This window comes from Oenanthe melanoleuca, chromosome Z (genome assembly GCF_029582105.1).
Source record: "Oenanthe melanoleuca isolate GR-GAL-2019-014 chromosome Z, OMel1.0, whole genome shotgun sequence".
NCBI lineage: Eukaryota > Metazoa > Chordata > Aves > Passeriformes > Muscicapidae > Oenanthe > Oenanthe melanoleuca.
In genome coordinates, this window is record NC_079362.1 from 26550381 (window position 1) to 26838738 (window position 288358).

At 39.7% G+C, this 288358-nt stretch overlaps 8 protein-coding genes across 12 annotated transcripts in view; 5 read left to right on the plus strand and 3 right to left on the minus strand.

Moving 5' to 3' along the window:
* LOC130264863 (thioredoxin) overlaps positions 1-3059 on the plus strand; it is a 9315-nt gene extending 6256 nt beyond the window's left edge. The window contains exons 3-5 of the mRNA XM_056513461.1: positions 521-580; positions 1381-1446; positions 2841-3059. Of these exons, the coding sequence (XP_056369436.1) occupies positions 521-580; positions 1381-1446; positions 2841-2903 (189 nt within the window). The 3' untranslated portion in view covers positions 2904-3059. The remainder of the gene's footprint in view (positions 1-520; positions 581-1380; positions 1447-2840) is intronic.
* Positions 3060-10034: 6975 nt separating this feature from the next.
* Positions 10035-28829, minus strand: PTGR1 (prostaglandin reductase 1). Of its 2 annotated transcripts, none has more exons than XM_056514828.1 (10): positions 28686-28829; positions 20486-20592; positions 18647-18692; positions 17890-17949; positions 16531-16698; positions 14668-14785; positions 14229-14384; positions 12679-12784; positions 11555-11673; positions 10035-10691 (listed from the first exon to the last, which is right to left on the minus strand). In XM_056514828.1, the coding sequence occupies exons 2-10, from the start codon at positions 20589-20591 to the stop codon at positions 10581-10583; spliced, it is 990 nt and encodes a 329-aa protein (XP_056370803.1). In that variant the 5' UTR covers position 20592; positions 28686-28829; the 3' UTR covers positions 10035-10580. The 2 variants fall into 2 exon arrangements, with proteins under 2 accessions (XP_056370803.1, XP_056370801.1); XM_056514826.1 differs by lacking the exon at positions 28686-28829 and adding an exon at positions 21240-21402.
* On the plus strand, positions 28780-49814 carry SMC2 (structural maintenance of chromosomes 2). 2 transcript variants are annotated; one of them, XM_056514824.1, is made up of 25 exons: positions 28780-28888; positions 29804-30016; positions 30897-31046; positions 31601-31723; positions 32654-32692; positions 32873-32983; positions 33176-33220; positions 33685-33918; positions 34570-34719; positions 35384-35617; positions 36448-36607; positions 38505-38622; positions 39274-39412; positions 39634-39753; positions 40052-40256; positions 40812-40947; positions 41930-42054; positions 42849-43042; positions 43358-43501; positions 43748-43942; positions 44505-44705; positions 45510-45626; positions 46877-47037; positions 48235-48382; positions 49103-49814. In XM_056514824.1, exons 2-25 carry the CDS (start codon positions 29849-29851, stop codon positions 49280-49282), a joined length of 3597 nt encoding a protein of 1198 aa, XP_056370799.1. In that variant the 5' UTR covers positions 28780-28888; positions 29804-29848; the 3' UTR covers positions 49283-49814. The 2 variants fall into 2 exon arrangements, with proteins under 2 accessions (XP_056370799.1, XP_056370800.1); XM_056514825.1 differs by lacking the exon at positions 28780-28888 and adding an exon at positions 28932-29150.
* A 757-nt stretch (positions 49815-50571) lies between these two features.
* On the minus strand, positions 50572-113323 carry ECPAS (Ecm29 proteasome adaptor and scaffold). Of its 3 annotated transcripts, none has more exons than XM_056514822.1 (49): positions 113242-113323; positions 105773-105903; positions 98645-98761; positions 96961-97079; positions 95706-95858; positions 93386-93554; positions 92776-92915; positions 91483-91564; positions 91120-91239; positions 90862-90947; positions 90507-90585; positions 89392-89441; positions 88772-88838; positions 88542-88664; positions 87327-87430; positions 86119-86242; positions 83810-83890; positions 82853-83087; positions 82221-82312; positions 80368-80502; positions 78232-78397; positions 77636-77808; positions 77062-77163; positions 75213-75336; positions 74134-74279; positions 73019-73073; positions 72160-72274; positions 71179-71244; positions 70817-70934; positions 68930-69097; positions 67993-68072; positions 67138-67243; positions 66472-66519; positions 65385-65506; positions 64197-64347; positions 63350-63415; positions 61468-61557; positions 60897-60963; positions 60173-60264; positions 60021-60087; positions 59595-59786; positions 58347-58555; positions 57815-57858; positions 57122-57314; positions 56415-56559; positions 55701-55806; positions 55467-55555; positions 54212-54283; positions 50572-53418 (listed from the first exon to the last, which is right to left on the minus strand). In XM_056514822.1, the coding sequence occupies exons 1-49, from the start codon at positions 113261-113263 to the stop codon at positions 53279-53281; spliced, it is 5541 nt and encodes a 1846-aa protein (XP_056370797.1). In that variant the 5' UTR covers positions 113264-113323; the 3' UTR covers positions 50572-53278. The 3 variants fall into 3 exon arrangements, with proteins under 3 accessions (XP_056370797.1, XP_056370796.1, XP_056370798.1); XM_056514821.1 differs by lacking the exon at positions 113242-113323 and adding an exon at positions 112896-113086; XM_056514823.1 differs by lacking the exons at positions 98645-98761; positions 105773-105903; positions 113242-113323 and having other exon boundaries at positions 95706-95793; positions 96961-97041.
* Positions 113324-115898: 2575 nt separating this feature from the next.
* Positions 115899-123306, plus strand: DNAJC25 (DnaJ heat shock protein family (Hsp40) member C25). Its single transcript, XM_056514021.1, has 4 exons — positions 115899-116254; positions 117205-117357; positions 119253-119723; positions 122613-123306. Exons 1-4 carry the CDS (start codon positions 115946-115948, stop codon positions 122733-122735), a joined length of 1056 nt encoding a protein of 351 aa, XP_056369996.1. The 5' UTR covers positions 115899-115945; the 3' UTR covers positions 122736-123306.
* A 10563-nt stretch (positions 123307-133869) lies between these two features.
* GNG10 (G protein subunit gamma 10) lies at positions 133870-140020 on the plus strand. Its single transcript, XM_056514022.1, has 3 exons — positions 133870-134051; positions 137261-137392; positions 139142-140020. Exons 1-2 carry the CDS (start codon positions 133971-133973, stop codon positions 137384-137386), a joined length of 207 nt encoding a protein of 68 aa, XP_056369997.1. The 5' UTR covers positions 133870-133970; the 3' UTR covers positions 137387-137392; positions 139142-140020.
* Positions 140021-143655: 3635 nt separating this feature from the next.
* Positions 143656-190122, minus strand: SHOC1 (shortage in chiasmata 1). Its single transcript, XM_056514024.1, has 25 exons — positions 190054-190122; positions 186141-186270; positions 185450-185531; positions 183680-183870; positions 181871-182033; positions 179962-180064; positions 179116-179272; positions 174245-174374; positions 173346-173440; positions 172117-172359; positions 170572-171015; positions 168088-168213; positions 166543-166719; positions 163777-163884; positions 161993-162180; positions 157445-157517; positions 155953-156022; positions 155207-155391; positions 154622-154727; positions 150764-150857; positions 149579-149710; positions 148143-148292; positions 146908-147079; positions 146129-146686; positions 143656-143750 (listed from the first exon to the last, which is right to left on the minus strand). The coding sequence occupies exons 1-25, from the start codon at positions 190120-190122 to the stop codon at positions 143656-143658; spliced, it is 4041 nt and encodes a 1346-aa protein (XP_056369999.1).
* A 50726-nt stretch (positions 190123-240848) lies between these two features.
* UGCG (UDP-glucose ceramide glucosyltransferase) lies at positions 240849-276331 on the plus strand. The gene is made up of 9 exons (XM_056514097.1): positions 240849-241115; positions 264758-264899; positions 268296-268398; positions 269324-269425; positions 269812-269924; positions 271838-272016; positions 272449-272535; positions 272963-273152; positions 273901-276331. Exons 1-9 carry the CDS (start codon positions 241018-241020, stop codon positions 274069-274071), a joined length of 1185 nt encoding a protein of 394 aa, XP_056370072.1. The 5' UTR covers positions 240849-241017; the 3' UTR covers positions 274072-276331.
* Positions 276332-288358: the final 12027 nt, after the last annotated feature.

A 288358-nucleotide genomic window follows, 5' to 3' on the forward strand; every position in this document is an offset into this window, starting at 1 on the left:
TCTGGAAGAGTGAGAAGTTGCGGAAGTATCTATTTTTGAGACTACCAAGTGAAATAGACTGACCATTGATATAGCTGGGAACTAATATGAAGTTTAGCTTTTGCCCTGTATGTGACCTGTTACATGAATTTCAGTTTCATTCTGTCAAGTGGAGGGACACAGAGAGGAAACAATGCTTATCCTTCTGTACATGGTTAGTGTAACTCCTCCAGCTATGTTTAGACAGCTGTGTTATCTCCTGATAAGCTATGAGAAGCTGTAGCTGCAAGAGGCGGCCTTCTATCTATGTCTGGGGATGTCTGAGTCTTTCTGGAGGGAATGTTTCCACAGACACCTCCAGAAACAGCTGGCAGCAGAACACAATATTTTTGCTTTGGTAGTAAAATAGCTGCTTCAAGATAACAAAGCATGTTTCTGTAGCAATTTAAGCAGCACCAGCCTTTCAATTTATAGGAATGCATCTTTTCAGGAAGTTTTCCTGGAACACTGTAATTGCATAGTTCCTTTTGCTTCTTTCTAGAGTTTGTGTGAGAAGTATGGCGATGTGGTGTTCATAGAAATCGATGTGGATGATGCCCAGGTAAGGTTTGGGGTGGTGCTGAGGGAGGACAGCTAAGACTTCCACATAAGTGATAGACAAAATGTCTTCACATATATTGAAACAAAACAAGAGTTTACTTCAACTTAAAATTGAAACAAAGATTTAGCTGGAAAGAACGATTTTTTTTTTTCAGGGAGCACCTGAACAGAACAAACTGCCTTGGTTTGCACACTTGAAGTCCTATGGCATGATATAGTCAGATCACTTGGAAGCACTGACCCTTTACTTTGGGAGGGAGCATTAGTCTAACGTCTTAAGCTGCTTTGATGCAGTCTTCCTTAAACCTAATGGTTCAAAACCTACTGATCTGTCTGGTCCCTCCACTGCTCTTGACACTGTTTCCTCTTTCATTAAAAATGAAATTAGGTCTTGAATTAAGTGCAATAAAATGTCTGCTGTATTGCAGTTTCAGTGTCATCAAATTGGTGCTTGAAAAATATACCATGGAAGGCCAAGAGTTGCCATAGGGCTCTTGACTCTTACAAGAGACATCTGTTTTGATGCAGAGGTCTGTTTTTTTTTTTTCCAGACACAGAGTATAGGTTAAGGCTTTTGCTATTGCATTAATTAAATGCTGAATAAGGGGTCTTTAAGGCTTACTTCAGGGAAATGTTAACACTGCACTAGTTTTGCTATAGATGGACTAGCAGAAGTGCTTTTGTTTTATCTTAAGCAGTAATGGCTTTATCTTGTCACCTAAACAGAAGTTAGCTAGATTGGTTCTAATTTAACATCCTTAAAAATATGCCAAATTGAAGATGGTTTTTTGTCTCTTCCAGGATGTTGCTTCACACTGTGATGTGAAGTGCATGCCAACGTTCCAGTTCTACAAGAATGGAAAGAAGGTAGGCTCTGATTTTTTGGAACTGGAGCAGGCAAGCTAAACACTTGAAAGAAGATTGGGAGTGTTGGACTACTTAGTCTGCTTTCTCTTATGTCTCTATGGTACCATTAGCATTAAGACACTCCTGAGAGCAAGCAAATTCATCTTAGTACTGCAGCAAATGTAACCAGCAGTTAACTGGTGATGCAAACTGTGTTGTTCACAGGAAGTGAACTGAGTTACAGGTCAGTCTTACAGATGGTTTCATGAGAGATAGTGGGATGAGATGTCTGTGTTAAGACTGCTGGTCTATCTTGCTGGCACCCTGCTTTTTACTTGGACACTGTTTGTTATCTGGATGCAGCTTGTGTTCAAGTTCAAGTCATACATGACTATGGGTGGGATTCCATAGGCCTCTAACTTGGTTGAGGTTGTATACACAAACAGCTATTTAGTTTATTTCACAGAGAGGCAGTATAACCTTTGAAGTGATGGTCCTGCCCCTGTTAGAGGACTGAACGAACCTCTTGTGTCTGCTCTGCCAAGAGATGGCTGAGATGGCATGCAGATTGTGCTCTGACAGCACAGTGGGCTACCTGTGCAGCTCTCTGCCTGAACTTGCTGAGCTGAATGTGTTGTCTTAGGCTTTTAGTTTGCTAAGCAAGCTGAAGGTAGGCCTTTCTAAAGGAAAACAATGCTTGGGTGTAAGCTTCATGGCTGAAGGGGATGGAATTGCACCTTGGTTAGTAGAGTGTCACATGTAGGGTGACTTTCAGTTCATTATGGGGTCAGTATGAACCTTTGACAGTTCTGTCAGGGTGAACTTCTGCAACTTCATGGTGTTATTGGAAGAATTGTGATTTCAGTGTGTGGCTTTTTGTATCAAGCAACCAGTTTCATGGTCTGTAGTGTATTTTGCTCTGTACCTTGTACCCCTGTAGATATAGGAGGGCAGAGCTGCCGTTCTTGAGACAGCAGATGAGTGCTGCCTCTATCTTTCTGCCCTGTAAGTTACAAGTACAGTTCTCACAGGAGAAGCCAGGCACAGGGGTAGGTCATTTGAACAGTCCTTCCAGAATTTGATTGGTAGGGTCCTGACCAATTCAAGATGACTTTGAGCTGTCTGTGATATGTGGGGACCTTCAGAGTGTCTTCAAGCTTCTTTTTGAGTCTTACACAATACTGATTCAGGATCAGTGGTAGTCTGGAAATGAATTTTGATAATCTTTCTTCTCAACTTTTGCATGAATTGAATTTAGTGGGAAATAAATACATGAACAAGTGCAAAATACTCCATTTTGAGGGTGGGAAAAGTTTTTAGCAGAGTTGAATAGGTGTGTATGTGACTGGATGCTATGCAACTAATGTTAAGAAGCACTGAATGCAAGAGTTCTAAAAACCAGTCTCTCTTTACAGGTGCAGGAGTTCTCTGGGGCCAATAAAGAGAAGCTGGAAGAGACCATTAAAAGTCTAGTCTAATCTGCAGCCATGAAGACATTGAAGCATGAGTGCTTTGGCTAAATTACCGTCTGAAACTTTTCTACTTAAAAAAACCTAAACAAGCTAGCTAGATTAAATGGTGCAAACTATCTTCTTGGTCCATGTATATGAGTACAATAAAGTATAAACTCTTCACTTTTGCATATTGCTGTGTGTTTAACAAAAATATTAAGAACTTGATAATGTCAGGTGTGTCACGTTTTGCTGTGTTAAAGGAGTGCTGACTATATACAAAGACTTAACAAAGGCAACCTCATCTACTATTGGCTTGGGATCCATGGCAATTGCTTTAGGAGGAGTCTGCTGCCACCCTACTCAGATGGTAGTCACCAGGCTATAATCTGATTTACAAATACAGAAAGAAGAGTTGGAGGAAACAGATTAGTCATGGATGGGATAGTTCTTTTTTTTTTTTTTTTTTGTTACATCTGTGTAGTTAAAAGACTCTTAAAATGTTTCAACCTGAACTTTGGACTTCAAAACTAAGACTTGTCCTTCCAGAACATGGTATTAATGCTACCATAGAAGTGCAAGGTAGGACTTGTACTTGCTGTCTTTTTGCCTTTTCAATTTGCTTTGCCATTAGTATGTGTACCTTCTGGTTCTATTAGTAAAAAATTGTGTTTAGTCTGAGTTGGGCTGCTTTGTTCCTAGGCAATAATCTGGAACAAATGACTGAAGAAGTAAAATATGTGATTTCTTAAGGTTAAGAGAATTTTAGATTTATATGCTCTTCTAATTTTCATTTGATTGGACTGTTGTGCTCTTAGAATGCATTTGACACTGGGTTGGACAGTAAACTAGACTCTGGTCCTCCAATCCTGAATCAGGCTGTCTAGATGAATGCTGCTGACCTGCCAGCCTTTTTTTACCTGCCATTCACCTACTCTTGACCCTGTAACCAAGGGGAACAGTGATTTTTATTTATTTTTTTTCCCACTGTATCAAAATGGCTTCCCTGCTGGCTTGGATGTAGTCCTGTATAAGAACTCAGTAAAGAAGGGAGCAGGGCTGTAACTAGCAGTGGGTACAGCTTAGTGAGCTGTGCTGCTGGACTTCCTGTTGCATATGCAGACTGTGGAATGAGTGAGCCTCTTGTCTTTGTGGCAGGGAACTCACCCATGACTCAGCCTTACACTCATTCTGCAAGCATGTGTTAATTTCTTGATGGCTTTGGCGACTGGGGGCCTTGAACAGCTTAATGTATGTTCCCAATTTGAAACAAGATTTTTCTACTCCAAGAAGTGGCCACACCCTTTACTTTAGGATGAGCCATCAAGGCTTTCCTTGGATAGAAGTTCTAAGTTGTGATTATACAATTAGAAGAACATGGGAAATATTTTCCATGTGGCTCTGGCTATTTGACTAAGAAGTGCAGCTGCGTGTTTGAACTCTTCAAAGGTAAATGGGAAACCACTACCCCAAGTGGTGCACCATGGACAGACTCATGAGGAGGGAATAAAATGAAGCTGCGCTATGAACACCACACTATCTGCAAACAAGCATTCCTGAAAGCAGTTTCTGCATGGCCTATCTATTACCTTTGGGCAGGAACTATGAGCAAGAAAGGTTTAAAAATTCCTGCTGAAAGTGCCAGATGAAGTAAAAGGCCCCAGCATCCCACTTCATCCTTAAGAAATAATACTGGAGTGTGCTGCAACATACAGTATTTCTGCTGAGGCAAGACTAGACCAGGTTGTTGCAGGGGAAAGGTGCAGTCAGTGGTGCTGTGCTGAGTTTAACACTTCATTTGCTTTTTTTTTATTAAGATGCTATTCTGTAGTAGCCTTGGACAATCCAGGTGACAGTGACTGGAAATTCAAGTCATGATTGGGAAGACCAGAATAGCTGGAATACCTCTTGTGCTGAAGCAAGGGGTGCAAAGCAGTTCTTAAAAGGGCAGCAAGTTCAGCTTCCTGTGCTGCAACATCTTCCCCTCCTAAGAACTGGTATGTAGGCATACTGTGATGAAAATAAATTGCATAGCCTAATTTGAAAGATGTTCTTTAAGGCTTGGCTCTTTGAGGAATGAGGATCTCCACATTAGGTAAATTTTCCCTTTAAAGGCAACAACACACAGTCCTCAAATGTAGAGTTATACCAGAATTTGACTGTAGTTGGTCCTTGTCATTACAGGTGATGGAAAGCAAAGCCTACACTTTGTTCTGGTTATATGTAAAGAGCCTCAGTTCCTAGAGCAAAAGTGCCCCTACTGGGAGGAGCGTACCCTAGTTCTGGATGGGAACTGGCTTGAATCTTTCAACAGGCAAGGACAGGATCTTTCAGTCTTTAGCAAGCCTAGGTATAGCAAATAAACATTTTGTTCTAAATGGGTATGAGTATCCTTGTTAAAGCCTAGTGCCATATGCCCTCCCATATGAGTATTAAGTAATGATACTTCATAGAGAGCTCAGTGGGTGCATTTTTTTGCTTGGTTTTTGTGTAAAGGTATGAGGCCAGTATTGCTATGTGCCAGGCAGTAGCACAGCATTCACTCTTCCATTAAACTCTGTGGTCCTGCTGCTGGCATGAACAGAATTGGCTGCTTTGATCCAATGCTCTGCAAAGATGCCTGTAAGAGGGAAGTGGGTAGATGGCCAGCTGACTTGAATGTTTGGTAGACTTGATGTACATTGCAGAGAAAAAACAACATAGAAGTTTCTTCTGGGGATATGGGTTTCAGGAAGTTCTCCCCTCAGGCAACGACTGTAGTCTGTGTCATTTGGCTATGAAATAGCTGGGATCTCTGCCTTGCTGTCAAACCAGAAAAACAAGATGTTTTTGTCTGCAGGCCTGTTACATAGCTTGCTTATAATGGGCTGGCCAACAGGAAGAGAAGTACTTCCTTGAGTACAGCAATTAAAACACATAGCTGGAATAATTAGGCCTAATGAGAGAGGACTAACTAACATGAAAGGAATGGCCAAGAGGTCACAGTGAGTGGACAAGTGAACTGTGCAGTGATAAAATTCAATGGAATAGTGACACTCCTTACCTCCATCCAGGGGTTCTGAAAGGGCTGTTGTACACTTGGGGAAGCGTATGTCGTGCATGAGGTGCTTAATTACCCACATGTCTCTTTCATCTCTTGCAGCATCAACTTCAACTTCAGCTAGCCATCTGCTTTCCATTCTTTCCTTGACCTGAATGAAGTTAGACTTTGATTCCCCTCTGGAATGATTCCAGTAGGAGTATTGGTAATATTTTTAATGTTTAATTTCTTAACTGTTCATACATCAAAACCAGCTGGATCTACCAAGCTAAAAAATTACTTCTATTTCCTCACCAATGCCAACAAACTGGCATAGCAGTTTTGTGTTGTGCTCTGTTGACATTCAGTTTTCAGCCACCAAAAGAATTGGCTTGAGGAGCATACTGTTGAAATACTTGCTGGATTAACTCTGTTGTGCTTATCCCTGGCCCTTGGTGAAGGGGTGGGACAGTCTGACCTGGTAAATGTGTCTTACAATATGCTTTTTCTCATGTGCTCTTATTCCTTTCTCCCTGCCTTTATAGTTTGGAGCTTTCATTTAAAAACAGGTATCACAGAGGGCCTTGGCTTTGGCCATTGGTTAAGTCCCTTTTGGAGCTGGCTCTCAGTGGTTCTCTCTGATGTGGTGGCAGCAGCCCTGCAGCCTCTCCAGTAACAAAACCTTGATAAGTTTGAGAAATTTGAAAAAAACCTGAGGAGGTGGTGGAGAAGGACATCCACCTGAAATGCAGTTTTTCCTCCTATGGTCCAGGTCAGTAGACAGACAATGTGAGGGAGGCATGGGAGCTGCATGAAGTTCCATTGCTACCTGCAGCTGACAAATGCAAGCTTGTGACATGCAGATGGCCACAAGGTGACCACGGCTGTGTGTTTTATACACGTGTGTATACACAGGCAGGCTCTGGGAATGCCTTGTGTTTGTACCTTTCTGTGCTGGGATGATGGCTGTACCTTCAGGTACAACCTCAGGGGCTAGAGGGGAATGTATGGGGGAGGGTGGGCTTCTACTACCCTGGTGGCACCACCTGCCCGGCTTACAGGAAGTCGAGCGTTTGTAATGCATGTGACAGATGTATCAACAGATTCCAGGGGGTGATGAAGTCCAAAAGCATAGAAGGAGGAAGAGCTTTAGACCAGGCTTGGGTCATCTCCCCTCTGCTTGAGTAAGTCCACCACATTTGCTCAAGGAGACAATGAACTCTAGTATTTTAACTTTCTTTGTTTCTAATTCCTCTGAGAGGGGAACTTGGAACATGCCAGGAACAGTACTCACTCTGTGAAGCCTTCTGATTAGGGCAACACAAAGGGCAGTTTTAGCACCACTTAGCAGGACTGCTCCAAAGTCTTTCATCTTCCTCGATGCTGAGCCCACGCTGAGCTAGTGATGATGGGCTGAGGATAGGGACAGGAGGCATCTCCCTACACTGTAGGTAAGGGCCAGCAGCAAGCTAACCTGTCTGGAGCCCATGGCATGATATGAACAAATAAAGTAAGGGGTCATGGGAGCAAGATAAAAGCAAAGGATTCGAGGTACGGCTTGCTTGCTTTCCACTTCCACAGGCAGAGGTGGTGGGTTAAGGTTGGATTTGATCCAGCTGGGGAATAGATCTCATCCCACATAGGGAATGGATGCTGTGGCTGGGCCAGGTGCCTCATGACCCCTCCCCTGTGGGCACTGATGCTGGGGAGACCATGAGAGAAGCTCATCAGGCAGCAATGCATTCCAGGGATAGCTCCCTGATTTCAACAACCCTTTGGAACAATTTCCAATGCTTCCTGAGGCCACATTTGGTGTGGCAGGTCTAGGAGGGCACCCACTATACCCTGAACTCAGACAAGTTATTGCTACCAGCCCCATCTTGACGTTGCTTAGGAACAAGACACAAAAGTCAGACATTTATTAGCCTGGAACAATTCTAGAGACTGCTTCATTTTGCACAGGCAAGCATAAGGTGCTAAGCAGTTAAACCACTACTCTAGAAATAGTGATATGTATAAATGAAGAGCTATTTAGCCAACAAATTATGAAGCCTGCAGCTGTTTACATTAAATAAACTCTCCCTCTTGCTCTCATATATTACATCCTCAATTAACTGGGATAATAAAGTCCCAAGAATCCCACTGCCACTTTACTTGTTAAGTGCAACCTATGCAGTGGCCATGTGGACTGGAGAAAAGCAGCAGAAAAAGACCAGAGATGGCATCAGATAGCCACAGCTGCAAGGTGATTGAAGAATGTCCGCTGCACCCTGGGCAGAGCTGGCACCCTTTCCAGCTTTGCAAACACATGCAAAGCAGACCTGCTGAACTGACCTAGCCCGAGGCAAGCCCTTGCAACACCTTCTGACAGCCTGTGGGACCACCGGAGCTCACCCCTTTCCCAGTAAGCCTTTAAGCTCAGCTGCAGAATGACAGTGTTAGAGTAGGGATGCCTGGCAGTGTTTGCTGCTCACAGGCCCTGTGCAACTGTCAGAGGACAGGCTGGACTGCCTGCATGGTACCACCCATGCTCTGCCCCTAAAAACACACAGAGCCATGTACTGGCAGAAAAGCCAATCCCAGCAACACATGGCTGCGGCTTTGTTCTAGGCTGGGTGTTGGCACCTTGTTATCTTTCATTACCCTGGCTGTACTCATAGGATTAGCTTGTTCCACTAGCAGGGGGAAACAGAGAGACCTTCATTCTGCCTTGTTACATTGCCACAAGGAAAAAAGCCCTAAATTTTTAATATTTCCTTTTTATTTTCAGTATGTGGAAAAAATCTAGTTATTGTTCCACAAACTTAGAACTTTGAGGACAACAAAGGTCACAGTAAGAAACTACTGCAAGACTTCCAGCCAGTGCCAGACAATGAGGGATATAATTGTCATTATTCACGTGGCAGAAGTGTTCCTGACGTGTAACAGAAAACTTGAATTTTCAGGAGGATATAGTTGTATTCCCCAGAGAAGTTCAGAGGTGTGTGGTGTTTGTTTTATACAGAAAAATTGTATTTTTGTGGTTAAACAGCCTTGCAAAAATCAACTGCTATTTATGAAACATAAAATCTACACACAGCAAGGGGAATGTACATATAAGTATTTTAGGAGGAGACAGCTGAGCCAGGATTATTCTAACTGATAAATATTTCTGCAGTTCTGACCAAGAGAAAGGAACTCCATGTAGCTATTCTTAATTCATTTCCCAGTCATCACTCTAGTTGAAACTAGAGATCATTAACTCACTGGACTTAAAATAGTTCAGTATTTTAGGACTTGCAAGCCCTCTGAAAATTCCTCAATAAAAAGCCACCACACAAAAGCACACCTCTACTCAGTGCATCTGAAGCCTACTGGCAACACTTTCCTTTTTTGCTTTACTACTTTATATGATAAGCAGTGGTATTAGTCCACAGATCTTTCTCAGTAGCCAATGTAAAACCACAGCTCAGGAGCTAACTCAAATTGTCAATTAGTCCTCCTCAGAAATCGCAATAAGGTTACCAGAACCTCTTGCCTACTTGTGCCAAGATTCATTATTTTCCCAGTGGCCAGTTGACCTCCATTTCAGGGTGTGTTTTGTTAAGTCCACTCAGCAAGTATTGTCAATCTACATCTTAAATAAGTGATCACTTTTTGTTGACATAGAGAGCATCTAATCCTGGCACTGCAAAGATATTAAGGCTGCTTGGGATCTCTCTTCAAGGATCAGTAATGAAACCTTAAAACTAACCACGAAGTCCTCCACAGTGACTGAAAATGTATTACCATCACCTTCAATGCCTCTCTGTATCCCAGAGGTCCTTGTTCTTTTTCAGAACTTCTAAGATATTTAGTGTTGCTAACCTGCGTGTCTCCTTTGCTTGGCGCACTGTGTGTGCTGAACACCAATTTAACACAGTGGGGCCATCACATGCATCTCACCTTCCAGGAGAGCTAGGGTGAACACTATGGCAAGGCCAGCTCCACGCTTGGACACCAATGACAAGTTTCTCAAGGAAATTAGTAATCTATCCATATCACCTATACTGAGATCTGCTGGGATAAATAAGCCCTTGTAATATTTTAGCTCCTCTGTGTTAATCACAAGGAAGTGAAAGAGAGAGTGTTTCACAAATGGAATTATAACACAAGCAAAGTATACATTAAGAGATTTATTTTCCCTTTCTATATTCTCAGAATAACTGAGATAGCTATACTGTTTCATAGAAGAAAAATAAAAAGCCAGCTAGAGAGGAAGCTAGAATCCCCAAGTGTTGTTATCTTAGCTTGTTCTCTGCTCCTTGATATGAGTTTAAAAAAATCCCCCTTGTAAAGTTCTGGGCCAAATCAATGGGTAAAAATTAAATGTGCCATCAGTTAGCAAAGCTTTTCTAATTGATTTTCCTTTCTACAAGCCTGCTCATAGAAAGGTTCAAGCTATTATTAGATCAGTTACAGTTCTGATTTTCACCAATTTTAAGGCACTTTGTTTACTGTAGCTCTGGGAAGCAATTCTCAATTTCTTCAAGAGCAAAGCAATTGGAATATGCTGAGACTTATTAGCCAAATTATTAACAGAAGTTATGATCACCAAACATCCAGCAAAATGTTGAAACATACTGGTCATATGATTTGATGAGTGAATTAAAACCATTTAACAGATTCACATTCCCCTGCACCAGTTTCCCAGGAAAAGCTGATCTTCACACTTTTACAACAGCTTTTCCAAGATTTTCTCCCTTTAACATTCCTATAAAAGCCATTGGCATGTTCTCAAATCCTTCAGTGACTTGTTCATGGTACTTCACCTTTCCCTGTCAAAAGAAAGAAAGAAAATTGCTGAATTTTCATCCACCAAAACTGAATAAATTGCAGTAAAATTTTCTCCAGCATACATATTCCATTTGAAACATGCAAGCTGGCATGCACCAGGACAACTGCAAAACCAGGTGGGCTCTTACGAGTATGCCTTTGTTGTAAAACCTTCTACTTGGAGTCATAACAGGAAGCAAAAATCCCTGCTGTAAAAACATATCAGGATAGATTTATTGCTACTTGATCCCCAAACAATTGACAGGTAGGGGGTCATTTACTCAAAGTCAGGCTTGTCTCTACTCATATAGAAGCATGGAACTGCAAACTGAATGACCAAAACCTGACCCATCCCAAATTCTCATGTTTGTAGAGCATCTTAGCCTTTAGTGTTCACACTCACAAAATTCTCACAACTCAGTCATCACCTAGAAAAATGAAATATAAGAAATCCCCTAGTAAGTCCCTTTACTATAAAAACATTCATTCTTTCCAGTAATTTCAGCACAATACTGCAATGGAAATCCTGGCCCATACTGAGAAATATGGGAATTACTCTATATATGAAAATCTTCATTACCAGATAAGTGTTTTGAATGAATCTGGAAGCATGCTTCTTCAAAGCCTACATGTATTCTGGATTATATTGCAGTCCACAAACTGACACCAGAGGTCTCAAGAAAACAGAAGGGATCAGGTATATTTACTATGGTCTAAGTGCCCCAAAGAGTCTCAAGGATCAAGTCAGGGAGAAGGGAAGTGTCATGCTGGGGTCTCACCTAAACAGCTATGAAAGAGAGCTCTTGCAAAGATGGACTCTGCAGTGTGAGTACACTTTAGAAACAACTGCTCCTTCCTTCCTTACCTCCACGACCCACTTCAAGAGGGCCTGCAGCCCTTCGTTCCGCCGGTCGCTCCACCGGCTCACAATAAACCCTTCCATCCGAAGCTCCTTGAAAATCATGGGAATCTGCACATAAGGCCCTGCAAGAGAAAAGAACCAACAAGCCACCTGCAACATCAGTTTCATTCAGAATAAGACCCAATTAACACAGTGAGCTTTTAGCCAGTAAAGACCACTGAATCACTTTGTTTCAGCCAGAAGCAACAGGTATTTCTTCCAAAAAGAACTTCCAGCACAAAAGACTGAAGATTCATGGACAAAGAGTCACCTAGGAAGACAAAGGCCTGATCCATAAAGCAATGGAGCTAAACTATTCTGAAAGCAGTTTCATTCAAAAATAAAGTGTTCTCAGCTTCACCTGAGGGACTGAATCTCAAAAAAACTGTTTTATGACCTTGTTTGATAGCCTGACAGGCTCTCATGTTCTTTCTAACCCTCAAAATGTAAGTTTAAACTCTGGAAAAACAGTTTCCTCAATCATAAAAATGTGTGATAGTTTCCTCATCACCAAAAACCTGGTACATTTTTTTAAAGTGATCTGAGAGCCCAAAGCTGGTCAGCTACCCAAGGGAATATAGTCCTCCTGTTTCTTTCAGAAGGCAAATCTAGAAAATTTAATGATATTAAAAATGAATATTCATTCACCCATATTTCTCAGCAGTTTTATTAGTAGCTAAAATCTTCTGGGGAAAAAAAACCCAAAACCTTAAGCTGCATCATCTAAAATCCTGATGGAAAACCGTTATCTCATCTTAAAGTGTGTACTACTGTATAAATGGCACCATGATACCACACCAGCCTTCTGCTGATCCATACCTGCACAGGGCCATGTGGAGTCCTTAGAATATGTTTTACATATTCTAGCCAGCTAAGCAGCTGCTGTTCACCAGACAGTGTGCACAAAGGAGGATGAGTGCATGTACAACAAGGAGCATGGTCCCACTGTCCCACAGCAGCAGTTAGTTACCCAAATGTATACACATACATACACTTAAATGGCACAGGGAAGTAAACAGTAAACTTTCATTATGTCTTTTTGCCATCAACAAAGAGAAAACCAATTTAGATACAATAAAGGTTCTCACCTTTCTGAGGTACAGAGTCATTGTACTGAGAGATGGCACCACAGACTGCAATCCTTCCATATTTCTTCATCTGGTTGATAGCAATACTGGAAAATTCTCCACCCACCTGCAAGAATCAGAGCATGTGCAGCATTAGAGACAATTCAGTGCTTAGCAATGACTGCCAAAATCTGCCAACACTGGATTGTTGCACCAAAAGGTTGTCAGGGGAAGCAACATCTAATACCCCAAAGACTTGGTGGCTGTAAGTGCAAACACTTGCATTTATACAGTGCTATGAAAACTCAATCTCATTCTTCTAAAAATTAGTTATGAATGTAGGGAATCAGTTTTAATTCCAAATCTGCTTAGTGAAGCTTGGTTTGGAAGCATCAGACAGGACTAGCATGTAGATCCCTCTTCCTAAGGGTGCTAAGAAGCACCAGCTCTGCTTTTCTCACATGCCAGTCTGCAACTTTGCATCTTTACGTCATGGTGATGCAAACTTTTTACTTTATGGTTCTCATCTCCAAAATAGGGATGTGCTCTGAAAAGATGCTTTTAATAGTGAAAAGCTGTGAGAAAATAAACTGCTGTGGGGAGCTCTGCACAAAAGTTGGTAGTGAGAATGAAGAGAATGGACATGACCGTAAAACCTATTTAACACTTTATCAGCATGAGACATGAAATTTGGAAGGCTAACACAAAGTGGCAGGAGCTACTGCCACAGAGACAAGCACTTTGCCCTGACACCAAGTATTCCTTTCAACTTCCAGAGAAAGGCAAAATACCACAGCCTTCATCCCTGGATCAGCAGAAGCACTGCTGAAGGAAAGACATGCTAAAGAGATGATGATGGCTTCTTTTAAACCGGGTACCTAGCCAGGGAGCTTAAGGCTGGTATATCAGCTAATACCCCTGTGGACAGGTACTGTATTATATTATCAGGTATAATGCATATGTTAGCTGTAGTAGGAAATCAAAAGAGACAGGGCTAGCGCTTTATCTTGAAAGTGAACTGACATCCAGTAATTTCAGCTGTATTTGGGGGACATCAGAAACATTCTGAGGGCTGCTCCAGTAGTTTTGCAAGTGGGCCTTGCTATTGTTTTGTTTACAGGTATCAATGCAGCCTCCACGACCTCATGACTTGGAGCCATCCACACTCACTCCCTTCTCAGCAATAGCAGAGAGCTGCCTGTGGTTGAAGGTGGGGCCAGGAATGGACTGGATCAGTATCATGTTACTGTGACTGTCACCTCCCCAAAATGTGCCATGCTTTTCAGAGAGTGAAGCAAAACTTCTCTCTCTCCATTCACAAATACTGCCAATAATCCAGCTTTGCCTTTTCGGTTTTGCTCTTTCTGTTACTGCTGAAGTCAGCTGCAGAAATATGTGTGGGAAGGGAACAGAAAAACAGTAAGCTCCTACAGAGACCACTGCTTGATTAAATGGATCTCCATATTGAAATCTTGGTGTAGACTTTAATTAGATGATTACAATATTGAGTTCCTGCTACAGTTTATAGAAAACGACAGCTGCTCAAGGCAAGGCCTTCTCTCTGAACTTACATTGTCAAAGAAACAGTCGTAGCCATCAGGAGAAGCTTTACGCAGTGCTTCATCCAGAGATTTAACAGTCTTGTAATTAAAGGCTTCATCAAAGCCTATTTTTTTCAGATAGGCAACCTTGTCATCTGAGCCAGCACAGCCAACCACTTTGCAACCCTGCAAGGAAAGGAGAAACACATTTATAGACATTCCCTGATAGCACAGGCTGACACTCAGAGTTGCTGGGTGAAAGGCTAACCCTTAAAGCAAGGTTGTGGTCAGCATATGAGCTCCTAAAACATCCAACTACATTTGCTATGTCTTCAGGAGCTTTCCTATCTCATGACCCTAGTGTAGGCATGCCTTCAGGGATGCTTGTCCTACTGATCATTCATGGCCCTGTTGCCCTGTTTTATTGTTGTCTTCCCAGCAACAAGTATGAGCAGTTCAAGCCACTCACCCCAATTTTCGCAATCTGCCCCACCACAGAGCCCACAGCACCAGCTGCAGCATTAACCAGCACCGTCTCTCCTGGCTTCATCTTGCAGACCTCCAGCAGACCAAAATATGCAGTGAGACTGCAGAGAAAAGGAAAGAATGTTCAGTGAGGAGTAAAAGATGACAGACACAGAGACTACACTGAACCAAAATATCGTCACTACCAAAACAAGATTAAGTTTTCCTATATTGTGAAATACAAAACTTCATCCAACCTTCTTAATTTGGCTCTTTCACAACCATCCCTGGAAAAAAAACACTGCTGGGAAAGAGAATGTTGAGCCAGAAATCTCCCTAAGGTAAAAACAGCTTTCATTGTGCTCATTAGTCTAAAGGAGAAACACAGATAACTTTGTGACAACTTATTTACATACTGGAAGAGATAGTAAATCCAAGCTAGATAGAGGGCAGTTGCCAGTTGGTATCTACTAGATTAAATTTGTTATCACAAATCAAAGCAGGCAGAAAAAGATAAAAAAGGTGAGAAAAACTTGCTGAACTGATGGGCTCCCTGCTAACTCATATGACTACTGGGTGAAACACAGAATTGTTAAGGCTAGAAAAGATCTCCAAGATCACGGAGTACAACCTTTGACCAATTACCGCCTTGTCAACTAAACCTTAGTGCTAAGTGCCTCATCCAGTGGTTTCTTGAGCACTTTCAGGGATAGTGAATCCACCACTTCCCTGGACAAGCCTGTTCCAATGCTTGACAACCTCCTTCTGTGAAGAAATTCTTTCTGATGTCCAACCTGAACATCCCCTAATGCAGCTTGAGGTAATTTTCTGTTGTCCTGTCACTTGTTACATGACCTCCATTTGGCTACAACCTCCTTCAGGCAGCTGTAGAGAAGAATAAGATCTCCTTGAACCTTTTATCCCTGCTAAACCAGTCCAGCTCCTTCTGCTACTTCTTATCAGACTTGTACTCCAGGTCCTTCATCAGCCCTGCTGCCCTTCTCTGGATATGCCCCAGCACCTCAAAGTCTTTCTTTTAGTGAGGGGCTCAAAGCTGGAAACTGTATTTTGGTCTCACCAGTGCACTAGTAATCTGTAGGAACCTCTAAAGTAGCTCATTGACTGGCCAAGAATCCAACAAAACTTTTCTTCTAATTTCTAAATTCAAGCTTAGAGCTTCCCACGTGTTCTCAACTGAAAGAGCTAACTGAATCCCTCTATAAGACACCCAGAAAAAACATGCATGTTGACTGATGTTAAAATGAAATCTGCGAAGTTCACCACCACACACAATTTTACAATCATTTTGAAAGCCTTCCGGATCATTAGGACTAAATCCTGGTTTCCCATATAAACTACAGAGAATGAGGTAAGAAATGCAAGAAATGACTGAAAGATCACAACAGTAAATATGGGTTCCAAAGCACAGCAGCTCTGTCTGCTGCAGTGCAATTTAAAGGACATCAATATTGCTGCATAATAAAGCATCTGTCTTTTGGGGGTTGATTCTGGAAATACAGGGATGGCAACAGAGCCCTATCAGCAAAAGCAGACTAGTCCAGGCGCCAGTTAAGTTTGAGACTTTCCACTGAAGTTAACACAGACTGAACTAGATTCTTTTCATCTCTTCCTGCATCCTCTTTCTGACTTATTACAGCTCCTCTAGGAGAGGCACAATAATCTCCAAGGCAAATCTCCTCTGATGTAGAGGATGGGCCAAACTTCATGCCCTATGCAGGGCAAGGGCATCCAGATGCACACCTTTTTTGCCAGTGTGAAGAAACAAGACAAAGGTCAAAACAGCCAGTCAGAAACCTCCTACACACCAAAATCCACGAAACAGTTGCCTTTTTATGTCAAAACTTACCCTGGCATGCCAACTGTTCCAAGAGCTAGAGATTTGGGGAGTGATTCCGGCCAATTGGAAGGAAGGAGTTGTACATCTTTCCCATCAGAGATAAAATGAGTTCTCCAGCCCTTGTTACCCACGACAAAGGCCCCCACTGAGAAAGCAGGATTTTTGCTTTCTACAATCCTGTTTAAAAAGTAAAAAAGACCAAAACCAAACAAACGCAGTAATAACAACAAAACCAAAACCACATCCTGTTAGAAGCAAATCAATACTGGCTCTTCCATTCTTTGTGTGATTCATAAAAGAAATATTTCATGTCATGATTTTTATCCCATACCTGCTGTAGGTGTCAAGTGTCTTTCCTGAAATGTTCACAACCTCTTATCATGAGGGAGATAGTGGCAAGATGATTTTAGATTCAGCCCAGCCCACAACAAACCAAATTTTCCCACACAAGTGCCAACTGTTTCTTTGACTAGCACCAGTTTGATTTGAGACCAGACCAGGCTTCTGTGAGTTAGAACGCAGGAAAGAGGATGCTGGGATTAAAGCATGGAACAGCAAGGAGTTGCTGAAAGGCTGTCTGCTCTCAGACAACCTGCACCTCATTTAAAAGTTGAAGATCCTGAAGATGGATTCTCTTCGGATAATGAAACTAGATAAAAATCAATATCTAAAATTAGGGAGATATCCATATCAGCAGTCTCTATGCCAAATGAAAATTCCACTTTCTTAGCTCAACAAGAAAACTGTGCTGGAAAGGAGTAGATAAGCAGCTTAGAATTATTAGAAACAGTTGACCTTCTGTTCATCAGTGTTACTTTATCCCAATTTTTCTGCAGAGAAACCCAGAAGTCAAAGGTCACAGATGTTCCTAGGCAGCAATTTACAGGCAGCACAGCAGGAACAAGCCAACAAAGGGAAACATCTGTGTAGCTACATTACCACAATGGGAAAAGGATGGATTTAAGGTTATATAACCCTGTGGCTAGAGCTGTATCCTTGGTGATGTGGAAGTATTTTCAGTTGGAGTAGATAGCATGCATAGTTGCAGACATGCAGCTACTAGCACATCAGGTTTTAAAATCTGAAGTACAAAATTTGTTGCAAGTAGAATTGTTTGTCCTTTATACTAGTAAAAACTGCCTTTGAAGACATTATTACCAGAAACAAAAAACAGATCTATGTCTAAGTGCTCTCCAGAAAAGCAAAAGAGGTTCTTAGAGGAAAAAAACATTCCAACCAGTTAAGAATGTCAGTAGCAGAAGTACGTAGACACAAGTCAAGCATGGGTAACATAGGCTGGAGATGTCTTGAGTGTCAGCACATTCCTGTTGAGACCTGCACCCTGATACCAGGAGCTGAAGGTCTTACCTGGCAACCTGTGTGCCTATCATTATGTCACCTTCCTTCATGTCCCGTCGACTGTAAGGTCTGCAACACAGGCAAACACAGCTTACTGTATGCAACTTTAATAATGTTCCAGACACACTACATAGTAGTAGCAACTGTTTGACCCAGGAATAGAATGTCAGCAGCGTTGTTGAACAGATCACAAATAGCTTGTCATTGTAACAGCATAATGGGATGTTTTCCAGTGCCAGCTACTTGGGCATCCTGGGCAGGAGTGTTGGAGGGATGATAGCATTAATCTTCCCAGCATGGTCCACCACTACAAGAAGCCTAAGACTTAGAGAACTGTCTCTGAATTTAGTGTCCACAATGCCTCTTCAAACTACCAGTCTCCCTGTGCTTCAACTACTGCCTACTGGGTGTATCAGCAATGCCCAACTTAGAATATGTGTCCTTAAGCACAAGTTTGCTAAGTTAAATTAAGCAGGAACTGCTACAAGGCTTCAGTCTCATCTGAGTACATTGCATTCCAGTTGAATACATGACAAGGAATAACAGCTGATTCCAAGAAAAGCCTACAGCAGAAGAAATGTTACCCCAATGTCTAGCTCCATATTTTGAGTCTTGTAATTAACATACATTTTTTAAAAAGCAGACAAAGGCATTGGGACTCTGGCAACACTGTGTGCTGCCCACTGCTGTTTTGAGTTTTAAGTGGCAAATCAAATTAGAAATTAGATGCTTTAGCCAGAAATTCAGAAAGGACAAAAAGGTATACCTCATGTAAGGATCAACACTGAGAAACACTGATTCAAGCAGCAACTCTGCAATGAAAGACAAAGCAAATTCCTGGATATTAACAGCACAGTAGAGCATAGTTTTCACAAGTCAGTGTTTCAGCTAAATTGATATGAACTCCTGACAGCTCGAAACTCCCATATCCCATCTTTGTTTAGGGAAAACCTGCCAGAAACAACTACTACATTCATTAGTTTTGGGGCATTGGCATGCTGTTGAAAAAGAAACTTTTCCCAGTGTAGCTTAAGGAAACTATCTTATTTTCAATCCTGCAATTTTGCATGTGTCTGCTTTCTCTACAGAGGGGTCAAGCAGCCAGAATTTTTAAAAACTCTCATTTAATTTTGATGTATATAAAATGTCATCCCATAATTCAGCCAGAAGAGGGTGGCACAGGTCAAATCCAAACTACTTGGCTGCCTTAAACAGAAGGCATTAGTCGATCTTTTCTACAGTCTCTATTAACACCAGTTCTTGGGAAAGACATTGTTAAACATGTTTTAAACTTCCCATTTACACAGAACTTTTAGCAGTTCATCTCCACCTACTAATATTTATCATTGCCTGCACTGCAGTTGAGAGTGAGCAAGAAAGCCACGTTACATAACAAGGAAGGCCATTGCCTTTAAAAGTGTCATTGTAGTGTGAACTTATGCCTCTTTTTGCTTTAAAGATTAAAACTGGAAGTAGAAAAATACTCGATGTTCTTACATACCCACAGGTATGAAATTTTTAAGTGCATTCATATATGTAAGAAGAAATGAGTTTTCAAATATTTAAGTTGCAAAAATAATTGCTACTTTAATATCCTCCTGAACACCTTTTAAAGTGTGGCAAATTTTGTAAATGGCAAGTGGTGGGATGAGGCTCCAGAAAATATGGTGCAAATTTCCATGTGAAACCAAAAATCAAAGTTCATTCTTTTATCAACAACTCTTGATTAATAAGTTACATATTCCTACTTTTCTCAAATCAGAGAAACTCAGGAATAAAAAGTGTCCTGTTTTTTTTCTATTTATATTCAATCTCTCTTCTTGTTACAACAGATCAAATAAGATAAGGTCTGGCGAAAAAAAAAAAAAAAGTAGATTTTGAATGTGGGCAGAAATCTTGCCATCTTACTTTTTGAAATATAAGACCAAACCTCACTGACTCCAGCCCCGAGGTCTTTCAACTGCAAATTCATTCCCAAAGCAGTCACTCTGCTCTCCCCCACTACTGTCCTCAATATTTTCCCTGTCCTCATGAAAAACTCCTCGGAAAGCCTACTCCTATAGTGTATCATATTCTCCACCTTTTTCCAAAGCAATTTGCAAATGAAAGTAGATAAAACATTTTACTAAAAAAAACGTGTTAGGGTCTTAATACAGTTACTTCATGGGTTCTGTGTTCACAGTCTACTTCTCTCTTTCTGCATTAAACAAATTCTGTTTTCCTTGTGGTTGTCAGTTTTGAGGCCATATCACTTCGGTAATTTTCTCCATTTGCAAACACATTCGAATGCCTTTGTCATCAGGCAACAAGTGTGATTAGGCAGCATGAAACTCTGAAAGGTATGTGTAAATGCTGTGTAATGGACTTAGAATTCAATCATTGTTTCTAAGGGCATTATAAGAAGGCAAGGTCTCTTTGAAACCACCAACCCCATCAGTAAGTATACTTCTTCAGCTATTGTCCTTCTCCCTCAAAGTGCTCGGCTTGTGACACGCCAGCAATTTTTGAAATTCCAAAGAGAAACACGCAGTTTTATAGATCCACAGCCACCAGAAGTCATATAACCTCAAGAAAAATTAGTAGTAATAGGCTGTACTTTGCTCACCTCCATCCTTTAGATTTGGTAGCTCTATTGTCTTCAGGTCAAAGTCACTGGTTTTGGGAAGACCATCAAAATGCTTCTTTAGAACCCATGCCTTGGCAATCACCATCCTGTGCAACAAACACAAAGAACACCTGTCAAAGTGATGCCCAGCAGTGCTGGGCTACTCACCAGGCTGGTTTAGATTTCATCAGGCAAAACACCTAACTCGATAATGTGCCATCACTCTGCTTGCTTCTGTGGTAACATCCCCAGGTTAACAAAATGTCAGAAAAGTCCTGTCATTGCTTTAGCAACCCAGATCTTCCTGTGACCTGTCAGACCTCCCTGCCTGCTGACAGCAAGTCCTCATGTAGGAAGTCATCCCAGCAAAATGTTCAACTCTAAAGATACTAAAGAAGGAAAATCTGCTATTTTAGGAGGAAAAAAAAATTCTGTAGAAAAAAAAAAATTAAAACTTAAGTCTATTGTCCCCATTACTGAGGTATCTACTGAATCTAAACTTTTACAAGCTTGAACCAAAGTGCAAGTGAGAAAAATAAAGGTAAGCAAGACCCCTTTCTGTGGCACTCCTATTGAAAGAAAACGCTTCTTCAGTTGTGGAGCTCGGAGCCTGGAATTGGGAGCACATTGCTGCCGATGAGTTCCATACAAGACAGAAACAAACAAATCACCTGCTTTAATTCTATCCTCACAGGTCCTCTTCCCTTCTACCACCCAAGTGCATCAATAAGAACAAAGAAAAAGAAGCTTATACTTTGACCAGGTAGGTGAAAACTTCTGCTGACAAGGTGAACAATCTTCCGTGTCTGCTTAGCCGGTGGCTGGGCTCCTTCGATCACACTCATTTAAAAAGGGTGAAAACATCTGCTGCCAGCAAGTACCGCCCTCAGTAGATTTCCCTAGGAGTAAACCTTCAGTAAACACCGCATAAGGCACACCCATTGTGATTCAGCTTCTTCCCAGCAGGAGTTTTGTTCAACCCTTCAAGCCCCCTGTTCCGCGCCCAGCCAGTTGCACAGTCACGGCTGCCAAGCACGCAATGCTAAACGCACAGGATATGCAGTCGGGAGACCAACACTATCCACCACAATACTAGTTTCTTCAAATTACATTTTACCCATCCAGCCCTGAAACTCTTAAGAGTTCTACCTCTGTGCAAAAATATCTAATTAAAAATTAATGCCCGTTTCATTGCCCAGTTCATGTTTTAATACAGGAAATTCGTTCGCCACCCATAGTGTGTGCCCTGACATGCTCGCTGATCCTAGCACAAGGAGAGCTTGCGTGGCTTAGCCTGTATCTACGAGCCACCTTAAGAAACAATTGCAAACTCTGGCATTTTGCCCCAACTATGTTGAAATGAGGCACTTTGCAAGGGAGAAAACTGTCTTCAGCTTTCGTTCTTTTTGTGAAGACGCACAAGTACAACATGAAGGGTGAAACGTGTAAAGAAACCAATATATAGCGACGGGTTCAACTACAAAACCCATTAAGACAGAAGTGCTAATTAGTAACAAGGACCTGAGGAAAAAAAAAAGCAAAATGTGTTTAAAGATGCACGTGTAAGGATCAGAGAGAACAGGGCAAGCTCTCCACTATTTCAGATAAAAGAGTAAGTCACCAATTCCAGAAACGAATCAGCACTCAACAACTTTCTGTGATGAAACAGAGATATTCTGTGTTCCTCAACGACTAAGGAACACAACACCAGTCAAGGTTTCCTGCACCCGAAGTGTGTGCTGGGGAAATCACCTTTCACAAAATGAAGAAAGTATCATCAAAATCAATCTCAAAGCATCTCACAGCAGGTAACCAGGCAGCCAAAGCCAGCATTTGTGTCTGCCCTTTATGCATTTGTTTTGTTATCAACAGTGTTAGGCTGTAACAAAAGACACCATGACACTGCAGCAACAAAACAAAGCCAGAAAACATGTTTACAGGAGCAAAACTGATGCTCCTCACTATCTTACGCTCACAGGCATTGTGAGGGATTTATCCCACCTGTGTGACCTACGTTCAGATAGGTACCCAAGTGCTACAACCAAGAATGACCGAGGACAAAGGGACGCTGGCCACGCTGGCAGCAGTTCACTGATGTGCCATTTGTACCCCCGGGGAGCCAACAGTGATTGAGAAATGCTTTGTCTTCCATCCTGTCACACGTTAGTGAATCATTCCTGCCTTACTGTCTCTTTTGTCTGCCTCCGAGGCACCAGCCCTGTTCTTTACTTTCCCACTATCCCATCTTAATAGCCTGCGTCTTCACAGCTGAGTACAGGAACTTGTTACTTGCTTCAGAATGTCCTTTGTTTTCCCTACCAGGCCCTTCCAAACGTGCTGTAATCATGACGATCTGCAAATCTGCATGCCATCAGTACTGGCCATTTCTGTCTCCCTCTGTTGCTTCTTTGGGTGCTTCCACTCTCAGATCTCCCATTCACAGGAATCCTCACCTCCCTATCAAAGATCTCTACGCTTTGGAATACACAGGTTTTTGCAGCAGAGCAATGATTTTGCCTAGGAACAATATTGAAAAACTAATTTCACTGAACCCTTTTTATTATATTTAGGTCTGATTTTGCAAACAGGACAAATTTTCTGATTGCTATTTCTCTTTTTCCACTGAAATTGCATCATTATAGCCACTTCAAGGCTGGTGACTTTCCTGTAGGTCATAAAACAAAAAGCCCCAGAGACAGAAAACAACACAGACACATTGATTAATGGATCCACAAACTAATTTCCAGGTTAACAAACCAAGATTATTTTGTATGTTTAGGAAGTGGTAAGGACTATATTGCTAAAGCATATTAAATAACTCCAAAGGATAAAGAGCAGTGATACAACATCTGTGGGCTCAAGTTAAATCTTACTGGACTAAGTGTGTTATAGCCACAGTCTCAGTTCCAAGAGCAGTAACCCGCTCTTGTAAACTGTAATATTACTTTGTTTTCAATGTCAGTAGGTTTGAATAATATAGTTCTTTTGACAGTGAGTTCATCCTTGATTTTATTACAAAAGAGCCATCAAAGCCTTTGCTGAAATTGAATTTCAAGACAGTATTTATTTTGATGACCTTCAAACCCTCCTTGCCCCGTGGTCTAGCCCATCAAGTTATCAAATAATAAAGAATACTTATTATTTGGAAAGAAGTAATGAATTGGGAAGTCTTGGCTTATTTGCACTAATAATATATGTAACAAAGCAAAGATCCCATCTGTGTTCAGACACTGTAGCTGCTGTATACTGTAGCAGAGCTGAAAGCAAAGCACCTTCACACAGGTAATTATAGCTCAGCCCCCAAAATCAGCATGGATAAGGAGGTTCACAATTCAGGGGAAAATGGAAGAGAAGAAGGAAGAGGTGAAAACTGGAATACCATAAAATATAACAGCGACTAGAAAAGAAGGTCAGGAATAAAAGGGACAGACAAGTCTGAGAAAATTGAAATAGTTTGGCTGAAGGCTGAAGAGCAAGTGGTGATTGATACCTGAAATCTAGAAATTGTCATATTAAAGTAGAAAAGTAGTAAAGCTTTCAAAAGAGCACGAGTCAAATCAGAAAAGTTTATCTTTCTTAAGTAGCCTCAGCTGTTATTCCTGACTGGTGTGGTATGGTTTCCTGGCCTGGACTTGGCCAAATCTAACCTTGAGGACAAAATCCTCTTAGAAACCTGTCAGTTACATGAGTTAAATTCAAATTCTGGGTTAGTTTAACAGTTAATTGTCCTAACAGTCACAATTTGCAGATAGGATTGTGGTACTTTTCCTTTTATCTCCACTCTGAAGCAGTTACACCTATGCTCACATCCACACTGGAAGAAAAGGGTATGATTAAAGGCTGAGTAAAGGAGAAAGTCACCATAGCAGCAAAGTTTTTCTGGTAATTGTCATCATAGCTACTTTTTTCCCCTAGAGCTAATTTTTAGCATTTTGCAGGATTTCAAAGCAACAGCAACGTTCCATGAGCCAGCGTAAGGTACAAATACCTTAAAAAAAGAAAAAAAAAAAACCAACAACATAAAAAGACTTCTTGGCAGTAGATACTGCCACGGAGTAATAATCCAGAGGCTACCTCAGAACTTCCCATACACATACAAAGATTATCAATTACCTCGAGTGAGTGTGGCCTCAAATCCTATGTCCCTACAAGTTTTAGCAAGAATTACCTGTTTGTCCCCCCTGACTTAGTTCTTACAATGCTTTTTCAAATCTTTCTTTTTTCCTGTGGTAAAAACAAAGTAAAGGCAAACCACTCCCACGCAAATTTTGGCAGAGACCATACTGCAAATATCCACGCAAGCATGACACTGCATTATGAAACAATAAAGCTGTAACTACACTTACTTTTGTAATACTTTCAAATCTTGGAAGAAGGTCAAAGATTGGAGGTGACTAGTTATCACTCTGCTAAATGACTGTGTGACCCTGCACTTAAACGGTTGAAATTCCAATAGAAGGTCAAAGGAGCAAGCTCACAGGGGGAAGTGAAAAGGGAAGTCAACAGATTTTTCATCACAGAAATAGGTCAGCTGCATTCAGCTCTCAGAAACTGCACATAAAGACCACATAAAGACCTTATCACTCTCTACAGCTATCTGAAAGGAGGCTGTACCCAGGTGGGGGCAAGTCTCCAAGTAACAGGGTGAGAGGAAATGAGCTTAAGGAAGGTTTAATGCAGGTGCTATGAAAATATTCTCCACAGAAAGGGCTGTAAAGCATTGAACCAGAATGTCCATGAAACTGATGGAATCACCATACCTGGAAGTGCTCAAAAAACATATGGGTATTGCACCGAGGACACATCTACTACATGGACAAACTACACTCATTTACTGGTGAGCATGGTGGTGCTAGGTTGAACTTGCTGATTTTAAAGATCTTTTTCCACTTTCTGCTGTTCTATGTGGCATAGTTCATGTCAGCTGACAAAAAAAAGCTGAAGCTTCTTAAAGGGCCAGCTGGGCTTTCCCACTCACAGCACAGCACAGCACAGCACAGCACAGCACAGCACAGCACAGCACAGCACAGCACCCTAAACTTCTTTCAGGCACTTTTTTTACTTCTGCCTTATTTAAATGTTGATACAGGCAGGACAAACACATGTTTTAACATCAGTAAACGCAAAATTTCACCAAAGCTGTAAAGATATCCTATATCCCAGTTTCACTTCTTAGATTTGCAGTGACAGGCCTGTTACTGCCCCACAAAGAGAAATATTTCATCTTCGTGATTTTACAGCTGCCAAATAAAACTTCAAGTTTTTAAAGGCACAGATTTTCACAAAGGTTAAACATCCCCTTACAGTGTGCACATCTCGTAAGGCAAGCGACAAACTTCGAGCTGGTGTTTTCAAGCACTAGCAAACTCTCTGAGGTCACTTCCTGGATTTCTGTAGTATAACAAGGGTAGTTTAATCATTGAACAATTTCCTGCTTGTAACGTGCACAAACAACTTCTCCCTCAAGATGGAAACTGCTGCTCCAGCTCACTTGGCATATACACACTCTGATCTGTTACCTGTTATCTTGTAAGATTAAGGAGATGGATAAATGAGAAATTAAAGGGACATGAGGAAAAAAAAGAAGAGGGATGTCAAAAAAAGTCCAAGGAAACAAACGTTAAGAGTGGAAGCATAGATCAGATTGCACACAGACATGTGAAGTTGTATTACTTTTTTAAAAGTAAAGATTTCACAACCTCTTCAGGCAACCTGTTCTAGTATCTAACCTTGACATGGTTTGGCAGAAGAAAATCTCAGGACTCTCCACATGCTATTGGAAAACACTGTTTAGCAAACCACATTTGTCATCTCTTATTGTGCATTCCCCTCAGATGAGCTGGGTTCCATTCTCTTAATACTGTCTTGCTAAGCAGCTAAAGAAAGCAGCAGAAACAGTAACTTTTGTTTCTGGATACTGAACAAAGCCATTTCTCTCTTGGTTTTCCTTCATCATCTTGGTGGCCCTATACTGAATTTGCTCTTGTGTATTAGTGACTTTCTTCTACTAGGGAACTGAGAACTCTGGATGCAGCTGGATCCAAGTTCAGGGTAGTGGGGGAAGATTCTGCCCTTCCAGGTCATGACTGTCTAGGTCCCTCATAAGGATATAAAAATTATGGCTAGTAATGGGCTGCCACCTGGACTTTGTCCTGTGGTGGACAATCCTCTAATTTAGGGACAATTCTAACTCACCAATTTGTCTCTGAGCTAGGGCTAGATGAATGCTCACATTTACAGACCATAAGAAATACCTCAGTCAGAGCTCACACCCATGACCAGCGTTGATCAGTGGCAAGAAGCAAATCTGTCAGGTGCTATATGTCACTGCAGGACGGCTTATTTAACCCTGAGACCCCTAGGATGGCATTTTTCACTGGTGCAGCCCTGCCACTAGACCTTCACTTACAGTGGGAAACACTTTGCTACTCCAGTCCCCACCCTGCTGTCCACCTAATTGAAGGATGTGGAAAGAGAAGTGTTTTGCCACTGAAGACTGAGGCAAAAAAGTTGTTCAGTACCTCAGCCTTCTGGTACATTGCTACCTGTTTGCCATGCTTGCATTTCCCACAGTGGTATGTGTGTGTACACTTTCCTTGACCTCTTCTGTCTGAGCAACATACCTGTAGAAACCCTTCTTGTTATTCTTTGTACTCTTCATCAGGTTCAGCTCCAGATGCCCCCTGGTCTTCCTCAGCCCATCCCTACACACTCAGATTCCCTATACTCATCCCAGATACCTGTCCCTGCTTCCACTGCCTCTGCATTTCCTTCTTGCCACTCCTAGATAGCAAGCTGCTAAAAATGTATTTTCCTTCCTCAAGCCATGTGTTATATTTGCTCCAACTGTGCTGTGTGTTAAGTAGCTACAATTGGATTTTTTATTTCTTAAAATGAAGCACTCAGATTTAAGGTTTATGATGTCAAAGCTATTACAGATCTACTTAAGAACTTATTTATTAATATTATAATTATTTTTCTTTCCCATGTTATACGTAAATAGGGAACAAACCGGGCTATCTTTACAGGACAAAGCCTCTCATCAGGATTGGTTCTGCTTTATTTCCATTTCCTTATTTCAGGCTGTAGTTAGTCTGGATAGAAAAACAACAGCTGGAGCAGGTACTGCACTAGCTCCTCAGCCACCAGCTCCACCAACCACACAGTGAGAATTACTTTGGCCATTTGAAGAACAACCAGGTATCACCTTCAATGAAGTTCAAACAGCCACCTCTAACAGGAACAAACCAGGAACCCTGCAGGAAAGAGACACTCTAGTATGTTTGCCACAGAAGGCAGATTCAAAAATAATTTGAGAACATTTTCGGTTTGCCACAGAGAGCAGGCTTTTAGAGTTATACAGTATCAATCCGATTCTTGTCCATACTGCAAAATAGTTTTTCCCAGTTTAATTTCCAGACGTAAGCAAATAAACAGCAGATAAGGACCATCAAATGCTTTTAGTTGCAGTACTTCCAGCAAAAGTGCTGTCACATTAACGGCTTAAACGGCTGTATCCAATTTAATTCCTGAAGCAAGCAAATACACTGTGCTTTCCTAACGTAATGTAGACCTGCAGTCTAGATTTCAAATTACTGAAATTACATCAAACGCAGTAGTCCAGGACACCAAGTTCTACAGCAGATCTCAGCAGTAACACTGTCTAGCAAGACTGGAACCTGCCTGCAAACTCCTGGTCTATTTACACAGCACAAAAAAACAAAGGCAGGCTCAGTAAATGCATCCAGCCAACTTCGCTTTCCTGCTTTGACCAGTGCAGTGCAGCAAAAAAATACACAGCTACTGCTCTTCCAGTAACACGCACTCACGCATTTTGAGCAAGTTCTCCTAATTCTGTTTGAATGGAAGAATGTCTATGTAAATTACAGCAACAGATTTGAACAGGGATAGATGGCGCTTGTTTGTTTTTTTTTCTTTGAAGGGAGTGGGGGTGGCATAGCAGGAATGCTTGTAGAAAGTATAGAACAGCATTTCTTTCATTTTAACATAATTCCAGGGACAAGTACAAGGACAATTCCCTCGCAGCCTGGCATTAACGCCCATGGCCCTCAGCCCCGCTGCACGAACGCCTTCCCGCAGCCCACCCCCATCTTCCTCACGGGGCCGGCACCCGCCATTTCCTGCCCACTCCCGCCTCCGTCAGAGCAGAAGCAGCCCTTTCCCCCCATCCCCGCCGTGCCTGCCTGCGGTGGGCTGCGTGCCGCCCCTTCCAACCGCGATCCCCTCCGGGAGGAGCCAGGCACGGTCCTGGCCGCCCCCCGCCCGAAAGGGAGGGCGGGCCGGGTTACTGACGAGGAGGCCGCCATCAGGCACCACCCCTAACGGCTGCGACGCTCGGCGCCAAAATTTGATCGTGGCAGGGATCAGCAGCTCCCAACAGGGGTGAGCGAGCGGAGCAGCGTGGCCGGGGAGTGGCTCTGGACAGGGGTGAGCGGGTGGGGCAGTGGGACCGGAGCGTCTCTGGACAAGGGTGAGCGTGTGTGGCAGTGGGACCGGAGCGGCTCTGGACAGACGTGAGCGAGGGGGACAGTGGGACCGGGAAGTGGCTCTGGACAGCGGTGAGCGAGTGAGGCAGCGGGACCAGAGCGGCTCTGGCCAGACGTGAGCGAGGAGGGCAGTGGAGCCGGAGCAGCTCTGGACAGCGGTGAGCGAGTGAGGCAGCGGGACCGGAGAGCAGCTCTAGACAGCGGTGAGGGAGTGAGGCAGCGGGACCGCGGAGGCAAGCGGGACTGCCAGCAGCCGAGTTGGTGTCAGAACCGGCAGGGAGGGCTCGCTGGAGCAGAGTCACTGGCGGGGCCGGGAGGGCAGCGCCATGAAGGCGGCCGGGGCGCTGATGGGGCTCTGATGGCTCCTTGTTCGCGGTGCCTCAGAGCCGAGGCTGCCGCTTCTCTGGGATTTTCCCCTCGCGGGCGGTGTGGCTGAGCAGATACAGCAATTCTGCAAGCAGGAAAGGGATGTTCTGCCGTGTTCTGAAATGCCCGGGCTTTTCGTTCCCCTTCGCTGGCGGGCCAGCTTTGCGGCAAAACCTAGTTTTGCGGCGAGTGTCGCGATAAACTTTGCGTTTCTAAGCAAGTCGCTTAGAAATGCTGAAACACCGGTTATTGTTGGGATACTGCCTGGATCTGTGGTCAGCTTGGCTTTTTTCGTTTATAAGCACATGACATTTTTGCTGTAAAAGGCATGCGTTCGTTCCATTTTCTCGCAGGTCTAGTTGTTTGGCGGTATGATTCATTTGGTTGTTCTTTTTTTCTGTATTCTGAAATGTATAGGATTATGATCCAGATACCTTTCTTACAGCTTCTCAGAGGAATACATTAACTGATCCTTAGGAATATTGAGAAGATGTACATTAAGTCAATTGTTCTTGATGGCTTTAAATCCTATGCTCAGAGGACGGAAATTCATGACTTTGACCCATTATTCAATGCCATTACTGGCCTGAATGGTAGCGGCAAATCGAATGTCTTGGACTCAATCTGTTTCGTGCTGGGAATCAACAATCTCTCACAGGTAAAGAGACGAGACGTTGAAGAAAGGTCTTTCTTCTGTCAGCAATTTTTTCGTGTTACTCCAGTGAGTAACCGCTGAGTGGCGCTTCTTTGAAAGAAATAGTTTCATTATTTGGCATTTTCATTCTGGGTCTCTGTCGTTGCTCAGTTTTACATTAAGGTTGAGTTACAACTTCATCCACATATAACACTTACACAAAGTATGTGGCTTAAGACCGTAGATTAAAAATAACCACTTAAAAGCTAACAACTTAAAGCCAAAGGTATTTTGCATCTGAGGTACTAATTTACTCACTTGTAAGAACTGTTTTCGGTTCTGGATTGGGTCTTAAAATCTGGCTACCTGGTTCATAAGAAAAAAATTTGTAAGTGGTTTTCATGCAATGCCTGCTGTTTAAGAGATTATATCTGCTTTATTATCTTAAAAAACTGTGTGCTCTGACATAGATTTTAATCTCTGTCTGAAGGTGATTTTTAAATTTCCATTCTTTCACATCCCTACCTTCCTCCAGCTGTAGACAAAGCCTGCAGACCTCCAAGCAACACCGTCTGAATCATTTCCCTGTGAACTGCATTGTGAAAAATAAGTGCTTGTTAAATAAATTTACTGTCAGCTGGCTTTTTTAAAGATGTATTCAGTGTTTGTCAGGGGCCTCATGCAGAAATTTAGCTGGATAAATAAAACTAGACTGGCACACACTGGTTGTGGTTTTATGATGGCAACACCTTACAGCTCCCATGTGTCAGTTCACACGAACTCATAAATATGCAGCTAGATCTTAATTTTCTTTTTCATTAATTTCTCCAAAACCTACAGTAGTACAGTGAAAATGTGAAGTTAATTACTTAAAAAAAGGTATTTGTCTGTTTCCTGGACTTAGGTTCGAGCTTCCAACATGCAAGATCTAGTTTATAAGGGTGGGCAAGCTGGAATTACAAAGGCAACTGTGTCTATTATCTTTGATAATTCAGACAAGAGTCGAAGTCCACTGGGTTTTGACACTAATGATGAGATTACTGTGACTAGGCAGGTGAGTCTTTAATAACTATAATTTTTCATAACCTATATATATATATATATATATTTTTACCATGTTTCTGCAGCAGAGGCAAGGCTTCTACGTTGCCTCTCCAGTGTAGTTAGTTATGCAAACTGCAGGAGCAGATCCAGTGTACTGGCTAGAAATGTTCATAAAGCAAATTAAAATGTTTGATATTGCAGCTTTTTTGTTTTCATATCTTTCCTCTTAATATTTGAACTGTGTGTTAAATTTGGTCTCCAAGAACAAAGGAACCTTTCTTTTTCTGATGAAGATGTTGGGGTTTTGGTTTTTGATTATTTTTTGATTGTTTGGGTTTTTAAAGTAGAGGTTTTGGAAAGTTTTTTGACAGTATTGTCCTCAGTAACTTATCTTTCTTAAATTAGTTAAATATTTTAAATGTCAAGTTCTGGTTTGATGTTCTGTACAGTATGCACATACTTGTGTACCCAAAGATATAACGTGTGATGCACTCAGATTTTTTATTCTTTATTACAGTTTATATTCTCACAACACCAAGCAGTTTTTTTGTCTTTGCTCTCCAGGTTGTTGTTGGAGGTAGGAGTAAGTATCTCATCAATGGTGTGAATGCTGCCAACAGCCGTGTGCAGGATCTCTTCTGTTCCGTTGGACTCAATGTCAATAACCCTCACTTCCTCATTATGCAGGTATTGTGTGCATCTTTATAAAATCCAGAAAGAGTAGGACTTTCACTAAATTTAAGGGCAGAGAGTGGGAAAACACTAAATTTCCTAATTAGAATAACATCTTATAAGGTAAAAATGAAGTCTGTTAAGTAGTTAAGATGTCCGCTACAGCATGGTTTGACCCTAAAACGCATCTTCTAGCACAAGACCTCACATGTGTCCCTCATGTTAGCAAACTTCTGATGTTCCCATTTTATTTTCTATTTTTTTCTCTTTAACATATAGATATTGCTTTTATAAATATTATAATGTGGCAGATTTTATTTTCTATTATTTGTGCTCTGTGTTAGACAGTGGTCTTGAATGAAATTTAGATATATACCTTCTTAAGTCTCAATTATCCAAAGAAAGCTGAGAAATTGATAAGTCTGTAAGGGACTAGGCAAATTCCTGAAATATTTGCAAGGAATAATAAAACTGAGCAGGATTTATTGTTTCAAATGTAATTTCCCAAGTGGATGGCAAAGATGGGGACAGTTTTCTACATACTTTCTTTCTCTCTGTTATATATGAGCTGTGTCACCAAAAAAGCTGATTTATGATTAGGAGATTATTCAACATTAGCAACAGTAAGACTCTAGGAAAAATACTTGCATTAGTCCTTTAAGATGTAATCAGGACTGTGGAGGATGAGCCTGAGATGTGGTGTAAGAGTTATTTCAAGTATATTACCTGAAAGAATGACTTATTTGAACTTTGAAGAGCAAAACAATTGAGTAAACTAGATTATTGTTGTAGCAAAAAATTTTTTGAAAGTGCTTGAACTTATAATGTATAAAAGTGAGCGGGGGTTTGGGGCTTTGGCTTTTGTTTTTCTTTTTGCTACTGCGTGGTCCACAACCACTGTTCTTATTTTATCTTTCTGTTCTTATTTTATCTTTCTGTCACCAGGGACAAATTACCAAAGTTCTAAATATGAAGCCACCAGAGGTAGGAAAATTGAAAGAGTTTTTTTTGTCTGAAGTGTTACTGAACTGATTTGAATGATAAGAATCTGTATGTTGGGAGGGGGGGTGACAAAAAGGCTGGAGGGAGGTGAGGTGTTCAGCTTAATTGAACCAATCTGACGTAAGAAGAAACATGAAAGTTTTTTGCATTGTTTTATTTTAGATTTTAGCCATGATTGAAGAAGCAGCTGGTACTAGGATGTACGAGTGCAAGAAAATAGCTGTCCAGAAAACCATAGAAAAGAAGGAATCCAAACTGAAAAGCATTCAAACGGTACTACGTGTTGTAAAGTATACTTTCATTCATGTTTGTTAAAGATAACTGAATAACCAGTTTAATGTTGACTTTGACTTGTAGAATAGTTAATTTCTGCACCTGGAACTAGATATCCATGCTTAAAGTTCACATGTTTAAAGTTCAGTGTTCAGTAAAATCAGAATATAAATCTTCTGTTATATGTTTCAGGTCTTAAATGAGGAGATCAGTCCAACTTTACAGAAACTGAAAGAGGTATGGAAAAATCAGAAAGGTGGTAAGGCAGGTCCTTCAAGTACTGAAAAAATGCTTTGAACTACCCTGAACCAGTATGTTTTGGCTAAAACAATAGCATTTCAAGCTCAGTGGAGTCTTGTAAGAGAGAGAATTTTGTCATATTCCCAAATACAGAAAATATGACATTTTGGACAGAAAATCCTAGAGAGAGATGTAAGGAGAAGGAAGAAAACAAGAGAGCTAGAAAAAAATAGATTTAAAGTGCCTTAGTTCTTGAAAAACTAAGTCAAGCAATATTTCTGGTGTGCAATCAATGATATAAATACTGTTTTAGCTGAGAATGACATGAAGAATCCTTCCTCTTACTTAAAAATACTAATGTTTAGAGTGCTTCAAAGATTTCTATAATAGTCTTATGTAACATTGTTTTCCATCAAATTTTAGAGTTTTTTTGGGTTTGTTTTTTTTTTTTGTCCATTTAGGAACGAGCATCCTATCTAGAATACCAAAAAATAGTGCGAGAGATAGAACATTTAAGCCGCTTTTGTATAGCTTATCAGTTTTTTCTGGCTGAAGAAACAAAGGTATCCTCCACTGCTATGTTAAAGGAAATGCAGTCTAATGTAGAGAAGTTTCAGGAATCAAGGGCTGAAATTCAACAGAAGGTCAAACAACTTAATGAAGACATTGCGGAGATGGAAAAGGAAAAGGATAAGGTAAATGAAATTAGAGTTGTGCTCATCTGAATACCTGAATACAAAGAATTTTAAGACACTGGAACTATTTTTATAAATAATATACCCTTGAATTTTTATCTTCCGGTGTGTTGTTTGGATTATGCATTGCTCATTGTCAGTTCATTGTTGGTTTTGTCCTGAAGACATTCATTTAAAGAGAGTTTTTTTTTGTCTGAAATGCAAATGAAAAAAAAACTGAAGCATAAAAGCTGTTTGTCCTCTTGTTTCCACTCTGTGATAACGTGAGTTTCACTAGGGACTTTTTTCTCTGTTTTTGTTGATGTCTCAAAAAAAAAGTAAGCAAGGTTTTGTTTGACAGTAACAAGTATTGACTTCAGTTTTGGGGCCAGTAAATTTGATGATATAAAGGATGGCCCATTTTATGTCTAAATCCACCTTCTGTACAGGGACAGCGTCCCTCCCATCTTATGGAGTGATGTGGTTCTTCAATAGTACCTTCAAGTTAGGTTGGGTTTCAGAGGTAAGAGATGGTCTGACCTGTTAGTATTGGAGACTACTCCCTGCATGGTCAGATTTGCTTCTGCATAAAGCTCTGAACAGGGACAAAATATTACAAATACTGCATTGGTTTCAGAGGCTAAATTAAATTTCCTTTATTACTGATTGTAGGAAGTTGGTGGTACACTCCGTGCACTGGAAGATGCTCTTTCAGAAAATCAAAGAGTTAATACAAAAGCAAGAAGTGCTCTTGATCTCAAGAAGCAAAACTTAAAATCTGAAGAGGTTAAGTACAATGAACTGGTAAAACGTATGCAAAAGGTAAGATATTTGTATATAATTTTCTTTATATAATAAATTAATTCAGTTTCTGAGAACAGCTGGTTTTCTTTCATTTTATGGTATGAAGCATCCTGTGATTGGCAAGAATTACATCAAGAAAGCAGAGACAAATGTTAAGGGTATTCTTAATTTGTACAGCATAGGTAGTAGGTTCCTGTTAGAAAAAGACATCATGCAAATACACATAAAGTGCAACTCCTTATGGTTTCAAATTTTCTCTTAAGCTCAGCAAAGGTCCCTGTAGCTTCAAACAATTATGCTCTCTGGACATATGTTGCTCTTAAAATTAAATGAGAAATCTCTGCCTTGCATATTTTTGACCATCAGTGGTTTTTATGCAGGAGGATCATTTTTTAGATATTGATAAGAGTGAGATAATTCTCCTAGCTCTTGGGCAGTTGTTACCACTTCCTGTATTTCATCTCTCTGTAGATATTCAGTACACTCATGGGGCAAGTAACATATTTGAAAATATGCAAAGACATATTGCAAGATCACAAAATCTGACAAAGGGTCATAGAAATGACCCTTTGTAATTGATGAAACTACTTGTTGTTCCTCACCTAAACAACATGAATTTCAAGGTAATAGACTAAGGTTCTCTCTTAGTTTTTTTAAAATTTTGTTCTTTGTTTTGCTGAAGGATTCGAAAGCATTAGTGTCAAAGGAGAAAGAAGTGAAGAATCTAGAGAAGGAACTAAACGTTTTACTGGAAGAAAGTGAAAAAGATGCACATGCTTTAGCTGTAGCACAACAGCATTTTAATGCTGTGTCTGCTGGCCTGTCCAGCAGTAAGGATGGTGAAGAAGCTACTCTTTCAGGACAGATGATGATCTGCAAAAATGAAATTAGCAAAGCAGAAACAGAGGCTAAACAGGTAAAAAAACCCTCTACCTGTCTCAGATCTTCCTTCATGCTTTTGAAAATTGTCTGTAAAACAATTGACGTATTCTTGAAAGATCAATGAAAGGAGATTCAGAATATCTATGCAAGTTATTTTACATTTTGCCATATGCATTAAACTAACTTTGATAAAATATAAACAAAATATTCTTGCACAGGAAAATGCTGTAGCATTGGTGCGAGGAATTATTAGAAACTGACATTTGAGATATAAAGCAAGATTCACTGTACTCAAGTGATGGATGGTATTGTATAGGAAAAAATTAGGACTGTTGACCATGATATACAATCAAAGAGATTGCTACAATTTTTAATGGAATCAAATTCAGTGATTGTGAAATCAGAAGAAACTATTTTCTCCTTAGTTAAACTGTATGCTCATCGCACCACTGAAAAAGACAATGCTTGTTTTGTCTTAAGATGGAAAACCTCTGCTGGGTTAATGATGATAGTGGAATTTAAATTTCCAAAGTTCTCTTCCCTTGTCTCACTTAAGGAGAAGTTCTTCCCGGTAGAGTAATAAGGACAGCTGCATCCCGCCTTACCTTACTTTGTTTCTTCTCTGACTCTGTCCACGTTCGAATATATTACCATAGTTAAATACAAGATCTATGTTATTGTTTCCAAATAACCTATGCCATTATTTTCAAAAGCTAAGGCTACTTTTTGTCATACATGCAACCAGTGGAAAATTTTATAAAGTACATGGACAGCTTGAATAGTGCTAAGTGGTGAAGTGTTCCAAATTTGCACTTGCAAGATTGTCTTTGAAGATCCGTTTCAATATTTGCTTACTCCTTATAGGCTAAAATGAAATTGATTTATGCACAAAAGGAATTAAAGGCAAAAGAAGCTGAAGTTAAAAAAATGGATGAAGGCTACAAGAAAGACCGAAAAGCATTTGAAGCTATTGAACAAATGAAAACAACCCTAGAGAAACAAATAAAGGAGCTGAACTGTTCAGGTCTGTACAGACTTCTGATGCATAATTTTGGGGCAATCTGCAAAGGAGTATAGAAGTGTCGTGAGTTGATCCTCACTCGATGCCAGGTGTTCACCAAAGCTGTTCTATCACACTCCTTTTCAACTAGGCAGAGGAGAGATACACCACAAAAGTTCATGGGTTGAGATAAAGACAGGGAGAGATCACTTGGCAATTGCTGTCATGGCCAAGATAGACTTGACTTGGGAAAATCAATTTAGTTTAATTTCCCAGGCTTGCTTTAGTTTCTGATTTTCTGTAACTCCTCTGTGAGTGGTGCAGGGGGTTAGGGAATGGGGGCTGCAGTCAGTTCCTCACACTTTGTCTCTGCCACTCCTTCCTCAGGGGCAGTGCTCACACTGTTCCTCTGCTCCACCATGTAGTTCTTTCCAAGGGCGGCAGTCCTCCCTGAACTTCACCAGTGTGAATCCTTCTTATGGTCTGCAGTTCTTCACAAACTGCTCCAGCATGGGACCCTCTCAATGGGGTGCAGTCCCTCAGGAACAGGCTAATCCAGTGTCGGTCCTGGGGGTCACACATCCTGCCAGTAAACCTGCTCCAGTATGGGCTCATCTGTCCACGGGTCTGCAAGTTCTGACAGGACCCTGCTCCAGTGCTGGTTTCCACAGGCTGTAGGTAGATGTCTGCTACACTGGGGACCTCCATGTTCCATGATGCAGAACACAGCTATGTCAGCATGGTTTGTACCACAGGCTGCAGGTACCACAGGCTGCAGGAGAATCTCAATTCCAGTGCTTGGAGCACCTCCTCCCTGTCCTTCACTGGCCTCAGTGTCAACAGGGCTGTTCCTCTCACATAATTGTCGCTCCTCTTTCCAGCCACTGCAGATAGGTTTGGCCTTTTTTCCCCCTTCTATGATGTGTTATCCCAGAGGCTTCACCACCATCAGTGATGGCCTTGGGCAGTGGTGGCTCTGTCTTGGAGCCGCTGGAGGATGCAGAAACAATAGAACACAAAAGAATTTACGCTCTGCTTCCCATCAAGAATTAGAAGGCAATGTTCAGCCACTTCCTGTGAAGTAGGACCTCAATATACTCTTTTGGTAGGCTGTTTTGGAAGACAAAGGGCTTAATGTATGCTCCCTTCCTTTGTCCTTTCTTCTTAGCTTTTACTGATAAGCACTACTTCATAATAGTATGGAACATCCCTTGGACCCCATATCTACTCATATCCCCTGTCTATTTCCCTTCCCAACCTGTTGCCCACCCACAGCCTAATTTTGGAAGAGGGACTGCTGGGAGAGCCGTGGTGCTCTGCTGGCATGCTTAGCAGTAGCCAAAACTGTGTTATCTATGCCTTTTTAGTAGAAACACAAAGAGCAGCACTAAGAGGGCCGCTGTGGGGAATGTTACTCCCCAGCCCCAATGCAGGAGGGAAATGAAAAATCAAGTGCACTGCTTTCATGTGTAAAGAAATTTCTCTGATCTAAGCTCTGCAAACTCTTAAATTTCTGCAGAAAGCAGTTTAAAATAAATTGATTTTATCAACTTTAACCCAAACATTTTGAAGTTTGATGGCACGATTAAATTCCAGCTAAAATTTAGATGGAAAAAGGGATGAAAACCACTATTGTTTTCTGGTTTTCTGTACCTAAAATACTTGTAAGGTAAATTTGTTTCAGACACTACTCAAAACTGTTAGTTGATATTCCAGATTAACCTTTAGAGAAGAACGTTACACTTTTTCTTTGCATGTTTGGTGTCATGATGGTATTAAGTTTTTTAGTCTGAAAATTTACAAAGAATTTTAGAAAGTCTTGTCTACGTATATGTAGAAAAACAGTGTAGGATACCAATTTTGAAGCTAATAGATTTCTCTGCTCTGGATATATGTCTACTGCTTGTGTTCAACTCTGAAGAAGAGAAAGGAGTAGCCCTCCTAGCAAAAAAGAAGGCATTGGTTTCTGATATCAGCCAGCTCAGAGAACTGAGCGAAAATTTAATGTCAAGATTTCCTCATCTACGGTTTACATACAGGTAAGATCTCAGTGTGATCCTGAAAGACGCTTGAAAGGGCTTTTGGACACCTTTTACCAGATAATTTTACCAGTGTCTTAGCTCTTGGTTTCCTCTCAGTGCCAGTGAATGATGACTGTTTTGCCCGTGCTGCAAAGTGAAGAGGAAGGTGAGAAGGAAAGTCAGGAAATGTTATAATCTTATCCAAGTCACTAGAATGTAAAAGTTTGGTCTGATGGCATTTTCAAGTCCTAGCTTCTGTAGCTAAAACCATAGATTCTAGAAGTTTAAACTGGGAAAATGTAATCATTGTTTCCTGCCTATAGACACAAGTAGACTTGCTCTTTGGAGATCAACTGCAGTCCCAGGTTTAATTTTTTGTGTAATAGGCTGAACATACTCCTATAGCTGTGGTAATAACAGAACCCATTGGAAAAATCAAAATAAATCAGGAATTACATTCTTTTAATGATTGTGTAACTGTATCTTTATTGTCAAATCTCTTCCTTTGAAGTATTTATTTAACCATTTTTTTTGGTGTGGGGTTCTTTTTCTGATAGAATTTAAGAAACAGAGAACAATAAGCATCATGGGTTTTAAATATAAATTTTTAAAAGATGTGTGAGAGAAAAACAAACATGATTCATACTCCTAATTTATATTTATTTTAAGACATCCAGAAAAAAATTGGAATATAAGCCATGTGAAAGGCCCTGTTGTGTCTCTTTTCGCTGTGAAAGATCTATCCAACGCCAAAGCGCTGGAAGCGGTAGCTGGAGGGAAACTCTATAACATTATTGTGGACACAGAAGTAAGTTTATTAGTTTAGAACTCTGAATTTTGAGATGTGGTTGTATGATTCAGGATTGGCAAGCACGTGCCTCCTTACTGAATGCTTGAGAGGGTTTTGAACCCAAGGACCTTTTTTAATTGGGTCAAGAAAGTCTACAGAGTTGGTGGCAACAATGTGTTCTTCAATGCCCTATTGTCTCACTTTAAAAAATCTCTTATGTATTCTGTTTTTCATTTGAGATTACTGGCCAAAAGCTCTTAGAAAATGGTGAACTAAGGCATCGGTACACCATCATTCCATTAAACAAAATTTCAGCCAGGTGTATTCAGGAAGAAACAATCAAGTTGGCCCAAAGATTGGTATGTAAATAAATACAATCTTTACACTATATTGCTTCCCATTTTCATTTTATTTCTGTACTAAAAACTTGGGATTCTTGATGGTTATTGTAACACAAATTTCTGCAGGGTTTGAGGATATATTGATTTTGTTTTCCTTTCTAATATTTCAATTTTGTGAGGTTTAAATGGATGTTAATTATTCCACTTGTAACTGAAATAGTTTTAAAATGGAGGAATCATTATCAACAAAAGACAAATCAAATTTGAAACTTTTTATAACTTAATGCATACTAATTGTGTTTCATTTGATTTCTAGGCTGGGAATGGTAGCACACATTTAGCCATTGTTCTAATTATATACGAACCTGAACTGCAGAAAGCGATGGAATATGTCTTTGGAGCAACATTGGTCTGTAATAACATGGATAGTGCTAAGAAAGTGACTTTCGACAGAAGGATATTGTCAAAAAGCGTTACTCTTGATGGAGATATATTTGATCCCCAAGGAACTCTGCATGGAGGCAATTGCTGATTCTATTTATATAATATGAATAATATTGTGTGTCTGTTGATATGTTTACAGCTCTTGCATATTAACAGTAACCTTTTTATTTAGACACATTCACACTGGGAATGATCTGTTTGAGCTAAAGTTGTCTTGAGCTGAAATAATGTTAGTAAGTTTAAGAAAATAATAATGGCAAACTTCACATAAAGTAATTTAGATTTAAATACTTAAATCTTATTAGACTGGAAGCAAAAGTACGTGGAGCAGTTTTTGAAGTAATTAATCATTGGTTTGAGATAATTTCATAAATTATGGAAAGTTAACTGTTTGCATAAGACATGCATGTGTAGTATTCAACAAATAGCCTGAAAAACTATGTCCTGTAACAGAGGAGGTAGTCTTTCTCTTCTGAGAACTCTAACTTTAGCCTAGCTGCCTTATCCTTTTCTCAACTAAATTAAACCATCAACCTGCCTCATTATTAATGTTTAGAATTTTCAGTTACCACTAGTGAATCCACTGGTCTAATTCCAATCAGCCTATTTTTTATATTTTTTCATTGAAACAGGTGCATCCACAAAGGCTATACCAATATTGTCTAAGCTTCACGAAGTGAAAGTTGTTGAAATAGAACTCAAGAAAAAGGAATTTGAACTTGAAGCTGTAGAGGATGAGTTGGGAAGCTTAAAGACAGCTGTTGGAAAGTAAGGTTTGCACTATACAATGTGTATAATTTCTCTTAATGTGACTGAGTAAATTTAATATAAGGAGTTGTTTTTGGAGGCCATGGGCCTTTTGAGAATGTGGTATGCAAAAAAATATTTCCCTTCCTCCCTCTCCTTCCAATATAATTAGTAACTTCAGCAGTCAAAAAGCAAATTCAGTTTTTAAATAATGTATGCAAAAAGCCCTTTTTTTTTGAAAATACAGGAGAAAAAACAGTACATGTTGATGTCTAATTGAAATTGGTTGAATTTTCAGGAAGTCCACTGAAGAATGGATCTGGTACAGACATATTTTTAGTACCTGTACAGAATTCCAATTTGTGATCAGTCTTATTTTTCTTGCAAGAAAATAACAAGACGTTAAAAAGGACTCTCTGAGTGATACTGCTGTAAGCATTTAAATTAAATAATTTTAAGTATATTTGATTTTCACCTACTCAGTTACTGAATACCGCATTAAAAGATGGAATAGAAAAATATATTTAGTCAGTTCTGTAAAACTGCCGTAAGGAGGTGGTGTTGCATAACATACTATCTACCAGCTGGATTTATTTTTTCAAATTGTTTTCAGCTGCAGTAGACTTCCAGAAATGTAGCTAAGAGGAGGAAAGAACCTTTGCCTTTAGATACCTTTTCTTTAATTCTTCAGTCTAACATCTGTAATGCTGCCAGTTGGGAAAAAAGTTGTCTCTGAATTGTTGCCAGATTCCATGAGTTGCTTTTCTTTTAGTATGTCAGATCAAGGCTAAATAGCAGGAGCTATATTTACAAAACATACCTCACAATTATTATTAAAGCAATTACATCATATTTTCATTAATTTAAGCTTATTTGCCCTACTGTCATCACTGTATCTCACACGAGAAATGGAATATAGATATTCATCTACTTACTTCAGCTTTGAAAGTGAGATGCTGGGTACCCTTCCATATAGCAGTGTGTGTCACTATTGTCTCCAAAGGTACCAGCAACTGAAGCAGCAGTTGGATATGAAGTCTGAGGAAGCAGAGCTGTTGCAAAAGAAGCTTCAGCAAAGCGCTTACCAAAAACAAGAGGAAGAGCTGCTTGCCCTGAGGAAAACCATTGGTGACAAATGTGTTCTTACTCTTTTTACTGAAAACTAATTACTGAGAATGAGATGGATATCAGGCTGTTTTAGTAACAGAATTTTTATTTAAGAAAGAAGTACTTTTCACTTTAAAAATACTAGCTTTATATTTTGGAACATGTAGCAAACACAGAGTCACAATGTGCTTGCATAGAGGTGATTCACTTAAAGATGGTCATTCTCTTACATTAAAGGTTATACTCCTATTGAATGTTTTTAATATATGTTGTAAAAAAGGAAAATACTTCTTTGCAGGGAAGTTTAAAAATTTAATCCCATATTTGAGTAATCTTTGCTTTTTTCAAGCCATCTGTTTCTGTAGATACTTACGGTTAGTAATATAGTTTGCTTAACAAGAAAGCATTGGAAAGAAATAGTGTTTCATACAGCTAAGAAAAGATAAAAATGCACAAAATGCAGCAACAAGTAAAATGTCTAGAAATTGGACAGAAGTGATACATATCTAGACATAGTATTCTAAGAATGAAGTGGAATCTTGCTAGGTAGCCATCTGATTGATTAATTATGGATTCTGATACTTGACATACTCATCCCTCTGTAAAAAAAAGGTAATTTTTTCATAATGTCTGTTTGGTCCCCAATAACTGGTAGCAACAGCACATGTCTTAGAGTAATCATTGACTTCAGCAACTAGCGAGTGTTCAACCACTTTTTTTCTGTCGGAGGCAAAGATTTTTTTCAGTTGGTGTTTAGGATGTAAATTTAATGATGAGAACAGTGCTCAATCTCAGTTCTCTACTTCTTGATTCAGCGGATTGTGAAGAGACATTAAGCAATACTGAAGAGAGTAAAAAGAAAGCAGAAAAAAATTACAAGGAATTGGAGAATAAAATTAAAAATGCAGAAGCAGAGTCTCTAAAAGAACGAAAAAATGCAGAGCAGAAACTAGACAATGCCAAGAAAAAGGCAGACTCTTCAAGCAAAAAAATAAAAGACATGCAGCAGGTAAAACTTCACTTCTGTTGGTAGTTCCCTCAATGTTAAAAGTGGGTGCAGAATCAGGAAAAAACCTCTCCTGAGGTTTTAGTACTGTCAGTTTTGAGACTTAATATATTACTGTGTAGTCACTTACATAGTCACAGACTGATGGTTTTTGTCTTTTTCTTTGCTTTTGTGAGATTGCACCCCTGCTCAAGAACGGGTGCTGTTAATATTCTGCAGCATTTCCTACATCAAACTGAACCCTAATTCCTTCCATCAAACTGAGCCTTAGTTCTTTCCATTTAAGTATAACTAATAAATTGGAAAACATCTCTCTAGGAAGTCAAAGCTTTAGTTCTGGAAATTGAAGAGCTGAAACAAGAGCAGGCCTCCTATAAGCAACAGATAACAGCTGCAGAGGAAGCAATCAAATCCTACCAGGATCAAATTGATGCTATGGCGGCTGAAGTGGCTAAGACACAGGTACAAGTGAATAAATACTGTGTTTTGTTGTCCATTTTGATGTTACTCTGTGTGATCCTCAGAACCTCACGTTATAATGTGTATTTATTTCTGCAGATGTTTTTACCACGCTCAATCAGCCTAGGTAGTTATTTTTCTACTTCACTTTCATATATGAATTTTTTCTCCTTGCTGTTTAAGTTCTGATAAGGGTTTAATGTCACCTTTTAGAGAGGCCAATAAATGTCTGCTGATTTGGTTTTTCAGGAATCTGTAGAGAGAGCACAGAAGGAGCTTGCCAAGCAAAAGGAAGTAATCGCCTTACATAATAATGCAATTAAAGAAAAATCTGCAGAGATGGTAAAATACAGAGAACAAAATAATGAATTACAGCTTAAGGTTAAAGAATTAGAACACAGCATCACCAAATGTCAACAAGATGCTGCTGATGCTGCTGCCAAGGTATTTAAAAATAGTGCTTTTCTTCAGATCTTGTGACCAAGAATGGTTATTTCCTTTGCCCTATGCAAAGGAAACGATCTTTTTTCTTTAAGTACTGTCATATTTGCAGCTCTCAATGTGAAAAGTTTTATCTGAGGAGGAGGGAGTAGAAATTGTACATGATAAAAGACATTATCTGTACAGAGTAACAGAGGATAGATCACAGTGAGAAAGTGATCAGTAAGAACATTTTGAATGTGTGGAAAATTAGATTACTAATTAAAGAAGGTAATTCCATGGGGTAGTGACATTGGTATAGTTCAGACATAGAAAAAAAGTGCTTCAAGTAAGTAAGATATTACGTAAAAGCTACGTTAAATTCTTGGTTTGTCCACAATGAAGGAAATCACACAAAGCATTGTAAGATATGTACCTGTGCTGCATTTGGGTAGAAGAACTAATGTGGTAGAGTAATTTCAGAATTTAGATGGGTTTTTTAATGTTTTTTGTTTGCTTGTTTTAATTTTTAGTTCGCATTTGAGAAGGGTGAGAAAGAAGCCTCATCAAATCTTTTTGGTTACAGGTGGCCAAAATGCTGAAAGAATACAAGTGGATAGCTTCAGACAAGCCACTCTTTGGCCAGCCAAACTCAGTCTATGATTTCAGAAACAGCAACCCTAAAGAAGCAACACAGAAGCTACAGAAATTGCAGGAGCATGAAGAGAAGTTGGGAAGGAATGTGAACACAAGAGCTATGAACATGCTCTCTGAAGCAGAGGAAAGGGTAAACATTCTGTGCTTTAATCTATAAAGACTGGGCAGGCTGGTCATATGGCATATATACAATATATATAGATATATAAAATGTAGCTTTATGTTTTCATGTGCTCTATTCATCAATAAACCAAAAAATAAAACTCAGCTTTCAGGAGATAGCAGGTAACCTTTTGCTGGTTCTTTCATACTAATTTACATCTTTGAACTGTTGGCACACCAGGTTTTTAGGTTACTCATTGACTTTGGATGGTAAAAAAATACTATTTTATTCCTTCCTACCCCTGTTCATCCTAAGTTGAAGCATTAGCAAGCTTTGTGGCATCCGTTAGAGTATCTGAGAACTATATACTGCGTTAAAAGTTGCAGACCAAAACAATACTCAACTTCAAGCATGATAAGCTTGATCATGTAGCAAGGTTGTCTTGAATTAATCTGTATCTTCAGGCTATTCCAGGTTCGTCTGAAAACTGTCCACTGATTTTATCCTTCAACTTTTCTAGTACTCTTTCCTCCTATCAGCCTCCAGAAACATCCTTTCTTCTATGGAAAAGCATGATTAACTCAGAAGTGTAACTTTTGGAGCAGTCTTGTCTTTCCCCTTTGCTGATTGTTGAAAATTCCGATGCTTTAATTTGCAAATAATCTCAAAACTTACACCCCACATGCAGCTAAATGAATGCACTGGATTTTAATTTTGTGGTTAATGACTGTTTCATAGCTACACAATGATATAGTGAAGCTGTAAGATTAGCACAAAATGCATTTGAGCACAAAGTTCATTGAAATCAATCTTTTCTTCTCGTTGCACCAGTACAATGACTTAATAAAGAAAAGAAGAATTGTAGAGAATGACAAGATGAAAATTCTTGCAGTTATTGAAGAGCTTGACCAGAAGAAAAAACAAGCTCTAGAAATTGCTTGGAAAAAGGTATGACACTTGAAATTTATATTCATGGCTTAGTAGAGGATCAGATTAATCTTAGATTACATATTTCCTTGGGAAAAGAAGTCTGGTTTTAGAACTAATATCCCTATACCTATATTTAGAAACAACCACTTTATTTTTTTCCTGTTTATTCCTAGTTTTGAGAATAAGACATGAATTCTCTGAGAATTGTAAAGGTCCAGTTAAACCTGCAAAACTATCTTCTCATTCCCTTCTAGAGCCCACAGAAATTTCACTAAGGTTAAGGTGTAATTGTAATACAATTGGGTTTTATTTTTGGTTTTGTTTTTTTTTTTTTAATTTTCTTAAATCAGTATTTTACCAGAGTTAAAGTTTTCTGGTTTATGTTGTGCTCTACAATGCAGGCTGTGGACCTGGGGTTCTGCTCCTTCAGCTGTCAGGATAAATAATATGGGGGTAGAGCAATGTCTGATTTATGTTTTGGTTACTTAGGAATGCTACCATTTTACCAGGTCTCTCATATAAAAGTATAAAATTATCCCTTTTGACACTGTCTTTTGACACTTTCTTTTCTGCTATACCAGCAAAACTTGTGCTTTTTGATCTTTGAGAAAATTGATTTTAACCAAGATTAAATTGCATATAGATGAAGTATCTGTTATCCTGCCTGTACTTGGGATATCACTGACAAAATGGTACCTTCTCATTGTAAAAACCGTGTTTGGCAGAAATTAGTGAACTGTAATGCAAAAGTATCACATGGTGGAATAAGTGTGTTTTCAGATAAATTCCTAAACCTAGGATGTTTTAATATGCATTTACAAAGTTGAACCCCATCCCATACCTGGACACTGCTTAAGTAAACCTGGGAAGAAAAATAGTGGGGAAGATGCGCCAGCATGTATCTCTTACATGATGCTTGTACTTTTAATAGTCCATTAATTGGAAGAAATTGCAATTTGCCAGTTAAATCTGAGTTAGGGCATAACTCTTTCCCTAGCTGATAGCATGAAGAAGCCTTCCCATACATCTTTCACTGGATCCTTCTAAAATGCTTAGTATGAAGTTTTGTATATCCTTTGGTGTTGCTTCTCCAGTACAGAAAAAATAAAAGCTAGTGTTTTCTCACTGTTGTGTATGTGACACAGGAAGTCACTATGATGAACTGGGAAAGATGTCTTGAGTGTTGTGGTGCTTACAAGTAAGTTTGTCACTCTTATGTGCTCTTGGTCAAAAGCACATTCATACATCTTTTGTGGTCTGACTTCTAGGTGAATGAAGACTTTGGTTCCATTTTCTCAACACTCCTACCTGGAGCCAGGGCTATGCTAGCAGCCACTAAAGCTCACAATGTCTTTGTTGGTATGGAGTTCAAAGTTGCCTTAGGAAAAACCTGGAAGGAAAACTTAACAGAACTTAGTGGAGGACAAAGGTTGGTGAATTCATTTGTTTTCCATTGTCATTGTGTATGTAATTGATATGTCCAACTAATTAAAGTTCTGAGAAGCAAAAAAAATTCATCCTTTCATTGTCAAGTCAGGGACTCTGCCTCCTTCCAAATGGATTCAATATTGGAAGCCCTATGAATACACTCTGACTTAGTATAAGGTAACAAACAAGATTTTACTCCTGCCACATGAGAGTGGTAAAAAAACCTCCCACACTTAACTCTAGGTAGTACTGACTTAACGCTGAATTAAATGCTCCTCTCCTTGAATTGTAACCACAAAAATCTATATAGGCACATATTCCCCTGGTGTAAGAGTAGTGTCATGGCAGCAGTTTTATTCTCTGGGGTCTACGGCTGCTGTGTAGGGTATGTGCTTCTTTGCAATTTCTCAGGAAAAAATATCTTAACACATTTAAAAGCAGAAACAGAATTTGGGAAGAGGTGAGACAGAGATACAGAACATTCTAAGGACAGAATACTTGAAGAACCAGACATGGAAAAACATAATTGCAAAACTCAGAATTGGAAATAGTTAAAATTCTGCTGTTTTATGTTCTATCATCACCCAACTAACGTGATCTTTCAGTAAGAAGACTATTTGCTGTTTCTGACAGAAACTGTCATTCCATCTCTTCAGAATCATAGCAGTAATATGCTTTTGAGAGAGCGTTTTAGAATCATAGAATCATTTAGGCTGGAAGAACTCCCTTAAGAACATAAAGTCCAACCATTAGCTTAACTGCCGGCTCCACCGTTAAACCATGTCGCTAAGCCCCACATCTACACGCCTTCTAAATTTCTCCATGAGTGCTGGCTCAACCACTTCTGTGGGCAACGCATTCCAATGCTTGATAACCACTTCAGTGAAGAAGTTTTTCCTAATATCCAATCTAAACCTACCGTTGTGTAACTTGAGACTATTTCCTCTTGCCCTGTCTCTTGTTACCTGAGAGAAGAGGACAACCCCCCACCTGGCTACATTCTCCTTTCTGGCAGCTGCAGAGAGCAAATAAGGTCACTCCTGTGCCCCTTTCTCCCCAGGCTAAACAATGCCAGTACCTGCTCCTCATCAGACTTGCAATCCAGACCCTTTACCACCTTCATTGCCTTTTGATTGTTTTAAAAAGCCAAAAGTCTTTCAGATGAGAGTAAAACATAATTTTCTTGTCTCCATGCTAGATCATTGGTGGCCTTATCCTTGATATTAGCCATGCTCCTCTTCCGGCCTGCCCCAGTTTACATCTTGGATGAAGTGGATGCAGCCCTTGATCTGTCTCATACCCAGAATATTGGGCAGATGCTTCAAACTCATTTCAGACACTCCCAGGTATGATCTTGAAATTTTTGTGGTAATAGAATAGTTTGGGTTGGAAGGGGCTTTAAAGATCATCTAGGTCAATCCCCTGCCACAGGCAAGGACACCTTCCACCAGGCCAGATTGCTCAGAGTTCCATCCATTATTTCCAAAGGCAGTCTGGCACTGAGGACTCTGAGCTGTTTATTCTAGGGAGGTTCTAGACTGACTAGCTAGACTGACATGGCAATGGTGAAACCTGAATGTTGTTGCTGCAGTGGTTAAAAAAAATGGAGCAGTAGGGAGGAGCGAGCATCTGTGATATGCTCAATTTCAGGCATGACAACATCCTGAATTCTTTTTTCCTAGTGATCTTTAACTTGAGGTTTAAGATAATTCATGTTGACCCTATTGAAACTTTTGACTAGGTAAGATCCTACATTCTTTCATGACTAGTGGCACAGTTTTTTCTTTGTTTTCTTCCACCATAAACAGGCATCCTGTATTGTGGAGTGTATCACAGGCCAGGTGCTGTGGGATATGGAGAGAAAGTGGCATTAGCTGCAGAAAAAGTGGGTGTACGTTGACATGTATAGCACATTCTGTTGGGGCTTGGTTAGTTTCTAGAATAGTTTCCTAAGATGGTTACTGAGGTATTAGCCAAATGAAGGAAAAGGAGGTCTCTCTTTGGAAGCCTTTTCTAGTGTTGTTTGGATAGCAACATTTATTTTAAGTGTTTCTGGTTTGTTTTAGTTTATTGTGGTGTCCTTGAAGGATGGAATGTTCAACAATGCAAATGTCCTCTACAAGACCAGGTTTGTGGATGGTGTATCCACTATTGCAAGATACAATCAAAATCCAAGCAGAAAAAGAAAGTCTGCTTTCAGGAAATCTGAGAAAAAACGTAAAATACTGAAGTGTCAGGACCTGTAGAGCTGGAATGCAGTCCTGCACGTCAAGTGTTCCATGTTTTAAAAATTCTTTTTAATGCATTTTAAATTCTTTTTAATGTTTTAAAAATGCTTTTGTTTTTAAAATGTTTTTATTTTTTAAATGTTTTTATTTTTAAAATGTTAGTTTTTATCTGCATTTTATTAGGAACTGAAATTCATAGTCTGAAATTGTCTATTAAATACGCCAGACAATTTTAATTCTTAGGATGTGCAGCAATTCCTGTTGTTCCTCGGTAATGTTTACACATATACAAAAGCAGCAGCTTTGTAAATTTAAAGCCTGTAGATGAGGAAAAGCTGATTCAATTATCAGTGTTCTACAGTCTTCAGAAGACCTGTTGCAAAGTGTAGTAACAGTCTTCCATGCTTATTGTCAAATTCAAAAGAAAAGTGTCGTACCAATTTTTGTTGGTATGTAATTGCTTATTAAGGAGTAAAGCAATCATAAACAACTAACTCTCAAGCTATTTTTACAATTTTTAACATTTTTAATAAATGTAACCGTACAACCTGGTTGTGTGTGTGCCTTCCTTCCTCAAAGTTTTTTCACCGAACAGTGCCTTCTCAGAACTGAACACTTCCTCAATTTTAAACTTAGCTGAGTGTATCCTGCTGCTTTCAATGACATGTCTGTGGGGCTGAAACCAAACCAGCTTTATCACAGCACTGCAGACCACTTCTCTGCTCACCACAGCACAGGACCCATGTGTGATCTGTGTATGGTGGGTGTATGGTCTGACAGCAATTCCCTTGCCAGATGATGCTTCAGCCACTTAGCACCAGCATCAATGAGGTTTGCTCTGCTTCCCTCATTTGTGTCCCTTCCACCTTTTCCTTCCTGTCTGAATACTGTTTAGAAAAGTACATATAATTGAGGTTGCACGGGGGGGAAATGTGTGCATGTCTGGATTAATTTGGAAATACTGAGGTTCTTGAATATTATTTTAGTAAGTTTTCCATCTATGGCCTCATCTACCATGTTGAATATCTAATATATACAAGACTGTATATCTCATAAATGTCTAATAAATGCAAATGATGTGTCTGTAATACAGACACGTCCTAACCCCCTGCCTGGTTGCAGGAGACCAAGCTGTGGGTTCAAAAACACACAGCTCCTTCCAGGGCTGCAGAACCACCATGTGTCACCATGAGGCGAGGCCAGCAGGCCAGCACAGAGCACAACAGCCGCACACCCTGAATCTGGAGCACAGGAACACTAAAAAATACCCAACACAGAAGAAAAAAACACTACCAATTACTCTGAGGAACAGGTCATGCAGCTTTTATTTATTTTTTACCTTTTTGGTAAGCAGGAGGATGTTCTTTCAGTCAGACCATTCACATATTTGGACAGTACAGATTGCAGTAAATTTGATGGAGATCTTGCAACATTAGAAAACTTCTCAATATACATCCATTTAAGCAACAGCTTGTAAGTCAGAGCGAGAGTGCTAGAGTCGAGTCTGCGCACTGCACTCCAGGTATACAAAGCATTGCAGCAGCACAAGAAATGCCCATGCTGGGCAAAGTACAGTGTGTTTTACATAGTGCAATCACTTTTAGAGGAGAAACTCTAGGAAGGCCACATCTATTTTTTTTTTTAATCCTATCAAGTTTACAAATGCGAGGGGGATAGAAATCAAACCTCTGACTTAACTTTTGTACAGGTAGGTTTTGTGTATAGGCACATGCTTTAGAGAGGAGCTCTGAATCTGCTCTGTAATCACGAGAAAGACATATTGCTTTGTGATTCAGAAAGTGTCATACCATCTCTAACCTTCCTAACACTCTTGGCCAGAGTTGTTAATCCAGCTGTTTTATAGAGTTCCTAGAATACGCTCTTCCCTCTAGTGTAAATCCCCAATAGAGAAATTCAGGTTGCTATTGACAATGATTACAGTGATTCTACGTACAGTCATTTGACCATGCTAGGCATTGCCTCTGAATACTCCAGTCCACAGTGAAAGCTCAAATTACCAGAGACATGGAGGCTCTTGCTTTTCTGTTACTGTCACTCACCAATATGAAAAAACCCAAGTCAGACAATGAACTGCTACAGCAAAGCATCACCGGTAATATTCACCTAATACAAACAACAACAACAAAAAAAAAAAAAAAAAGGGGGGAAAAAAAAAAATAAAGAGCACTCATGACACTACATGTCAAGGTAAGCAAGTTTTTCAAGATACTGCAAAATGATTTGCCCAGTAAAATTTTAAAATGTACACTGTGCTCAATAGTTCAAACTACATGTAAACAAAGAGCAGCTCCCTGCAACATGGTGTAAATCAAAACAGTAGCACCAGCTCCCAGCACCAAGGAGTTGCCCACTGACCAGTTCTAATGTACAATGCAATAGTGCTCGCTGAGGTTTCTGCTACACAAGAGCCACAGTGGGACAGCTCTGCCCATTTCTTCCTGACATTCTCTTACCAGGTGTGCACAAATGACATTCTTCCCTATGGAGAGCAAGTCAGACAACAAGATTGTTACAGTACCAGGAAACACTGACTGGGGAATGGCACCTGAGGGGAAAGTAGGTACTGCATACCTGAATCTGAATAAATGGGCATGGAGGGAACCTGATGTCATCTGAGCAATCCCGCCCTTAACAGAGCAGATCTGAAAGGAGCTGCAGACTGCAAGAAAAGAAACAAGCCTTCTGGTGCTGAAAGCCATGAACATGATATTGCCCACACTAATGATTTTATTTCACCGTCAGCAAAGCATTTATCCCCAAAAAGTTGTACACACACTGGTCAGATTATGGAGCAGCGCTTGGAGCAGCGCTCTCTTCACACTATTAAAGTTTGCTGCTATAGTGGTCAGATTTGTCTTTTGTCAGAGGAGGGGGAAAAAAAGGAGACAGGCAGCAGGGCCACATCACCATATAGCAATTTTACTCCCATGTTAATGCAGATGTAATCTTTTTAAGTGCTAATTGCTAGAAATGACTTGGGCTCTGATAAATGACAGATTCAGTTACTTACAAATATTGACAAGTCTAAACTGTTACAGGTTTCCAAAGCAAGAATAGGTTTACGAACAGGAAGGGAATAAAACATTACCACTATTAAAAAAATGTGTCATTTCAAACTTCAAACGCTCTTCAAAAACGTATCTAAAAAAGATTGTTTTCCTTTTTTTTTTTTTAAATTTCCTGGAGCTAAGGAGTGTCCATGCAAAACAATTTCGAGAAGAGCAGTGTTCCACCTGGGTACCAACTAGGGTCAACTTTGTCCCACACAGCTCAGTAAAGTGCTCTCTTGTGCATCTTTTGGGGAAAAAAGTTCTCATTTAAAGTTTGGGAGGCCGAGGTTGCCTGGAAGCTGGGGAAGGCATAGTCTCAGTCAATCCATGCTGAGGTCAAAGAAGGAGGAAGGAACAAAGTTAACAGTACTCTGCCTTTCATAATGCACAGAAAACACGCTGCAAGGGAGGAGCAAGCAGAAGCAGAGGTGAATGTCAGATGAAAACCTGCCCCTGGGAAGCCACAGGGGTTGAACACAGGGCTCATCAAGGGAAGCATTTTGTTCTCTACAGGTAACAAGCACCAGCACTACTGGAAAAGACACCAGTTAACAGATCTCTACATACAAAAAAAGTAAGAAAACTTAACCATGCTTTTACTTCCTGTGCTGGTGGATTTTTAACAGTTTTTTTGAAGGACATGGGGATCTGAGCAACATTCTTCTGCCGATTAAAGAAAAAAAAGAAAAGCATCTTGCCCTTGCATTTTTTATGTTGCACACTTACAAACATTCTAGGGCAGATAGAGGTATTTGCTAATAAAACTAACAATCACCTTAAGAGTAAAAATAATACTAATGGGGAAAAGAATTTAAGGCATTTTATATTTTGGCCAGGAATGATGCATCCTACAGAGTAATCTTCCTTTCCCCACTTGTTTTTCAGACCACTGCACTTTTTTGTTTTTGTTTTACATGGCACTTTGAAGTTTATGTTTTACAACTTAGTCAAGATTTTCAAGTGTTTTCTTCAACACCAATGCCCTCTCTTGTAGCTCAGGTCTGCTATCTGATGCCATCGTAGACAATGAACGAATGAGGAGCTCTCTGTTTTCTCGTGTCAGGCTCTCCCACTGTTGAGCTTCTGTGTGGATAAAGACAGACATTGGACATGAACACCAGGAAATAAAAGAATTCCAAGGACAAAGATTCCAAAAGGACATTGTTTTCCCCAGACAGGCTAAAAGAGTGACTGCTTCAACCTTTCACTCACAGTCCATACTGTGCTTCCAGGAGAACTCAGACTCACTCAGCAGGTGCATGTGCTGCCTCCTGCCAGGGAGTTGCACTTCTCTAGACCAGGTGCCTTTGTCTAAGCCCACAACATGTCAACACAAGGGCATGAAGAACCACGTTTCCCATGCTGTAACTGGCTCATGAAAGAGGCATGTAAGATTTTTGCCAGAATAAAGGAAACATGAAATGCATACCAGAAACCCAAAGGAAAAATTTGCTACATAACAACTGCAGACACATATGAACTTGAGCCCTAAGAGGACCTATGAAGTCAATTCTGCAAGGCTTGAATATTAAATAATAATGAGAAACCAAACTTGACACTGAAAAGCTAAAATCACTCTTCTGTACTAAGAGGAGCTCCCTCCTCTATGAAGCTTGAAGGTAACACAGACAGATCTGACAAGACAGTTCTGTGAGCTCCATGTGGGACCCTCCTTGCTGAACGTTTTCCTCACCAAAAGAATATCCAATGGTACGGTTACTTCCAGGTCTCTCCTACTTCCAAGTCCCAGCTTCCCCAGAATTGCCCAGTGCTGCAAGCTGAAGGTAAGACCATCTCTCCAGAGTCCAGGCTACACAGCCAGGTGCCATCTTCACAGAGCAGTGGCTCTTCCAGATGGCAAGTAAAAAGTTCTTACCTTGTAGTTTGGTGAGCAGCAGTTGTATCACAGACAAAGCTTCTGTTCGTATGGATGTGTAGCTTTTGTTTTCTAAGGGATTTAAAGAAAACAGACAAGAAAACTCAGAACTACATTGAGAACCAAATGCACTAACCTTACAATAAGCAGTCAGCTCTGTGACCTCCAGACCACTTTTGCTAACACAGTTCACTGAGCTCTTTTTTGTGCTGTCAGACTGCAGTGCACTTGAACACTAGGCACATTTGAATGGCAGAAAGTCAACAACTGCAGGTTGATAAGTCAACTAAACCTTGTGCATTGCCTCTGCCACTATCACAGCACTACTATTCCTTACATATTCCAACAGGGAACAAAATGCTGCCATAGCTGCAAGGTGATGGCAGACAACTTCTGTGCATAACAATGTTCTAGTGATTTGTACAGGCTGGAGGCCATATAAATGTTAACAAGTAACATTAAGTGAGGGTACATAAACCTCATGCCAGCCATTAACATAACCTTGTCACAAAGTTACTTGGTCTCTGAGGTAAGATCTTACTAAGGTGAGGACCCTAGTCCTCATTCCATGAGGACTGATACCTAAAAGAAACTTTCTTCCAAAGGGGTCTCTGAAATGGTAGCTAGCAGTAAAGTAGGTGCTGTCTTTAAGCACATCCATCAGAAAGAAGACCACATGCAGGTATGAGATATGGGGCACTGTTACAGTCACAGGACAAGTGGGAACACCACCAAAGTAATGAAGAGGCCCATGGCTTTCAACATGACACAGCACTTTCAACAGCACTTATATATGGGTGCCCTGCTCCAGTAGAGCACAAACTGCCTCTATAAGCCTTGGAGCCTCACGTACTGGCTATCTCAGAAAATTTGAGTTATCTTTTGGATACTATAATCTTGGATACATAATGCATATGTACCTAAGAAATTTGAATGGTGGAGGAGAAAAGCTTGTGTTCCATTAAATCAGGAATAGTGTGTGTTCTGAGAGGTTGCATGGTCTGCTGTCTGCCTCTCCCTCTCCTTGCAGAGCTCTCTTGCACAAGAGGAATGCACTTCTCTGTGAACTGCACCCTGCACAGTACTGTCTTGAGCATTGCAACTTCACAATAATCACACTGCAGTGCAAGGAACAGCTAAATGTTACCTCTGACAACTGCTTATCCTGCATCTCCTCTACCTTACAAACCCCCAGAGGACAATGGCATTAACAAGCAACTCCTCATCCATCACAAACCAGGAGAAGCCCATTTACCTAAAGAATGGGTCATAGAGGAACAGGTTTCCAACAGTATTTCTGTCAAAGCCACAGGGTCGGAGTGCTCTTCATCAAACAGCATTAGCCTGTCAAATGCAAAAACAGTCAGGCACTATGCATCACTGGGACAGAAGCCTGCTCAACTTCTCCAAGTTTCTCATCAGGTTCATTAAACAGTTTCAAGCAAGAAAGAGAAGACAAATCACTGAAGTGGACTGCAGAAAGAATTACCCTTGAAAGTAGGCATTCATGGCTTGTAGCACTCCAAGCTGCACTTTCCATGTGCTGAGTTTCAGGCGATCACACATTAACTTGCAAAACTCTTGACGATAGCAACCTACAAGCAAAAAAAGGACATCACCATATTACCACAGGGAAAGGCAGAAGGAAACACTTACTGGTCCAAAGCACTCCTCAGCAAGTGGCATCGAGCCAGTCACTCAATATGACTAAGTCAACATCCTGTAATGAGTGACCCTGAAAATCTTCACCACATCAACTCACTCGTTACAAATGCTGGCAGATGAAACGGCTGCATTACACACTCTAACATGCTAATAAAAGCAGCCTTTTCCAGTCCTTCTCCAGGTATTCCCAGTTCTTCCACCTTGTACCAGCTTTGATGCAAACATAAACATGAGCAGCACAGTTAGGCATCTTTTCATTAGGCAAGCGATCTTACTTATCCCGCATATCTATAAACTCAGAACATTTTTGTGAAGTGAATTTAAAACAATAGTAAAGATTTTTCCCAAGGATGAGTTATTTTGCAGGAAAGCTGTTGGGGCAGCTTTCTCACTGAAGACCCTTACAAGCTGTCTGCAATGAGATCCTGCATCTTCTCCTGCACTCTCCTCACTGTGCATGTGATCTCCACATCTTTCCCTTCTTCCACTTTTCATTTTAAGAGAAAATAGTTTGCTCGCGTTTCATCAGCTGACTTACGCTGCGTCTCCGGGCTCCTCGGCCAGGCTTTGCCCAGGGTCTCGAAGGCACAGATCAGGGACTCCATCTGAACCTCTTTCTCCCTCATGTCCTCATCCTCTTCATCGAGCTTTGGAAAAGCCGCTCCCATGCTCTCCAGAGAGTTCTGCAGAGGCCACGGGGAAGGTGTGACTGACAGAAGGACGAGGGCAGGCTAGGCACACACTGCAGTGCAGCTCAGTCTTCCCCTGCAGTCTGCACACACCAGCCCTCGTGCCCAACTCTGGTGCTGCCAGCAGCCTGCAAAGGGCACAGCAGGCTCTGTGGCCTGGACCCAAACACATGCCTGTGCTACTCCTAGAGCTGCAAGATTCTGCTGACACTAAACACAAGCAGTCTTATACAGCTTCCCAAGAGTCTTTCGCTGCCTGTAGAGCAGCCAAGAATTAACTTTTCAGGAGGTAATGGCAGTGGTATACATCACATACAGGACTCTGTCTAGAGAACAGTTGACCTAATTCAGAATTTGGGCAGCATGTGTAGAACCATTGTAGGGCTCACCAAGTGTCTGGTATTTAGCCCCACCAAAGATGTGTCTGAGTGTGGGGAGTCCTTCATATCACCAGCCCTCTGGGCAGAAGCCTGCCATGCAACCAACATCACTGGGACTGTCACCGCTTGGGTGTTCTGCTTTGAAAGAGGGAAAACTCGAGAAGTTGAACTATCACCTTCTTTATCATGGGAAAGATGATATCAGCAAGTTCCTGGAACCGGTCTTCCTTTGTTACCTGCAGCACCTCGGCTGCACAGCGCAGTGCCACCATCTTATACTTGAGGTTTTCTTTACGACATTCTTTCAGGAGAGCCTGGACAACATCTGTGATGGTGGGCTGATCAGGCACTGACTTCTGCAGCTCTGCACTGAAATGAAAGGCACACAGACACTATCATGTTAATCTCTTCCCAAAATCCACTGTTCCCAGAGAGGAACTAACTCCTGTGTCCAGGCACCCAGTTACCTACCAGTAATTGTAACAGAAATTACACTGGGGTGCTCTTTCTCTTTGTCCTATTTTCTGTTTTATTTTCTTTTTTCTCATATGCTTCTAAGGCACTTGTTCCCTCTACTACTCTTTTGCCTCTTCTTCCTTTTCCCATTTAAGGTCTCGATCTTCCCCCTTAGTCTCTGCTTTCCTCTTAGCAATTGTGGCCTCACAACATCCTCCTCTTCCTCTTGAAATCAACCATTTACTTCTACAGGTCTCTCTGAAGCATCACGTGCTCCTCACATGCTGATAGATCAGGACAGTGTGACATACTTTCTAGAATCTCCTTAGTACCCTATATGCAATAACACTGTATAGCAGCCTCCCTTTTGAGATCCCAGATCCCCAGGGTACCTCCTCATTCAAGCCACTTACCTGCATGCAGAAACAACACTGGCAACAGCCTTTAACAGCTCCTCCTGCAATGATAAAAAAGGCACCAGTGAGAAGTGCCACACACCCAAAACATACAGTCCTGCTGCACAGGGATCTTTGTTTTCTTCTGAAAGGGGCAGTGGGGAAATAAGCCTGTGACACAAGCTTGAAGAAGCAATGTCTGTCTATCCCCTGCCACTCCTCCTGCAGAGGACCTAGCTTTCAATCTGCATGGAACAGGAAGTAGAAAGGGGCCTTGCAGCACCTCTGAGCACATGCTAGTATCCCTCCAGGCTAGAAATGGTGCAGTGGAATTAGTCTAAATGGGAGCCCAACTCCTAAAGCAGTCTGAATTTCACCTGCCTATCTTCCCAGTCATATCTGTATCTGCTAAATGCAGGACAAAAGGCAGACTCATTGCATCAGCAATCTTATTGTACTGCTCTGCAGCACAGAACACAGCATTTCCTGGCTCAAGGGCTGCACACTACTGGGCTCACAGCAAACCATGAGGTGATAATTCCCACTTTACCTTCCCAGTCCAGGTTCTCCCTGGCAGGCCTTGCAGCAGTGCAGAGAGCACCATTCCCAGGTGTGGTGGCACAAGGGAGCCTGTCTGTTTGGCAATTGATGCCATGGCAGCTGCTCCCTGAGCTTTCATCTTCCAGGACTGGGATTGCAGAGCCTTCTGGGTGATGAATATCAACTCCTGCAAATACAGTCTGATCCCACCCTGAGTACCTGCATGTCAAATGGAAGAAAACTAATTTTGCTACAAAATGAACAAGTCTTTGATCTTACTAAAAAAACCCCATAACAACACAACAATAAACACCACAAGAAAACAAGCCCAGCCCTTCATTGAAAAAAAAAAACAACCAAACCAAACCAAACAAAACAAAAGGAAAAAAAACAAAAACAAAAACAAAAACAAAACAAAACAACCAGTTACAGATCTCTTGGGGATTTTGGCTAAGAGACACATCAGAAAGGTCTTCTTCAGACAAAAACATGAAGAATTCTTCCCAGACTGACTGAAGGTGGGTTCTTTTCTAGGGGTTTCACATTAAGCCTTTGTTGTGTATTTAGACACAGAGCTCATTTCAGTCCATCCATATAGCAGACACCAGACCTTGTGTTAGCCTGTTCCTAAGGAATATAATGTCTTTATTTTTTTTTCTTTCAAGAACAGATCACTAGAAAACCTTTTTCAGTTCCTTTCTCAGACTCCAGAAAAATCATCTCGTGACTGAGGAACCAGATCTGAAATCTAAAAGTGTCAGCAAAACAATACTATAATGCATACAGATCTTCCTCTACAGAAAGAGCTGCACTTTTATAGCATAGATTCGTTCATTGAAGCTAAAACCACAAGTATTACCACAGAGCTCTCCAACAAGAGAGAAAGGCCAAAGCCCCTTAACTCTGAAATGTGCAGCAGCCCCTAGAGGCTGGCATGAACATTTCCAAAGATGTCTATTTATCCGTACCATCAGGGCCATATTACAGTGGCATTCGGTGCATCACAATTTTAAAATACTTTTACTGTGTCAGTCCATCCTTGTGATCAATGCCCCTGTAATTATTTTAAATAGCCAGAGAAGGTAACTGTATGAAGGTTACAAGATTACAAGAAATCTAGAGCAAGGAAGAAAATGGGAACAAGCTTCCCAAATCTCTGACCATGAGAAAGCTGTATTTTCTTAATGGAATTCCATAAAGCATGCTATTTCTTGTCCCATGCTTCCCAGAAAGCTTTATTATTCTTAACACAACATACCAGGTACATTTTCCTGCCAAACTTCAGTCCACAGAGTAGAATTTTCTTTCTCTCCTTTCTCTTCTTCGGAAACTTCATGCATTCCAAGAAAAGCCAATGGCAGCACCTGCTTGGCGTGGTTCTTCAGTACATCTGGGCTGTAGCGTCCCATAGCATGCACAGTTAAAGCACAGCCTACTCTGTAAACTGGCTCTGAAAGAGCAAAACAAGCACATTATGACTGGGAAGCAGGATTGTCCTTTTAACTGCTTGGTTTGCCTCTTGGAAAGCAGAGTAATGCACAGTATTGTGTGACACTGTATAGGAATTATTCAGCCAGTGAAACCAAGCATCACAATACAGAAATGTTTCTTTACTAGCTTTTGCTATCACCAGAAACTTTTTCTGCACTGTATTCTGTAAATGAATACCCCAAAAGCAACACACCTTCCTTCTCCATGTACCAGCTGCTGAGTTTGTGCAGCAGCTTCTCAGTGCTACTGTCCCGGGAAGTCTGTAACAAGGAAAGACTCAAATTATTCAAACACTTCCAAGAAGACCACCAATAAAGATGCAAAATAAAACAAAGTACAACTCACCCTGACTAGATGACCCATAGCAAAGGCAAAAGATTTCTGTACCACACTGTTGCGATCAGTCAGGCCACTAAGTAAAGCGCTCATAAGTTTGCCTGTCAGAAGAGATTTTACTTTATCCAAAACATCATGTTTTATTGCTATGGCGAGAATTACAATAGCCTGCATTTCATTTAGACTGCCTGAATTTATGCACTTTTCCTCACTGCATGATTATAAGCCTGTAAGTCCTTACGTTTAAACTAGTGATAGTGTTTTGCACACCTTGACTGATAACGTTCCTATATGCAAGCACTCCAGTTTATCATGCTTTCATTTCTATTTTGCAACAGAAAGGTGATGTTCTTTCTACTATCAGAAGACATCCAATGAAGCAAAGTTGCTGTTCGTGGTCCACCTATAGCTCAAGTTGAAAGAAAAAGTGCACATTGACAATGCTGCACTAACAGGCTTTGTTACACTGCTCCAAGCAAGAGAACAAATATTTTTCCTATTCCTGCTTAGTGCTAGTGAATTCCCTCAACTCCTTCCCTTATCTCTTCCAACTTGGTGAGAGTACTGAACCTACTCCAAGCATGCCAATCTCCAACAAAAAAGGTGACTTCAAACAGCTGATAAAAATACACATGTAAATGTGTAAAGATCATTTTTGTGCTAAATTCAAGGGAAGAAACATCACAGCAACCAAAAGTATCTTTAAAACCTGACACTAAGAGACAAATCTTACCTGAATAAGGTGTTAAGTCTTGAGGGCACTGTGTGGTTAATGACACAATTACACTGGCACAGCCCCCCTGGAAGATTGCAGTGGATAAAGATAAGATAAAACAATAAGATAAAACAATATTTGCCACCGGTTATTACTGCTAATACTTGATCGGGTGCTGCCTGCAGTTGTAAGACATGATCTACACCTACTCACTTCTATTCCCATAGTCCAAGAGCAGTAAAAGTAGAAGCAGTAAAATCTGCAAAACATGACTGACAAGAATAGGAATAGGAAGTAAAAGAGGACCCACACTCAGGACAGATGATCCTAGAAGATTTGCAGCAATCAAGGACAACCCTCTGCACTCATGTCACAGAGCACAGCAGCCATGTAGCCTAGAGGAGGCTAGGGCAGCATGCATTCAGAAGAGTGATGCAGTAGTTTGGGACACGGATGGCAAATTACTTCAGTATGTGTGAACCCAAGTTGTTGCTTTAAAAGACATAGTTCAGTGGAACCACATTTACATTGACACTGCTCTATATTCACTTCTTCATTTCCAAAAGAGCTATTAAAAACACATACGTACCTTTGTGCCAAGGCCAACTCCACTTTTGATCAGTTCACACAGCCGAGGGACTAACTCACCGAGGACAGACACATCCAAATACTGCAAGCTCTAGAGAAAGGCAAGAGACAGGGAGAGAGAGAGAAAAGGAATAAAAAAAGAGAAAGGTAATGGCAAACTTAGGTGGGTGTATTTCTAGTGGAGAGTGCCTCAGCTCTGTTGGCTGGTCCTCAGCTGAATCACAAGAGTTTGCTGTATGATGAGAAAAAGCTAACATGAAGTGGATTCCACCACATACAGATTCTCCTGTCCTACTTCTCTGCTGAGCTGATTTTGCTAAAACTATCGCTTGCTGGAACTGATGTGTTCCAACTCTTCAGGAACCTGGAACTAACGCACTAGCAAGAATGAGATGCAAAGGCGTCTGTATCTTAACAAAACCCAACAGCTCCCCAACTCTCTCAGGAAGCAATAACATATCCAAAGCAGTCAATGACATGAAACCAGTCAAGACAGTTTTTAAACAGGTCAAGACAAAAGAGTCACATAAATGACACAAAGGTACAAAAGGGATGTGATTAGTATAATTTTTATTCTGTTATGCCTAGAATAACACATGGCAAAACAGAAAGCCTCATGTTACCAGCATTCTGTGTAATACACTGTCTGCAGAGGGGACATCCATTCTCTATCAAATTCAAGGATCACATAGTAAATGAAGGTAATGGAGCTTTCGAAGTCAAATCAAGTATTACTTCCCCCTCCATCACTGCTTTAGTGAAGGAAATTATCCATATAATCTCACAGTCAGACCCAGAATATAGAGGAGGTTGCTCGTATGCCAGGACCTTCACAAAACTCCAGGGAAGCCATTACTATCTCTCCCCCACCCTACAAAATCCCAATCAATGACCAGGGCACCACAGTTGTTCCCTCAGGGCTGGCAAGGTAGGGCATGGCCTAGAGGAGGGACAGCAGCAGCTGCTGCAGCCTGCAGAGCTCCAGCAAGTGCACTTTTACATGAAGCCTTTAATTCCAAACTGCTTTTTACTCTATTTATAGGGACCACTTCACCTGACACAAAAACTCAACTGCACATGCTGTCACGCACAGAAAGGCTGCTGGTGCTGTTTCTCCATAAGTTGAGAAAACAAATTACTCTGGTGGCTACAACCCCCTAAGACTTGCTCAACCCTCACATTCTCTGCCTGTCCACATGCCCCTGGCTGTGTGCAATGCCTGAGCAGAAAAGAGAGGCCTTCTTCTGGGAAGGGACAGGCTCCTACAGAGGACAGGGAGCTCTGCCAGGACATCCTAAAGTACAGCATCTGTGCATAAGCAGCTCCTCTTCCAGCAGCAGGAAACTCTGGCACCAAACACCACTTTCTGACTGTGCTTCCAGTGATTTCAGCATTTTCTCTAAATATCTCCACCATGAAAATATGAGCAAGGCCCAGATAGGAATATCTAAGGCACCAGAAGGCAATGATTGAACAGCATTTATGCCTTACCAGCAATGACTATCATCAATTGAAGGCCCAGGTGAGAAGTTAGTTTTGGAGTTGAGGGCCAGATAATAAGACAAATCTAGCTAACCCAGGCCAAGCCCCTATCCAAAGAAAAGCACTTGAAGCATGCCCTCTTCATCAAAGCAGGCAGATCTTCAGATGAAGAAGCAATCCATCTGACTCCAAATGGAGCCAAAGTTATTCACAATTGATCTGAGGGGCAAGCATTGGTGGCATGATGAGAAGTCTGTACATGAAAAAGGAAGTGGACAGACAGCCACATGGAGATGTGATAAGAAAATGAAACCTGAAGAGATATTCTGTAAACTTACATTTTAATTCCTATTCCTCTACAACATACCTTACACTGAAACCCTTCTGTAATCAATACTTACCATGTTAATGGTTTCCATCATGGGAGATGATTTGACAGCATTAAGTCTGGCACTATCCATTGCAGTCTACAAAAAACAAAAAAAAAACCACAACAGGAAAAACCACCAAACCCCTAAATGTAAATAAACACAACATGAAAACAATAGAAAGGGCAACATCAGCTGTAACTCACAGCCTTAGACTAAAACCTATTTCAGATACATGGAGAAACACGTGTACCAACAGACTATGAATGTTTCCCTTTCAGAGGCAGACAGATGTTCTAGAGAGAAAGGGAGGGAAGGGAAAACAAAGAGATAAGATGTCTCGCTGAAGTGTTCACATTGTTCACTCCCTTTTAATTTGCAGAACACTAATCTAATCAACCCTCTTCCCTCCCACAATGAAATTTACTAAATTTATTCCTAATCACTGGCTTTCACTTTCCCAAGAAGACTGTGACTGATTAACATGGTTCTTTGAGAACAATTAAAGGACACAGTGCTTACAACATCCACCTCCAGCATAGAGTGCTATGCCACACCTTACAATTTAAGTTAATGAAGTCTTGAAGCCAATCCCTTGGGAAAAACGGCAGTGACATTTAAGAACAGATTAATAAAATTGTTCTTCACTTTTGGAAACATACAATAGTCTAGGGAACAAAAACAATCCCAATCCTTCAAAAAAACTCCCACATTTGTCCAGCCATATTCTGTGACCAAGCTTTTTAGTGACTTATTAGCCATTTCTCTTTGCTTTTTGAACACCTCTCCACCAAAACTGCTATTTTTCTGATCACTGAATGAAGATTAAATCTGTGGTATCTCTGCTCTGTGGATACTTCTCCGTTATAGCTGCACTTACTTTCTCTTGATCTGTTGCAGAAAGACTCAAATAATTGAGGACTTGAGGCTCCAGCACACTCAAGGATTCCAACAGGGCTGGGATAAGTTTTGGTGCATGAGGTTTCAGCATAGACCCAGCACTTTTACTGATCTTCACAAGAGTGTTAATGCTGGAAAAAGATAAAAGGGAAGGTCAACAGAGATACACACAGACTAATCTGAAAAGCGTTTCTGATCTACTGTAATCCAGATATATCAATATAAATCTTCCTTCAAACAAAACCACGCGCAGCTTTTGCTTAAACAAAATTATTCCCTAGCCCTGAGCTTCCAAGGGATATTTTGCCCCAAGATTGTTTACTTTGGCCCTGGAATCACAAAGGGAATGGGCAAAGACAGATGTGGGAAGAAGTAACACATCCCGATGTTTTAAACAAGCACTGGGCAAAGTCACCCTGAGACATCCATTGTCTCTGACCAAGAAAAGACAAGTTAATCTACTAGTCAGTTTCAGACTGATCACATCTGTCATGTTGCATTTTGAGAAAGGGTTTGCATATCTTCAAAAGGAATGAAAAAATGTTCAAGAAATATTCTTTTGTTAGAAGTCTTCTAGCCTTCCTAATAACTGTTTTTGTGAAGACCAGATCTCCCTCTGAATTTTGAGGTTTTTTCATACCTCAGTCAAAGGAAAGAATAAACAAAGTTCTAAATTGACAAGCATATAAAGTCCCTACACATCAAGGGACATTGAAATGTTACAATAAATAAATACTTGAACAGCGTGACCAAATGCAGTCACATCTGGGATTTGAACTGTCAATATTCACATGCACTTTTGAAATCAGATACAGCTGTTTGAAGAACCATAGGACTTTTTTTTTTCAACCAGAACAGATATTCCAGTACAAAGGACAGCCTTAACATGGCACACTCCTTCTGGATCAGCCTGCCATTTGTACAAGGAGAAAAGAACTTCCTGTTGGGAACTGAATCTGGGCATTTCCAGAGAGGCCATGTACTCCCAAAAGGCAGGCAGAGTTCTCAGGGCTGCTATTTAAACTCCACGAGAAAAGAACTCAGCAGGAAAGCATTTTGGGGAGCCACTTCAAACACAAAGAACATTCTGCAACTCAGGTGAATAAATTGGTGTCTTGGGGACAAGTCACGACCAACCCCCAGGGAACTTACACGGTGCAAAACTAACCTGAGAGATCGGACTTCAGCAACTGTGCTTACTATTCCTTTGTCTAGGAGGCAAGGGAGCAATACAGCTATTGTCTTCTGACCTGCTGCTCCTTTAGAGGGGTCACACATTTTCACACAGACCTGGGGACAGGCGAGAATCAGTGCTGCAAACATGTACAAACCTCCCCCACAGATTAAAGCAACTTCTTTAGACAGAAGAAGCCAACAGCAACTAGACAAACTGCTTATAGCCAAGCCCAGGCTCTGTTACACCTTCATCTTTACCTTAACAAGATCATTAAGCCATAAGAGTCATCCCTAAAAAGGGTTTCAACTACAACCCACTTCCAGAAAAGGCATATTCAGAGCCTAGCAGGCCTTGACCTGAACCTGGATAAACAGATGAACCAAATGGCCTCTCAGTTGAAGGACAGCCTATCTCAGCCACAGGGACTCAATCATTCCACACAATAAAGCAGCAAGTCCCAGATGAGAACACATTCTGCAACCGCAACATTTCACAACATTTTGGGACCAGATTCGCACTTGCAGCATTAAAATGTCATGCACTATGAAGACTGATTTCAAACACAGCACTTTAGATCCACTGCCACCAATGTGACTTTTTTTAGAGGATTACCAAACAAAATATCAAGTGATAGATGTGCATTACACCCAAAAAACCTTGTCAATAACAACATCACAGAGAAGTCCATACACAATTACTCTGTTTCATACAAGCAATGTACCACCAGGCTTGGTCAACTAGATTAGTCTTGGTAAAATATTGAAGTTACAGTAAGTTTATTTAAATTCCACTCCCAACATTGGAGGGAAAAAAGTACTTCCTTTGCTTGTATAGACCTTAACATCACATTACCCACAAGCAGCAGGACTTCACTAGCATAAATAAAAGTACAGGGGAATATGCAGTGATGCTTATTATGATTGCTTTCTAGGAAGCTGTTCAGTCTTTCACAACTGGATCCTACACGTGAGATTCTCTGAAGACAACAGTCCATAGAAAATATAGTCCATGGTCACTCCTGACATCAAAACCATACGTGTTTTGTCTACACATGCATAAGACAAAATTGTAGTTTTACCTTGCTTAAAGTTTTTAGGGCTAGCTCTGCTGCCTTTCGCACAGTCTCCTAAAAAAAAGTCAGCAATTATTTCTGTTATTTTTATTCTTCTAGAATGATTAATATTAATCGATAAGTAATTACACTAGAACAGACAAGGCTGTCTTCATAGCTATTACTTAATATAAAGTAGCATCTTTAGAAGAAAATATTTGAACATCATTAAAAGAAATTCTGGCTTTGGTCCATCTGAATTTCTGGTATAATCAATACATTGACAGAAATGAAATCTGGAAGGACCCAAAGATTCTGACTTCATATATCCAAGTTCAGCATACCTTATATCCCCATATATCAATTCAGCACAATAGCAACCAAAATAAATGTTTCTATATTCCAATGTTAAGCAACTACTCAGGAATTCTTTTATATCAAGGAAAAAATCTCAAATCATCTAGAGTAAGCACAGCAGGAACAAAATCCAACACTTGAAACATAAAGAGAATTTCCAAGGTGGCATAGAAATTTTACTTTCAAGGAGCATGAACTTATAGTCTGTTTAATACTCAAAACTCTCATTGGCTTCAAGCTGACTTTTCAGAGAATCTCTCTTTAAACACCTCAGAACTTGATCACTGTTGTTGAGCTGTTTGTTGAAGATTCCTATTCAATTCACAGTTCCATTACCTTAATGTCATCTTGCACTCTGAACAGGACTTCCCAGATTTCTGGAAGCTTGTCTATGATGTCATCCAAAGGTCTTCCTCTTAGTAAGTCATTTAGTGCCAGACAACTGCAAACAGGGAATTTTATTTCTTTCACACAGTGTTCTCACTTAATACAGGTGTATATATACAGATATGCTTATAAATATAAATAAATAGTTTAGAAAAATTGGAATGGTTTCACACTCCTCACTTTCCCCAAATTCTAATTCTATTCTGTCACAAGAATGTCTCTTTTAGCAGAGAAAAAATTGCTCAGTCGTACAGGTAAAACCTTAAACAAGTGACAGGAGGTGAAAAAGGTTGCTGTGGTGAAAACTGTTACTGCAAACATTCCAGTGACAAAACTGTTTTAGTCTTCTTTTCTTTAAGCATATGATAAGAAGCCAAAATAGTATAAAGTATGGAACTGAAATCAAAATGGAGGTTTTCAATACAGCATATCTACAAACCATTAAAAACCAAAAACTAGTTTATTAAAAATGGCATCCTGCTGCCAAGTACATAATTGTCAGATTGACCAAGTTTTTTAAGAGAAAGCATTATTTCAGATTCAAGGATAGGCAAGACATAGTAACCAGAAAACTCATTCTTCACAAAATATTGTTTAGTATAAAGCTACATGCAATAAAAAATGCCATGCAAATGGCTTCAAAATTGTATCATACTTCCAAGGGCAGGCTACAAGGCTGGGCTCTATCCTGATGAAAGGATATGTCCTCTTTTGCCCCTCAACGTCTTCAGCTTAGCAGGTTTATTGTGAACAAGAGAAAAGAACCAAGTTCAAAGATAAATCTAATAATTTTCCTAGCAATACCTGGATTCTCTGATCCTCCAAAGACTGCTGGTTAGGTTACTGATCAAATCTTCAAGAATTTCCTTCATATACTTATCAACCTATAATTTAAAAAAGGAAAAAATCATGAAAGAAGCACAGCTATGCATTCTTGCGAAGTACTCTGTAAAAAAAGAGTCCTTTTGGACAATACAACTTTCTTTCAGTCACATCAGATGAACTAATGCTTGCCAATGTTGTGTACACTTTATCTGTGCTTTAGACACGCCTTTCTCAGCACCGCTCAAGTGCTTAGTATTGTGAAAGATGCAACAAAGAAAGTCCCCTCAGGCCTTTATCAGCTGAACTCTTAAGATGCAACACCAAACATGTATTTATTCAAGAAGCAGCTGTGCTTTGATGAGGGATCAGAGTGAATGACTTTACATTAAGATAAGCTTTCCTTTAAGAAAATGCAAACCCAATTCCAAGTCTTGCAGAACCAGAGCAAGGACATCTTATGTAAACCACTTATTCCTGAAATGCACCTGTGAGGAATTCTCCTCAGACTGATGGAATAGCTTCCAACCATGGGCTTCCTCCCACATAAAAAATGAGGAACTATATTTAGATGCTCTTCCTTTAGGAAGGCATCTTAGGCCATAAGGATTCCTGAAAAGCTTCTCATAAGCAGTATCAAAGCAATATCAAAGTGGAAAGACACTATTTTAAGTAAATTATAAATTTTAATGCTGACTGCACAAACAAGGTCTGCAATATCCTTTCACATATGAGACAGTGCAAAACCTCTGCACAAACTCCAAGCTCATCCATGGGCTCAAACACCTCCTTTCCAGTGCAGTACCTCACCCCCTTCTGCAGTGCCCCTCCTTCCACAAAATGCATCTGTCCCATGAGGATCTCCAATACACTGCTGGATGTCAGCAAAGCCCCTTGCTGCACTCTGCTGGTCACTCACCATCGACTTGTCAGTGACCAATGCATTCCAAATGCTGGTCATTGCCTGTCGAATGCCCAGGTTGGGGTCAAACTGGTAACGGTAGAGCCGGGGAAGAAGCTGGGGCAAAAACGGAGCCAGCTGCTCTCCAGCCTTGGCAGCTATCACATTGAAACCAAACGCTGCTCCCTGAAATGACAACAAATAGTATTTGTTGAAACATTGTTCACTCACTCAGTTATTGCTCATGGACACACCAGTCGGGGCAAAGTTGGCTGACACGGTTTAGATTTAGACCAAACCAAAAGGTCTAGAATGGTCCTAGAATTAGCCCATCTTCAATCCTACAGTACCACAGTGATCTCAAGCATACAATCACACTCAGCAGACAACACATTATTTCAAAACTTTCTTCCAGCCTTAATTTCAAGATACTGATTGATCTTATTTGTAGAAGTAGTACAGGTGAATTAAAACGGTGAAGATTTAAATGCATTCTTCCAGAAGAGATTATATCTTGGCAAAACTGGTGAGGCTGGGCCACTGCTTCCTTACAACTCTGCTGATTTAGAATTAGAATAACCTAGGAACTGGAAACCTAAAAACAAAATAACTTATTTCTAAAACCTGAAATTTTTGGGGGTTATAATTTTGCATCTGTCCATATTTACTTTAAATTTAAGTATTCTTCTATGACCTTTTCTTTCTCCAACACTGTCAGTTCCACTGTCACTTCTAATACAGTGGAAACGATGCTTGCCTGTGAAGTCACACAGGATAGCCCAAGAAGAAATTACTCAATTAAGGCAGTGCAGTGACTGCCTCTAATGACTGCATGTTTTCTGACTTGCAGCATCAAAAGCTGCCACTCAAAACTCCACACTAGGGACTTTACAGGACAGGATCTGTTGTTTTAGTTAATCTATAAAACAGCAATAAATACACATTTTCTGTTAGGACCACTGCCATGAAAAACAAGGATTTGCAGAAAGTGTAAGGAAAAGCAAGGAATGGCCTCCAAGGCCCTGAACAGCATGTTCTGTTTAGCTCTTTTGGGGGGTTTAGAGCACAGATTTCCAGATGTCCCCTTCAACTTAAGAAGTTCTGCAAATTCTTCAAATGCAAAGCTCAATCCACATCTTCTGAGTGGATTTTCCTGACTCATCCTAGCTGGACAAATTCCACAAGGGTCAGGAACCTAACTAGGCTTCTGAAGTCATAGTGCTGTGGAAGGTCTTGAGAGATTTGTTGAACTGCCAAACTCTGGATGAGATTTAAAGCTGGGACTTGTTTTTTTATACTAAGTGGTGTTGTCAGACTCAAAACAAGTTCTTCCATGCTTCTGTAAAGCCAGTAAAGAGTTCTCACATCAAAGCTCTGAATAGTACATCTAAATCTTCAAATTTATGATTTTTTCACCTGGAAGTGGATCCAATAGTATTTTGACTTTTCTAAAGCTCCTGACTGCTTTAAAATATGAAAATTTGAATTAAAAGGGACACTTCTGACAACAGTGCTTTTTAGCAACTTGCTGATTACTTTTTGCTCTGTCTCCTTAGATAACAAAGATCACCTTCCCTAGCATTCAAAAATTCATCCAGTTTTCAAAACACTATCACTGTTTGAACACATTAAGGATTGTCTAAGCACAATAAAAAAGTAAAAGCATGTCAGTTGATTCAGAGGGTAAGATTATACAAACACTCTGATACCAAAGTTTTGTTGTAAGAATTTCAAGTAATCCTACTTTTTTTTCTCAGCCTGCAAAATTTGTCTTCGACTGATACCAAAGCATCAACACCCTCCACATGCAGTTATTCATAAAACATATAGCCAGGAATAGAGAAATGGATTTTTGTTTCCTGAGTTCACAGTGGGAATGGAAGTTGTATGAAAGCAGAGCATTACCTTCCGAGAATTCCACATGGCATGATGGTTGGCCAGATTCATGAATTTGTACACCAGGTCAGGCTGATTGAGGTCACTAGCCAGTGAACAAAGCTCTTTGTAGGTAGAAAGACCTTGACTTTGAAAAGCAGAAGGGAAATCAGTGTTACCATTTTTGGGTAGACAAATGCTACAACATCTAAAGCTATTTTCAATTCACATCCTAAAGCAGACAGAGAAAGGTGAGTAGCACATCTGTATTACACAGAAATAGCTACAGTAACTTAGAGAACAAGAAGGAACAAAAGGTCAGGAAGCAGATTTTTTGCAGAATTCTGTTTCATACTGACTGTGTCTCTGTCAAAGACTATCAGTAAACTTACCCATCTGGGGTTTTACTCAGACCTCCCTGAAACACCACAGTTTCTCCAGTCATCTCATGTTTGGCTCTGACAGAAAAGAAGTCCAGTATTAGTGTTACCAGACTCTACAGCTGAATTCACTTCACACTACAGAACAGTTAATTTTGCTTGATTAACTCAAGAACTTCGCATTTTTCTCAGCTCCAATCCCACAGAAAACATACAGGTGGGCAAAGCCACACACACTGCAAGGAATGTCATTAACTTGTATCACATATAATGCTAAGGAGACATTGCAGCAAGTGAGTGTTTTGCTGTGCAAATGTAAAAAGTCAAAATATTAAATGAAGACTTTTTAGTTCTGTTCAGACATGAGCCGTGTAATGGACAGCAAATCTCTATTTCAAAATGAAAAAATACCATTTTCATTCATCTTATTTCTTCCTGCTTACCACCACTGAATCCCTACACACAAAGCCTCTTTAGGTCTTTATCATTCAGTGGCCAAACCTACACCAGGTTAGACAAGAGAAGTCTATTAAAAAGCATTTCCAATACTGACCAACATGATATCTAGCCATGAGTCTTGTAAGATCTGCATTTTTCATACTAAAGCTGACAAGCCACCATTAACAACACCTTAGCTTTTCAGCACAAGCAAGTCACCACTACTGCAACATTCACAATGTGCTGAGTTGCTGCAAGAGGTCATTGTTCTCTGCAACTACATAATGCAGTAAATAGCAAATCTAATCAAATCCCATCTGAACCACTTGAATCAGAAGTGACATGTTATTTTGAAGCTTTGTTGAATGGAATAAAACCAGAACAATCTCAGTCACAAAAAACTCTGATTTAAAAAATGTCTCAGTTTGACTCTCTGTGGATATTGGCTTGCCCTTGGCCCCAAAACATCTTTCCACACAAAAAAGAGGCACATTTTTATTCCCACCAGATACATAACTCAGAGTACTCTCTCACTGTGTTCTGAATTCACTGTACCTTTTCCCAGTCATAAGGGTATCAACAAGTGTAGTGACTAGCTCTTGCTGATCCTGTTCACTTCCTAGTTCATATATCAGCCCAAGACCTTTTGAAGCAACATCTTGACTAAGCTCTGCAAGAGATTTGACCAAGAAAAATTCAAAATAAGCATGTAACTAAGCAGTACACAAATTTCAAAGGTAAAGTTCAACCAAAATCAGAACGTAATAAACACAGCTCTGTGCTGCACTTCACAACTCTCCATTTCAGGGAAGATCTAGTTTGTCATGGTACAAACTTTGAATTCTGAAGCTGCAATTTGTTCTGAAGGCATAAACCCCTTCAAATTAGGTGATATCTTCACGTAAGTATTGTTACTGCAAGTTTTGAAACAACAAAAAGAGTTCCAAGAGCCACAGGTATTCTGACATGCTAGTGGCTCCTGAAATCATTAGTGATAATACACTCTTCAGCTTCAGTGAGCTTTGTATAGGCTGCTGGACACCACTCTTTCTACTAGATGGCATGGATAGAGCTGTAAGCCAAAATGTGCTAGGTTGAAGGGGTCTCAAAGTTTCTGTCCATGCAGAAAACAACTCTTGTGATATATATCCTGCTGCCCATAACAGAGCAGAAGTAACACCACTTCTGTTACTACAGTCTGAAAGGGCAAATGCAGTATGGTGTTTAGCCAAATGCACAAAAAAGCTGTGCTTCTTATCTTTGCACATGATGCCTAGAAAAGATATCATTCCTAATAACATAAGAAATACGAAGTTTCTACAGTCATCTTTTAATGCTGACTGACAGAGTGTAGTTGACTTTCTGCTTAATGCCCACGAAAAGACACAACTCCTTACGATGCAACAGTACTTACCATCACTATCTGACAGAATTGAAACAAATGCACTTTGAATATCCTTGAGATGAGACTGTAAGATGAGGAAAAAAAGACATTATTTTGGATCCTTCATTTGGCCTCCAGGCAAGCTTCTAACAGATAAAGAGAGGCCACTATCAACAGACACGTCCATTTGAGCTACACTTATGACAAGAACTGCTCTTCTTTCCAGACACCCAAGTAGCAGCCTGACTGGCATTTACAGAAGATAACAGTTAATTGTCCAGCCCACCATGTACATATATCATGTCATTAGTAAACCACGTATTTTATTTTCCTTGTTTAATACAAGGCAGCAATGCATTATAAATCTGGCTTGCAAACAGATGGGGTTTTCTTCATCCCCAAACTGGTGAGTTTCGCCACCTCCCCAACAGTGCACTGTTTATATGAGTGCAATTTGTGGCAATATTTTATATATAAAAGCTCACATTTGCAAAGCAGCTTGTCCCAAAGTTCTTTATCAATACCTGGAGAGTACAAAATAGCGGTACTCTTGGTCCTATCACAGTCCATAGTACCTCTATGCAGACAGAGGACATTTTGATTGGGAATGTTATATTCAGTCCTTATATAGGACTTTTCACATTCTCTCATTACACACAAGCACTTTAAATATAGGATTCATAAAGTGTACCAAAAATACATAGTACATGAAGCCATTGTAACTACTCCTAGGTACCAAAGATAAACATTGTAAAACAAAAGTTCTGTACTCCTTCTTCCCCTCCTAGACCTCTGTTAAAAATTTTCCCAGTATAAATCCTAAACACCATACAGATACCAAACTCTTCTTCCAAGGTAAGATGTAGAGCCTCTTCATCTTACAACAGTTATTTACATGGAACTTACTCTGACTTGGATGCAAGTCAGATGTTTACAAAGGTGACAAACGCCCTTGTTTATCTGCCAGATAGTCTGTTCCTCTAGAAAAAAAAGAGGCCATGTCTCCAAAAAGACCTCAGTAAAGACTGCATCAGCATGGGGAGAAAAGAGGCAATTGAAGTGAAAGGGAAGGAAGAGACAGAAACAAGGTAGGAAGCAAAAATAAGGAAAAGGAGTCAGTGCTAGGAAAAGGCATTATTTGTTACCTTAATTGCTTTGTGGGTGCTCAGCTTCTTCACCAACGACAGAAGCCAGATACAAGCTGCCTGCCTAACATGTGGGTTGGGACTGATGATGTGCTTGTTCAAAATAAGGTCTAGGACCCAGGGCACCACATCATTCACTTTCAAATCTATAGGTAAAAGAAAAAGGTGGAGGGGAGGAACTTCAATAACCATCCACACCCATTTTAATGAAAATACTGAAAAACTTAATGAACTCAAGAGTACTCAGGTAACACCATAATCTCTACTTATTTAAGAAGTCAGCAGAGTTATTGGAAGAGTAATAATAGTAGAATAAATAACAGAAATACAGAATCCTCCTAACCATTCATGAACATGCTTCAGAGCCTGTGGCAAAGAAGACATACCATTCACATTGCCTAAGATTCAGGGCAAAACTTTTTTTTTTTTTTTTTTTTTTTTTTTTGTTAGGACTCACAATCTCTGGAGCAATAACAAGGTTTAATTTCTAGCACATGCTCAGCTTTCTGTACGCTACACATTGGGTTACAACACACATCTAAGACCACTCTCACAAAATTAAAACGTGTTTACAGGTCTGAGACTGATATTTATGGTTGCCTGATTTGAAGCTACCCTTTTGTCACACTTGTACTTCAAGGGGTACAAAATCTTCATCCTGAAAAAGAATTTCTACATTCACTGCACTTAAATTTCAATTAATTGTATCACATGAAGCTATTGGAAAACACTTGCAATTCGATTTTATAACCCTATTTTCCTGTTCAGGCTTCAAAATTATATTTAAGATTTGTGTATTAAAACTAACTCAACATGGCAAATAAAAACAAAAAGACCCCAAACGAATACAGAGCCAAGTGCCAATGAATCACATAGAAAGCTATTTAAACAGCCCATGAATAAAGTCTTCAGCCATCTGAACAGATGGACATGAAGAGATAAAATAACCTGTATATAACCACAAACACAAAACCTCTTTCGCATGTTCTGTTACGAACCAAACACCACAGAAATGAAGCTTGGAGCCAAGTCTTAGTATAGACATTTCCCAACCCAGCCCCTGCACTGGGAAGGCCTACCTGAAGGAGGGATATATTCCTCCTCTGTGACCGTCCATGCATCCCGTGCAGCCACTGAGCTGGTTCCAACAGCAGCACTGGTAATAGCTTCACCAACAGTGAACTGCAGCTCTATCTGTTTGGCCTGAAAAACACATCAGAGTATCACTGACAGTACTGACTAACTTCCAGCATTTAATGCACAAAACTACCATCTCTTCCCCAGTCCCAATGTTAGCACCAATTTACAGTAAGATCATTCTTCCGGTGAGCTTCTGAGACTACACAGCACCTCAGACACACTGAAGCTGACGGAAAATGAGGCAATGCCAAACTGTCTGAGTTGAATAATAAAAGCTAAAATTTCCACATTTTTTAAAGCATACCTTTGACAAAGTATTTACTAGTCTCTGCAGAAGGTCACCTTGGTGAAAAGAAAGAGTTCAATAGAATGAAAATAAAACTAAGTTAAAATGACGCTGATAGTGATTAGTGAAAATTATTACGGCTTTACTATAATAGGGAGTATGGAAAGAGTCTCCTATAATTCCATCCAGAAGCTGATCTCTTAGAAGATGCAGAAATCTATTTTTCACATTAAAATAATTCAGGTGGTACTTGTTTTGCTTCACTGTCCTCCTTACACTATTCTCTGAGCCTTCAGGAAGGATATGCCATTTTCTTCTCTTATGATGAATTTTATGCTGTAAGAGCTGTTACCATAACTGCTGAGTACCTTCTACATAGCTTTCCTTATGCTCTAGAAGCACAAAATGCTCAGGCTCTCAGAGAATTAAGCCACTAGCTTCCTGCAATCTAAGATAAATAGGTTTTTTTCAAGTGCATCTTTTATAAACAAAGTTGTAGCATCCCCATGCAGTTACAGGAGAAAACCACAGCACTCAGAAACATCTTTTAATATTTGGGTACACAGTATTATTAGTATTTTTAATATTCTAAGTATAGCGATAGGACAAGTGGTTAATGGCTTCAAACTGAGAGCAAGCTTAGATGAACTACTAGAAAGAAATCATTTACTGTGAACATGGTGAAACACTGGAAGAGTTCATCCACAGATGCCCCAACCCTGGCAGTGTTTAAGGTCAGGTTGGATTGGGCTTTGAGCCACTTGGTCTAGTGTGAAGTGTCCCTGCCCACAGCAGAGAGGTTGGAACTAGATCACCTTTAAGGTCTCTTCCAACTCAAATCATTCTATAATTCTATGGTTCTTGCTAGTTTGATCACATCAGAACTCAGCCAAGCATGCCTGTCTGATACTCAAAAGCCACTTCTACAATGCAGAATCCTATGTCAGTATCAGCAAGGAAGAAAGGTAAAACAAACTGGAAAGGTAAATGAAGGACACTAAAAAACCTTCTTTCATTTAGTTTTGTTATCTGGCATATTGCATCCATATAGAAGGAGAGAGAATGCAGTGGATTTCAAAGATGCATTTAGATGAACAAGAGATACATATATTCCTATAAACTTCTAATTCAAGTGAGTTGTATTAGCTGATGTAATTCAGCTAATTACCTACCTTCAGGGTACTTTTGAAGGCCTAATGCTTAATTATTTAAAGATTTTTCACATACAGTGTAGAAAAAAAAAATCCATAAGCCTCCTACAGGGGAATTGTCTCAGACTGAGGCGGAGACCTGGACTAGCAAGCTTTTAAACTGTGGTATAAAACCTTGTACCAAGCCCCAAGTCTACCTCTGCTCTCTATTTCAAGGCAGTTTTAAAAAACCTAGAGGCATCATTACAAAAAGTCAACTCCCTTTGTAAATCTGACTCTAGACTACATAAAAAGCATCCAAAGAGAAACATTCATTGTAGTATAAAGGATAGTACATTCATAGTGTATTACCTCCACAGAATCCATTAAACCCTGCAGCAGTAGCTTCTGGTGGGGAAAATCTTCATCTCCCACTGGGAAGTAACCTAATGTCTGTATTGCTCGTTCCTTCATCTTAAATACAAACAAAAAAATAACACCATCATATAACCTTACTGTAATTCCAGAAGATGCACTTTAAACCTACTATTTCTCATCCTTGCTGAAGTTCCACTCAAGGTATCAGACGTACATGCAAGCAGCTTATTAAATCAATCAGTGCACCTCTTTTCCAAAGCAGATCAGAACAAACGTCCTGTTACCTTTGAGGATTATTTGCAGGTAAAAGAAAATACTGCCATATTTCTTCAATTAAAATTAAGACCATTCATATTTTCATCTCTGAAGCCCCTAGTTAATTACGATGGAAAGCACAAGTGATCAGGGCTAAACAATATTAGAAAGACCCTGACCCTACCCAACTCACTAAAGCCAACAAAAAGCCCAATTTCTTTAAAAAACAAGGCTGAGTTTGGCAGATAATACATATACCTAGTGAGCATTCAAGAAATTAACAGGAGTCATAAGAACACTACAGAAGTCTTGCCTTATTTGTTTCTTTACTGGAAGGGATTCGGGCCAGTAAGTTTTCAACAAGTTTCAGCTTTGTAAATCCTGTTCCTTCGTTGGGGATCGGCAAGGGGCCATTCCTGCCAATCTCCCCAAGAGCCATACAAGCACCCACCACAAGGAAGGGAGAGGTACTGTCCAGAAAAGATCCTGCAGAGAAAAGCAAACCAGAATCATTCAGATTTTGTGGTTTGTATTACTGTTATTTAGCAGCGGGCAGGCACTTCTATTTTACCCATACAGAAGAAGCAAAGCGTTAATCTCCTCTACAGCTAGTAGGAAGTATTATGTTAGAAAAAAATGGAAGTGAAAGGAGACACTGGGAGGAATCTAGGCAATGACACTATTCCTGATTGTGCTGTGTTGGTCTGCAAGTTACAAAGTCCGCCTAGGTTTTACTGAAATGTCCATACATCTAATCAAATTACATGCTTACAGGCTGTAAATTCTATCATAAAAATTTAACTCAAGATAACACTATATATAGGCTGAGCATCTCAGAAAAATCCTCAGCCAAGGCTGGATTAAAAAAAACAACTGTTACATGCAGCAAAGTCTTAGGCAGGAAATTACCTATTGTCTCTGTTGTCAACTTTATAAGTTGGTCTTGCTCCGGCATGACTGAAGCGTTTGGTTGTTCTATGTCATGTAGCTCCATTGTTCTGATTTTCCCTTTGGCTAAGTATCTTCCTACTGTAAATCCCAAAGCCAACAAGGATCCATGTTGGACCTCCGGGCTCTAAAGACAACACCAACAGTGCAAAAAAATCTCATTTTCAAAGTACATAACACTTTGCACAAAGCACTGATTTAAAAACACAATGAACAAGCCAGATCAGAAGGCACCCTGAAGAATGCAGACTCTAACACATAGTAAAACAACAGTGAGTTTGATATTGTTAGTGCTCTCTGAGCACTATGATGAATGGAGTTCTTTAAGATTAATAAACAAAACTTAAAAGAGATGTAGGAGGAACGATTAAGAACTTATCACCAGGACTCACATTCCTAAAGCTACACTTAAAAAAAAACCCCAAACTATGTTGTCTCTACTTAAAAACCAGACATAGTCAGACTAAAGGGACAAAACGTACTCTTTGAGAAAAAGCATTAGAGCGTAATCGCTCCACATTTGTATGGCTAAAAACGAGAACACACCTGGCCCATGCTGAAGGCAATGCCTCTATAGTTAGGCAGGCCACAAATTGTGAAACCTAATTAATACAATTAAATGCCAAGAACACTAATTTCTCCAATGCTGATTTGGTGCTGGAATTATTTAATGACCGTGTTTATTCCTACAAGTGAATTCTAGCAAAAGGATTTTGTGGAGAAACAAGGCTGTGAGACTCAAATGCTACCTAATTGGAAAAAAACTAAAACAAAGCAACAAGTGAAGGGTGCAAAGGCTTGGATTAGCTCATACCTCTTGTTTTTCAACACTACATACATTGCACCAGTGCAATTGTGCTGCCAGAATGGGATACTCAACCTAGCCTAGCCACCAGGGACTGTTCCTTGAAGTGGTCTCACTGCAGCAAAGCCAGCAGAAGATGAATCCTTTCCCCATCTCCACTTTAGTTATCCATTCACACTGCAGTCCCTACTGAGACACTAAGATCACCAACACCCCTAGCTGTACAAATTCAAGTGGTTTTGTATAGCAGCAGCAAGTCAGAGCTCCATCTGACTCAGACTCACAAAGGCATGGGAACACCTTGCTTTTTTTTCCTTTCACCAGGATGAGTGGGGCTGAAAACAGCAGTGGGGGATTGGGACCCATATATACTGGCTTCATGACTGCAGGAGCTGGGCCCCACACAAAACTGAGCAATGACATGGCCTTGGCTCACAGGCAAAGCTTTCACAGATTCAAAATAAATTATGTTTGTTAAATACAATATAAAGCAATCAGCACTTCTTGTCAGCCTGTTACCTGCAATGTAAAATAGTGGCCCTTTAAGTCCTTTAAAGAGACTGACAAAAAACCATTTCGGTAAAACAGAACCTAGAAATGCTACACCTTCCCCTCCCACGCAGGATTCAGGACACACCAGCACAGAAATAAGACTGATTTGTTTCCAGGACTCCTTTTTCATGCTTGCAGTGGCAAAATGGAGCAATAAGGACAAGGGCAGGCAAAAGGAGTTGTTGGAGAAGGGAAGGTAGGCAAACAAGCCATGTAAAGACACAGCTGTGGAGGGCTGCTGACCAGTTCATGTGGGGCAAGAAAAAAAAAGGCACAGCCCTAACACAGCACAAGATCCTGAGGCAGTGAGGACCCAGGAGGCAACCAAGGCTCAGGAGTGAATGAGTTAAACATTTTAACAAGCCAAAAATTTTCTTGATTCTGTGGGTGCTCAGGAATAAGGAACAGGTAAACAGTTTGAGGTAGGTAGTGCGATCCATTAACATGTAATCAGATAATACTATTTAGCTGGCTAAAACTGGTTAAATACCTGACGGTGCTTTGCTTGGGATGTGCCTTCATGAAATCCTTCTACTGACCTTAACAGCTTCAGGGATTAATTTATTTAAAGATCTGTAGCATTCACCTACAACAAAAATCCCTTCTCACAATCCAACTGGAAGTCAGTTAATTTTACACCCAGATTAAGGTTAATACATCCTGGACACAGTGAAATTCAAATATCCTATCAGTTATATGACAAGAGAAAAAACAAGAAGCAGACAAAAGAAGATAATTACATGGCTGTCTTTTGTCATCTTGATCAGCTGCTCCAAGGATGCCCTAAGCTCATCTCCAGACATGGTAGACAGCACTACAGAGTAAAACAGGGCTGCAAGCTCACGCATTTCCTCTTTGTTAGTGTTCATCAGGTTCTGTGGAAATTAAAAAAAAACCAACATAAACCATGAAATAGGGAAGCAGCTTCTAATCCAGTCTGTTCATAAAGAGCTTCAATATACAAAGACAATTGTCATGGAGATACATAGTTATCAGTTCAGAAAACACTCTTTAAACCAACAGCATTGTCACTTAATAAGAAACAAAGCCCTCAATTCAACAAAGCTGAAAATTCATTACACACTTGAGAAAGAAGACCACTAGTCACAAGAGGGCCACCCAACAGTTCTGTGTCAAAACAAGCAGATCAAATTCTTGGCCGAATTTTGCCTTCAGCTAAGAACTTCCAGGTTTTGCATTCAAACTGTGCTTAAAAAAAACACATCCTGAACCACTACTTTCCCTGAGTGGCTGGAGGCTTCCATACCCTTCTTATTAATCAAAGGGAAAAAAAACCCTCAAGACAGTTAACCATTCAAATCCAAACATGACAAAAAAAGTGTCCAGGAAACCACAGTTCTCAAAGCAAAATTACCCAATTTGTACCTGAGATCTTGTAATGTCTGAATGAGCTATCAAAATTTGAATTTTGGAAGCTTCAGGAAATTTGTTATGACATAATCTTGCCTCTACCAGCAATTTGACGTATAATGCAATGCATTCCCATAAAAATTCATACCCAAATCTTTGAGTGCCTTGGGCCACCACAAAGAAACCAAAATGAGCCACACAAACAACAAGAAATAATCTTTCAGGGTCATGAAATATAATGCTAACTTCAACCTAGCATCAGACAACATATCTGACTTCTAACGAACGCCTCAACCTGTTTGTTTAACTTGGCAAGGCAAAAATACATGAAATATGATTTACAATGTTATTTCTGAGACTCGGTACTACCAAAAACTACTCCTAGAAGCTTAATTTTGTATGGACACTAGGCCAAAGACAGGGAAGAGTTTTCCACAAATGATGAGATATACTGAAAAGGCATGTTTTTAAGTATTCTCCTGTGTGGTTCATACCTGCAAGTAAATGGTAAGTGATAAACCGCATACAGTGCAATGTAGCTCAGATATCATCAGGAGAAATTATTAGAACACATTCCAATGTTTTTTAACCTTGCCTAAGTATTTGTTTCTGCCAGATTGCCCCAGTGAAAGCAATGGCAACCTGTAAGACCTTCAAAAATCCCAGATGTTTGAGGCAAATCATGAAAAAGCAGAGGTGCCTGAGCAAAGGAAAAGGAAAGCAGAATTCTCTTTGGCTTACTCCCAAGCAGACTCCAGTATACAGGGTTTTTTTTTCTGGGGCTAATAAACAGAAAAAAACCCACATCTCCACAGAAAGGTCTCTAAAACAATTAGGGATGTAATTAATCTCATCTTCTAAGAAGTCATTCACATCTTGCCATTGAAACATTCACACTGTCAAAAATGTGCAGAATTTTGTCTTTGGTTTTCTTCTGCAGAGAAAAAAAATGGATGACTATACCAACAGGATAGATGGCAGACTACCAAGAACATGTAAGTGAATGAACAAAAACAGTAATATAAAAGAACTAAAAAATAATTTTCCCCATCCTGGCACATACAACATTTCATGAGATGTTGATTGTGAGTAGAAATATCAGATTTCAAATCAAGTGTGTAATAATACTCTGTTTCACCATGGGAAATGTGCCAGATTTTGCTAATGCCAAATTCGATCCACCCCCCAGAAAAACACCCCAAAAAAGGGGTTTTCACAATACCTTAATCCAATCCATTTTGTCTACAAATCTGGTAGCTAGTTTTTCTGGATACACTGAAACAACTTCTAGAAGACAGTACATGACTGGCAAACCTAAACAATAATTAAAGAAACAGGTTATTAAACAACTCCAGTATTTATAAAAAATGTAACATTCACTGCTAAAAACAGGAAAAGAAGTATCAGGCATGTCAGGCATTTATTTGAAATTCACTAGTAATAACAAACAATACAGAATAATAGGGTGTAATATTTCTCAGACATATTAGGGAAACTAATAAAAGTAAACACTCTAGTAGCAATTCATTCAAAATGCATTCAAATGTTTTGGAATACTCTTGTGGCAGATAGGCTATTATTCAGATAAGGAAGACTGAATTCACTGGTGAGGAAGCTGTTATATACAATGGCTTCACAATTTTACACTATTATATCAACTGATGCTGCAATTTTACAGCCATGCTTTCTCCCACCTACAAAATAGCACAGAAGAAAACAAGTTTAAACTAAATAGTACATAGTCTGCGTTTCAACTCTGTGACTGCTGAAGCCAAATTCAAAACACAAGACAATTCATTTCTAGTAAGAGAAGATATTGGTTTCTGCAGGATACCGCTGCACACAGCTTCTTACCTCCAACACCAGATAAGAGCTGCTGAAGAAGGCCGATATATATATGTACAGGGTTGGTTTCTGCACTTTTTGAAGAGGAGGAGGAGGAAGAAGAGAAAGATATGTGGTTGCCAGACATGAGGTTTCTTATGTAACGTCCAATGGCTGGAGCATGATCTTGCATTTCTGCCAAGCTCTGTGAGGTTGGCACCACACCAGCACTGTGAGCAAGACACATCCGCAGATAGACAACTATCTAAGTAGAGAAGATAAAAACACAGGCTCCTGAATGCATATGCGCTTGAAAAACTATGCAGGAGACAAAAGAGCAGAGAATATGCTGTGTTCAATGTAACCAAAATTGAATAAATTTTTCTTTTATCAAATAGAGACAGAAGAGTTAGTATAGTAACAGGAACAAATATAAAGTGTAACAAACCTTTGGACCGCTTTCTGCAATAGGCCTGACAACCCCACATCACTCTCTAGGAGATTAAATCATGTGCAGCCTTTTGGCTTATCATCAGCTGATGCAACTTCTTGCAGAGAGTTCAGCCTGTAGCCTGTAACAATCTGGCATGTGTACAAATGCAACCCAATACATTGCTAGTACAGATGTCGCTTCCCATCTCAGTTTGTGTCTACAGACCTCCAAAGCCCAGGATTCTGTTAGGAAAAGAGCCTCAAGGAGCATAATGGGATCTCTGCACAGGACTGCCTGTCTGATATCTAATGCTACTCCACTAGTGATGCTGCAGAAAAGCAGTGCAGCAATCCTCTCGTGAACATTCCTCCCAAATCCCCCAGGAAAATCTTGATCAGACTGCTGTTTAAGGAGAAAGGATGGAGAGTTAATCCAAACATCTGTTTCAAAGCATTTTCGAATGTAGGGTGACTCATGTTACCTGTTAATTTTTTATGCTGTCCTCTAGATAAATAGTGGTACACGTATCTGAGAAAGTAAAACCGGGCAATTACCTCTCCAAATGTGGCAGGATTAAAGGGCAATGCTGCAGTTCCAGTCATATATTTAGCTGGTGTTTTCATTCGGTGAGTGGCCTAAACAACAGAATATATTATGAGTAGAACATTCAGACCCATAATAGAAATATTGGAAAGCTCAGTAAAATTTTGCTGATTGACTATGTTAATCCTTCACTTAGCAACCAAAAATGTATAACAGCTCTGCAATAAAAAGAGCACAGTGCACTTGGTGATAGTCAGGTTGATCTACTTTACTCCAGTTCAGAAAGAGGAAACTCAATGCATGAGAAGGAATAGCAGGAGAGGCTGAAGAAGTACAACATTCTTTCTTCCTTTCAGGAAACACTTCAGAATTTAAAAGTAAAGTACCTCATAAACTTCCAAAGTCTGAACCTCAACCTCCCTCCTGACAGGCAGCCAGAAAGCTTTAAAATGGCAGCTCTGCCTGGAGAGGCTGCAAAGCAGCCAGGCTTCCCCAGTACTGGGAGGTGGGTGCCTGTGCTGTGCCAGCCAAATCCAGGGAGCCTCTCAGACAGACAGACTCCAAGGGAATCTCTCTCCCTGCTATGTGAAAGGCTGCAGCAGCAAGTGAGCCACTTCTTTCCATGTAAATGTTAGCTTTGACAAGCAGAAATATGCCAGCCAAAAAACATCCAAACAGAAGGTTTTAAGTGACACCCAATGCAAATGTTGCAGAAAAGCAATATGTATATATTAAACATGCAACATGCACATCAGTGTTAGGGCTTGATTCAGTCAGGCAGCCTTGTACTTGAGTAAACACACAAGACAATTGCAGAAGACAACAGATCTGCACTCCCCTTAACACACCATGATCTTTTGCAATGCTAACTTCAATGACATAGATTTAGTAAAGAAAACCTGAGGAATGTTTTCCCATCCATACCCAGCAGATTGAGTCCTACTCTTTCACACATATTTTCTTACAGAAGGAGAAAAGGATCATGCTAAATCATGCAATCCTTTTTCATCTCAGTCAACTGTGCCAAGCAATGCATACAGACTTCTCAAGCAATCTCCAAAAGTCACAAATTATAGATAGTACATGAAAAATCACACTTTGAGATTACAAAACAAATAATTACACCTCTAAGATTTTTAAATACACTTTCAGGACACATAAAGATTGGAAAAGTGCTCAAAAAAGATTTTAATTCCCCCATGATTGAGGAACTCTTGCTTTTGTCAGTAGTAATTAAACTGCACTAATCCATAATTATTTAGTGACACTACAAATGTTAAAAAACATAAAACTAAAAATAACTTCAGGGACACAAAATTTAAGAGTGTTATCTAAAACCCAATCTTGGTTTCTTTATTTTTTTATATCTACTTAAACAGAGAGCATTCTGGACAAAAAGTAAGTTCTCTCACAGAACTTCAAATACGTCAGAGTATTAGTGGAGTATAACACCATCAGAAAACACATTTCAGAAGAAATCTCTCAGATATGAGTTCTGCTATCACAGATCTTCTGCAAAATCACATGTGCTTCAACATTACATACTTCTGACTTTTTTTTTTAAAGTAGGCTACAACAGGAAAAAATATTGTCAGTGACTCTCCACATCTCCTTCACTGCTTGTAAACCTAGAATAGCTACTATACACAGAAGTATGTAACACAAACAATATTTTAGCACTTCTCCAGATGAGCTCTTAGTGCAAACAGTTGTGAATAAACTGAGTGACACAATTTTTGGTGCATCATTCCACTAAACTCATAAAGGACATTTACATGACCATTATTCTACAAATTGCAATGAAGATGAAAAATTAAGCCTTTAAGCCTTTAAATAAATCAGGCTTCTTCACTTGCCCTAGTATCTCCTTTCCTAGCCTACGATATTTTTTTTCATTTATGTACATCACTGTTCACTGGGCCAAATAAAAAGTAGTCTTCTTGTACCTTCAGGAACTGTGTTTGTGAAATACACCAGATTATTAGCCTTGAAAACTGGATTCCTCATTCTACATATCATCAGCACAAATTTCAAGAATGCAAAACATTCCCTTTTTAAAAGATTCATCTTTTATTCATTTTTTTTAAAGATCTGCCTCACCGCTTAGCACTTGGATCTCTTGCAATTGCTGCCAGCAGAAAGTGATGACAAGTGGTAATCTTGGCAATGAAATACTATGTCCTGTCTTTATTTTGATTTTCACTAACTTTATTTCTTGGGGCAGCTCTAGCAAACAGACACAGGGAAGACAAGACCACACTTACACCATGCCTGAGCATCATGCATCTATTTGTCATTTACTGTGACAGAACCACTGTACCTTGTCTTGAATGTAATGGACCATTTCAGGGAAGGAAGGCATCTGCCTACCAGAACTCTCCTTTTCATTTTTTCCAGAAAATGTTCTCAATACCCGCTGGGCTTCTCCATGTACCTCCTCCCGCCTTTCAGAAGAAAAGATGAGAAACAAGCATTATTTTCACAGAACAAGCAGCCTTTAATGAGCAATAAGGTATGTTGGGAAGCTGGGCAAGAGAGAACAGTTTTCAAATGAGATGCTGGGGGGGGTGTTGAAAGAAAGAGAGGGAAAAAAATCTTCCACTACAACTTTTAATATTTGCTTATTTTAAAGACATTAAAGAAAAAGGGATAGTACTGAGTGCGCTTTCCAAAACTGTCTGGATGAGCTCACTTCTGTTCTTCTAGTGTTCACTGTCAGTTCCTGGCTCCCATATATTTGTTTTCCTATCTGCTGCTTCTCCCTATCCCTTCCTATCGTCAAGCTTCAGCTGCCACCTACCAGGTTTATCATCATTATTTACTCAACAATAGATAACTACTCATGAAACAGTGCAGACACTACAATGACAGAGTTGGTTGTTGCAACTGATTTGTTTAGCTTTCCTTGGTTATACAACAGCTACTGTCATCAAAAATTTAGTAATTAAAGTAAGCTGGAAAAAAACTCCCACCACTTACATTGCAGTAAGAGAAAATTGCAAATGAAATTATTATTGTAATTTAACAAGTCACCTCTTCCTCAGCAGAGAGTCGCAACTCTCAAAACTGTATGCTCAACTCTTTTCAAACACACAATAAAAAATAAAGTGATCAAATATGCCAGGAAAAAATGATTTCTAGACACTGTAGAAGGGATTTCAGTTAATGCATTTTTAATTTTCCAATTGCAATTGATCATTAATATGAAGTTCTTTAGTGACTGCAGGTCATCTAAAACAAGAAAAACAAACAATCTAAAGACTGTCACTGAGTACAGTAACAATTCTCCACAGGAAAATCAAGAATGTGAAGTTTGATTTCCAAATTACCATATTTAATCAACTTTGAGTTATTTATGTGCAAACTTACACACACAGAGATAAATGTATGAATATTTAATCAAATATATAAAATGTATATACATGTGTGTGTGCATATGCATACATATATATATATATATATATATACACACACACAAATATACACAAATATTTATGAGAAAATAATTTATAAAGGAAAACAACTTACGGGTCTCCTGCAGCTAACAGGAGTAAGTATCTGGAAGGGATATGATCTGGAGGGAACACTGTGCTAGCAAATTTTACAGCCACTTGACGTACTTGAACTTCAGGCTTAAAGGAAAAAGATACAAACATATGGTTGAGTTTTAAAAGACAGCAGTAATGACTTTCATCACTTGTACATTATCAGTCATTTGTTTTACTTTTGGTACCAACATGATTCAAAAAGTTTAGACATTTTGAGACATTACTTGTGCTTATACTTCATATGGCAGTACACAGGGCAAAGAAAAAGCAATTCTCATACATACACAAGAGGGGGAATTAAATTAAACATAATTAAATGTTTAATTAAACACATACACACTTTGGGTAATCATACTAATTCTTGAAAAACTTAACTGCTTCATCCAGGTAGTTTTGAAATTAAATGAAACTGACATATATCATCTCTCCAATGAAAACAGAGCTATGCTTAGGAGCAGCATAGCCAGAGGTGAGGAAGAAACATCAGCTTAGGGTAGTTCATTCTGTCTGTAAGGGACAAATAGTCTCAAAAAGGTAATGCCTGGAGACTTGCATCCCTTGAGCAAAGGAGTTACCAGCACGAAAATTCTCTTACACTAGAAATACATACACCTTCACAGTCAACCATGCAAACACCAAGTACACAACAGTCATTCCTTCCAAAAAGCCAGACTTCTGGTGTATTCTGAACACAAACAAGGTATTCAAAGTATGAGTAAGTTAAGTATGGCTTATTCTAGACTAGTGTCTCAAGGCTGAGCTCCTGGAGAGGTTCACAGGTGCCTTACGTCAGCTATCACACAGCCTGCTGAAACCCCATTTAGCAGTGAACGATCCTTTCTACCAAACTCTCTGTTTCCCAAAGCATTTCAGAAGACTGTCCTTGAAGCATTTACTTCTTGAAGTTTTCTAAAGAGAAGACTACAAGAAACATACAATGCAATAGCAATGGATTCAGTTTTTTGCTAAACAGAACACAAATAGAGAACTGCAGTGTTACCTTTCATGTCACCAAGCCATGTTAAAAATATTTTATCAGAGCATACACACCCTGCCTTCTCACAGACAGGCCAAGACATTCAGTAAGAAAAGGAAGATATGCTCCAGAAGTATCTAACAGAAAGTGTCAGAAAAAAGGAAGACAATTAATTGCTCTTTTTTTAAGGTATGTGATTTTTGACTTCACTGAAAATACCTTTATTAAATAAGAAGCTACAAGAGCTTCCATGAGGGTACGCTGGGCTCCTTCCAAGTTACTATATGCACCAACCATCATAGATAATGCCTCTTGAATGGCAAGCCTAGTATCAGCATCTTCCTGCAGTAAAAAAAACAAGGGTTTTCACTTTACAGTGTGTAGTGTCAAGAACTGAGGAGAATCAGAAGAAAACAATAATGATTTCCAAAAGCCCCATCAGCACCTACCTTGCATAAGGCTTCAAAAAACTGCTGTACCAGCGCTATATCCTTGGTAAAGAGCTGAGGCATTCGGCTGAAACAAGATATTTTAACCCATGAAGTTTTTGTGTTCTTTTAATTGAAATGCTTCACATTTCATTGGTCTTCCCCTCATTCCAAATTTTAAGTATCAAACAATTAGAGCCAGTACAGAAAGTTTGCTCTATCTTAGCCATATCCACCATAAAGCAGCACATTCTCCCTCCTTTAACATAGTTTGGAAAGTGAGACATTTTATGGACAACCACTTAAATCACTAGCACGACTAAACATATCACTTGCCTGGCTTCATGCACTCTGGTCTTTGCTGAACATTCCTTAAATTTGTATTTCTGGCAATCCAGAATGCAAAACCATTTCTTCTGTGCATAATTCATGAACTGCCATTAATCACTGCTAGAAAAGCTATCATCTAAAAACATATTTCTTTTTACATCTCTGGAGTTGTCGCAAGAAGAACGCTTTTCTCTGCAGCATGCACTCAACTGCAAAACTGGCAGGTGGCATAAAGCTTACTGTTAATAAATTAACTGATTACTGTGGAAAAGTTATTCAATCTCCCATTGCTTAAATGTTGCTTCAGTTACCTGGAGAGCTTTCCAACCGCTGAGTATGCCATTGAGAGCAGTTTTGAATCCTTGAATAACAAAACAATAAACAGAATTTAACAAAACTGGAAATACATACAAGTATATCTTTTATAAATAAACATTTACTTTAAATCCTGTCTTCAAATTGCTCAAGCAGGCTTTAATGGAAAAAGAATTCTAAAATATAAAATATTTCCAGCAAAGAATAAAAACAGAGGAAGCATTCTTTTGACTAGGAAACAGAAAAATTGTGAATTATGCCAAAATGTAAATCTCTCTTCTGGTCTCAGCTAATCACATTTTAATTCAAAAGAACAAATAAAGAGATTCAGTGAGTGTATATGAAACAGTAGCAGGGGGCAGAAATCTTCCACTAGTTCTGAACAGCAGCTGTAAACATAGGAAGCTGTGTGTGCAATGCATCCTGTGGATGACCAATGCAGCACATTTATAAAAGGGGCTTACTTCATCCTTTTTCATTCCCTTCCCAATGGCAGAGTGTCCCATTCAAGTTGGCATTCAAGTGCCAACTCAGGCCAGAAGGTCACATTCAAAGTTCAAATGAAGCAGCAAAAAGTTCAAAGCTGCAGAAGAGGTGATTGCAACATCTGCCCTTTCTAAGGTACACATAGGAATATCATGGGAGTTTGACTTCTGAAATGGCACTGGAAACACCTTGTTAGGCCAGATTGGCATTTGTAATTCTCTTTGGTAACACCCATCCCATAGTAATACCATGCCTGGATAGATAGGATGGAATGTATAACAAACAGGCCTATACAGATGCTTAAAACAATGGGATAAACAATCCAGAGTTGAGATCCATGAGTTGAGAGCCAGAGTAAGACCAGCTAGATACTACTTTGACTTCTCTCTTTAAATTACTAGTGCTATTGTTTCCTGAGATGTTGCAACTGGTGCCCAAGCACACATCTATAGGTGTTAAATAAATAGAAGAGTTTTCCTCCTTTCCATTTTAAAATACTTGCTTCTCTTCAACAACAATTCTTACAAGTAAACACAAAAAAAGATACACCAGTTTCCATCATAAATTTATTTATACTTTGCTTTCATTCACACGAAATACTATAGTAAAGAATTTTTCATCTTACCTCTTTGTATTCATTGATCAGCTTTGTAAGTCCATTTAAAAGCATTGGACCTAAGGGCTTTATTTTACTCTCTGGACAACTGTAATTAGAGAAATCAACAAAATATTATCTTCTGGATCCCTGAGAAGGATCTTCTCTAGTATCACTTTTCTTGACTGTGTTAAGAAGAAAAATTACAACTTATTGTGTGTAAGCACAGACATAGTGAGCTTTTGGGATCAAGTAAAAAAAAAAAAAAATCCTACTTTCCCTGAGTTTTAAACTCATTAGTTCAGTTATATCTTTATTAAACAGAGTGGCTTTCAGGGAGATAGCTAAAAAGCATTGAGAGCATTGAGCTCTCTGAACTACTTACATGATACAGATATGATGCACAAACTGCAAAGACAGACTTCTCAGTTTTGCATTTGTATTTGCACCGAAGAGTCCATCATATACCACCTGACCAAAAGGAAGGAGGAGATTAGAGAGTGTCTGGCTTAACTTTCAAAGATTTCCATTTCCCCTCTTCTCTGAACACTGTCATCAGTAACAATGCTTCCTTCCTCTAAGTACTGGAGGAACTGTATCATCAAACTGATTAGGAAATGTAGCTTTGGAAAATAAGCATCACCTGAATGTTAGCTGGGAACGTTTCTGCAGCTTGTCGGGATCGTAGAAGATGAGGAACAATCTTTAATTTAACACGGGTGCTGACTGACTCTCGTTTCATTTCTGGTTTTAGAACAGATCCCTGTCAGAAACAGAGATTACATAGTACATCTTTGGACACCAGTAAATTACTTTCTGCTGCAAATCAGAACACACTGGCAGAGAGAAAAAATTATTCAAATAGCATAAATATTCCATGAAAGCAGATATCAAAGGAAGTGATAGATTTAAGAAATACATATATATTTTTTGAAAATAAAGTAAGACAACTAAAATTACTTCTTCAGCAATTAAGAAGATAGACAATTCTAAAGGCAAATCTTACCTCCTTGGTTTTCAGTGGTATATCCCCAAGATACACTTTATACATTTTGTTGATGATAGCAGGATTGTTCCAGTCAATTAAACTGAAGGAAAAAAACACATTGAACACCAGCATGTTATGACTTTGACTTTTGACTACTTCTTAAAATACAGTATTTTGCATCATGTTCATAATATTCCTATTTACACAGGACTTCTCAGTGTGTCTTCCAACCACTTGTCCCATATCCACATCATATATAATAATAAAGAATGTGAACTAATTACACTTTAACAATTCCTCACAACGTGATATCAAGTAACTTGTTATAAACCTACATGCTCTCTTCTCTCCCACTGAAATGACATACAGACATATTAATTTATCAATTGAATATCGAATGGTAATCTGTGAACTAGCATATATTTCTCATAAAAGACACTCAACATTACATACTGTTCACACAGTTATTTTTCTCTCCAGGTAAAGAACACCACCTCAAAAGGAAAGATGAGACAAACAGCAAAGGAGAGCCCAGCTTCCTTAATCAGTCTCCATCATTTAATAGAATCATCTCCCCTGTTATGACTGAGGTACATGAACAGAAGGTAGCTCAGTTGCAGAAGGTTTCACATTACAAATTTGACCCCATGTAAAATAGTCCTACAGAAGCCACCTACACATTTCAAAGATGGCTTATCTTGCTCCAACCTCTTACATCAGCCAGCATCCCACTGTCAATGTCTTAGCAAACAGCAACAACAGCCATTACTGTGGCCTCTTGATGAGTTAAAGACAGAAGCATTGTCTTTAGATGATGAAGAGTGAACTGCAGGCTAGCAAAAGTTTCATAATAATGACAGCAGTGTTTGCTTTCTACACTATGATCTGTTTGCTTTCTACACTATGATCCATTTCACAATAAGTCTCTTTACTCTCCTTATAAATTAAAGGAAAGTATACTTTTCTGGGAATCATTTAACAAAGCCTCATCGACAATTAATAATCCACAGAAGGCAATGTGGAAACCACCATTATTCTTTACAATTTGGTAAAAATGGCTCAAAAGTGATACCAAAAAATGATCAAACCCACACAGCTAAAGCAGTTGTCTCTGGAGCTAAGTGGTATTTCCAGCTGCAAGACTGCAAACCACACTATTCCAAGCCCAGTGGGAATACACAGCAGCTTCAGATATACAGGGGATTTCAACCCTCCTTCCCTCGAGCACAGCCTCTCTTGAAGCACTACATTCATTGCAGCTAGCTGTTCCAGGAATACTAACACCATCTTTTGCAACCATCCAGATCTTACCTTTGCTTGCTTTTTAGTTCAAGGTCTGCTGCAGTGGCAACACTGTGCCTTGTATCACTAGAGGCTACAACCAGGTGTATAACAGCTTCAAGCTCGGGCACTTGCTCTGCTTCAATGAACTTCACTATCCCCAGCTTACACTGTTAAAAAAAGTGGAAAGACAGTGTTATTGACAAGAAAGTGGATGTTACAATAAGTGTAGGAGCTCAGCTGTCTGAAATCATGGCTTAAGGAGAAGTTCACATGCTCTCCGTCTCTCAGCTTGCCACCTGCTAAAGTCATTGGCAGCAAAGTACCAGCTTTACCATTATAGGACATTCTGTTACACCACTGCTATAAATGGAAGCTTCAGAAACAGAAGACACTGTTGCAACCTTTGGGAGTAAAACACAAGACCAGGTTGCAGACATGGCTGCTTCCAAATCACCTTCCTTCCCACCCCACCACTGCAAAATTCCTTAAGGCATCATGCAAAATCCCTCAATAAATTCCTTCAGGGCAGCTAAAGACCTGGCCAGAATTAGTTACATATTTTCCCTCCACCTTTCCATTCCTCTGTCCATAACCATCCCCATTACCATCCACAGTTCAAAGAGCAGCCCCTAAATACCTGTTCCAGCAGCTCTGGTGTCCATGGACTATCTCCAATTACCCTCTTGGCTGCATAAAAGCTCATCCCTGGAGGTGGCTGAGGGATTCCAGGACCTCCCACAGTACTTGACGAAGACCCCTGGGCCGAGGGCACATTTTGTCTACTTTGAGATTCATTCAATACAAACCTAAGCAGGCAGGGAAAGACTTATTAGAGCCTTTTCCAACCCATATTACCAGCTGAATTAGATTATGGAATTGAGAGAGACACATAACTTGTCTAACTTGGTTATTTTTCTTTAATTAATCCCATAGCACTAACATAAGATAGAATTTGAAGCTCTGCTACCAATTATCCCAACATACTCTGCAAGAATCATAACAATGCCATTGTAAATGAAAACAAACTTCAGTTAGAAAAGGGAAGAGTCCACTGAATTTTGAGAAAGAGTTCTTAGTCTATAAATCAGAAAAAATTATCTCTTTTGTATTAGAAGTAAATACTCATGCAGTGCATTCAAGAAACTCATGCTAAAACCTCCAATAACATTTGTATTATTCCTATAAAAAACATAAACCTAACAAGGGAAACAATAAAGCATATGCAACATAAGTGGAAAGAAACAAATCCTAGTATAAAAAATTAAATAAATGAGAAATGGCTGTTGGAAAATGGCAGTTTTAGTACTGGGTAGGGAAGGAAAGCAAAAATAAAAATAAGTTTACAGAGACTGTTCTTTCTAGCTGCCTGTCTAGCAGCCCTGTGCTCACTTCCATGCTTTCATAAAAGCCACCTCACCTCTACATGTACCCTTGGAAGGGGCCAAATGGCCTCAAAAGTGCAGTACAAAGACCAACAAGAATTATTTTGCCCCAGCCAGCCTCCTGTTTTACATTCAGTACACAGACAACAAAAAGAGGTAAACAATCTCAACAATAAGGATTCATTCCAAGTCTCATTAGTTAAAACTTTAAACACTTCATTATGAGCTTTAAACCCTACAGTTAAGTTTTCTAGTTATTTTACTGCAGCAAACTGGTAAGGCTAATTCATAACTGGGAAATGACAAACCAAGTTCTAACAAGCATAAATTAGCTATAAACCACTGTGAGCAGATTCACCCCAGAGAGCAAGACTTAACAGACAGACGTCCAGAGCCACAAGCTAGCTCAAAACACTTTCTACACCTTCTGGAAAGAATATTAAAACCTTCACCTCCTACTTTCATTGTCTCTCAGTTTGAGACTCTCAGTGTGAGTGTTTTCTCAGAGGTCTCTTCCAAACAAAACGATTCTGTGATTTAAAAACTCATGCTTGGCCGGAATATTAAAGCATGGAAGGGAACGAAGTCTCAATAGAAAGCCCAAGGACTTCATCTGTTGAAGTTACAGCCATGGATGAAGCAAAGAACAATTAGCCTGAAGACTGAAGAGTGTGAATCATGAACAGAAGAACAGGTATTCGAAACTATAAGCTGCAGGATTCTGTATATTCAAACAAAAGGGAAGTGGCCCCCTGATTGGGGAGCATGGCCGCCAACAAATCTACATGTAGAAAGACCATTCCTTTAGGTTCATCCATTCATGCAAGCAAGAGTTATGAGCTCAAAAAAGTCATACTGGCACCAACCCTATGAGACTTTTATTGCCAGAGAAAATAGAAATGTGGCCTACCATCAAAATTATTTCTGTTTTCTTTCAAAGCAAAAGCTCCCCTAGCAATACAAAGACACTAAAAAAACTACCAGTCAGTGGAAAAAATATTTTGAGAAAGTACTGATTTTAGACACTAGAAGGTTCCTAACAAGCAGTGATCAGTAAACTCAAGTTGGTCTGTACATTCTTCTTGCTTTCAAAAACAGTGTTCACACTAAGACAACACCATTGCAGTTTGAGCATTTTTCATCAGAAGACAGACAAAAGACAAATCTTATTCAAAGGTTCAACTCTGGAAAGCACAAGTTTTTAGAGATTATTCTTGCTTATGACCTCAGAGGAATAAGCCTTAAAACTCAACTGCAGAAAGATGAGCACACATTTTTGTCAGGCTTCTATTTGAAAGGGTTTGCTATTTAACAGACAGCTCACATGTCTCACAGTTTCACTTTGATCTCAAAAGAGGTAAGGACAAAATTGTGTAACACCTAATTAAGTCGAAAAGAGAAGTTTTGTAAAATAAGGAAGATGGTGATTCAGTTCCTAAAATTATCAATTTCTTTTGTACCTTTCCATAGGCGTCATTCAAGCCAGCAAGTAATAGCATACTTTAAATGAGTTTTCAAGGGTGTAGCTTATATTCTTTCACATACCAATGTTAGAGAAGACTGGTATCGACTCACCCATAAGGCATAAGAAGAACATCCAACATAAAGTCCAAAAGCAGCTGTACAGTCTTTGGTTTTTCAGCAAGATTAAATGGAGAAGCTGCTGCTTTCAGTGGTTCAGCAGGGTATTTCATGTGAAAAAGGGTTGGTATTAGAAGATGCATTAGGCTGAAAAACAATTACATTTACTGCAACCATTTAAAAAAAACACACACCTGTTTGTTTAAAACATACAAGAGAGAAACCTTTTACAACAAACCTGGTCCTTAATAGCAAAAAAAGAAAATCTTGACAAAAGTTAAAACATTCAAAATCCAGTGGCCTCTATTTGCCACCTGATATATTTAAAAATGGAAAGATAAATTAGGATTTCTCCTTAAAATGGAACACATATGTCTGCATGTATGCAGACATTTGGAGAGATAAAGTCACTGTCTTTGTCCAGATTTTTGACAGTTTCATAATTATGCTACAAAATACTGTCAAGGTCTGTCTCATCCTTAAGAAACACTGGCAAATACACTGGTTGTATACCAGTACAAAACTTTTTCAAATCTTCACTCTCTTCACTCATGTACTTGCCTTTCCAACAGAGAAAAACCACGCTCCAAGGTACTTTCACACTAATCTTATCAATGGAAGCAAGATTTTACTGCAAGACTTTTCACTAATGTAATTTAAAAAATATTTTTACACCATCCCAATATGTAGAATGAATGAACACACGATTTTAATGACATTTTCCAATGCCAGCACAATGGAAGCTCATCTCATTGTAGGTAGGAACCAAGTCCATTCATCACAGTTTTCTAGACGTGCTTAGTATACAGCAGTTCCTCAGGTTTTTTTTTTTCACATATTACAACTTAGCTAAAATTCCTACTTACTTGAAACACTATTTCTCAATTTAGAGTGGCACTCTGAGACATCTAGCACTGCTCCTGCAGCTGGGCAGAGGGTATCTACTGAAGGTCTGGCCTTAAGCCAGAAACCAGAACTCTATGCATGGGGGATATGGAAAGGTATTTCACTTCCATCATAACACAGACCTCTTATCATACAGGAAGATTCCTGTTGCAGACTCTGTATATTATTACAGCATTAGACTATAACTTTTTGTATCATCCAAATGACTGAATTACTGATCCAAATTGTACATGCCAAGAACATCCTAAGTAATGAAGACAGCATTAAGGAAAAGAAATCTTTTACAAACTGATACAAATTATTTTACTAAAACACCACCAACTGCAAGAGTAAGTAGCTATACCTGTCTTGTTGTGGTTGAGGTTTCCCTTCCATTGCAGTGAGAAGGGTTGGAGCCAATTCACATTGTTTTTCCACAGGCAGACGTGGGTATCCCATCTTAACATAAATTATGGTAAAATTCTAAAAGGGTAGAAAAAGCACACAGTATTGCAGCAATGGAAAAGAAGAATGTGTTCCTAAATCTCTTCTTGTATGTTCTGTTACATAATTGGGTATTGGAAACAACATGCTTTATAAGACCAGTTTCTTAAGTCTAAGCCTTATCAGACTGACAAACATTAAAGTGGAGACTCAGCAAGGACTACTCAGAGCAGGTCTTGCTGGGCCTCTGCTTTAAAAGGTGGGAAAAAAAAAAACTCTCTCTGGCTTGTTTTTTTCACTGCCAATTTCGCCAAAAACAGTTGCAACTAAGCAACAGCTTAAAAGAAGGCAAATGTTATGTTCTTACTTTTTTCTGAAATAAAATAGAAAACAATATTGAATAAATATGAAGTCTGTAGCACAGAAAATATCTCTTTGAAAACATGTTTCTAAATCACCTTATTTCAAGGCTGCAGTTAAGAGTCCAGTGACAGGACAGCACAGCAGACCAATACTGAATACTGGACTATTTAACTGTTACGCTGCTCATCTAAATCCAGCCAAGAACTGCAGAGGTAAGAGCTGTGTTGCATGACCTGGCTAAAAGAAGTGGCAAAGAGGAGTGCACTAAACTACTTTGTAGATGACACTTGAGCTCAAATGCTATGAGGCTTTGTGATGAAAAGCAACATGCATTGCTGAGATACATTAATGAAAAGATGTTCTGGACAAGTCCAGCCAAATGCAGAGTTTGTCAAGTATGTCTTTAAACCTAGATGGTTCGTTTTGCTCTACAAAACATATGCACTTCAGAAGTCTTGGTCATTTCTAAAAAGTTTACTGATAAAAGAATTCCAGATAATGCCACTCTTTTAAGACAACCTAAGATTACTTTTATGTATGACACTGCTGTTTAAAGTCTAAATATTTCTCCATACATTTCTAGGATGTTATAATTTATGCTACATACACTGAATACATAACTGAATAGTAAAACAAAAAGTAAAAAGTTTCCCTAAGATTAAATCACGTTTGTTTCTTTATGATGAATTGCAACAGAGTATCAAGACTGAAATGCAAACTGTTTCATAGTTTCATAAGTTTCAGGAAAAATTTAAAAACTATTTTCACTCTTTAAATTAGCTTGAACAAAATAATCTATGAAAGTTTCACCATCTTTAACATTTTCTTCATCTTGTTCAGCTAAGGTCCTGACCCTAAAACCACATAAAAATACAGGTCTTCAAGAGATAAAGGTGTTTTAAGTAAAACTGATCCTACAGCTTCAGGATAAGGATTGGTAGCTACCTTCAAAATTAAGCTTCTACCAATTGAACAGACCCTTTACAATACAAGCAATGACAATTCATGCAATCATGAAATATCACGAGTAACTGCACGTAATTTGAACAGCAATATGCTTTATGAAATTAAGTTTCACCCACACAAGACTATAAAATTGAGTATAAAAAAGCTATTAAAACACCAACCTCATAACAATTACATACTTGTAGGAAAACTGACAGAGTTAAATACAGGAGGTTTAAAGAATATTCTTCATGCTCAAGTAAATCAGCAAATACTCTTAGAAAACAGACACTTACAGTGACAAATGACACTGCAGAAGGATCTTGATATTGAACTAGCAATGTCTCTACTGGAAGCTGAATTTTTGGTCGGCTTTTGATGCGCTTATTCAGATGAACCAGCAGCTCCATGACCTGACAAGAAGGAAAAAAACCCAAAAAAACTTGAAACAACCAACATTAATGTTGCTACTTCGGGATCCAATCACCAAGCTCAGTCCATTAGACAGGCTTAATACAGGCAAATCAGGCCTGATCTAACTGATTATTTGACCTGAAAGAAAACAGCAGCCATCATTTATAGTATTATCTTGAAACCACATCCCTGTTAAGACAAAAACAGAAGTCCCAAACCATGCCACAATCAGTAACATCTATCAACAGAAAAATAGGAAAGAAAGGATTCCTGAAGATGACAAGTTGTCTCCACAATTTGGTTACTATCTATCAAAACTGGCTCTGGTTTGGAAATCTGAAGAATAACTCCAATTCACAAAACAGACCAAAAAAAAAAAAATATATCCCCATCTGTCCTGGTTTGAAGGACAGGTGTCTGCCAATAAAAGCGGAAGTTTTTCTTTGAAATGGAGAATGTAAACCCCCTCCCTCCAAATTATTATAATTTTTAAATTAAGGGCAAAGATATAGGAATTAGGAAAAACAGTTCTTTACTAGGAAAATTAAAATAGAAATACAGTATTACAAAGAACAATCCCAAAACACTGACAGAGTCAGAATACAACCTGACACCTTGTCAGTCAGGGTGTTGGTAGCAGTCCCATTAAATGGTGGCTACAGTCCTCCTACAGTGGCAGATGTGGTTCAGCTGAAGCAGTGCTCCTGTAGAAGGGTGCAGTTTTCCTATGAAGGTCCAGGGATGATGTGGAAAGGTCCTGCTTTCCTCTGGAATCCAGTGGGAAGATGGTATCTTGTGGTTCAAAAGCTCCATTTTTATCTAGGTAGGAAAGGCTTGGCTCCTCCCCCTGGTTGGAGAATCTCCCAGTGGGATGATGTAATTTTACCATTCATACAGTGGGACTTAATGGACTAGCAGCAAATGATATCTTCCTGGAGGGAGGATGGGTTGTGGAAAACATAAAAATGATTGCCCCACCTAGTCTTAAAGATATGTGCCACAGAGATAAGGGTCACTGCCCCACCTGGCTTCAACAGATGGTGATAGAATACACATTTCTGGTACACATTTCTGGCCACATCCATACACACCATCCATAACAAAGCTACCAAGTAAGTGTATGAGAAATGTTTGGAGTAGAACATAACAGAACTGAAATCCTTCAAGCAAGAGGAGAAGCCAACAGGAGTGCTGTGAATGTCAGGCAGAAGCAACATGCATTCCTCCCTGGGCAGGCAGAATACCAGCAGCAATGCCAACAGACACAGGCAGTTGCTCAAGGGGAATGATCCTGGGCTCTGACAGACAGCAAAAAAAACTGGGACCAGACTGTGCTGAAACAAGAGAGGTGCACAATGAAGACTATCAAGCAGTGAAGATGGTGCCCAGTGGGTTTGTACAGTCTTTATTCTCAGAGGTTTTCCAAGACTCATCTCGATAAAACCTCTACCTTCATCCTGAACTGAACTTGTACAGGGCTGTTTTAAATAGCAGATTGGTTTGGAGACTTCCTAAGGTCCCCACCAAGCTGAATTATCCCATGATTCTACAATCCCATTAGGTAGTTTCTTAGCATTACCAAAGCACCATTTTTAAATCTCCTGAAGGAGGTATCATGACCGAACAAAAGAAATTGAAAAACCACAGTTTCTACTCTGGAACAATTATCCATTCTGAGAAATCACACTGGTGCATCTTGCTTGCAACTTTTATCAGATTCTCAAAAAAGGTGGCATAAAAACATGGAAGTGACATTACACGAAATCACTTCAGTTCCAGCAAAACCAGTCAGAGCCAGTCCTAGATTCATGTTGACTTCAAGTGATTCAAGACAAAGCAACCAGGGCATCCTGTGTTTTCAAGGGCTCATTGCCTTGATCACAGCATGCTGAAAAACAGCTAAATTGCTGTCACTGAAGCCCATAAATCGAAACTGCAGAACCATATGTATGCTGAGTGGCATACGTAAGATGTAAGCTCTTAGACGTACATACATCTAAGAGCAGCCTCTTAGACACCATCTTTGGTGATCAAAACCAGAGATAAACTAACAAACTAATTAACACTGATAGCTACCAAATTTTATGGTGGGGTTCTTTGGCCTGGGTCACTTGCTTCTGCTCCTCTTCATCAGTGAGGCCAAAATCTTCACCTTCTGGTGAATTTGTGATTATCTCCTGTCTTGGTTTGAAGGACAGGTGTCTGCCAATAAAGGCAGAAATTTTCCTTTGAAGCACAGACCTGAATTCCACTCCCCGCTAAATATTATAAACGTTTGAATCAAGGACTCTGAGGCAGAGATAAGGTGGAAGGATTAACAGCTCTTTGACTAATATATCTAACTGTACCAGAGAAACAACAGCAGTTGTTAAAATTACTAACAAAACAGAACAGATAACTCGGTTCCAGTCCTTTCTTTAGCTGTGAGCACGCTCTCTCTCGGCAGGAGCGGAGGCGGGAAGCGGCGGCTGCGGCCGCGCCGGTCTCAGGGGGAGCGGCTGGAGCGGGCAGCTCCTCGCTCACCGTTGGGTTCTGGTGCTCAGCTGTGTCCGCAGAGGCTGGAGGCTGTAACAGGGCAGATGCAGGGCAGGTGATGGCAGAGGGTCTGGCTCTCCTGCCTTTGGCCACGTGGCTCCAAGACCAGGGGATCCTCCTCCGAGCTCGCTGGAAACACGAGTCCCCTCCGGAAGCATGAGAGCCCCTCTCCAAGCCGATCCCACCTACCCCTTTTGTCCAGAGTCAGCAAAGATCCGCGGTGTAACCAGCAGCTCCATTGACATGACAATGGGAAAAATTCTTTAAATTGACACAGCAATAGGAAAAACACTCAACCCCCAACATCTCCAAAATCCCAGGGCGATTCGGGTTGCCAATACAGGCGCGCTGCGTGATGAGGGCAATCCACTTGCTCCATGTGGCGTCAGTGGCGTGGTGGGTAGAGGGAACCTTTCCTTTGAACATCCACCCCAGCACTGGCAGTCGGGGTGCCAGGAGAAGTTGTGCTTCTGTGCCAATCACCTCTGAGGCAGCTTGAACTCCTTCATAGGCAGCCAGGATTTCCTTCTCTGTTGGGGTGCAATTGGCTTCAGACCCTTTGTAACTTCTGCTCCAGAATCCCAGGGGTTGGCCTCGGGTCTCACCAGGCACCTTCTGCCACAGGCTCCAGGACAGACCATGGTTCCCGGCTGCAGAGTAGAGCACATTCTTTACCTCTGGTCCCATCCTGACTGGGCCAAGGGCCACTGCATGAGCGATCTCCTGCTTGATCTGGGCGAAGGCTTGCTGCTGCTCAGGGCCCCAGTGGAAATCGTTCTTCTTGCGGGTGACCAGGTAGAGAGGGTTCACAATCTGGCTGTACTCAGGAATGTGCATTCTCCAAAAGCCTATGGCACCTAGGAAAGCTTGTGTTTCCTTCTTGCTTGTTGGTGGAGACATTGCAGTGATCTTATTGATGACCTCAGTGGGGATCTGGCGCCGTCCATCTTGCCACTTCACTCCCAGGAACTGGATCTCTCAGCAGGTCCTTTGACTTTGCTCTTTTTAATGGCAAAACCGGCTCCCAGCAAAATCTGGATGATCTTCTCTCCCTTCTCAAATACCTCCAGTGCCGTGCTCCCCCACACAATGATGTCATCGATGTACTGCAAATGTTCTGGAGCCTCACCCTTTTCCAGTGCAGCCTGGATCAGTCCGTGGCAGATGGTGGGGCTGTTGTTTCCACCCCTGGGGCAGTCGGTTCCAGGTGTACTGCACGCCCCTCCAGGTGAAAGCAAACTGAAGCCTGCACTCTGCGGCCAGAGGAATGAAGAAAAACGCATTGGCGATGTCAATGGTGGCATACCACCTTGCTGCCTTGGACTCCAGCTCGTACTGCAGCTCCAGCATGTCCGGCACGGCAGCGCTCAGCGGTGGAGTCACTTCATCCAAGACATGATAGTCCATAGTTTTGCTGCTGCAAATTTACTGCAACTGTTACAAATTCATAATATTTTAGAGAGGAAAAAAACCTGTCTGCACAGATGTCTCTGAGAAATGGCGAGAGATACTAAAACATAACTCAAGAAACATGTTCAAATTACCAATGGTGGCTGGTAAAAAAGATGGCTGGAATTGGCATTATGTTGAGGGTTTAGCTCGTCCTGTTTCTCTAATCATCAATGTCAAACAAGCGAGCTAAGAATCTCATCAGTAGGACTCTTCAGACCTGATTCATGAAAACATCTGTAACTTTTGAATTCTTTTGTTTTTTTCTGGCCTCACATGGGATACATTTAAAGTAACAACGGTATCCAGTCTGGCACAAATGCTGCCAGTGCAAAAATACTTCTTGGAGCTCATTTGAAGAGGTAGAGTGAATTTACCCTGGATTAGTTATTTGTGTGACACCACTAGGATAACTGATTTTATAGAAGACATCCTAGAGTAAAATTTAACTCATTTGTCAAACCATGGTCTAAAATGGGATTACTTCCTCAGTCTAAATGGATTAAGAAGGTATACGCATTACAAGCTTATCCTTGCAGTTAGACTGTATCCTAGATCTGTAAATGTATGAGCGCAACAAGTTCAAATTATTCATTGCAGCAGTGACCTAATAGTCATAAAATTAAGAGCTGCAATAAAACCAACAAAGGAATACATTAAGGCAACAGGAAGAAAAATGGAATTTAATTTCCCCTTTTTAGTCTAGCAGTACAAGCTTGAGGACAAAGTCAGTCTGGGTAGTCAAAGTAAGATTGGAATATTTTCATCCCTTCTGGTACACTTGTGAACTAAGCCACGCCTCTAAATTTGGGTGAAAGAAGTCGTTGAACAACTATAATACTCTATAGTTAGCAGTATACTCACAACACACAAATGTTCTTACTTGCTCATATCTCTACGATCAAAAGCTACACTGCCAATTCAATTAAAATTATGTAAGTTTTTAAATCATGGTTAACTCTATTGGCACACATTTTTATGGCTGTTGGTGGTGGGTTTATGGGTTTTTAACTACAACAATCACTGTGGGAGAGAGACATGATATGAGGTGTCAGTTTTGCCACTGGTAATAGGAGTCACTGGGTTAAAAGAGTTTGCCATTCTCTTTCCATTCTATTTCATTTATCAGCTTTATTAGATCAGCTTTCCAATCACCTGAGTGCTCATGTCAAAAAATACATGCTTTCCTTTTGCTTACACTGCTAAACACAATTTAAGCTGGTGTTGACCAGACATTGCTAATTTTGCCTAGTTATCCAACAGGCAAAACTTGCAAGGGAAAGCTAGGTATTTGAAAAGGCAATTCTTAGCAAAATTCTTGGCATGTTTTCCCACTACATTAAACAACATATAAGAGCAAGAAGATTGACAAACTTAGTTCCAATGCAAGTAATGGAAAAGGGAATGTGCACATGGAAGAAGTTTACTTGCAGATTATACACTACATAGTAAATATTCACTGATACCAATTAGAATGAAACACTGGCATAGCCTTCCCCTCACCTCCATCTCACTGATAATTTATTTTGCTATGTGAAAAGTATCAAATTGAAAAAAATTCCACCCATACAGAGCCTCCTTGCTACATTTTGAATTTATTATGAAAACAGAATGTGGAAAAAGTCAAATGCCCTTCACTGACGTAACAAGGGCAGAATTCAGGGTAATCTACATGGCTGCAATGAATTCGATAAATATCAAGAAGTACACAGAAGTTCTATAATTGCTATTCTATTATTATCTGGTGTGAATGAAAATCAATAGTTTAAACACCTAAAAGGAAGAAGAAATGCATTTTATTTCATTATTCACTCTAACACAAAAACTATTAACTACTAATACAATACACCTTAAGTAGGTTGTGTGATTTCAAGAGGTCTCTTAGAATTTAATTTTCAAAAGACTAGTCCTCCCCCTTTCCTGAATCTTCCAACACTCCAAAATAACTGACAACACATTCCAGCTTAGATTAAAAAAATCATACAAAAATACCCTAAGAAATTTCACCAGCTGGTTAAATGCCTTTCTTCACAGCTTCAAGCAGACATGGTAATCAGGTTCAGAAGAACAATGCGTCTGAGCTGAGGTATCTGTCCTTCAGCACAGTGCAATGGCATGACATCCATAGATCCACTTTCATGTAATCACTCTCAGGGCCATATTTTGTGCAAAACTTTGAGAAAAATCTATGCTACTGTTACTTGCAGGTTCTGAAATCTACTTGTAAATGCAGTGACAGTGCATTGAATGACCATTTCCCTATTTGTATAAGACAGAAGGACTTATGAAAAGCTTCTTTTCCACCAGTAACCCCCAACACTTCATCTGCACTCTGCTCCAAAATGTTCCAGTCCACTCCTACTACCAGATCTAAAACCTTATATAGGAAACTGAATTCCCCAGTTACATATTAAATTCCGCCTCTAAAACTGCTTGGTCCTTGCTCCTTATGCCTGGTTACAGGCAAAAACCAAATAGTTTTGGTCATTCAGGTATATATTACCTGAACAAATTCTGTGATAAAGCTGCCTTCTGTACCAGTGAACTGATTTTTTTCAGGTAGGTATCACAGACCATCTTCAAAATTACTTGGTTCTTGCTCTTATTCTTATTCTTATTGCCAAGTGAATGACACCAACGAGTATGGCTTCATGGTATTTTGTGCACAGAAGCAAGCTTGCTTCACATGTGCCCTAAGTCAGGTGGAAGCACAACAGCCCTGGAAGCCAAGACAACTGTCTCTATGGCAGCAAGGCTCAGTCCCAGGCTAACTCAGAGCTAGCTGGCCTCAAGTGGAAACAAATACAACCTCCACACATCTGCAAAGCCCGTGCTGACACGGGAACTGTTTTGTTTAAGTTCTAACAGGTGTAATGAACCAACTCTTTATTACAGTAATGATAATTTTTCCTCAAATAGTAATTTTCTCAACAGAGAACATCCAAGCATAGCAAGTCATGATACACATGGACATTTCCTTCTCCCTGATCAGAACAGTGCATCTTTACAGTAAATTGAACGCTTACCTTTTTGCGAACTCCTTCCTGTGTGCTGGACAGCTTGAGGAGAACAGGCGGTAGGAATTTGGAAATAATGTTCTGCAACTGCTCATCTGTTTCTGCATGGCCAAGACGCAAGAATACACGCTCCAGCTGATCTGCAATTAATTAAAGAAAAGAAAATAGAAACTGGTTGAAACTTAAAATTCCTGTAGCAAGAAAACTTTTTCTGAACATCCCCTAACGGACTTACAAGAAATGCTGCAGTCATTAGAGTACTTATATATCAACAGTTCTCATCACAGATTTTTAACACTGAGAAAACTATTGATGGTAGAAACCAGCCTTAGGTCCAGTACTAGCCTTCACAAGTACATAGAGACCTTTCCTAGCAAAGACAAAAGCAATTAATGCTGCCTTTGCCTGTACAGTCTGCACACCTGAAAGCACAAGAAACAAGCTAGAGTGAAAAATCACGCTTTTTGAAGCTTTAGACAACTGCTCCAGGGTACACTTGATACTCACAGATTAGGATTACAGGAGTATTCATATGATATCTTGACACAGGCTAACCTGTCCAGCATCTGTGCGCTGAGGCACTTCAGTCTCCCAGAAAAATCTGAACAAATGTTGCCTGAACCAGTTACTTGTTTGTTATAAGTAGCTGATCTGTTTTTCAAAAAGACTATCATCAATAGGAGTAAGAGCACAAGCATGAAATGTAGGACAGGCTGTTGTGATCCTATTACCACTCTATAAAGTGGCTGGTGTGTTTCAATTAGTCTTCCTCTGGCCAGCTGCTCTACACCTCACACCCAGAAAGGAACAAACTAAGTCAAAACAAAAACAGGTGACACCAAAATCTTCTGCCAATGGCTGAAACACAAAGGGTGAGGATCATTTTTTTTCATAAAAACAAGGTTAAAAGTCCTCATTTTAAGTGGCAGCATGCAGCTGCCCCAACAGCTACAACAGAAGCAAAACACAGCCTTCCCTGCAACAGCAGCATTCCCAACAGCTGGACAGAGAAGAGTCCTTGTGCACAGGACCAGAAGTATCTGTTTTTCATCCTGCAGCAATGAAGCCCAGACCCACAGGTAGCAAGGAGACCCAATGCTTTTGAAGGGCTAAATGTCTTAAGACATCTTACAAGGAGGAAATAATTTTTCTGAAGACTAAAGTAAAGTGACCTACAGTAAGCTGAGATTAGAGGGAGATGGAGGAGAGCAGAGAAGGATCACCAAGTTGACTGTAAAGGACTACAATGGGGGGGGAAAAAAGAAAAAAGCCCTGGTACAGAGCAGCAGTAATGACTGAGGTGAATGGATATGGTTAGAACCAAAGTGAACATAAGGGATGATAAAAGGCAAATACAATTCTAATCTGTAAACTTAGGATGATTTAGCTTCAGAAGCCTTTACCGTTCTATTTTTAAAACCTATGCTATCCCTGCATTCCTATCACCATTCCTCCTCTGCCAGATGCACATTAAACAACCCATCCCTTCCAAGACTTCATTTTCTGCTGAGCAAATATGACAGGCAGCTGAACAGACAGAGAACAATGAAATTTTACTATCAGGGAAACTACAAGCCAAAACTCTGCAGCATCTATAATATAAACTGAAGATAAGAGTCAATCTCGTTTCAGATTTCACAGACCACTCAGGTTGCCATCGAGTCTATGGCTTTACAACACTTATCTCATGTTTCAATTTTTTTAAAAATCATGACATTTGATTTCTTTTCACCTTCCTTTTTGTGTCATATTTCCTCCACTCCTCCCATCCCAATGAACCCTCATTCAAGGACCTCCTTAATGTCTCACGACCCCACAGGCAGTAAGGGGCTACTTCAAGTAGAAGTCACATCAAGCAGCTGAAATTACTCAAACAATGAATAAAAAACTATCAAATATTTTCCCTTGGACCCAGAATGCCAGGAAAACACTGCAAATCCATCATCCTCAAGCAAGTCAACTGAGGAACTTTCTCAACATGTTCTTTCACATAACAACATATGAAAAACAAGTGTAAGGAAACACAACTGAAGTTCCAAAGCCATTTGTTGCTAGTTGCTGGACTACACACACAAGTTCTGAAAGGCGGAGAAACCACTTTGCATGTGCACTCAGGAAATGCAGCAATGCACTGAATTGCAATCATCTGCCCCATTTCCAGCTTCTTCCACTATTCTCTTGTTTCAAGCAGCAACCAGAATGGTGGAAATAATACCAACAACAACAGAGATCAGCAGGACAAAAAGCTACCCCCTTCTTTATGCTGCCTGTGAGATAAGTTTATTACTTTTCTCATGCCTCTGCTGCAAAGCCATTTAAGCCCTAATACTTCAAGTCATCAGATATTCTGTCCTTAATCATAATCATTACAAGACTCTTCAGCAAATTCAAGGATACTGGTCACCTGGATGTAGTTAAGAAACCAGTCAGGAGTTTGTCAGAGCACTCTCACTTGCTGCTGAAGCAGTCTGTATCCATAGCAGTGGCACAGGAAAACAAAGAGCCATATAACCTCCCAAGTATTGTACATCAAATATTTCCTCCACGGTTTTTGTTCTACTAGCAATTAAGACCATTTCTCAAGCTGACAGCATTCATTACAGGAAAGCATAAACACTGGTGATTTAGAGCATCAGACACAATGGGCCAGGAAAGTAACTGTAGATTAAGTATCTGGGTCTCCAGATGCTGTGTCCTGTCTTTATGTGTGCTGCAGACCTCCTGGCTGGCATGAGGAAAGTGTCTTTCCCTCCTTTCCCTCTTCACAGCCTCCACTCAGCCTCAGCCAACAGGCAGACCACCGTGCACCAGATATCAAACAGGACAATTGACTCGCAACTGGTCTCAATTCCACACCTCGTGCATTTCCCAAGTTTTTAAGTATAAAGCTAAAATCTTCCCATTTGATTTTACAGCCCCTACTGCCAACCAACAAACTGCACAATTGTAATTTTAGGAGCTTATCTGATAGTAGAAATAAATAAAGCAAGATGTCTAACTTGCTTTACCACATAGCAAGGAGGATGGGAGAGGGGCAGAAAGGACAAAAACCGTTTGGAAAAAGCCTTAGCAACTGGAAACCAATTTTAGAAACATCATATGTGTGCCACAGCTATGACAGTTAGCATTTTACTATGGATTAAAAAACACAACACAACAAAGAATAAGTTCCATGAGTTAAAAGAATCGGTAAGTAGTTCTACTTTTAAAAAATGTACAACTAAGTCCACGCAGAATTTGCAACACTTATGCATGTATTTTGGCACAATCACTTGTTTTTATGCTGCTGTGTAGTACTTCCATGAAAAATGCCAATTTTGTGGCACTTTCTTGAGGGAAAAAAGGTGTTTACAAGAAGACAAAGATAAATATGGAGAAGCAAACAAAAAGCATTGCATACGATGCATATGCATCCTTTCATTGTATGTAAAAAACAAAGGGGCAGAAAACCAAGATACATCTTTGTATCCGTATTTCCAACGCCAGTGTCCAATTTGTGTAAACTGACATGGTGTATTTGGAATCTGTAATTCCCAAGTTACCATGGCAATGCAGCTACCTATCTGTGAGAAAATGCGTTTCACTTCTGGCTCTTTCCAATCTCAATTTAAGACTAGAGGAGGAATACAGGTTACAGCACTTAACAACCTTGCAAAGACAAAAAAGAAAGGAATCATTTTCAAAACACAGATAAAGGATACAAATTCTACAAAAAAGCTACATTGACAATGACACACTAATTCCCAAATCCTGCAATACCACCATAAAAGAGTCAGAGTAATTTTGTTACCTCAGAACTGACCTTTAGGTCACCCAAGGTAACAGCAAAACCCCACAGCCTGCTCACAGAAAAAACATGCCCTTTCCTTTCATTTGGTAAATACTGACAGAGAGCCTGTCAAAGAGAACTGAGAGAAAGACACAAAAAGGATAAAAATATGGATAAACAGTGAAATAGGTACCTCAATGCAGCCAAGAATTCAAAGAGTACCCTCATTATTTTAATTATTAAAAAAAAAAGGCTGACTTTACTGACATAGCTATGCCACTGTTTATCTGCATTTTTATCACAGAAATCTCTCAGTTCAGCCAAGCACAGTTCCATTTCAAATCAGCTCCCTCTGGTATTTATAGATATTATGTACAGCTCACCAGTTATTCCACACAGACCCCTCAGCAATGCACATTTGTGTAGCAGAGTATCAAGTAAAACACACACCCTTCCTTTTATGAAAACTGACACAAGAAACTGCTGGGGCTAGCACATGTCAAACTAGCTGTACTTCATAGTTTGATTGTTAACCACAAAACATCTGAGGAATTAAGAAGAGTGTCTGAGTCCTCTGCAGAACAGAGGAGACCTCTGCCTGAAGTCAGAATTCATTTTTACTTTCCTAAGAACTATTAGTTAGACAGATTGGTGGAACTGCTAAATAAATAATTTCTAACAGTTTCAGTAAATCAGACAAAAAACCCTGAAACCCTCCTCTATTACCTGAACTCTGCAGAACCATTACAATCACAAGCATTCCCCCACATTTTCTCCAAAGGACCAAATAAAGAGTCCTGGGCATAAAAGCATTTCAACTTCACCTCCTACATGGCAGGGGTAGTTTTACGGGCAGGTTCCTACTAAAGCAAAAGCTCTAACACAACCTTTTGTCCCTCTAGAACTAAGCAACTGCTTCTGCATTGTTTCATATGCAGAAGAAAGAATAAAGTTCTCATCTGCTGTGCAGCTACTAAAATAGGAGTCAAATTCTTGTTCAAATGCTATTAGACTCTAGGAGAAAATATATCTAGTATGATTATAGCAGCAAACAGTGAGCCAGGATTTGCTGGTGCTATTCCTGTCTCCACCAGTAACCCACTGTGTGCCTACAACCAAAACACTCTAGGGAGCACTTGTACAAACAGGACAGTCAGCAGGTTGTTTTACAATATTTCACTGAAAAAGGCTAGGAAGGCCTGTTGGAAGGGGGGTTTATTATAGTTTTTTCCCATCCTATTATTTCATTTTATAGAAAAGCTTGCATAAAAGCTTGAATAGTACACCAGAATCCAAATAATCTGCAATTTGCCAGGCACAGGTTCTCCATTTAAATGGATGACTTGTCTCTCTTGCATTTGAACTCTTATGGCTTTAGGGCAAACTTACTGATTTTGCATTAATTTCTAAACTGCCATATCTTATGCTGCCTTCAAACAATCTGTTCTCTAAAATGAGAAGCATCCCTTACATAGCATTTACTCAGAGTTTCCATGTTTGACTGGGGCTATGGATGAAAGCTTCCTACAGCCATGTGAATATAAAGCAAGAAAACCTGGTTTTTCAACCTAAAACTAATGGTAATTATTCTTGTTATTTCAGGACTATCCATCATCCTATTAAAAAAAATTTCTTTCCAAATATGCTGAAATTAAGTTAGCTGAATGTATCAAAAGACAGCAAGCCGACATGGAGGCTTAGTTTCCTCTCCTTCTCTACATGAAGTTACTCTTTTTTCCATTAGCTTTAAATATTTTTTTTTTTTAATTTAAGATTACAGTACTTTCTATTCAGTGACAGAGAAGTACCACAAAAAAAACACACTAAACAAAAAAAAATTCCAAAGAGACATTCCTCCCCCCACTCAAAGAAAAAAAGATTTCTAAGCAAAGCAATAAAACTCCCTCATTTTTGAAGGATGCAGCTGTCAAAGACATGAATGGCATAATGTAATTATTAATGTGAATCTCAGTCGAGGGACATTTGTCTTTTTGGCCCAGCTCAAGAGAAAGGGCTGTGTAGCAACAGGCACATGGCTGAGGACTAATTTTTTGCAAAAGCAGATTTGAAGCCTGGAAAGCTAGACTATACACAGATAAAAGCCAAGGAGTTACAAGGAAGAGGTCTTACACTGACTGGTTTCATCAAGTGGAATCACATTAGCATTGTAAAACTAACAGAATCTCTTGGAGGATAGCAGCAGTGAGAGCTTTCACTGCCCCTACATCACTTATCCCAGCTGCCAATGGAAAAAATAGCCTGGCATTTGGGTCCTCCAATTCTAGGAAGAGTACAGGGTCAAGATTCTTCTCTACTCAACCACGGGACCTTGGCTACATAAGGGACATCCCCAGCATTTTCATATCACTGAGCCTAGTTTCAGTAACATCTAACAAAGCAGAATTAGGATGTTGTCTATGCAGAAGGTCACAATTAAAACAAACAAACAAAACCCCACAAATTAAGAAACAAGCACAGCACAGAAATTCTTTAGTACTGAAAGCCAATAGTGCTCAAATATGCTCAAAGCATTTCTTCTGCCCTTCGTCTCTGACGACAGCCAAGTACTATTTCAGGGCAACCAAAGGCCCTCTCATTTGGCTGAGTCATATGCTATTTTGCTATTAACTCTTCCCAGATAAGAACCAGCTTTATGGCAGGCCAGGAAAAGCAAGGGAAGAAAAACCGCTTTTTTTTAAAGTTCCATAGGCTTCTCCAAAGAGCAGCTAATCGCATGCTTTCCCAGAGTCTCTGAGGAAGGTTTAGGAGGTGACTAGAAGGCAGGGCCGAGCTCCGCCGTCTCGAACGCTCGGCGGCAGCGGCACCTCCGGTCATGTGCCGAGCGCCGCAGGGGCGGCCGCGCTGCGCTCCCGTACCCACGGCCCGGCACAGCGCCTCAGGGGCTGCGGGAACCCGCCCCTGGACGTGCCGGCCCGCCTTGTGCCACACCGCTGCTGCGGTCCGAACACGGCGCTGGCACAACGCGGGGCGACAGCACCGACGAGCAGAGGCGCTGCCGCCCGCGCCCGTTCAGGAGCGGCAGGCGGTGGCCGCTCCCCCTGCGCCGGGAATCTCGGCGACCCCAGGCTCCGTCCCGGCCAGGAGCTGCCGCCGCCGCCCCGCAAGGTCACGCAGCCGGCGTGTCCGCGGCGGGGCCAGGGTGCGGAGGCGCCGCTGCTCCCGCTTTCCGCTTCCCGAGATGGCCTCCCAGAGCCGGTCCGGCCCTGCTGCCGTCACCGCCCGGCCGGGCCGGGGGCCGGGCCCCCACCGCAGCGGAGACCCTCTGCGGGGAAACCCCGGACCGCCCGCCCGCTCGCCCGCCCGCCAGCCCCCGCTGCGAGTCCCTGCGCCGCGAGCACTCACTGAGCTCGTCCTGAGCGGCCGCGGCCATGTTGCCGGCTGGGGAGGGAAGGGAGGCGGCGAGAGACGCTCCGCGCCTCCCACCCCTCTCCGGCACCGGCACCGGGCCGGCGGCCGCCTCTCTCCTCCTCCCTCTCCACCTCTTCCACCCCCTCCTTCTCCTCCTCCTGCTCCCTGCGGATCCCCTCGACAGCGGCAGCGCCCGCTCTTCTGTCACAGCCAGTTTATATTTAGAGAGAGCCGCCGTCCCCGCCGCCCCCCCCCCCGTCGCATTCACGGCCCAGCCCCGCCGCCGCCGCCGCCCCGCCCGGCGGGCCCCGAGGAGGAGGTTTGCGGGGGCAGCACTGACCGGAGTCCGCGCTGACCTCCATGGCGGCCGCGCCGGCTCCGCGCTCGGCACGGCGGCGCAGGGACGGGACGGGACGGGAGCGGCGTGGGGCGCCCCCGCGCGGCCCTGGGTGCGCTAGCAAGGGGAGGGCAGAGGGTCCCGCCCACAGCCGGGTGCGGCCCCGCCCACTGATGGCATGGCCACGCCCACCGAGCGGCGCGGCCACGCCCCCCTGCGCCGGCGCTGCCGAGCGTCCGTTCCACAGCCATTTCCCGAAGGGCGTAAACGTGCTTCACAGACCTCCTCCCCTGCCCTCTGGGCTGCTCAGAGACCACCACACTGCGTCTTTTTCCCAGACTCTGCGATGCCGTACGTGATCTCTGTAAGGGGCATCTTGGCAGGGTGCCCCAGCCGAGGCGTCGCTGTCTGGAAGCAGACAGCGTGGCGCCCGGTCCCCAGCTCCCGTTCTGCTTCCTGCAGGTGGCGCGGGGACAGCCGGCCACATCTCCCGGGAGCTCCAGAACCAGTCCCAAAGCAGACGTGAGCTCAAGTGACAGCTGTCAAGAGGACTAGCTTGTTTCTCGAGCCACAAAAAAAGAGGTGACAAAAGCTTCTGTGCACCATTTTTGCTACATTTGTGCAATGTAGGCTGAGCAGGAGCTCCTTTCCCCAGAGCAGCCCCCGCAAAGCTTCTGCACTTTGCACAGGGAGTTGGAAAGGTGCTGATAACACACCAGCTGTTTCGGCTATTGCTGAGCAGCACTGGCACAGCACCAGCACTGTCTCTCCAACATTCCTCCCTCCATCAAGGGGGCTGGGGGTGGGCAGCAAACTGGGAGGGGACACAACCAGGGCAGCTGAGCCAAACTGACCAAAGCAATACACCATGGCATATGAGGCCAGCTCAGACACAAAAGCTGAAGAAAGGATGAACAGGGGGCATTCATTTTTTACAGTATTTGCCTTCAGAGCAACTTCTATGCATCCTGAAGTTCCACTCCCCAGGAAATGGCCAGATATGTCTTAGCAGATGGAAAGTAGAGAATAAAATTGTTTTCTTCCTCTTTGCTTGTGTGTGCATAAATTTTTACTTTTGCTTTAGTAAACTGCCTGATCTCAATCAACAAGTAATTTTCCATCTTATTCCCTCTCCCATTCAGCTGAGAAGGGGAAGTGAGAGAACAGCTTGGTGGGCACCAGTCACCCAGCCCAGGTCAACCCACCACAATTTTTTAAGGTCACGGTCTGAGAAGTTGACTCCCAGCCTCCAATGCTGAGAGGCTGGGCTCTAATCAGGTGCAAAGAGGTAGCCTTTTTTTTTATTTAGTAAGCAGGTTTAGGACCCATTCAAAACTGATGGAAATTATAAGCATTTATTAATGCAGAAAGGAGACAGGCAGAGGAGACCAGCCACGTGGGAGGTACACTTATTCCTAGCTTCAAGAACAGAACATTCTCTCTGATGAGCTGAGCATTTTTGTGCTGAATATTTACAGCATCAAGCCCATATCTCCTTTTTTAGGAAAGGTCAAACACTGAGGTGATGTTCCTGGTGGTTACACCAGAGCAGAGATGCAATCCTCCTTTCCAGGAGAAGTCTTTGGGTACAGAACATCACAGGTGGCAGACTTGCTGTCAAGGCACCATTTCAGGGAGCTGTGCATAAAGAATAACTCAGAATCACCAAATGGGTCAGGCAGGAAGGATATCAGGTCCAATCTCCCTGCTCAAGCAGGGCCACCCTAGAGGACATGGTACAGGATTACATCCAGACAGCTCTTGATTCTCTCAGGTGAGGGAGACTGCCAGTTAAATTGCGTTGGAGTCCACATGGCAGCTGGTCAGACTCTGAGCTCTACCAGAAGCAAGCCCAAACCAGGAACAGGCTCAGGAAGTACTTCAAAGGTTTCTTCCCTGGAAGAATCACAGAATCATTGAGGTTGGAAGGGACTTCTAGAAATCATCTGCTCCAACCACCCTGGCAGGCAGGGTCACCTAAAGCAGGCGATACAGAAACGCATCCAGGCGGGTTTTGAAAACAGCCAGACAGGGAGACCCTATGACTTCCCTGAGCAGCCTGTTCCAGTCTCTGCCGCTCTCAGCGTGAAGTTCTTCCTCATGTTGAGATGAAATTTGTGTTTATGGCCTTTGCTCCTCATACTGTCGTTGGGCACCACTGAAGAGTCCTGCACCACCCTCTTGGTACCCACCTTTGAGACACTTTTATGCATTAATGAGATCCCCTCTCGGTGGTCTCTTCTGCAGACTGAGCAGGCCCAGTTCCTGCAGTCTCTCCTCATGAGAGATGCTCCAGGCCCCAGATCACTTCTGTGGCCTCCTCTGGAGCCCTTCCAGTACCTCCGTGCTTTTCTCGAGCTGCGGAGCTCGGAGTTGAACACGGCAGCTCAGGCAGGGCCAGGATCACCTCATCGACCTGCCGGCACTGCTCTTCCGAATGCATCCCAGGATTCCGCTGGCGCGGGTGCAACGCAAGGGCACACGGCGGCTGGCGGAACGGGGCGGCAGCAGCCTGCGAGGAGCCGGGGACAAAGGGCCGCCGGCCGGGCGCGCCGAGCAGGCCGCGCTCCGTGCCCGCCCCGCCGCCCGCGCGCGGGCTCTGTCGCGACCCGCCCCCTGTCGCGCCCCCGCCCTCCCGCGCCGGCCCCGCCGGCCGCGCGCACGGCGCGGAGCGCGGCCCGGCCCCAGCGGCGGCGGCGGCGGAGAAATGGCGGCGGCGGCGGCGCGGTGTCCGGGAGGGCGGTGGGCGCTGTGCCTGTGCCTGTGCGCGGCGCTGCTGCCGCGGCCGGCGCGGGGCCTCACCGACCGCCTCTACTGCGGCCGCCGAGTCTGCTATGAGGTGCTGGGCGTCAGCCGGCAGGCCAGCAAGGCGGAGATCGCCCGCGCCTACCGGCAGCTGGCCCGGCAGTACCACCCCGACCGCTACCGCGGGGAGCCCGCGGGCGGCGAGGAGAGCGGGGCGCAGGCGGCGCACGAGAAGTTCCTGCTCATCGCCGCCGCCTACGAGACCCTCAAGGTGAGAGAGCGGGACCGCCGCCGCGGCCGGAGCCGCTCCGGTAAGCAGTCAGCGAGGGGAGGAGAATCACCCCGAGAAACCCTCCTTCCGTAGCCTGCCCGACAGTGCGGGAGGGAGGATGGAGTGCTCTGGAAAATCCTCCCGTGTCTAGAATGCGTTATTTTAAAAATAATTTGTCTTATTTATTTATTTGTAACGAACCGGCTGGGCTTTATCTTGGAGGTGTATACCTTTAAAAGTAGCAGTGACTCGAGTAGCATATGGGATCTGTAAGGGAAGGCTTCTCAGGGAAAAGCATGTGTGACTTGGCAAAGATGGAACCCAGGAATGGAAGAAGGAGACCTGTAAGTGTTTTAAGGCTTCAGGGGATTAGAAAAGGGATTTTTTTTTTTTTTTTTTTTCTTTTTCGGGGGGAAGGGGGGATGGAGTTTGAAAGGAATGCAGTTGAGCCTGGCAAAATTAAATTTCTCATCTCACAATTATGTGGAGGAAAATGATGAAAAGCTCAGAGAACATGAGAACAATGAGGTTTTGGATTGGCTTTCCATTGGACAGGTTCTGTAGCCCTTTAAATTAATTCCTTTAAGTTTTGTAAAACAATCTCCTAATAGGTTCTTCATCTGAAAATCTTTTCCTGAGCAGTACTTATTAACTCCAATCCATCTGGGCTTCCCATTCTGAAGTTAAACAACTTACTCTGTGGATTTTAGTTGCTTGTCTGTTTTCTAGTTTTAAATGCCTTTGCATAGTGCCTCCTTATTTTAAGACTAAACATGTCATTTGTGCATGGACAAATAAGTGAGGACAAATTTCCACTGTGTTTCATACTCACTTGGGCTGTCAGCAGTTTTACAGGAGCATGGTCCTTAATAAGATGTAAAACACAGGTATAATAGAGCCAGTGAAAGCAGGAATTTAAACCTGAATGAGTTTTTCATCTCATCCTGCAGGATGAAGAAACACGTAAAGATTATGACTACATGCTGGATCATCCTGAAGAGTATTACAGGCATTATTACCACTACTACAGCAGGAGACTGGCACCTAAAGTAGATGTCACAATAGTGATCCTAGTTACGGTCTGTGCCATCTCTGTGTTTCAGGTAAAATTTCATGTTTACATTGTACTGCTCTGTGAGTTTCTGAACAGGAAGAGTACTGGCCACTCTCATAATGTGCCATTTAATAAAAAGTGTCAGTGAGGAGCCCTGTTCCTGTATGTTGTGGTCCAGTTCTGTGTGGTGTCCAAAAAAATCCTGAAGTCAAGAGGTACTTAGCAGATTTTTGACTGCTCTTGATACCCTGAACAAAAGTAGAGATTAGTTTCTTCTAATTTTGTTGAGACAAGGTACATCTTTTCTGAAGAATTTACTTGGTTCTTCCTGGCAGGCTCAGAGTAGCTCAGGCACGACTAGTGCCCCAAATAACATGCTAGTTTGTCAAGATGCGTAAGTAAATTTTTTTTAAAAACACACTAGTAGCAAACTGAATTCAAGACTTAATTCAGATGATAGGACTGAATGTCAATTTACTGATGTGTGAATATTGCATTGCAGTGTATTCCCGCTGATTAAGTCAGGGGAGAAGGAAATCCAGTTCAGCAGAGTTTACTCTGAAGGTTGTAGATTCAAGGCCCAGAAAACCCCCTGTGTTTTAGATGAAAAAACTTGTGCTGTTGCTGACAAGAGGATGAAAATGTGTAACTTCTCTTTAGGGTCTTTTAAATCACTGCTTCAAAGCATTGTTAAAAATACCCAAGAAGTTTAAGAGATTAAGATATAGCTTATGCTGTGGTGCAGGTAGCTCAATGTTCAGTGGGATATTGGAAGTTAGAATAAAAAGTATGTTGATCAGAATTTGAAAAACCAAATAGCTAATTTCTCTTCAGGTTTAGTTCCAATGGCAAAGTTTCATTTCACATCTTATTTCTTATGTAAGTGCAGACCTGGAGTCCAGCTGCCAAATGGTTCTAAATTCAGTGTAAGCATCTGTGTAAGCTGATTTGCCCATCTTGCTTTCTGTTGTTTCTGCTTCTTGGCCTTTGCTAAGGTTGTATAGTGGGTTTATGTCTGAGCTTTGTCTTGGTAAATGGTATAAGATGCATCATTCTTAAAAAAGTTGTGTCACTGAGACATGTTTGGATGTCCCAAGAATGAAAGCCAGCTGCTAACTTTTTCCCTCTTGTGCCTGTCTGGTTTCTTCCATATTTTCCATGCTTTATCTCAGGTCATTTATAGGACACTAGATGAGAAAAACGTCAGCTCTCAGCTAGTCCTTGTGCTGCTTCTGTCTTCAGAAGGAAGCATTTTCAGGCTTGTGCTGTACAGGGCTAGGAGTTGGACTTGTAGATCCTTGTGGGTCTCTTCCAGTTCAGGGAATTGGAAGATTCTGTGATTCATGATTCTGTTTTCACCCAGGCAGTATATTTCTGGTTTGTTGTTTGGGGTTTTTTCCCCCCACTCCCTTGAAACCCAGAGTGCAGCTGGAGACCAGAGAGGTATGTTGAGTCTTGTAAAGTGGACACTGCCTGACTAATGAGATTGTCACATATTTAGTTTATGTTCAGTGAACTGTTTTAAAAGGGTAACAATTTTATACTTAAATCTTTGTATACTAGCTCCTATATTTATAAATATAAGAAGAGGGGCTTCTGAGAATGGCTGGCACAGCCTGGTGTTAACTTGCAGGAGATTGCCATCTACTCAGGAGCAAAACTGTTCAGAGCAATGTCTGCTTGGCCTTCCTTGTCATCATAAATTGCTGTGAGATAACACTTCTATACGTCTGTTTTCCAGGTGCTTCACTGAGTCTGGAGGGATGATTATAGCTTCTGTGATACCACAGAAGTACTGTTAGCTTCACTTTTTGCCCTTTCTGTAATATAACTGTGGTTAAGAGTGTGTGATGGCATTACTTTTTTCTTATCCTGGCAACCCCCCAAATAGGAATGTGTCTGTATTAAAACATGGGTTTTACTTTTACTGTTCTTAAATTACAGTTCTTCAGCTGGTGGAGTAGTTACAATGAAGCTATCAACTACTTAGCATCTGTGCCAAAATACCGTATACAAGCTACTGAGATTGCCAGGCAACAAGGTTTACTCAACAAGACTAAAGAAAAAGGCAAGAACAGGCGGTCTAAAGAAGAAATTCGCGAAGAGGAGGAAGAAATTATCAAAGACATTATTAAAAATAAAATAGACATAAAGGGTGGTTATCAGAAGCCCAAAATATATGATATCCTTCTATTTCAGATCCTTCTTGCTCCTTTTTACTGGTGCAAATACATAGTTTGGTACTGTTGGTGGATTTATTGTTTCACTATTAAAGGGCAAGAGTATGGTGTGGAAGAGAAGTTGTATATTATAAGAAGGTACATGAAAATGTCTCAGTCTCAATTTGACAGCCTGGAAGATCATCAAAAAGAGACCTTTCTTGAACGACAGCTATGGATACGAGAAAACTATGAGGTGGGTAGTGATACTGAAATCAGCCAGGAAGTAAACTTTATATCACAATTTGAAGTATTAGAAAACAGGCATTCTTTATTACAGCACTGGACATACCTGAAGCATATATCCTCTAATCAAATATGTGTTGTGAACTTTATGGTGGGGTATTTATTCCGTCATGATCATACATATTCATTAAATATACTTTCTAGCAAATATATAAATAGCACTTTTCCTAGAGCTGATTTGCATGCCTCCAACTCCTGCTGGCCTGCTCCTCCTTTTATGGTTCTAGAGGGTTGTCTATAGGAGTCTATGGTGGTTGTATTGACTCAGTGCTTCAATATTACAGGTGACCTTTCCTTGAACAACTTCTTCAGGCATGTGCTGTTGCTTCATGTTACATGCCAAAACCACCACTGTATTCCTTTTTGTTTGTTCACCCACTGGTTCCAGCTACTTTTACATACACTTATCTTTTTTTGGATGATGTCTTTAAGGTCTATCCAGCAGCTTCAGGGAAACCAAAAATTTTTCTTCTCTGTTACTTATCAGTAGTCCTAGTGGAAAAACTAATGTTAGTTATCCAGCACTCCCAGAGCAATAGTAATTGAAGACTATTTTCTGCTCTCCAAACAGCAATAATTTGTAATAAGAATTCCCAGATTGTCTGAAACTCCTATTCCACCAGTCTTCTAAGCTGTTAATTCCTGGCTCAGGGGCTTTTGATTGTTTGTTTTCGTTTTGTTTTGTTTTTCCCAACTGTCCTTTGATAGTTCTTTGGTCTGTGGTGAGTAATGGACTGTTCTTGCAGTGCTGTATACCTACTCAAGTAAGGATTGCATAAAAACTACCATTGGGTACAACTTCTACTCTTGCCATGGATAGTCAATAAATCAACAGTCAATACTATATAGTCATTATATAACTTTTAAGAATTCTGTGAGAGCAGAGAAAGAACATTAGCCACAACATGGAATTGCAGTCCAGAATTATTTGGGGTGCTGGGACATGGCAGGTTGACAAAGCCTTTCTGGTGTTCCACGTGGGACATTTGGAGGTTTCTAAAGAAAAACATGAGAATATGAATTTAACCTGCATAAGAGGAAAAGGAGGTGGTGCTGCTGCTCTACATATGCTGGGAAAAGAGATGTGATGGTGGCAGGACACCAAAGAGAATGCTTCTTCAAAAGCAGATGGGGGTGGATTGCTCTACAAACTTGAAGAGGAAAATAGCAAAATAGGTGTTAATGTAAGGAAAGGATTAGCTGCCAGGTATGTGTACATGTTCAATTAGGATGGGCTTACTAGAAAACAGTCTGGAGGTCCAAAGACTGAGTAATGCTGCTAGTTAAAGCAGCTATTAATGTGGAAAAAGATTGGATGGGTAACCTGTGGTAGAGAAAAAAATGCCCTGGTTTTTCACCCATGCAGTTTTTAACGGATGTTTTGGTCCCTGAATGTGAAAGAACTGTATTTGCATAAGTGGAGTCTTTTTAGCTCACACTTGTTTCGTAAAGTGGCCAGGAGTTCATTTTCCCTGTCAGATTGCGTGACAGCTGCACTTGAATAGTAATACTTATCCAACATGTTTTGCAGCTTTGTGACTTTCTGAAAAGTAAATGGTATATTTTAGTAATTGCTTTAATGAGTTTTTACCTAGTCACTTCAATGCATTAAAATTTTCAGTGTCTGCTGTGCCATCTGGTCATGAGTTCATCAATACTTGTAGAAGGTGGTAGAAGAGGATTTTCTTGAAGCCAACGACTCCTGCTCATTCCAGTATTACTGAAAATTGAGAATAATCATGCTTTATTCTGTTCTTGTGCTAGCTGTGCTTTTGTGTGTCACTGCCATATACTTACTTGAAACATAGTCATATATTTTCTAGTCTGAAAAATAATGCTGTAGTGTTTCTCCCCAAAAGCTTGTCTGTTCCTTCAGCACTGGAGATGTCTATCTATGTATTGTTCAGTTTTCCAGTGTTGTTTTAGGATGAGAAAAAACAGGAATTCAATACACGGGTGCATCACAGAGCTCCACAATATTTTTACTGTTTCTTAATGGTTCTTAAAACCGTTATGATCACTGAGCATTGAGTTTGTGAGTTCTTGTAGCCATCTATAATACAATACTCTTTAAATCTTGTTCATGCATAGCAGAACTCTAATTGGCATTTGAGTCAGACTAAGACACTGAGATGATAAAATCATTGATGGTATAGAGATTTATGCTGACTGCATCTACATAAATTGCATTCCAGAATAAAAATGCGGATGCTGTTGCATTTTTTTGACCTTTTTTTTTATAATGATGATTGACTTTGGTGATAAACGTAGATTCCATTGCAGTGACACCATTTCTTGTCAGAATATAATTGCTTATCTTTTAGTACTATAAATACTGGATGCAGAGATATTTGAGATATTCTCAACTTCGTTGAGATCCTGACTTAGGAGCAAAAAGTTCCATAGTAGATTCCGTTAGGTGATGACTTTGAAAAGGGTGAACAGCTAAAAGGAGGAGCTGAGCAGCTGCATTGAACAGTGTGTGTGCTGAAAGGGACTCACAAGGCTGGCTTTTTCAAACATTAGCCATTGCGTAGTATGTATTGTCTTCTGTTGAATTTGTTGAGCATCTGATTCTCCAGCAAAAAAAATGTTTTGGAGCTTACAGAAAGGTAGTTCTGCTCTCAGCAAAAGTACAAAGTATCTTGGGCAGCAGTAGGGTCTTGGGCTGCAAGTGCTCCGACACCTTCTGTTGGTGGGTCTGCTTCTGCACTGCAATCCAGTCTTCTCTAAGAGCAATAAGCTGGCAAATGATTGAAGTATAAACACTTACACCCCACTTGAGGCTCAGTTAAGCTGTTTCTTCATTCTTATTAAAAATTTCTGTCTGTCTTACCAGGTGTATAAACGAGAACAAGAGGAGGAGTTAAAAAAGAAGATGGCCATGGATCCCAGATGGAAGAGATACCGGCGATGGATGAAAAACGAAGGACCTGGAAGACTAACCTTTATTGATGATTGAAAGTTGCAGAACAAAATGTGTGCTGTTGCTGAAAGTGATTTGCAAAACTTTTCATTACATCATTCAGAGTTTTGTCTGCTGTGGCTTAGCAGTGATCTAAAACTCAGGAACTATTACATCAGGCCGAAGCATAATACAGGTTTACCATTTTTATAAATCAGACCTATTAAACAGGCTCAGCCTAATGTATATATGCCATTTATTTGGGGATATCAGTGTGGAATTCATTATTCCAGACAATGTATTTTTTGCTAGATACTTCATATTCATCATCAATGAAACCATAACTCTGGGCTCTCTGAGAATGTTTTTAGTTCAAACCTTGGGAAGTCCCAGTTTTCTTCTTTAAACTGAGGGGTTCCTAAAAGTGGAAACTGAAAATGCTTATAAAGGATTCTGAAGGAAGGACCATTTTCTGTTTTCTTTTCCCCTAGTTTTCAATCTAAGATGCCAAATAGGGTTTTTTTTCATGTAAACAATATGGGGATTATACAAGACTACTGCTATTCCTGCTTCACTTGGAAACCGATTTTATTCTTTGTGGGAATAAATGATGCATGATTGATCATCATTGTGATGCAAACAAGCCTTAATTCTTTGTTTTACAGAGTAATTCATGAAACAGTATGCTTGGATATTTTATGGTTTTTCGTCTTGTACATTGGATTATACCTGCTTATTCAGAAAAAGTATACCAGTGAATATTAGTCTATTAAAAGTGACGTTTCTTTCACCAAAGCATTGGTTAAAGAGGAAAATGACCCTTTTGTTAAAAAGGGCAATTTTGATGCCTTATGTAAATAAAAGTTTATATATGCAGATTTAATTAGTCTTAAATTCTAAATCTTAAGTATTCATTACATTTATCTCTTCTGATCAGACCTCTGAGTACTTAGAATGAATAATGCGTAACAGCAGTCTGTGGTTTGCTCTGTAACAGTCTGTGATTTGCTGGTAACAGGGATTCTGCTACCTTATTCCTTTTCAGTAATTTTACTGGGGAAGGAAAGATGCGAGCATAGTCTTTCTCCTATCATCACATCTGTAAAAGTGAGTTCCTTGGAAGGAAACTGCTGAAAGTAGTGCCTTCTTAGCTGCCTTCTGTGGAGATTGATTCTGGGAGTGAACTTGCTCCTCCTGACCTTTTGCACATTTTTGACATGTTTCAGTTTTCTGTTTAAAATAACATATTCAGAAACACATGTTGTAGTTTTATGCTCAGTGGTAGATGAAACACCTTGTAGCTGCTTGTTAAACTCTCCTCACTCTTCCTCCCACCCTGGTAGAATGGAGACGACAATTCAAGTAAAATATCTGTGTTGAGATAAGAACAGTTTAGTAATTGAAAATAAAGTAAAATACGATAATGGGAAATAATAAGAAAAACAAACAAGTGATGTACGATGCAATTGCTCACCAGCCACTGACCAGTGCCAGACTCCCCTTCCTGGACCCAGATCCACCAGCCTTCTGGGTAACTTCCCAGTTTATATACCAGGTATGATGTTCTCTGGTGTGGATTATCCCTTTGACCAGTTCAGCCAAAGTTCAACCATTTGTCCCAGCTATGCTCCCTCCCAGTTCGGTTTTTTTAATGTATCCTCACTGGCAGAGCATGAGACAAGGAGTGAAAGAAGTCCTTGACTTTGGATAAGCACAATTTAGCAAAAACCAAAACATCACTGTCTTATCAACACCATTCTCATTCTGAATCCAAAACACAGCACTGTAGCAGCTACTGAGAAGAAATTACCCTAACTGTAACCAGGACAATACCCACCACTTATTCCATACCATCTGTGTCATGCCAAGTTTCACACTCCCCAATATCCTATCACCTTTTCTATTTATCTGTCTTGATAGATAAACAAACATCATTCTCTTAGTCAATGGAACACTCTGTTAAGTGTTCATAGAATGCCCACACAATAAAAAAAAAAAAAAAGTTTGTTGAATTAATTTAGTCCATTACTTTGGCCTTCATCCTTGGTAAGAGTCTTTCAAGCAGAAAAGATGGTACAAGGTGTTGGATTGTTGCATGCTGCACATTTGACCTGGTTCTGATCCCAGAACTGCTGCACTTGTTTGGTTTTACCAAAGTTCATTCTTTGTGAGTGCAATGATCAAAGGGAAGTCAGGCTCAGATCCCGAGAACAGTTGTGGTTTAGATCAATGCTGTGAGGTGATACACACACAGCTATTTTTACCACTTCTATGTATAGAAGTGGTAATAGGGTGTTGCATAGTGACAAACATCATATATGTTAATTCATTGGCTATTTTCACCTAAAATCAAATCGCCTTGAGGCACACACAGGACTTCTCCATCCTTCAGCATGACCCACCAAGTGCACCTGGGTCCATGAGCAAAAGCAATCCCACAGATGTGTTTGCCTTTGCCTAGGGCAAGCATAACCCAGACTCTTCCCCAGCATGTTTTTAGCATGCACTACAGGAAATGTATCACCTTCTACCCTTCATAAAAACTTTGGGCAGGGCCAGCCTGGTTGGCAGATCCTCTGGTGTCTAACCAGGTGGCCTTTGCTAAATATGTATCCCAGTATTCAGATATCCCACAACCCATTGGTCACAGTGTAGTCTTTAACAATCCATTATATAATTCATTCTTTCCAGAGGCTGGTGTGTGGCAGGGAATGATGCATCCACTCAATGCCATGTTCTTTGGCCCAAATGGCTATGAGGAAAGGAGTTCCACTGTCTGATTCAGATCTTTCTGGGGTGCCACAGGACTTGCCATGGGACTTGCTTTTCCAGGTCCAGTATGGTGCTCCAGGCAGTGGTGTGAGGCACAGGGCACCCCAGCTGTGCAGTGGCTCTTCCAACCACTGTAAAACATGGCACTTGCCATGACAGATTTGATATGTGATATCAAATCGGGGAGATGTGATATGATCAATCTGCCAAGCCTTCCATTCAAAATCATTCTTCTTCTGTGTCTCTTGCTAGAGGGAGCTTACAATCAGACTAATTTAAAATGTTCATTCTCCAAAATCCCACATCACCTAAAAAAGCTGGTGTTTATTTCTAGTTAGCTGGTGGGCACATCACTGTCATCTTATTACTAATGTCCATTGGGATCTGGTGACGTCCATCTTGCTGTTTTGTTCCTAAAATTTGCATGTCCTATGCAGGTCCCTTTACCTTACCCTGTTTGATGGAAAAAATGAGGTTTAGAAGGATTTGGGTTATTTTCTTTCCTTTCTCAAAAACTTCTCTTGCAGTATTTCTTTCCCCAAACAAAGATATAATCAATATATCCCAGGTGTTCTGGAGCTTCACCCTGCTCCAGTGCAGCCTGAATCACTCTGTGGCAGATGGTGGGGCTGCCTTTCTATGCCATTACAGCTCATTCCAGCTCTGCTAGCCAACCCTCCAAGTGAAAACTAGCTTTGGCCTGCCCTCTGCTGCCAGAGGGATTGAGGAAAACACATCAGCAATGCCAGTGGAGGCACCACTTGGCTGCCTTTGACTTGTGTTCATATTGATGCTCCAGAACGCCGGGTGTGGCAGCGCTCCAAGGTGGAATTCATTCAGGCCATGGTAATCTACTCTTCATCTCCATCCCCATGAGACTTTCCCACTTGCCATATGGGGCTGTTAAGGGCTAAGCAGGTCCTGCTGATCATCCCTTGGGTCTCCAGTCAGCAAACCCCCTATGGGCAGGAGTTACAGAGTCTTGGTTGGAGCCTTTTCACCTCCCATGCACCGTGGTGGCAGTGACTGGCACCTGCTGCTCTTCAGCAGCCCCACAGCAGAAGAGTCCTCTGAGAGACCAGGAAAGGTCACTGTTTAATTTCCTTTGTCTCCAGGGAAGTTATACCAAAAGTCCACCAATACCCTCTTGGATCTCTGAAATATCATCTCCCAGCACAGTCTATGCCAAGGATGTTTGGAACCTCTGATCCAGGCACTAGGATGCTTTTGCCTCTAATTCTCAGTTGGACTAATCTTAGCCTCCAGCAGAGTTAGCTGTTTGGACTCTGCTGTCACTCCAGAGCTACAAATGGATTCTGTCCCTATATAGGTTGATGGCATTAGGGTACACTGTGCACCAGTGCCTACCAAAGCCTTGTAATCCTGCGGGGCTGATGTGCCAGGCCACTGAATCCACACAGTCCTGTAAACCCAGTTATTTCTCTCCTCCACCTGGCTAGAGGCAGGGCCCCTCTCATACTGATCTCAAGGTTCCCCAATAACATCTTGTAGAAATGGGCTAGAACTTCTCTCTGTATGGTCAGTAGTATGCCAAGACCTTCCATTCTGCCAGGAAAACTGTCTGCTGGAGACTGAACCAGCAACCTCCCTTGGAAAAAATTGCACTGTGGTTGTTTTCCCCTGCACTTCCTGCACCTGTGCATCCAGGATCAAGGTGGATTGTTCATCCCACTCTCTTGTATCCTCTCTGTGGTCCTGCTGGTAAAACCATAAGGTACCCTGTGGTGTGTACCTTCCATATCCTTTCTCAAGCAAAAGCACATCTGCTGTCAGTTGTAAAAATAGGGGCCCCTACTGGTGAGGTGTAGGACATATTCCCTCTGAAATGCTGAAAACCCTGACTTTACCTTGAAGCCCCTCAGTTTATCTACCACTTTATTTGATAGCTTTTCCACAGCTGCAGTGATGGGGCAGGGAACACTGTCTTTGTATTCCTGGATGTGGAAAACCACCCACTGTGGGTTGAGCACCATCTTTCCAAACTATTGTTGACAAGGGCTTTGCACGCATGTTGGTGCACTCTGCACAAATTTCCACCATGAATCAATGACATAAGACATCATCTGGACCTGGGGGCAGCTGCACATTGTCCAGGTCAAAGTAGATAATTTCTCATATGGCTAATTCCCTCAGGGATTTAATAGCCTTCTCTGTTGCAGCCCATTTGCTTAAGTTACATGGAATATCTTCTTTATAGGGATGCCTTGCCCTCACATTTGATACGAGTCACCTCCACAGACAAAGGACTTGTGTCTTTTTTCCCATTGCTTTGTCAATGCTGGTTTCTCAGCAAGTGATCCCTGCTCCCTGCCTTCTTTACTCCCTTAATGCCACAGTGCTGGCTCTGTTATCCCAGCACCGGAGCAGCCAGGTGATTATACACTCACCTGGACAATGACTGAAATCTTCTTCTATCTCCTGCAGCTTACTCAGGGAAAGGATCAAGTTGTGTTTGTCTCTTCTGTCTCCTCTTCCAGTTCCTGTGATGAGCTTGATGATGTCTCTGCAATTCACCCTTGTGATGCTGCTGCTTCTTTGTCCTCTTCATTCTTCCTGTTCTCCTTGACTGCTTTTGCTAAAGGTTTTTTACAGGGTGACTTCAATGTATATTTCTTTTGCTTCTGTCCAGGGGTAACTGACACTGGCACCTGTAGATTCTGTTTCAGTGGATTCAGTGGCAGTTCCTGTCACTGGGGTTGGAGCAGCTGCAGTGTTTCACAGTGGCTGGAGCAGCTGCATGGCCTGTTTTCATGTCACTGTCAGATTCAGAGGTCTTCTTTTCCCCCTGAGACTAGTGAGCAGTGTTGACCATGGCTCAATAAGCCTGGGCCAGGCCACAACATGTTGCAGTGATTCAAGTCCTCTCTGGGCTTCCAGGGTGACAGCACACTTTAAAAAAGTAGTTTACTAGTTTTCTTTCCCCTTTGCTCAGGGGTAAGGTGCAAACATCTTGAAGGTGTCCACTGCCCTATGTACTTCCTCATAAAATCCCACACACCCTGGCACTCCAAACTATTCAGCTGTTCTGGTAACAGCTAGGGCAGAGTTAATTTCTTCTCAGTAGCTGTTACAGTGCTATGTTTTGGATTTAGAATGAGAATGGTGTTGATAACACACTGATGTTTTGGTTCTTGCTGAATTGTTCTTATCCAAAGTCAAGGACTATTTTCCCTTCTTGTCTCATGCTCTGCCAGTGAGAAGATACACAAAAAAAACCCAAACTGGGAGGGAGCATAGCTGGAACAAGTGACCTGAACTGACCAAAGGGATATTCCATTCAAGAGAACATCATGCCTTGTATATAAATTGGGGAGAGTTATCTGGAAGAGCAACCACTCTGGGTACTGGAAGGAGGAGTCTGATATCAGTCAGCAGGTGGCGAATAATTTCACTATGTTTGTTTTGGTTTCATTATCATTGTTGTTTCCCATTTTTATTGTATTTTACTTTATTTTAAATTATTAAACGGTTCTTATCTCAACATACGAATTTTAGTTGATCGTCTCCCCATTGCACTGGGTTGGAGGTGGAGAAAAGGGGGTGAATTGAGCAAGTGGTTGCGTTGTGCTTAATTTCCATCTGGCCTAATGTAGGAGTCAGTGAGTCAGAGATCTCTCTCAATTCTTCAGAGAGAAATCAGAGTGCAGGGATTGAATAAGTCTTAAAGTGAATTCTGATGTTTTTAGTGAAAGGCCTCAGATACCACGGTAGCAGAGAGTGTTCTGCTGAAGGTTGCAGAAATACTTCAGTAGAGGCTCCAAGCCCACAGTTGTAGACAGGACTTAGACATAATAGAGTTATAGCAAGAATATTGCTTACATTTCTTAGATAGTACACAACAGAGTGTATGCATAGTGTTATATGTGTAACCTGATGTGCTAAGGAACTAGAATTCTTATAGGTTAAAGAATGGTGGTCTGAGCCTGCATCTTAGCTTGTTAGAGAAATCTTATATAACAGCATGTATTCAGAGAGTTGTTGCTTTTAGCCATTGTGGCTTTTAGCCACTTGCTTCTAGCAAGTGTATCTATTAATACTGCTTTTGCCATTGCTTGTCATTGCTTTTGCTATTGCCTTTTGAGACTGATGTGCTTTGTAATAAGATGTGCTTTGTAATAAATAACCTTTTTAACTATTAGCTGCTTTGCCTATATAGAAGACTACCTGACAAGTAGGAGCCTAAGAGCGCAGAGCAGGAGTCTAGAGAGCTCTGGAGTTAGGTACCTGTAGAGCACCTGGGGGTCAGAAAGAACCCCACACCAAATTCCATAGCCTAAAACCACAACAGTCCTTTTGGCACCTGAGCATGGACTCAAAAGGTTGATATAAGGACAGGTCTGAGCAAAACGTGCTTAAAGAAAATAGTTATAATCATTTGTTGTAGTAGTTTAACAATTGCTAGTTACAATGTGGACTTATTTGCTCTCATATTTGTGACATTTTGTCTGTATTGTACCAGCAATACTCTACTTGCAGCCCTTGTTCTCTGTGGTGCATTTCGTAGGATGGGACTATGATAGGACAGTGCTGGTGGGCAGGACACCAATCACGTGTATGTATTCAGCACTGCAGGCACCTCGTGCTTTGGGAGTTCTTTACTGAGAATGATTAACTATCTTTGTATTTTTCTCCTCAGAGAAACAATCTGTGGGGAGGACACATTACTATTTTTTTCTCCACCTTCTTTTTTCCTTCCTTGCCCTCCAGGCTGATTATGGTAGTCAAGAATTTTTAAGATCATGAATATCCTTTAACTACCTTTGAAACACAACTGGTCTTTTTACTAGAAGCCAGCATGTTGTTGGAAATGGTTCAAGTCTTCTTTAAGGTAGGGTAAATAATTGAGAACATTACCCAGAGATCTGCATGAAAGCTGGACAGTTTGGAGTAGTGGGAAGGAGAGCTGAATTAAAATTTATATGTTAAGATAAAAACAATTTGATAATTGAAAATAAAGCAAAATAATGTAACAATGATAACAAAAAGGGAAAAAAGCAAGTGATGCACAGTGCAATTGCTCATCAAACTCTGACTGATGCCAGACTCTCCTTTTCAAACCCGGATTGGTAACTCCCCCAGTTTAGGTACTGGGCACGACATTCTATGATGTGGAATATCCCTTCGGTCAATTACAGTCACCTGTTCCTCCTATGCTCCTTCCCAGTTTGGGAGAGCATGAGAAAACAAGAGAACAAAAAGTCCTAGATTTCAGATAAACAAGACTTACCAAAACATCAGTATATTATCTATACCATTCTCATCCAAAGCACAACACAGTAGTAGCTACTGAGAAGAAATTAACTCTATGCCAGCTGAAACCAGAACAGCATGATAGAAATATTATGCTGAATCTCTGTACGCAGTAGTAAAATTCAAGAGGACGTGCTAGATTGTTCCTTTATCTCTGTTGGATATAGAGCAGCAATGAACTTATTTAATTTTGAATCTAATTATCAATTAAAATCTAAAAATTGTTAAAGAAGGTATACAGAAAAAGCTGTGCTTGCTTTCCTGAAGTAATCTTAGGGACACTGCAAAGATGCTTATGAAGTGAGAGACCACAGCTTTGGTGTATTGCTGCTTCATCCCCAAAATAACAGTCTCTTGCAAGAGTGGAGAGTGAAGAATAAGTTGTTGTGGTAGAAACAGAGAATGAAGCTAAGCACAAATACAGAGGATCTAAACCTGTGTATGCATTTCACAGGCTAACAGCTCTGCTGCTCTTCACCTTCTGCCTCATTTTGCTCTGTCCTTTTCCAAGCTAAATATTTGCATTATGCAAATATGAAACTGAAACATGGATCTGTTTTCCCTTGTTGTCTACCTTCCTTATAATCAAGACTAATTTTATGACCTGATAGTATAGTGGAAATCAATGCAATGGAGGTGCAGTCCTGGCAGAGGACAGAGCTGAATCTTTCAGTGGTAATGGTGTTTTATCTCTGTAACACTTCTGGTCTGATACCAAGTGGCTGGAGAAGACAGACATATCATACAACCTGTTGGAAATTAGGTATTTTGGCTCATTTTGGAGTTTCCTCTTCTCTGTACATGCTACCCCTTTGAAAATAATCAGATGCAGACATAAGTTCATAGAACGCAGCAAAAGTTTGGTGGGCAGAAACACTGCAGTCACATTCCTGTGACAAAGAATAGAAAAACTCAGGTGCCTTTAGAAAGCTGTCAGCATTGCAGTGACACCTCATTATCAGGGGCTACTAGACATTTCTAGACTATCATGGTAGTTCTACATTATGTCTGTCTTCTGGGCATACATTTTCAGAGACTGCTGAGAGTTACAATAGTAGGTTTAGTATAGCTAGTGTAGGCTGAATTGACTTGAGAGAGAAATGTCAATCATTGCTGGTACTGGGTAGTGGTGAGATCATTATGGGGGAAAGGGTTGCAAGGTATTAGGATCTTAGGATTAGGAAGATTCACTGTATCTTTTCCATGACCATGCTGAGGCTCTGAGGCACAAGCAAGCATGTGCATGCCTGGTTGTCCCTACAGAATTATAGAATCATTAAAGTTGGAAAAGAACATTAAGACCATTGTTCTGCTGGACCTAAGCTGAACTTTGTTCAAAACTCTGTAGGGAACACCTCCCCAAAAGACCAAGAGTGACCACTTGAGTCCCCCAAAGAGGCCCATTCAGGCACAGTGACTTGTCATAAGGTTGCACAAACTAAATTACTGTGCATGAGGTAGGTGGTATTTGATAGGTGTGTCTATGTAAAGTTTTGAGTATAAATTCTCTCAGTTTTCACTCCTTGGTGTGCTTGATTTGTAGGAAAATTTCCACCTTTTACCCTCTGTACAATGTCTCCTTTCTAAACCTAAATATTTGTCTGTGTTCCTAAAATATCTGAGTTCCAAAAATCTGGCAACACCAGCACCCCAATTTTCTTGTAGTGTAGTTTTTCTTGTAGTGAGGGGCCCAGAACTGGGCACATGACACGAGGTGTGGCCTCACCATTGAGAGATACAGAGGCACAGTCACTTCCCTAGTCCTGCTGCTACACTATTGCCAATATAGACCAGGATGCCATTGTCCTTCTTGGCTACCTGGGCACATGCTGGGCCATGTTCAGGTGCTGTTGACCAACACCCCCAGGTCCTTTTCTGCCAAATTCTGTTCCAGCCTGTAGCACTGTCTGGGGTGTAGTGACCCAAAGGCAGCACTCAGCACTTGGTCTTGTGGAACTTCACACAGTTGGCTTAAGTCCATTGATCCTGGCTGTCCTGATCCCTCTGCAGAGCCTTCCCGCCCTGCAGATCAACATTCCCATTCAACTTGGTGTCATCTGTGAACTTGCTGAGTGTGGACTTTATCCTCTCATCCAGGCAGTTGATGAAGACATTAAACAGGTCTGGCCCAAATACTGACTCTGGGCAACACCACTAGTGACCAGCTACCAGCTGAATTCAGCTTCATTCACCACAATTTTTTGGCCCCAGCTGTCCAGTCAGTTCCTTACGCAGCACAGAGTCAACACCACGAGCTGGCAGTTTCTCCAGGAGAATGCTGTGGGAGATGGTGTCAAAGGCTTTGCTGAAGTCCGGGTAGACAACATCCACAGCCTTTCTGTCATTCTCTAGTTGTGCCACCTTGCTATAGAAAGGCATTTGGTTGATCAGGCACGTTTGGTTTGTCTTCCACAAACCCATTCTGGCTGGGAGTGAACTCCTGGTTGTCCAGTCTTATGTTCTGAGCAACCATTTTAGGCTACAAGCTTCATCCCAACAACTTTTAAACAAGTCAGCAAACTAACAGCTGGCAAACCCCTGCCAAAAAGAGGGGACTTATTTATGGTCACTCCTGAAATGCTGGTGAACAGCGCTGGGTGGGGAGAGAGGAGATGCACCAACACTGACAGCAGTTGCCAGCTGAAAGCTAACAGCTGCCTGTGGGCAGAAGACATGTTTAGAACTCCATCTTTGTCAGTGTTCCATACCAAGTTTGATAGGGCTCTGGGCAACCTGATGGGTGGCATCCTTGCCCAAAGCAGTGGGGCTAGAACTAGACGGTATTTAAAGACCCTTCTGATCTAAACTATTCCGTGACTCTGTGAATTCCCTTTCCCCTCTCTTCTTCTCCCCCTTTTTTTCCCCGACTTCCTTTCTCCCTTTCCCCCTCTTTTACCTTTTTCCTCTCCCTTTCCCCGTTTTTTCGTCTTTTCTTTTTCCTTTTTTTCCTTCTTCCCTTTTATCCTCCCATTTCCTCCTCTTCCCCCCCACCCCTCCCCCCCACTTCCTACATTATTTTTCGCTTCCTTTTTTCCCCGTTACTTTTTTCCGGCCCGCGGAGCCGCTGCAGGCGGCGGGGCCGGCGGGGCCCGGGGCGGTGCCGCGGGGCTGGGGCGGAGCGGCCGCGGCTCCGGCCCTCCCCGGGGCGGAGGGAGCCCAGCCCAGCCCAGCCCAGCCCAGCCCAGCCCAGCCCGCCGGTACCGCGCTGCCTGCCCGCTCCATCCCCTCCGTCCTCCCCGCCGCCTCGCCATGTCGTCGGGCGGCAGCCTGAGCACCATGCAGCGGCTGGTGGAGCAGCTGAAGCTGGAGGCGGCCGTGGAGAGGATCAAGGTGAGCCGGGGCGCGGGGTGCGGGGCCCCCGGACCGGGGGAGGCGCGGGGTGCCGCGGGACAGAGGAGCCGCTCCTGCCTTTGCCTCCGCCCTGGGAAGGAAGGGGGCGAGGGGTCGTGTGCCCGGCCGCACGGGAGCGATGGAGAGAGTGCCGTCCGCTGGGGGAAGGAGCCGTGATAAATAATAAATACCGCAGCTCCTCGTTAGTTCCGCGCCAGCAAGCGGATAATCGGGAGTAGTTCCTCGCAGCGGAGGCGGCCCGGCTGCCCCCCGCTTCGGAGCGCTGGCAGGATCTGCGGGGGGAGGCGGTGCGGGGTGGGACCCGCTGGCACACTTGGGGACGGCAGGCGATTTGCTACGCATGCATGAATCTTCTGCTGCTCGCACATTTCCAGACAAAGGCAGCACGATGAGGCAGTCCTGTCGTCTGCCAGCTCCTCAGGTTTGGTGACCTGACCGAGACCGCTCTCATCTCCGGCAGATGTTGGGGGGGAGTTCATCACCACGCACAAAATCCAGCGTAGTCTGTGAAGTGATGGGGGTCAAATTAATTTATATCCTGCACTTTCCTAGTCTCTCTCCTTGCATTCGCCATTTTTCTCTGGCCAGTCACAAAAGACCAGCTTCCTCAGTCTGACGACAGTGCCAACACATTTAGCTGCAGGAACTTAGCTAATTGATTCTAAAATAATGCAAAATACTTGTTCCCACTACTGCTATCCTGGGCTGGTGAAAATTTGAAGTGCTTGTTGCAAGGTGAAACCACTCTGGCTTTTTGGGTATAATCCTAATCAATTTGTTAATGATACTACATTTTATTAGCAAAACAGAATCAGCAGATGCTTGCTTCACTAAAAGTGACTGTGCTTATCCCTGCAATAAGGTGTGGGAGTATGTGAAAAACAGCATGTGTCAAAAGAAAAATGTAGACGCTTGAGGCAAGAAGAGTTGTCAAACCCTGAACCAGTTACTGTTGGTGCCTGGATCTCTGCTCCTGCTCATTTTGAGTCCTAAACTCAAAATACTCTCCTCCCCACTATTTTTTTGCGGGTGGCGAGTGGCTACAAAATACATAGTTTGTAGTTCACAGGTGTTACTTTGTGGCAGTAACATTTTGGAGCTGGACTTCTCAATGCTACAGATTTTTTATGAGGTTTCTCTCGTAATTCAGGGAGGCTTGTCCTTCTGGACCTCAGACTCACGTTTCTCATAGCGCTGCTTGCAGCAGTCTCTTTCCAGGTCTGCTGTTCTAGGAGCCTGTTCATGGCTTTGAAATGACACACGACTAAAAGTGTGTCATTAATTGTGTGTATAAATTGTGTCATCTGGGTTTCTATACATACAGTATAATAATAACATGAAATATACTCAGCTGTTGAAAAACCACTTGGTTCGGTTTTAGCAGGCACTGAAATGGGAGAAAACATTGTTTCAGCTACCTTGAATAGACAATGTATTTCCAGACGGAAGCTGGTTATGAAAGGATTTTTAAAAGTCCATTCTATACTGCCAAGTTCCAATGGTGATTTTGTTTACCCTGCTGGCTAAAAAAGCAGACAGGAACAATATTTTCAGAAAGAGGAAACTGAGTAGGAAAGAAGTACCCATACACATCTTGCATGCAGGAGGCTGCTGAAGGGACTATGTTTGTCATGTGGTGAAATACTGCAGAAACTTTCTGTGTGAACAGGAGAAAAGAAGAGTGTTATGTGGCATAGGTAGGACTAAGAGCAGGCAATTCTGGTTTGTATTTTTTGGGGATGTACCAGGATATACATAGTTCAGTATGTGCTGGAAGGTTTGGCAACGAAGTGCAGGGAAGTGCTGTAGGCACTGCTAACTCTCAAAAGGAAAAAGCCCCACATGGCCTTGGCCTGACCAGTCTTGGCTAGTGGCATCTCTGCCTGATAGCCACATCGTGCTCAGGCACCACCAGGAGCAGGTGCTCATGCTGCAGGGGATCCGAGGGACTGGGCAAGGCAGGAGACCTCTGCTGCCTCCAGAAAGGGCTTCTCCTCAGGCAAGGAAGGCGTGACAAAGCCTGTGACTTAGCAGGAATCCTTGCTGTAGATGCTTCTCCCTGTACTCTGCTCAAGAGAACCTGGGAGGCTGAGAGGAAAAAGCTTCTCATAACAGGTCCCTGAAGTGCCAACAGCCACTGGGTAAATTCAGGCAGTTACTGGGATGATGTCCTGGAGAAGAGTTGGAAGACAGTGAGCAGGAGAGCAGCAAAATATCAAACAAAAGTGTATGCTAGCCAGATTTCCCATGTGTTTCCAGACGCTGTTAGATGGGATGGCCAGAACCAAAATTCCACTGGGTGTTTGGGGTGGTTCCTTTAGACAGGAGGGTGGGAAGTGTGGATGGTCATTGTGGTTATTGTTTTGGCAACGCTGCAGAGCTGTGTGGGAAGAAAAGTCAGTATTTCAAGAATCCTACAACAAAGGCTGAGGTGGGGTCAGAGGGGAACTTATAGTTCCATCAATATATTTAGTATTTCCTTTTATAAAATATGTATCAGACAGCATGGGTTTTGACAGTTTCCTGCAGCTTTTCCTAACTTGTGTCTGGGAAACTAGAAATTCCTCTACATTTTTCTTCAAAAATGTAGGCACACAACTGACTTGCCATCCACAAGGAGAGCAGGGGAGTTCAGTGCTGAAGGCATTTTACCTTTGGGATCCTGGGCTTATTCTGCAGCTCTGGGCTCTCCTTTTAGGGGGCCAGAGTGTGGGTTTGAAGTCCTCACTTCACTGCTTGGGGAAGATGGCAATTTGGACTTCAAAAGGTTTTCATCTTCATCTTTTTGCTTTAAGTCCCTGTTATACTCTGTGTTGTTTAGAAGTTTGGAATGAAAATCCTTTTAATAAATTATCAGAGGATATAAGTGTTCAAATATAAACCTCCAAACACCACAGTAGATTGCAAAATGGTCATGGCTCTGAGCATTTTAATGAGAAGAAATTGCATTACACTGGCACCTCAGTCCTCAACACTCTTCTGGCATATCACTGGCATAGTATTTCATGTGTGCTTCATCAGAGCTTTGTAAATTGTGCTTCTGTGCTGATTTACTTGGTGTTCTAGAATCTAAGAGGTGATTTGGCTGCACTCCAGCTCCCTTTGATAATAGCTCTTCAAGAGGAAATGCTTAATAGATGCTTGTAAATGAATTAGTTTCCTCTCTGGAATTTTTTTTTCCTTTTTAGGTCTCTCAGGCAGCTGCAGAACTCCAGCAGTACTGTATGCAAAATGCCTGCAAAGATGCCTTGCTTGTTGGGGTTCCTGCAGGGAGCAATCCCTTCCGAGAACCCCGATCCTGTGCTCTGCTCTGAAATCAGGTAATAAAGTCACAGATGCCACGACAACCACTCTAATTTGAAACTCAAGCCCTCGGGGAACAAAGAGACACACACAGTGATAGTTGTTTAGGTGTTGAGTTCTTGCTTGAGTGTTCATCTATTCTCTGCTAGCTCTGTAAATGGTTTTCTGGGTTTTTTAGATGGAGCAGTTAAAACATGTCTCTTTTCTACAGGTCTTTGTAGAGGTGTTTTCTGTATGAGTTGTTTTTTTGTTGGGATAGTTGTGTTTTTGTGTTTGTGCAGCATTAAGATAATTAGCAGCATCCAAACTAATTAAAATTGTCTAAGACACACAGCTGTGTTTGACATAGCCAACACCCAGCTTGGAGAAGCAAGACGAAACTGTGGCAATTTTTTATGTTCTAATGACCAGCCCACAGCTTAAGAAAGAATCATGTTAGAATACATTTAGGCCTTTAATGTCATATTGCAGATCATTTTGCTGTGTCTGTCCTTAGGCTCTTCCAGTTCTTACTGCTGGTACAGCACCAAAACCAGTGGAAGCAGAGAGGAGCTGAGGCAACCTGTAATCACATCCTTTGTAACCTTTTTCAGCACAGATCTAAAGGATGAGCTACTCCCTGAACTCTGCCCTAGTGCTCTGCCTTGCCTGTACCCCTGTAACACCTGCAGAGTAGGTGGGTGGGTGGCTGTCCAACATTTGCAAACCTTTGAGATCCAGTTCCACAATTCCCAGTCTGGCCTCTCCCATTTGCACAAGAGCTATCAGTGATTGCAGCAGGAGAAAAAAAGGCCATGCAAGATAATACTCTTGGGCAGAAACACTCCATAACTTGGAAAATCAACTTCTTTTGCTTGACACATGAATGTGTAAGAAAGATATTCCGGAGGGGTTACTCCTCCTTAAAAAAAAAAAATAAAAATAGCTCCGGCTAAAGAGCTGAAAAATCTACAGAGAGAAAGAAACACTGAAGTCTGTTCTTTTGATGAGAGTGCTATTAAAGAAAAAAAATGAATGTTTTCTCTAAGGGCACAATCTAAGTTAGAACATACAGTACTTGTAAAATCTTTCCCTTGCTTCTGCCAACTGCTCCTGAGCTTGCACTTGAGCTTTTGCCTCATTAATGGCATGACTTCAATTGTTGCTACATAGATTTAACAAAACAGGATTGAACCTAAAGAAAGGTAACAGCTCAGCAGGAAGGCTCCTGGAAAACTTTGGATATGGTGAAGCAAAGGCAGATTTTCTTAATTTGGGTGCTACCTGTAATTTTCATGTAAATAAGATACAATTTTTAAGGGCCATTGCATATATTCTTCTGTTGTTTAAGCAGCCTTTCTACTTTTTTTGGGTTTTTTTGAGGTCTGTGTGTGTGTGTGTGTCAATGTATTCTGAGGTGATCACATCATACAGATATATTACACATATATTACAAAGTATTTTCTCAGAAGAACTTGATGATTAATTCACAATACTTTTAAAAATGCACAGCTCAGCCCAGGATGTAATTTTTTTCCCTTATAGATCAAATACTTAGTTTATTCTTCTTGTGTTACCTTAGGATTGTAAGAAATTCAGAGCAAAGTAAAAAAGCCAGTTAAAAATTTAATGATACTGCGAGGATACCAACTTCCAGCAAAGGAAAGTCATTGTTTGGTTTTTCTCAGTGCAAAGGAGTTGCACTTTTCTGTTGTAATTTGTAAGAGAAATTACATTTATCAGCTTAAGAAGATGGCATTTAATAAGCCTTTTTTTTCTTCTTTTAGGGAAGGTCATTGAAGAATTGCCTTCAAGCATGACATGAATAACAACTGCCTTTCCTTCACAAGAAAAGTCTCTGTCTTTTATGTGGCTAAGACAGCATCCTAGATATCTGTGTGCTGTTGTGAATCCCTATTCCACTATATTTTCTTAATGTTCTTGAAGTTTTTTAATGTAACTCTTACTCTTTTCATAATCATCACCATTTTTACTACACTATGCTAACTATACAATTATTACTTGAGAAGTTTACATTTTAGAAATGAAAAACTTGTGAATTTTTAACCAGATTACTGACTCCGATCTTGATAAACTGTAACACCGGAATAATAGCAAAAACTATTCATGGGGATTTTTTTTCAAAATTAAACAACCCAAAAGTAAATAATTAAAGTATAAAGCTAGATGCTGTTAGTGCTGAAGTGATGTCCTCAGAGGACATTTTGATTCCATTAGCAAGACCTGGAACCAACTTTAATTTTTTTTCAAATGCATCTCAGTGCATAAATGACACATTTTAGTAAGTGCTGAACACAATATGTAGCAGAGGCTTGATTCCCAAAGCATGTTTCTTGCAATACTTCTAATCAGTAAGCCGCCTTCTGCTTTGTGTTTGTAACAATACTGCTGTGGTGGAATTTTCTTCACGTATTTAAAATGTTACCATACAGACACTAAGAATCTGTGAACACCCAAAGATAATTGCATGCGTTGTTGCCACAGTTTGCAATATACGGAATTTACTAATATGTGTTTGGTCATTTGCCTTCACTTTTTTGATAGAGCACTTTTACAAGAACAATTTTTTTTATAGCTTTTTGTCTACTTTCTATTGTTTGTATTAATCTCTTAGAAGTTTGGAAATAAAATTACTGTCCCTCTTGGCTTTGAACTCATTGTGTAATTGTAACAAAAAGCAGCTACTGTCAGGAAGAGGATACTTGGATTTTGCTCTGGGAGGGAAGGACTCGAGCTCTTTGCTTTGGGAAGCTCTTTTGCTGTGGGAGGGAAGAGAAGGTTGGTGTTGGATTTTTAGAAACTGTATCTTAGTAGAAAAATCCCATTCATATCTATTGATTATAGTGGTAAATACTAACGATGTTACAAGGCTCACTTTACACATTTTGAAGCTGTAAGGAAGCACTCTGCTGTTTTGAGTACTTGATGTTCATGAATGTTAACTGAAATAGGGCAACCGTGTCCTCCAGGCAGTTCAGTTTTTGTCAAATATTTCCATGCTGCTGTCCTGCAGAAGACACCAACATGAGAGCTGTAATCTGCCAGTATGTATTGTGCCTTTAAATAGAAGAGAAGAAGAAGAAGGAATAGAAGAACAGAAGGAAGAGAACATCCTTCCCTCAGAGCTTCTCTTCACTCTGACTTCCTTTCTCTGTAGGCTATTAAAGTATGGCAGTTTTTCTGTTAGTACTGGGCACAGGTATGGAAATTTAGAGAAAGCCAAGCTACTCTTGCACAGAGGCCAAAATGTCAAAGATACTGATGAGTGTATACATCAAAGCATATGGCTGCTGCCTACTTCCTCCCAGGCACGCCCTTCATATTTCTTTTACCTTTTGTGATAAAACCTCCCCTCATCCCCACACCTGTTTCTCTCTCTGTTGCATACACTTTCAGGCTCAGCTGTGTCAGTTGGAGCTTGGGTTTTGAAGTGGCTGCTGAGCTGGCATCAGGAGTGGCCAAACCACAGTGGGCAGCAGAGATCCACCACTGCTAGACAGTCAACCACTGCAGTCTCTTGGCCCTGCCCAACTCCATCTGGTCTCTTGCAGCTGGAGCACCAGGTCAACACAGCTGCAGTAGCACTGTGAGCATACTGCAGGACCTGGCTGCATCAGTGTCTTGCACCAGCAAGGACTAGAAGGATCTGTGCAGCAGTTGTGAGATGAATTGGGAACACTTATCCCTCTGAGGATGGTGTTTATTCCTCAGACATGGATTCCAGCCTCTTCAGAGGAGTGTGGTTGCTGCACCTCTTTGCTTGCAGGGCAGTGTGTATCTGAGGGTAGAAGCAGGGAGGACTGACAGCAATGCCACCTCTGCTCTCCCAGGGCACGTTCTGTGAGAGGAGTGTCAGAACAAGCATCACATTTTGCCACTTCTGCTTCAATGTATGATCTGCAGTGAGGTGGACAACTATGGGCAACATCTCAGCTTCCCTTCCCAAAGACCATCCAAAAGGGCTATCAGAAGCCTTCAATGCTATCTGATAGCAGCAGGGCCTACAGGACACCCACAGTAAAGAAGATTAAGTGCACACATTTGTATGCTCAGAGCCTCACATGAGCCACAAGCCCCCTTTTCTGACTGTCATCTCTCCAGCTGATCAGCAAGGCTCTTCTCTATCTGCCTCCTGCCTGGTCACTAATAAAGTGGTTCCAGGAATGGAGTGTCCCTACCTGCTGATGTAACACTGGAGATCAGATTTTGTACTGTGCCTTTTCATCTAATAAATAGTTGCTTCCTAATTCACAGTAATAGGTAATTTGGCAGGGTGGGGGGAGGGGGGAGTGGGGATGGGCATCACTGTAGTTCAGCAGTAGTTTTACTCCACATTAAACAGACAAAAGAAGGGGAAGAACATAATGTTTTAAAAAATTGTCAATGTGTCCATATCTGTGAGACTGAGATTTGTCATCAACAAATACAGTAAAAACCACTTCATTATTGCAAGCCTTTTCCCTTATTTTCCACTATATTACCAGTAATTTTACTGTACACTGACATTTTTTCTACCTAGCGGAAACTTAGCACAGACAGCATTTGGATTTATTTATTTAATGTGGACAATATGCCTTTGTTTTCAAAGTTATCTACAGATTACCTATGGTACATTTTCACAACTGTTCATGTGGAAATTCTGGTGTCTGCCTTTGCCTGTTGAAGAGAACACAAATACATAGCTTGGCACTAGCAGCTGTAATTTTCTCAGACTGTGGTCATCTGTGACTGAGACTTTGTAGAGCTGTACTTTAAAAATAGCAGATTCCTGGTTCTGGAAATTTGGGAGGTAGATCTGAACAACATAACCCATGATGCAAAAGAAGTAGAATGGTTAGGTCCAGGTGACCACAAAAATGGGCCATGGATAGTAAGAAAATTGTAACTTACATTTCAGTCTTTCTCTTATTCTAGGAAAGAGTGACTTATGTTATCTTCTTATGTTACCACTTATAAAAGACATTTTCTCAAATCTTGCAAACAATCAGTGCACAAATATTTCAGGGATATTACTGTGAACTAAAATTGCAGTTAGTGCTGTCACAGCTTTTAACAATTCAGGCAAAAACCAACAGTCTGTTTTTTCTGAGAGGCCAAACCTTTCTTCCCTAAGTGGTGGTTTCATTTACTCAAATAGCGAATATGTGCTAAATGAAGGTTTAATGTCAAATAAGTATTTAAGTGCAAGCATAAACCTTAAACTTGGTGGTTTTTCTTTCATTACTTCCCTGCTCCACCCCACCTTTCTGTTACTGCATCAGACTTAAAAAGATTAGTGAGTTTAAAACCTGAATCATCTCAGCTGAAGGCCACTGAACAGAGAGAGACATTTTGGAGCTGGCTGGCATGTCTATGCAAACCGTTTATGCATTCCTGGAGCAGAATGGAGTTACTGTCTGCCATTGCTCCCACACATATTTCCAGTTTTGTTGCCAAATCTTTTGATGGAAAGTGAGGGTTTGGGTATTTTTCTATCCTGTTCTTTATATTATGACTGAGATAGATTATTTTTTTAAATTCAATTTTTTACCTCTTCTAGTTGTACCCTATAATATCTGGATCTGCCTCACAGATGACTTTCATCCCCCAACTTGCCAATGCACTGCAGAAAGCTGAGAAATGTGGATGCCAACAAATGGCCTCCAGCAGGTTATGCAAAGAGTGAGGCTCACCACTTTAGTTCCCTGAATCAAATCTATGAGAATGCTAAATTTCAATGCAGTCTTCACACGTTAGCCATGAAACAAAGAGCTTTTTCCTAGACTGATTATGATTAAAAGGAACTCAGGAACTCACCACATTGTTCCTGAAGGAGCTGTCAGAAAAAGAGAAGTAGAACGGAGCCCAGGGGACAGCTACAAAAAGTCACAGCTGTAACTGCAAGCAATATCTAAGACTTTGAGAAGCCTTGAGATTCTGGCAGATCTAGCTCATATTTACATTGGAAAAGCAGCAGGCTCAGGGAGAAAACACAAGTGTTCTGAAAACTCAGAGTGAGCCTTGACATCTGTTTTTTTTTACATTAATATTTTTTTTATTTAAAGAGTGATAAAGTACCTCTACATCACCCATGACAACAGAGAAGCAGTAATTATCCAGCTTCAAGAAACTAGTTTGTTTAGCAACTTTTTAAACACACACAGAGGAATCCTGAGCAAGGAAGAATTTCCAAATCCTTATTTATTTCTATAAACTAACAACAATAATTTATTTATTTCCCTTTAAAGGGTTCAAGAATGAAAACCAAAAAAAGTATGTAATATGCAAAACCCCATTCTGTTCAAAAGAATTTAAGACGTGTTTGTCCATCTCTTCTTCCAGGGACTCTTTCATATGTCAGTCTCCTTTTTTTAAACTCCTGTACTTCTGGAAATCCTGAATCTGAAAACATAAGTGGGAGAAAGGAAAACTGTGATAAACTCCAAATACAACATGTACGCTGACTTAAGACAAACTGTGTGTGTTTCTCAGAACAGTAACAGATTTTGGCTTTAACTGGTAAGAAAAGTATCAACTGTCATAAAATAAAATGTGTACAGATTAGTATTTGCTACTTCTTACTGCTACGGACCCGTTTTATGCATATTGTCCTGTAATAAGTATATGGGACCTTATACAAAAATAAATAAATCAACCTCTACTTAACTGCAATACTTCAGAAAATAATTAATGTTTATTTCTACTTCATTAATACTACACTTAGAACTATTCTATAATTGTTAAAATTTAATTATTTTTAACGGGATGTAGTCATGTTTCTAAGTTGTTTTAAAAAGCTACTTACATCCTAAGATTCAAGTGCTTTTATAATAACATATTTGAGAAGTTGCTTATTCAAAAAAAGTTACTATGAGGCAATTATACTTAGTCTTTACAAAAAATATTGTCAGAAAATGCTAAAACCTAAAATCTAAGGATCTGATCTGTTCCAGTGGAAATACTGGCTTGGCATGATGTCATGAATTATCTGTGGTTTAATGAGAGCTTGAGCCAACACCTGAAGAAATCCTTGGGATTTGTTCCCAGTGTGTCTTCTTAATTTGACTCTCTACATATTTCTTAAATTTTTGCTCTCAGAGGCTTTTACTGTATTAAGGTGAAGTTAGGGTTTTTTGGTTGGCTGGTTGGGTTTTTTTGTTTGTTTAGTTGGTTTTTAAATTTTTTTGGGGCGGGGTTGCATTAGCATGCAAAACTATTTCATATATTTGTTTTTCCCCTGGTTAGTGAATTTTAAAGTAGAATAAGCCTGTTCTTCTGAAATCTAAACCAAAAATCATTTTTTCTTGTTTTGATTTGATCCACATTCAAGTATACTTTTGTCCTACTGGGCTTATCAATTGGAGATCACTATGTTTTCTGAACACTGTAAAATGTGGTACCAGAAGAATCTGCCATGATCTCTACTGAAATATACCATATATAGAATTTTATGCTATCAGTGCCAGCTACAGATTACTGGAATATTTGTTACCTAGTCAGTAATATTACAGGTTTCAATTTTAATTCCAGAGAAGCAAAATGTCTGTTCAGTTTCTGTATTAACAATTACATTTACACAGGCTGAAAATTAAAAGAAATTAACTATAATCAACTTTTTCTCTCTTTACCTCCATAATTACCCTAAGCAGTCAATGAAAGAGTGATTTAAATTAGTTACTTAGGCTTTCAGGAATGAGTCTGATCTGATAGTGAAACCCTTTTAATGCTGTGCTGATCTTGTACCACCACGAGATTTAATGACAGCCAGCAACAGACAAATCATAAATTAAGTCATCTGTACTATATATTAGGCATTTTAAAAAAACAAATTTAAATTTGCATTTAAAAACAAGTGTCATCTCACCTACAGGGAAACAGAAGAATTTTTAAAAATACTACAATAAATGATACAACAATATATAGCCTGACAGGGACTTTCTTAGTTGCAAGACTCCATGGATACATATTATGGCTTATTAAAAAAGGTTTCAAGCTACTATATTTGATGGTATAAACCAGGGATAAGAAAACTACAAAAAAAGAGAATCATAATATTTTGCATAAGGACTATTCACACTTTCAGGGCAAACAAAATTTTGAAGTACACATCATACCATCTTTTTGAAAATATAAGCTTTGCAAAGATTTCAAGTGGAGAATTTACCCATGGAGATACTAGCTAAAAAAATACTCCAAGATTAGGAATTATATGGAACAAACTTTGAAAATTTTCAGTGTTGTTTTTACTCCATTAATGCCAAAAGAAAACCACAGCTAGTAGTAGAATCTGAATTTCACTCCTAGGATTTTCTGAATCTCCTTTCTGTCCTATAGAGGAGACACCCTTGTCCAAATCTGTATTTATAAAACAATCTTCCCCATAACTTTTAAATTAATTCTGGCACATTCATTATCTATATTTTAGGCACTGTCAAAGAGAAAAGAAGCTGAATCTTACAGTATTGAATAACTGTGCTTTTCAATACTTATCAGGGAAAAATAATGGCATTAACAGAATACTAATTCACTGGGTTTGGCTCTTTTTTTTAAATACCCCAAGACATCTTGAGGCTCAAAATGAAACCTGTAAGGAACCTTTTATCACAGAAGAAATACATATGCATGGAAGTTTTAGCAAAGGGATCAGGTAATTGTTGGGCTGAATTTGATTTAACAACTATTTAAATGAAAGATAAAATACGGACTTACTCCCCAGAACTTTGCAGCTGAGTAGCAAAAAGAATTTCAGCAAAATTTGCTTACTTTGGACTTACCTGTTTTAATTTTTTCTTTTGTCCATAAAAATGAAGGCCTTTGTTTTCTCTTTCCTTTAGATGCTCCACCTATTTGGTTAAAATTCAGATTTTGAAGCTCATCCGTATCATCAAAGAAATCAGAGAGAAAACCATCATGAGCAAATGAATTACATGGGCCTGGGGATGAAGAATCATTCCACAGGGGCTGGTGAATCTGAATTTCTGGGCTTTTAAATGTCGTGTCTCTCAATTCTTCTAGAAAACTTTTAGAGCTCTTCTGAGGTGCACAGCCACTGAAAGTTGCAAAGAAATCCTCTTTTTCAGAGTCTTTGGAAGTATGATCAGAGCAATCATGCATCCTAAAAGGCTCTCTTTGAACAGGGAGAGAACTTTTAACTTCTAGATGAGAAAAATCTTCATAGTCCTTTGATGCAGCAAAGAATTCTGGCTTCCTCCTTGTAATTACATCCGATGAGCATGCATTCTTTTGCATACAACTTGGAAGATCAGACTTAAAAAAACCCTTATGACGATTCAGTGGAGGAATTAGGGCTTTTGAATTCATATGAGATATTCCTGGTAGAGAAAAATTTGAACCATTTTGTTTGGAGAATGAAAGGTGAGCTTATTTTTTACATTTTACACAGAAAACCAAAATGTCATTGAGCATTGTGATTGCAGTCTGTCTCATCAGAATAAGTGACCTTACCATGATTAGAACATAAAAATTCTAATACATTCAGAATTTTCACTTAGTTTCAAAGAAGACACATTTTCCTATTAATTCAAAATATTACCTGTGCTGGTTTGTGCCTTATCAAGCAGCTCTAAAATCTGAAAATTTTGTTTATCATCAAGATGCAATGTGTTGAAGTTATTCAGGTTTTCTGGGTGTGATGCACTTTTCACTGTTTTTTCTAGAGGAGCAGCAGTATTTAGGTTGTATGAAGATACCATGTCACTGAAATGCTGAAGCAATAAAGAAAGTATTTTTCAGGAATGTTTACTGTACATGTCTATACTGCCAACTACAAAAAGTTAAATCAGTTGCTAAGATTCTAAGATGTATAAATTTTTGTTTACTGAAACAAAAAAAAAATACTTACAAAAGGAGGAGAGACATGTACAGTACACATGGTACCATCTGTCTTAAATCTATAAACAGATTAAGTAATAGTCTCTGTCTTGAAACATAGTTAAAGCAATATCTTAATGCAGTTTGTTTTCCTTCATTACTTCAAGATGTAGGAAGCAGTGTCTGTAATGGATTAGCACCTATCACGCATCACAGAGGAATTTACCTGAGCTTTTTCTGTCAATAAAGATGGCTTTACACACACACAGTTAAAACAACAGTATGCACATTTTCACATTCAGTGCCCAAATACCTGTTCACTTGCTCCTTCACCTTTACAGAATACTTCACCTTAAATGAACAGTATCCTCAACCATTTTCTTGAATGATAAAATACATGCATTTTTTATTGAATTGGATGACTATATTCAGTCTATAATTTTCCCAGACTTGACCCAACTGGAACAGTAGGAGCACAAAATTCTTCATCTCTAGGGCTCTGTCAAACACTTAGTACTATGAATGGTAAGTGGTGGGTTTACTATAGGAAGGGAGGGAGGGAGGCAGGCAGGCAGGCAGGAAGGAAGGAGGGAAGGAAGTCCTGGAAATACTTAATTGGAAAACATCTTTTACATTACAAATACACAAAAGCTTGCACACTGATACAATACTCAATACTGTGAAGCTTGAGGAGGAAGTTGAGTATTTTTCCGGTTAAGGAAATGCTCTCATTATCTTCCCACAAAAAAAACAGTGACTTGACAGAATCTGCTGAAAATCAGTAGACTCAACATTTTGGGTATGAATGATATGCTAAAACCTGGAATTAATTTTTAAATTACACCAGCAAATGCACATGTAGCATCAAATTAAAAAAAAAAAACAACCAACCAACAAAACAACCACATATTAAAACAGAACAAAAATGATCTAATACATAAAGTAATTTGGGCCAACCTTTAAAACTTTTTTTGGAACCTCTGGCAGAAGTTCCTGCAGTTGATCAAAGCTTGCAAGAAATAACTTGTTCAGTGAAGATTCCTTCTTTAACATAAACTGAGCAACCAAAGGATTGATACACGGAAAAGTAAGCAGGCATTTCTCTGTCTGGAAATGGAAATTATTTTGTTAGATTGAGATCTGACAAACTTTTTATCCTTTTTTTCCTGTTACTACAGTCTCTTACTGAATAAGTTATAGAGTATATCATAGAAAGACAGCTTTCAAACAGAGCACTTTATAGTCGAATAAAAACCTTTTTTTAATACAGATGCAATATAGTATCATTTCTGAAAAACAGTAAGTTCTGTATAAGCATTTGACAAAAATCAAGTCTAAAAATTTTTATTTTCTAAAGGTTAAAAGCAGTGAATAACTTGATTTTAAAATGCCTGACCAGATTTACTATTATTTCTCCATTTTAAAGTCTATTATCTAGATCAATATAAACTGACAAAACTGGTTCTGTTTTACAAAAGCTGTACTTGTTAAAGGCAATGAAATAGGTGGCAAAAGCAGGAGTTGTCAAGGGGAGGATTAATGTCACAAACAGGGCAGCAAGTTGAGAGTAGCTTGTTATCAGTGTCAGCTTCCTGTTCCTGACTTTCATAAAACTGACTCCTTGCCATTTTTTACCAGTACCCTTAATCTCTAAATTGGAAAACCTATAATCCAATACGCCCTTCGTGAAAGGTCAGGCCAATACCTACTTTATACTGCTTCTGAATTCTCAAAAGCCAAAAACAATCTCAGCTTTTCAAGAGCCCAAACCTATCACATAAAATGAATAAATCCATACCTTTCATTACAATACAAGTTTACATTTACCTTACTATACAAGTTAAAGGATATAATATATTTGTTTGTGATTGATGGGTCTGTTCCAGCATTTACTGGAATGAATTAAACAAATAACTGCATGAGCTAAAGAAGTTTTTACCATCTCTTGCTAAAGCAAGTTGGCAAGCAGTGCCATTGACTTCAGCAATGGATCAGCATGGCTGAATTTGTGTATGTTTATCTTTTATGATTTGGGTACTTTTTTAAACCTAGAGCCTAGAACTGTAGAATTGAACAAATGGCAGACAGATGTAGTGGATAAACTTCCCTACAGGTTGTGAAAGCACAGGGAAAGTCCAAGTTGCATCTAATTGTGCTGAAAATGATAATAGAAAAAAAAATAATACATATATATCTTTGCATACATACTAGAAAAATGTTTGCATATATATCTGCATATATATATATATACACATATATATAATATATGTAATAATGCTTATTTTAAAAATATGTTTTAAGAGAAATACAAGAAAAAAAGCCTAAAACTTTAAGACTCTTAGAAAAATGAAGAAAACTATAAATTCATGGGAAGAATGGGAAGAGAAGCAAACCTCAGACGGCAAAACAGAAAGCCAGGATTTGTCCAGCCACTCATCAGGACTGATATTAGATGCTATCAAAATGTTGTCAGCAATCTGACGAATTATCAGTGCTGTCTCTTCAATCCCTGGGGTAAGAACTACCTAAAAGTGATATATAATATTCTTGGTTAAAACTTACTCTAAGGAGTGTCTCAATTTGCTACAGAAGTTGAGGTGAAAACTAAAGGTCACCCTGAACAAATAAACTAAATAACTGAATAACTGCTGAATAACTAAACCTAATCCATGCTTATAATGCATAAAACCTCCAACCTTTGACCACTAGCCTGGCTGCACATTGCACTTCTTATTTATGCAAATCCTATATAGTGAAATTAATTGATTTATCCTATTCGTCTTTCATATGTGATTAAGTTTCTGTGTATAACATGAGTTCCTAATAAAACAGGTAATTGTGAAATGTCCATTGTAGTTTAAGAAGATATGGAACACTTTGAAGCTATAATTTCTAAGCAAATTACACTGCTGAGTACATGAAATTAAAAAAGCTTAGTCCTCTCTTTGTCCTCATAACTTTCATTTGATCAGATAAATTTTATACAAATTTTAATATGCAGATAATAAAGATCTGCACTCAACACTGGCAGCAAGTAAGTGGGAAAAAGTGCCTGAAAAGATATCACTCTGTTCAAAAATGTAAATTACCAGCAATTTGCTAAGTTGAATGAAATTTCTGCCCCATTTTTTAATGCTGATTATTCTAGATAATAAAACAGATTTTCTAGATTCTAGATTTCCTGATTTTTAAAGGAAGAAGGTAATTTATCTTGCTACATTAAAAAAAGCAAACTAGCTAACAGCAAATTATTTCTTTTTTTCTTCTGCCACATCAGCTACATACTATTGATCTAAAACTTCAAATTAAGACATAAGCAAGATTAATGTATATTCTAATAATTTATTAAAGGTACGACCTCATCTTCTGACTCCTAGTCATAAAGACTTCAACTGCTGTTTGAATCTAATTCAGCTTGTATTGCAGTCAAGCCAGTCTTTTCACTGACTTTAGCAGCACTGAATTAAGATCCTCTCTTATTTTAGTAATTTTAAGCTATTTTATGTTTTTGATATAGAAGGCATACTTGAGCTTTTTAGAAATATCATATCATAAAGATTAATACAGAAAAAAATTACCTTCACTTCAAAGTCTTCTGATTTCTGTGTAAGTTCAATTATAGTGGCATAAATTAAGACAAGGTTAAGCAGAGTATTTCCCTTAAGACTGTACCTGTAAAACAGTTTCACTGAATCATTAATATTTAATATGCACATGGAACAATGTCAAACAATTTGTTACATGTCTTAATACATATCTGTTTCATTTCCTGGAATTCAGAATACTGGTACAGTTTGAGCATTAATATCTGTGGAAAGAGAACTAGAATACATTAAGGGACAGGCTACTGAAGGATGAACTGTAAGGAAAGAAAGCAGTCAGTCTACAGAAAAGCAAGTCTGGTCTGAAGCAAAAGGTCTGGAGCAAGGTAACTCTCTGGAGACACTGGAGAAAAAAATGGAGAGGAAATTACCACTAGCTTATAGAAAAAATCTCAAAAGAGATAATAATGTTTATGCACTATGTCAACAAAAGGTGTGCTTCCATAGCAAAAGGAGAACTACCGATGCACTGGAAGAACACTGGAAGAATGTTTCCCTGTTGCAAATTATATACACTGGTGTTTACACAGTAATTCATAGCCACACATTTGTAGGGGTTAATTTACTTCAAACAGATGTAAGAATAGTTCCAGTATTTCATATCCTTAGAGGTGTGAAATTCCCGGAGCTGTTGATTTAAAATACGCCTCATGTTAGTATTGCCTCCATCAAACTCTGTCATTTTATAACAACCACTTCTTTATCCTTTATGTATAACTAAAAATAGCCTCACAAATAAAAAAAAAATAAAAATTTTTCTAACATTTTGGTTACAATCTCACAGAGTTTTTCAGTAGGAGCATGACAACATTGTAACATTGAAAAACTCAAAGCGCACTAGAAATATGAGCTTACAATATTAGTATTGTTCTAAGAGAAATGTATTCCTACAGAGAAGTTCAAGGATAAACAAGTATCAACTTGTTTTAATAAGCAGCTTTCTTTAGTGACAAAAAATACCAGGATAACAAAAATAATTTAATAACTTACTCTAAACTCAGTCTTTCTTTGGAATAGAAAATAATCCAACAGCACATATATTGGAGTGATAATGCCATCAATCTTGATATTACAGTGTCACAGGAGTCCTCACAATTTAGCTCTTCCATACTCTACAATGGAATTTCAATAAAGTGTAGAAACTAAATAAATACATTACCATGGCAGCCCCAAGCTTATAACGACTATCAATATACATGCAGAAACTAGATCAAACATAAATACAGCTAAATAATGTAAGCATTAAAGACACATATGGGAACTGGGGCAAGTAGCTTGTATTCCCAACTCTTATTTTCTCTGAACTTCAAAAGGCTGATTCACAGCTTTATGCCTCTTTTTCCTTCCCCTAAAAAGAAACACTGTCAATATCTTTTTAAGCTGTTCTAAAGATTTTTTGGTGAGCTTTATTAATGCAAAATATTGTTATAAACTTCTGAAGTACTTACTTGGCCTATACAAATCATATCATACTTACACTAACTATATAAAGTACAAATCACTAATTGCAGTAGCTTGTAGGAATGTCTGTGTTGTACTCCTAATACTAATTATTTTATTGTATATCTATCTTTCAGAACCAGTTCCTCTACCTGTAATCTGTCTTGCTGTATACCAGAATTTAAGTAGTAATGCTATTGCTTAAACTATTATTTTTTGTCAAAAGCAGGACAAATTCTTCTATAGACTAATTCAGCTAACCATCTGAAACTGGAGGAATTAATATGCACAGTGGTAAGAGAACAGAGCCACAAATACATTTAATTTGTTGTTACAGCATTTCTATATACAACCCTATTTTCAAGTATTCATCCTTTAACTACATTCCATATAATCAAATCACAGGTCAAATGTTATTTCAGTGAAGAAACTGAGAAAATTTTAAAGTAGTCAAACCGGCACAGACAGAATTGTAGAGTTAATGATTTGTGATGCAAAACAATGCATGAATTAAATATGATTATGGGGAAGAAAAGGTACGTCAGAACTCTGAAGATGTGGCCCAGAAGTGACCAAACACATAACAGAATTTGGACACAGTAGTTTCATTTTGTACCTGCAAAAAGATAGCAGTACATTCATCTATTGTTAACACAACATATCGATCTGTACTTCCAAAGAGCCTTAAGGAGTAGCTACTGCTTCTTTCAACAAAGGTAATGCTGTACCTGAAGAAGTAAAATTATTTCATTAAAACTCAGACAAGTAAAATAATACTATATTCTTAAAGGAAATTGATAACATACACCCCTTAAAGTTTCTTGACTTGAACAGTCTTGATCTTTCTCAAATGCTCAGTTCACTTTAAGACACACTTGAACAATACATATCAATGTGGAAGTGATTTAGTGAAATCAAATTATACTGCTAATTGCATTGAGTATGATCTTGGCAACCAGCCCTTGAGTTTACAAAAAAAACAAAAAACAAAAAACAAAAAAACAAAACAAAACCAAAAAAACCCAGAGGTAATATAGAAACTAAGATAGATACTCAGAAATTTTTTCTGACTAACTTAACATACTGCATTGCTTTTCCACCTTTCATGATTGTGCAGCACAAAGCAAAGTAAACTCCCTGACTGCCATTGATATGATCCTACAATTTTTGAGTGACTCAGAAGTGCCAGTAGCACAGGCTCCTGTTGTGTTTTACCTGGGAACACAAGAGACCTAAACCTGAATCTGCTAGCACTGTCCTCTAGAAACTTGTTTAGAGAGTGTATTCAAACATTTTTTTAAAAAGTAAACTCTTATCTTTTCTGAAATTGTATAGCTCTTTGCTCACCTATTTAACTCCTAAATCACTGCTAAAAGGAGCTAGTGAAAAAGCAACAAAACATTGTTCCCAGCTATTTGGCTTATGGCCAGGCCTAACAAAGGACCTGAACAAGTCAGAGTTTAAAAGCATGTCAGATGATGTGTTCAAATTTTAAAAGTCAAAGACATCTATTTTTTCCCCTACTGAACTGTAATTAGACACAGACCAAAAATGGCTCCACAGCTGACTCAAGGATATAGCCAGGATTAAAACTGGCATGTGTGTCCTGCAAAATGGTGAAATCAACTGTCTGTATCTCTGTCACTGAGAGATATTTTACCTGCTCTGCTCCCTATTTATTTGTTTCTTCCTTTTATTTTTTTTTACTTTCCCCTCATGAAATAAAAGGCCTCTTTACCAAGTATTTATTACTGTGAAAGCAAAATTCAGGAAAACTACGTCAAAGTAATAATAAAGAAGCACAATGATTTACAGCCCTAGCAGTTTTCATACAGGTTATGGAGTATCAAAAATTAAGTGAATAGTGGGTCTGAATTTAATGAATAAATTAGTCTTTGTTTTAAACTTACTCTTTCCTAAACACTGTGATGCACCAGAAAATAAGATGTTTTACTATAGTTCAGTTTGAGTATTTAGCATAGCTTCAGTAGATAAAAACAACAACTAAAAAATCTCAAAGCCATTTTTATGAAGAATTAAATACAAAGTCTTCCAAGGACCAAGAAGCACTAAAGAAAAGAAAAGTCTGTTAACATTTTGATTTTCAGAGAAAAGTAGACAATTAAAAATTGTTCTGACTAAAAAGTACCAGCTACAATTAAAAAAAATTGGCCAATTTCATTCTGGTTGGCATGTGTGTGAATCTTTAGTACTAATTTATCATCTTCAACAGAAAAAACTGTATTCTTGTCTCTTAAAACACTAATAGTGTAATTGCAGAAATGTACCTCATAGCAAGCAGATGGCTAATACATGATAGAGTAGAACAACATACATATCCTGAGAATCTGAAAATAGATAGTCCACATGATTAAATAGGTTATTTTCACTCACTTGGATTCAAAAAGTTGAAGAACATCTGGCATATTAAGAAGACCTTCAGTTGTCAGAAATACATATGGAATCTGTACTTCCAGAAGAAAGGAACCACCATGATTCCCTGAAACATTTTGTACATGTAAGATAACAGCTTAATAAGCAAAAAACTAGGCATTCATCAAATGGACATTAAAAAATGCAGCTTTTATTAATCTCTAATAATACTTTTTTCCCCAAAAAGAAACTCTTCTGAATCTCTTTGAAATGATGCTTTAATTTAGACTTTTTTAGATCTAAAACATTCCCTTAGGATGAGGAAGGGTGGATACAGCTTGCAGAAGCTGTAAACAACTTATGAACTTGGCACAAGACTTTCATAAACCCACATGTACTACTACATCCTGGCCAAAACAAAGTTTACACTCAAATAAAAACACCTTCTTTCTGCATAGATAACCCAGCTCTGTTTGTTGAGCTTTAGCCCTCATAATGTGTTACTCATTCTCTTCACAGGCATATGAATGTAGCATTTTATGGAACAGAAAATATTTTCTTTTCATGTCCGTCTAACTGTTTATTACAATTCTGGAGCGCACTTACCCATTTGTATTGTTTCAGGGAGGCTGGTTTTAAAAGTCATGTAAGTAACATTCAGATTTTTGCACAGATTTTTCCAGCCAGAATTTTCAGAATAATCATATTCTATTACTAATGAGAAGTGTGTCCAAGGGAAGTCAGCTCCAATTTGCTGATTATGTACAACGATGCAGGAAAATCTACTAAGACTTAAAAAAACAACAAAATATGAATAAAAGTAAGTTCAGGTAAAATTACTCTCAGAACAAAATAAACTCTTTGACGAATTCTAACTGCTTAAAGTCTTTTTACAAAAATGCATTTACCTTTCCTGGCTAAGTTCCAACTCTTTCAAAAATTAATTTAAAAATCAAAACCTGTACTCTTCCTCCTACAATTATCTACCTGAAATATCATATTTTCCAGAAATGTCATAATTCGTAATTTCTTCTACTAAGCTCTTTCACCACCTTCTTCTAAAGCATGCATAAATCAGGTTTTTCTACATATTTCTCTAAAATGTTTTTCTAAACAGACAAAACAACACAAAGAATGTGCAATTGTTTGTTCCCTAAAGTTCCTCTAAGCCTCACTAAGCATTTTTCTAGAGTGGACAAAATTCTCAACTCTAAAAATGAAGCTGTAGGTTCATATCATGAAAACTTTACTCCAGATTGGAAAGCCCCATGGAAACAAGTTGGTAACTGAAGTTTCACTGATCTTAGTCCTGACTAAAGAACTTGTTCTCAAGAATCACAAATTGAACTTACTTGCTTATGATCTCTTTACAATTTAAAGGGCTTCCTTTTTTCTCAGAATTCAAATCCACAGCTTTCAAACCTGCATAAAAAAATATTTAAACAGTTGATGAAATAAATGAGCCTCCATCACTATGAATCAATGCACAACCATAAGTAGCAAATGTGAGACAAAACAGGTTATTAAAATTTCAAGTATTACATATTCTGTCTTGCTGAAGTTCTATACAATTTCTGTTTGTATTATACTGTTGGATATACTGTATATACTGTAATGATTTAGACACTTCCTTCTCAGAGCCCGAGGAAAAAGTGATATAAATAAGTATCATGTCTCACAAATTTACAACCCTATTACCTTAATATGAAAAATTAAAGAGTAATAGAAAAGGAAGCACATTTTCCCCTTCAAAAGTTAAATTTCTTTACATTTTATACATTTAAAATTTTAACTGGAAGACGTATCTAAGAAGGAATATTGGTACTAAACAAGCGCCTCTTTTCAAAAGTGTAATTAGGTTGACCTGTGTTTACATCCAAGTCTTGAGATCTTAAAACAAATAAAACTAGTTTCATTAAATATTATTATTAGTAAAAGCACTGTGAACATGCCTCCTCCTTTTCAAAACATTCTAAAGGACAAGGTTACAGCTTTTAAGAGCACAAGAAATCTAGCTTTATTTTTAAAGGCAAAAGAACAGTACAATACATAACATGTGATAAGGTTCAAGCAAGTAAGATTTATGAAAATGGATTAAAAAAAAAATAAAACAAATCAGTAACTTGTTCTAAACAAAACTATAGGCTCAAATTATAATTTTCCTGAAACATGTTTATTTTACCAACTTTATTTTTTGCAGTGTTGAACAAACTTTTACTTGTGAAATTACTCACAGGTAAAAAGTTAAAGTGCTGCTTGTATCAATGGGAAGTGGGATATTGGACAAAGTATATTTTTGCCTTGAGTTTTACAGATTGATACATCTTATGCTGACATATTTAACAAATTAGCAAACAAGATCAGCAACACAGAGCTAAAGGAAAATATGATCTGTACCTGACTATTCATTCAAGGCTTTATGCTGGGGAGTTTAGTCAAGACTTTCAAAATCTAACTGCTCTGAATACGCCTGCAAGGAAGAAAGCTTGTGACCAATGATCAGCTAAAAAGAATGAGACAATCTGATCAAGATAACAGATGCCAATATAATTAGGCAACGGGCTGTCCACAGCTCCTTCACGTTCTGTTAAAAAAAATCTTTGACTCAACAAATTTCTTGCAACAGAAAACATTAAACCAGAACTCTTAAATGGGAGAAAATAAAATTAAAAGCTAAAAGGCTGATGGAAGAGTTACGAAATATTAAACAGTGAGAAAAGTATGTAAAAATGCTCCTGATGAGAAGGGAGAAATACCTGCACCAAACATTCAAACAGGAACGTAGCAATCTACAGAATAACAGCCACTTTTTACTTCAAAAATACACATAAAATAATTATATACCTTCTATCCTAGACAATGGGTAAATGAAGGCAGCTTTTTCTCTTTCAGAGTCCATCCTTGTAATGATTAGTATCTGTATGAAGACAAGTAAAAGAAACTCTAGTAATGTTAAAACTTTTTTCCTTTCAGCCCGCATACATCTTTCTTTCTCCTCTGCATAGAAAACACAAGATTGAATAAATAGATGGCCAAACCAGAAACTTTGGAGTTTTCCATGATGACAGTCATAGAATATCTCAAGTTGGAAGGGACCCATAAGGATAGAGTCCAACTCTCTGCTTCTCGCAGGACTATCTAAAACTAAACCATATGACTAGGTCCAAGAACTTCTTGAACTTGGACAGGCTTGGAGCTTTAACCACTTATGCAGGAGTCTGTTCCAGGGAAGACCACCCTCTAAGTGAAGAATTTTTTTTTCTTAATGTGCCTGAACTTCCTCTGACACCGCTTCATTCCAGTTGCTTGTGTCCTATTACTAGTCACTAAAGAGAGGATATCTGCATCTTCCCCTCTGCTGTTTGGCTTGAGGAAGGTGTAGGCTGTGACAGGGTCACCCCTCAGCCTTCCTCATGAGGAACAACAAAAGTGACCTCAGCTGCCCCTCCTCTTGCCTTTGAGGCCTTCTACCATCTTGGTCCCTCATCCTCTGGACAAAACAGCCAAGTTTGATATCCTCCTTATCATGGACCCAGAGCTGCCCCCAGCACTGGAGGTGAGGCTGCCCCAGCTCAGAGCAGAGCAGGACAATCCCCTCCCTTGCCTGGCTGTGATGCTGTGCCTGATGCTCAGGCACACTCTTGGCCCTACTGGCTGCAAGGGCACTGCTAACTCAACTTGCCATTGACCCAAATTTCTAGTCTCTTTCCACTGGGGTCCAGTCTCTTCTTTCCCAATTTGTGTGTATAACCATGATGTCCCCATCCCAGATGGAGAATCTGACACTTAGTCTCAGTATATTTCATGAAGTGCTCACCTCTCTAATTTGTAAGGTCTTTCTACCCTCAGGAGATACCACTGCTTCTCCTAGTATCATTAGTAAAGTCACCTAATGCACTTTTGATTCCTGTGTCCAGACAACTTATAAAAACATTTAAGAGCACTGTCTCTAAAACTTAGCTCTGGTCACTGGCCATCAGCCTGATGTAATTCCATTCACTCCAATTCTTTGAGCTCAACTCAACAATCAACTGCTTACCAAACCCACTGTTATCAACTTGTCTTGCTCTATGATGAACAGTTCATACAGGATAGTTCATCCCTCTGTGAGAGACAGTATTAAGAGCTTCGATAAAATTAAAAACCACACTCACTGGCTTCCCTTGGTCAACTAGATGGGTCATCTTGTCATAAGTGGGAAATGAAAGGAAATTAAGCCGAAAGGAAATTAAGGTAGAACTTTTCCCTTGTCAACCTGTGTCATGGCCAATGACTGCACTGTCTTTCAAGCATTTTTCAGTAACTCCCAGTATAAACTTTTCTATAATTTTAAGAGGCACTGAAGTGGGATGGACAAGTGTGTAAATACCAGAGGCTTTCCTCCCTTGAAAACTGAAACATTTAACATCTTCCAGTCAGCTCAGATCTCTCCAGACTCTCAAGACCATTGAAAAATAATGGAAAGAGTTCTCACAATGACATTTTTGAGCTCCTTCAGTACCCTGGGCTGAACCCCACTGGGCTTTATATGTCTATGCACATCCAGAAGGAGCAGCAAGTCCCAAACAAGTTCAGAATTGGCTGGGAGTTTAACATTATCCTATAGTCACAGTCATCTAACACTGGGCTCTAGGGATTGAAGACAGAGGCAAAAGATGGCACTGGATGTCTATCTCTGTTTTGTCTACCTATTTGTGAGATGACCAACCCTGCTGAGCAGCAGAGCAATGTTGTCTCTGATTCCTATACTGCTCTTGACTTACTTTAAAAAGCCTTTTTTGTCATCCTTCACAGTGTTGGCCAGCTTGAACTTCAATTGAGCTTTGGCCACATAAATTTTCTCACTACAGGAGTGAACAGCCTCTCTAAAGACCCTTCATGTCACTGTTCATATATGACTTTCAAAGTCCATATACACTCCATTTCCACCTAAATTCTAGAAGATCCCTGCTCAGGAATGCCAGGCTTCTGCCTTGCTTGCTTGGCTTTTGACTTGCTTAGAACTGTCTGCTCCTTTACTCAAAAATAATGCTATTTAAGACACTTTCTAAAGAGATTATACCACATTATTACTATTGTAATAGACTAGACAGATCTGTCACATTAGAAACATTATCATTATGGAGACAAAACTGAAGCTGAAGATATATAGAATTCAGCCTGCAAAGTACTTATGTATCAGAGGGAGGTACTGGATGTACTGCTGAACTATTTAGAAAGATTTTCCAATCTGTAGATGAAGCCACAAAAGTGTTTCTGCCAGAGATCTGAGACTCATTAAATATTGCTTAAGACAAAAATGTTGAAAAGGATTAGAATCTACCAAACAGTATTAACAAGAATCCCCACCAGCGAAGACCTTTACCATGTCTATAATTTCAACTGATACAAACTAAACACACGCTACCCCAAGTATGTAAGGAAGAATATGTACCTACACACATACACCATATTTTCTGACAGGATACTCTCTGAACTTTCTTGCCGTTGTATAGACTCTTCTCATGGTGTACAGAAGATAAGATTTTTAAGAAGGCATGTAGCATTGTCTGATTCTTAAGATTTACAGACGTAAGATATTCATATGTATAAATAATAAAAGCATGTTAAATCTTGTCAGAAATGAACTTCTGGTCAGACAGAATCATAAGGCAGATTTCTATTTCCTTAAGTAGGTGCACAGAAGAGCCACCCAACAATCCACTAGCATCTTTATAAGCAGTTTTGGACAGCTGCATTTAAAAATGTAGACCTGCTTTTCCACACACAGTTCACCAGCAGACTTATTACATGTTCATGTGAGCTAGATGAAATTTTTAGTTATTTTCTATCTATCTAATCATGAGTACAAAAGATAAGGAAACAAAGAGCAAATTTTTTTTTTCTAAATTAGCAGTAACTTCTTCCTTGCAGATGAAATGTCCCATTACAATCTTGCATCAATAACAACCTTGCCTAATAAAAGGATAATGAGACTATCATATTTCACATCATATTAACTGATATTGATATGATATGATATGATAGAACCGTAAACAGTTTATTGAACTTGTACTTCTCATTAAACTGGAATACTTCTACCTAGTCTGGCTCAGTAAAACCTGTCTCTGAAGGTCAGGAAACAGTAAACAATTAATAATTGTGAATGAAATCAGATATAGCATTATATTGCATGCATATCTCTGCATGACTAAGTCAAGCAAGCAAGTCAAAACTAAAAATTTTTAGCTATAGCTAAATTTTTTTTAAAATCACAGCTAGCAGAGTTCAGAAGAAAAGCCAAATTATCACCGAGCTGACATCAAGACGATTATCAAGTTCTCCTATGCCTCCTACTACAATATAATCCTAATATCACAAAGCAAAATGTGTTGCTCTTAAAAAGACGAAAAGAATGCAGAATCATCTTAGTGTGTCTGTGACAGACAAGATAATCAGTGCTATTTTAATTTTGTTGCTTCATTTTAATTTTAAGTTCTAGAAGGTTGTATAGTAAGTTGTTATATTGTTACTCTCAGCAAAATTTAACCAAAATATATTCAGAGCTCCCAGTGCAACTCTTAAATACAAGAACATTAAATCCACAGGAACTGAAGAATGGAGAGATGCTAAAATAACCTTAAAGATCTTTTTTTGGCTGTGTTTAGGATTATAAATTCTATTCCAAACAGTTGGAACACTTTAAACACTGCATTTCATTCTGTTTCCTAATGTGATCAGTAAAGAAATAATAAATATTCTGCAAAGGAAAGTGGTCTTTTGCACTGTGTTGTATCACCAAAACATTCACACATCCAGAAAAGAGAATCTTTGGATAATATGAACTTCCTCCAAAACTCTCTCTTCCACGCCAAAACTATCACTCACAGATATTTGTTTCTTAAATCAATCAAATGCCAGGCAATTGGCCAGATACACTGACTAAAGCAGAGGTTATCAGTGGATAACACCATCCACATGCTCCTTGGCATACATGCACTCCAAGTTATGCCATATAAGCACACAATCACGACTTGCTCTATGATTGTCCCTGTGTCAGATGAGTGAGACTTTCAAATAAAAGTTTGTATTACAATTTTCAGTAATTGATGTGCTACAATATACTTACTGGGAAAACAAAACCACTTGCAACAAGATAAACCCCTGGTAATGCTAAAACTCTTCTGCATGTTTTTTCATGCATGCAACTAGGGGAGATTTGATCAAATAAAAACATGTACTGCTGTGACAGAGTTCTTAGAATTTACATTAGCCTTATTTAATAGATGCCATGAGGTAAACATTAAACTTTTTTTCATAAACAAACTCTTATTAAAACATAGTTTTGCAATTATTCACGTAATCTGGAACAATTTTGTTTTTTAAGATGAATTGGTTACATTGTTTGTTAACCTTAATGTCGTGTTTCTCTCCATAACTTTTCATCCAATTTAACATTTCACACTGAAGTGCTGTTATTTTGGGATGCTTTTCATGCTTTTTCTGGCTGCTGTACTGCACAATCTTCAACTGCCTCCAGATATTATTCAAACAGGATTCTAAAATGTTTTTATAGATATCCTTTGCCTTGGACAAATAACCTGTCAATAAAGCAACAAAAAAGTAAATGAAGCAACAAAAGATAATTGTCAAGCTTTGGGTTCAATCTGGATATCAATTTAAAATCTATGTGAAGGTATCTTGCACAAAAACAAATGATATTTTAATGACTCCCCAATATGGAAAGAGAATGTGACCACTAACTGGGTACATAAATGGTATTTACGAAACTGCTGTACTTTATGTAGTATCTGCTACATATCTCCACACAGAATTATATAAGATTGAATCCTAAAGCTGCAGATGCTAGCAGCAACACTCATATTTAACTAATCTGTATTGTTTATACGAAGTAACAACAGTATTTCTATTACCGTTGTCTAGAGCTTGTTTGTCCTCTGTGTTTATCACTCGCCATATTATCACAACTATTCTCAAACTCTGAATTATGCCTTCTTTGTATAAATGGTGAACAATGCTGGGGGTTATCCGAAAATGCATAAAGAAAAAATGCATCCAGTATAACTGCAGGATGAATCACACAGCACAACAACACAACCGTGCAGACTACAAGGCCTACTCAGTATCTCACTCAATTTTCTAAATTTTTTTTCAGATGCCTTTTACTCGTACAGTTCCCTGTGTGAGCTGCTGCTCAGGTTTGAAAACATAGGTGCTTTTATAATTCTGAAATATCATCTAGGACTGTGAGTGCTTCTGCTACAATAAAGAGTGGAGGAAGAACTGCTCATTTTTCTTCCTCCCATCCATTTCACTTTTTATAGTAATGATAGAAAATAATCCTACTTAGGATTCTACTTATATATTCATTCTGCATTCTTCTTCCTACTCTTTTATTGATAGAAGTATTTAAGGAAATACAAATAATTTTCCCCCTACAGTTCAGTTTATGGCAGTTGTTTTACATTTTACATCAATTATAAGGAAACATCATCCATTAAGGAATAGCTCAGACTGAAGGTAGATGCTCTGAAGCAACTTTATCTCCTATAAAGACAGAGGGAGTCTAACTTCTCTAGGGCATCCATAAGCACTGACTTCAACTTCTTATAGATCTATTCTGATATAGGTATCTGGAAATTCAAAATGCACAACAATTTGACAGCCTCAGCATTATCATTTCAGGCATAAAACTGGGTTAATGTTCCAAATTCGACTAAGACCAGAAAAGCTCAAAGAGAAGCCTCTGCATAAGTCCAGTGTTGTAAGTTCAAGCTTCTTGCTCATGACACATTGGATAACATTTAAGATCTCGCTTAAAATGTTCTCAGATTTAAATAGCTCACTTCCATGAAGCCTAACAGTATTTAATGTGGAAAGTGCTCCACACTCACAAAAGATAGATGGTAAATAGAAAAGGACTTGACATTTTTTCATGTTCCTCAATTTCCACACAGAGATTCCAATAAAAATTTGACATTTTGAGATACAAGACATATTATGTATGTGGAAGTTCTTAACAAATCCATGATCTAACACAAACAGCGGTCTATTAGTCATGAACTAAGCATATACCCTGATGGCAAAGAGTCACAGCTACAGACATGAGGGACGATTACAGAACACACACAAAGCTTTGGGTTTCTGGGTATCATTATTCAGTACTGCAAACAAACCTAGAGCTGTATCCAAGCCACATGTTAGTAGCAGATCTCGAACCGTCACCAGCAGATGTACCAGAGCAGCATGTCTGAACAGCATGATCTCCTTCTCATCTATTTTACCTTTGCAAAGAGAAGACAGAGGTGTGGTCTACATAAAACTTCACAACTCACATTACATATATAAGTATATATGTATATATGTATATATGTATATATGTATATATGTATATATGTATATATGTATATATGTATATATGTATATATGTATATATGTATATATGTATATGTGTGTGGGTGTATATATATATATATATATATATATGTATATGTAAATATTTATGTATGTATACATATATGTAGTCAGCTTAAAAGATCCTGGTATCTAAGCATTTTCATTAAACACACTTAAACATGATAACCATCAAAGGTTAACTTTGAGATCTGGTGATCTTGCCAAATAGCTTATGATATGGCATAACATTTCTCAGGTCATCTGACCCAGAGCAAGTGGCACAAAAGCCAGTGTTTTTTAAAGGTTTGTACAGATAGATGGTGCTTGCTGGAGGAGGAGGTAACAGGCCCCCTGAGCACATAATTAAAATTTCATTGCTCACTGATTTTAGTGTGGCAATTTTCTGCACCTAATTAACATCTCATTATGAGAATCTTCACCTTCAAGAAGGTAAATTTGAAAGACATTTGCTTCTTCTTAGCTCCACATACACCAAAGAAATTTATGGACTTTCTATTCTGTATTGTGTATCCATTTTGAACATATATTATAAGACTTGATTTAACAGGAAGGAATTTCTAGTCTGAAGACAGAAGACATTTTTGGGAATTGCATACAGGTAATGGTGCAGTTCATTGTCATAAACCAGAAATTTATGAAAATTTAGAGAATAAGTGTGCTTAATAATTAAACACATACTTTAAGATGTTAAAAAAGGTTGAGGAAGATATTAAAGAATAAATTACTGCAGCTGAAGGTGCATTCTAGGAGGAAAACAGTAGCTAGTTCCGTGTACTGGGATTAAAATAACTTTAATTCAAAAAGGCAAGCAAGGCGCTTGGGAAGGGAAAATCAACTTATGGACATAGAATACAGAAGGATTTAGCTGCAAACAGCATGAAAGGCAAAGATCTTGCAACTATTCACCACCAAAAGATAGAAAGTTAATTTTCAGCTTTGTTAGTGAAGGACTATGTCCAGCTCTTTACATCAATCACCATAAAAACTCAGTGAGGGATACAGGCATTTCAGAAACAAAGTAAGAGTAAGAAACCATTTTATGATTAAAGACTGGAGCACTTGGCAATACTTGATGCACAAAAGACCAGCATGGGAATAGTTATCTGCTAGTAGATCTCTACCATCACAGTAAGTGATTGTTTGCTGTGTTCACTCAGAGATTAAGGAGCAAATACATCAGCATACTCTGGAGGAAAGTGGAATAAGACTGGATATTGTCAAACTATTTAAAACCAGGAAGGGAATAAAACAAGTATGCTGCCAGGGAGATTTTTGTATCTCCTACAGAGATAGAGAAATATTCATTAGGAATGAACTGGATATTTTCCGTGGACCTTCCAGCAAGAAAGTTCTTACTTCCTTCTGCTGCTTTAGCTGGACAGAAATGCAATTTCTATAGCTTGTTAACAGAATCTCAGAAGATATAAGTTTCCGTAAATTAATCTTGAATTGAAATGCAGACTCATATATTTTTTTCCTTGCTTCAGAGAAGCAGTTGTGATTCCCTGTATACTTTTCTCCCTAAAGCTTTCCCTTCTGTGATTCACTGATACAGATATAGATATCATGTTTGTCCGTTATGTTTGTGAAGATGGTGTTTGCTTTTTTTGTAACCTCCTTCACATTAAGAGAACATCGCTACTGACAATTTTAATGTGGTAATTCTGTAGATCTCAGGCTTTCATTCTGCAAGGTCAACTACAGTTTTTTGTTTGCCTTCTTTCTCATTTGTGGTCTCATGGTCACTAATGTTTTCTTTGAGAAAAACTACAATCAGCACAGAAAGTAATGAAGTTGAGACAGCAAGAGTTCATAGCATAATTTGTGACATAATATAGAAACTTGGCAGGTAGTAGACAGCCAACTAGGTTATCCCTGCAAGTAACTATGGGCTGTACAACAATACAAAATACTAAGTAACTTTCCAAATGTTCCTCAAACCAGCCTCTATTTCGTTATGAAGTTTTCCTGACTGCTTTGCAGTCAAAAATCTTTGTAAGGGGTCACTAACTTTGATGACTTTTCTTGTAATTCTTCTGGTTTTACAGGGCTTTCACATATCTCAAAGGAGAGATATGAAGTCAGAAAGAAACCAAATTATTATGTATTTTTTTCCTCCTCGTTTCTAACATGGGCATAGTATTTGGCATCATGCAGGAATCATAAAATACAGCTAGTGAAAGAAAAGAATCAACAAAACCACACAAACACCTTTCAATTTTAAAATCCAGCATGAAAAAATATTAAACATTGTTTGCTATAGAAACATTTCTGAAGCATACGTAAAATCTTTTAAATTGAAATCCAATTAGAATAATTTTGCATTGCAATATCGAGGTTTAATAAATGTAATGTTGAACAACGAGGAGACATTTTCAAAATAAAAGCAGAAATCAGCTGTTGTAACTCTATAAAATAAACAGTTAAAAGATTCAGCCTTAATTAATAAAACAGCTCGAATTTTGTGTCACCAATTAAATCAGTATTAGTTTCAAAGAAGAAAATACGTTTTTTAAAAGACATACCTTGTTTAAAATTATCACATACCACTTTCTCTTGCTGTTTTAAAAAAAATCTTGTGTGATCAAATTTAACACTGTCAAAGCTCCAAGTAACAGAGGCAAGTACATCCAGATGTATCAAATCTTTTAGTACAGGAATGGCTGCTTCTTCTAAGAGGCGGTACGCCTGGCACTGGCTTTCTGGATAACATAATGAACAAAACATATTAATGAAGTTTGGTTTCACATACCACTACTGGACACAAATATTCAAAAGACCTAGCAAAACAACTTTATGTTGTTCAAGAAAGCTACACCATTACTGGAAAAAAGTTATTTGCCACAGAGCCTCCTGAAGGATAGCAATCACCTGATCCTCTCAGCAGGTAACTACATTGTTCCATTTCATAATATGATCAAATCCCCTGAGAAGAAGTTAGTATTTTCTACTCCTGTGACTCACATTAAGATTGCTCTACTATTCAATTGTTCTACAGCAACCTGCTTCTATATCATAGTAATTTTCAAAATGCTAAATTTATTTGACTGCAGAAACACTTTAGTTTTTCTCCTCAGGAATTTTGCTTCAAAATTTATTAGGGAAAAAATAATTTAAAAAATAAACTTAAAGCTATGATTCCCATCTCAGGTGGGAACAGATGAAAAGACTACTCCACTCTTTCACTGGTTCTGTGAAAAAAAATCCTATTAAGCACATGGCTGGAATGAATGCACTTCCACAGAAAACCAAATTAATCTGTGCTGTGCCTACGACTTCCTAGGGCTGACTATTTTTAATTTGAGGCTGTATAATAGCTTGGATAAATATGTTCTAGGTTCTCCTCTACCCATTTCTACTCATGAGAAAAGTGTTGTCAGTTATGTTCTTTTATACAATGCCTCATACAACAGGATGAGTTCAAGGGGTAAGGCCCAGTCATGTACGAGCTAAATCCATAGTTGATTTCTACTGTGTTAAAGACCTTTCCTATCAAAATGACTACTGATTTCTTCCATCCATTCCTCATTTACTCAGACAAAAATGTGCAGAATAATAAATGGAATGTATTGACTGGCATTGAGAGATTCCATGCCTGCTAATTTTGATCAGACATAAAGTCCGAGTTACTCTTTTCACCTTGCATGCTGTTGGCTCTAGTCTTAAGCTGGAATTGCAATACTTTCAGCCACAAAGAGAAGAGACTAAGTCTAATAATTTCTGCATTTGTCTGAGCAATACTATTTAATATAAAATTGTATTGCAAAATTATATAGAATCATTGAATAGCTAAGATCACTGAGTTCAACTGTTAAACCAGCACCCCTATGTTCACCACTAAACCATGTCCCCAGGTACCATATGCTCAAATTTTTTAACACTTCCAGGGATGGTGAGTCCACCACTACCTTGGGAAGCCACTGCTGACCAATGCCTGACCACTCTTCCAATAAGGAAGTTTTTACTAATATCCAATCTAAACCTCATCTGGTGCAGCTTGATGCCTTTTCCTCTGGTGCTGTCACTTGTTAGCTGGGAAAAGGTAAAGCAATTCCAAAAACAGTGTATACCTGATGGCTGAATATTGACAGTGATAATGTCTTTATTCTCTTGGGTTTTTTCCTCTGTTTTTACAGTCTCACAAAAAGAATCATCCTCTTTGTGAACACACATAAGCTGTTCTTCACGCTGTACCACTAAATAATGAAACAACAACAAGAATATTTAGCCATAAATATCACAAAAGCAGCTCAATGAATAAGAAAACTGCTCTATAAATTACTCCACGTGCAAAAATACTTTTAAATTAAGTTGCTTCTGTGACACATACGTTTTCTCATCATGAATTCTTTATTGTTTTCACATTATACTTACATAGTACAAAAATCAACAAGACACAAACACAGATTAGGCCCTGTCTGCCTACACAGCCCAGGAAGTCAGGCACCACCAGATTGCTCTTCCTAAGGGCAGAAACACAGAGCTGGGAAAGTTAAGGAGCTGGTTCTACTGCTCTATAATACAGATCCATAGGAAACCTCATATGCCTTTATATGGAGAAAAAACATGCATGACAGAAAAGATGCTGCTGACCATAAGGAGCTCAAACTACGAAAAATAAATCAGTGAGTTTAAGTAGAAAAGGTTAGATATTTTAAGCCATGAAGAAAGAACATAGAAGTTACAAATAGGAAAAAAACCCAACAATTGCATTTTGAAAATAGTTTGTCTCCTATCTTCTAGTTAACTTTGCAACTTGTTAATATTTCTAAGTGGCCTTCCCTTCTTTCTGATACCTACTGATGCATGAGATACAACTTCTGGCCACACAGCTTCTTTTATATCTTTATTTCTGATTATTTTTCTGTGAGAGGTTTTCTTACTCAATAATATTCTTCTAAATATTATTGATTTTTCTACTTAAGAATGCCACTTTCCTCAGAAAACAAAGTAACAATACAGAGACAGAAGGAAAAGAAAAACTGAATTTTTATTCTACTTAACTTATATAACTTCCCTTATCTTGAAAATATATCTGGGGTTCAAAATTGGATCATTGAATTGTTTCTACTACTTCTCTCTTGCATATTTTCATAACATTACATAAAATGGTATCTTTAAAAAAATAAATCAAACAACGAAGAGGCCTACAAGCACTGCCAGCCTTTCTCATTTTCAGATAGAGTTAGAATGACCCTTGATAAAAACTTTTCTTTATTGAGAAAGGATGTAGTGATTTACATCATTTCTACATTGATGCTTATCACAGCGGCTTATCACAGACTCCCGTATTTTAATGGGTTCTCTATATATCAGGTGTAACTGATCTGCAACACTGGGGTACACATATCCTAATCTGGATTGAATCTTCTTAAACCTTCCCAAGCCTATTTGTGAATGTGACAGCTTGTCTTTCAATGCATTCGGACTCCTTGCGCAAGGCCATGCAGTTCCTGTCAGGGTTCACTAGATGGCAGCAAAAATCTTCAGGTACCTCGGTCTCCTAAAATTCGGGTTATGGCTTTCTGACGCCATGAAAAATTGTATACACCTCCGACAGTGTCAGAAACGCACGAATTTTACCGAGAAATAATTACTTCCAAAAGATTACATAAGCTCACAATTAAACAAATACCCCAACTCTACATGAATTATTGCTGAGGCTTTTGTGTAACAACAGTTTTCGGGTTTTTTTCAAACTAAAACACAGATAAAAGTTATTGTTAAAATTCTGCCATACAAGTACAAAAATTTTTCAATTTTTTTTTCATATCATTCTATCCTGAAAAGTGAATTTGGAGGTATGCCACTGTCACTTGCTACTTTATGTCACAGGTACTTATTTTTAAAAACAAATAAGAAAATTATTCTACTGTTTTTCCCTCTTTGCTATTTTGGAAACTTCAGTGTTGGGCACATAGCCTGATATTCTTTCCCAAGTACTGCCATCAACAAGAACAACCAACAATCTTCCATTTTCCCTAACACCTGCATGTTTCCCTAATGCTGCATTTTTTGTGATTTGATGGGGTCTGCACCAAGGTAACTGGCTCAAATGAACAACTCCTGCTCATTTCCTAGGCTACAGAAGTGAGAGTACCGATTTGCTATTTGATAACAACAATGAATTTAAGGATTACTACTTCTCCAAACTGGCCAGGAGATCCAATTCAGAATATATGGATGGAAGAGATCTCCTGAAGTAAGAATCATTTAGAATTACTTTGTTAAAATAGCAATAAACTCAAATACTTATTTTATGAAATACCACTCAAACTCCCCCCAAAAAAATCCTGTCCCAAAAAAAAAGCACACAATGCTCCCCACCCCCATCCTCATCCCAAGTAAACCAACCAACCAAAATCCTCTAATATACCTCATGGAAAACAACAAAAGGTAAGACACCCAGCTAAAAATTCAGCTACATTTAAGATCATAAAAATGTTGCCGATTTATTTCAAATCATTGAGTAGGACAAACTAGCATATACTATAACCGGTGAAACAGAGAAGAATTAAATCTGGAAAAATGGCAGAATAAACTGGTATCCATACCTTTTTCAGGTCTATCTACGTAACATTTTTCTTCTCTTTGGGTGACTTTGGTATGTCTAGATCTCATCATAATAAAGTTGTTCAGATCAGAATCATCATTGGCCCATTTAGAAGCAAGTGATGCAGGCTTTCCACTATAGGATGAGTTGTCTAGCTTAGAAGACACACCTTTACAGCTGTCTGATACAGATGGTTTGGGGGTTTTCTTTTCCTGGTTTAAGAAATGAATTGCCTCTTCTGTCTTAACCTTTCTTATGCTTCCTCCAGTAGGTTCTTCCACAGATGTATTTGTACTGTGAGTTTTGGCAGATGACACAGCACTCATGTCAAAGTACTGCCTTTGAATCTGCAGTGACAGGTTAGGATTAACAACTTTTTCTGACTGATGTCTTTCAGCAGAAAGCAGCTCTTGGTTTGTCACAGAATTCTTCTCTTCAAGCCATCCTGAAAAAACACAATTTAACTTCTTTGCTTTGACATATATTTTTGTCTTTTCTACCTCCTCTCCGAGTTAAGGACTTTGGATGGTTTGTAGAGAAGGTATTTTTAAAAACCTCTTTCTACCTTCTCAGATCACTAAGGATCCCTTCTCAAAAAACTTGCACTGACTAGTCCTAAGTAAAAATGCACAGTATTAAGACACAAAAGGCCATTCTATTGCTTGAAGTTTTCACCATCTACATGGGATTTATTGATGTTAGATTCCTAGGAAGTGGGATGCAACACATTTCATTAGGATGAAAAATTGACTTTTTTGTTTTTTAGAGGGAAAAATGAAGAATCAAACAGTTCCCTCTGAAGATATGCTTCACTAGAATTACAGGCTTTCTGCACTGTGGCAGCACATCCATCTGAAACACAGCAGCTAAACAATTAAAAAAAGCAGTTAATTGGGAATGTTCTTGCATGAGTAGTGTTTCACAATATATCATGTTATTGTCAATCTGGGCAGTTCTACAACCACAACTGGTGCCTTGCAGTCTGGCCATACTTATACAACAAAATCTGAATAACTTTTCACGTTTTTTGTTGAAGTTTGATTATAATTTCTCATTGTCCATGAGAAATTCTGAAGTGATGAGTTGTTCAAATTCTATTATTCTGCATAAAAAAACTCTCTACAGCATCACAAAATAAGGAATCTTCACTGTAACATACTCCCCCTACTGGCCTTGTGCAGGTAGGACTATGTGAAAATCTGCTTTATTAAAAAATTCCAAAGCAAAACTACCACTTAAGAAATTCTTCTGTATGAAACTATTTCATTTAAAAATGACTGGCGAAGGCTGTTCTTCATCTGCTCAGTAATAGAAAAGATGAGTTTGTGTAGTTAAACAATTTTGTTCCTACAAATTGTTCTAAGTTAGTGAAAGTACACCTCAACTGCAGTAGTGCCCCTCCTTCATTTCAATGTAAAATTATTTTTCTTAAGAATAAGATATAAATAATTTCCTTTGTTCTTGGAGATAGGTAATTTCCTGGGTGATTCTCTGTTAAAACACTTATCTTTGCCTTTTTATTACTTTTTTAAAAAAAGATACTTACTTTCTATTTGATATGATGTAAATTGCGTGAATGTTTCTACTTCTGTAGGAAGCAGACTGCTTCGATTACTTCGATCCATATTAAATTGTTCCAAAATTTCTACAGCTGCTGGATTTAAACCCCTATGAAGCCACCAGACCTCCTCTAGTGAGCCAAGCATTGGTGCTTCGACCTCAACTGGCAGCTCCTTCTGCAGTTCTGTCAGTGAACGATGCTGATGCACAAGGCTAACACCTGGATGCTCTACAAAAGAACCAGAAATTAACATATAATATCAATAACCCAGAAAGATGAAAACAGAACATCCTTTTGGAAATGAAAGCTCCCAAGTACATATATATTACACATATCTATTATTCATACTTCCATTTGTAACTCTGTGTCCATCAATAGATTTAACAGCAAAACAGTCAACACTATCAGAGCAAGTGTGTTTTTCTGAGCTTTGTGAGTAAGAGGGGTAGGGGGTTAAATCTTTTTTCAGATCTGATAGATGCATTACTAAAGTTACAAATTATCTTGTTAATCATCTCTGGGTTGTTGTCATGGTTACAAAGCCTTATCATAATCCTTACCTGAAAACAATTACCTGAAATAGTAATGAGAATATCATACATTATTTTCAACTATAAATCAATGTACAAATGAATTGGACAACAAAACAAGTCAATATACATAACTTAATCCTGAGACCTGAAGGAAGACAAAATTAAATGAAAGAATAGTGGTAGCACATTCTTTCATGAATAGCCTGCAGCTTGTTTTGGTTTTGTGTATTCTGCTTCTCTGCTACTCTTGTGAAGTTACAATATTATTTTCCATTGAGGCACTATTGTATTGATTGCTACGTATTTTGATACATTATTTAACAGAAAATCAAGTACAGGAAGGAGTTCAACAGATTACCAGATTTCAGCTATTAGTTATTGTATATAATAGAAGTGAACACAGTCATAAAAAATGTAAAACTCCTACTTAATTCAAATTACCTCCATAGAAGGATACATGGCATATGAACTTATATGTTGTATGTAACTGTACTGTAACTTTTCATATGTACTAAAATAATCACATTATCCAAACTTCACAGAGTTACAGAAATTGGATAAACTTCAATGACTCAAAATAAGCGCTCTGTAATATAACATTATCTTCTATGCTTTATTTCTCCATGTACATGAAACTTGTAAACATCAGTTAGAAATTGATCATCAATTAGAAATCCTTACCGACAAGCAAAAGAGAGCTCATATTATCCCGATACTTCTCTGATTGCCATACCAAAGATTCTAAGAATTCCCTAGAAGGCTCTGAAATTAAAATACTATGAAGAACATAAAAAAATTTGCTGTTATGAAGTTTAGCAGCATTATCTATTGAATTTTTATTTATATAAAACAATTTTTTAAAGATATACTTTGTCTTTATATCTTCAGTTCATTCATCCATTCACTTGGTCATTAAATTTCTTTTCCTATCTGTACAGAGGATAATACGAAAGAGTGAGAGGAGGAGCCATCAAGGCTGAGTCTTGAAGTAAAGCAGCACTGAATGCAAATTCTGTCTAGACCATGGCTCCTGCCCCAAAGGGATACTGAAATTCTTCCTGCACATGTTAGAATGACAGTAAGGCAAGAAATTCCAGTCTCAAACAAGATGAGAATGAAAAGATGGAGAAATCCTAATCCTAAATTGGCAGGAAAAGGCCTGAAATCTGTTATTGGAGGACATCTCCAAAACAGAGAATTTTTTCTTACTGTATCTCTTCATTTTGCACATGATCCTTGTGTAGCATATGTGCTTGCCACAGGTATAAATACATCCATATGCCCATACACATACTTGCTAAATACTTTAAATATTTATTGTTGCCTACTGCAAAAAGAAGACTGAATTTTCAGGCTACTACATCCCCCCAGAGAAAGGTCTAGGGAAGCAGTTTCCTTCCCTTTTCCAGGCTCCTCTAGAAAACCACACATATGGATTGTGCATTCTGTCACTCTTTCACACAAAACACAATATATGCAGCTCAAAGAATGTAAGTACCAATTCATAAATACACTGAAATTATTTTTTCAATAATTTTGAGGATTTATGACAGAATTTGTCACTACCAAGGTTTCATTACCTGTTACCAGAGAGAGAAATAGGTTCTTCTTGAAGTCCTCTGCACAGAAAATTAACCCATGACCTTTCTTGTCTGCATGGAGGAGTTAAAGGCACTTCCATTTCATCTTTCAAATATGGAATATATTCAGCTGGAAATCGCATAAAGCCCCAGCCAAAACAAAAATAAAAATCAAAATCACAAAGCTACTTGTGAATGAAATACACATGCTTATGAATTTTACACTAGTGAAGTTCTGGATTAAAACAGAAAATATTTTCATAGGACAATTCAAAAAGCTATGTACCCCAAATAATTCACATCTAATTTCCAGACAGTTTGGGGAAACAACTGTAGATCACATTCCCTTGATGTAGTTATGGGTACATATGCTTCATATATAAGATTATTTTTATAATTAAGTCATCAGGTATCACAGTTGAGATTTTGGTATCCATGTCTGTTGGCCTTCTTAGATAACCCTCCATAAATGAAATTAATTAAATGGGAGAGAGACTACAGGCAATATTTTGACGGCAGTAAGAACGGCCTCAGGAACTTCAAAAACAGTCAGGATTTTAATGAAAAAATTATTCCTTCAAGAAGAATTAGTACTCAATGAAATTTCGAGAGATGATTACTGAAAAGAATTACAACACCAGGTTTGTTTTTTAAAAGCAGTATACAAACAAACCTGGCATGTTAAAAGTCCTCTACAAGTCACTTTAAACATTCCTTTTTTTCCCCTCCTAACCATATTAAATACGGACATATTAATGATTATTGGGTTTTATTCAAGTCTCATTACAAATTTGTGACTTCATTGATTTTGGTAATTCAGATGATTACCCTGGTATCAATCTCTCTGGCATTCCATTAACCAGAAAGTAGAAATCACAAAAACCACATTGTTCAATGTTCTGTGAAAACTAAGGCAGAAAAATCATTAATAAGTCAGTGCCTCCCCAAGGAAAAAACACTTATAATGAATTCCCTATTCATTCCATCAGGCAGTAAGAAAATGCCATCATCATATCCACATTGCCTGGCCAATTGGCACAAAGCAGGCTACGAATCAGTCACCTGCCAGCTGCTCACAGCTTCTCCTTGAAGGACCTAACAAGCCGATTGTTAGGCAGGAAGGATAAGGGACACTGATAGAAAGCCAGAGGACACAACCATATCAGAAAAGCAGGGAAAAAAAGGTAAGAAATAATAGTGGGCACAAAAGAAAGCAACACACTTCCACTCAGTATAACTTCTTTCTCACTTACTAAGAACAAAAAAGGTTCAATGAACTTATGCTGTGAACTTCAGCTCACAAACCAATTTTTGTGAGGAACAGCAATTTTAGGACTTTACTTTGAACAGGACAGAAGCTGATCTTAGGACAGAAAAAATACCTACCATATCTAAAAAGAACTATTCCTTCTCTTTGAGCAATATTATGAATATTTGTTCTTGTCTTATTTGTTCTTGTTCCTCTTCTTATTTTTGCCTTTGAGACTGGAATTTTTTTTATCAGCTACATTAGTTAAACTCTGCCTACACTCAGAGTAACATTCCCCTTCTCAGAACATTGCTGACTCACAGAACTATCTTGTCTCTTAATGCCTTTTTTAAACAAACTCAATGACTAGAGAAAGACTGCTTAGCCTTATGACTGCTTCTTCTCTGAATTTAAGCAAACATATTTCACTTCTGGTAACTCACAAAGAGCAAAATGAATTAGAAGGAGAAGACCATCAAGTATCTCAGCTGAAACCTGACACACAATACAGAAACTTTAGCTATCAAACACTGTGCTAGCAGTGCCTGCACACATTTGGAGGTCTCTATCCTACAGACGTGAATCTATCCTGAAAAATAAGACAAAACAAAAAAAGAAAGAGAGAGAGAGAGATGGAAGCTGATTGTGCCCCAGCAATACAATTCTACCTGATTCAACAGCAGAGCTAAGACAGCAACTGGTAATAAAGATCAACATAGCCAGTTTCACTAAAAGACAATTCAAGATGGCTTGACTGCTCTCTATTGTAGAAGAATGGACAATATCCTAGAGATCACAGTCAATTTATTATTATTCTATACAGGGGAAAAGTTGGATCTACTGCATTTAAGCCCCTCCTGCTTGTAAGCTTTAGAAATAAAGAGCAGTCATAGAGCTGACTAGACACAGATTACAGTTAATCTTGGTAGACAACAATCTCTGTAAAATAAGGTTAACTTTATCTGGGTGGAACTTAGTGTGTTCCCACTGAGCTTTTATATCAGACACTTTGAAACCATGTGATTGTTTCAACCAAAATTCCACTACAATATAGCATCTGAAGCATGATACTGTTCGTACTATTAGCATGCAAGGGACAGCTATCAGCTCAGTTCAAAACTTGTTGAAACTAAGACAATAAGAAGGGTCTTGGTCTGGAGAAAACTCAACATTTCTCGAGTATTTTAGTAACTTCTAGATGGAAAACATCAAATGAACAAGCACTGACAGATAATACTGCTACTGTCCAATGTAACAATGGATAGATTTTTCATAGATAGTATATACATTAGGATGTGATGTAAGTGCATAATCATGTATTGACACACTACTCAGATCACATTCAATTGCAAATATTACTCTTTGTGCAGGCCCTCCTGCATTAAATGAAAGGTGAAAAATGTCACCAGCACAGCCATTTTTCTGCCACAGAATTTGCACAGAATTTAGCTATGAATATATTACAGCTCACAAAGACTGAACATTATCTTGAAAGGCTACACCCGGAACCAGAACAAACTCTAACAAAGGTTGGATGACTAGGTTGAGCAGTGAGACAGCAAAGCTGCTCAGCATTGGTCTGTGGTGTAAACACCATGACTTGGGTTTTCAAGCTCTTAAAGATGGACACACAGAGCATTCCTGATCCCAGTGAAGGAGAAGCAAGGATTCAATGCACATTAGCATATACTCAACAGTTTACTTCTGTAGAAAACAGCTCTGGCTTAATTTCTCAATCACACGTAATTACTGAACATTTTCAAAACAGAATGTTTGCACAGGAACTTTGAATCTCCAGAACTTACAAACACAGCACTTCTATCTTAATCATTTTCCACCACCCTCTTTTGAAAGCATTTTTATCAGACTTTAACAAAAGTTAAACTGTGCTCTTTGACTCCACAATTTTAATGAATCTGCCTTAACTTTTATGTGCCCTCTCTTAGTAGATGAGTTGCTAGATAAAAGAAGATCTAAAAATCTAATAAAATGCAAAAGTTATATACATGACTTACAGCCAAAAGCAACATGAAGGAATTGTAAAGTTGCTTGTGTTTAGATTATAAAGCTTTAGAAAGGAGTATGGTACTTCTACCTCCTTATGGTGTGGGTACAAAATAATAGATTACACAAAGTGAATCTTCTTACCTATGTTCTACATGTTCTCCCACAAACAGAATATTTGGAAAACTACTTGAAGAATTTATTTTAAATATCACCTCTTGATTTGTTAAAATCTTCCTACCTGACTTACAGAATTCCATAATACTTGTGCTAATACTGGAGCAAACATCTTGTGGAATGGCACAGTACTTGGAAATTTCTATTTTGTATGTAATTTCTGCTTTGAGATCTGAAAACAGATGTTAAAAAGGTGCCATAAATGAACCATTGATTAATTTTTCCTGTCAGAGCTTTCAGTCTTTTTATTGAACCTCCATCATACATTGTTATGAAAAATTAGTCATGCTTAGTAACTCCAGATGCTTTAGCTGATTAGAGCAGTGCTCAGTCTTGTCCCTTAAGTGACAAAAAATGCCTCCCACGATACTGTAGTCAGTACCTGAACTACTCCAAGCTCTTATGCCTACAATGAATCTCAGAGCAAGTAAGTAGCCTAAATGTAGTTTGCTAGGAGTATGTGTACGTAGATTCTTTTGCTACTAAAAAAGGACTAAAACAGAAAAAAAAAGACCCCCAATAGGTTGACATTTATGTACGGAATCCTCAAATCTCTGCAATCTTGAAACATGGCACATACTAAATATATCAGGGAAATGCACACAAAACTGTTTTAGTCAAATATCCACTCTTAAAAGTTTTGTTTCTGTCTTCAGTAAGAGACTGGATTACTTCAAACTGCCCTTATCAGACAGAGAATTCAGCACACATCCTCCATGTTCAGAAGCATTAAGCTCCCCTTTTTAGGGCAGCTTCCTGTCCGCCAAAAAAATGGAAAATTATTTATTTTGACTTAAAACCTCCCTCCAAAAAACTAACCCTCAGGCACTGCCTTTCTCTTTTAACTAAACAAAATACTGTCATACAAATCAATCTATTAGCCAATAACTGTCATTAAAGCTGTATTTATCGAAAGCCTAAAAGCACTTAGCAATTTTTCTAAAATTCCTTTAGAGAAACTACTACTGTCATTGAGAGTAATCCTGTTATCCATTGAAATATTTAACCATTTTTTATTCAGAAATGTGCTTTTGTGTTTGCAATTACAATGCAATAAAAGCATTTTTTATAGTATGACTGTTCTGCATATAATCCTCTTAGGGATGTCTCTGAAAGTAAACTTAAAAACATGTCAGAGAACACAAGAGCAAATGACTATAGCTATGTTGATTATATATCACAAATCATGGCTTATATTACATTTGTGCTCAAGATTACAACACAATAATGAACTAAATTAAGTGGTAAGTAGTTTACTACTCCTTAAGGAGACATTTCTAATACCAGAAATTTGGTGTAACACAGTTCCTAGTTCATCCACAGAAATTCTCATCTAATAAGCTGTGAATTTTTAAGCAAACTTAATATAGAAGAGCTTGATTGTGTTAAATGTGTTCAAATGAAAGGAAAATCAGGTCAAGCACTTAAAACCAACCCTCACCTTCTCTGATCACCTGTTTGCAAAGGTCTTCATCGTCTATAGTGACTGGAGCTAAATTTAACACCTCCTTTAGTTGTAAGTATGATGGAATCTTAACACAATCAGATCTGCCATTGTTGGGTTTGCTAAATTCTAATTCAACAGGCAACAGGAAATACTGAAAAAATATTAACCACAACAGAATGGTTAGTAAATTTCCTTTGATATTACTGTACAGTCAAGGCTTTTTCAAAATCTTGAAATAACTTAATTCTAAACCAATTTAAGAGCTCTTAGGAGAGAAATCACTTGACATTAACACAGCACACACAAAGCTTTGCTCAATACAGGGTAAAATACAATGTTACACAACTTCAGACTGAGTCTGAATGAGTGGAATGTACAAAATGTGTCTTAACTTACAAATCCCAACCAAGTACAATCCTAATTTATTTTACTGAAAGTTTGTTTTTCAGAATTTTGAAAAATGGAGGAAAAAGTACATTTGACTTCTTTAAAAAATAGCCAAGCTGGCCCCCCAAATCCCAGAACACATCTTGTAGCTTCCCATTCCCATGCTAGTAACATGGCTTCCTGTTCTGATTAATTTTTATCGTTAGTGTAACAAGTGTCTACAAAAATGCAAATACATCAGGTATCAGGAGAAACAGCTGGTCAGACTGGAGATTCCTAAGAACAGTATCCACCTCACAAATAATACAAATATATTCTAATCTTGGAAACAAAATCTCAAAATATTTGGCAAATTTGAAAAGAACTCAGTAAGATGACTTGCAGGTGAACAAAAACACAATAACGTAGAATAACTACTAGTATAATGTATAGTATAAAACAACAGGATGATACCTCTTCATCTTTTATAGATATAGTACAGAAATTCTCTTTAATCCCCTGTAATTCATTTTGACTCTCTTCCATCTTCATTCCATTTTGGAAAGTCAAACATTCTCTTTAAAAGATAATAAAAGAAAGTAAGTGCCTTCTTTGTATTACTTAATGTCTAAGACTGAAACTCTTAGCAATAGTTTCGATAGCCTTTTGCCATATACACGGCAAAAGCTTTTCTAAATCCATGCCTTTTCTAAGAAGGCAATTCCAAGTGAAGCTGTACTGATCTGTGTAATCAACCAAAAAAATTTTCAAGAAGTAAGACATTATATGCAGAGTAGAATCTCTTAATATTGGGGCGTGACTTAAACAATTACAGAAAAAGCCTTCATATTATAATTCTTCAACCTCCCAGTACGTAAGTTCCCTCATGCAGAAGTGCCTTCTGCAAAAGCTATAGATATAATTTCTTCCAACATCAAATTTTTTTACTAGACAGAAAATCTCTGTTATCTATTTGCCTTGTTTCTCTTTTGCCATATTTCATTCCTATTTTTAGGAAAGATTCAGCATGAAAGAAGGCAGAGTGTGCCTATTTCTAGTTAAAGTGAAAACAAAAAGTATATTCCTGGTTTAGCTGAAAAACTTAAAAACTCTCAGAAGTAAAACTCTGGAATGAAGCTACTAAAGCAAGGACATAAGCAGCACAGGGATGAAGATTTGTCAGTTAGAAAGTAAATGCTCCATCAGACTTGTGCTTTGTGTCAATTACAGGCACTAAATCTTTTCAGAGGAGTAACTTTGCTCTTCAGTCCCTGACACCACTATTTCCTGGAGGAATATTTTAGACCGCAGAGTACAAACTGTTCCATGTCCAGCCTTGGGATGCTCATGAATTTTAACTGAAGTCTGTCTAATTGAGTCCCTTTCTCTAAATGCATCTCCCTGAGTGTTGCATCATGAGATCTGGACAGCCCATGGTTTTGCTAGATCAGGAGGTCAGACCTATTTCTGTAAAGCTTCACTCCAGCATTTTTTTCTCCCATTACTGAAAGTCATTATAGAATTTGGATCATTGGATATCTTTACAGTATTTATAGTATTTATAGTATTTACACAGTGTTACATCCAAGAGTCACTGTGAGACAGGGGCTCATGTTTGAAAAAACAGGCAAACAACCCCATTTCACCTTGCTCTTAGTGTATGGGTGCAGTTGGTTCACTTAAAATCTGCTTTACCTTGCCTGTCAGTGATGCAACCCTTCTAAGTGAAAAGGAAGCAATACAAGTAGTCTAGACATGAAGTAAATCAGCACAAGATTTAGCTAAGCTTAATGATTATATGTACACCATAAGTATATTAACAAAATACTAGACCCATTTTTGATACAACATACTGGTTTTTATGTACTGGTTTGTTCAAAGTCATGACACAGACATCATTCAATTCAATTCAATCAATCTAGCAATACAAAGCTGAGCAAAACCCTAAGAATAATTAATATTTAAACTTGAAGAAATACCATTCAACAGGGTAAGGGCATGGATTTTCTGGCAGCACATCTGAGAGGAGAGAAAACACGTGGAAGCATGTGTAAAATCCCAGCCCTACTAAATTTAGTGATACTTTCATGATAGGGAATCAGCCAGTTTGAGGGAGGACAAGGTGCCTTAAAGATGTACATTTTTTCAGTATTCCAAAACTAATATCCTGATTGCATTTCACACCTATAGTATGTAAAAATGACATATAATTAATCCATTCTTTTTTAATGCATATAAATTTCACCCTCCTCATTTTTCCCTAAGATGAAAAGCCGAAGTGTTTACCTGTTGCAAATATAAAGTAGTTACATAGGTAAAATATAACAAATGTTAAAGTTAATGGCACAGATTATTTTAATATTATACAGCAATTTGTAGGTACCTGAAAATATTCTTTGCTGTTAAAATCTGTCCTTCAGAATCTAAAAGGGGATCTTTCACTAAAAAAAACTGTAGTCTGCTCAGAAGTGTAGATAAAGTTGGCAGTCTTTTACAAAAATTTTCACGATTATCAATTAAAACAAACTCGTCTTCCAAACATAAATCTGACAAAATAGAAGAAAAAGCACATTATAAAACAAGATAAAAATACTAAGAATTATCATAACAAAGAGAATTGTTCAGAAACTGTTGGTATACTATAAAAGTCAGCAAAACAGTAACTGCTTTTTACTTAAAAAGTCCTAAAAAAATTTAAAGTGCAAAGAAGTCTAGACTTCCGTCGTTCATATGATAACCTCTAGTTTTCTTTAACTTCTTCTTTTGTCTAATATAATGCCTGTTAAAAGGTATTTTCTTTTTGCTTCCTTGTTTGCACTTTCAAGTAAGATAAAAGAACTTCTGAGGTAGGTTCTGGCCAAGAAACATAGCTCAGTGCAATTTTAAATGTAGAAATGAACCACTGTCTCCATATATGTCTAAATCTAAATGCAGATTCCCTAATTCTGAAGAAAAAAAAATTACAAAAATGGTTGCAAATTACTGTGGTTTCAAGAAATATGACATTACTGTAACAACACAGGCTGGAGAATGAACAAATCAAGAGCAGCCCTGTGAGCAGGACTGGGGGATGCTGGTGGATGAAAGGCTGGACATGACCCAGCCATGGGCACTCCAAGCCCAGAACACCAAAAGTGTCCTGGGCTGCATCTAAAGCAGTGTGGGCAGCAGGAGAGGGAGGGGATTCTGCCCCTCTGCTCTGCTCTGGTGAGACCCCATCTGGAACACTGCATCCAGCTCTGAGGTCCTCAGTATAAAAAAGACATGGACCTCTTGGAGTAGGTCCAGCGGAGAGATCACAAAAACAGAGGAAAGGAACACCTCTCCTGTGAGAAAAGGCTTGAAAGAAATGTTCAGCTTGGAGAAGAGATGGCTTCAGGAAAACCTTACTGTGGCTTCTCAGTACTTAAAAGAGGCCTATGAGAAAGGTGGGGATAGACCCCTTTTAGGTCTTAGGTTTTAAACTTAAAGAGGGACAATTTAAATTAGATATAAGGAAGCAGTTTCTTACAACAAGTCAGGAGGTTGGTACCCCATCCCCAAGGTGAGGTGTTCAACGTGAGATTGGATGAGGATCTGACCAACTGGAGCTGAAAGGGAGTTGGACTCCCATAGAAGGTCCTTTCCAACCCAAGCCATTAAATTACTCTATTTCTTTTGAATTTAAACTACTGGTCTCCTGAGACAGAAATGATGCAGTAACCACATTTGACACATTCCATTATATTTGCAGTATGAAATACATATGAATTCTACACACACATTTTACACATATATAATATACATAGAAGGGCAAAGGGAGTTTTTTGTTCTTCTTCCTTATTTTTAACCAATTTTTAACCTTATTTCCACATTCCTCTTTCACTCCTGTAATAATTCTCTGTTTTCTCACAGTGCCTGGAAATGATGGACACTGATTATGTTCCCACCAAACTGTTTTATGATGCTAACTCAAACAGATCTCCATAAAAAAAATATCTTTCTTAAACTTCTTTTGGCCTCAATCTCTCTTGAACTATTAACACAAGCCCTGCTTCTCCAGGGAATAAATCTGTCTTTTGCAGTTGTACCTCATGCAACTAAGTTTTTGATCACCCAAATAATTTCATCAATGTCTCTGGAACATGCACAAAAAACTATGGAAATTAACAAGATTACTCTACCAAAACTTAGAAAACAGTGAACATTTTACCTTGTCCTGGTTCCTTAAATTCAGTGGCATAGTAAATCTTTGGATATTTGTCTTGGGTGGAGTCTTCCTTAAAAACATTCTCCATAAGCAAAAATGTTTCTTCTGCGTCAGTCTGAGAGTAAGGATTTGAACTTGGAATAACTTCTAATAAATTATTACTAGTCTGAAACTCTACAGAGGAAATAGGTTTCCTGAAAAAAAGAAAAAAATATCTGATATTTAAGCTATGGCAAAATCAATGTTGTAACTTCCCTGACTCCTCAGTGAATCAACAGCACTTAGGTGCTCTAAGGACTTTGATAATCACCGTATTCACCAAAGAAGATTAGAGTTTTCTCATTCACTGGAGCCATGGTCAAACTACAGGTTAAAATCTTCCCCAAGAAAGAGCCCTTTAAGTTTACACCCAGTATCGAATTGAACAAAAAGAAAAAAGCATCAAACCTATCGATGGCACAACGCTTGTAATAAAAATTTGCTGCTGGCTTAAATGTACACTTCTGTTTCAAAAACCATGAAGAAATTACAAGTAACAGCAACAGGAAAAAAACAGTGTAAATGAAGAAACAAAACCACTTCAATTTCCTATAACTAACCTCAGGACTACTATTATTTATTAAGAAAATCTCCCTACTGTTTCCCACGTAAGTAGGAAAATCATTTGACTACAGAAAGGGAAAAAAAAAAAAGCCATCATTTTCCCAAGCTAAGCATGCATCTGGACAAAACAGTTACAATTGTTGATTAAAATATGTGCTAATGCTGCAACATTAAACTGACTGCAACAATATAGTAACTCTGACAAGTGTTAACATTTCTGAAGCATCCAAATCAGCTCATCTACAGTCATTGTACTTAATATTCTCATTTCAGCCAACTGATTTCTCAATTTTGCGTCCTATTGATTTATTCATATTTTTAATATTACTTAGCATTATACCATCTTGCTATTTGTTAGACATCTAAAGATAATTCTCATAAAAGCAATCAGTGTACAAGTGAACATCTGAAATTCAGTACAGGACTTCACATGTAAACGTCAATAGAGGGGAATCTCTGCTACTCATCTTTTAAAAATGAACAATTTTACAATTTTACAACATTTTGATTATAGTTCAGAAGTTAATCTTGAAGCTACAAAGTAGTATAGTTCACAAGTAACAACCACGTGGTACTGATAATAACTAATATCCAAAGTTTTACGTAGCATAAGCCTTTAAAAATCCATGAACCTTAAAACACTGCCCAAGTTACAATCCATTGAAATCACTGGGTTTCTCTACAGTGTTAGAGATAAAACAAACCTAACTGAGTAGCTTATTTTGAGACTATACAGGCTACCTCTTCCAAAGTCAAAGCCCTAGTAAGACTTCTCTGGAAAATGGCAAATATTTTAATGCAGGCTGTTCTAAGTATGGAAAAATATATAGCTATGCTTGTACAGTTACATGAGATAATTGTCTTAGAAAGGAAGGAGGAAAAAGCTTATTTTCATGTTCATGCAGTTTTCAGAGACTTTCTCCAATGTCATAAAAAGAGTACACAACCATTCAAAAATTATGTAAAGAATCAGTGAACTCCATAAAAACACAATATTACTTTCAGTGAAAAAAACCATCTCTAAGCTATCTGACAGACTGCACAGCTCCAGCCCACTTGCTACTGTCAGGAAACATCTTCATATTCTGTTTTCAACATTACCTTATAATTCACAAAGTACTTGAATGATATCAAAGAAATCATAAATGTTTCTAACTTAAAGTTACTGACTTTTCCAGGAAATCCTCCACAGGTAAACTTTTCTTCCATTGATCCAATACTGAAATAGCAATCATGTTCTGTGTTGAACCAACTAAGACAAAAAGGAGAGAAAATAAGTCATACAGAAAATATTAAAATGAATTTTTATATATTGATTAAATTAATGCAGAGGTTAATCAAACTCCACACACGACATATAGAAGAAACAACACCTTTCATTTTCCATAACCGAAAGGTAATATAAATGTGCAAGAAAGATGCAAACACTTTCATACATATATTTGCCTTTGTCATTTGAAAACTTCATTTCCCCCCACATCTCATAACCTCAGCATCATCTTCCAAACCTCTCACAACTAATCAGATTTGGTGTTATCTCTAATGATTGCTTTTCTTCCATAAACACTTCTCTGGAAAAAAATCTTTAGAAATATGTGAAATATGTGAAAGAAATCTTTCCAGAGATCTCCAAAAAACTAATCAATACCATCTCATTTATGGTACCACTCAAATAAATATCCATTACCCATTTGTTTCAATTTGGGCAATGAAGATGTTCTACCTTCAAGCTCTATAAGAACTGCCATAGTGCTATGTCTGGAAATATTTTTTTACCAGATTAATCACATTATGGATAAACACAAGCTTTTCCTTTAATCTACAGTAAATCTAAACTGAACTTTAGGATTATATAACATACTTCTAGTCCATGGCTTCCTATACTTATCATCAGCAAAGAGTCCATTGAGATGATACTTTTCATCTTGATGGAAACAGGGAGGAAAGCAAAGTGATAATTTCCAGATGGAAAACTTCTGCCTTGCCATGCTCTGAATAAAAAAAGGCATGTGATAAAATCATGAGAGAGACAGTTCCATCATTTCTATGGACTGCCTCTTCAAACATTCCCACTTCTTTCAAGGGTTTTCTACTAGAACACAATATTTTATAATTAAACCTTATTTTTCTAATGCTAACACAGTCCAAACTAAGATACTAACATTCATCTGATTTGCTATTTAACTTTTAATCTACATCTCCAAGTATGCAGAATTGCATGTACACTTAGCTATACTTTAACCAAACTTTGAATGTGCAATTACAAGTGTTTATCTAACACTTGGAATGGTCTCCTGAACGGACACATGGATAAGCCTACCAAAAACAATTCAGTATCATCCTTCTACTGCTGTTTCAGTGCTTTTAATATTCTAAGGCCTCTTGTCTTTCATGTGCCATTACGAGCTAATGAATGCCCTTTTAAAGCCTTCCATTTTCACTAAAACCAGAGGTATTAATAAATTGAATTCTGAAATTAAATAGCCTGTAGCAAGTTTAGTAACTTTTCACTGAATACCAATTTCAATAAACTGTCTCACAGTTTTTTTGTGACAGAAGCCCATGCCCAGTATTGTAGAAAGAGCACAGAACCACAGAATAATCAGTGAGTTCGGGAAGCAAAGAAAAATTGTACTTACACATTTGTGTTTAACAAGTTTATAGAAAGAAGAAGAAAGAAGTTGTTTTTTAAAAGTCTGTGGAGTAAAAGGTATATTGGAAAAGAGAACTAGGTATAGTCATGCCAAAGATCAGAAATAATGGGACCAGAAACTTTTCTCCAGTTGTAAACCCACAGCCTCACTTCAGCTACGTTGCTTCAGATCCCAGAATTCCCACTCATTCCAACATATGCTGTCAAGCCAAATATAGCTTGACTCTTAGACATCTCAGGTGACCAACTAGAAATATTTGAAATATTCCACTGACTTGCACTGCAACCAGAATAGCCATGCTATTGGTGTACTTTTCAAACCTTCCTGCCTAAGAAAAAAGAAAATTTAGCAGAGAGGGAAAAGAGAGAGAGAAAAAAAAACGAAAGAAACAAACAAACAAATAGGAAGCAATGAAAACAAACACTGTCACTTCATCAATAGAAATATTTTTTTTCCATTTCAGTTTAATCCTTTGTGGGATAGTTACAATTCTGTAAATACTACTTAATTTTAATTTAAAAAGCAAAAACTTCTGCCATTGTAGCATCTTTTAATTAAAAGGCTCTTGTGAAAGAACAGATCAGATTCAATGCAGTCCTTCTTGCTAAGACATGGTGTTTCCTCAGTGATCTCTTTCACAAATTCTGAATAAAGAAGACAAAATCAGATAACTACGGGCAGCTGGACCTATGTCTTTTACAAGTTACTGACCATATATCACTTTTGGTAATCTGTATTGAAGTTACAGCTGAAGCAGCTGCATTTATCATAAAACAAAAGGCAGGTAGTGAATTTCCTAATAGAGATAACAGGAAGAGAAAATGCTAAGGACAACCCCTGTCTTCATCAAAATAAGCTGTCAGAATTGGCACATAAAAGTTGTCAAAGGACTCTCAGGTTAAAGAAGAATACTATTGCTACTGTAGAAGTAGAACCCACTGAACAAATAATTGTTTAAATAATTAAATAGAGATCAGAAAGAAATTTGAAACATCACTATGCAGCTTTACTGAAGCTAACTTTAGCTTAACAGCTAAAATTGTATTTTGTCACTAATATTTGTGAAGTGGAAGAAATACATCCTAGAGCTGTATGATACATAATATCCTTAAACAAGGACAACTGTGCATTTTACAAAATACTTTAAATTAAATAGTTCTAAGTGTGAAGTTTAAGCTGAATTAGTTCACTTTATAAAGTCTGATAAGACACAACCTTTCTTGCCATCCTCAAACATATAAAAGTATTTCTCAAGGCCATTGTTAATAGCTGCAGCATTCAATCAGTGCATGTTTACCCTTGTTCATCAAGAAAATATAAACGTCTCTGTACATTTCTATTCTAACTGAAATTATTGCACATTTCTATGTGCATTTTCCCAATTCCATTCAGTTTGCATGCATTGTCAGTTTATAACATTAGAAAACCTTGCACTACCATGATGACTTTGCAATCAAACAACACTTAGAAGCATGAAGCATGCATCCTCTTGCATCTAGCAAGAAAAAGGCTCCTTTCTTCAAAGATGCTTATTAAGGGAAGGTGGAAAAACTATATCTGGAATTGATATAAATGTATAACAAGTAAATTAGGAGCACGATTCTGCATCCAGTTGAGTCAGGTACGTGCAGGAAGCAGTTTGATATAAGGTCATCGAATTCCAGCATGTCCTAAAAGCTGGAAGCTTTAGTCAAGTGCACTTCATACATAAAAAAGTCAACTTTCTCTAGAGGGTAGCAACTAGACACAAGAGTGGAATCAAAAGTTGCAGTTTGAGCACAGCATCTCCCTTGCACAGTTAGATCTGTAATACCTTTAAATGTGTGACCACATCCATTCACCTCTTCTAGAAGCACTAGAAGCAAGATTTACACTGTTCCAGAGCAGCCATTCAGCAGGCCACTCAGCATTTCTCTTTTAAAAGTTTTCAGTTGTCCTGATGTCAGCACCACCCTCCTCAAAACTCAGGCAAGAAAAGCCTCGAATTTCTTGTCTTTTGAATATAGCCCACAACATGTTTTGTTAACACACCTCTTTTTCATTTGTAAATTTGTAAACAACTGGTGATCAAGCTGAATGGAACTACATTGAGAAGATTTCCACCCAAACACTGCATGACAGACTGCGCACTGTTGGAATTACAATAGAAGAAGTTCTGGTTGCTACAAGAAAACAGTAGGTACATACATCAGCACTACGTGGAACAGCTGCTGTACCCTAAGGAAAGGGACGTGGGCAGTGTTTCATAACACAGATTGCAGTTAAACTGCAAGTACTATTGCTGGATCACTTCCCAGGCTGCAATTCTCCAGTCCTGTGCTAGGAGCACTTCTGCTCGTCCTTTTACTCTCCCTGAACTCCCGAAGGCATCATGTCTTGCTACACTATTCTGCTTACACACTACAAATGCCCCCTTCTGGCAAAGAACCACTCTACTTTTCTACAATAGAAGTCTTGTATCTGGTCTGTGGCTTTTCTTTGAAAATTTAAGTAAGTAAAAACCCAATTATGATAAGGTGCTTCAAGGATAAGAAGTAGGCAACACAACAGTGGGAGACAGGAACGAAAACAAGACTTCACAAGGCTTCTAGATCTTGGGTGATCAAAATCTGTAAAGCCAAAATATTTGTTGTTGGTGAGGAAAAAAAAAAAAATCTCCTTTCCATGAATTTGAACTAAGACACTGCAAAAACTTTTCTCTACAACATTAAGGAATTCAGCATTGTGTATCACTACTCTAATACATGCCAAAGTAGCTACAAAGCTGGATTCGTTCTCCTGAAATTAATTAGTTTAATTTAATGCATTAAAAGGTGCAGGGTATTCTCCAAAGAAAGCTCATAGCAGGAAACTTGTACGCGCAGGATGAGCAAATCATAAATGTAACAGACACTAAAAATAACTGGTGCTTTTCAGTCTGTGCAAAATTGTACTTAAATTTTTAAATAAAAAACCTATAATCACTTCACTATGTTATCCCACAAGTGCAGCACATGAACCTCTCTGAAAGAAAATTCTAAAGAATGTAGTTCTTGTTATCTTTTTAAATGCGCACTCACTATTTTCATTAGTAACTGCTAGATTTTGTTCAGACTATTAAGAGAAACAATAAAACCATACCTCATATAAATAGTCTGTTGAGTGATACTTCAATGCTGTAAATATCTTGCTTTGTGACATTTTGAACATTTCAATTGTCTGGAAGACACAGAACATACAGTTTAAAACTCTTTTATCACCTCAATATATTGAAAGAGAAGGCAAAATATCAGGTTCAACATGAATAGCTTTATAATTTCTAGCACCATTGACTGAATTTGCTGTAGCAGAAGGCTACACAAAGCATTCAGTATTCTTCCTCTGGAAGGATGTAACAGATCGACTACAGACCACAAATATTTGATTTTTATCTGAATTTTTTTTTTTTTTTTTTTTTTTTTTAGCTATGCCTCTTGGTGTTTATTTCTCAGAAAACCTCTAGAACCATTAAGTGAATATAGGCAATACAAATTACCTCCCTTAGGCAATAACTCTTAAATTAACTGGTTCAATGATATTTTATGGATTATAAATTAATTTTTAAAGGCACTAATTTAACTATTAACTAGACTATTAACTTTTCACTGCCCCATGTATTTTTGAGGGGACTTTCCCCCCACTTTCAAATTTACAAGAGAAAAGGAGATATTGTATAGGATAGCACAAGGCCCTGACGGAACACCAGGTCTTTAAGTTAGTTGATGCTTCTGAGGGGAACTAGGAGAGAGGCAAAAGCTATACAAGGCCAGAGACATGGTGTGAATGCTAAACAGGATATAATTATTGTAGCTGGGATCTGCACAAGGTATGACAGTACTTTTCTTAACTAAAAACAGGCAGAAGAGTCAAAGATAAAAGTAAGATAATTCTATCAAAAAGTGTATGATGTATTTGAATTTCTATTAAAATTAATTGTAGGGCCATAAAAGGAAACCTGTGACAGACGGCAATCTTCACTTAAGTACCAGTTAAATATCATGATATGAGACTAAAACTGCCTACCTAACAAATCTGGAAATACCAGTTTCAGGTATGGATGTAATAGAATTGGAACTAGTGGAGGAAAAAGTAACTAGTTGGTAGCTGGTTACTGGAAAGGAGTCTGCACAGAGAAAAGAAGTGCAGGAGAGGTAAAAAGGTAGGTTCAGACAAAGTAACAAAACAAGGAATAAGGTATACAAAATCACGTAGAGAACAAAGTAGAAGGGAACCTTCTGACAGGATGAGTGTTTATAGTTTGAAATAGTGGACCAAAATCACAAGATGCTAGGGAAATCCCTTTGGACAGCCTGCAGGGTCCTCCACCAGATTTACATCCAACAGATTTGGTGTGGGAGAGTGGAGCAAGCAGGAACGGGTTCGTAAGGAGGAACAGGTCTGCACCTTGAGTGCCAGAGAGCAGCGGGCAAAACTGCACCTTAGCAGAATTGATGTGCATCACTGACTAAAACTTCTCTACAGCAATATAACCATGCGCTAATTGAAGTATTATCTATAGAATTGCAAGTACTCCTCCCAGTGATAAAATTTGAATGCACCTAGAAGTAGTGAACTGCTCATAGTCCAGCTACCACTAGTTACTTGAGGGTGTGTCAACCAGTAAACAACAAAACCGCTGCATCCGGACACGTTCCAACTTTCCAATTCAAAACTGAAAAGGTGGGACCTAGAAATACTAGTCTGTGAGGCTACAAGGAAGTCTTCAGAGTTTTTAAAGGGAAAAACAACGAGTTTGTAACAGGATATGACCCTGTTTCATTCTCCAATGACTCGAGAGAACACGATTTTCAGTAAACGAAATATGGACGATGAGGTACTTCCGCCAGCATTAAATGTTTTTAACCCTACACTGGTAGGAACACAAACCAAACATCGACACCCACCTCAGCCCCTCACGGCGCCACGACTGCCCTTCCCCCGGCCCTCGGCGCCTTCGCCCCGCCCGCTCGGGGCGGCGAACTCGCCTCTCTGATTGGCTGTCTCCCAGAGCGATCACCTCTGATTGGCTATCTCCCAGAGAGTTCACCTCTGATTGGCTGTCTCTCTGAGCTAGCCCCTCTGTCTCGCTCCCGCCGCCCGCCCTTCCCTCAGGAGCGGAGTGGACAAAGGCAATCCTCGGCAATTAGCCGAAAGCTAATGTAGGAAAGCCTACATGACTTCCACAGCGGAAAATATTTTTAAAGCAATAAATGCATAAGTAAAAGCAGTTAAGTAACTTCTTCTGTTCCCCCTGTAGCAGCTTGCATGGGAGAAGAAGTTATAAGGATGAGACCGGGTTAGTTTTTAAAGGGATCGTATATGAAACGGCTGACCTGCTGCCAGTTACCTGGGGAGGAGAAATAGAACGAGGCCACAAGTTAATACCCAGAAATACTATGTTCGGAAAATCTGTGAAGTGTCAGTGACAACAAGAACAGTCAGCTTAGGGGGGGGGGGGGAAAGGCCTTTTTATATATTTATTTTTCTTTAAAATTTTTTGCTTTCAATGGCTGCCTAAATAGCTCTCATTACCCTCAAGCTGCTGCCTGTTGAACAAATCGTGGTGTCTCTCAGAAGGCAGTTCAGTGTCAGATTTCTGCTGTGCCCAGGCTCTGACTAATCCCTGGAATGACAAAAATTTCAGGAGTAGTTGTGTGAGCGCCCCATCTCTCCTCCCCTACCTCACACCATCCGATCCTACACACATTCTACCCCGTAACTATGCCAGATAGTTCTGCTTGCTGAAATCTGAAACGACACATTACTCTTGTTGGCACGACAAAGCCATTTTATTGTCTGTCCATGCCTTCTCCTCCTTTTACCTTAGATGTGGATACCCACAGAGAACACATCAGAAGTGCAAAAACCCTTGGCAATGCTGCAGCAGGTGCATGTAGACAGTTGCTACAACAGTTTGGGGAGTCTGGAAAAATGGAGTTTTCCTCCAAGAACTCCCTGCAGGTTGAGTTCCGGATGAGGGCTGGTTTGTCTGTGGAAAACAAAATTTGCACTTTTACTCTGGTTTCAGGAATTCCATCAGTACTTGTACATTCCAGTGAGTGAAAGAGTTAAATAAAAAGCGTATGACAAATGTTTTCTTTACTTCTATGAAGTGATTGGGGTTTTAAATTTTTTTTAAACTCTGAGGATGGGTTTAGCTCAGTCACAGGCATATTGTCGGTTTTCATAAACAGATATTCCTATGAAAAATGCAAATGTCAATAAATTATAGTTTTCATGGTATTTATCTATTTATAATATATTTCTATTCTGCTCTTTAAGAATTAGGAGACAAATTGTTAGGCCAAGTAGGTAGAGTATAGAACCCACTAACTTCCAATTAAAATACTTCAGAAGTGATCCTCTCCAGTTGGAATATAGAAAAATGCATATTTTACCCATGCTTAGACAATCCTACTCCATCTCCAGGAGAAAGAGAAGCTGTTGGCAAAAGTTAAAGCCCCTGGCACAGAGGCCCCAGGCTGAAGAGGAAAAGTGAGAGGGTATTTGCCTAGTGCAGAAGCTCTTTTGCTGCCTCAGCTGCTACAGTGCCCCTGCATAGCCTGCAGCCTTCCTGGTGTTCACTCTCCATACTGCATGCTTCCTGCAGGGCTTGCTCCCCTTCCTTGGATAACCACTGCAGGGAGGTGGCTGGTGAGGCAGTGGACAGGGATACTTGCTGCCCTGTGGTTCATCCCCTTGTTTCCCTTCAGGGTCGGGATTAGTATTCATGACTTCAGGAAGGATGTGAAGCCCCAGCTATGCTCATGGCCTCTGTACAGGTTTGTATTGCAGAGCAGATGGTCTGCTGGCCTCAGTCATGCTCTGAATATTCTCCCCCCACTGCTGGATGCCTTACTCTGTGCACCTCCTTTCTGCTGCATCAACTAATGCCAGGACTCATCCTGTGACTCCTCCTTGGCTCTCAGCTCACAGTCCCACAGCTTCAACTCTGCCTGCTCCTAGGATGGGCAAGGGGGAAACCAATGCATTACCTGCCCTGTCCTGGACACTATCTCACTTATGTCTTCCCAAGTCATGAAGGAGATTTGCTCCTCCTGAACTTCTCATGTGGATCAGTTTGGAGCAGAGTAATGCCACCAGCTACTTGTGCAGTGCCCTCATGCATCCATCTTTGGATGGGCGGTCAGGGCTGGCAGAGCTACAATCGCACAGACACACACAGACTCCTTCACAGAAAGGACAGAACTCCTCACGATGCTGCACACCCTATAATGAGCTCGAGGCATGACAGTTTGTCAGCAGTGGAAAAACTCAGACTGGATGACTATTTTCCACCCTTGTAGCTCTTAAAAAGGCAGTTCTGCTGCAATGTCTGTGCCACATATCCTCTCTGGGCAATCCCAGGCAGGAGCAGAACTGACTTATGACACATTTCCAAGGCACAGAGGGGGTTTGTTTACCCCACTTTGGTGGTTTGCCTCACTAGAGTTACAACAGAGCCTCTTTGCTTGCTCTTGCTATCCAAACTCTTCACAGGCACAGGAGAGAGACCGGTGACATTTAAGACAGGCTGATGGATGCTGTGCCTGGAATAGCCTGGTTCTCACTGTCCCAAGTGATGCTTCTGTCTTCAAATACCTAAAGGAGCTGCTGAAAGTCTCTCATGTGCAGGATCTATCCCTGGGCCTGTCAGGCTGCACTGGAAGCCAAAGGAAAGGGCCCCACTGCAGTGGAGTCTCATCATTTGTGTGCCAGATGATCTGTTGGATTGCAATTCCATGCACAAAGGGATGGGATGAAGGACGCAGATGGAGACTGCAGCCCAACACTCAGCTCTTTCCTGCACTACCCACCACTGTTCAGACTTACAGCACATAGGAAAAACATGTCTGCCCCACCTTCTCTTTGCCCTCTCGAGCTCTTCTCACTTTCGTGGAAAGCTTCCATGTCATGAATGGTTGTTGCTCCTCCAATGAGTACTGCTCTGATTCTACTTTGACTTGCTTCACTATTGCCCTTCAGTACCTCTGGGTTTGGACACAGAGGAGTGACAGATGCCATTCACAAGCTCCAGGCCAAGGACCTCCAGTGGGCGAGACACATGCCACATACCCAAACAGGAGAGCTGACCCAGGCAGACAGCATAGCATGGGGTCACCTGCTGCAGCAGCTGCTGAGTCTGCTTGCTCATCATCAGTTTTGCAATCAGCTTCTGGAATCAGCTCCATTCCTCCTCCATGTCCCTCTGCTCTTGGAATAGGCAGTAGCAAGATGGTGGGATAACCCCCTCTTTAGCCAAACCACATGCATGGAAAACTGCATGTGTTTGTGATCACCACCCTCTGCTCATTTCCAAGACACTTTTGTCAAAGGGAGACGACTTTGCCAGCCTCAGCTGGACTGACCTTTTCCAATGAACTTATTGGCAGAGCTGAGTCTACACTGTGATTGTACTTGCCTAATGTCTCGGAGCCAACACCTGTAGGTCCCATTGGAATGAATCCCACTTTGATGAAATGTACCTTTAAACAGTAAGGCATCCTGCTTCTGGGATGTGGGATGCAGCTGTGTTGGCTCTGCAAAAGGAGCTAAGCTGCCAAGCTGCTCCTTCTCCCTCCACAGCCTGTCAGAGCCCTCCACCATTTTCATCTGGCTCCTACCCAAGAGGTTACAGCAGGAACAAAGTGTTGCTTTCATGGCCATACCCAGCACTCCAGAGATGTTCTGGCAGTGGGACTGGCCTCTCCTCCACCTCTATGACACAGTGCTGGTGAGAGTTGGACCCTGGCATACCTGTGGGGCTGTTCTTTGTCCCCATCAGGACAACACTGGTGTGGCTCTGTACCTACCTACCAGAAGGATGGACTGGAGAAGCACTCCCACCCCAGGGAAAATAAACAGAAGTGTAGGTGAGGACCTTACAGAGGAGGGAAACACTGGCCCAAGCATGCTACCTGTGGTGTGCATGAGGAGATACAGGCCCTCCTAGTATCACTGCTGGAGAAGCTCCAGAAACTGCCTTTGCCTGTGTCCACTCCAGCTCCACTGTCTGGACCTGCCTACTCCCCAAAAGAAGGTCTTTGTTCTGCTCCAGCATCAGAACTCCCACAGCAGCAGAAGCCTGTACTCATCTCTGAACAGTAACACTTCTCTCTGCCCTGTCACTCTGGTGCAATTTAAAACAGACATGACTCTTTCTCCTCCCCCTGATTCATCTGTGATGCCCCACACAGCAGGTGGTGGGGCTCACCTGGCCCTCCAGCAGTGCTACATGAGCCTGGATATAGAACAGCCCTGCCCAAAAGCCTGATGCAGCCTGGAGATGTGCTCCACATGTGGCAGCCTGTAGGGACACAGGGATGCTCTCAGGGAGGTGAAGCACTGGAGAGACCACCTCCTCCTCGCCTTGTGTGAGCAATCCATGCACAGCCCCTCCTCTACCTGCCTGACTCCACCTCTGGCTTGGGTCCTTTTCCCCAGGAGCAGCTCCTACTGCAGACACAAGCTTGCTGAGATCTATTCTTTAGGGACAGGCTCAAGGAGACCATGCATGTCTGAGAGACAGTGTGTGTCCTACCACCAAAGCAGGGCAAGAAGACTCAGCTGGATGAGGAATGGAGGCTTCCAAGACCAGGCAAGAGCTGCACCTGCTATCAAAGGCTCTAATTCCTCTACAGTTATCTGGAAACCATCTCAGAGCATCTGAGTAAGCATCTGTCAGTAAATCATGCTATGACACTTCAACTGAAAACAAAGAACAAATTGATTTTTTTTAAACCTGTGAATTAGCGTAATGATAAAAGCAATAAAACCTTATACTGACTTTCATTTCAGAAAAAAAAGTAAATGGAAAATATAAGGTAAATATAGAAATGGTGACGAGAGAAAAAAACAACTTGATGAGACACAGCACATAGCTAATTTCTAGCTAGAGTATATAAAAAATGAAGAAATGTGGCTGGTTTCATTATTCATTTGTAGACAAATGCACATCCACATATAGAAAATCCAGCAGTGGTTATGGGAGAGGTTTTGTGAAAGGCTGCTGTGGACATAATTGAGCTCCACTAGGGGCTGTCATTGTCACACATCTAGGTGAACAGTTTTCTCTTGAAAGAGCAAAGTGTAGGCAGAAAAATCCTGCAGAGACCAAAAGAGAAGAGCTTCAGATCTCCAGGTATATTCTTTCAAGGAGTCTCTGTATTAGCCCAAAGTCTGTCATTAGGGTAAAATCTCATAAGGGAAATTAGTTTTAGTGATAGTCCCTGAAATAAAAGTACAATGCTTTCATGGAATTTTTATGTATTTTCTTTGCTGTTTTATTTGCTTGCTTTTGAGAGAAAAGAAAAAGTTTATGATAGCTAAATAATTATGCTGACATAGAAATTTTGTGAACTTGTTTTTGTTTAACAGTTCCCAAATACTGCAAATTATCATGCCATTTTCCTAGAAAAAACATTTATATATGGTATGTGGCATATAACACTACAGATTTGTGTATTATTTTTGGAAATCCTGTTCGTTGAGAAGGAAGTATAAGGTAATATTTTTACCTTTTTTATTTTCTTCTTCTTCTTCTTCTTCTTTTTTTTTTTTTTTCTTTTTGGTATGAAGAGTACTTCCATCACATGCATCTCACTAAGCCCTGAAAGAAGTTCAAGTAAATGAGTGAAATCGTTGTAATATTAGGAATGCTTTTTGAAACACATTTGCAAACCTTATCTTATACTAAGTAGAGGAGACATCAGAGTGAATGACACTAAAAGGTGGTTCTAGTCCTGGGCCATTTGCCTGATGGAGGAAACCCATTTAAAAGTTACCTTATGAAGATGTGCTAGCCATGGACATCCATGGACTTAAACAACATGAGTAAGATGTTTTTATTTTGTGATACCTTTAAAATTAGAGCTTTGTTATCATTTTATAAGTTGGTCTAAGACATCCTGTGGTGGGATAATGTAGTATAATACTTTGCCACAGGTATGCTAGCTGTAGAAATGTGGTGAAAGCATGAAGCACTACCTCAAAGAATATCTGTCTTTTGGCTGAGACTATGCATTGGATCATTGTTTCACTGAAAAGTACAAGGCAAAATAGCTATATTTGTTTCAGTGTTTCTCAGTGAAGTCACTTTTCTATCTGAGGCAACTGCAGCACTATTTGATGAATCAAAAAATTCCTGGGACACTTAGTTATGTTGACTTGAGTCTAAATCTGAGCAGCAATAGCAAGTCCTTTCTGTTCTGCACAGGTAGGAAGCCTATAAAATTGTGGACCTTTCAGTCGTAAAGTGTGTTTGTGTTTAATCACCAGGGAGGCAGATACATTGTTTAATTCAAGAAGGTTAGTGGCAGGCTCCCTGCACAGTCAGTACATGTGCTCTGTCTTTCAGTACCTGGAGGAGTGCTGTGTATTTCATTGCTCAGGCTGGGGAGGGGTATTAGTATTCCCTTTAGCCACCAAGCCTGTCTCTGATGCAAAGTGTCAACTTGGATGGATTACTCCCAGCAATTTTGGGAGTTGCATTTCTAGCCTAGAAACACCATTCTGCAGTGAGCATCTTACATGAAAAAGAGGTCAATCTTCGTGTCTTCCTACTGTGTTGGATTGTTGTTGTCATACTGCCATTCCTGTGTATGCTGTCTTCAAAGCAGCTTCTGCAACTTTTGCCAGGTTATGGCAAAATATATACACCACCTAATGGAAATATATAATGCAAATATATAGTGCTTAAGGGCAACACCTCCTGTAGAGACACAAATCTGAAATGCTGTCCTCCATTAAATGTGGCAGCTCTCAGTCCTGATCAGAAGACTACCTGCCCTCAATGCTTAATAACACAAACCTTTACTGCATCTGGATCACTGCTGGGAAACTCTACATGTTTAACATTTCCTCTACAAGCTCAATAGTAGCTTGCTTCACTGTGATATGTGAGTGGAGGATTCATGTTGCAGGACTTTGTGATACCTGCACCATAGAGTCACAGAATAGTTTGGGTTGGAAGAGACCTTTAAAGGTCCTCTAGTCCAACCCCCCTGCCATGGGCGTATCTGTCTTCCACTAGGTTGCTCAAAGCCCTATCCAACCTGGCCTTAAACATTTCTGGGGATTGGACATCCACATCTTCTGAAAAACAGCTTGTCTTTCACCCAAGCTGCTAGTAGAGGAAAGGTGAAGGGTTGAAAAGAGAAAGGACACCTCTCTACTGTGTGTTTTAGGAAGGCCTCACTACAACATACAGCCAGGGCAACAGGAGGAAAGCAGGGATTGTATTTTGAGATTTTTGTGACATTTGTGAATTATAGTAAGATTACAGTGCTGTGAAATACAGAGGTCCAAATTCAGGCAATGTCCTTAGTGATACCAAATCTAACAGGAATTGTCTGAAACTATGTATTGTGTATAGGTAGAGGAAACCAAACAGAAAACTGCAGAAGGAACAAAGATGAGCACAAAATCTGCATGTGTTATTGGGTCATAGTACAGTCTGTGTCCTCTTTATTGCAGACAGTTTTCCAAGTCTTTGTGTGGTTACTGCACCAACTAAGCCTGTCAGGCACTGTTTCATGCATGTTTTCTGCACTTTCTAAGTATTTGTAGTGTTTGTTGTTTTCTGTGAGCTCATTCTATTTTTGCATTTGTTTTTCTTCTATGTATCCAGAACTGTGAACATTTAGGTATTAATGAAATTTTTCATAAAAAAGACAACAGTCATGCCATTCATGTACTGACTGACATGGGGTTACTGATTACCTGCAGTTTTTTATGCTCTTGACTTCAGGAAGTATTTGTAAATAGCTTAAATATTTCTCTCCAGTATACGTCTGTGGCTAAAAAAAACTGTTCTAACATTTCGGGCAGTCATCTTGAACAAAGTGTCTTGTTATTTGGGCATGGAGAAGCTAAGTGCTTCAGCACTGGTCACAGTATTTATTGCTGATGTGGCTGGGTTTTTTTGGCAGATTAACAAATTTTGAATAATACAGTTGAAATTATAAATTTCATGGTAATTTGTTAAGTCAAATAATTTGTGATGTATTTATAGACTGAGTAGCCAATAGAATGCTAAAGCAAATATGTGAGGCTCAGCTTGTCAAGTGTTGCATTCTAATGTAAAAGTTTAGTAAAAACCTGTTTGCTTGAGACACATGCTTTTTTACTTGTGAGGCTTACATATGGGTTAAAATATGGAAATCTTTTATACTGAGCAGTTTTGCACATAAAATGAAGAATAATGGCAGTAAATAAAAAGTAATATGATTTGTGTCTCCAAATGTCTTGACTTAGGCTAAGGTTTAGCAAATTTTTATAACAGCACTTCAGTTATACCTGGCAAACTACATTAATCAGAATATATAACTGTAACAGAAACAAAGAGATGCTGACAGTGTTAGGAAGTGTTGTACCCCATGAGTTTTCGTAAGTCTCCTGAACAGGGAGAATACATTGTTGTAGCTTGCTCACAATGGTTTGAATGACATTAATAAGAACTGAATCGTAGAGAAAAGAATAATTTATTTCATGCAGGAATTACAGGAAGATATTTCTGGTGTTAGAGTGAAAAGAAGCACAGGTGTACCTAGAAACTGTCTGAACTTTTTGGCTATTTTAACTATGATGGAGCAGTTTTCCTGGATAAATGGGGGTTTTGGAGATTTTTGACAGTTCCTCTGGATGTTCTCTTATCACAGACAGACTCAATAACTTCTGGTCTGAGCTGAAATGAAGACAAGTTGTTGACATTCTGCATGCTAAGTTTGACAGGTAATAGTATCTTCCAGCTCTGACAGCCAGCTGATAATCCTCAACTGAACAGCTCTTGAATGTACCAGATTAATAACAAGAATGTAGTTCAGATACCATCTCAGGAGTTTCTACTGTGCTTACAAATGGGACTTACAAATGGGAGAGCAGGGGAACAAGTCTGAGCATTGACTAATTCCATCTCTGCTTCTGGAAGGATGGCCTGCTCTTTCAAGCACTTCAGGCAATAATGAGAAAAAAAGAACAAAACAAAATTGGTCTTTCCCTCTGACAAATCACAGCCCCCTGTGATTGTTAGAATGGAGGGCCTTGAATGTATACTCCTAACTGGAAAGTTTAAAGAAGTGAGAATTTGAAATGAAAGATTCTTTGTATATGAGGTCAGTGTCCCAGTCTGTACTACAGTGGACAGTGAGCAGGGACTGACATGATCTCATGAGGACTAACAGCTGGTTGTGAATTCTTTTTTTATAAGCTCAACTCCTCACTGAACGCTTCTAGAATGTTAAGATGTTGACAGCTTCTTGGACATTATAATCCAAAACAAATGCAGATTTTTGCAAGGCTGTGACATAATACATAACACAATAAAGGGTATTTGGAATGCACTTAGCTGTGATGTCTGATATAGGGAAGGGCCTCTAAAAATAGGCTCTAAAATATATGTTTTTTAAGATCTAGAATGAGTACAGCTCTGCAATTAAATATTTCAAGGCTTTGCAACAGCAGTGGTAGCTCCAAGAGAGCTCTCTTTTTCTAACTAGACAGAATCTTTAACATAATGGTTAAGCTCAGAATTTTTCTGAATTTAGGAGATATTATGATGTCTGTCTTAGGACTATGCTGATAATATTCCTGCTGCAATTTTTTAACTATCCCTCAAACAGCTTGTGGTGGTGAAAGGCAGTATTATGGTCAGAAAGCCTACATGGACCAATAATGACAGAGTTACTTCTTTCCCATTCAGCTTTCGCCATTCATTAGGTGTTGCCACACCAACAGGTATTATCTATTTGCACCCTCAGCAGAAGCAATGAATTTTGGTAGTTGTTGGAGGAGACATGAAACTAGGCTGGATGTAAAAGGGTTTATTGTAGGAAGCTACATTTAACATTTCAAAACATCTCTGAGTCACTGGGCATTTTTACTTGGTTTCTCCATACTTTCATCTGTTTAATTTCATCTTCCACACCTGAGGGACCACAGAGGGAGGTTTGTTTTGAACTGGCATTAAACTTCCATAAAAGATTAACTACTGAAAAACTGTCGTCCACTTTACTGAAGTGTTGTATTCCTGACATTGTAAGCCTTGCTGAGTAGAATATTTTCCAAACTGTATTTAGTATGTATTTGTAAGTAACAGTGCATTCTCTTTATGATGATTGTAAAACCTAATTACAAGGGTTATTTTTTTTTTGTTTTCAGTGTTTGTTTATTTTTTGTTTATTTGTTTATTTTGTGTTTATTTGTTTTTGTTTTGGAGTTGTTTTTTTTTTTTTTTTTTTGAGTGGAGAAAGTGTTATATATGTGATTCATGCTAATTAAATTTTAACTGCATTAGCAAAATTGTTGCTTTATAATCAATAGAAAAATTGCACTTAATTGTTACAAAGCAAAAAGGATAAAGGAAATGGTTAAACAAAGCAGATGGAATTATCCTCCAGGTGTTTGGTGGGAGGATAGTAAGGGTATAGGTCTAAGAACAGCATCTAGAAATAAAACTTTCGACTTTGAATTGGGCCAACTGGGACGATTCCAGGCACTAGACACTTGAATAAGGCCTGTTGTGGGAACATATATTTAATTGTATAACTTTATGCTTAGTGAGCCTAGTCTACCTGCAATGTCAAACAGCAAACACTGAGGAAGACCCAGAGCCTTCATCAGAAACGGCCCCCGAAAGGAGGAGAGACCCCCGACCACTGGTGAAGCATGCGCAACACAACAGAGTGACGTAGATTTTAGGAACAGAAATGAGGAGGAGCTTTCTAGAAGCTTCTGTATTAATATGTATCAGTAAACAGTATATAAGTGAGATTTTTAGCTTGACTGATTTGGTACAGTGTGAGAGGAATGGCCCTACCCATACCCCCCAGTCGGGGTATCCCCTGGTCGGTTTTGCTCATGCTTTATTTGAACCAAGCCTCAATTAGACTAAATTACTCACTGCTAAATTTTGTATTTACTTAAGTCTATGTAACTAATATATTTTGATTGTATTCATTTATATGCAATTGCTGGTTTTAATTAATTAATTAATTAATTGCTGTAAATTTAACCTTGTTGTTTCGATTAATTGGACAAATCAAACATATCCAATATCCAGTTATAACAAAAAGAAGGAAATTATCACAGAGAAAATAGATTCTGTAGGTACTTCATAGTAGAGATAGATTATTTTAAGGAAAAGGTCTAGTTCTTCTAAAATGTGTGTTACTGATGGAAGCCACAAGCTTTTATCAACACATAGTGTCTGATATGCTCTGGGGACTGGCAATTTTGAGGATGTTAGTTGCCCAAGAAACAGAGATAAAACTGAGAGCATGCAGTGTGCTTTGCCTTATCTGTTAAGTGCTGTCTTCTCACTTCTGATGCCAATTCTTATTCTTATCCAAGCCTGACTTTGAGTAATGTATGACAACATTAAATACTTTCAGGATCGTGGATCAAAGTGTCATAATTATTGCAAAATGTTTTGAAGTCAGGTTTCAGCTTATGAGTGTATTTGAACAAAATATTTGGTGTAGTGAGACCTTCCAAGGGTAATTTATGTTCTGTGCTGGAGTTCCTTCTTATCTTGGCTGCAGTACATAAGGTCAGATTTTTTAAGCCACTGAAATTAATTAAAGTGATGTTGTCTGGTTTCCTGCTGAACCATTACATTTAATGTTAACAGCTAGAGTCATGGAAAAGAGGAAAATGTAGTTGGTGTGAATTCTTAGTGTTATCAATGTAGTTGGAGCAGCTTATGTGCATAAACTGTCCCAATAGGCTGTAATTACTCTGTTCTTAGGAAAAAGGTGGAAGAAACACAGCTTTGGAAGCTGTAGCAGTAGCAAAAAGTTCACATGTGGCAATACCTGTCTGAGGGTTTGTCATGTGTCCCTAATACCACTGGACTCTGCTTAGAGTGACAAGCAGCATTTGTTTCTGTTTCACAAGAGTATTCAACCACTGCTATGAATGTCATCTGAGCTTTTGTGCTGGGAGTGCCCTCAGTCTGAGATGAATTTGAACACAGGTATTTTTTAAGTGCCTTCATGTATCCTCTTCTTTACCCTCCTTCAGTTCTGTGTCAGTAGCAGTATCTAAGCACATTTCTCCTACTCACCTGGAGACACCTGTCATTTGAGTAGTGGAGTCATTTTTGTGCTGACAGAAAGTCAGCAGGACAGAGCAACTTTAGTTAGTAGGCTTCATCTCTAATTCCTGCTCATAGTCCTAACTCCTGTCTTAGGCCTTGGTCTGCCTAACTCACACTATTACGCATTTTTTTGCTCAGGAACATCTAAACATCCAAGTTCATAAAGGAAGGCACTTAAAAATCAAACATCTTTTCCTTAAACTTGGGACCAGAAAAGCACCAAGGCTTTGATCCTCACAGTATGTCAAATAATCCCATTCTGACATCCACTTCCTGATGTCCATCCATTTCATTTATCATGTATAGTTTCCTTGCAATGCCACACAGCTATGTTAAATTATAAAATTAGTAAGTTATTTGAATGAGAAAGCTTCCTGCAGTGCATGATTAGTAATGGTACAGGTGTAAGAATAGTCATGTAAGAAGTGTTTTGCATAACACAGGTGATATCACACTTCCAGAGCCTAATTGCACGTTCCTTCAGTACTGCAGGGAGGACGGGAACATAGTTACAAGACTCTGACATATTGTCTTTTGCAATGCTGATATGTCATTTCACGCTTTTGGTGCCTCACTCACTGTCAGAAGTTTCGAGACTGTCAGAATTTCCATGTAATTAACATGACATTGGTTATAGTTTTTGCATGACGCTGGAAAATGAGGGAATGTTTTCATAATGTGTGTTGTGTGGCCTAAGAGGAAGTCCAGCTGAAGTTTCAGTCCAGCCAGCTCTCTCTACTTGAGCAGTGTGAAAAGAGCAAGAGCAGAGAATTACTATTGGAGAGAATTCTTGGAAAGCAAAAGTGTAAAACTAAAATTTCTGTACAGAGATGCAAACTTAACAGAGCTTAATTTGTATTTTCATAAATTAAACAGAGGGAAGCAAGGTAAAAAATCATATAGAGATATTTCTGGTGTGTTTATTGTCCTTATGAGTTTATCTAACATGAAGTAAACGAAAAAAGATAGGTCTTTGGTACTTCAAATGACAGAAAAAATATAAAAACTTCATGCATGTTTAATAAGCTGCATCCCATGCCCATGTCCTGTTTTGTATTGTAGTATTCCGAAACGATGGTATCCTTTTCAGGAATGAGACTCTCAGGTCTAAAAGTTAATATGCATGCCTTGATTGTTCATGAACACTAGACTCAGCCAAGGAAATTTCTTTGTTACTATGTGCCATGAACAGAAATTAATGGGCAAACCACAGTTTCAAACAGCTTTGTTTGTTTTTTTGTTGTTGCTGATTTTTGTTTGTTTGTTTATTTGTTTTTTATTTGAACTTCATTTGCATTATAATAATAATTTATCTAACTTTTACTTGAAGGAAAACTTGACTTCTTGATTATTCTTAAAGCTGTCCTGTAAGACAGCATGTAGTGGAGCGAGCCAAAAGTTTTCTTCTGGCTTTTTTTGGAGTGGATTGTTTACACCCCATGTAAAGGTGAAGGTCTTTTGGGACCTTCAACACCTTACTAAAAGCTACAAGAGCAAGATTGAGCAACAAAGTAATCCCATTTATAATTTCTTCTGGCAGGCATCCAGAGGCAAAGATGCAATTCACAGCTCACAGATTACACAGGAACACAGGCGGAACACAGTGTCTTTGTTTCTGCTGGGAAAAAAAATCAAACCAGCAAAGACTTTATTCAATTTTGATGGTCATTTTCTGAGGGTAGCTATGTCCCTGCCTGCAATTGATGTTGCAGACACTGAAATATAAGATAGCAAAGATAAAATTTACCCTTAAAAATAAGTCAGCTACTCCATTCCCTTATCTTCATGTCATCCGTCCTTGAGCTTTGTGCATTCTTACATTGATAAAGCAATTTCCTTTTTTTTTTTTTTTTTTTTTTTTTCCTTAAGATGAACATCCTTGCTGTGACTGATACTTGTTCAGGTATTTGGAAGATATGGGTATAAACCAGGGCACTATTATGCTGCACTGAGTGAGGGAGCTTCAGGCTTATAAGCACATCATGTTTTAATTTAGTCAGGATCAGTATTATATACTGAAGTATTTACTCAGTAGGGTCTTTTTGGAAGACAGAAACATTTTTAATATTACAAAACTCTTTGTGTCAACTCAGCTCCCAGTGATTCATATTCTACACTCACATTTCATTAACTTAGTTTTTACATCCTGAGGTTCTGGGTCTTGAGATGACACTTTTACATGGCTGGATGATTTATCACAATGCAGGGCGAAGATAAGCCCATTTGTTTTTTCCCTTGGCCTGCCAAAATCCACTCCCTCCTGCTCAGCACTTAGCTATGTGAAACTTGGTTTAAGAAGCTCCACCTCTGATTTTGTGACTAGTTCTGCATAATTCTTTTATTGTCATTTAAGTGAACAAATAAATGAAAGAATCCATCCCAAAGGGACTGCAGTTTAGTTTGGATATGATCAAAAAGATAACAAGAAAATGGAAATGGGAGGAATGATTATTAGTGAAAGGTAATAGGCATTTTCTGACTAGTATGCATATATTAAGCTCATTGGTATCATTAACAGAACATTTTTTGTAGATGCATGTTGTGTCTCACAAATTCATGCTGAATGGTATTGCAGCACAACAGGAAACTGCTCAGGAGTTAGTAGGACTGGCTAATCTTAGAAATGTACCCAGCAACAAGATGTTTTGATTTTGAGGAGACATTGTCTAAATCAGGAAAAGAAGATTTGAGAAAATGTGTCAGATGAAACAGAGTAATCAGTAAATCTGAAATCCCCATCTATGAAATCTCCATCTATGATATTAAAACACGTGTGATACATGTTTGAAACACCTGTTATCAAAAAGAAATGTCCACAAAATCAGAATTCTGCAGAGTATATCACAGGAATCAGTATAAGGAACTCTAAGGCTGCAAGGGCTTTTTCTGGCACTGTAGTAGAATTAAACCTGTAGCAACTAATAATCCTCAGTTGAACAGCTCTCGAATGTAGCAGTATGATAAAACTTTCTTTGTACCGGGTCTCTTTCATGCAGAAATGTCATTATTTGACCTCACTCACAAAGGTTCACTGCAAGTTGACAGCAAGTCTTTCCAGTACAATGTATAAGAGCAGACCAAAGAGCAGTTCACAGAGAGTGTTGGCACGGTGTGTTTCACAGTTGTGCAGTCCATGTGTGCTGTCAGCATGCCTGAAGTAGTCAGTTAATTTTTGTCATGGACTGTACATATATACAAAGCCATGACTTCGCCTTGTGGAATGCTTGCCCAGTCCCTGTTCTCTAAAGGACTATAAAGAGTACCTATAAAGATGAAGGACTGCAGAAGTCACCATGGGAAACAGGTAACTGGATTTGGGCTTAGCCCCTTCTTCATTGAATCCTTTCCTTCACTGTTGTTGGAAGGGAAGAGGGCAGGACTCAGTTTCCCTGCTAAGACTTCCCCTGTGAAGGGCATTTGTCTTGTGACAGCATATCATTGTACAGCCTCAGACCTCTTTGGGGACTATGCTGCTGGTCAGCCATCAGTAAGGCTTGTCCCGTTGGTGAGTGTGATGAGGTTTTTGGTTAGTGGAATGTCCCACTGAGCCGAGACAGCTGGAGGTTAATGGATTGGAAAATTCAGAGCATGAAATTTGCTCACTGTCTTAATACTTTCAAGGATTGTCACCCCAGCTGCTGCTTCCAGTGAGCAAAACACAAAAGGAGGCTCAGCATGGCTGGCTGTGAGAACACACATGCATGCAGCTGTATGGGGCAGCTGTTTTTTTCATATGACTAAATTGTGGGAATATCTTAGAAACTTACTAAGCCTTGTAGCACACAATTTTATTTAAAGATGGCAAAGGTTTCTTCATCACTAATTCATATCTAACATGATAGACAGTAAAGGTATTCCAGGATTTTTCTTTCTAGGAAATTTTGGGGACATTGATTATTCCTTAATGATTATATTACATTTAATTACATTTTATTAGATATTATATTAGTTAACATACATTTGCAGGGCATTGCAGCACATACAGTATGCAGCCTCAGACCTGGTAGGGGGTAGTGTTGCTGTCCTGTATGGTCTTGTCCTGTGTGTGAGGGTCCTAAGGTTTTGGGATGGTATGGTCCCACTGAGCCAAGTAAGTGTCTGTTTAATATATATTACACTAACGGAAAAATAATTAGTGAAGTTTTGGTGACACCTAAACCTATAACAAATGTACTTGACAGGATTTCTTTCTGGTTTTTCTATGGGGCTCTCTCACTGAATGTCACAAATGTCTTCCGCAATTCTAAGGCTGAGAAGGTAGACTTCATGCATGGAAGTTTAATGCTATGAGGCAAAACTTTCTCTCATAGGCTTGGAGGCATCCATAAGTATACCCTTTTGCCTTCACAATACACAAGATTGTAGTGGAGTAACCTTTACCACAACCAGGGTGGCATACATGGGTGCCAGTGCAAACCTGGACTCCATTTTTCCTGTATTCTCAACATGCAGTGAAGCCACCCTGACCTTGTAAGCTAATTGCTTTGATGACATATGATCCAACAGAATATTACCTTCCATCTGTAAAAAAAAATTTATAAAACCAACTGGTTGTTCCAGTCAAACCTTAGAAAAATCATCCCAGATTACAAGTCTTTTTATGAGGGTGATGGATCATTTGAGCATCCAAGAACAGACAGCTTGGTATCGCTCCTAGCCTGTGGTCACAACCACCTGATGTTTTTTATCTAGCTGTGGCCATTGTCTAGCACTTCAGATAATGGCCAAACCCCACCCCACAGCCTTCCTCCCACCCCCACACTATACATATGAAGCTGAGTGTGTTTTTTTCAGAAAAACAAAATAATTCCAGGTTTTGGGGGGTGTGACTGCATGAACTTTGCAGAGCAACAAATTCTGTGGGTACAGCTAAGGTGTCTTCCATGGCAGCTCTCTTTAGAGACCTTAGGAAGAGGTGAAGAAGACATTATGAAGATTTATGGGATGTACATCTTCTCAGCTATATTTAAGACTGATAACAGTTTATAAAAGTGCTTTTTCTTATGCTGTTTCCATAGTTGTACAGAATAGACACCAGTGTCAAGGGACTGACAGTACAAGAAGAACCACTGGCTGGAAGTCAAAACTAGTTGAATTCAGGCTTGGAGAAAGGCATGAATTTTTAACAATAAAGCAGTTAATAACTAAAAATCACACTTGCTCAGAGATTCTTCATCTCCAGCATTGGAGGTTTGTTGAAAAGCAGTGTAGAAATGCTCAAGCAGGAGGTACAGGCTTGATGCAGAAATTGCTGAGGATGTTTCTCTGAACTTACAGGAATTCAGTTTCTGTCCTGTCTGTCCTCAGAATCTCTGAGCCAAGTAATTAAAAAAAAACACTTCCTCAGTATCACATAACTGTTTTTAAAGTATTACCCTCCAATCAAATACTAGCAAACCCAAACAAATTAAACCAACACTTGCTGATTCACACACATTCTGGCTAATGCTGATGCTTCCTGATATCTGAGATAGGGTTCTACTGTTATGTTTGGAGGGGTAAAAAGTGCACAAAAACTGGAAAATACTGTGGGAGTGAAGTGATGAGATGAGTCAGTTTAGGAAGCCAAACAAGAATAAAGCCAGTCACTTATTTGTTAGCACTGGTTTTATGTCAGTTTAACTCTGATCAAACAAGCATCAATAGTGTTGAAAGAGGAGCAGTAAGCACAGAATAGTGTAAAGAGAGCTAGGGCAGCTTCATAATTTACTGTCTTCAGCAGTAGCTAAAATTATAGTTCATGTGTACTGTACGTTAACCCTGAGAGCTGCTTTTTTTAAGCAGACATGGTAACCAGTTGAATCCACTTCCTCTTTTCTTGTGGGAAAGATGAGTAAGAGGTGGTGTTATTTTTATTTGTATTTATTGTTTGTATTGTATTTGTGCCTCATGGGCCATCTTGTGTGACTATCCATTAACTGGGAATTATCCCCTGCCCCCATTTTTGATTTCCTTGTCATAGATATAATGGCTGGTGAATTCCATCCCTTAATTCTGACAAGATGGAACATATGTAAGTCTTGTCAAATCATATGGCATTCAGACACTACAATGATGGGATGAGGTGTAAACACAGTTAGGGGGAATAGATTTGCTTCTGGAATTATCTGGGTCTCAGATGGGGGAAAAATGGTTGATCCATAACCAGGATAATTTCTTAAGCCCCCAGAAAGCAGCATGGCAATGTGTAGGAATGTGGGAGGGCCCAAAAGTGACAAGCAGCAGGCCAGGAAAAGTATGGAGGCAGGAACTTCTCAGGCAAACTTCATGACTGAAGTAAAAGCATCCCTGGGACAGGCTGTTCGGTTCTTCATTTTTGGAGACTCAGTAAGACCCCAAGTAACTTACTCTAGTTTCTTTCTTTTGTTTTGAGAAAGGGTTGAACCAAAAGCTGGAGAACAGGCTTACAAATACAAAGAGTGTTTTCACATTTTAATTATTTTGTGACCTGATTTTATACCTGAACTAAAGACCATACATGAGTGATAAGGTGGCTTACAGAGAGAGAGCAACTTTGCAATTGCATATTAAAAGCTGCCCCAACATCTGTAATGTCCATAGTTTGTATTTGATCTCTAGCAGACAAACAACTTTATTTTTTAAAAATAATTATCCTCAAATCATGAAAGTTTCAATCTCTAACACATAGGTGCAACTACCAGGTAAATCAGGAAGGCAATAATACATCCATAAAGACCTTTCAACATAGATGAAAGGAGAAAAAATTATAAATAACGCTTGGTCCCTATCTGTGATTTCCCTATTTGATTTTTTTTTTCTTTTGTATTCTTGTGTTTTCAGATAGTGTGTCATTGTTCTCTATGACAGCAGGTATAGATTGCCTAAGTGCGTGTCAAATAATTTCAGCCTGCATGAAAGTTTCTCTCTTAGCCTAAATCAATTGCAATCATATATTTTTCTTCCTATGCTTTGCATTAAAGAGCACCTGAAAGGTTATGCTAGAAATTAGATCCTTAGTATAAGCACATAATGAAGGATATTGGCATATCATTTAAACTAGCCTAAAATGGATTCTTTTCCCCTGAACTTATGTTCTTCAATAATCTTTAAAATTCTGAATGGAGTGCTGTATTAACACTTAAAAAATTAATGTCTTACCTAAAGAAAAGCATCTTTGGGATAGGTAGATGGCTGAAAAATGCTCTAGGGACATGTTCAGATGTGCTCCATTGTTCTCAATATAAGTATCACTTTTGCTGATACTACAACCCATTAGACATCCATTTAATTTTTTTCCCAAATGCTGCACTCTGAAGGCATGAACCAACTAAGTTAAAACAAACTGAGACTCAAAGCCCCATTAATACCTTTCTCTCAAACTCCTACATGTTCCACCTTAGCCTTCTCAACAAGATGGTTTGAAAGCACCATGCCCCTCTAATTACATTTATTTATTTTCTGTTTTCATAACATTTTCACTCCACAGGTTTTTAGAAAATTAACAATTTTGCATTCACAAATCCTCACAGTTAGGTAGTGTTAATATTCCCAGGGAATATATATATTTATATAGCTCTGAAAAAATGCAAGCAGATGTGGTTCATGCTTTTGACCAGCACAGCCAGGTCCTTTCCTGACAGGCAGCTTTCCAGTGACCCAGGGGCGCTTCACCTTGTTCAGCCCCCTTGAACCAGCTTTGCCTCTCCACTTCAGAATCTACGTTTGCACTGAGTATAAGACTACTTGTCATGGGCTAAATGGTACTTCAGATTCACATGTCATTGCTCCAAGCAAGGGCTAACTCAATGAGCTAACTCTTTACTTAAAAGAGCCTGCTGAAGAGAATTCCCAGCTAGTATCAAATGGCACCAACACTTAACAGAGATGCACAGAATGAAAGGGCTTTTTTTTTTGGTTGTTGTGTTTGTTAACAGATGGTTAATCTCAAATACCATGCTACCACTGTTTCTTTGTTGATGCCCTTCCCTCCATCCCATGTGGGAAACAGAAGGCACAATTCCTTCCACTCCGACTGTAAAATTTATAGAACCTTAGAGAAGCAAATTTCTGCTCTTTCAAGCTGTGGATTTGCTCTTATAACTCAAAGTGGCTTTCTGTTACTTTGTATCTCAGTTTTGTAACTGCCTGTAAATTTTAAATTAACACTGTACCAACTAACATTTCTTAGAAGAATAAGAAGCAGCTAAGCTTATGTGCAGCTTGGATTTCTAAATGTATTTGCATAATGATAAGATGTAAACATACTCCCATACACAATTATTAAACCTTCCCTGATTTCATTGTAAGATAGTTATTTGATCTACTGCGATATTTTAGGAAATCCCACTCTAAGGCTACCAAGATTTGCCTGTCAATCTTTGCTGCATATCTTAGCTGAAACGTTTCAGTCCTTTATTTTGCACATAGTGATAGAGATGATGCGTCATAAATAACTACAATAATGGGAATAAGGTGGTTTTATGTGATTGTCTTTTACTCAAATTGACTTTTTTTTTTTTTTTTTTTTTTTTTTTTTGGTGGAAAAGGAAAGAACCAGAAAAGCATTGACTTCATTAAAATATATGGGTAGCTCTGAGCATAAGGTCAGTTTCACTGTTGGCCACAGGACTGGCTTTGCACTAAAGGCCTTCTTTGAACTGAAGCCTGTACATTTAGATTTCATCAGCAAAAGTACTTTCTGGCGCAACTGGCTTGTAGTATTTTCATGCAAATGATACAGAGGATAAAACTGTATCCTAACTAGAAGGTTGCTAGGCCGATTTGGTGTAGCAAACACATTGCAAAGAATAATAATCATCAATAACAGGAGTGAGTTGATTTCTTCCCACATTGTGCAACACTTTTATGCAATAGTCTTCCTCTTAGTATGTGGTTTCTTCCCACATTTTGCACTGCTTCTCTGCAACATTCTTCCTCTTAACATGGTGCTTTTTTGTCAAATATTTTTCCACTAATACAATATATTACAAAACAGAGAGAAGCTACATTGACATATGGTCAAAACTTCAGTTTAAGAGGATGAAAATCTCTGAATGCAACTAGATACACACTTGTTTTACTACACAAAAAAATTCAAACTTCATAATTTTTAAACCAAACCATCATTTTAGTGTTGTGACTCATGACTTCAATGGTAAAATGGGGCAATATATATATAGATGTATTTAACCACATACCTCCATCTTTAAAGCCCAAAAGATAGATAATTTGCAGTGTGGTGTATTTGGGAAAATTGCAGCTTGGAAATTGTCCCAGTTATGGGTTTTCTGCATTCTGAGTTTTGTGATGGCTCATCTATACATACATGTGTGACTTTTATAGCAGCACAGCTCACCTGTTAGCTGAGGTCTAAAGAGAGCCAGACCTTTTCAAACTCCAGTTTCATTCAACATGATTTCAACATGAGGAACTTGAAATGCCCAGACTATTGAAATGTCAATTATTATTGTTATTTGTCAAACTGAGCCTTTTTTTCCTATTTTTTTATCCAGATTCTGCTGCGTGGCTTCTGCTGATGGTTTATATCTGGTCAATTTGCCAACACAGATGTGAATCTGGAGAACTCCTTTAGGAAACATATATGAGTTTTATTCAGGAAAGGTTGGTCAGAAATTAGCAACACCCAAAGGAACAACAGGGCAAAGATTTTAATAATTTGTATGTATTCTCTCTTTAAGCTGTAATTATACGAGTGTTGTAAGTGCAGAAGGTGAGGCACAAAGAGATTATAGATCCTTCAAGGTGTGCACCTGTGATTTGGACATCACAGCAAACTCTTTAGAAAGTTGCAGCATTTCTTAGGCCTTTTGTAAGATGGAAAATCTCCAAAAAAGCAAATAGGTGATTGTAAATTTGAAATATTTGTTGTAATAAGAATATTTACATAAGTGAAAAAAAAAAAGCAATGAAGGTATTTACAAAGATATGGTCTTTTAGCCATAAGACATAAAACCTTCATACACTTAAGAAGAAAATAACTGGGTAGTAATTCATAGAAGAAGAAAAAACTGAGGCTTGCTGTCACAATTTCTCAGCCTAAGATCATAGATGCTCTTTATTACATGCAGAATAATACTGAAAGATTCATCACAGCACACTGTTTCCCAGGTATGAAAGATAACAGATGAAGATCACACAGTTGTCTGTTCTCAGAGAATCTGTCCAGGATATATAGAACAGCATAGTGAATGATTTCTCTGCTGAGGCACACAGCTAAAAATATTTCTTTCTAGTGAAAGTACCCTTTTCTAATTTTGCACTGCTCAAAAAGCTGCTTCAGTAGAGCAGCACATTGGCATTTCTCGTACAATATCAGTACAATAAAAATTAACACCATTGCAGCATTAAGAAATAGGCATTCTTTATTTGGCACCAGACACGAGGGAATATTTCCTCTGAAATACCATGCATCTTGAGTACAGAAAAGGTTCCTGTGCATATACTATATTTTAGATACTACAGATAGATTTTTCACAAGAAATATACATACATGATGAGCACTTCCCAGTTATATATAATATATGCAATTAGCATATATTTCCTCCCATTGGCACGTGTGTTCTCTCATCCCAGCTGACCATCCAGTGGTCTCTGGTGGCTAGTGATCCTGAAGTTATACTTGACCTCCCTATGAACTTTGGACTACATTCTAAATTAGGAGAAAAGTTGGCATAACTGGCCTAGTTCATTATCTTGCCAGTCCTTAGATCAATGAAGTATAGTTTCTTATTCCTTTCCTTAGTTAATGCTTATTGTAGTTTTAATTGTATGGTTCCATAGGCTAATGATTTTGCAAAATGATCATTGTACTAACTCACCAGGTGCAAACAATTCCTCCATCTCTCCCATATTCTTTCCTGTGTTGTGGTGGGGAAGTTGTGTAACAAAATAGTTTGAAATGTTGTCACTGTCCATGCAACTACTGTACAGTTTCTCTCCATGAAGCGTATATAGCAACACGTCTTGACATGAGAAACATCATAGGAAACTCTGTCATCATCTATGGAACTTGAGCAAGCTGGACAGTCTGCTGTCAGAAGCAGAGATGCTTTATGTATTTGTGTCTGCAGAATTACAGGCTGCTGTCCAGTACACATGCATCCACAGTATTAGAAAATGATTTGGCGCTTCTTGCAGACATCAGTAGTTTTCATTAACACCTCTTTTCTTGCAAAGCCAGTGATGAATTGATACTTCTACATTTGTGACCTACAGCTTTAAGAGTTTTTATGTGGAAAATCTCAGTCTGAACCAGAAACCAATCTGAATAAGTTTGTCCCATGTGAGGACTGCTCTGTTTACAGCTCCAAGAAACCCCAAATTTTTGATGAGCTGCTGTTGACCACAGCAAATGATGTGAGGACCAGTCAGCACAGTTGGACCACCTCACTATCGATCTTTGTGTAATGCAGGGTCAGAGGACCTGTGAGAATGAACAAAAAGCCTTTTTCTTTTCTGTTTGAATTTTCAGTTCATTACCAGAGGTTAACATGGGTGACAAGAATGTCAGTCCCCAAGCCCCTGACACCCAGACATTTGCATTCCTCAGAATGGAAATGGAAATACACAATGCTGGCTATCTCCTAAACCAAATACCAGCTCAGTGCTGACCTGCCTGGTCTCCAACAACTGCAGATCATCTCTTACTCTCAGAGGACATGGGAGGATCACACAAAAAATAATAGATGGAGCATTTTTGTAAGCACATAGTGATTAAAACACTAAAGAAAAAAGATAATTTCTCTTGATGTCTAATTGAAAAGGCTGTACCCTGTTTTTGGTCTTTGCTCTCCTACTTGAATAGCAATATATCTTAAAGCTATATTTCATAGCAAATAGAGCTTAAATAAACTTGCTGTGCTTCAGATTTAAATGAAAAGCCATGGAATTTTTCCAGAAATATTATTGTTGATTGTGAAAAGAAAGACCTTAAACTAGAGCAGATACAAACAGAAATGACCCAATAATACTAACATTTTGTGTTAATTCCCATTTACTTCTTAGGTTACATCAACTACTTGGACTTTCTGCTGGATCAGAAGGGAAGTAAAATAGCACATTAAGTTCTGGACAAACCAGGATATCCAAGAAGACAGATGACTCTAGGTCATACTCCAGCATTAATTTCTGATCTGTCCTTGGGTAAGTCAAACACAATGATTAATCCCAACCAGCTAATGTTGTAGTAATGCCTAATTAAAACTAAGTGTGTAAATTATTCCTGAAAAGGGGGATTATTCAATGTTGAGTTGTATGCTCCTCTGCAGACATAGCCCTCTCTCAATTTACTGCAGAAGAAAACTATGGGCTCACTTAGGTGTTTAGCCTTGTGCCTTCTTCATATATAAGTAACATGAATTTCTTTAAGTTCTAGTTAAGACTTTAAGTTTATTATCTCTAAGTCCATATGTTTAAAACATAGGGGTTTTTTTTTAATCTTGTCTCCTACAGCTAAGTGTTTAGCTCTTTGGAGATAGGACTGTCCCTCAATAAGTGCATACAATAACACACAAAACAGAATTTCTGGGGAGCTGAAGCACTACAGTAAGATAACCAGTATTAGCAACCCCTTCTCTGACACTTCTAATGAGTGATCATTACCTTCCAATCTGTGGTCTGGTGGTTACAGTATAGTCTAAGCTTTTGCTTCAGTCAGAAGTGAGTTAATTTGCTGGTGAAGATGACTAAAAAATAAACAATCAGAAAGAAAGACTCAGACTAAAAAGAGTTTAGATCAACCCTTTCTCTTGTTTTCATTTTATTTCATCCCTTACTTTGGATGTAATGTTGTACTCCACAGAGACTGTAGTTCTCAACTGGCTCCTGGCTCTGATAAAGGTTTCACCTCATGTTGACAGAATAGGTGGGTTTCAACACCTCTTTAGATCCAAGGTAGGAACCTGGTTTGGAATGTGTTTCTTGAAAAAAATTCTGTTTGCAGATCTTTTCCGTAAGTACTTACTATTTTGAATGTCACAGAGAAGGGAGAATATCTACCTGCTCTGTCTGCCATCAACTCTGAGATCAGCAGGGCCTTAGTCACCACTAGCTGTGGGGAAAGACCAACGCAAAAAGTTGTTCATTTAAAGGATGTATATGTGCTCTGGCATAAACACAAGATATCTTGAGAGAACATATCTGCCCTCAGAACAGCCACTGGAGCTCCATGAGCTAGCAACCTCACCTCTGGTCTGCAGCTGCTGGAGTTCTGTTTTAGGACAGTGGCAGGATATGTGAATGCAGTGCATTCTTGTGAGGCTTCTGTGAAGATGGATATTACTTGGGAAAGAAAAGAACTTCATGAAAATTAAATATTTTTACCCCAATCTGCTTTCTTTAATATTTACATCCCCAGTTTGTTGTCTGCTTTTGCAGTGGGGCCCACACAGAGAAAAATGTGAGGTGAGCCCCAGCAGCAGATACACACATCTGACACTGCCAGTGCCCAGCTGTCCAGACTGCAATGAGCTGCATTCCAAGTTTGATTTATTATCCTGTTACTTCTTCCTGTGTATAGTGTGGAATAATAAACATTAGGATCTTTAAAGCAACAGCTACCTTTTCATTCTTTGTCAGTGTGACATCAATCACTGTGGCATCCATATCCATGCCTGGAGTTTCTATACAGTACCCACAATGTAAATAGTAACTAAGAACAGTGACACCTGTGTGCCAGCAGCCGAGATTTTAAGAGTGTTTATGTCTGTACTTCATAAAGAACTGTGGAATCCTCCCTTTTTAAATAGCACTTTATAAATCTCAAGTCACATGGTTTTCAAAATTTTACCCATTTGAAAAAATATTTTCAGTTTCAGCTATGAATGATGGCAACCATTCTTATCCTGGTTGATCTGTAGATAAAAGTGAATGGTAGAGCTTGGGGTAAGGATTAAGGACACCATTCACTGTGTGGTCAGCTGATGCCACCCTCAAACCCTGCAGCAGTCCATGGCATAAACCTGATGTAAGCCTTGGATGAAAAAGACACTCCAATCCTACAGCTGCAGTCCTTAGGTACTCCTCTGTCAGAGGCATTGTGTCCCAGGTTTGCTTGTGTGTTGGGTGAAATGGAAACCCAGCATCTGTGAACTCACAATGACAAGAGTCTGCATTGAGCCAGCCTCCCTTTGACTGTGAGCCAGTGCTGGTGCAGAACGGGAAGACGTAAATTTATTCAGGAAAGCGGCAAGAACTGACGGATCCAAAGCTTAAATTTAATCAGAGCACATAGACCTGGCAGTGAGCTTAGAACTTAGAGGTGGCATAGGTCTATATAGGCCCAGTCCTTGTAGCAGCCAAAAATGAAGAAACCATTGCTAAGATTATTTACATGGGAAAAGCATAATTGCATAATTTTTTAAATGTTCTGACAGAATAATGTAATAGCTGGGAGGAGGAGGTCACAATAGTATTTATTTATGAGGAGCAGAGAAATATGGGCTACTTTTTCTTAAATGTTAATTTCAAAATCAGCTTTTTGTATAAAATCAACAGCAATAATGAATGAGCTGAATAGCTCCATCTCCTAATGGCTGTTGCTATGGAAATGATGAAAATTTGCTTGTTCTTAGAATTGCAAGGAGTCCCAGGAACTTTAAGGTCCCTTCCAATCCAAGTCATTCTATGATTCTATGACACACAGGATAATTGCAAAAAACCCCCACATTATAACCACTCTCCTTAAGTGGCTCCATGACACTAGACAAAAATGTGTAGGCCTGTTTATAATTCTTATCCCCCAAGTCAGTCTGCTATCATTTATTTGTTCTCTAACACTTTACATGGTCACTTCAAGAAAAGACCCTTGAACAATCAGGAAATAAGTGCAAAGCTTCACTTACTGCTTGGGCTCAGGTAGTTCTTCAATAGGTTTTGCATTATTTACCCCATTGTTTCCATGGAAACATCTAACTCTGCTGCTAGTAATTGAGAAAGGAAAGATTCAGTAAGTTCAGCAAAGCCAGTTTAAAATAGTGGCTGCAAGCTGTTTATGTGGCCTACATGAGACAGAGCAAAGGGAGCTTAAGTGGGAGACAGGATGGAAGAAACGTAGTATCTTAAAAATGAATCTGTGTACCTCAAGAAACAAGTTATGTATTTTTAGTGTATTTGTTCCATCAGTCCATAAAGGGCAAAATTCAGATCAAAGTACACAGCACACTTTTAATAGCTCCAGGCATTATTGAAACTGCCATATTAAGGGAAAAACTTACTTTTTTTTTTGGATAAATTGCAAGCAACACACAAACCACATGTGAGAGTAAAAAACAGCAATTCTTCCTTACTTTGGCCAGAGCATGAAGAAATTGGCCTGGCCACACTCCAGGCTTTCCTTTGCAATATAATGTATTTCTTGGGCCCTTGAGTGCCAGGGATGCCACCTATGTGAACCATATTAGCTTCTGCTCCTTTATTGCCACACTAGCAGTATTTTTTGCACAGTAGAAATGAAGGCTGGGGCAAAGCTTCCTGAGGCTCTGTTTGCTGGCAAGGCATGTCCTAATAAAATTTTTAAGTAATAAGGGAATGTTACCTCTGAAGTACCAAAACCAATATATCATGACTTGTCAATAGACAAGGACAAATGTAACTTTAATTGTACTTTATTAACAGAAATACACGTGTGAAAGAAAAGATGCATGGACTGAATCCTTCTATTAAACTAAAAAAAGGAAATCTTATTTTTCTCAAAAGCAATTTATTAGATTTGTGCAGTTTATTTGTTAATTTGTACAATACACAGCTGAAACCTGGAATTTTATGAAGCATTAATTATAATGTGAAAATTTGAAACCACTGTTCTTGATGCTGAATTTGTTTGTAACATTCCTGGATTAATCCTACCAGGATTAAAGGAGACCATGCTAATTTTTGAGCACAATTGTGATGATTTTCTAGTAGAAACTAGTTGCTAAGTTCTGGGGAATTATCTGATTTTTGTCTTCATGGAAGTTCTCAGCTTTGACAAGATCAAAAAATATTCCAATATTCCAAAACTGTCTGTTTTAAAGCAGCACTTCAGTGAACTTCAGAAAGGAATATATTTGGCAAATGCAGTTTGATACTTTTGCTAGCACATGGAATGATGACTGTTGCATTCTGGTATTTTTGATGATGGCTTGGCATGTTAGTGTTGTTTTGCCATGAAACTAAGGCAAGACATTGCAGTTCTACTCTATTGATGATAAGATGGGAAGATGAAAATAGGAATGCAGAAGCTTAGGGATTTGGGGATTTATTCCTATGATTGGTGGCTGGGTCGTGTTGCTACAAAGGGAATAAAACATCTGTGAGAAGAGTGAAATTACTATCTTCAAGCTGAATCACTGTGCAAGTGCTCCTGCTGCTCAGTGCCAGGTAGCTTTGGAAGTCCATCACCAGGGCAAAGGGAATCAGAGAAGACAGGTTTATATTGCATTAACGATTACTGATGGAACACTTTGCACATACACTACAAACTTGCTTTCAAAGTGATTTACAATAAAGCTTGTGCAGAATGCTGCTGTTGAGTGCAGCTGTGACAGAGAAGGATTATGGTGCTGATTCTGGAGGGGGATAGCTGGACTGTTAAGGGAAATTTAACCTACTGCTGATCTCCCTGGCTGAAAAGTAATTTAGTCTGGACTCAATGAATCTCATTTAGACCTGGGTGAAGTAGATAAATGTTTTTGAGATTCCTTTCTCTGAATTGCTAAAAAAACTGTAAACAAAAATAAAATCTTAATTGTATCACCTTAAGAAGTCCATTGAACTTTGCATTTCAATTATCTTTTTAGCAAAATGTGATAACTGTATCTACCTGTCTCCCTGAACAGCTGTGAGAATAAACTGTTGTTCCTAAATAGCTTGCAGGCTGAAAAGGGATGAAAAAGGGAACAGTCAATGTTAACATTTAGGAAAAGAAGAGCAGAAGGATGGAAACATCACAGGTAAAATCCATGTGTGCTTTTTACTGTTTCCTGACCAGTCACTTCAGAACAGAAAAGGCCGGGCGCATGAAAACACTTCTGAGACACTTCTGGCAGGATTTGCAGTGCAGGCCAGTACTGCAGCAATATCTGCTCATGGGTCTTCAGGTCATCTCTCATCATATGGAAAATGCACACGAGAGCAGGGTTGATGTACAACTGAAGGAAGAGAATGCTATTCATTTGTTTGCTGTTGCTTAATATGGGCTCGGGCAGTATCTTCCCAGGCCTTCTTAAACACACCCTGGTACCTGGGAACACTTTCATATGGAACAGTTATGAAATACTGTGGCTGATGTAGTTCTGATAAGAAGCTGTAGCAATATTTGTAAACTGCTGAGCTCTATAGATAGCAATACACTTGGTAACAGGAAATGGGACATGGTTGCTTCACCTGTGCAATTAGTGAAGCAAGTCTCTGCATGTTCATACACTCTTATACAACGTTAACTGGATAAAAAGACCCTATCAGCACTTGGGCTCCTCAAAATGCCATGGAGACAGTAAAGTAGCAGAAGGCACTGCCCAGAATTAGAGGTTAGAATGCACTGCCTTCTTACAGGAAAATTCTCTAGTACCTGTGCTGCTGTGCAAATAATACGGCACTGAAAATGCTTGACTGTTGGTATGAATCATATAAATTATTCTCAAGTTGGGACTGCTTTTTGCATCCATACAGAAAGGTTTTCATCTTCTAAAATGCCTGTCAAATTAAGGAGCTCTACAAATGCTGGGCCTCTGCCTACAATCAAAACCAAATAAAGCAAAATAACTGTAAAATAACTGAGAGAAATTTAAATCTTAATCATAGTATCTTGTGTCAAAGTTTTGCTCATGTCCCTCAGCAAACAGATGTCGTTTACCTTTTGCCAAGCACTGATTTAAACTGCTTATAAATAGCGTTTTCTTAGTTCCCTCTACCCTCCGTCAGATCCAGGGAATTTAATCAGATTGGAATCAAAATCCATGGTCTCACTGGCGATAAACTTCAGATCAATGTGGTCAGGTTTTGTTTAATCACGACCAGATTTCATGCTATTTGAATTAATGTGATCTGAGAGTGATTCAAATTAGCTCTTAAGATTTCAAAATATGTTGCATAAATGCAATCGTCTTGCTTTTAAAAAGTTTTGTCAGAAATCTACTGTTTACATAGAAGGGGGAGGCAATGGAGAGTTTGCACTCAAATATCACTGACCATCTGCTAGCAGGGGCTAGCACACAGTGGAAGAGTGAGATGGGGCAAAAATTTGACAAGTTTCTAAAATCTTTAAAGGTATGACTCTAAAGACACAGACACCACATAATTCTAAGGCTCATTGTTAATACTTGTAATGGGGAAAAACTTCTGTGTGGTGACAGCAAGTGAGATCTTGGTGATGGAAAACCACTGCCCTGACAACGTGAATAGAAACAAAACCCCTACTCCTCTCTGAACTGGCTGCAAATGAGTACAGCATTTTAGTCCTGTCTGTTGTGCAAAAAGAAGGTTTTTCTAGATCTCATATACCTAAAAATACAGAATAAAAAACCTAAAAATCATAAATGTGGACAGGAGTTGGAAGAAAAAGTTAGAAAAACATGTTGAACCTTGGGAAAGGAGGAAGAGGTTTATTTTCTGCCCTGTGTATTGCTGATGGCATGGTCAACACTGTGTGCATTGTAATCACAGCCATTAGAGACACACAAGTGTTGCTGCAGATACTATCAGTAAAATTCTTGGCTAGTAATGACTTCTAGTGTTGCTCTTCTTTCCATATCAGCAGAAATATATTATTCTGTGGATCAAACATTCCAGCACATTGCAGTGCCAGCTGGCCACTGATTCATTTCAGTTAGAAATCCAACTCTAAAAACATGGTCAGGTGTCTCTCTTCGGTAAGCTGTACAAACAGTGCTTGTTGCAAGCTAGACACATGGGCTTGACAGTGTGCCACAAAACCACACTGAACATAGGCGTGTTTCCAAACACTCTCACTACCTATTTCTATGTACCACACTTTTAGAACATATTCTGATGACTGTCAAGGTTTATGAAGGCCAGCACATCTCTGACTTGGTCCTCTTTTTCTGTTGCTGACCCATGTTGAACTTTTTTTTTTTTTTTTAATTTGGTTGGTTTGGATGTTTTTTAATAATAACCTCAGCTTTTTGTTTTGATTTACCACCAATATAATTTCATCCTCTTTTTTGTTATGGGGTCCCTTTTCTCAGATATGTGAGATCTTTTCTTCATTACAGCAGATTTAAAGGAAAAGTGATAATGAAAGGGAAACTGCTGTATCTATCCAGGAGAGAATTTTTTCCATGCAGGCACTTCAGAAGACAGATCTTGGAGCCACAGACCTCCTTAGAAACCCTGCCTTGCAGGAGATTAAGGCTGGGAGGATGAAGAAGCTGCAACAAGCTACATGTGCTGAGAAGGGTCTAGGCAGACCTGTAGCATGTAGAAACATGCCAGAAGGCTTTCTGGACTTCAGCTAGTCCTCCAGGACTAAGTACCTGGAGAGTTTCCAGCTACCATGATCTTCTTTTTGCCTGGCCTACAGCTATGGTAGACAATCTCAAACCTGTATTTTAAGTATGACTTACCATGTACTTAATTTTCCTGCCATTTGTATCACTAAGGCTGAAGTGCCTTAATTAGCTCTCTTTGGAAGTCAAGGGCCTGAAAAGGCAACTCAAATAGGAAGTAAGATAGATGAAGTTGGATGGAATTAAAAAATTACCCATAAAACAAGTTTAGGCAGTGTAAGCTCCTGACTATTGAACACATAGACAGCACAGAGCAACTGGACTGCTGAAAATCTTACCATCAAACTATAGTGAGTAGTGAGAGGACAAGAGTCTGTAAGGTTCTAAAAGTGAGCATTGGAACAAGGGAAGTGCTCAGACAGCAGGATCACTAAGAAGAGGTAGGTCTTGAGGTTCTCCAACCTCTGAAGACCAAGATAGCTCTTTGAGCACCTGGCTCCTCATTCCTATATCACTGTTCCAGGCATTTACGGCAAACACAGCAAACAAATTAACCCAAGTCTCTTACAGACTTTGTAATACTCAGCCTCATGTTTTAAAGTAAGCATCACCTTCCCTCTTACTTCAAGCTCATTTCAGCCCATTTCTCAGGAATAGATTTCATTTAGCTGTAAAATGGGAATGATCTTCTGAAGGGAGGGAAAGAGGGGCAAATTCAGAGTAGAGTGTCCACTACAGATGTGTGGCAGCACAGCCAGGGTGCAGGCAGATAGGCACTCTCCTCCTACACCCACATGTGAAAGGCTGACTTTCATAAAAAAGAGAATTACAGATTCACAGATTCAATTAGACGTGCATAGCGCACAAAAGTGAGGAAAGTTTTCAGGGGGCATTTACTTTGCTCAGGAACATCCAGATATTAAGTGTATTGAAAGCAAAAGTTGAATCCATAGACAACAATCTATATATGGCACAGCAAAAAATGTGTGGCATTTGCCCTACCAATGTCACCTCTCATATTATCTCCCTGCTTTGGAGGTGTTCTTGAGGAGCCCTTTGCCACGGAATATGAGCCCAGTTCTTGGGTGGAAAGGGTTTTTAACATATTGTTTCCTTTGTGGTTCCAAAGAGGATACAACGTGTCCGTGTATCTCCGTGCAATAGGCAGGTCCGATGCTTTTCAGTCCTCGGAAAGCTGACTGCTAGAACAGATGCTCATTCAGAAAAAAATGGGTAGATTAGAAAAATAAGATAAGTGGAACAAGCTTTTTGTTTGAGATATGAATGTCAGAAAATAACTCTAGTATTTCGATACTAAACAAAGAAACAATATATTAGGGTAAAACTATCCTTCGTGTTAGTGATAGGCAGATAGGAGCCACTCTAATGTTACTAACTTTCTTAGAAAGTATAAAAAAGAGATTCTCTTTCAATGAAAACATTTCGCAAAACACTTCAGTAACCTTCAGAATCAGAAAGCAGCTTAAGAACTGTTGTAACAGTTTATAACAGTAATATTTAGTATTCCCCATGTCCTGAAGTCATTTTTTGCTGTTTACAAAGCTCTGTAAAGTTACTGAGGATCATTTTGCTGTTCTACTAGTGCATATTCTGAAACTGCTTTTACTTTTAAGTTGGTAACCAACAGAAGAACTCAGTAGTGTGCCAAATGAAAAGGGACACAGAGATTACTTTCTTAAGGAGAGCATGATTTAAAATTAAGCCCTGATTTAGTGGCATCTTATAAAGTGGCTTTGTACCTTAAATAGAAAAATAATTTTGGAATTTTTGAATCATTTGTATTTCTGGGTACACGGTAACTACTTGCATTGTAATTTGCCAAAATCATCACAGCAGAATTGATTCAGCTACTGTGGTTAAATATGTGCTTTATTGTCTAGTATTTTATATTTGTTACATTCCTCTACAGGGACTATGAATTGGATTTCTGCACATGAAATTAACATCTCTGTACTCCACAGTATTAAAACGTTTTAGTTGTAACCTTAAATTATTTATTGCCTCATTTTTGTTTATTGCCTTTGTAGTATCATGGCTAAAATCTGACAAGAAGCTGCTCGAGGAACAGCCTGATGTCTTTGTAGTTCCTCAGAATATGCAGCATATTTAGAGTAGAAGTGAAATGACGTTATTGTAAAAATCTAGAAGATTTTGCATGTAAGTAGATATGATGTTATCATAGTAAACATTTTAAAATTGCATTATTTAGAAATTGTAGCATAGGGAATGATTTTCCTAGCCCTCAGAAATGTGGGTAAATATTAAAAACACTATATATAAGAATGTTGGTATTCACTGTGTCAAAGGAAGTAATCTGTTATCAAAAATTCAATTTCATAAGTATAGGAAAAGTAGAAAAATATAAATATAAATTAATTTGGCACAATCAGATGTGAAACACCATATATTTCAGATACCACGGTGTGATTCAGGAGAGAAAAAAAATGGGTTTTTTTTCTGTTTCAGTCTTTGCAAAAGGAGGTGCATTGAGGTTATTTAAAACTTCAGAACATTTCTAGGATAAATAATGAAAATTTCAGTAATTTCTTGGATGTGCAGCATGGACTTACTTTAATATGTGGAAGTTTTAATATGTGGAAGTTTTTAACATTGGGACAGGCTTTAGGCTAGTAGAGGTGAATATAGTTCCACTCCAGTCAGGGTTAAATATTAGGATACCAAAAAAAGCACCCTGGAGTACCTTAGGAAGAGCAGTGCCAACAGGTCAGGGTAGGTGACCCTGCCCCTCTGCTCAGCCCTGGTGAGGCATCACCTGGAATGCTGTGTCCAGTTCTGGGCTCCTCAATAAAAGAGAGACATGGAGCTCTGGAGCAGGTCCAGTGGAGGGCAACAAAGAGGATTAAGGGAGTGGAAAGACTGAGGAAGCTGGGTGTGTTCAGCCTCAAGAGAGATGATTGAAAGGGGACCTCATCAAATATTTGAAGGGAGGGTGTCAAGAATCTGGATCCAGGTCCTTCTTGGTGGTGCCAAGCAATAGGACAAGGGGCAGTGGGAATAAATGAGGAATATGAGGAAGGGCTTCTTTACATGGAGTGGGTGACCATGCCCTGCAGCACATTGCCCAGAGAGATTGTGGAGTTTCCCCCACTGGACATATTCAAGAACCATCTGGACACAATCCTATGCCATGTTCTTCATATGACCCTGCTTGAGCAGGGAGCTTGGAACAAATGACCCACTCTTCCAACCTGACACATTCTGTGATTGTGGGAACTGTCAGTACATTGCATCAGTATGGAGTCAGCTTTGGGACACCAATTATGACAGCTGCTGACACATTGCTTATTCTTTTGCTTTAGCAATACTTTGTAATGGACTACATATTTAATGTATAATAGCATGTATGAACATGTATTACCAACCTATCCACCACTTAACCAAAGTGCTGGTATCTTCCTTTAAATAAGAAGATATTTACAAATGTGATGAAGCGTAGAAAAGTAATTGATTTTGCATTTCCCAGAATAAGATAAATGCTGTGAAAGTATTCACAATCATAATTTAACATTCCTTAATTAATTGGCATTGTCTGTCACATCTTTTTCACATTTCCTTGATATATGGATATCTCTCCATACAAGGTAGAATACGTGTAGGCAAAGGTACAGAAGAATATTTGGGAATACTTTTGCTAGAGCCTTAATGGTAACACAGCTACAACCTTTAAGTACCTACGTGTAGACTTGTACCACTGTGCCAAACTCTGACTGTAGGACTCTGGTGGCCTGTGCTCTCACCTCTTTAAGTTTCCCTAAAGATTCCCAAAGAGGTTGCATTCAGACCCTGTGTGACATGCCTGCTCCCCATGAAAGGTCTAACACCTGCTCCTTATTCCCTAGGGATGGAGAGAAGCACTGTGGCCAATGCATCCCAATTTCTTTGGCCACACAGCCCTCTAACCAAAGAGTAATGTGCTGCATAAATGTCTGAATCAGCCAAAGGAGCTTTTCTTTTAGCCTTTGGAAAGGCTGATTACTTCATGCCAAGCATAGCTGTATTGCCAAATGAGAGTTTGTTCATCAGCCCCATTCTCACAAGTAGGTAACTCTGAAAAGACTCCGTGGTAAATAAGTTCCTGCTGGAAATAATCTGGAGTTTCTTTCAAAGCCACACCTGTTCATGTGATACAAGCCTCTTAGGTGAGCTGCCTGCTCTCTCATGGCATTGAGAAACAGAATGTCATAGTCCAATGAAAAGCAAAGTAAGGCCATATTGAGCACACAAACATACACACAAGCAAGGAAATGGCTTTAGACTGCAGAGAAACATTGCCCATTAAACCATATCTAATGTTTGTACTCTCTCACACGCACAAAACATTTGCTGCCTGAGTAGTATTTCTATTTGCTTGAGAGGGAAAAAGAAGGAAAGGGCAAAGGAAAGGTTACAAGGAAGGGATGCATAAAATGTTTCTGATTCAACTGTGATGAAGTCAGCTGAAGACAAAATGCCTACTGGTTTTCAGAAGTGCCCAGGACCTTATGGTTGTGATACACAGAAACAGAATACAGCCTTTCCATATTCAAACTTACAACAATTATATGCCCAAAAAGAACCTTTAACTGTAATAAAAACCAGAACAAAACACTAAGAAATGGGTGAAAATATATAATCTTGTAATCGTCCCTTGGAGTCCTTGGAGGATTGGTAATTTGTAGACTTGCTTCCTGCTTATCAAAATCAACTGTCACACCTTGCACTGACACCATGGGTTTGGAATACATGATGCAATGAAACAATGGCTCATGATGACGAGCGTGCAGAATTAGCCCATCCCCTGTATTACAGCTGTGTAATACATAGTTGTATGATCCACCCAGTTATGACTCACCAGCAAAGGACTGAACTTTTTGTCCTTAGGCAAAAGGGCACAGCAGCTGTGTCTGCTAGACACAGTGCCAGTGCTTTCGTGACACCTCCAAATGCATTCAAGCTAAGACTGATCCAAGAGCAGTTTTTTCACACCACAGGGATTTTTGGCACAGGCAAGTGGAAGGGTTGCAGACAAGCAAGACCAACAGATCAAAAACCCTGTGGCTTTCACTTTCACACTCTAGGCTGAGGTCTCAAACTTAAGTGAAATTGGGGCAAATTACTCAATCATTTGTTTGTTCACTTTTGTCAGTATCTGAAACAGATTACACTCCTGAATAAGGTGAAATTTTGATGCATCCTGCAGTTGTTCCCACTGTTTCATCCTTGATGTCTAGATTGATATCACTAACCTTAACACAATGACAACAACAACCAGCTGCTTACACTTCTGCTCCTGGCAAGACTCTATACTTACAAATGTAAGCAGAGCTGACAATAGACACTGGTGGTTGCCAAGACCAGTTTAATCCAGAAGCAGGTGAGTGAATATTCCATTTTAGGGGCATCCTTCTGGAGAGCATTCCACCATTTATCCATACCAGATGACATTAATTCCTACCTGTACATCTTTATATAACAGTCACTCTCTGAGTAAAGATGAAAACCTAACTGAAGAGAACTCCTGAGTAAAACAGAAGTCACTATCTGAAAAGACCATGATGCTAAGAGATCTAGTAACCTCCATCTCTTTTACTGCTGAGCAGTCGCCAGCATGAAACCAGTTCACGCAATATCTAACAACTTAGTATTGACAACAAACTAAAGCAGGTTCTGCTTAGAGAACAGAAAATGTACATAGAATTTGCTAATTCACTATTTGAAAAATAGAGTTCATTTTTCAGAGCTGACTCCATTGTGAAAAATCAAAGTTCAGCCTCTTCTCCCACCTGTTGCACACCTGATTATAAGAATATTCCTTTGCAAAGATAATTAGAAGAACATTAAACTGTAGTGCTTTTGTAAAGGGCTTAAATAGTATCTGAAACTTGATAATATCCTCAGCAGTTTTCCTCATATTTTTAAGGAATTACTCGTGTCAAGGACAGTGTAGCAACACAACTAAGGATGATCCTTCCTTTGGAAAGAACAAGAAAATGCTATGGAAATACTGAATTTTTTTAGAAACAGAAACTCAGATTGCATCATTTATATTGATTAACTAGAGAGAAACTAAAAACTCAGGTTTCAAACTGTGCTTGAGTAGACTCAATGTGTATTAGTCTTCTGAGCCACTTAAAAACTGCTTCACTGCAGTCATTAAATAACCACAGCAGAAATACAAATAAGTGACAACATGGGAAGCTTGGCAGACCAGACATCTCAGGTCAACCTGATTGCTTCCACCTGGATGCATGTCCCTGTGCAAAGCCAGAGCTGCTGTGGAAAATGGGCATAGGTGAGAATAGATGATCCCTGTGAGCTGGGTCAGGGACATCTGAGGCACCAATTGCAAACACTCTGCATGAAGAACCCCACTGTTTCAGCTAGTCTCAGCTCATCACACCCTGTGAACCTCCCAGACATGCAGGACTAGCTACTGAAGTCGTGACCTATCAGCCCAGTTCAGCACACAACTGTGAAAATGGCTCTGCTATTGCAAGTCCTGAGCAAAATAATATATAATATTTTGTTATTTTGTTATTTTGTTATGGAAAAAACCCATTTCTCTACTTGAAATAGCAGGTCTGGACTATGCTATAAACACACAACACAGTTTGGAACTGCAGAGCTTCTCAGGTACAGAGGCCTGTTATTTGCAACTCCTTTAAAGAAACGCAAGTACAGCTTTTGCAGGATGTATACCTGTATTAGAAGTGGTCAATAAGATGTGTTCCTAAAAAAGAGTTGGGAAAACTTGCTCTATGTGGTTGTGAAATATATTTGCACAGCGGCTTTTATCATGTCCGTGTGACCTCTATTATTGAGCTTAGTTTTACAAAATAAAGGAACTGAGATATCAGAAAGCATTGTAGTAAGATGGAGGAGCAGAAATAACATAATTGCTGCTAAACAATGTAGTTGCTCAGCTAAATGAGCAACTCTGGAATTGTTCATATTTGATTGAAATATTGTGTGAACTATTTAAAAACAACTGTTTCTAAACCACTTCAGGGATAGCTTTTAAAAATAGTACTCTTAAAATGCCAGACAAATTTTCCTCTTGACAATTTTAGCTGTGTATTTTTGTCTTTAGGATATGCTGTCCTCCAGTTCTTTCAGCAGCACCCAGGCAGAAATTGAACAAGTCAAGGTGTCCCTTTCAAACAGTGCTATGAATCTGTGACTCTTTGTGATGAGAACCAAGTACATGGCTAGAACAAAAGTCTCAGTGCATTCTTGCACATAACCGTTCTGTCCATCTTCAGTCTTACCTCCACTCATATTGTGGGAAACTGCATGCAAATACTCACAGGTATCAGAAAGCAGATCCCAGCACTCCATAAAGGAGTGCAGACTGATTCCTGAATGCTTGACAATTCTGTAGTGGTTGGGAAAGATTCAAATACAACTCATATCTTCGCAGCCATTTGGAAAGAAGGCATTCCTTAGGGATGCCTCTGACGAAGCTAATGGTGTGTGCTGTAATTCCAGCCCTTGAGACATGAGTAGGAAGCCCTGTGAGTTATCTTGGGCTATATTCAGTCACAAGTTATCTTGTCCTCAGTGTGTTAACGTGGACTTCAGACACTGCCGGGCACTCGGCTTCAAGGCAGGGCTGAGCCTGATTTCTAAGACATATCTATCTTTCTAAAGTACTTATTCCCTCCACCCTCTAAGCTTTGATAAGTGATGACCAAAACATCTTTACAGTTTTGCTCACCTCTCTGGCCAAGATGGTTTTGCTTCCAGGCAAACTATGGCTGTAGTAGCAAGAAAAGACTGTGAACCTTCCAGCTGCTCCTGGATCTGCTTTGGCTGAGCTCAGGGACCACCTCCTACCCTAGCCACCATTTTTGTACCATGCTGCCAGTGCTGGGGCCCCAGAGTTTCTAAAGGACTAATTTCAGTGCCAGTATCCATAGATCCATTTACATTTATTATATATTACATTACATTTACATTTATTTATTATTTGTGTCTATATGTATTCTTGGAGCATCAAATACTTGTTCTTGGAAGCAGCAAACATTACCTTTAGATCTAGTCCCATTCAGTCATGAAACATCATTCTTTAGCTCACTTGTGTGGCTAGATTCTGTTCCCTGGATTTTACCCTTTTTGGCTTTCACTCTTGGCTTACAAAAGCACTCATGTTTTTGATCCCCAAGGGGGCTCTCTGACTGCAGTTTCTGTTCTGTTGCTCCCTAACCAAATTATTTTCCCCAGTTCAAGCCCCTGATGTACGTCTTTGGTTCCCAAGTCCCCAAACAACCTCCCCTTCACTGCATCCACTAAGACTTGGGAATGTGCTCTTGGCTATCCTTGCTTGGGTTAAAAGAATGCAACAGTTTTGCAGTAAAAAGGGTTGAGAGATGTGGAAAAAGAAACTTGATTACATGTTTCTAATGGTAGTACACCTTTAACTTGAACTCAGCAGTTTTAATTTCCAAAAAGGTTTACACTGATGAAAACTCAAAAACTCTCCCTCAGAATGAATGCTTACTTTTCTGAAAATCATGAAATATGTAGCTATCTAATCAACTTGCAATTTTGCTTGATTTTTTCCTTATCTTATAAAACTGAAATATTCATAGAAGTTATTGGCCATTATGAGGCCATATGTCAATGGCCAGTTGAGTTCCATGAATAAAACAACAAATTATAGTCAGAGCAAAAAGTCCATGCATAGTGTGTATCCAATTGGACAATTAACAGTATTTTTTTAGATACTTGTGAAAAAGTCCAACTTTATTCTCAAAACTATTAATGAAAAATGTAAATTTAAAACATTACCTAAACAGACGAAAATGTAAATGCAAATTATCTTCTTCCCTCTCTATGCTTGTAGTCAAGATTTCTCTAACATATTTCTGGTTAAAAACAACAATTATATTTCAGTATATATTCTGCTCAGCATGTGAAATTCCATGTACATGCTGTTATCAGATGAATAATTATTTGCTCAGCTGGTGGGAAAATACAATACTTATGCTGCAAAACCAGTAGCCAATGGAACCACACAATGCTTATTCTGTAGGATCATGTTAAATGCTAACCAAGAAGAGGTGCAAAATAATGAAGTTATTTCCATGTTTGGGAAATAACACCAGTTTATCCAGCAGTTAGCTATAACTTTGGGGTTTACGATCACCAGAGGAAACCCTGGGACATAAGAACACTTGTGCAAAGGGGAGGGAACATTTGCTAATAATCACTTCAGGGAAATAATTATCACATGTATGTTTATTCAAGGAATATAAATTAATATTATGTAAAATTCAGTATAGACGCAAGAGCTTTTCTATACTCAGCTCAACTGGTAGAGATATCCTGTGTGCATCCAGTGCAGTAATAAAGAATGCCTGCTTCTTAATGCTGTATTGGTATTAAAGAGCTTTATTGTACTGATTTTTTGCTAATAATTCCTGCAACAGATTTTGTTTTTAAAAGAAACCTGTTTGCTTCAATATTCCTTAGAGATATGACTTTTAAAACACCAGAACAGAGAGATTATTTTTGAAGCAAAGCTAGTCTCAAAAGTGAGAGGACTTAGAGCTCTAAAAAAACTCAAACAACTCTGAGCCTGTATTATAAATACTTGTAGATACATACATACATATATATATATATATGTATATATATGTGTATATATGTGTGTATACATACAGATATAGATATAGATATATAGATAGATATATATATATAGATATATCTTTAGAAGGGAAACAAGATCTGGGGCACAAGTCATGAGGGACTGGGGATGTTTAGCCTGGAAAAAAGGAGACTCAGGGATGACCTTATCATACTCTACAATCTCTACAATCTCCTGAAAGGAGGCTGTAGCCAGGTCAGAATCAGTCTCTTCTTCCAGGCAACCAGCAACAGGATGAGAGGACAGAGCCTCCCTTCAGCTATGCCAGAGGAGGTTTAGGCTGGACATTAGGAACAAGTTCATCACAGAAAGAGTGACTGGGCATTGGAAGGGACTGCCTAGGGAGCTGGTGGGGTCACTGTCCCTGGCACTCAGTGCCATGGTTTAGTTGGCAGAGCGGTGTTAGGTCGGGGGTTGGACTCAATGATCTCAAAGGTATTTTCCATCCTAGCTGATTCTGTGATTCTGTGAAACATGCAGAGATACAGACATAGAATGATTTACTGTTTCCTTTTGTACTTCAATCAGATGCTCTCACCCCTGATCATCACCCTCTTTTTCTCATGTAACCAACCAGGGGGAGATTCCTGGCGGTCCTTCTTGTGGCTCCACAATAACCAAAATACTGTGGCCAGATTTTTTTTTTTCCAGGAGATAAGGACATCATGATATACCCCACAAGGAACATATAATTTATTTATAGAACATTTTAAAAAAATATACTGGTGTGTAGATATGACAATTTTGTGACAGTCTGTATATTATCATCTCACAAGATAATTGTTGTTTCGAAAATTTCAAAATAAAAATGGAAACAAGAGGAGGTAAAGGAATAAAAAGGGAGGAGATGAAAATTGAAAAATTACCTGTTAACACTTATTTATAACAAAGCCCCATTCTTCTTGTTCATTGATAATTGCAAATTAAAAGCAGAAACTTTGTAGTATGTAACAGAGGACAAGACTCAGTGCAGAGCAAACATTTGGAGGTGGGCCTTGCAGAACAAACCCTTACAAAATGTGGCTGCTGAAGTGAAGAACGAGAACTTTGAAGGAGTCAGGAAAGAGCAGTAAAGAAATGGAAGATATTCAGAGCATATAAAGGAAAAAAGTTGAAAAGGCGTGTATGAATAAGCAAGGTGTCCTTATCAAAGTCAAGTATAAAATGGAATCTTACAAGAGGTGGGAGACTGGCAGCTCAGAAGAAATACAGACACAGTTTTTGAGTACAGAGGGAAAGCCACAGTCCATCTGGAGTTGAATCTGATGAAGAATGTGAAGGACAGTGAAGTACCCTGTAGCAAAGGAAAGGTGATAGAACATATAGGACCAGTGCTTAAGCAGAGAGGATACTGGTGACAAAGGACATGGTTAAGAGTGAATTACTCAGTGCCTACCTTCAGTGGAGAAGCATGAGGTTAGGGAATATTGAATGGTACTGGAGACATAGGAGAATATTCCACCTGTTAGATGCACATGCATGCTGAAGCAGTGGGTCTCTTCTGCTGGTCTTCACACATCACAATATGGGATGTTCCTGAGGACTAGGAGAAAGCAGATATCCCTCCGGTTTTCCACAAGAAACAGCCATAAAACTACAGGCTGAGTAGCCTCACCTCAGTCCCTGGGGAGGTGATGGATCAACTATACTGGAAACCATTTCAAGCAAACAAAGAACAATAAAGTGATTGGGAGTAGTTGGCATGGACTTATGCAGTGGAAACCAACCTTCTGTGTAGCCTTTGGTCACCAGATGACTAGTTTGGTGAATAAGGGGTGGTAACTAGAAGCTGTGAATCTGAACTTCAGGCAGGCTTTTACCCCTGACTCCCACAATATCTTCATAGACAGAATGACAAGGAATAAACCAGATAAAGGTGTGGTGAAGTAAACTGAAAGCTGGCTTAGGCAGTCAGGCTCCAGACCTTGTGATCAGTGCAAGAACTCCAGCTGGAGGACAGTCACTACTGGAATGCATCAATTGTCAATAGTGGGGCCAGTGCTGTTTGAACCCTCAGAAAGTTTGCAAATCATACAAAACTGGGAGGTGTGGCTGATAATATACATGGGTGGATTGAAATTCAGAGGGATTTTGACAGTCTGGAGGGATGGGCTGACAAGAACTACATGGAATTCAGGGAAGAACTTCCAAGTCCTGCATCTTGGGAGGAACAGCCCAAGGCAGCAGTACACAAGGGCAAGCTGTCTGGAAGGCAGCTTTGCAGAAAAGGACCTGGGGGTGCTGGTGCACACAGCTGACCTTAATGCACCCTTTAACAAAGGCCAACGTCATCCTGGCTTTCATTGTTAAGTGCATTGCCTCTACATGTAGTAGCATGGAAACAGACCAGCTGAGGGTCACAAAGATACAGATACTGAAACATCTGACATATGAGGAGTGACAAAAGAGTTGGAATTGTTCAGCCTGCAGAAGGCATGGGGGAATGTTACCAATGTGCACAAATACCTGGTTGGGTGGAGTAATGAAGATGGAGACCAACTCCAAACTCAGCAAATTACTCTCAATGACCCTGCTCAAGCAGTAAATTGGAATAAATTATCTCCAGAGGGCTATTCCAAACTCAACTAATCTGTCACTTGTGAAATTATTTACCTTGGTTTTCTAAATATTCTAACTATTCTCCAAGTGTTCCACAATTCAATACTGTGTGCATAAGAATACTTATTTCTAACAGCAATACTTGGGAGGCTAATAGGTTCATCAGCCTGGATCAATTTGTCAAGAAAAATACATGTACCTGAAACATTATTGAGTTTTTTAAAAAAAAACCTGCTTTCATGTTCTATTACAAAATTGTTTCTGAAGATCAAAAGTAATGAGGCTTTATTCCTTTCAGATTTGCACTTTGAGGTTTCACTGCAACCTGTAGCTTTAACTTTTTCAATCCTTAGGCACTAGAGCTCTGGTCTCTAATTTTTCTGGTGTTCAATTTTTTGAGACACAGACAAGAAAAAGACTGTGTTATGGCTAGCCTAGAACTATATTTGTTAAACCTCACAAGCTGCTTCACATATGCAGAACAGATAGCTTGTTACTGCCAAATAAAGAGGATACTGTCTCCTTTTTGGTCTCTCTCTCTTGCCCCTACTAGACAGGCCTTTACATCTACAAGTGCTCTAGGACTTAAATGAAGTTCTGAACTCACTTAGGCACAGAGGCTAACAAGCAGGGAGCAATTGCATAGATTTCTGTATCAAATCCAACTAATAACTGGATACTTTTTTCATTATCTAAACATTTAAATTGAGGAAGATGCAAGACAGAGTATTTATATAATAACAAACATGTAGAGCTCTAATTCACACATTTCTTTGGTTTAATTAAAAGAAAAGGAACCAAAGTGGATTTTTAATAAATGAAGACAAACATCTCAGAGTTTAAATTACTAAAACCAAGTTTCAAAGACACACAATCCTTACCAATGCATATTCCCTTTATAATAAGGTATTTTACAAAGCAATTTCAGAGTGCAGATGCATTAATGGATCTAATCATTAAGCAAAGAGAAAACTTTTGCTGTCTGTCCCCTTATTTTTATATATTCATAAGAAAAATGATACATAAGCAAGAAAAAGCAAATTTATCCTTGCCTTCTATTTGCCCAGAAGCTCAGTGATACCGTTCTAAACAGAAACAGAAATAGCAAAGTGAAAAGGAGAATATATACTTGGAAACAATGCAAATTGTGAAATAGCATTTCAGTGGATTTTAAATACAATTTTAGCTGTAATCTGGGTGACAAACTGTCTTGTCATCTGAGGATGGAGACTTTGATCAATTTTCTCTCTTCAAAACTAATGTAAGCAATGTTTTTCAACAGAAAGAAAACCAGGAGGTCTTTATAGGGTTAAAACCTTTCATAGATACACCAGTAAGGGAAACCCTAGTGGTTTTGGTTTCCACATCCTTCTCAGCATGAATACCAGTATTACTACAGGTTAATCCACTATTATTCCTTTGTTGACTAATTATATTTATCCCTTTTTATCAGTTCAAAATTACATGAGTGTTTCTATTGCATCACTTTTGTTGTTGGAACAACTCTCATACCTAGGCCACCTAGGACCTTTACGACAGAGATTTCTACAAAATTAATCTTTTCCAGTCTGCAACACTGTTAAACACTGTTAAATTTAATCAACATTTTAGCAAAATGATGAATGAACCAAGAACAGCAGCTTTATAGCACATGGGAGGGCCAATTTTGTTTTTAATTTAAACATAGTACACATTTGCATTAAGTCTCAAGCACTTGATTAAAACACCAGGGTGTATCATGCCCCGAGGCACAATGAGGCACCTTTGAGTGGCAGATTTGCCCTGCCTGAAGAACACTGCTCTCTGAGAATTGTGGCACTCCATGCTTACAGAGAGGAGACCCAGGGTATGTCCCCTACTACTGAGGTGTCACAGCTCCAGCCAGCCCCACGCTTCAGGCAACTTTTACTCTTGGCTCCTCCACTAATCTTAATATACCTGCTGAAAGAATCCATGTGGCAGCAAATTTGACTAGAGAAGTTGCTCAGGTTGAAGGCTTTACTATACCTGATTTTCCTCCATTACAACATGGAAAAGAAAATATATTGAAAATTCTGTTTTTAAACCATGCATCAACTTGAACATTGAGGGCTGCAGCTTTTTACCTTAAACACCTCATGAGAGAGTTCTTTCTCTCTATACAACCATAGGGCAGAATGACATCCCAGAGAGGATGGCAGAAAGGTGGATCTCCTTTTCTAGATAAAGTTATATATACTAGCTTGGAACATTGCTTGAGGACTGCTCATGGCTGGCTCAAGTATGGGAGTCAGTATCTTTATTCATTTTATTTATGAAGAAGCCTCAGCAAAGTTTGTTTGCATGAAGCCATTAACCCTACCTGTTGCACAATAAGCAGCCTCTCAATCTAATCTCCCAGGCAAACACCCTCTAGGACAAAAAAATAAGCTTTGCTGCTTCAGTTTAATAAACTGTGATTATTTACTTTACTGATTACTGGAGATACAGACCCTCAATCTTCCTCCTTTCCCTGTACTAGCATATTTTAAGCCATGATACTCTTTTGCATAGGCTGTTTTTGCCTTCAAAAAGAGATGCAAGCCAACCAGGTAAAGGTTATATGAGCTATATTCCACCAATTCATACATATCAGCTCTGAATTCTCTGACTCAACTAGACTTGTGACTGTGCCAATGCTTAGCATGGCAATTCAAATAATGACAAAAAATGTCTATAAAGCTCATTGAGGCAATCTTAAATCAATATAAATGTGATCATTAGACTCTAAATGTAGGAACAAATAGAAAAAACCTGCCACTTTCAGTTACAAATGACATACAAACACAATAGGGAAATTTGAAAATTAAGGTAATTTGTTTTACTTGAAAAGTTATTTTTAAGGAAGTTAAAGCAAGAAATCACTGAAGCCAGTAAAAAGGCATGTTGCTGGCCCCATGATTTATTTATGTGGAAAGTAACATTAGCCAGAAACTAACAGACTACACAGGCAGTGTTCGCACTAGAATGGACTGATACCTCACTTGCTCTTACCAGTAATTAGTAGCTTTCCACTTTTAGTTTTAAATTGTGCTTTTAATTTGGTCAGTTCGCCACCAGGTGAAATCTCATCTTTTCTGACAGTAAGTTGTCTTTAAATTGTTACATCCTAACTTCTCACATACAGCTAGAGCTTAATTGAAACCCAGTTCTTTCTATAGTTGTTGTGATGACTAGAATACTTTTCAAAGCCTCAGCTGAGTTCTTAGCAGAATGTATGAACACTCCTTTACCTATATTAATAACAGAGAGCTGTGGAGGAAAAAAAGCTATTAGAGAACATGCATACACTGCAATGTTCATCTTGTGTTACAGGTCAAGACACCTGAGAAAAAGTATATTTTCTCAAGCACAGGTAAACATAGTCTCTTATGTAAGGCTGTGCTTATTCTGCCAAGCTCAGTGTGCAGGCACAGCCAGTCAAGTAGTTTTATCCTCCCACAGCATATCCCAGATTAATGGAGTTAAATTTAAAACAGTTAATGCAATGCATGTTTGCCTATTACACAATAAGAAAAAAAAGAAAAAAAGAAAAAAAAAAATTGATATTTCTGGCTCCAGATCAAAAAAGCTGAACTGTAAAAGAGAGCAGAAATGTTGGGAGGTTTCTGCATATGAACCTCCTTAAAAATGGAGCCACATCACAGTTATAGTTGTCATAAACACTGTAATGAAATAAAGGCAAGAAGAGGTGGCTCAGAGGATTAGTAACGAGCAACTGAGTCTTTCATTAACTGGGCACTAACTAAAACGTAGCCAAGGCTGGTAGTCACCAGGTTGCTTTAGCACTACTTGGGCTCCACAGATGGCAGTATGACTGCTGGAATTGCCCCAGTCCTTGGTGCAGCTGCTCTGACTCACAGAGTTCAGCACCGCCAGCAGCTCACAGGTGCACACCTATGCTAGAAATAGCAGTCCCGTCCTGCAGCATTCAGCATCGCCAAGAAAGAGTTCGGACTCAAGAGCAATAAAGAAAATAACAAAGGCCATGCAGCCCTGCCTAAGCCCCCGCCTTGTACATCTCAGAATCACAGAGCAGTTATTGTTGGAAGACACCTCTGGAGATCATCCCGTCCAACCCCCCTACCAAAGCAGGGTTACCTAGAACAGGTGAACCAGGAACAGGCGCAGGTGGGTTTGGAATGCCTCGGGACAAGGAGACTCCATGACCCTCTTGTGTAGCCTGTTCCAGTGGTCTACCTGTGTAAAGAAATACTGTGTCACGTCGAGAGGAACTTCTTGGTGAAACTTCTGATTTAGTTCATGGCCACTGTTCCCTGTCCTGTCGCTGGGCCTCGCCGGAAAGACTCTGGCACCTTGGTCTTGGCACCAGCTTTTGAGATATTTATATACATGAGAACCCCTCTCAGTCTTCTGTTTTCCAGATTGAACAGGCCGAGCTCCCGCAGAGTCTCCTCAGAGATGCTCTGCAACACCGGCAGTATCCGGCTGCCCCCGACCCTTCCTCTGTGGATGAGCGGCCACCGCCGAAGCTGGACACGGAGCCAGCGCCGGTGCCGCGCCCGCACCGATCCCCGGCGGCCGGAGCGGGGCAGACCCGGAGCGGGGCAGACCCGGAGCGGGGCAGACCCGGAGCGGGGCAGACCCGGAGCGGGGCACGGCCGGAGCTGGGCAGACTCGGAGCGGGGCAGACTCGGAGCGGGGCACACCCCGAGCGGGGCACGGCCGGAGCGGGGGAGAGCTGGAGCGGGGCACACCCCGAGCGGGGCACGGCCGGAGCGGGGCACACCCCGAGCGGGGCACGGCCGGAGCGGGGGAGAGCTGGAGCGGGGCACACCCCGAGCGGGACACTCCCGGAGCGGGGCAGACCCGGAGCGGGGCAGACTCGGAGCGGGGCAGACTCGGAGCGGGGCAGACTCGGAGCGGGGCAGACCCGGAGCGGGGCACGGCCGGAGCGGGGCAGACCCGGAGCGGGACAGAGCCGGAGCGGGGTACACCCGGAGCGGGGCACGGCCGGAGCGGGGCACGGCCGGAGCGGGGCACACCCGCCGCCGCCGCCCCGCTCCTCCCCGGGCGGCCGAGGGGGACGGACCCAAGGTCAGGCGGCGGCGGCGGCGGGGGCCGGGCCGGTAACGGATGTGCCCGCCCGCCCCGCCTCCTGCGCTGACAGAAAGGCGGCGGCGGCGCTCGGTGCGGCAGCGGCTCCGCGCGCAGGCCGGTGCGGAGCAGCAGCGGCGCTCCGGAGCCGCCCCGAGCCCGCCCGCAGCAACCGCCGCCCTCGGGCCGCCCCCGCCCGCTCCGCTCCGCCGGCTCCTGCTCGGGCCGCCGCGCCCCCGGGGATGGCGGTGCTGGCCCTGGCCTCGGAGGGACTCGCCATCTTCGGGCTCATCCTCTTCGTCGTGCTCTGGCTCATGCACTTCATGTCCATCATCTACACGTAAGCGCTGGGGTGCGGGGGGATGGCGCCGGCGTTGTTCCGTCACCCACCCGCCATCGCGCCCGGATCCCCGGGCAGCGGGCCCCGTCCGCCGCCCGCCTCCGCCCGGGCCGGCGGCTCCCCTGCCCCTGCCCCTGCCCGGCTGTCAGCCCGGGCACCCGTCCGCCTCCCTGCGGGGCGGCTCCCGCACACCCTGCCGAGACGCCCGGGCGTGGGGCTGGCCGTGCTCAGGGCACAGCTGCGTCCCTGCCGTCGGTCTTCGCGTCAAAACCGACCTCGGGGTTTCTGCCCCCTGCTCTGTGCGCTGATCTTTGCTCCGTTGCCCTTAGTGCTGCTAGGGAGGGCTTGGTGTTTGTTGTGTGCTGGTATACACCTGTGAAGCGTGGCTTTCCCGGTGATAGTGGGAGACCAGGGTGCACAGGACTTAGGGAATGTGTGATGTTTGGCTGCAACGGCTGTACGGCAGAGCAACTGAAAGAGCACAGTACTCTGTGCCAGCCGTAAGCACACTTCTTTTTTGTATTGAGAAATAATGATAGTACTAGTAAAACAAGTATATGTAGTGAGTCAGATCCTTCTTGGATAAGTCCAAGTAAAAATGCCTTTAGAGTTTGTGAGTATTGTGAGTGTTTGCATTTTAGTGACTGACAAAGTAGGACCTGGCAGAGGAATTTTCTGTGGGTATGTGAGAAAAGGATTAAGAATGCATCTCTCTGTAGATAGTCGTTTTGCTCTCTTAAGTAAAAGGCCACTCTTGCATCACTACTAGGATTAGAAAATACCTGAATTTCTGTTTGCTTTCTTTGTGCTTATCTGTTCTCCTTTCTTGCTGCTCTACTGCGTCTGATAGGTACCTGTGATAAACCTCAGCCCTTACTGAAAGCAAAGCTTGCAGAATGGGTCAGGTTGGAAAGGACTACAGTGGATCATCTGGTCCAACCAACCCTGTCCAGCCATCCCTGTTAATCCTAAAGCACCTGCCACAGGACTGTCCAGACAGTTCTTGAATATCTCCAGTGAGGGAGACTCCACAACCTCTCTGGGCAACCTGTTCCAGTGCTCAGTCACTTGCACAGTACAGGAGTCTTTCCTCATATTCAGGTGGAACTTCATGTGCATCAGTTTCTGCCTTTTGTCCTATTGCTTTATATCACTGAGAAGGGCCTGGCTCCATCCTCTTGGCACCCTCCTTCCAGACCCTTGTAGACATTGATGGGGTCCCCTCTCTTTTAATCTATTTTCAACACTGAACAGGCCCAGTTCTCTCAGCCTTTCATCATATGAGAGATGCTCCAGTCTATGTCATCATAGTTCTCTGCTGGACACTCGCTTTTGTCTCTCTTGCACTGAGGAGCCCAGAACAGGACACAGCATTCCAGGTGATGCCTCACCAGGGCTGAGCATAGGGACAGGATCCCTCCCTTGACCTGCTGGCACTGCTCCTCCATGCAGCCCAGGATGTCACTGGCCTTCTTGGCCACCAGGGCACACTGCTGCCTCATGGGGAGCTTGCTGTCCCCCAGGACCCCCAGCTCCTCCTCCACAGAGCTGCTTTCCAGCAGGTCACCCCGGCCTGTGCTGGTGCCAGGGTTGTTCCTCCCCACGTGCAGGACCCTGCATTTGCCTTTGCTGAATTTCAGGAGGTTCCTCTCTGCCCATCTCTCCAGGCTGCTGAGGTCCTTCTGGAGGGCTGCACATTCCTCTGGGGTATCAGCCACTCCTCCCAGCTGTGTGCTGTCAGTGAAATTGCTGAGGAGGCCTCTGCCCCTTCATCCAAGCCATTGATGGATAAATTAAACATGCCTGTGTCCATGCCTTGGACCTTGGGATGACCCACCACAAACAGGCGTCCAACTAGAGCCTGTGCCACTGGTTATGACCCTCTGGGATCTGCTGCTCAGCCAGTTCTCAATCTGCTTCACTGATGCAGTCCACACTTTCCGAATTGAATTAATGGACACCAAAGATTGGCTTTTGCTGCTTTTTTATTTTTTTTGGGGATTGTTTGTTTGTTTTTTTTTAATGTAAAATCAGCAATATTCTCTAATAGTTTTATTTTTCTTGTGCTGTAGTTCAATTATCCTTAGATCTTACAGATCTTATGTTCACTTGGATATTTCCTTTCTTGAAAACTACCTGTATGGGTTACCTTGTACATGAATGGCAGGATTTCAGTACTGGGGAGCAGAAAGGGTGCTTAGTGGGGGAAGAGACTACGTTGGGCATGGGTGATTTTGGTCAGCTTCAAAACTGATTAAAACAGTCCATTGCATGCTTAAAATCTCAACCTGTCAACTGAGCATGTGTGGTGCTACTGCTCATAACTGGCAACTGAAATGGGCAGGAGACACAAATGGGAAGACGTACAAGAGGATGAACAGGAGGCAGAAGGATGAGATATGCTAAGAGATGTAAGAAGAAAGAACAGGGAAGAGTACACTTTGGGCAGTAAATGCCAGAGGAGGTACCCCTTCAAAGGACTGGCTCCTGTGGAGGCAACAGTGGAGCAGGGACACTCCTGGGTGCACTCTGGGCTGCAGGTGAGGCACTCCTGAAGGGACTGTAACATGTGGACAACCTGTGCTGGGGTAGAGACACCCTGAGGGGCTGCAGCCCATGGCAGGCCCATGCTGGAGCAGAGACTCTGCCAAAGGAATTGCAGCTTGTACGTAAGTTACTCCTGAGCAGTTACACCTGCTAGAGCAGAATAACAATTTAGGACACAACCAGCAGTAGAAGAAAATGAGTGAGAAGTAAGGCATGGCTGAAAAACCATTGCTGACCCTTGCCTCCTGTGTCATCTTGCTGAAGGGCTGGGGAAGGAGCTCAGTGTAGGGGAGGGACTAAGGAACCATGCAAATGAACAGTTCAAATAGAAAGGTGGGGGAAAAGTATTTCTTACTGAAGCAGAGCCTGGGGAAGGAGGACAAAGGGTACTCCCCTGGAAGCTAGGTTGTTTGTCTTTTTTTCCTGAGTACCTGAATTGATAATTAGTTGCCTTATCATTGCCAGTAATTTAAATAGAATTGCCTGAGTTGAAGCAGTTTTGCCTGTGGCAGTAATTGGTGGGGAATGCAGATGGCAGCTGGACTTGGTTTGGCATGCATCTAGGGCATTTGCAGTGGTGTGAAATCTGGATGGAGTTGTATTTTTTGTTAATGGGAATTTGTGTTACAAGTGCATGTATAAATTGTGTGTTAATAGGTGTGGAGGGGGTGGTTAAGAACTGGGGTGATCCAGCCTCAGCCCCTGAGGCCCCTGGTCTGCTTCCAGCAGGGCTCTGGAATTGCCATCTCAGTAGGGCCAGAGTCAGGAACTGTCTTTGGTGGAGTGATGGGCTGATGGCAACAGGGCTGTTTAGTGTTCAGTGCAAAACAGTGGCCCGTGGCTGGAAGTGAGCAGCTGGTAGCACTGAGGTGGCCAAATTGCAAAATGTTCTGGGTTCGCAGGTGGTTGTGGAGGAGCTGCCCTCTTTACAGTGATTTGGCAGATCTGAGGAAAAAGGACCACAGCTCCCCATTGTGTGACATACCACTGCCCTTTGAAGTGAAAATCAAGTGGTGGACACCATCCCAGGCGACTGCGCAGCAGCTGTGCTGGTGCAGGGAAACAGCAGCTGATGGGATGCAGCTGATAGCTGGAGAGGGCACTGTGCTGGGGAGCTTGGAGCCTGTACCACTTGTTAGCATTGTCCTGGGCAAGGCAGGAGGGCTGGGAGGTTGTCTAATGGAGCTGTACGTGGAGGAATGGCCTGGTCCTGTGAAGGAAAGGTGATCCATGAATGCTGGGGCATGTTTATGGAGAATGCGCTCCAGATAGAAGATGATTGCTAGTGTTACAGCCGGAAAACTCTGGTGGCTGGACACTGTTACTAGTGCCCTTCACCTCCTAGAGATGAGAGTTTCATCCTGGATGGCAGACGCAGCATACTGCGCCGTTTCCCAGACCCCTGAGGTAGGAAAGGGTCTTCACTTAGGGACAGAAGCTGCTTTTTATGTTGGAGGATGCAGCATTAGAATAGAATTGGATGATACTTGGCATATACTGAATAACATATTGTTCCTATTATGGGCAGTATAGAAGAAAGATGAAACTAATTAGTCTTCCTGTTTTCTCCTTACCGACAGTATTGTTGGTTTAATTTTTCTGAAGTCATTGAGGTACTGCTTGTACTCAGTCTGCAGTGTGTCTAGCCATGCGGTATTGGTGAGTTGGAAGGTCCTATCTCGACCACTGGAGTACTAAAATAATGTAACATGTGAATAAAGCTGTCGTAGACAAGACAGTCATCCTTCTGTGGTTTCAACATTGGTATTTAAGAAGTTTGATTTAGCAAAGTACATAGAACATATTAATATAGTAGTTAAACTGAGTTATTCAAGAAAGCAGGCTTTTTTGTTGTGAAATACTTTCAGCAGTTGTGGAGATTAAGATCAAGACAATATTTCTTTTGCATTGGTTTATGCTGTAATTACATTCAGAGTTATAGGGTTTGGATATCTAAGGTACTGTTCTTGCATACTGCATTTGCAAAATCTGGTTCTTGCCACCTCTTTCCCTTACTTTGAATAGGTTTGAAACACATATTTAGGTTGGAAAAGACCTTCAAGACCATTGATTCCAACTTTGACTGATCACCTTCTTGTCAATTAAGCCTTAGGATCAAGTACTATGTCCATTTCTTGAAGATCCCTGGGGAAAGTGACTCTGCAACCTCCCTGGGCAGTCCATTCCAAAGCTTGGCAAGCCTTTCCATGATTAAATTTTTCCTGATATCCAGCCTGAGCTTCCCCTGGCAGAGCTTGAAGCCATGTCCACTTGCCTGTCAGTAGTTGCCTAGAAGACACCAGCCCCCACCTGGCTACAGGGAGCTGTAGGGAGCAGTGAGGTCTCCCCTGAGCCTTATTTTCTCCAGTCTGAACATCCCCAGCTTCCTCAGCTGCTTCTCACAGGATTTACTCTCTAGACCCTTCTTCAGCTTTGTTGCCCTTCTCTAGACAAGCTCTAGCACCTCAACGTCTTCCTTGCTATGAGAGGCCCAAAACTGAGCACAGGATTCAAGGTGTGGCCTCATCACTGCCAAGTAAAGAGGGACAGTCACTGCCCTGGTCCTTCTGGCCACGCTATTGCTGGTACAGGCCAGGATTCCATTTGCCTTCTTTGCCTCCTGGACACGTGACTGGCTCATGTGCTGGCAGGTGTTGATCCTCCAGGTCCCTTTTTATTGGGCAGCTTTCCATCTACTTGGTGTGTAGCACTGCATGGCACTGTTTGACTCCAGAGCAGGACCCAGCAGTTCACCTTGTTGAGCCACTTGTCATGGTTTAAGCCCAAATAGAAATTAAGCACCCACAGCAGCTCACTCAAACCCCTCCAGCACTTCCACCTTGGTGGAACACCACCTCACAATTGATCCTGGTCTATCAATCCAGATCCCTCTCCAGACTTTTCCTACCCTCCAGCAATTCAACACTCCTGGCCAATGCAGTGTCATTGTGAACATACTGTGCACTTGATCCCATTGTCTGTATCCTCACTAAAGGTATTAAAGACATTAGGTAATGTTTGGTAACTCTCTTAAGCTATTTATTTGTCTTTCTGTCTTTATTTATCTGGTCAAAAAAACTGAACTCACGTGAAGTCATGTTCTGGCTTTGAGTCTTCATTGTTCTTGTCCCACTTGTCAGTGGCAATTCTAATTATAGCACTTAATGGAAATCACTTTAAGGCAGCCACAGTAAGTTGATACTGAGGTTGCTCATTTTCTTGGTTCCCAGGTGTATGCAGGAAGGGTAGTGCGTGTCACTTAATTGATAAACATACTGCTGGTTTTAGACAAATTATTTTAAAAAGCTTTTAGTTACAATAGTAAATGAAGAAATAATGAATTCTCCATTTCTGTGGTATTTGGGTGTAACTGGGCCTTGTCTGCTGAGTGAAAATCAAGACTTTTCAGAAACATGTACAGGTAATAAAAAACCCAGATGTAACTAAAAGTAATTGACAACCTTATTGTGTGTATGGAATCAAGGAGGAAATTAACTTTGCACAGGTGCATAAAACTCAAGTTTCCTGAGATACTTTTACAACATTGAAAAACTTCTTAAACATGGCTTCCAAACCTAAGCAAGCAAAAATGTCTACATAGCTTATGTTTAACTTCTGCTTTTCTTAAAGTGAAGTTAATACTTGGTTAATAATGTCTTATTGCATAGTAATTGTGACAATTCTAAAGAAAATAAGTTTTATTTCTCTTGTGCATGTTTGTTTTGTCAACCCCTTTTTTTTCCTTCCTCTTTGACCATCTCTTGCTGCTCAGTCTAATTTGTGTCCTGGTTTATCCTGCTCTAATCTTTCTGCTTCTCATCTTGTTTTCACCTTTTTGTGTGTTGTTGGTGGGACTGTCTCCTCTTTTGAACTTATATTTTCCAGTGTCTGGGAATAGATCAGGTGAGATAGCTGTTAAAAACAGCAGTAGTTACTCAATCAGCAATGATCAAGTTGCATTTTCTTTGATTTGTGCAACTGCTGCAGACACATCCTGTTGCAGACAGGAGCCAGGTAGGTTGTAGTGTGTATCTAATTTAAAAGGCAATGTTTAGAGAACTCTCCTGTTACTATCAAGTGCTGCCCAGGCATAAGTGAACAAACACTTTGGTAGTCTCTGATGGAGATAATCCAACTACTTCTTTGAGGTGAAAGGTACCCTTGTCTCCTGTTGATAACCAAACTCTGAGAACTGCAAAGTGTGATAGTACTGGAGCTTCTCCAGTGAGTGGCTGGAAGATGTCTATCACGTGCAGAATGCCATCTCTGTTTTTGGGTATGTGACTTAAATGAACCTTTATTGAACTTGATCAACTTGCACTTAAATGTCATCTGCAGGTTGTCTTCTTCAAGGAAAGTAGTTTTTCCAGTTCTGTAGCTGATGACTAGGATGATGTAAAGTGTTGGTGACTCCAACAACAAACAGATTGTTGTCTGTAATTTTGTATGTGGGGAAGAGGGAAAGAAGGAAATTGGTGCTCTGATCAGCAGTGTCTTTTTGCAAAAATTCTTTGAGGATTAAAAGCAAGCAAAAGAAATGCTTAAGTGTTTGACCATAAACTGGGACATTGGAGAGGCAGGAAAAGTTGGAAAGTTATCTGAGGCTTCTCTTAGATCTGAGGTGATGTTTGTTTATTTTCCTGCTTTTTCCGTATCTCCAGTAATCCGTGCATTGATGATGAGCCCTACTTTAACCAGAAATCCCAGTGTGTTTGCTGTGTTACATCTTTAAAACTTCATGTTGTTTGGGTTTTCAGCAAGTGGATAACATTGTAGCGAGGCAAATCTGAACGATAGCAATGCAGAGATTAGAAGTCAAGTACAGTTACTGGGGAGGAGCAGAGAAAGTCAATAGGGTGTGAGAACACACAAGTCAGAATAGACAGAATATCCTGAGTTGGAAGGGACCCACAGGATCCTAGAAGTCCAGCTCCTGTTCAGGACAACACTGTTGTTGTGCAAATACTCCTTTAACTCTGGCAATTTGATGCTTTGACTGCTTCCTTGTAGGGGGAATATCTTTCTAGTATCCAGCTTAAACCTTCCTTGCTCTTCAGGCCATTCCCTCAGGTCCTGTCACTTTCACCACAGAGCACAGGTCAGTGTCTGCCCCTTCTCTTCCCCTCACAAGGAAGCTGTGACTGCAGTCTCCTCAGTCTCCTCCAGGGTGAACAGACCAAGTGACCTCAGCCACTCCTCACAAGACTTCCACTCCAAACCCTTCACCATCTTTGTTTCCCTCCTTTGGATGTTCTCTAATTTTTTATTTTTTTATTTTTTTTTTAAAATGTTGTGTCCAAAACTACACACAGGACTTGAGGAAGGCTGCACTAGTACAGAACAGAGTGGGACAATCTCCTTTAATAACTGGGAGGTGAAAGCCTTTTATTCAACACTGTGAAGGAAACTGGAGTGCTTTAGGCTGGAAATGCCAGTTGAAGGTTAAGTTCTGTCTCCTGTTTGAAGCTGAAACAAATTTTCATAGTTTCATGTATTCATTGATATGATAATAGCTTGTGATAGAAGATGGAAGCTATTGAAGAAATGCTGAGTTTGAGGTTCACAAAATCATCAGATGTCAGTGATTGCTGGGGCCATTTGACATCTTCATTAATGACATGGAGTATGTAACATGGTCAGCAAGTTTGCTGATAGTACAGATGGAGAGAGTGGCTGATAGATCAGATGAGTTCAGAGAGACCCAGACAGGCTGGAGAAATGGTCTGATGGGAAGCTTATGAAGGTCAACCCAGGAAAATGCCATGTCCTGCACCTGGCAGAAATAACTCCATGCATCAGCACAGGCTAGGAACTGACAGGCTTGAAAATGGCTGGGCAGAGAAGGACCTGTGAGTGCTGATTGGTGCCAATCAGCCAGCCAAACATCAGCTTGATTATGAACAGTGACATGCTTTTGGCAGAGAAAGCCATTGCTGCATGGCTAGCAGGTTAGGAAGGGATCCTTTCTGTTCTGCACTGCACCAGAAAAGCTGTGTCTGGAGTGCAGAACACAGTTCTGGTCTCTCCAGTATGAGTCACGGGTATGCTGAAGCAAGGCTTAGGGCTACAGAGACTGCAGCATCTGACACTCAAGGAGGCACTGAGAGTTGGAACTCTGGAGAAGGCTCAGAGGGATCCCATTAATGTGTGTTGAGTACCTGACTGTTTGGGGCAGTGAAGGGTGTGAGGTCCAAGACTCATCTCTGCGGTGCCTTGTGACAGGATGAAAAGCAACAAGGACAAATTCCAGTGAAAGACTGTGATTTTAAAGCAAAGAACACACTCCTGCTGAGCATTGGCATAGGCTTTCTGGAGAGTTATAGAGGCTCTGTCCTTGGGGACAGGAAAAACTCTCCAGTCCTTAGCAACTTAATGTAGTTACTTAGAGCCAGGCATTTGGAGTAGCTGACCTCCAGAGGTGCCTTCCAACCTCTTCTGTATGATGATTTTTTTTGCTGAAAGATGACACTGAGGCAGCTGTCTGGACTATTATGGAGCAATAGATTAAGGAAGAGGTTGTTTGGAGTCTGTAAGCTTTGTGTGCTGCTTGTGTTAAACAAGTTGAAGTTTACCTGACACCATGTAATTAAAAGACTTAAATTTAGACAATCCTTAGGTGAAGATGTCTGAAAAAAACAGGAGGTGATTTTTAGTATACTAAGATTGTGGTTGAATGAGTTTCTCTATTACAAGCTTGGTAAATGGGGAAAGCAAAACAGTGCAGTACCAGAAATCTGAGAGTGGTAACTGTGGGAGAAACCAATAACGTTGAAGGCAATTAGGGCTAGCCAATTTTTTCATAGTGAGAGTCAGGAGAATAAGACTGAAGGGTAAACATTAAGGTATTAGTGGCTCTGAATGATTTACCAGAATGCAAGAGTCCTAAGCCTAGATTAAAGAATGTCAAGTGTTCATTTAAAGGAGAGGAATCATGGCAGTCTGGATGGTGTACTTAAGTTGAGAAGGCAGAACAGAAGATAGCACAATAGATGTGTTTTGATTTTTAAAGCCTACTTGTCACATCTCCTGGAGTGGTTTGTGTGGAAGATATAAGGCTGTAAGGTTTGGATATGCAATTTGGAAATGAAACGGATTGGGATAGTAGAGCTCTTACAGGACAAAGAAGCATCCAGCTTTGTTTGTGAGATGGAGTGGAAGAGCTGAATAGTGGGATGGGGAAAAATATAATCTTTCTGTCAGCTTTTGTCAGGATATGAAGATTTCAAAGGCGTTTAAGGAAGTTGATGCTTTACATGAACTGTTTCCATAAAAGCACGAATTTTGATTAAAGTGGATGGGTAGAATAGTAGATGATAAATTACTCTAAAAATCAGGATCTGAAATTTCTGTTCCAGCTGTTCCATGACATGCTGAGCATATAACTAGTTTTACTGGTTTACTGGAGCACCCTTTAGTATTTGTGTCCATCACTGCCTGAGAATGGCGTAATACTACATAGTGGTGTCAGAATTCACTAGGATTTTAAAGTTGCTTTTTAACTGAAATAAAATACTGTAATTTTGACACACTTAATATTGGTTTTACATTTTACTGAAGACTGCTGTTTAAAAGAAATTATAGGAAAACATCTCTCACAATAAAGTAATTAATAGACTAAAAAAAGATTTTCATTTTGCTAATTGCAAGGTGGCTAGTTTTGCAGTTTGTTTTTTTTTTTTTTTTTTAATATACATTACTTTAACTAGTAGGTGATAAGGATCTATGCAAGACTGTGTCTTCTTATAAGTGGTCTGGGTGACTTCATACCCTGAATCAAATTATTTCAGTTCCAGGATGTATAAAGGAAGTCTTACACTGTCCTTTGGACAGCTAAAGTAAGAAATATTCTTACAAGTGTGAACTTAGAAAGCTGAAGGGATGCACTGTACTAAGAGAAAGATTGGGACTTTCTTGCCAGTGTTACTCGCAACACTTTGCTGAGGAATTGTTTTATTTCTTATAGTTTTAGTTTTATATATATTTATATATATATTTAGTTTTATATATAGTATATAGTTTTTTGAACACCTGGTGGGTGCTTCTAGTGGAACAATCTTTTTTCATTAAAACAACAAGACAACTAGCAACTTATCTTTGCCTATTTGTGCTGGTTTGGTCAGGTTTCAACCACTTGAGTTCCACTCTTAGAAATACCTGTCTGTAAACTAAAGATTATTTTGTTTTCTTCCCCCTCTGTTGATAGGGCTCATCTTGGATTTGTTAACAATATAGTCCATGAGGAGGAATCTGTAAATGAGGTTAACCATTCACTTTTATGTTGTTTTCAGTTGTGCTATTCTTATTAAGCACTTGCCTTGATCTTGATTCAATTTGCCATGTGAAATGATTTCCCAGATGACTGCTGCTTTGGTTTAATAATAGGTAGTATGCTACACCTTATTTTATGAAGTGGAAGTATCACTTGTCTGGTCATATGCACACATTGTTAAAATATTCAAGCTGATGAAAACTAGATATTGGTCAATGTATTGAGCTGTTATGTAGCAAATATCCCAAATGCTTTATATAAACTGAAATACTTGAGATAAAGATTGAGTTAAAATTGAGTTCAAAATTGTTACTTCACACTTCCTTTTAAGCATTTTTAAGAGAGATGATACATACGTTTTATACCTGCATTTGCAAGAAGATTCTTTTGTGCAGATTGTGTAGTGGTGAGGGCAGTACTTTTTTTGACAGTATGAACCAAATTTGTGGGTTTTTATAGACAAGACAGGTAAAATTTGCCATTAGTTTTTCTGGTTTGTATCTGTTGGAAGTGTAAAAAACAAGAAAATTTGCTTTCTGAAATGTAGTCAGATATGATGGTGAGTGTAGAAGTCTTGTCTTAACATTTTCATTCAAAGCATTTTTTTTAATATAATTGCTTCCTTCAGTTTCTGATGTTTCATACAGGAGACTTATCAAGCTTTCCAAGGCATTTGCAGCACAAGGAGAGTGACCCTCTCACTGACAATTGTCAATGAGGTCTACAGCTTTTTTATTACCCTGGCTGTGGGTAATGTGATCCCAGACTGTGTGTTCAAACTTGTGTGAATTGGTGTTTGTCTTTTCAGCAGTGTGCTTTTTTGTACTCTGTACACATGTTGCTGAATTAATGAAGTAAAAATCATACTGTCATACACTGAAAATAAATAAAAAAATACCTGCTGTATGGTTTGCTAATATAGTTTCTGATTAGCCATTAACATAATTCTGTTACTAGCAGTTAACTGTTTTGGAAGTTTTGAGAAAAGGAGCAGTCTAGGGCTGTAGAATGCACATTATGCAATGTTTAGCAAATCACGTTGTCACTTAAACTTGTGCCTTATGAAATAATTGAGACTGAGCTAGTTCAATCTTAACATTGTCAAATAAGTCAGAAAACCAAATTGAATAGTCTCAAAATAAAATTGTTCTAAAGCTTTGTGTTTTAGAAGCTCCCAGACTCCCAGACAGGGTTGATCCTGTACTAAAAGGTGTCTCCTGTGGTTGGTTGATCTGTCCCAGAGCTATGGCCATCCCCTGGACATGCTTTCATAAGCACAACATGAATTGTGTTGCATGCAGCAGTTCTCTAAACGTGCATAGCATTTGTTGCAAGGAACACCAAAACCATTTCTGTTTCTGTGCATTAGTGAATCTTAATTTGATGCTCAAGGGGATAAACCAAATCCCTTCCTTCTGCTATACCTTTCTAAACATTTCTGCCGTTCTAATCTGCCTTCAGTGAGCATGTGGCTATGTGGTGACTCAGATCAGCGAGTTTTTTCTGTGGGGTAGTTCCCTGTTTGGTCAGCAGGCTGATCCGATTTGTCTTGTGGTGCTGACTGTTGCATAGCCACAAGTGGGCTGAGGGTGTGGGAAAGCAGAAACAGGGAATAAATTGCTATTTTGTTTGATGGCAGACTGCAGATAGACTACAAGGAGAAAGAGTGTGTTTATTTTAATGTCTAGCGTGATGCAGTAATGGATGTGTTGTAGGCAGCTTGCTGTGTCTTTGTTAACTCTATTCAGCTTGCTGAATTATGAACTATCAAAGATTTGGTCAGTAAAAGGGTTCCTATTGCTTCAGGATCAGCCACAGCCTATTGTATGGCTGTTTGTTTCTCCTTTTATCCTTAGGGAGTGGGTGGGGAGTAGGAGAGGAAGTGTTCACTGGCTTTAAGCTGAGGTCTCTAGTGTTTGTTCTTTCTTAATCCTGAAAGATAAAGTCGGGGTTTTTTCTGCTTAAAACTGTAAAACAGATTTGAAAGCATTTTCAATTCCCCCTATATCTCCCAGTTTTAGAAAAGACTGTATTAATTTACTGATTGCATGCACTGAGTATGACTTCATGGCAATACCTGGAAAAGGCTGATTAAAGAATTTCAGTAGTGCATGGAGGTTTTAAATTTGAAATGGCAAATAGCACTAGATAGGATCTTAACTGTTCTGCATTATATGATTTTTGTCCTTATTCTTAGCCACTCATTGAACGACTGAAAAAGCAAATTGGTATTTGGTTTTTGAGAACACTCACCTTCTGAAAAATAACAATAATCACAGTCTAGGTTCTTTCTTGATCAATTTCAGTTCAAGACCTCTAATTTGGCCCCTTTTTTTTTTTAAAGTTTTGACTCCTGAGCTTCTTTTAACCTAGCTTTAAAAAAAAAAAAAAAAAAAAAAAAAAAAATATATATAAAAATTTCTCTTCCTCTCCACTACCCAGTGTGACTTCAGGACGCTACATTGTAAGGTCCTTTTCATTTTGTCTGTGGAGGTTATGTGTAGTACAGGAGAAAATATGCAGTGAAAGTGAATGAAGTGTTTTATTTGCCTTGTACAATCAGCTGGTATGTGATGAAGCACAATTGTAACGTGCTTTTCAACAAACCCCTAGTATGCAAAAGGCAGGATTGCAATTCTTGTTTTCGATGGTCTTGCAGGCATACACAAACCCATGACTGTTTGTCTGCTGGCAGACAGCCAGTGCACACCTGAATCATACCTACCATGTTCTTCTTTCAGACTCATCTACTTCCCTCTGTCTCTGAACATGTTATCAAGGCCAAGTGACTTCTTAAATGTTTTTAATTGTGTTAGGGTTTCCCCTTTAGTACTTTTCTGTTGTCCACACCTGTTTCTGTTCCTTCCTGTTGTTGGATCTGACAGCCATGTAACTAATTAGGCTGGTGAGTGGCCATGTGTCCCTCTGGCTGTTGAACTGGATGTGAGCAGGTGACAAAAGTAGAGGATGGGAAAGAATGCCTTTCTGAGGGCTGTGTCTTACTGGTGCAATGGTTTGACCCAGGCCAGCAGCTAAGCAAGGGTGCCTAGCACTAGCATATTTCTATAGGCTGATGTCTTCCTTTCAGTCAGGAAAGGTAGAAGAGAGGTGTGCCATAAGCACTACTTCAGTAATCCCTTTAGAACACTGGCACACTAAGAGTTTTCTGTTACTGGTTAACTCAAGTTAGCTTTTTCTGGCAGATAAGGAAAGAACAATCTGTAAGGGAGTGAATGCTGTGAAGGAAAGCTGAGATGTAGAGTTGGTTGTGGAACAGTGTTCAGAGGTTGGCCCAAATCTGTGGTCAGCTCAGCTCTTCTGGTATCCCACTGAAGCATGAGATGGAAGGAGACCCTGTTATTGCTCTTCTCCTATGATGTTGGCAGCACATTCAGAGCCTTCTTGAACATGCTCTGGAGCTCTGTGCAGCCTTCCTTAAGATGCCTGAACTCTAATTCGGCAGAAGACAATCTGAAGTTGAAGAAAACCATAGCCAGATTTAACTGTCAGTTGGGTGAGTGATTTGAAGCAGGATTGTATGTGCATCAATACTGGCACGATGTCTTGTTTGGCTGGTGTTGATGGCAGCACAGGAGGAGGATTGCTGGGGACCTTTGCTGCTTGTAAAGCTGCATGATTATCTTGCTCCATCCTTTCAAGCTTGCTACGTGGAGCTGATGAAATTGTAATGTTACATGTTGAGCAATAGTTACATGAATAGTTACATATGAATCTCACCTAATTCGCTGTGGGATCAGACAAATGTCAGCACAGGACATCCCAGAAAAAGAGGAGAAAGGAGGAAAGAAGGAGTGCCTCTGAGCAGTAACCTGCAGTTAAACTGGTTCAGCTACATTATAAAGCTGCTCTCAAGGGGAAGAAAGGTTTAAAACAAGACCAAGGTGTTTAATTATTACTTTAAGAATACTTCTTTCAGTTTACTAAGAGACCAGTGGCTACAGGTGATTCTGGTTTTCTGTTTGATCTGTCTTTTAGTTTTCAAATCTCTGACATCTATGAGTAATAGTGTAGTAGGCCTCCACAGTAATGCAGTAGTAGTATTTCTGTGGGCTTAAATATGGTCAGAGAAGTATAAGAAATAAGTACTTGATAATAGTATATTATTTGGCCTTACTTGTATAGTTGCAGAGTCCTCTTGTGCTTCTCTGCCTCCATGTTTTCTTCCTGGTGGGATCTACTAGAGCTATGACAATGGCTGCTTATATATGCCCTATTTCTCCCATCTTCACATGCAGGCAAAAACCTGCACATATATATTTACTTTCAAAAGGTAATTATATTCATATATATTTTTATGTAATATTGTATACAGCAAAAGTCTTATTCACATAGGAAGCACAGGAAAATACAGAATCATAGAATAGTTTAGGTCGGAAAAGCTCTCCAAGATCATCAAGTCCAACTGTTAACTGAACACTGCCATGTGCACCATTAAACCATGTCCATAAGTGCCACATCTACACACCTTTTAACTGTCTCCAGGTTTGGTAGTTCCATCACTTCCTTGCACAGCCCATTCCAGTGCTTGCTAATCCTTTCAGTGAAGAATTTTTTTCTTAATATTCCACCTAAATTTCCCCTGGTTTTGCAACTTCTGATCTTGTTACTTGTCATTGAGACCAGACCCTGTGTCACTACAGTCACCTTTCAGGGAGTTGTAGAGAGTGATAAGGTCACCTCTAAGCCTCTTTTTCTCCAGGATGAATACCCTCAGCTCCCTCAGTCTCTTCTCATCACACTTGTGTTCCAGACCCTTTCCCATCTCCTTTGCCCTTCTCTGACACCAGCACCTCAGTGCTCTCCTTGTAGTGAGGGACCCAAATTGAACACAGCACTCAAGGCACAGGCTCACCAGTGCCCAGTACAGGGGGATGGTCGCTGCCCTGCTCCTGCTGGCCACACTCTAGGTGGTACAGGCCAGGATGCCATTGGCCTTCTTGGCCACTGTGGACACTTGGCTGTCAATCCCTAACATACTGGCTCGTGTGCAGCCATTGTTGACTCACACTCCCAGGTCCTTTAGCTCTGGGCTGATTTCCAGCCCCTCCTTGCCCAGCCTGCAGCTCTGCACAGGACTGCTGTGACCCAAGTGCAGGATCTGGCACATGGCCTTGTTTAGCCTCACACAACTGGCCTTGGCCCATGGTCCAGGTGGTCCAGATCCCTCTGCAGAGCCCTCCTGCCCTGCAGCAGATCAACTTGGTGTCATTTGCAAACTGACTAACAGTGCACTCAATCCTCTCATCCTGGTCATTTATAAAGATACTGAACAGGACTGGACCCAGTACTAATCCCTGGGGAACACCACTGACTGGACACTAGGTGGACTTGTCTCCATTCCCCACCGTTCTCTGGCCTGGCCATCCAACCAGTTCTTAACCCAGCAAAAAGTGCATCTGTCCAAGACATGGGAGCCACTTTCTTCCAGGAGAATGCTGTGGGAAATGGTGTCAGTGGCTTTACTAAGTCAAGGTAGACAACACCCACAGCCCTTCACTCATCTAGCAAGTGGGTCACCCTTTCACAGAAGGGGATCAGGTTGGTCAAACAGGACCTGCCTTCCCTAAACCCTTGCTGATCCCCAGGTTGTCCTGTACATGCCTTGTGATGACACTCAGGATGATCTGCACCAGAACCTTCCCCAGCACTGAGGTCAGGCTGATGGGTGTGTGGATCCTCCTTCCAGCCCTTCTTGCAGATGGCTGTCTTGTTGGGCAGCCTCCAGTAAACTGGGACTTCTCTCATTAGCCAGGACTGCTGGCAAGTGTCATTGCAGAGGCTTGGTGTGCACTTCCATGAGCTCCCTCAGTAGCCTTGCATGGATCCCATCTGGCCCCAGACACTTGTATGTCTAAGTGGTGTAGCAGGTCACATTTGTCCCAGGTTATGGGACATTCTACTCCCTGCTCTTTCTTTCCACTTAGAGGCCTTGTTACCTGGAGAATGACTGGTCTCACTATTGGAAACTGAAACAAGCAAAGACAGTATCGTAGCCTTTCCGTATAATTTCTCACTGTGTTTCCCTCTGCATTCAATGAAGGATGGACGTTCTCCTTAGCTCTCCTGTTGTTGCTGATGTGCTTATATATACGTTTTTATTGTCTTCTAAGGCAATAGCAAGATAAGGTTCTAGTTGTGTTTTGGCTAATCAAGTTTTCTCTGTCCATAACTTAATGACACTAGAGATGCCATTCATTGTCTTTCAAAGGTCCTAAACTCTCCTTTTCATCCTGAGTTCCAGCCAAAGCTCTTTCTTCAGCCAGGTCACTCATCTTCTCTGCCTTGTCTTTTGGCACATGGGGATGGCCTGCTTGCTGTGCCTTTAGGATTTCCTTTTTGAAGAATGCCAGGATAGCCTCCCAAGGTACTCTCTTGAACAATCTCCTAAACAGACCAAAGTCTGCCCTCTGGAAGGCCTAGGTGGCAGTTATGCTGACCCTTCCTACTTTTCCAAGAATTGGAAACTCCATAATTTTGTGATTGCTGAGCCCCAGACAGCCTCCAACCATCCTAGCATCCACCAATCCTCAGTCCTTAGATCATAAACAAAAGGTCCAGCAGGGGCCCCCCTAATGGGCTCACTCAGCTTCCTGACACAGTCGGTATCTCCTACACACTCCAGGAACCTCCTAGATTGTTACTTCTTTGCTGTGTTGAATTCCCAGCAGACATCTGTTGAATTGAAGTGCCCATGAGAAGAAGGGCTGATGACTGAGACTTCTCCCAGCTCCTTGCAGAATATTTCATCTGTCTCTTCTTCCTGGTTGGGTGGTCTATAACTCCCACCATTGTTTCTGACTTGTTGGCCTATTACCCTGAATCTTGCCCATAAACACTTAACCCTATCATCCCCATTATTAAACTCTAGACAATCAAAAGAGTCCCAAACATACTGGCTACCCCACCATCTCTTTCCCTGCTTATCCCCTGGAGGATATCCCCTGAAGAAAGGGCTTATAGCCATCCATTGTAGCGCTTGAGTTATGCCAGTCATCCCACTGTGCTTCCATGGTGATAGCTATGTCAAAACTTTCCAGCTGCACAATGGCTTCCAGCTCCTTCTGTTTGTGGCCTATGCTGCATGCATTGGTTTAGAGGCATTTCACCTGGACAATTAATCCTGCCACCTTTTTCTGGAGTGAGGTTTTCCTATGTGATGGTTTTCAAACTTGGATGGTTTCTAGGACATCAGTAACTCTTGTGTGTTTGTTGCATCACGGATCTCAATCCCCTGCCTCTGCTGAGACTGGAGGACCTCACTAGCACACTGTCCCTTAAGTACTGATAGGCTGTCCCCAAGGTTATTTCTAGCATGTCTGATTCTTATCCCTTCCTCCTTTAAATTAGTTTAAAGCTCTCACAATGGGCCCTGCTCACACCTATGCAAAAATCCTTTCCCCCTCTTTGAGACAGGTATAACCCATCTGTTGCCAGCAGGCCATGGTGTCATGTAAACCAGCTATGGATCCAGAACCCCAAAATTTTATTGGTGACACTGGTTATGGAGCCAGAAGTTATATTCTGCTTGATCTTCCTGTGATGTTTCTTCTCTCATCCTTTGCAACTGGGAGAATAGAGGAGAAACTACTGATAACTTCTGAAACTGTTCTGATGCTGTAACCAGTTGTCCCAAGGACATTATTGTGCATACATTATTTTACATATAGAAGTTCTCTTTCTTTATAAAAAGTATTCTTGGTTATGTAATTTTAAAATGATCAGATGACTGAATGTAAAAAGTTACTGCTGTGAGATACTGGAACTTTTTTTTAGCTGTCTATGACTTCTTATGTGAGCTGTCTTTATACTGTTACATTAAGGGTGGTAGGATTTTATGTCTCATAATATTAGTCCTGATGAAGCACTGATGCTGTTAACACTTTAATGAATTTAGTAGTTGTCTGCAATACTTTTTGAAATCCTCCAATCTTTTTCAGTTGTGTTTAATGCACTGGCCAGCGTGGTATACCAGCAGCAAATTTCATTTATTTTTCTTCTGTGGATAAAGGTATTAACTTTTGGGAGTGTTTTAACTATATATATATATAGTTAAAGTTTTATAGATAGATGGAGTTCATTATATATATGTAATATATAAAGTAGAGAAGATATGAGGAGCTCATCCTTTTAACCTTTCTGTTACCTAAAGGAGAAGAATCTCACATTTTCTTATTCCTGTTCAGGATAAGACCTTATGCCCTATATTCTGTAGCAAACCAACATTCCAAAAAGTCCTGTGTGAGGATGTTTCTGATCACTAAAAATCTAGAAGTAGAAGCAGGAAAACAAGTCCCTTTCAGAAGTAATCACCTGCTACCTTATCTTGATGGTCTGTGAAACCACAGCCTTTTAGGAATGTCATCAGTGCTTTCTTCATCTTGTTCTGCCATCTTGCCAATATTTAAGTACCTTTTTACAAATTTCTCATTAAGATTTACTTACCTCTCTCTAACCGGGTAGTTCTTTAATTAAGTAGCTGGTGAGGGAAAGTTGACATGGGTGAATAAGGACTGTTGAGGTTTTTTCAGCTGCCTTTAAATGTGTATGTCTGAAAGACCCAGCAGCTTGTCTACTGAAGCAAGGTTTTTGGTTTTGCTAGAAGAGAGATGGAGAGGGACTTTTTACAAGGTCACGTAGTGATAAGAGAAGGTGGAGCAGCTTCAAACCGGTGGAGTAGGTTAGATTAGATATTGGGAAGAAATTCTTTACTGTGGGGGAGGTGAGGCACTGGGACAGGTTGCCTGCAGAAGCTGTGGGTGCCCATCCTTGGCAGCATGCAAGTCCAGGCTGAGCGGGGCTGTGGGCCACCTAACCTAGGGGAAGGTTCCTCTGCCTGTGACAGAGCATTGGAGCTAGCTGGCCCAACTCATTCTGTGATTCTCTTCTGCCCTTAATGAGCTGGGGAGAGGAAGTCTTGTCTTGGCCTTTTTTTTGATCGCAAAGTTTGGTACAGATTAGCAAGAATTAATTCTGAACAGTGATAACTTGTTGGGATTTTCTCTTTGGAGACTTTTTTTCTTCCTGTGCTGAGAGGAAATCTGGGGTATGGGTGCTTCTGTGGGTTAATTATTATTGTGATAAGCAACAAAGTTAGAGAAGATTTTGCAGGTGCTTTTTGCTTGATGCTGGATAGTGAAACTACAGCTTCTGACACCATTACCATATGTCTGCTTTTTCTTTTTACTTTTCCCCATCTATGTATGCCAGTACCAGAAAAAAAAATTATAAAAAATAATATTAAAAAAAATTCAGTTTCACTACCTAGGGACTGCATGCTGATTAATTTAATAAACGTCGGTGCAAAAGTGCTTAAATATAACCTGGCTACATTTACACACATTATCTGAAATTGCTCACGAGCACTGCTGTGCCAGCATGAGTTCCAGGGTTCAAAGGTTGTTGGTGGTTTTCACTGCTTTGGACTAATATCAATGCAAAATAACATTTATTATGCTGTACACAATGGGAACCTTTGAGAAAGCATTGCTTAGCTCTGTCATTTTGAACTGTATGTGTTACACATGCAGAGTTATGTAGAAATGAAGACCTTTGTGATCACAATCTATGTCTGAGAACTGAACCAGCATAAGCACAAGGTAGTGCTCAAAAGGACCAGCTTCATCCTAACCTCTCTTTGTAGACTTTAGTACATATACTGTAGCAGATTCACTTAAAATGTACTTGGATCAACAGTGTTAATGATGCTGAAATTCAGTCTATTATCTTGACTTCCACATTAAATGTTAGCCTGAATTTCAATACTGTAACTTTTTTGATGGGTGGCCTGTTTCTATGGTAGGTTTTCAATTGTAACTTTAATTATTTTTCAGAATGTGCCCCTTGACAAATAGTCTTTAGTGTGAAATGATCTGGTTTACTGTTAATTTGCTGTTTGGTACGCGGGCTGCCACTTGAGTGCAGTGTTATGAACAGCACATGAACTGGAGTCTTAAGGTAGAATGTTAGGGACAGTCTTGCCACTTGCTGTCAAAACTGTACAGTTCTTCAGAGCTGAGTAGATTGTGATAATGCTGCATGTCTTATTTGTGTGTTTTGCAAGGCTTTTCTCTCTTGCACAGTCTGTAGACTTCTCTTACCATAATTTAGTCACCCTCATAATACTGTGTCAGCATGGTTTGTACTCAGTGTTGCCTTGCAAGAGTCTGCAGGTTTTTCACTTTGTGCTTATTTACCACAGTCCTGCCTCAGAGCTATATTCAGAACTTAATGCTCTGACATTTCCTTCTAGTATTTCCTGTTTGTAATGGCTTTTGCTGCTATACAAAACTCTATGCATTGCTGCACTTTTTTTTTTTTTTTTTTTTTCTTCTCTCCCATTTGCATTATCTACTTTTTGACCCTCCTGGTCAAAGTTGTATTCTTGAGACTCTCCCTCTTCATTGGTGCTAAAGACCTTATTTCCTGTTATGTTTGTGAACATTGGTAGGAAAATTCCTGCCTGGGGTAAGCTATCTGAATTACTGCTTTTTTTGACTGGTCGGACCATCCCTTGGCAGTTAAATGCTCAGCAAGTCTATCTCAATTTACCTCTGCAGAGCCCAGGCCTGGACTCAAAAACAGCACTAGGACACAATCTGCTTTGTTCTTCTGTCTTTTTGGTCAACCCATTGTTTATTCTCTGTAACATTATGCTCATGATATCTAGCTGCTACCCTGCCTAAAAGGCAAACATGCTGGCTGGGGCTGATTAGGTATCAAGTGCTGCTATCCCACTTCAGGGAGAAAAATATTCTAGAGATCTAGTGGAATATCTTCTCTTACTGGACCTTCTTCATAGTTCAGTAATTTTTCTTGGTGAAAGTTTAAAATGAGAATTGATATAATTAGGTACATATTGCAAGAAAATAGTCTTTCAATCTGACTACTCTTCATGGCAGAGAACTGCAATATACCGTATGTATGTTAATTTGGAAGTTTTATGTTTCTGCAGATACTTGTCCTTCAGTTACTTGTGTATGTGTATTTTGTCAATGCAAATTCAATTGTACGCTGGCCATTGTTAGGCAGTGGTTTAGCACAGGAAGCTAAGCCTCTGAATAAAAGAGATTGGACCCAGAAAGGTTCGAAATATACCCAAAACTCGTGATTAAAACCAAACGAGGTTAGATGTTGGTGTAAAAAATTTGATGTATTTAATTTAACAGTAAAACAGAGAGAAAGAGAAAAGCAAGAAGAAAGAGCTAGAGAAGGAGGTGTGTGGGGGGTGGGGGCAGGGGGACAGTGGCAGGGTTAGCTGGAAGCACATCCCCCATCCCAGGGCCCCAAGGACGTCTCGTTGCTCCCCTCCCTCGCTCTGCTGGGTGCTGAGGGTCTCCCGTCTCTGCTGCCACTGCCAGAGTCTGGAATTCAGTGGATTAATGAATGGTGGCTTTGGGCAGCTGGGAGCGCCCAGGTGCCTCCCTTGCAGTGCCAGTGTGATCCTGTCCCTTGCAACACTGAGGCTCTGGTGCATCATCCTTGGGGCTCTGGCACAGGGTCTGGGGACCCCTTTGGGGCCCTCTGATGGGCCATGAGACCCCCTGTGCTGTGGATAAGCTTTTCCCTGGGTGAAGGGGCCCACAGCTGATCTCTGCACAGAGGATGGGCGGCCACTGAGCCTCTGACCAGAGGCTTTTCCAGCACACCCAAAACCTCTGTCCCCACCCTTTGGTGCGAGGGTCTGTGTGAAGCTGGCAGCTGACTGCCCCGGGGCTGCAGTCTCCACTCCAAAGGTGTTAACCTTGATTCCTGTGTGAATGTATTCTTCTCTCCCCAGACCTGAGCTTACTGTATCTTATCTCTTATCAGCGAACAGCTCGGGGCCTCAGTCAGAAGGCCTGCTCAGGGTGTGGTGGTCTTCTCTGCAGCTTTTGTAATGCAGTTTTGCTGTGATAGGTAAAAGACTTTCATGAGAGTGTTTAAATCATAAATGATAACATTCAGTCTCCAACACCCATCAATCTTTCAGAATTCAATTTTTTTGTTCATTTACACAAGAGTGTAGGATTAAACATTCATTTTAGTGAGTTGCAATGTTATTGCAACACATTTTATATATTTAGTGCGGCAGTTTGGGACAGGGCTTAGTGTGCGCCTGGTAGTGCTGGGTTAACAGTGTGACTTGGAGATCTTAAATGTCTTTTTCAAAACCTAAACAACTCTGATTAATTGCTGAAATACCAGTAACTGTTTGAAATTGCGTGTATAAGTTTGTCTATGGTTCTGACCCAGCCTGCTGTCAGGATTTTTATACTGCAGTTAATTGATCCTTAATCTTTTCTTGGAGTTGTTAACAAATTGATCAGTAGGATCATCTGTTTCCCCTGTACTTTCAGTTTCCTCCAAATTTTGTGTAACTTGACGCAGGAAAAAGCACCTGAACCTTTTGCTTTTTGCCTTGTTTACAGTAGATTGGTTTTTATGATTATTTTTTTTTGTAATAATGTGAGTTTTAATGCTGTGGAGGAAGGGAGAAAAATTTCATCTCTGCTGCAGTTTGCAGTTTCCTGTTGCTTAAAATGCATAGTGTAAAATGCATTAACCTGAAATATTTAATTAGTTAAATAAAGCTGAATGTGATCTACATGTTATGCTAAGGTTTTTTAGGCATTGTCTTTGACAGCAGCTGTTGACATCAACTTTGACATCAACTATTGGATAGAAAAATAGCCGTCTTTTCAACAACTAGATTTAATTATTTTTGCAGCAGTTTTAACTCCCAAGCTTTCTTAGTTCTGACTGTATTTTGCATGGCTTTCTCTAGCATACTTTCTAAAGTGGTGTTACATGCTATTTCTCATTGCAGGCGCCTCCACCTCAATAAGAAAGCCACGGACAAACAGCCATATAGCAAGCTTCCTGGTGTCTCACTTCTAAAGCCGTTAAAAGGCGTGGATCCTAACCTGATAAACAACCTAGAAACCTTCTTTGAGCTGGATTATCCTAAAGTACGTGTATTATTTAGTGTGGCTTTTTTCCTCCTATGCCTCAAAAAGTCAAATGGAAAGCTGGGATTAGAGCTATGCTTGCATGATTGTCTTGGTCTTCATTCTGCAGAAAATGTGTAATTACATATTATACATGTTGCAAACAAAACTTATTCCTTTTTAAAAAGCTGTCTATTTAGGAGCATGCCCAAGGCTTGGGGGTGAAACATACTGTACACTTCACTAAGATTTGCTTAGTCATTATTCCTATATTGTGGTGTTTATAGATTTTCAAGTGTTTCATACTGCTGGAAGAGATCACTTGAGAAGCTAGAAATTCTTCTCAGCTGGCTACTTCTCTGTAAGAGATCCTCCAGTAAAGAACACTTAACTGAGAACCTGAAACTTTTTGATGGTTCTTACTTATGGCTCATCTAATTAGGAGCTACTCAGTAATGAGGTAGTGTATCTCACCAGTTGTTGGTAGGTAGTGCAATCTCTAAGCCGTGTGTTGGGAAGCAAATAGTTCATAAAAGCTCACATTTGCTGTTAAGCACTGTTTGAATTTGCAATACAAGTGATAAGGAATATAATTGATAAGTGTGTCAGATGCTCTCCTTGCTCTAAAGAGCTTAAAAGAAGTCTGCAAATGTTTGCTCTATTATTCAATATTTGAAGTATGCTCCTGTAGATGGGAAAAGGAATACACTTTTAACTGAATTTGTCTGCTGAATACTAAATTTTGAAATTTAACTTTGATATAAAAACTCCTCTTTTCTCAATTCTTCTTGAAACTCCATCTGACACTGCTGTTCCAGTTGGAGAAGGTCAAAGGTTTGTGTAAGCTGTTTAGCTAGTTTTGTTTGTGTATTCTGAGAACCTTAAACTAGCACCTAAGTAGGCAAGGTAAAACAACTAAAAATCCCCTAGCACTTGAAACTAATCAGAAAATGGATTTTTTTTCTGTAATGAAGCTTTGGGCCTTTTGAAAAGCTTCAGACATGAAATGTATGAATCAATCCTTTCAACTCAACAAAGTGCAATAAAGTGTGGCCGAGCACGTTTTGAAGCATACTTGAGGCACGCTGCATATGCCAGTATTGCAAACAGTGCAGAGAATCTTCAGCAATGTCATAAGCTATTATATGACCTACAGTGAGCATCAAAACATTATTCTGGAACATTTGACTGCAAATAAACCTTGTTTAGTAATTCAAAAAGCCAGTTGTGTTGGATCTTGCTTTACAAGAGGTAGTCTCGGTCCTTCTCAAAGGAGTTCATGAGTTCTGAAAACGCATGGGTAATAATCTTTAAATTTGGTACTCCACACAAATCTGAGTTTCAGATAATAGTAGATAATAATATTTTTTCCAAGGAGAGTGAAAATGAATGTGTGAATGCTTCAGTTTACTGCAGCACAGAATAGACAGCATGAGGAAGGTCTCCAAAAAATCTTTATTTTTACTGTACAGAACTACTTAGAGATTGACTGCAAAAATTAGAACAAAAGTATTGCCTGGTATTCGAAGTTCAGCTGTGCAGTGAAAAATTATTATGAAAGATTAATTTGGAACTTTTTCCAGTGAAGCTGAATTCAGACTGCAGTGATAATGATTTTCTTCTGTGATACTCCATGTGTGAAATATTTTTCTCTTGAATGGAATCCAGTTATCCTGTCTCAAAACTGAAGGATTTACACATAATATTTTTATTAGTAAAGAGTAAGAGTTCTCACCTACTCTGCATATTGTAATTTTGCAAAAGTTTTTCATGTTAAATTCAAGTGAATCTGATGGTAATGTTTGTGTAGATAAGCATCTTCGTATTTGTTCTGCTTTTATCATACATTTTCTATTTTTTTGACTTTGCTACTGCATACAAAGGCCATTTGTTTTGAATTTTTCTCTTTTCAAATATTGGAATCTGAAATATCTGGTTTACTTCTAGTTGAATTTCTTGGAGAATATGGGTATAGAAGTGTCATTGCTGTGGATTGAAGATTAATTATATCATTACTTGGAAAGCCAGTTCTATTTTACAAATTTAATTTAATGTGCAGTAAAAAACTAATTTCTTCAGTTGTTTATTTCTATGGTGTTCATGCTGTCAAGATTCTATGATAAAAGGACCTGTCTGCTTAATGAGACAACTCTTAAAATCCATTTTCAATGCTGTGAGATGGTAGAAATCAAACAGTGTGCGCTCCTTAGCCAAATTGACTTCGAGTTTGCATTTCCTGTTAGTCTGTAGTGCTAGAACAAATCTTAAGTCAAATTTAAATTATTTTAAATTTCCTCAGTATTCTGAATGGAGTTAGAGTAGTTCAGGCTTATATGTATTACAATAGCATTTTTGACTGGAAATGTATATATGTATTTAACTTGATATTTTCTGTTGTATGTAATACCCCTTACTGAACATCAGAAATTTTCATCATAGAGCCAATAGGGAGCTTTCAAAACTCAGATTATTTTCACTAGATTACTTAAGCAAAAACTTAAGTTTAGTGAGATGACAAATTAGTATAAGGGAGAATAAGAACTGGTGTGATTGCTAGTTTGGATTATTTTTTATAGCAGCTACTGGAAATGTGGTCCTAGAAAATTTTCTTGTTATGATGGAATTTTTCAGTCTTGGACTGTAAAAATGGCTTCTGGTTATCTTGATCAGAAATTTGCATTTTGTGTATTTTAGTCTTTGTATTGGAGCTTTAATAGGTCTAATTTTGACAGGGTAAAAAAAAATTATATCATGTAAGAAGTAATAAATTTGCTGTTATTGCAAAAGCAGAAATACCCTTACCAAAACTGCCTCAATATTGAGTGATTATTATTTCTTCACCCAGTATCACTAGCTTGTGTAAGCATGTAGCAGCAGTTTTCCCTTACCACTTGTTGTTTTTTCAAACATTACTCTATTAATAAGAAAATACAGATATGTTATATATACATATTCCATAAAGTATAGAAATGGAAGATGTAGTTCAGAGAGATGCAGTCATAGTGTAATCATAACCTCACTCTTTAGTATTTCAGGTGCTGTCATTTCATTGAATATAATAACTGGATTTAAGATTCGTATATGAAACAAAAATGGAAGTGGAAACAAAGATTTTACCTTGTACACCAGAACATCTTATTTCATGGCTAATAGAAACCCTTCAGAACAGCAGAAGTAATGTTCATCAGTGAAAGAGTTCATTGAGATACAGCCTTAGTTCCTTTTTCAGAAGTACTTGGCTGTGCTTTAGAAAACTAGACTCCTTTAGCTGTTAAACAACCCCTTTGTTTTTATTCTATAACAGCACTCTTTATTTTTTTATCTTACTACACTATTAAGCTTTATTTCGTAGACCGTATGGATATTAGCTGTGTATGTAAATATATATGTGAGTGTATACATTTTTGTTTTTACTAGTATGAAGTACTACTCTGTGTACAAGATCATGATGATCCAGCTATTGATGTGTGCAAAAAGCTCCTTGGCAAATACCCAAATGTTGATGCTAGACTGTTTATAGGTAAGCAGTGCAACTTGGAGGTGGGACTCTGACTTGTAAAATGCTAGGTCTTCTACTCCATATAGTATGCTCTATATGGAGTTGAAGACTCCATATGTATATGGACTTAAAGAAATAAATAGTTGTCTTGTTCAGCCCATGTTGCTTCTGTAGTTTAGTCACCAGTTTACAGTAAAAAGTAAGTTTGTAGTTGCAGTCTGTGACATCAGTCCAAGAAAACTTTAGGAAGAATGATTTGGGTAACCCTCTGCAATTTTTGTTCCTAATTTTAAAACAACAGCTTAAATGCTGTCTTTGCACTGAACTAAATGTGCAGGAAGTGACTTAGAGTTGACTGTATTTGAGCTTGAGGTCCTGCAACAATCCTTTTTCAACTGCTTAGGCTGTATGGCTCTTTCTTCACTTTGTATTTGAATTAGTGGAGGAAAGGGGTATTAAAACAAGGTAGTAAAATTTAGATTTTTCTTTTTTTTCCCTCTGATACAAAACAAATTTGACCGTGTCTGTCAGCTGGATGTAAAGGAGTGTCTCAATTTATTTTGCTCCTTTTTTATTTTTCTGCTGAAATGACTGTAGAATACAATCTTCATAATAACAATCTTAAACAATAAGACGTGAATAAGGTTTACCTTAATAGAATATAGTAATAAGCTTTATAGTTCCACTGCTCCTTTAATTATACTAATCTTGCTATCCTGCCATTTTAAGGAAGCACTTGAATATTTTTTCTTTTATTTTTCCAATTATAAAATATAGAGTTGAAGGTATACCTAAATTATAAGTATTTTGTATAAAAGTGGACTTTAAGAATTGGTGGGTAACCATTTACTTTTCTTCAGTTCATATATATAAGTATTATGGATATTGAATCTGCCTTCCAGAGGCTCCCCATACATTAATTTTGTATGATGTTTGTATTTTTTAGGTGGCAAGAAGGTTGGCATCAACCCCAAGATTAATAACTTAATGCCTGGCTATGAAGTTGCCAAATATGATCTCATATGGATTTGTGATAGTGGAATCAGAGGTAGGGTGTGTATGTGTTAACTATTAAATTATGCTTATTCACTGTAAGCAAGCATATTTTGGCGACTATTGTGACTGAGACTATAAGAAGAAATTAAAGTTAAAAGTCTGAAAAAAAAGTTTTTGTGGAATAAAAGATTAACGTCTAATTAAAGGAGAAAATACCTTTAAAAATACTACTCAGACTGTTTCAATTTTATTTGTTATTGATCATAATAATCGTTAATCTCTAATATTAATTTCCCAAAACTGTTCTTGTAAGATATGCGATGATGTGTACCATGTACTCTTGATACTGGTAATGAAATGAGCATCAGTGTCTCGCTGCAGTAAGTCTGCTAATGATAAATTTCTCCATCAAGTGTCCTTTTTTCATTTGTCACTTAGTAACACCAGACACACTGACAGATATGGCCAATCAAATGACTGAAAAAGTGGGCTTAGTCCATGGGCTTCCCTATGTGGCAGACAGACAGGGTTTTGCTGCTACCCTTGAACAGGTGAGTGCAGTGTTCTGGGGGGGTTTTGTTTCATTCCTTTTTGCTTTCGAAACCTTGCTGATTGAAAGCTGTATTGTGCCTCTTGTGCTTTGTGAGTGAGGAAATGTTTATTTTTAGGTGCAGTCACACTTCAAACTCAGGGTCACTAGGACAACTTCTAAATGCTCCAAAATTTGTCTGTGGTGCTCTGCCTATTGATTCAATATTTAAGTTTACAATATGAGCAATAAAGATTATAGGATACACATTTTGCATTTTATATTTAAAATTATTAAAAAACTGAAAAATTTAACTGACTAATGCTTTCTAGTGCTTAGTCTGAAAGGACTAATTAATTATATTTTATCTTGAAAGGCACATAAAAATGGCCATGACAAGTCAAAGCTAAGTCCAGCTCACGCAGTATCTTATTTCCAGCAGGATTTACAAGCAGAGCCTTTGAGGAAAGTAGAACAGAAGCACACTTTATATCCTATTTTCCTGTAATACTGCCTCAGTGTTCTGTAATTTTCAGCTGAGAGACCACCTGAACAGAAGCAGACTTGTATATTTACTAATCCTTAATATAATAGTAAGAACAGATTTCTCAAATGAGCGTTTCCCTTCTTTTTTTTGAGTCCATATACATTTTAACACCTATAATTTTCTTTACCTAGAAGTTGCATAGATTTGTTTGTTATAGGATCTACATCTGTTTTACTCTGGCTCTTATCCTGTAGTGCTATTTCATGTCTCATAATACGTGTAGTGAAAGAGAAAGTGAAAAGTTGATTCCTGTCCACCATCTTCATATTACTCATTCTCATGAGCAATTACATAATGCATTGCATATTCTCGTTCTCTCTTCTTTCTCAGTAAGTGGTCTTTGGCAGGAGGTTGAAGAGGTTGAGTTTACTTTTTTGTTCTTTGTGTCTCAAGGCATGTAATTTAATCAATTTTTATTTGGAGCTGGCATTGGTATGAGGCATTTTGGCCCCAAGGCTAACTGATAGGGATGAAAGAGAAATGTGAGAGATGAGTGTGGTGAAATTCAGTACTCCATCATTGCTCTAAATGAGGGATGCTTTTGTGCTGATTCTTTTTTTTTTTTTTTCCTTTTTTTTATTATACAAGTCTGAGTTTTCTCTTACAAGAGAAAAGCAGAGATCTATAGCACAAATTTCCTACTACTTCTAATTGTTAGAGCAAGAATTACAACTCCTGCTTCTGTACTCCTGGAAGAGCTTTTTGCCTGCTGATGCAGTATACTGCAAGATGAGCATGCCTGTTCTTGAATGAGTTACTGTACCAGTGTGAAGGCAGTCTACAGTAATAAAAGTGAGAGGCACTAGCACTCATTCCCTCTGTTTTGTAGGTCATTCCTAGTTTTAAGTTACTGAATCTAGTAAAAAGGTTTGCTCATAATCTGTGTTTTTTCTTCACTATTTTTGTTTGCAAGTGTGCTAAGTAAACAAATTTTCCATGCTTCCATAGAATCATATAGAAGTTTCTAAGAACATGTATGCAGGAATGCAGTTAATTTGCACAAGAGGAAGTAGAGAACATGTCTGTCAGTAATCACCACATAATATATTAATATTAGTGATTGGTCTGTTACTTAATGGATTTTTAATACATACATTCCTTAGAAAACTTGAGTAAATTAGAAGTGAAATATGAAATGAAGTGCAGTAGTTCAATATGTAGTTTAAAACCCAGTTATAGATTTGCAAAAACACAGCCAGTGTTACCAATACACTTCTCAGATTTGGGGATATACTCGGTTTTTTAGAATGGTGCTAAAGGTCTTTCCAAATTCACCATCCTAATTGGCCACATCTTGTGTTTTTTACCTTCCATATGTTTTCAGAGGAAAAAGTTGTCAATATAGTACTTACATAGGGAGTTTTAAATGCCTGTTTTTCTTTTGACAGGTCTATTTTGGAACTTCACATCCAAGGTCATATATTTCAGCCAACTTAACTGGCTTTAAGTGTGTAACAGGAATGTCATGCTTGATGAGGAAGGATGTCTTGGACCAAGCTGGAGGGCTGATAGCTTTTGCACAGTATATTGCTGAAGATTACTTTATGGCCAAAGCTATAGCTGACCGGTAAGATGATTCTGAAGTAAGCTTATTGCTTTAGGTGTAGTTTAAATCTTTGTTTTTGTTTGCTTTTTGTTTTTTGGGTTTTTTTTTGGACACGTGGCACATACTGTAAGTATAGATGTTCATGTCATCTTTATGTATATGTAACAAATAAGTTAATGCCATGTGCTTTGTCCTGTCAGTATAAGTCTTTTGGAAATAATTAAGCCATGCCATTTTCAATTGCTTTAGACAAAAGTTTCTGAATTTGGTTTAAGTACTTGGTTAATTCCACAGAAGAGTCTTGAAAAAATGCTTTTTTTTTTTTTCCTGTGCTCATTGTAATAATAAGGCATATATGCCAAAGAAACTAATGAAATTCTTATGTGTTTGTTTTCTAGCTGCTTTTTGCATCTCTTATTTGCACCTTTTTGTAATAACAAATTCCTTTTTCAGGGGCTGGAAATTTGCAATGGCCACACAAGTTGCAATGCAAAACTCTGGCTCATATTCTATTTCTCAGTTTCAGTCCAGAATGATCAGGTAAGAGTTTGATCTTTATTTCCTCTCCCACCCATCCCTGCCCTCTTCTTCTGATGGGGACAACCTGATAATGAGAGGGAATAAGTTTTCCAAGATGATTTGACCTAATGCCCAGTGTGCTAAAGTTCAGTGCAGAGATTGATGCATGCTTCTTTGTTAGTGCTGGGGGAGAGGCACTGATTTTTCACAGAATAATGACTGTTACAAGTTAAAAAAAAAAAAAAAAAAAAAAAAAAAATTTAAACATCCTTGCCCTTAGTACCTTAAAAATGCTATCCACAGCATCTTTGACAGGGAGGTTTTTTTGCAGTATTTTATTTGGAGGTGTTAATGAGATCGGCATTTTAGAAAATACCATTTGGTGAGGTGGGAGAGGAGGAGGTAATGAATAATGCAAAGTCAAAACTAATTTGTTTGTCTTTTCTAGGTGGGCCAAACTACGAATTAATATGTTGCCTGCCACAATAATTTGTGAGCCAATCTCAGAGTGCTTTGTTGCCAGTCTAGTTATTGGCTGGGCAGCTCATCATGTGTTTAGATGGGATATAATGGTTTTTTTCATGTGTCACTGCTTGGCGTGGTTTATATTTGACTACATTCAGCTAAAAGGTGTTCAGGTATGTAACTTTATTTTCCAAGATGTTACTAAAATTATTACTGCTGTTGACTTCAGTAAAAAACTAAGCTTAATTACAACCATAAAATAATTATTTTGATATTCAGGAAATAACAGGTCCAATCCTTTTACTTCTCTGTCGTCTAGCTTCAGTTATAGTATCGTGAAAAGGAGGAAGTGGTTGTAATTTTGTATTTGGTTGCAATTTTGTGTTCTACAAAATTCTGCACTTGCCTCTGAGGCTCTGGAAGTTTGTGTCCCATGAATTAATAGCCATTTTCCAAATCTCCTCTAAATGGGCATATACGGAAATTTTAAGCTGTTTTAACAGTACAAGAAAAGAAGCTTCGTGGGATTTTATTTGGGGAGGGGTTTATAATTTTAGGTTAATTGTCATGTTTCATCTTATATTTGTTGAGGTGTATGTGTACTCTTACATTTTTCACTTTGTTTTGGTAATAAGAGGCAAGGAGAGCAGCTGTAACCTACTTCAAAGGCTTTGCAAAACTGTCAATGTAGAAAGGTGCCACAAATGAGAACAGCATTTGTTTTTCTAATGCTGTAGAAAATATTTAATATAGGCAATTGTATCTTGAACAAGAAAATATTCTTGGGTTTTAATGAAGGATGCTGTTGCTATGTAAGTCTGCATAGTAAACTTTATAAATTTTTTTTAAAGCTTTAAATTACTTTTAAATATCTCTTGAATTATCAGTATGATTAAATACCTTGGTTTTTATTCTTTCTAGGGTGGTGCTCTGTGTTTTTCAAAACTTGATTATGCAGTAGCTTGGTTCATCAGAGAATCCATGACAATTTATATTTTCCTATCTGCTTTGTGGGACCCCACTATTAGCTGGAGGACAGGGCGCTACAGATTACGTTGTGGAGGCACTGCAGAAGAAATCATTGATGTATAGCCACACGCTTGTAACTGTGAATGTCAAAAAAAGAAGGGGAAAAGAAAAGTATTATAAGTTGTTTATATACTTCCAAGAAAATCTACCTTCAGTAGTTTTATTACTTGTATGTTTGGTATCTGTTCTTCAATTTATTTTTGCATGGCACTTGCATCTGTGAAAATACATCTGTAGTCTTGGCCAAATGGTACTTCCTTCTGTGTACAAATAAAAATAGGGAGAATTGGTCCTTACATCTGCTTTCTATTTAAGTGCTCTGCAGTAGACTTCTTTTAAAAAAATATCCTTTGGGATATGAACAGCTTCTTACTCCTTGGTGTGCTAGTCTAGCGAATCTAGGGTTCGTGTAGCTATTTTCCAGCTGGGTTGCACAAGGCTGTATCTAGTAAAATCACAGAGGTACAGCTGATTTTTGTTTTATCCCTCTAAATTGAGCTAGTGATGGGACCTTGGGAAAGAAGCTCTGAAATGTTTTATGCCTACCTCTTGTAGTTGCTGCAGAACAATATGAATAGAAAGACTGAACCGCTTTGCAAAAACGAACTAAAGCAAACCTGTAGTCTTGTGTTTATATGTATATAGGGAATATTTTAATCACTGCAGTAACCAAAAGTGGACTGAGTTTGAGTTGGAAGGATTTACTGTAAGGCACGTATTATGGGCATCTTTTGGCCAAGTCTGATCTGGTTCTGTCTTGAACCTCGTTAAGCACTGTGCTGTTAACTAGCCAAGGTGATCCCCTCAGTACTTCCATCCTTTTTTAAGGGGTGTTTGTTTTTCCCTGTGAGTGAATGCTTTCATGGTGGGGGGTGGGGGGTGTTGGGTGTGTGTGTGTGGGACATAGTGGGGATTAGAAGGGAGCAGAAATACATTTCAGAAACATTTCACACATGAGCTATTTTCTTACGCAATGTCTTAAGAATGTAATTTCACGATGCAGGTATTTAATATCTTTGTAAAGTGAACATACATACCTATACTAGTCATAATTAAGTATTCAATTGCAGTAGATATTGTGAATATATTAAAGGGCCGGGTGAGTTTGCTGTTACTGATTAAAACTGTAGTCTTAATTTAGATATCAAACTAAGTTTACTCTTGGCTGTTTGCCTGTTAGTCTAGCCTTTAAATTGGACTTCTGTATTCCAGTGGTATGACTAAAAGGACTAGATTATAATGCATGCCATGGTTTTCCTCTCTCGTTCCCTGTAACTTGGTTTTCAACCTCATTGTGAAATAACCTAATTTGTGGTGAACTGGACTTGTTTTCTTTGAACTCTTTTTTAAAAAAACAGAGCAAAGATAGAGAAGACTGTTGCATAAGCCTTTTGTTTTCATAATTGTATTTATGCTGCTTGACTATTCTTGATATGGAATAGCATATTGTCACCATGGACGTGAACTGCTAATTACAAAGTTATGTCGACAAAGCAGCTTTAAGAGTTGGATGATGATGTGTAGCACATTAGCAATAATGACGTGTATTTATAGAAATGGACTTTCTACCTTACTGAGCCAATCCCTTACCCATCATAGGCTACACAAGTGTACTGTGTAGGTATCTGTTGTAAAACATACTCTGGGCCAAGATGCTTCATCCACCTTAATATCTCTTTTGCCTTATGGTAACATGGAACTTTTTAAATGGGCATTTCTGTATGGACAAAGGCTTGTGATGCTTCATTCTTTTAATGTGAATCAGGAAGAAGCACTTTTCCTGAGGAAAGTTCTACATTGAAACCTAGTCTAGTTGTGACCCACAAAAACATTCTTTTTTTAATATTGTTTTTGACATAGTTGAATTTTACTGACAAAGTTTGTATTTTCATTTGTTTCATGAAGTTTGATGCCATTCATCGCACTGCTAAAGTGAAGCTTAGCTTGCTATTTAGCTTTATGCTGATTTCTATGCAGGCAATGGAACAGAACCAAAAAAAGAAAAAAGGCTGAACAGACTTCCGTTTAAAAATCTAGGTGGGGATAATTGTTTAACAGGTGCTTTGGTATTAGTAGAGCCATCTTTGGCTATGAAAAATAAAGCTTCACTTAAGCAAATGGTTTCATTTGGGTGTTGCTTGGTTGATGATAAAATGGAAACCAACAGTGTCAAATATTGTAGACAATGCTGCAACAGAACTTTTAAAAGTTATAAACAGCAAATGTAAAGTTATGTTGATCTACAGCTGTGTAGAATATACTATGTTTATTTAAAATAATTGTCTTGTTTTTTCCTTTATTTAAAAATAAATTTTGAATACAATCTGTTTGGAGTACATTTTTTCTTTATTCAATGATGCTCTAATGTGACAGCTTTAAGTGTTTATGGTAGTTGTGTAAGATTATATTTCTAATTAATCTTGGCAGCAGTAAAGGGATGTGCCTTTTGATTTTTTTTTTTACAACTACACCATCTCTTTTAAATTTTATATTTGACTGAAATTAACTCATATGTGCTAAACTGAGTTATCCTTAATTTTTTAGAATAAATCCATTGTACAAAAATTTTACAAGTGAACAGCATAGTTCTGTATCTATTCTAGCTAGCCTAGATTCAGATTTTAGAGATGATGCCTTTGCCACAAAACATATTGACATTGAGAAGTAGTGTTGATCTTTTGCTTTCAGATACACTAACTCCAAAGCTCTCTGAACTTGCTCTGCCATCTAACTTAACTTTTTTTTGTCTCTTCCCTACCATTTATAAAGATCATGTGAAACTTAGTAAGAGACTGTGTTTATGAAAGAGTTGTTGGAATCCTGCATGACATAAATAAACACTGCTGGAATCACTTGAAAACTATTTATAGAAACTTAAATGTTCCTGAGTGTATTTTGTGCTCAGTACATTTGTGGCCACAATACTTACCCTCTTTTTTCAGTCCTTTTATTTCTTTCCTGCCTACTGTTAAATAATGTTGTCATTTTATTCTGTACTTTTATTGAAGTCTTTCTTCCTTGAATTCCTTTTGCCATTCTCCTTATTTCCTGCTGAGTAATGGCTACCTGCATTTCCTCTCAAGTCTATTTTGACAGCTGGAAAAGCTTGTCTCTAACCACCTGTTTCCACAAATAACTTCTGGAACAGAAATAACATCTTAAAAGCTTTTAAGCCTCACACCTAATTTCTGATCATCCAATTTTAGGGTGGGTTTGAGCTCCAGCTGTTCTTGGATTGAACTGGTTCTCCAACAGCTTTGATACTGATGACGGCTATTGAGGTTAAGAAAGACTAAAACTTATTGTGACAATAGGTACACTTCTAGTAGTGTTTTAATAGTTATACAAAAAGATTTCAGCTTCTGTAGTGTCTGTGCTTGTATAAATAACACCTAGAAGAGAGAATGGCACTGTATGGAATTTCAAATTAATTCCATCTTTTGGGTCTGAGAATGTGTTCGTTTTAAACTAATGACCAGATTATACTGAATGGTTTACTGCTTGGATATTTGGAGTGAATGGACAGGTTTGCATAAAGTTTTTTCTTATTACCCAAACTAAAATCTGTGTCATAGGCAGTACTTAGTGTTATAATGCAGTTACCTGGGCAGATGAGAATTTCCCTCCACAAAGTCATCTCTGTTTTTATGGTGGCTTTGGAGAGTATATGCAAGATTCTTATGTTAGTGTTGTAAAACTGCACTGTAATTGAAATCATGGTCCTGGGATGTGCTTTTAACAAAAAAAATAAAACAAACCAACCCAAAACAAACAAACAGGAAATCCCCACCAAAGGAGCAAATGAAACAAAAACCACCACAACCAAAGAAAGCAGCAACCCTGGAGCCAAACCCTGCTGACTTTGTGCATCCTATTGATCCTGAGCCTTTAGAGTTGACTGCTTGAAATGTTACCTGTTCTGCCCTGCACAAACCAATTTCAATTGCTAGCTATCAAACAATTGAGAATAAGTGATAATTCTTCTGATTAAATTCACCACATTCTACTTTTGGCTTCTGCTTTTGTCTAAGGACAGGTGGCTGTGTTTTCAGTCTTAAGTCCTGCCTGGAATTAGTGTCCAGTTCTCCCTACAAATCCAGCATTAAGTATAAGTGTACTGGCTGGTCTTGAGGATCCTAAGGCTTTGCTAAAACCTTGCAAGCTTGTGGCCAGTGGGTTTCCTCTCCAAAGGCAGTTCTAGGTTGGTGTCCTGCAAATGTTCTGGCAATGCTGAAGCCTTGCAGAATGTATCTGAAAAGCCAAGTGTCTAACAACCCTTTTGGGTGGAAGATGTTTGTGCTGCCCATCTTCACACTTAGCTGATGTAAAAATAACTAGCCAGCTTAATCATAAGAGACTGTAAAAAGTAAAGCATTTCCAGTTTTTGGAGTCCTTCATTTCTTGAATTCTCATCAGATCAAGAGTGGACTGCTTCTTATGTGTGGTTTGTGCTTCTGGGAGAACGTGTTGCTTCTTGCTCTGAATCAGATCTAATGATTTTTTGCCTAATTGTTGGTGTGACTGCAGATGCTCAATTAAGAAATGCAGACCAGGGAGCCCTGTACTGGAAGTTTATGGATTGCTTCATCTTTCTGCCTCATCCCTCCACACATTCCCCCAACATTTTTTCCCAGTTTCAGACAGGAAGGAAGTGCCTCAGCCAAAACCCCATGTGCCAGCTGGAATTAATGGCCATTTTATATGTAGCCAGTTTGTGGGTGAATGGGAAAGGTCAGGCTCATGTGCCTGTGCAGGAAGCCAGTAAATTCACTGGGAGCACAAAGCAGGAGCTGTCAAAAGAAATCTCTTCACTGGGCTTTGACATGAAGTGAATTATTATTCTTGACTTTGTCTTTGCGTCCTCTGGGCCTGTGTTAAGCTTAAATCTGCTCACAGGGTGGAAGTGAGCTCAAGCCAATTTAAAACTCTGCTAGCCCTCCCCCCTGTCTTTACTGAATAGCTTTTCTTTTTTTAAGGCTTGCCTGGTGCCTGGAAGAGTGTGTTTTTACATGTTGAACAGTAACTTCCTTTTGGTGGCAATAACTTTTGCCTTTTCTCTGTTACCAAAATGCTGGGAGAGGTGTTGAGACAACAGCAGGCCTTTAGAGTACACATGTGAAATGCACACATTCAAAAGTGACGCCCTAACCCTATAGAAATGAGAAAATAGAAATCATGAAGCCTTTGGGGGAATCTGTACATACAATTTTTGTTTTTCTATTGCATGTATGCACACTACATAGATTAAGGTATATGTGCATACATTTTTATGTATATATACACTTTTATATATAGATAAATGTACTAATGCCAAAATAAAACCTTGTAAGAAGCCTTGAATTTGACAAACCTATTCTTTCTGTAAGTGGACCATACAGGTAAACTAATGATTTGCTAGTATAAAAGGCCAGCAGCAAAAAGTTAAATAAATCATGAGCCACTGGATCTAATATCCAGTTCCATTTCACGTCTCAGTAAGCAGACAGAGGAAAGCTCAAAACCTGTAACTTTCTTCCTGGGCTATTTTCTTATAAGCTTGAACACTGTTTTATCCATCTAGGCTTTTGCATATTCCACTAAGTCAGAAACTCTTCTTCCTTATCTGGTGGTCCCCCAAATCTGAGCAAGGCAAGGCACATACTTTTGTCTCTTGGCTCCTTTCTGTTCAGTTTCATTGACTTCTGCTCCTCCCTTTAGGGCAACTGGGGGTCCTTTTTATTATAAAAGAGTTTTCCCAAGGAGAGGAACATGTGGGAGGGAGAAATAACAGCAATGAAAGGTAGAACTAGTGAATGCAGTGTTACATTTGCTTGTGACTAATGCTCCAAAATGAAGTATAGGCAAATCTGGCCACTTTTGCAACATACGGGGTAACAAGGAAGAATAAATGAGGAGAAATTTCAGAGAGATTCTTTAAATTTTAAGAGTGCTTGCTCAGAGAGAGGCTGGAGACTTCGGAGTTATTCCTGAAGGCTAGATATGAAGGATAAGCCTGTTTCCATGAATTTTATGGGCCTTTCAGCATGATCTGTTTAAGGGTTGTGTGGTATGGTTGGAAAAGGAGGAAAGCATTTCAATGGGGATTGCAGCCTGCTCTGCAAGATATGGCAGCTTGCATCTGTTGTGTCTGGATTACAGACCTCTCAAAGACTGCCTTATTTTGGCTTCCCTTGTCTTGAGGCATTCAGCTAGCCCTCCTGCTGATGATTTGTAGGATAGGGACAACTTGTCACTGTTGGGCCATTGGCTGAGTGGGGAGGAAGCTCCAGCTGGAGCAGGCAGGTTTGGGAATGTCTGCAGCCATGGACTTTATTTAAGATGAGAGCTCCTAGATGGTGTGGTATGGTCATGACTGTACCATGAAGGGTCTCTGTCCATGCTGCAGGACTGGGGTGTCCAAAAGCAGACAGCATTTCTAGCAGGGAGAAGGCAAATATTGTATGGAGTGTTGCTCTGTGAGTCCTACACTGGTGATATGAACTAGGAACCCTCTTATTAGGGCCTAAATTCTCAGGCTTAAAATGTTGGTGTGTTTCAGGCATCGTCCTGCAGTGATAAGTGCCTGTGAATGAGAAGTGAATCTTGTCTGTGTGCAGACTGACACAAGCACTGATCTCATCATGGTGCATCAGCAATGTGCTAGCTCTGCTGGGAGTCAGCAGTCATGTTTGACATTCATATCTTTATGTGTGTACATAAAAATAATCTTCCTGCAGCCAGAATATAATTGCATAATATTTTTGTGCTTTGCCTGTCAAACAGATTGCTTTTATACGCAACAGGTGATGACTAAAGAGATTATTTCATTTAGTTTAAAAACACAGCTGAAATGAACATCAGAAGTAAAATTTGGCATTTCCAGCTCTTTGTCCAGTGATTAACAGAGAAGCTGGTGCATTTTCTCCTCATGCAGTCTGTTGCTACTGGGGCTAGGAGAGCAGCGAAAAGGATGTAGCAACAATACTTCCTTCATGCAAAAGAGAAGCAAAAAGCCCTTTATTAAAGAATCAAACTACACTTTTATAGATATGGTCGTGGAACTAAGGACAGAAGTGATTCCATTGGTTCAAGGAAGGTGATGCCCCTTGCTTTCACCAAAACATCATGTCTCTCACGCACCCTGCAGGTGCATAATCTCTATTATTAATTCTTCCTCTTATGTTTTCTTTGAGCAGCTTGAGAAAATCCAAGGCTGCTTTTTCCCTGGCTTTCACTGGTGTCCACAGCAGTCAGTTACTGTTGAACGTGGTCTCATTCTTTATGAACATATTAAGTCATAAACCAAGTCTATGGAGCAGGAAGGACTGTGCTTGTCCATACAGTCTGTCTCAAGGCTGGTTTTTGTGGGGTCACAGCAAAGTAGCCTATAGCCAGCAGTAGACTTTACACCATAAGACCATGTACTTATTGGGTTTTCCATGTCTACAAAATGCTACAGGTATCCAGAGGAAATTGCCCTTCAAGTCCTTCAAGTGGCTGGCATGGGTGGTGATAGCTGTTTTCCAGGATCACAGAAGCTGTTTTCTGGCCACAAAATTCTGCTATTTTGCATTGCATGAGTAGGTAGCACTTACTGCCATAGTTTCAAGCCTTAACACAGATTATATCCTAAAAGAAAGTATCTTAGAGAATAAAGGAGCTCTTTTCACTAAATTTTGTTTCCCCCTCCAAAATCCAGTAGACTTGCCTCTTAAAAAGCACCATGGACTTTGTCTAATTTATATCTCCCAACATCAAGGGGTGTTTTTCCCCTTGTAGGCTGTGAAATGTTTTGAGCTTCTCAGCTTCTCAGGAAGCTGATGTTGTCATAAGTAGGCTGGACACAGTTTTTTTCAGTTTTATAGGTGAGATAGCAGGAGATGGCAAGTCTCTACAGGGACTGAAGCTCTACCATTTCAGTGCTGTGCTGCCTTCATCTGGTTTGCACTGCAGCCATTTCTGATGTCCACTGCAGCTGTGGTAGCCATTTGCTCCTGTTGAAATACTGCAATCAGTGGATAAATGTGTTTCCTCCTGTCAAGGGAAATTTACAATCTCCTCCCTGCTGTTAGCAACCTGTGAAAATTAGAGAGCACTTAAGGGCATACCAAGTTCCAGGCTGGAGAACCTTATTTCCATGCCCCACAGTGTGCAGATGGTGTAAGTCTGTTACACTGATACTTGGCAGTCACTTTTTGGGAGCTGGTTCCTCCCAAGGTGATAATAAAAGAGAAGGGGGGAGGGCAGGGTGGTGGGTGGGAATTGTATTTGCTTAGCATTTATTTAGGAGGTGTGTAGCAAGGACTTTTCTTAAACAGGAATACTCCAGCAAGACTTTCCAAATAATGTCTTTTTCTCAAAATAATGTTTCCAGCTTCTGGGCTCTTCTGCATAGTTAGCTGAAACCTATTGTTTTGCAGGGAGCAAAGTGCATCACTACACACTAGAGTTTGATCAGATTGACTAAATCAAGGATGTCAATATTCCTTTGTGTGCCCAGCTGATAGATCCTTACAGTTTTTTCTCTGTATGGTGTGCTTAAGTACTTTCGTGAGAGCACTTTGTTTAGTTACTATCTCTGTGTCCTTTAGAAAAACTCTGCAGATATCCACAAGTCCACAAGCAATGAATCAGAAGACACCACTCTTAGAAAATTTCGTGTGAAAAGAAATTTCCACTTCCAGCCAGAGTGTCTGTGCTACCACAAGGATCTCTTCAGTAAAAATGGGTATGGGATTTTTAGTAGAAGATTGGTAACTACTGCTGCTTCAAACAGCACCAAGTAGCCTACTGTAAAAAGCATTCTTGCAGCACAGAAGTTCTTGCTTCCCTGGTCCATTTAAGACTGGATGTGTGAGCTGGCTGCTCAGGTGGATTTTGAGCATGCAGACAAAAAGCTCTCTGGCCCTTCTGTGTATCCAGTCTCACAGCAAAACTATTTCAGAAAGTTCAAAAGCAATCTCCTGTGTTTCAGTTGGTGCCCATTGTCTCTAATCCTGGCCCTGAGCACCACTGGGAGATGTCTGTCTCCATCTCCTTCCCCCTCATCAGGTATTTGTAAATGCAGATAAGATTCCCTTGAGCAGTTTCTTCTACACACTGAGCAGTCCCAGCTCTCTCAGCTTCTCCCCATATGTCAGATTCTTCAGCTCCTTCATTGCATTTGTGGCATTCCCACAGACTTGCTCTAGTTGTGACCTCAGCAGTGCTGAGTACTGGGGAAGGATCCCATTCCTCAACCAGCTCTCATCACTCCCTCCTGTGCAGACCAAGACACAATTTGCCTTCTCTGTGGAAAGGGCACACTGCTAGCTAAAGTTCAACTTGGTGTCCACCAGGACCTTCAAATCCTTTTCTACCAAGCTGCTTTCCAGACTGTCAGCCCCCAGGCTTCTGCTGTTCCTTTCTGGGTTCAGGATTTTAAGCTCCTCCTTCCTGAACTTGATGATGTTCCTTTGGACCATCCATTTGGACCAGCCAGACCAGGTCCCTCTGGATGACAGCATAACCTCCTGGCTGTCAAGTGTACATCAGCATGGTGTAAAAAGGGATCATAAATCTCAAGTTATTTTACTTCAGTATAAATATGGAAAAAAAAATCTATTCGTCTAAACCAAAAGCAAAGTATATCCTTCTCAGTTGGAAATGGAAACAATGCAAATGGATTACTGATGGTAATCATTGGCTGTGACTACTGGCTGCATCACTGATTCCTGAAAAAACTGGTGAAAAAAGAGAATAAATGAGGTTTTTTAGTCCTTTATATATCTGGGCACAGACTCAGAGTGCTTTCCTAGCATATTGGATGTGAGTCATCTTACCTGGGTGAGGGAATCAACAACTTACCCTTCACACCAACCTTTCCTCTTTGCCCAATGCCTCCAGTCTGTCTGCTAGGTTTCCTCTTCACATGCTCAGTCTTTTCAGGGTCAGTATCTTACTTCTAAGTTTCCTATTGCTGTTTTCTTACTTGAAGCTTTGCTCTCTCTGCTCTTCCTTCCCGTTTCTTCCCTCCCAACCAAGTACAGACACAGGCTGCCACTCCCTGCCCAGCCACACCGGGAATGAGGTGCATTTCCTCACCTCTGTGCCGGGTGCAGGGACTGACATGGTTCTCTCCAGCTTTGCTCTTCTCCATGTCCAGGAGGGACCAGTTCACACAGAAGCCAGCCGTGGGTGTTGCTGGTGTGCACCCTCCTGGAGGAGTTGCATGTGGAATGAACGTGCTCCTCGCTGGAGGACAGATGCAGAGGCAGCTGTGGTGCCTCCATGGTCACCATCCTGCTGACCACCAGTCAGTCCATCCCACTGCTTCTGTGCCAGGGGGATGGTAAACAGTGGGAATGGGCAGCATGTGGTGGGTGTAGCATGGCTTTTGGCTGAGCCTAGGGTGCCTCCAGCCTCTGTGCCCATTGAATCCATTGCTTTAAACCTAGTAAGTGTCAGGGACTGCTGGAATGAGCTCCTGGATGCTCCAGAGATGCTTTGAAGGACTGATGAAGCCAAGCTGGAGGATAAAACAAAAGATTGTCTTCTGTGTTGTGTTTTTGCCTGGCTATCCTGGCACCCAGAAAGATGATGTAGGGAAGTGCAGAGTGTCCTGCAGCTGTGTCTCTGAGAAGTGCAGCTCTCTTGGCTTTGACAAACAAACATGCTTGTCCTCCAGTGGCCATGGGCTCCTGAGCTCGACAAGGCACTGCAAACTGTAAGCCTTGAAACACATCCTTCACAGCAGAAATTTGAGCATCTGCCACAGTCCAGGCAGAGGTGCATCTGGGCACAGCCATGGGAGCCAGACAGTCACTGAATGCCCCTCCACTGTGCTGGCTGCAGGGATTGATAAACCCTCTGCAAGTCTGTTTCAGCAAACTAAGTCCAGTTGCAAAGGAAGGGAAGGAGTCACGTTTGGGTCTGGGGGAGTTTGCTTTGTGTGTTTGTTTGTTGCTTATTGGAAGACTTCAACAAAGGGTCTGGTGTCTATCAGAGGGAAGCAATTTCAGCAACCAGCAAGTATAAGCTGCAATAGGCTCACAGACAGCACCCTCAGACAGCAATACCTTTAATAGCTTGGCACAGATTTCAGTGCACATGCTGGGTTTTTGCATGTTGGGTTAAGTGATTTAGATTTTATGACTGACCATTAAAGCAGCAAGCTTAGTCATAAAATGTATTAAGCTGTGGGAATTTGAGTTGTGTATTGCATTAGTTTTAGCTTTAAGCTAGCTAAGCAACATTAACCCTGTGCATATTTTGTCTATATGTAACATATTCACTTTCAAACGAAATATATTTACTTTCATATTAATAATTAATTTGTAATCTTTAGCATGATATATTTTAATTAAATATAAGTAAACATAAGATGTGATTGCTTGTATGTAGAAAAGAAAACGTAGTCTTGATTAATTTCCTCTATTTTATTTTATATTAAAGATATGACATTTTTATTTCAGTAAATGGAAAAATTGTAGATTTCCATGCTTACTTGGGTGCTGTCTGTGTGTGTTTGCATTCCTACTTGCTGAAAAGACCTTTTGTTCAAATGCAGTATTCTCTCAGCAGGGTACCAGATATTATAGAAATATAAACAAACCAGTTTTTTGCTTTGAACATTTCCACCAGGTGGTACATCCAGTTCCTGAGTAGCTATATTATTTATCAAGCAGCTACAGCATTGGATTCCTAATGGTCTTCATTTGTTCCACTGTGAAAGAGAGGGAAAGAGCCTAAAATGCCATTTAAAAATCTATTACCTTTCACTATCTTTATTGTGGTTTGACAGACATAATGGTGCATAAGGCAGTGGATGTGTCCAGGGCCCCACTTGTGGTGCAGCATGCTCCCAAAAACAGGTACCCACTCTCCAGAGACCTCAGTGAATGGGCCTTTCCTACCAAGGGACTAAGTCTATTAGAGACCCTCACGAAAGCTGTCTTCATTATTTCGTGCTTTTGGAAATCTCTACTGTGGGGTCAGGTGGGAAAAACCAGCAACCTCTGCTCACAGCAAATGGTGCTGTGGTGTTGCACAGCAGTTCTGGTTATTCAACTGGCACATGCTCTTTATGACAGAGGTCCATTTCTCTTGTTGTTTTGGGGTTTTTTTTCTTTCCACAAAGTGCAAAGATACTGCAGTTTCCAGAACATGAGGCTTTCTGAAGCATCCTGAAGAGAGTTATGCTTGTAGCAATAATCCAAGATTTGTCAGCACTGCCACTTAGGAGAAGCACATGAACAACATCCTCTGCCCAGCTGCTCTTGTTGTGTACACATTACTCATCCCCTCGCCGTCTGGATAGGAAATAGCAGTACTTAGAAGCTTAATCCACCCATTTGCCAGATAACACATCTGTTTTGTGCAAGTCCAGCTCCTCTAAAGCTCAGTATGTTTCCAGAGGAGTGACAATAACTTGTAATCCCTGATTCTGGAGAGAAGGTTCACACCTCTCTGGAGCTGCTGTTCATCTTGCAGGTTTACTCAGACATTTTAGACTTGCATTTTGGAGCAGGGAAACTGTTTCCTGTTTGCCAGAAGAAATAGCAAATTATCAGCACCAAGAGAGACAGTATTTAACCACAGACTGGATCTCAGGTGTGGCTGTGTGAAGCAAGTATTTCCCATGCATGTTCTCCCAAGATATCAATGGGACTGGCGACTGGAGGGTAACACCTCACATCCCAGAAAACTGCTGATTATCTGAAGAGGGTTAAAGACCAGTAAACTCACATGTACATGAGCAGAGTCCCAGAGCCATCTGCACTCACAGATACCAATGCTGTGAGATAGACTTTCTGTCAGTGGGCAAATGTGTTCCTGGACCACCCCTGATTTAATTTCTGAACACTAGCCAAAGGTTCTAGCAGTAAGTTTTACAACCTGCCCTCCCCACCTGCCACTTCCCCAGAGTTGCTGCCCGGGCAAGCAGGATAATATTTGCTCGATATTGGAATTTTCTATTCCCATAGTAGAGTGTTTCAGCTGCACAGCAAGGCAAAATGACTAAGCTCAGGTCCCCTTCATTCTAAAGACCTGATAAAGGAGTGGGAGGTCAGATCTGAGGCTCCAGTATAAGTAAAATAGCTCTCTAAGCAGCGAGCCTGACTGATATAAATTGGTGCAAGTCTGTGGTTGGCCATCACTGTTGCCTGTTGGATTTTGTTTCACTGGCAGCACTGATTGATTTCACCTTGCTGAATAGAGCAGAAAGAAGAAAAAAGATATAAAAGTAACAACATAGTCTTTCTGAGAAGGGAAGCAGCATGCCCTGGCATATCTTTAGTGCTATTTGTCTTGAAACACTCCTTGGCCTCTTTCTACCACAGCTTTACAGTGTGGTGAGTCATAAATTAAAGCTTTGTGCAAAGAATAAAAGTAGTAAGTGTGTGGAATATGTAGGCATGGAATCATACCTGCAGCATGATTCCTCAAGCTGAGATAATTTTAGAAGGAAATTGTTTCAAAGAAATGTTTCTACTTATGCACTGAAAAAGAAAAAAGGGCCAAAAAGGACGAGTTAAAAAAAGGCAGTTTCTAGATCCTGGGAACTTCTGCATGAAATCAGATCTGCATGAAACTAGTCAAAAACCTGGATTGCAGCCCAAAAGGAAACTCTTACATATCGTGCAGAGCAGTGACCTGGGACAGGCCTGTGTAACAAGGCTTAACAATTCTGTGTGGTAGAGGGGCCTTTCATTAGAAAACTTCCTGAGAGAAGTCATGTGCCAAGCCAAAATAACTCTGGCTGTGGTTGCACTGTGGATTTCATTTAGCATTTACTATCAGAAAATCCTGGGCAAGCTGCAAGCAGATCTTGGGAATTCTAGCTCCTATCTCTTCCACACTGTAAATAGTCACACTGCTGACAGTTTTAGCTGTCCCATGCAAAAACTGGCACTTTAGTTTGGGCTGCAAGTGGTGATGGAGGGGCTGTTTTCCCTGGGCACCCCACCCTGGACATGGCCACTTCAGGCAGACAGAGCTAGGCTCCACCAAACAGCCCAGTTTTTGTTTGCTGAAAGGTATCCTGTGGCACCAAATGGGCTGTGCGGGGACAGGCAGGCAGCCTGCCTTTTACTGTGCCAGCACATCTTTGCAAACTGCTCTCATATATTTTTATGTCATAGCTTGCTTGCAGGAAATGGCTACAGAATTGTAGGTGGTACAGTTTTCTAATGGTGCAACCATCGTAACACTGGTGACCTGAGAGGCGTTAGCATATGTGGAATATTAGAAATGGAATGTTGGTATTTTTATCTGCGTGTCAAATCACAGTTGTGTTTTTGCCTGTTTGTAAGAGAGGAAATACTTTAGCCTCCTTGCAGTTTTTCTTCCCAAGATTTCTTCCTGTGAAGTAATGAGCATGCATAAAAAT

Bases quoted from the DNA above. Each gene is read 5' to 3' on its own strand.
- PTGR1 (XM_056514828.1), bottom strand. From the start codon at position 20,591: ATGGTGATTGCCAAGGCATGGGTTCTAAAGAAGCATTTTGATGGTCTT. The intron at 11,674-12,678 runs GTGAGAACCTTT...TTTCTCTTGCAG, and splicing joins TGACTCTGTACCTCAGAAAG to GGCCTTATGTGCAGATTCCC. The intron at 10,692-11,554 runs GTAAGGAAGGAA...TTCTTTTGACAG, and splicing joins TCTTGAAGTGGGTCGTGGAG to GGAAAGGTGAAGTACCATGA.
- GNG10 (XM_056514022.1), top strand. From the start codon at position 133,971: ATGTCGTCGGGCGGCAGCCTGAGCACCATGCAGCGGCTGGTGGAGCAG. The intron at 134,052-137,260 runs GTGAGCCGGGGC...TTTCCTTTTTAG, and splicing joins CGGCCGTGGAGAGGATCAAG to GTCTCTCAGGCAGCTGCAGA.
- DNAJC25 (XM_056514021.1), top strand. From the start codon at position 115,946: ATGGCGGCGGCGGCGGCGCGGTGTCCGGGAGGGCGGTGGGCGCTGTGC. The intron at 116,255-117,204 runs GTGAGAGAGCGG...CTCATCCTGCAG, and splicing joins CCGCCTACGAGACCCTCAAG to GATGAAGAAACACGTAAAGA. The intron at 117,358-119,252 runs GTAAAATTTCAT...CTTAAATTACAG, and splicing joins GTGCCATCTCTGTGTTTCAG to TTCTTCAGCTGGTGGAGTAG.
- SHOC1 (XM_056514024.1), bottom strand. From the start codon at position 190,122: ATGTTCAAAATGTCACAAAGCAAGATATTTACAGCATTGAAGTATCAC. The intron at 156,023-157,444 runs GTATATAATTAT...TTTTTTATGCAG, and splicing joins CCCATTGTCTAGGATAGAAG to GTTTGAAAGCTGTGGATTTG. The intron at 146,687-146,907 runs GTAATATTTTGA...TTTCTCTACCAG, and splicing joins TAAGGCACAAACCAGCACAG to GAATATCTCATATGAATTCA.
- SMC2 (XM_056514824.1), top strand. From the start codon at position 29,849: ATGTACATTAAGTCAATTGTTCTTGATGGCTTTAAATCCTATGCTCAG. The intron at 39,413-39,633 runs GTAAGTTTATTA...TTTTCATTTGAG, and splicing joins ACATTATTGTGGACACAGAA to ATTACTGGCCAAAAGCTCTT. The intron at 44,706-45,509 runs GTAAACATTCTG...TCGTTGCACCAG, and splicing joins TCTCTGAAGCAGAGGAAAGG to TACAATGACTTAATAAAGAA.
- ECPAS (XM_056514821.1), bottom strand. From the start codon at position 112,923: ATGGCCGCGGCCGCTCAGGACGAGCTCA. The intron at 83,088-83,809 runs GTAATTGCCCGG...TTCTCTACTTAG, and splicing joins ATCCTGCCACATTTGGAGAG to ATAGTTGTCTATCTGCGGAT. The intron at 64,348-65,384 runs GTTAGTTTTGCA...ATCTTTTTCCAG, and splicing joins GCTGAAGTCCGATCTCTCAG to CATTAACACTCTTGTGAAGA.
- UGCG (XM_056514097.1), top strand. From the start codon at position 241,018: ATGGCGGTGCTGGCCCTGGCCTCGGAGGGACTCGCCATCTTCGGGCTC. The intron at 269,426-269,811 runs GTAGGGTGTGTA...TTTGTCACTTAG, and splicing joins TTGTGATAGTGGAATCAGAG to TAACACCAGACACACTGACA. The intron at 272,017-272,448 runs GTAAGATGATTC...TTCCTTTTTCAG, and splicing joins GCCAAAGCTATAGCTGACCG to GGGCTGGAAATTTGCAATGG.